Here is a 243,793-nt window from a genome sequence, read left to right as displayed (position 1 = left end):
TTCCAGCATTTTCCGTTGTGATCGTTTCCCAATACCAGTTTTATCAGCAGTAAGCCCTCAAAAAATATGGTAACCGTAATCCACGTGTGTGTATACCGTTTCCTATTTATTCAATATTTTATCTCGATTGAAATCTGTATGCGAAAATTTCCTGCGCGTAATCACACATGCATGTGATTTTTTTTTTCTTCGTTTGATATATATATATATATATATATATATATATTTATATTATTATTTATATTATATTTTTCTATGCCAGTGTTTTTCAAACTTTTATGGATCTCGCGACTCTCCTACAAGCAAAAAACATAGAGCGTAAATACTCGCGACTCCCCTTTTATCTTTCCCCCATTTTTATCTTTCGAATTGAATGAATCTCAAGAGATTATTTGTACTTTTCAATAATTGTGTTTTACACTTAAATGAATGAATTTATTTAAGTTTTATATTTTAAAGTCAAACATACGAATGGAAATTTTGGAGTCTGTCCGCAACCTCTCCCCCTAAGGGTCGTGACTTTCACTTTGAAGAACACTATTCTTAATAATACTTTTATAGGAAATACTTAATAAGTTCCAAATATTTTTTCGGAGCAAAAAAAAAGTTGTTACGCGTACAATTCCTCTATAAAATCAGTAGCTTCATTCTTTTCGTCGATGTGCCGTCGATGTGCGCGCGAACGCACGGTCGAGCGCCTCCTCCCTCTCGCCAGAAGGGGAGGGGAGGTAAACGACAGGTAATCTATCGGCAACTTAAAAAGAAGGGAACAACAAGAGGACAAAATGATGGAACTCCGAAATATCGGAATAGCGGTTATCGCGGGAATAACGGTTGGGGCAATTCCTTTAGATGAATGCGGTAAATCAGCTGTCGCAAGAAGCCATTTTTCCATGAGCAGCAGATTATCGCTTCGCGAGCAGAATCAACAATGATCTTGCGAAAGGACGAGAATGAATATCGATAGGGAGAAGAGAAAGAGGGACACGCGAACAATCTACACTTTCCATAAGAGAAAAGAAGAGAGAATGAATTCGCTAAGTAAACAGAGGAGCCGCAAGAAGACGGTCGAACAGAGAAAAACACCCTGGGAGGGTTAACTTCGAGGGTCGAGCTCTCGATCGAAGCGCGGTGCGTGGATAAATAGACTCGCAAACGCGGATTACAGAATCACGTCATTCTTTTCTCTCTCTGTACCTACCTAGGGTGAGTGGTTAAAAGCGAGGGGGAGAAGCGAAATCAGCGAATCCGAGCGGATAGGGTGAGCCTCGTTTTTGTCGTCGATGGGATTCGCAGCGCGTCGCTGGGGAAAAGTAGCCCGCAGGCCTAAATACGCTCTAATTAATACAAAGAAAACAGAAATAGAGAACGATTATATTACTAATGAACTCTAACGGACCGATGACGAGTCGTGACGGTCGTCCGGCTAATCGGCGACCGATCGCAGCTTCGGCACCGATGGCAATTTCGCAAGTCTCGCAAGTGCCATCGTGCCGAAGTTCCCGATCGGCGACGTGCAACCACCGCGTGCAACCGCCCGTTGCGCGAATTTCGTTTGCCAAATAATAGAATCTTTGCACTCTCAACGAGAAACACAATTCATCTTCGTCTTGTTACGCTTGCCGCTTATAATATCTTAATAATATCTTAATTTGTCATTGATCATCTCTATTTACTGTCGATGATAGCAGAACAACTGTCGATCAATAATGAAGTCGACTTTACGTTTGTAAAACGTAACTCGTCATTTTTTTCGTCAACGATCCGGATAGCTTCTTATCGGTTAAAGCGTGTCCGGTAATGGAAAAAAAAAAAAAATATATATATATATATATAGGTTAACGATACGAAAGCGTTACCGCGAGACTTGGACAACGTTGCACGCGCTGGTTGCGATGGAAGAAAGTTTCTACGGTCGCGGCGTACGACCGATCACCTAATTTAACATACTAATTACTTATACATATATATAAATACATTTAAAATAAAATAAAGACGCACGTATATATACAGAGCGCCCGTTTTGCGGTGGCCGCTGTAAGATAGACACTCCGTATATGTATATCTTGTATACTTCTATATGGGAGATTGGAATATGAACGATCAACGGCGTTCGGCGACTCGGAGTCGACGGAGAGAAAGAGAAAGAGCGAATGAAGTTGATACACGTGTACAGATTTATCGAAGTTTTATCTCCGCGTCGCAGAACATTGACCGTTCCCGTTTCAAGGTATATATATATGTATGTATATTAAACATCATATGGTGATTATTAATCAGTAGATACGTACGTATTATACGAACGACAAAATCTATCGCTTGTATATATTGAAGATATCGTAATAAAATGATGTAACGAACGAGAAGTGATATGCACGCGTCTCGGTCTCCTTCAACCTAACTCTCCTACATTCTTGGTATCAATTACCAAGAAATGCGATAGAATGTAGAAAAAAATAGCACCACTCTTGACCCGTTAACCGTTCGCTTATCGTTATCATAGAGTAACGGCGGAGGAATATCGATGGACAAAAGCGGTAGGAATAAAAACAGGCAATACGGTATAATATCACACACACACACACACACACACACACACACACACACACATTGACGGTATTAGAAAATTTTATTATTATTATTACTCATTGTACATATTCTGTATTTATATAAATATACGCAATTGATAAACAAAATCGGCGAGAAGTCGGCTTGGCTGCAAATCGCGACAGATACGCACTGAATAACTATGCTATATCACAGAAATAATACAAAAAACGAAACGGAACGATAAAATTTTCGGAATCATTCGATTGTGAGCTTGACACATTAATTATTAATTCATTCACGTAGACAATGCGTCATCGCGAACGAAAGAAATTTCACTCAGCGAGTAACACATTGTCTCTTGTTTTCTTCTTTTCTTTGTTTACGCAAATTCTAAATTAATCTCAGGTACTTTTACAAAGATCACAAGATCACCTTCTTAGAGATCGACGAAAGAATCTTTCGCGCGAATTATTATCGCATTTCTCAAAGTAGATCACGATCTGACTGGAATCGTGTATATTTATCACTTGTAAGAAATGCTAATAGCGAAATGCAAACTTGAGGAAAAGAGTATCTCGATAAAAGTCGTAGTATCTCTTTAGAATACATAGTTAAAATACGCAACTACGAATTGCGTCGCGAATGTTCGTGCAGTAACAGACAGATCTGATGATTTCTATCCATTTCCGTCGAGATACGTCGCCCTTGAGGCAAACAGACGAATTACGTCTTAAAAGCACCGGCCTTGCCTGCATTAATTATAAAAGTTTTTACCGTATTTTCATCCAGCTTAGCGAAATTTTCGGTCTGCGTCACAGCCGTCATATGATTCAAGGCAAATTTGAAGCAAAATTCTTCGAGTTCCTAAAAATTGGCGCATTAACATTTAGTAATGTGCATAAATAAATCATAGTGAAATCATAGTGAAATAAGCGTTAACGATGACAGTATTCAGTCACCTCTGCGTTATACTCGATCGCGATGCTGTATAAATAGGCAACGTTTGTTACGGTAATTCCTTGTTTTATCATTCGAATGCAATGCTTCTTCAGGTTATTCTCACAGTACGCGTTAGCCAAATCCAAAAGTTCTGTTATGAAAAATATTGCTTCAATCAAGTGCAAACACAAAACAGATCGAAACAATTCGTTGCATATTCGACTTACCTAATGCCTTCTCCACAGGTAGATCAATCACATCGGTATATAAATATTTCAGGAAAGCTTTGTAGACGATATAGGAGAATTGATCATGTTCGATGACACTGTCGGAAGAAAAAGATATCAACAAAATGAAGAAAACTAAAAAATTTTTAATATAACACTAATCTCTTTTGTATATTATTACTTCTGATTGTTTTCTGCCCAATTATGTTGGAACATGGTTCTGAAATATGAACAACGGATCTTTAAAATAGCCTTATGCACATGAATGGGTTGATTCTCCACTTGTATCGTAAGATCACTCGTCGACTATCAGAGAAGAGAAAAAAAAAATCGTTAAAGATAAATACTTATATTAGCTTGATATATAAAATATTTGTCGCATTATCAATTGAAATCGAGACAAAATGCGTTACATAGTCTTGCGAAGTTACTAATCACTTATCATCGACTTTATTATATCTTTTTCTCATGTGCGAAAAAAGTTTTTAAAATCTAGTAATTTTGCTTAGAATAGAACTTAATAAAAAATATATATTATATATGAATATGTTAATATATAATAACAATGTGCATAATATAGTGGTAAAGAGATACTAGCTATTAAATCTACTTATCAGCCATCACATTATATTTCCATTTACACGAAATACACGAAATGAATAGGCAAAAAAAAAAAACGAGACATACGGGATCATCAAATGCAGTTCCCAGACATTCCAACAGGCTCGAATCTTCATTTACATACAGAACCAGCGGTTGATGCATGACGCTAGGCGAGCCATAACACGCGAGCGCGTCGTGCACGTTCGAGAACGGAGTGGCGGTCGGAGTCGTAATGCTCTGACCGCGGCAGTGACCCCACATGTAGACACATCCTCCTTCGCCGACGGCGATGCTTATATGGTTGTAATGTAGAGCAGCAATGTCGGATACCCTTCCCATTTGGTGCTTAAACTGATGGCCCAACTATTGATCATGAGAGCTTTCGCTTTTTTTTTTCATTTTCTGTTTACTCTACGATGATAATAAATATGAGTTTACCATAACTGGATTACAGGCGTTCGTCTTGTTGCCAATCCCCAACTGGCCATAACTATTCCCGCCCCAGACATAAAGCTTTCCTTCGTCTGTGAGTGCCAGTGTATGCGCGTATCCGCAAACCACCTTGACTGAAACAATATGACTGCTTATTAATTCCATTTTACCTCGTTGTTCTCGTTTAACTCGCTTCATCGAGACAAGAATTACCTATCACGACGCCTAACAGCGCAGCAACCCGACACGGTGTCATCTGGTTCACGTAATTGCCTATTCCTAGCTGACCAACACCGTTGTAACCCCAACCGAACACTTCGCCGTTTTCGATGACCGCCATAGTGGATGTCTGCCCACAAGAGATGTTAACAACCTTCTTTCCAGCCAAGTTGGAATTCACCTGCCTAGGTGCGCCCTGATTCGTGCTAATGCTACTGCCCACTTGTCCGCAACTATTTTGTCCCCAGGCGTACACCTAAATCGAATCGATTGTCTTGTATCGGCGAAGGACATTATCGTACTTTAATCTTTGCTCTTCGAATTTACCTCGCCTTCTTCGGTTAAAGCAACGGAATGGTGACTGCCACACGCGATGTCTACAATGCGCTTCATGAAGATACTGCCGCTCACATTGGGCATATTTACTAAAGTGGGCGTAAGACCCTGATTACACGTTCCATTCCCTAATTCGCAATAACCGTTGTGACCCCAGGAATATACCTTTTAAAGATATTGTTATTGATTCCGATGATTCTGATTTCACTCATGTCACTTAATTTAATATGTCGCTTAGTTTCATAAAATCTTCGACAATTCTTTAGAATTGCTGGATCGATATAACAATGAAGGATAAAAGAAAAGTCTTCAAATGTCTTTTTATACACTCAAAATGAATTATGTAAAAAAATATAATTGCATTATCTGTTGCTTTCAGCTATTTTATAAGATGATCAGTGCAAACATGTTTGACTTTGAATTTACAAAAGAGATAATTACGAGATAATTATGTATATTCCAAAGGAAATGAATCTAAATAGTTATTTTTCCATTTTTCCATAGACATAATTCCAGAGTGTCTTTAACTTGACATTTTTGACAATTATCTATACTTCACCTTCAATTTGTGTTTCAATTAATCTTTATTTTATTTTTTTAATATAATTATTAATTGTCTCTAATTTTCTTTCTTAGTCCCATTCCACAAAATTTTCTACTGACTTCTTTTGTAACATTTCTTTTTTTTTACTTTTATGTTTCAAAGAGACAAAATAATGAAGACCCCAATGAAAAGTGCTCCAATGAACTTTATACCATACTAGAATGATTATCTCTGCAAGATATCTATAATAGATATAGTATCATAAGTTTTAAGCTCTAAATAATTTCTAGCAAAATATGTTTCTTGAGCTGCTTTAAGTTACAATCCAGAAGTAGTAAGTTAAGTTTCATCAGATCCCGACTATAAAATTTAAGACTTAAAAAATATTTTTTTCTTTTTAGGATATCCCTAACTAAAACATTAGACTTAGAGCTTATATCTTATAAACTATTGTAAACTAAAAGAAAAGCAGCTTAGCTGTTTTCAACAAAGAACATATGTAGAAAGAGATGGTATTATATCTCTGTAATATATATCTTATTGTTCCAATGTTCTTAGAAATTATTATTAATGAATATTATTGATGAAATGATCAGCAGAGAAAATAAATCTTCATATATAACTATCTTTCTTAACCTGTTTTTCGAACAAAATTCTCTATTTCTTTTTATAAGCATCCCTATATCATAATACTCACTGATCCTGAATTAGAGTATTCATCCTGATAAGTAATATTTTATTATACCTGTCCTTCTTTTGTAAGCGCCAGAACATGTGGTCCACTGCCATATGCAAATGTCTTTATATCTTTCCCACATAGAGTCTCTACTTTCTTTGGATATAACGTACTGTGGGCATCTCCAGTTCCCAAACAACCGGCTATATTATTACCCAAGGCATATACCATCTTGTCCTTTGTCACAATTAAGGCCTCATTACCCAAGTTACCTGTTTCAAGATGTATAAGGTAAACAACATTGTCGGAGTCGGCATGAGAAAAGATAAGAGAAAGCGAATTACCATATACCACGACCATGTGAATCTGTGAAACGAAATCCGGTTTCAGCAAACTGAAAATTGGCCAGCTTCGTAGATCCGAGGTACTCATGTTGGTTTCACTTTGAGAAATTTGAATTGGGAATTGTCTCTCTTCAAGTGGAACTGTCTCTTTATTTCGTCGTTCTTTACGGTACTTCCGTACGGCTCTCAAGTATTTTCGGTTTGCAAAATCTCTCATGTCAGTCTATGAATATCCGCAGCTACCATGACATTAGCCAACATTCATCTTTCTTCTCCTTTTATTAATTCTCTGGATTTTCATTCGCAATTAGTAATCCGCGACGATAAAAATTCAGATAGAAAGACAAATCTTGCGCATGCGTATTAGGCTAATGTTTTATTTATCATGCAACAAATTTTTTGTTACGTATCGATTGGTTTAACAGAATAATGCAACTCTCAAATCTCCAAAAGTTCTTTACCTTGTAAAAGTAAAAGCATGGAAGATTCGCACCATGGTGTAAGAAGAAAAGTGAGCCATTGCGCATAATAGTGGCATTGAGGGCGTGGCTTAAAATTTTGACCAATCAGTTGTTTCCCTCGTGCAGACGCGCGTATAGTATAATTAAAAATTAAAAACACGAAACATGAAAATATCTAGGACGAAGCTTACGGCCTCTTTCACCAATCTTTGGTTAAGCTAACCGACAGTTAATGGTTGATTTATGGAGGCCATAATCTGTTAACTTATGCCGTAACTGTAAAAAATTGACCAATCACTCTATGATTCGTCAATTTTTTACAGTTATGGCATAAGTTACAAATTATGGCTTCCATAAACCAACCCTAACTCGACCATCATGATTGCCAATAACTGAGAACTAAACTGTTTATTGTAAATAAGTGTTAAAATTTTTATTTAAGCGAATGATTGTTTAATAATTTTTATTTATATTAATTATCAGATATTACTTACAATCTACCTACTTTCATTTATCTATCAAGATACCTACAACACAAAAAGAAGAATTAGGTTAAAGAACACACACTAAAGAACACTTCTGAACTACAGTTGGCACTCTTGCGGGTTAACCGTCGGTTAACTTAACCGAAGATTGGTGAAAAAGGCCTTTAAAGTATCTTAAGACTCGATTTACAATACATAATTTGTTTTAAGTGAACTAAGCTAAGCTTTGATTAAATTGAAATAATAATCATTTAATTAATTATTTTACTTTTTATTTAAACTAATTTAATTTAATTTTTTTATATTAAAATAGTGCTCATTTGTGCAAACTAAACCATTGGCATTTAAAAATAGAAATTCGACCAATCAATGAAGCAGAAAGAAAGTAAAGCGATCCGATTGGTGGTCGATTTCCAGCATGTAAATCCTTTCCACTATCCTTTCCACTATCGAGGCTAAAGGCACGATTTGAAATGTGCTCTTATAATTTAGCATCTATTGCTAATATGCTCGGAAAGGCATATAAGAATACATGTAAGAATACATATACAGAGTATACGTGAGTTTCGAAACTTTCATCACGAGTTATTTTTATTTGTCTTCCTTTTCCCCCCCCCTCTTCTGCTCATTTCGGTATCTATTATTGGAGCGTATTTCGCGCAGTTCTGAACTGCTCTTGTGATACTTTCGGAGTTTGGCGCAGATTCGCGAGAGTAGGAGAGAGAGAAGGGGAAGAAAGAGAGTGAGAGAGAAGTACGACAAATCGGTGTTTCATCGGCGTCCGCGAATCGGGAGACACGGATCCCTGCGATCGGCGCTGTACCGCGCCGTACGCCGTACAATGAGGAGGGAGTGAGATATGCGCGTGAGAAGATCGAAGACGTTGACGACGACGGTGGTGGCGGTGACGAGGACGAGGACGGGAACGGAATCTGGGTCTGGGTCTGGGACGACGACAACGACAACGGCAGCGGCGACGACGACGACAGAGCACCGACAGAGCACCGACGTGTGCCGCCGTGACATCTCTTGACGTTCCTCGCGCCGGCGTCTCGTTTGCGTCAGTCCGGTTCGCGACAGTCTCATCCCAGTTTCGCTCGTTCGCACAGGTCGGACTAGCGGTCCACCGTTCGCGCCGGCGATGCCGATTCCCGCGGGCAACGCGACGATCCACGGCCGCAGCCCGCGGCGCCGCGGCGGTGCGACGCGGTGATACGGCGAACGCCGACCGGAGATCGCGGCGGCGGCTCGGCGCCCCCGCGGATGATCGTCGTCGTCGTCGGCGGCGACGACGACGTTCTCGCGAGCGGACTGATCTGTCCCATGGTGGATCGCGGCCGGATCGTTTCTGAGATCACAGGTAATGATGCTTCCTGCTTATGCTATTATCGGAGTCATGAAACATTCGTGCAAATATAGCATAACTTGTTATTGATCATAAGCAACTTGATTTAACTTTATTTAACTTTATTTTAATATAATAAATTATTATTTTACTATAAAGAGCTTGTTTAATGATAGTAGCAATAAATAATAATAAAAATACAGCGAGATTAAAAAGGTAGATGTAAAGAGGTAGATTGAAGAGATATGTAATACTTATAGAACTAAAAAAAATGTTATCTAATACAGCTTGAATTTCTATAAAAATTGATTAAATATAATTTATTGTGGTTGCATATTAAACAATTTGCCAAATTATAATTAATATTTGTCATTGCACTGTTTCTAGTCGTACACACATGAAATGGGTAGCTCTTGGTGGCAGTGCGCCGCGTGTTTGAGAGCCCAGGAAGAAGACATCTGTGAGCTACAGCTGAATCACTGTAATCTCTACGATGTACCACCCGATGTGTTCATTTACGAAAGAACGTTGGAAAAGTTATATCTCGACGCCAATAGAGTGAGTTCTTTTGGTCACTTTTTTAGTACAAGTATTTTTGATGACGTTTAATATCTTTGATTTTTTAAATATTTTCTTAGATAAGAGATCTTCCTAGGCCGCTATTTCAGTGCCACGAGTTGAGAGTGTTGTCGCTTAGCGATAATGAAATTACTACATTACCACCCGCCATAGCATCATTGATCAACCTGGAATACTTAGACCTCAGCAAAAACAGTAAACACCATTAGATATCTTTTATATCTATTAATATAATATTTTATTTCTATCAATATAAATTAATTTTAACTCATTTTTTTATCTTTAGTTCTAAGAATTTTTAGTTCAAAGAAAGATAAAGAGTAATTGAGATAAAAAGAGATATGAGTGTCAAATGTTCTAGAATTTTGCGATATGCTTTTGTTGATTTAATTTTTTTTTTTAGATCTAACAACTCACGCTGAACAAGTATCTTTTTATTGCAGGTATAAAGGATTTACCAGACAGTATAAAGGAATGCAAGAGTCTGCGCTCAATAGATATCAGTGTCAATCCCTTTGAGCGTTTCCCAGATGCTATAACGCATATCGTCGGCTTGCGCGAACTCTATATAAATGATGCATATATAGAATATCTGCCGGCTAACTTTGGACGATTGTCAGCCTTGAGGACGCTCGAGCTGCGAGAAAACAACATGATGACGTTGCCTAAGAGTATGAGTCGTTTAGTGAATTTGCAGAGACTCGATATCGGCAACAATGACTTCACGGAACTGGTAAGAGTGCTATTCTCATCGCATCAAAATTTGATAAAAAATTAGATATCTAATTAATTTTACATAGGTTTTACATAAAATTTATATAGAATTTTAATTTCAAGCTTACCATATTGTCGAGGTACATGTGTACATTACCATTTTTTTCTAGCCTGAAGTTGTTGGAGACCTCATCAATCTCACGGAATTGTGGATAGATGGCAACGACATCAGACGTGTGCCAGCAAATGTTGAGCAGCTGTACCGTTTGAACCATTTTGATTGCACGCTGAATGCGATACACGCCCTCCCGATGGAAATACGCGGCTGGCGCGACATCGCGATTATGAATCTGTCCTCGAACGAGATGTACGAGCTGCCCGACACAATGTGTTATCTACGCACAATCGTCACCCTCAAGATTGACGACAATCAATTGAACGCACTGCCGAACGACATTGGCCAGATGTCGAGTTTAGAGGAGCTTATAATCACTAAAAACTTTATCGAATACTTGCCGTCTTCGATCGGCTTGCTGCGCAAGCTACACTGTCTCAACGCGGACAATAATTATCTGCGCGCGCTGCCGGCCGAGATCGGTAGTTGCACGGCATTGTCCTTGCTCTCCCTGCGATCGAACAATCTGACACGTGTACCGCCCGAGCTGGGCCACCTGTCTTCGTTACGAGTGCTAAATCTTGTTAACAATTGCATTAAGTTCCTTCCGGTCTCTATGCTGAATCTCAGTAATTTAAAAGCGTTGTGGTTAAGTGACAATCAGAGCCAGCCATTGGTACCGCTGCAACAGGAGTTCAATTGCGAGGAGGACATGATGGTGTTAAGCTGTTTTATGCTGCCTCAGAAACCGCGGCAGGACTTGGAGCGTGAGTGTCTACCGTTCTGAGTGTTATTTTATCGTTTTTGATATGTTTTAGTTTTAATTAATAACTTTACAAATCTCACTTATCAAGAATTAATTTGATGATTTCCAGCGATTTCTGTAGAAACACAATTGAGATTCTTTTTCTTTGTGTGGTCTTGTTTATTATATCTGTATCTGAACTAACAAAAAATCGGTTTCTCGCTTTTTATTCCACTTTACACCACTACTTATTGTTTACACTATAGCTTCAATTAACAGTAAAATGCAATCTTTATTCATGCCGCTAGTAGAAGAAGGACAGGAAGATGAGGAATGAAATGGTAAGATATTAAGATAAGATAATAATGGCATGGAAGTGAAAGTCATCGCATGCATTTGCCAGTAAATTACTAACATATTTCTTTTTATATTAATTGTTAGTTGCATGTAATGATATTTTCAATTTCAATTATAGAAATAGTGCAAACCACAGGACCGATTTCGAGTTCGATCATCGGAACCGGCAAGAAAATATGTTTTGCTGCTGAGGTAGATTCCGAAATCCCCAGGCAACTTCATCGAGCACCGACTCCCTATCCCAAGGAGCTACGCAATCTTGCTAGGCACGCTCGTAATCTGCATCATCAATCCATTCATGATCAAAGAGTAAGTGCTTATCGCTCATTTTATTTCTCATTCTTTTTCTCCAAATAGTAAAATCATTTACATTTATAAATAAATCTGATATTTATATAATGTAATGATTATAGTGATTATATATTGTGGAAATAAATTGAAATTTTAAACTTCAGATTGTTATTATACAATGTAAATTTTTATTAAATTAAGACAAGAATATTATGCTTGTTATTTGATTTATACATTTCTCACATCATTTCTTGCATCAATTATTGAATTTATTTTTTTTTTTCTTACAGACTACGCCTTTGTCTTCAACCTCTATCGATCGTCACACAATGAAGAACTATAGCAAGAGCAATAGACCGACTGATCCCGGGGCGGCGGAGCATTCAGTGTCCGAGGAGTCTTCCGACGAGGCAAACAAGACCGTGCTGGCGAAGGAGAAGAGCCCTGATATCCGAGAAGCCAAGTACATTCGCAATCCTACATCTGATTACGTCACGAAAACGCCGACGGTGGCCGATTATGTTAACTCCACTTGGAAACCGGACGAGTACTCCAAGGCGAACACGGCGAAGATAGTGGAGTCCGAGAAGTTCATCGAGCCGTACAGGACAGCAATGTCCGTTGACGCGACAGACGGCAAGCAGACGCGGATAGCGATCGCACCGAAATCCTGCGATGTACCGCCAGCCCCGCCACCATATCACATCGCGGCGGCGTTTTCCAAGAAAGCCGCTCTTTTCCAGCAATTCAATAATCGTACGTTGCGTTTATTAACTATTATTCAGTAATTGTATTATTTACTATTATTTACTAAAATCAATGAATCAAAAGTATGCTTGAAGAAAATGATAATATTAACTAGAAGAAAAAGAAGCATTGGAATCTATTTTTTACAGAGTAACAATTTCACGCAGATGATATTACACAATAGAATCATTTTGCAAAAATATTTTTTTTCTCGTATTTTTGTCATTAAATTGTATACGTTTTCTATTTCTGGGTAACTAAAGTTTAACGAGAAAATAATAAAATATAAAATAAAAAAAATAATAAAATTTAACCCGAATCTCCATCTCTTTTCAGCGATCGAAGCGGATGCACATCTGGCTTTACCTTCGTTATCTTTCAACACGCCTTTAAATTCGATCGGGCCGTTACCAGATGTAACGAAACAGAAGAACCTCGAGATGAGTTCAGCGGACTCGGCGAAAGCTGAAGAATGTGCATCCGTGTCGTCGGGCGATCGGGCAAACTTCGCTAATTCAAGCGTTAAGCCAACGGACAACGGGCGAACGAGTTCTCTCGATCAGACCAGCTCAGAACAGAGCTGCACGCCGATTCCGGATTGCAGTGTCGATCCCGAACAAGGTGATCGTGCCCTCAGGCCGAGCAAAATTCCCGTTCTCAAAGCGAAACACACAGAGAACTCGGGTAATGACGCGAGTTCGAACAAGAGTTCTTCAGTGGAAGAGTATGACGCGAGTAGAACGTTGAACGCATATTCCGGCATACCCACGTCGCCGATTACAGGGAAAAAATACCGCAGTCCGTTATCGGCACCGTTGAAGCCATTCGAACGATCAAGGAAGCTGATGAACGGGAACACTTCGTGTAATAATCCGTGTGACAATGCCAACACTCCGACTGAAGTACCGACAAATCTCAGCCGGACAAGTGTCACCGCTTCCATTCAAACAAACAGGATCGTTGTCGACACGTCGAGCGGAGTTACGCCTCCTGCTACTGCTGTCGAAAGCAGTTCGGGTCGGAATACGTCAAACCACAATACGAATGGGACATCTCAAGGCGACACAAATGTCAACGCCGAAAGCTCAAAGGAACATACGAGTTCTCCTTCGAACGAACCACTGACCTCTGAGAAGAAACCGAAGTTCAAGTGGATGTTCGGCCCTCATAAAAACGCGAATGTGGTAGGTATTTTGGTTTGTGAATATACATAGGAATATGCTTGTTCCGTGCAAAATATCATCTTTATAATTAATTTTTGAAGGAATATAAAAATTTTAAAATTACAAGTAAAAAGATAAGAATTAAAAAGATTTATATCAAAAACTAAAGAAGATTAAAAATTAATTTTAATAAATTATATCTGTTAAAAAAATAATAATTCTTTTAACTTATAAATTTTTTTGCAGTTATAAAAGTAATTTTATCATAGTTGTAAATACGTTATGACTTCTCTAATTTGAATTCATTTTTCCACAGTTGCCTGTTCAAGTAAAAAAAAATCCAGGTCTTGGCTTCAGTATAGCAGGTGGAGTAACGGGTGCAGAAACCGTATGTAGAACATACGAATTACTTATATTTACACGAAATTTTGTTTAGGCATTAAAAAATGTGTGAAAATAATGCTTCTTTTATTGCAGGGAATAATCGTGACAAAGGTGAATCCAGACGGGCCAGCTCAGGGTACTCTTCGGCCGGGTGATAAGATCCTGGAGGTAGACGGTATCGATTTCACCAAATCGGATCACAATAATGCCGTCGCTGTTCTGCGTGCCACCGGTGCTGTTGTATCTATGATGATAAGTCGCCACCAATGATTGTAAGTTATCTCGAAGAAGCAAAAAGAAAAAAAAACTTTTTCTAATTCTTTTAGATCGCGTACGATCACTTTACATATTTCAGACTGAATACATTTTATATATATATAGAGCTCTATAATACATATATATATACATATATATATTTAAATATATTCTTTAATCAAATCCGTAAAACGATACGTAAACGCGTTACGTTCGCGAAAAAATAAGAGAGGCAAACAAAGGCGATCCGCACAAATGTCGCTGAGATTACTCTGCTTACATTTGTGCGATGCTGTTATGAAATCCACGATATTCGTGTGAACGAGTCAGAATGGGACAACCTGTATTCACATATACATCTATATATTTGTGTCGAATAAGATTATAAGCAATCAGATACGAATATCGTACATCTTGCGATTAACGCATGACGCGATGGTGATTGATCCTCTCCTGTGAAAATAATATTATAGAGTTATTTTTCAACACTCTATCAGCATGCGGGCCAGTCCGTTTGCTCATGTGTAGCTCCTCCACGAGTAACTACAACTAGAACAATAATGTCTTTCCCGAAAGCTCTCTAATTCCGAGACACGCACATTCACGTGTGTGGACCGATGATGTTGGTAGAGTAGAGTTTACATCTATATCTATATATATATATATATATATATATATATATATATATATGCGTTCTCCACGACGGGAGTGCCGACAATGTGCCAGAAAACAAAATACTATTTATTATCCATATACATAACATATTGAGAAAAAAGATATATATACTATGCATATATAAATATATATATATATACACACACACATATATTATATATAAACAAATTTATCTGTAGACAGATCGGACGAAGCTCCCACAGATTCTGGAGGCGATGTAAATAAGTCTCTCGATTGTTCCCGCGTGTTCAAGAGTTTGTTAGAAATACTTCTACAGAATATTTCAACGTTATAAATTTGATCCTCGAATTCATGATTTAAACTTAAAGTTCAATAGTGCATTCTTGTTTCAAGATCTTAAGATAATGTCTTAAGATACAAAAATATAGTTCTCTGATTGGTTTATAAAATCTTAAATATATAATCTTAAATATATACTTACAATCTTAAATATAAGAACTAACCATCGGCCTTAAAGTCGATTTTTTGTTTCAACACAGAAATATAAATAGTCTTTATAATTGGAAACGAGTCATCAATTTTGAAATATAGATCAAACGATCTTATTCTTTCTTTGTAATTTGGTGATTTTATTCAATAAGATCTTTGAACAGGAATTAATAGAAATTTTCAATTTCGATCTAAAAAAATATATTTTGAAATATATTTCGAAATTTATAATTAAAACCTAAAAGTCTTGATGATCAAAGTTTTATTAAGATTAAGAGAATCCGCTTAGGATTTCTCGCTTAAAAGAATTCGTAGGTAAAGTTTGTCGAATGTTATATGTGGAAACATTCTGTGTGTGTTTCCGCCGTGAGATACATGTAATCTTGTAGCGCTCTACTTCGTTGTAATTGAATCATTACTAACGTGATCTAATCATGCATAGTGATCTTTATTAGTTGTTGACTATAGTAATTGTTATTGCATATGGCAAAGCTATAAATTCTATGATTCGATGGATACTAGGAAGAGGAATCCGAATTGTTACGAGATAAGTGGAACCTCGGATGTTTAGCCGAATGTTCGATTACGAATGCGATATTCGTCGCCTTTGCGGGACAACAATAATATCCGTTTGCAAATAATCGAGCATTCAGAGTTATTGATAATAAATGCGCCTCTTTCTTTCTCTCTGTGGGATCCTCGTCATTTTCTTGTCTGGTAGGAAGAAAAAAAAAGAAAATATTCTTCTATGTGCCGTACTTATCGATAATAATGTTTATACTCGTGTCAGTGTCAGTCCTCTCTTGGACGTTTAACAATTGCGGCGCGAATTATCCATTACGGATCTCTCTCGCATTTTCGCTCTTCTCAGATTTATTCTGTATCGCGAGAGGTTGATGTTCGATCGTTAATTAATCCTTAAACACTGGTGCGTACTTTCATTAACGAAGGATGTATTCAATTATCGCACTAAAGTTATCGTACATATATATAAAAAAAATATTTTGTTCATCTCATTCCTTTACATTCGTATTTAACATATCTATTGATAATCAAAAGTAAAATTTAATTTGTAAAAAGAAAATTAATATTATTTGATTAATAATTGTTAGACATGTTGTCCACAAATTTTATAAAAATTTGTTTGTCTCTGTCGTATATGTAAAAATTTATTATTATTTCATGGATATATACAAACACATGGAATTTTCGTAAAAACGTCAGTGCTTAAGGATCATGAATGTGTACGTGTAGCATTATTCAGACTTTTTTATCATTAATGTTCTTAGACCACGAAACGCCTTTCGGAATTAACGCGACTGATTTAGCAATTAATTTGGCAGTTACTCGCGTTTCTTCCGTTAATTATCCCTATTGAAGGAGTGAACTTGTACCTTTCGTAGGAATGACTTTCCCGCGACGATTGTTAGTCGAGCATGATATTGCCGATCGACGGGCGAGATAAAACACGTTTGTACGTCACGCCGATAAAGGGAAAGCGATAAGAGCAAGAGTCGTGGCGGAAAGGAACAAAAGGAACCTAGGACTGAAAAATGGTAGCACAAATAAAATCGTTATTCAATAATATATATATATATATATATATATATATATATATATAATATGTACGTTGCGTTTATATACATATTGAGCGCATTGTTATAATCCAAACCGGTGTGAATGCAAGACTATTACGGCGTGCTAGATGTTCTGCGTCTTTTTTTTCACAAATCTCGTGCCTCAATTCTGGTGTGATATATATATCAATTTCTAATTAACATAATTTTAATCTCTGTATAATTGCTTTCTCTAATTAACTGTATGATTAAGCATTGTATGCCAAAGCATTTAATTTTGTTAATTAAGAAATGAAGATATTGATTTTTGTTGTCATCACAGATCTGGAAGTCTGACAATTAAAAATCTTAAATCAAAATACCAATATAGGCGAAAAAGAGACACCGAAGGTCTGGCACTGAGCGGTAATTCATTGTTGTTATTAAGTTAATGTCTATATTTGTATCTTCGTTCTTCGTCAGTGTTGCGCATCATAAGGTTTTACGGTAAGACTGTAACCGTGTATCGATCAAAGAAGCCGCTATTTTGATTTCCGCGTCAGAAGAATGTTAGGAATTATTCGTACCTAGTCAGACCTGATAGCAATGTTAGTGCTCCTCGCCTTCATTATCGACAGTTTCCATCTTTTGCGTTACATTTTGCACACTTCTATTGATGTCACCAACGACGAGACTTGAACTTCCAATCGGTTTCCGAAGATTTTTCGGAAATCTCTTCTCTTTTTATTTATAGATTCTCGCGCGGTTCAGTTTCCCTGCCATTCGCTCGTTATTCCCACTTTGTTGTTGCATTTAATTTTGTAGACGCGCGATAGAATGTATTGGACTGATCGAGAAATTCATCCGATTTTTTTCCTCGATGATTTCTATGTACTACTAAAAGAGAACGGACAAGCGCTTTCTTGGTCAATTTAATAATTACTTTAGAATATTTCAGAAGGGCGGGATAAAATACGTGTTGGCTGACGGAGAAGTTTCCACTTTCATGGACCACGAATACACATATTATACTCTTTTCTACTACTCTAAAACTAAACAGACTGACTACTTTTTGGATACCTATTACATGTTTAACGGCGTTTCCGACCGGAGCGGATTTGATTCGCTCAGGTTTTCTGTATTCGAACGTGAATTTGGATCTGATCTTGACTTATCTTAATGAGAGGCTCTGTCCTTCAAAATAATTAGTTTTGTATAATTATCTCGCGGTAACTTTGGATTGAATTCCCAGAGGAATACGGATCGAACGAGCCGAGTCCGTCCCGCTCGGAAACGCCATAAACCACGCTATCGTTATTGATCAGAATGAATTGCGAATCTAAGATTGAACATGTGACTGAAACTCCGTGTTGTACCCATGAGTGTATATACAATAAGCGACTAATTATGCGTATGTAAGCACGTTGAGAAAGCAATCGAGTGGTCGTACCATTTTACTTGCGATACGCTATGCGTTTTTATTCTTTCTGTCTTCTGTCTTTCAGCGTGAACGAATTTCAAGGCGAACCGAACTTGTTCGTTTCTTTTTGTGCCAGAGTGTATTTTTTTTTTCTTCTTTTTCGATAATTCGACGATTGCGTTAATCGTTGCGTTTCGCGATATTTATCTGGAGAACGATTTGTCTCTATGAACGGTACAACCACTTCGTTAGTGTTAATTATGGTTGTCATGTATGAATAATTTATAGTTTGTAACGGTGATCGATGTACAAACAGATACTCACGTTCTACCGAACGTCGTCTTCTGATATACAATTACTATTGCATTTTGAATATGTTAGTGGAAGATGTCTGACCTTTAACGAGAAGTCCTAGTTGGTTGTGCAGCAATAAATAAATTAATATTTACGTACAAGCTGTCTGAAGAATCTATAGCATTTTGCAGTTTGGATTTCGCGCATCTCTCTACTAATTCTACGTCAGGAAACATCAACGTGACGTCCTGATCGTTCCATAAAAAATAGGTTGAAAGGAATTCCTCCTTGTCGAATCATTTGTAAATAACGTCGCATTCCGTCGCAAAAAATTTTGAGAAACCAAATTCTTTAATATTCAAATTACGTAAAGAGATACAATTCCTTTACAAAGACAGAATCTAATTTCCGCGAAAATATGCGATTTTTCGAGTCGTCAATAAATTTGTAGAAAGGTAAGGAAATCCGTGAAATACGATTTTAAAGTCGACTACGGTATTCAATTCCATTCTTAGAAAGAATTACATCTACATAAGAAAAAAATAATATATAACTTATGTATACAAGATTGAATATGGTTTTTTTTTTCTCTTTTTATTTTCGATCATGTCCACTTTGGACCACCATCATATTATCAAAATGAGATTATGAAGATTATGGCGAAACATGAATAAAATGTTGATTGATTTTTTAGGTATGTAAAAAAGTAGAGATTAGACTCCTTGCACGTAAGCGGCCTCACGCACCAATCAACAAGTGCATCGGATTCTCCACATAGTGCTTCCATAGATTGGAGAACTTGGCCACCGTGACACCGTCGATGACGCGGTGATCCGCAGACCAACTGACTGACATTATCATGGCTGGAACTACATTCCCCTTATCGTCGAATCGTGGTATCTTCTGTGCCTTTCCGAACGCGCCAATTATCACCTGCGGTGGCAGGATCACCGGTTTCGTGTACGTTCCACCAATCTGAAAGTCAACAATTCATCAAGGGATGAAGAGCAGTACTCGGTATCAATAGAAAAATATCCAAAGGAGGAAAGGAATTTTAAGAATCGATCAAAATTTAGCATCATTAGAGATTATGTTTAACGCTGCAGATATGATTTATATTAATTTCACACGATTCGATTAATTTTTGTCTCTCGATAGTATGCACACTCACGACGCCTATGTTGGATAACGAAAAAGTCGTGTCAGTTAAATCGGCGAGTGGAATCGACGATTTCCTGCCGAGCTCCTGAAGCCTGTTGAGCTCCTGCGCGATTGCGAAAACACTGAGATTCTGCACGTTTTTGATATTCGGTACCACCAGGCCCTCTGGCGTGTCCATGGCGATGCCGATGTTGTGATTATCCAGCATCTGCAGCGTTTGATTCTCCTCGTTGAGCCAGGCGTTCAATTCGGGACACTGCTCTAACGCCTGCGATGCCGCCTTCACGAAGAATGGCAAAAGGGTCAGAGAGACGCCTCGGTCCTTCAAGGAAGCCTTCACCTCGTTTCGGCAGCGCATCACCTGGTCCACATTGCACTCGTCACTGTAGACGAAGTGCGGAATACTCTGCGAGAAATTCATAGTAATAGATAAAAGCTTTCTGGTCTCTATTTGATGTAAGAAATAAAAAAAGAAGATCCGATAAAAATAGGAATTGTAGAGAAATCGGGATCGTAAAAAATTAAGTTAGGAAAATTAGAAATAAGAATTGAATTAGAAGGGAAAAGTGTTATAAATAAAATTTAATTTTTCTCTTTGCTAAGAGAAATAGTATATAACTTTTTAAACCTCGCGAAAAAAAAGGCGTAAAAAAAGTCTTGCGAATAAAACTAATTAAAATCATTCTCTTTTAAATCTTTCACTTCTAATGAACTTTTCTTCGCTAAAGGAAAGAATACTAGTGAATACTGAATAGTGACATTCCGTGAAATCCGCAAAACTCAGACAAGCATTGTTACAATGAATTATCAAATGTTGATATAGAAAAAAAAAATAGTATTTAAATGTAATAATCAAAATCAAGTGTAATGATCCCAAGGTGATCGTGTAATGTTTTTAAAAAAATTTACTCGCTATCAAAAGAAATAGCTGTTTTCTGGCGATTCGACAACTCACCAGGGATTTTGTCATAGTTTTCCACATGTGTCTCGAGTATCCCTTGAGACCGACTGTCTTCCCCGTCACACTTGTACGCGATGGGGCTTCCGCCTTGATTTCTGGAATTGCGGAAATTTTCTGCAGATGCGCCAGTATGTCTTCTTTTAGTACTCTTCCTCCCTTGCCGGTCGCTGTTACGTCTTTTAGTCTCACGTCATTCTCCATGGCTATCCTCCTCACCGCCGGGGTCGCCAATACTCTCTCTGGAGCAATGTTTTCTGATTCCACCCCCCCGTCCATTCTTCTTTGTCTATCTGATATATCCTCGCTCTCGATGTTCTTTTTGATTTCCCCCGCGTCATCCCTTGCGATGTCCTTCGACTCGTCCTCTATCTCGATATCCAATAATGCCGACCCGACTATCGCGACGTCATCCACTTTGTAATGCAGTGTCTTGACGATGCCGTCATATCGACTCGTGATCGTCACTGATGCTTTGTCGCTCTGCACCTCGCAGATGTTGTCAAACTGGCTCACCCGATCGCCTGGTTTCACGAACCTGACATGTTTTTAAAATAAAGAGATAAATATATCACTATTAAACATAAAAAAATACTGAATTAATTTAGATATTTAGAAATCAAAATTAAAAAAACAAATAATTCAAATATCCAAAAACGAATAATAATAATTTCCGGCATGTTCCTTTTCTTTTAAGGGATTGTTTCGTTCAAAGACTCAAGAGAGTCTTGTGCACGCTCGCGTTTCGGATGAAATATAAGTTTTCTTCATATAAATGCATCTCTCATGTGTGTAAAAAAAATACATTTTTTTTATATTTTTCACATACCATTCCTTCACCGTGACATCTCGAATTCCTTCACCAATGTCCGACAGTTGGAAGGGCATTATTTTGCCGAAGCGAAATGAGCTGGTAGACAAAAATCGGCATATTGGATGGCGTGCGCTTTCGGCCTGTGCAAATAAAAATGTTGTAAGTTGAAAATAAGAAAATTACGGCCGATATAAATAAGATACAAACGATCTCCACAAAAGAAAGGCAAAGTGATAACGAAATATAACGAAATATAACTCTTAAAAATGTAGAAGAAAGCGAAGAATTGAGGATTAGAAATGAAGATTAGAGATTATGTATAATTAATTAAGTACAGTGTATATTCAATAATATATTGATTTATGATTAAAATTGACATATCGATTTTAATCACAAATCAATATATTATCGATTTTATTCGAAGGTAGTACGTTTACTGTTTTATTTTTAGCATTTTCCATTTTGTTTAATTGACATATTGCATCGTCTCGTACAAGCTATTTCCATTTCGATTATATTATATCGATTTAATGCTTCCTCTAATAACATACATAGATTCTGAAAATAATTCGAGGGATCGCAAATGTAGATTACATATATTTCCTTCTTATTTAAGATATATATTATATAAAAAATGAACTGTGTATGTCTTTTTTTTCTTTTCCTTAATACGTGTCTATATTCCAATATATAATAAATATATTTGAGAAATATATGTATACATGTCTATATTTAGTTAATATTCTTTTTTTTAATGATATTGAATATAAACATATTTTCAATACAGTTTTTATACATATCTCGAATAAGAAGGGAATATGATCTATCTTTGCGATTCTCTGAACATTCTCAGAATCTGCATGTGCATTTATAATTAATAAAAAGTTAGAGGACTCTCGAAAGTCTCGAAAATAATATAATAGGCCAATAAAAATCATATGTTATAATTAATACACTGAGTTTACATAAAAGCTATATTTAATTAAAAAAAAAAAAAAAAAAAACAGTACAGTAGAGTCCGCTCGTTTTATATATTTATATATATTTTATGTTTATAAATTTGCAATTTAATAATTTTTTTAATTTATACATATTTGTACAAACACGATTTGAATTATGACTCTGTGAGAACAAGGTTCATAAATGTGATTTAGTTTTATTTTTTTTAGCTGAACTTCTTGCACTGTTTATTTTTTTTTTTCTTTTTCTTCTCTAACATGAAAAGATAAAGAAGAGAGAAAAACCGTGCAAGAAGTTCAGCTGAAAAGAACAGATCTTTTGACTGTCCTGATTTATTAATCAGGGCTGCACAAAACATTTTCGGAGCCCTGATGCAAAAATAAGGAAAGACCTCTTCATCTATTATGACATCAATATTACAAAAATTTAAAGAAGATTAAAAAATTTCAAGCATTTAAATATTACCTATTTTTTTACAATTTATACAAATCAATACAAATAGAGAATAATTATATTTTAATCAAAATTTCAGTGTCTCCTTGAATGCCCCGATATATATAGTGCATGTAATTTTCCTCCTTCTCTATTTGCATTGGTCTTGACGTTAACAAAAAAGTTTAGTTAACGGAAAAATGTTGTTTATGTTTTCCAAATTTACGACTTGAATATTATCTCGTGTCTCGTGAATATTGTCTAGTGTCTCATCTAGAAAAGATCGCCTGTCAGATTGATCAAAAAACGGATCGAGAAATCAATCGGAAGATTTTCATTTTCTATTCTTGCAACTCGCGTTAACAGACGTCGCTGTTCGCAGCGCGACATTCGCAGCGTCAGTGTCAAAGTTCAATTCATCGTACGAGCCTGTTGATAGAAACGATCACGAGCACGTGGCACGTTTTAAAGAAACAGCCGTCTCCTACTGCGCCGCTCGTTCAGTTTTCTCGAATCGAGTTCGTTCACCCCGATCATTTTTCTCCGTACTACGTGTGTTCTTCACTCGTTTTCTTTTTACGTGCACTCTCTCACTGTTTACAAGCCCATCCCTTGCACGAGACAGACACACTCACTGATTTCAAATCAGGAAAGATCCAAGGAGGAAGAAAGAAACTCATTTTTCAACGCGTCGGAACAACACGTGGCGACTCCGCAATTTCTCACTTGATAATCGACAGAAACCTGATGCCAATTCAACTCAAAATGCACCAATTCCTTTCGTCACTCGTGCGAATTATTTTTTTTTTTCTTTACCTACCAGACGCGCGGCCGTCAGCAGCCGCCAGGAGAGAGCCATCAGCTGGATCCGATCCGGTCCGGTCGATCCGATCGGTGAGGAGCGGCTCCGAGAACTCCGGAGTACCACTCCGGATCGCGTGAGTTCGAGAGTGACAACCAATAATGATGGACGGCCGTTATCGCGCTCGTGCCACGATACCGGGCGAGGCCGAAGGAACATGTTTATTCACGAGGCGCAGCAAGCGCATTGCGTAATTGCGAGTCGGCGAAACGAAACGCATTCGGATCGGCCTTGCGTACGATCGACGGCGACGTAACGCTGTTGTTGTGTATACGTGATACGCGCGTGTAATAAAAAAAAATATTAACCGCGTTTTAAAGGTCGAGGTTTATTAAATGTTACATAACCGTATTATATTTTATTATGTCACGTTATATGTTATATTTAATTTTATGACGTTTATAATGGGAAAGGGGAAAAGGTTAAATTGGAAACTAGTAGATTAGTACAGTTGGCGATTTTCTTGATGCTTTAAACATTTTTACTGGTTGAGTTAATCATCACTAGTTGGAATTTAACTATAATTTATAATTACTGTGATGTGAGAATGAAAAAAAGAGAAAAAAATTGAAAAAGGAAGAATTTTAATATTTTATACTAATTAATTAAACATTGGCAGGAAAATATGTGAATAGTGCTTGTTTACTGTGGATTTATAAAATGCTTAGTAATATTAAATTAAATATCAAGTTAATGTGATATTGCATTTTCAGCTTCGACAAAAGACATAAGATCAAATGTTAATCGACACATAAATTGAAATAATAAAAATGAAATATACAAGGTTCCACCTGATGACCGAAAATCTCAATATTTATCCATTTATTTTTTTTATGTTAGTTCGCTATTTATTTGTTAAAATAATATTTATCTTTTTGAAAGGATTCTTTCAAATTCCCGAGGCGTTTATCGTTAATGTATCGATCTCGCGGGTCACTACCAAATATAAATGTTTTTAAGTACTGTCCAATATTTAATAATAACATCAACAATAATAATAATAATATTATTTTAATGTTGTTATTTTAAAAATCAATTTTTAAGTGATTTTATAAAGAAAAATTTATATAAATATTTGATTGATGATCAAAAACCTTATTTCAGAGATACAAGATGTTAAAAAAATTTTAGATAATTATCAGGTTTTTTAGATGTTGAATAAATAGAGGATTCTTTTTACGACTTAGATCAGTAAATAGGCAGAGTATTATCTTTATCTTAGACCCGCAATCGCTGTTTTGTAAAAAGCCAAAAGTGTTGAAATGTAGTTTAAATATTTTCTTGAATTTGAACGCTAAATAGACGGAATTAAATTTTTATGCAGATTTTTATTATTTCATTAAGTATCCACAAAAAATATTAAAATATTACATTGTCACATGAGAACTTTTCTCCATAAAATAATCTGAAAAATTAATTCTAAAATATTGGACAGTATTTAACTTCTAACATAATAGAAATATATTGTATATATGGATATTTATAATATAATGGATATGGTAATATATGGATATTTTATAACTACAAAAAAGTCTGATGACTTGTGCTCTCGATTTTATAATGCAAAAGAATGCTCCTAATATAATGTCCTCGGTGCGTAATTCGGGAAAAGGAAATCGCCATAGGCGCCATTAGCGTCGAGTTTCGATTCATATGTTTGTCCATTGCGAATCATTACATTTATTTTCTCACCACACGATGATGTAAGACAGCAAAGAACGTTTACTTTTTATCCGTAAACGTCTCTCTTTCTCTCTCTCTCTCTCTCTCTCTCTCTCTCTCTCTCTCTCTCTCTCTCTCTCTCTCTCTCTCTCTCTCTCTCTCTCTCTCACACCGAATTCATGTGGCTAATTTTCAAGAGTGATGAATAAGGGGTGGGAATGAATTACACTCTCTCCGACACACCATTCAATAATTGTTTTATTCCAGATCCGATCTGTCTTTCGCCGCGCCTCGTTACAATAGAAAAGATACTAGTATTTTTTTTCTTCTCTTTCTCACTCTCTCTCTTTCTCTAATTCTCGCTTTCTTCTTTGTCGCTTGTATATCGCTTTAACTTTAGCGACCGCGGGAGTCGGGCGATTTAATCGCCGATACAATAGTAACTCTTCTTCCTCAATTACTCACAAAAATTGATCAAACATTTCAAAAATTCTATGAAATTCGACGTAATAGGAACAGGGAAGGAAAAAAAGAATAGACAGATAGGTGTATGTAAAAGGAAATTTCTCTTCCGTTTATATTTCACGAGAGAAAAATGCAAGTAATATACTTCTAAAACGAGACAAACGTTACTCGAATGATAATTTTGTGCAATTTTCGAAACTCTCTCGATCCGGATTTCGCGAGTCGTTTCGTAATTCGTAAGAAAGGGTGAGGCTGAGAAAAACAAAACCGAATCGAAAAATTCGCATTCTCGATTTAACATCTTCGATATTCCGTTAATTGTGTTCGCTTTAAGTACATTTATTTATTGTCCACTGTGTACGATTATTTCGGAAGGCGCTCTCGGGGGGAGAGGAGGGAGTGGAAGTAATGGGGGATGAGCGTAGGAGGACGCGTTAACGTCCGATAAATAAACGAGCAGGTAAATGAATGATTAACGCGAGATTATTAACATTTACGCTTCTAATCGAAATCATACAAGTCACGGGGTGCTCGACTAGAATTGGTGGGTCCACACGTGATATACACTTGCTCGATAAATGCACGTACACGTACGTATATGTGTCTTTTTTTTTCTTACGTATGTGTATATATAATTTATGCACAAGGACAACAGTAACAATAACGACATCATGATAACGATCGATGATCACATCTCTCCGTCTCTTTCTTTCTTGATTGACAATGGAACGATAATTACGTCGCGAGACACTCGGCACCCTCGCCGATATTGATCTTCAAATTTTAATTCTATTACCAGTCCCTTCGAAATTAAAATTTAGAAATATCAGCAATTTACTAATTTCAATCTCTCACTCTCTCTCTCTCTCTCTTTCTCTCTCCGAACGTATCTCGCAGCACGTTCGACACTACGAAGAGTTTCTCCCTCTTCGTGTGTGTGTATATTTTTCTTTGCGTCCAACTAGTCACGATGATGTAGTCTACAATTGCGCCACTTGCTCGTTATTGGTCTTGCTCGTGGTGCTGGACGTTAGTGAGATCTCGGTGACCCCTACGGATGTCCGCACCGCCGCGGTCAGGGCGCTCTGCAGGGGCACGTTCTCACTCGCCGATTCGCAGCCCGTGTCTACAAAATTGAAGTTTTATTAGTCACCGATCGAGGTAGAAGAAGAGAAAGGTATCAAGCCGAGTGCCTGGGACTCATTGTCGCGCGCGCTCGCAACACCACCCCTCCCCTCGCTTAGAGGGAGTGAGGGGTCCTTCGGCCGTTCGAGTGTCAACACGTGCCGACAAAATAATTGGATTTCCTCGTCGAACGTCGCGTTAGCGACGCTTTTGCGACAAAAACTTTATTATGAATAAAGTGATTTCAGTAATAGACCGATCTTTTTCCCTTCCGAGGGAAAAGGCCTCGGGGGCACCTCGGCGCAGTCGTATCGAATTATGACGTCAGAGGCGAGAAATTGCGCGAATCTGCTGCAGTCATCGAAATCAAGCCGTCTCTTTTTTTTTCTCGCGAAAATCTTTCGGCTCATGGTTAATAGTTCGGTTAACAGCTGCGAATACTGTTAAATAGATTAAAAATGTCTCGAATCACTTTACGAAAAACGAAACAAAATCTACGGCAATCGATCTTTTTAACAAAACAATCGAGACGGCAGTAGTCTTAAAGTTAAAAATTCAAGATCCACTTCCTCTGAAAGAGTATAATGCGAATCGAATCGCACGCGCGTTTATTAATGCAGTTTAATAAAAGAGGAAGCATATTTTACCGAGGTATATTTTACCAAGCGCGATCGAAAGAGGAAGAAAAGGAAGCTAATTTGCTTGAACGAAATAAAAAGCGGAAAGTAGGAAAAAAAAAACTCGCACGACTTCCCTCGCTTCTGACGTTGTAGTTTAATACGGCTGCGATGGCCTGGAAAGAAAGGGGAGTTTTTTCAAATTCGCTTTAAAGGAAAACTACCGATATTACGTAAATCTACTAACCCCTTCTCTCTCCGTCGAATGCAGCCGCGAGATGTATGATCCGCTCGCGACACGCGCAATTTCCAAAATTTCCCTCGGATAATCCGCCTATAAATTCGTAAGAGGACAAAGGCCGAAGAACCGACGGTGGCGCATATTAACTTAACTTAATTTAGCGCCGCTGGGTCGAATCAGCCGGGGGCAATTAGCGGGGGGCGCGCGCGCGCGCGCATGTATGCTCGTCCTTCGTAATCCCTCTCGTGATCGCATAACGATCGCTACTGGGGAATAGTTAATCACGACCAAAACGATAGTGATATGATGATTTCCGTGCGGAAAAATTAATCAATCGATCCCGAAAACTTGAAAAAGGACGCGTGAGGACTCAATACGACCGTTAAGGCGAGAGAAGAGCCCTCCGGATGCGTTATAAATAAAGCGTTTAATAAACTAAAAGCTTTCCGGAACCAGCGCGGATTGGCCCAGATTTTCCGGTCGGCAGTTACAACAGCCGCGTTACTATCGAATATCAAACCGTCGCGTCTACTCGCGTATCGATTACTTTCTTTCGTGCGAGAGCTCCGAACGGCGGCGCGGCGCGGAGGCGACTCGTCGACGGCTCGGATCGGATGTCATATCGGATTTTTCGATACAACGCCGAATTCGTGGCCGGATTTACGCTGCCAGCCTCCTTTCAACTCCCGTTCCGGGAAAGGAGAAGGCGGGATGCACCCTTCGCCTTTGCATTATTATTCCGCGTCATGCTCGGGTCACGCGCGACTCAACAATCAACCCCCGTAGGCAAAATTCATTCCAGCTCACGGATTAAAAGGCCCGTCTAAATTGACGTTACTGCTCGTTTATTTTCTCTTCTTCGTAAATGATATTCTCTGTAATTTGCATTCTTCTAGATATTTTTCCAACAAAGAGGCCGATACCGATTTTTCTTATACTTCTTATACTTCTTTTTTTAAATATTATGATCATTTCTTCATCTCAGATATTATATATTACTAAAATATATGTCGCGTATAGCAAAAAGAAATTAATTATATTAATTGTTGTCGCGGACCTAGAAAAAATGTTTATTGATTCGCGATGAAAAAAATGAAGATAAGTGTCACAAGGATCACGAGTTGATTATCAAGGAGAGCAATGTTAGTCTCACATTTCGTCATGGAGGATGCGCCGGCGCTGCTGCCCTGCTTCTTGAACGTGCTGCCCATGTAGACCTTGCCGCGTATATTCTTGTCCGGCTGGAAGACGATGATGTAGACCTTGGGCGAGTAGAGGCATACCAGGGTGACTGACGCGCTCAGACTGATCGCCACGCAAAGTGTCGTGATTTGCGTCTCGTGGGCGTTCCCGGTGCCGAAGTAGATCGGCACGAAAGCGAGCCAGATGATGCACGTGGTGTACATGGTGAAGCCGATGAATTTACTCTCGTTGAAATTCTCCGGAATCTTGCGCGTCTTCACCGCGTATATGGTCGAGATGAGGATCAGCAGGGCGTTGTACAGCTGGGAGAACAGAAAGCTCATGTCTTGGATGTTGCACTTGAGGATCACTTGGCGACGATCCGGATACGAGTATCTGGTACCCGGCGGCTCGATGATCATCCAGACCAGCGTGAGCACCACCTCGAGAATAAAAAACAAAAAAAATTGTCTCTTTCTCTCTTTCTCTTTTGTTTTTCTCAGTAAATTAAACGAAACGCACGAGAACGAACGAAAGCAAAAAATATCTATTTCCACAAAATTTTAAAAAAATATATTGCCATTTTAAAAGGGAAATTTAGAAAAAAATTTTTTACTTTTTTTTTTTTAAAAAGATGTAAGGTTTTTTTTTGAAACTGTTAAGTATTAAAGATAGATAATTACGTATATCCTCGATGAAGAAACATATGGACATGGCGAAGCTTTGTTAAATTAAGCTTTTAATTCAAAATGACAGCTTCTTCCTAGGATTAGGATCCGCTTACTTGGAAGGCGATCAGCGCAGCCGCGATGCAGACTTGCGACGTGGGACTGATGTATCGCGGCCTGACGGCAGATCTCGAGGCCGAGTCGAAGATCCTGGCGATCCGGTTGGTCTTGGTGAGCAGGGCGCCGTACACGGCGCTAAAGCTCACGCCGACGCCGAAACGCTGGAGAACGCAGGTTGCCGTGGTCGGCGTGGCGAGAAGCACGAAGGTGTTCAAGTAGCACACCAGAACCCCCGCCAGCAGTATCACGGTGAGTTCTCGTCCGGAGGCACGGACCACCGGGGTGTCGCGGTGTTGAAAGAGCAAGCACGCCACCGCCAGGGTCGCCACGATTCCTAAGCAGGATATCACCGCAGGTGCGATGGCGAAGGCGCTGCTCCATCTGACGTAAACGGTCATAAATATGAAACACTTTTAATTCTAAACTATTTTATAATCCCTTTCCACTAGCTCGTGCTCCAATTTGGAAAAAATACGTGTTGCACTTTAACAATAAATAATTCTCTTTCAATCCCTGTACCCTACCGGTTAACGATCAATAGGAAAATTTTATTGTAAACTTCACAGTGAAATAAGTTACGTCATTAACGGTGTAATACGATAAATAATAAATGCAGTTTTATAAATTCCCTTCTATTGGATGGCGTGTGAAATCTATCGTGTTTGAAAATTTAACAAAACAACTCTTTTACGCAAAACAAATTCACTTTACGTTCATATTCGTAAAATTTTATATTTAGGTAATAAAACTCTTCGCTTCTCGGATGATATTTGTAAACATTTTTGCTGCATGTTCCCAAATTGAATTTGTCTCGCATTTGTTTCCCTTTTACTCAGTGATCGTTTCTATTAGTTACAGAATCAGCAGAGACTCTCACGTCGCGAAAATTTCATGGAGAGAGAGAGAGAGAGAGAGAGAGAGAGAGAGAGAGAGAAAGAGAGAAAGAGAGAAAGAGAGAAACACCAGTTTCGCGCGCACCTGATATGATTGACCGGTAGCTGATAGCACCCCCGTTTGTCGGGGTGCGGCCAGGAGCCCGGGCCGCAGTCCATGCAGGTGTACTCGTCGTAGACAAACTCGTACGCCTCGCATTGGTCGCACACCCAGCAACAAGTGTCACCCTGTTGCTTCTTTATCATACCTGGCTCGCAGGGCAGCGAGCACGCGGAGATCGGTATGTCCTTCGTCCCCCGCGCCCACACCACGTCCTCCGTGTGAATATCCAGGGAGTTGTACCATTTGCCCACCACCTGTCGACCAGATTTGGCACGTGGTTGACCCGCCAGCTGAACCCCCAGCATGCGCAAGCGTCTCGTTTCGCGATTTGGAAGCCGGTCAAATTTTCCTGGTATCAGTTAATTGCGCGCGCGCGCAAGAGAGAAAGAGAGAGAAATCTGAATGTTCTTCCGCGGTTTTATCTATTTTTAAAGAGAGAGAGAGAGAGAGAGAGAGAGAGAAAGAGAGATTTTTAAATTTATTCTCTCCTTTTACCTTTACACGTAATTTTCTCTTAAATTATCTTAATTACATTTTACTACGGTCTTTTGTCGTTTAAATTGTAAATTGACCATCGGAGAATTAAAAATATTTCTTTCTTTTCAAGCGTTCCCTATTAACGCCGCCTACTTCATTATTAATCGCCGATTCAGTCGATTTAACTTTAATTATATTCTCAACGTTAATTTTATTGCCCTATTAACTTCTAATTTTCTCGTTCTCTGTAAACACCGTTATATTTTTCTTGTCTCGGCTCGAGGGTTTCATTCTGCCTCGGTTACCCCCGGGCAAAGGAGGTTTCCTAGAAACTCCATGAGCTCTCGAAAGTGCAGCCGCCGGGCAACTTTAATTACTCGTTAAAAAGACAGAGCCACTTCTTTGCGCATTTACTTCGTCCAATTCCGCATCGCGTCTCCATCGATCTTGCCGACGTTACACGCGTATTAATGAACGACGACGTGTAGAAGCTGGTACACAAAATATACCGTAATCCCCGGTAAATAAGTAGCGGTAAGTTTTTCGATTAAACAACCGATTTAACGTCTGAAAACGCCGGCGTGACATTAAACGACGCGCACATCGACGCTCATGGCAATCGCGCATGGGAATTTTATTTCGACCGATTATATGAAATTATATGAGATATCCGAAAAAAATATCGGTGCGGCATTTTTAATATCGGCTCCGCAATTCCCAGATTGAAGCTCTATTAAAATAAAGCCGAGTACTTTATTTCGCTATTTTGCCCGAATTCGAATCGGGTCTGTTAGAACGTATCTTCATAGGATTCCCGTATGACTGTAATGTCCGAATCGCGAGTTCGATTATTGTTTGTATTATTCGGAAAATCCCGGTTCGCTTCATTCGCGAATTACCGAACAATGATGGGAATTATTTTTTGCGAAGATCCGGAAATACGATGGAACTTTTTTACATCGATCTCGCAATTTTTCTTTAGATTAAAATTCAATTTATTTTATTTTGGCATTTTATTTAACGTTAGTTCTGAATGGATTCCTTCGTTAGGATTACATATCTTCCGGAGAATTTCAACGACCGTGATGTTCGAACATCAGTTCGAATGCCGTTGAAATTGTTTGACCGTCGGAAAATCTCGGGCGCTACTTCATCCGCGTATTAACGAGTGATAATGAGAACGAGAACTAGAAAGTTTGCAAAAGCGAGGGGAAATGGGGGTGGCTTTCTCGGGAGTTTCAATTGAATTTATCACTCTCACGGCGGGCGGACAATCCGTTCAATTATGCATCGGCGATGATATATAGCGGCGCGTTACGATGATTAGAATGAGTCTTACCCGATAGTGATAGCCGTTTGCGCCATTGTTGTTCGTACCCTTACGGAAATTGAGGATCTCATATCGCGCCAGGCCGTCCCCGTGCTCGTCAAATTTCACCAGACTGCCAGCGGCGTCTGTAAAATAACTCTTATTATTGCGAACTTCCGTCGCGGTCCAAAACGAGAAGGTCGACCAAACTGAAGAATCGATTTTAAAAGCTTTCGCTTAACAATATATAACACAAAGCTTCACTATCCCGAAATAAAGAACAAATAAATACGTGGCATGGTATGCGATTCGATTTTAAGTTTTCGCATAATAATATAAAAGTTTAATATTTCGGAATAACGAGAAAAAAATGTATAAAAGATAAAAAAGCAACGTTTAAACATTTATTAAATATTTTGATTTAACGGCATTTCATCATACTAAAAGATTTTCATTTTTATTGAAGTAATAAAATCTCTTGAACAGATAATTTAAAGGACTTTTTGAATTAGAAAGGAATTACAATAAGAAATAAGGATTACTAAGAATTGGCGCAGAACATGATATAAATTATATATACAGTTGATGAGTAATAAATTTTCTTTAATCACGTTAATTTTTATATAGGGAGAAATATTTATAAGCGCAATTTTTCTCCGTCTCTTTGTCAACTTTTGATTCGGCCTACTAACTCTTGACATATACATTTAGCTATGAATCTACATTTGTCTTGTCATTAAGAGTTTGGGATCATCCCTTATAATATTTTTAGCTAAAGCTCAAAATATAGCCAAAACGTCCAAAGTGATTGTAATAAAAATAAATAGTATACTATAATTTTCATATCGATAAAAACTAATATTTTAATTCATATATAGCGCACTGTGTTTCGCGCTGACTCTCAATAGTTCTTATTTCTCATTGCAAATCTCTTAGATCGATTACTTCGCCATTTATCCCATCCATCGCTATTCGAGCGATCATTTCTTTAGCACTCCCTCCTCTCCCGCCCTTACTCGCCCTTCCCCTCGGTAGTTCCTCGGCGAGAAAGGAGATAAGAAGAACGGAGGGGCAAGGGGGGGTGGAGAAAAACAGCACAAAGGAGGCGAACAAACGGCGCGTCGCGCCGTCCCGATTATTCTCGTCTCGAGTCCCATTTTATGCGCGCCGTCATTGGACTCACCTACAAAGGACACGTTCAGCAGATAATTCTTATAGAACGCGCCGCGGTCATAGTTGGCCATTGACGAGCACAGGCCTTCTCTGCGCCCGCAGAGGTCGTGGCGCAGCTTATTGAGCGCGAAGGCGAACGCGTAGACCGCGTCCACGACAAATTGCACCTTGGATTCCTGCTCGTAGCCATTCGCCGTGGTGAGTCTGAGATTAGACCGGCATTCGTCTTGGCTGTGATTATTGGAGCCGGCCTTCCATCCGCCCTGCGAACTGAAACGCTCGTACAATATGTTCCCCTTCAAGGTGCAACCGAAGACCTCCTCCCAGTACTCCCCGAACCAGGGATTCCGTCGATTGTTCTCCGGGGTGAGCGACGCCATGTAATTGTCGAAGCCGGGGATGTTCTCCGATTGCAGCTCGACGGTGATGGCACCCTCGGCCTCCTCCTCGACGCCCTCGACCAGCTTACCCTGCCGGCCCCAGCCGTCGCTGGCCAGCCACTGAGATGTTCGAATTGTCGTTTGAGGAATTTTTATAGAACAGGAAATGGGTTATGGAACCACATTTCATTCGAAGTGCGAAGGGAGCAATGCGAAAAGACGAGGAATATAGAAATCTTATTTCAAGAAAAAAAAAAAAAAAAAAACGAAATACAGATGAAAAATAACTCGCTGGTGAAGGTACTTTGTACGGGAAATGAACGATTCTGAGGAACGATTGCTTATTAATTAACAATGAGAGAAAGAAGAAATGAGACTCGGTCTCGTGTTACCGGCAAAGGTTCAGCGATATAATTACCGACTTCCCGAAACCGACCTGAAACGGCTGGCTGAGATTCGATCGTTTCGCTGCCTCGAGGATGCCGCGGGCGTCCTCCGCCCGGGTGAACAGGACGATCGCACGGGCGTTCGGCTTCTTGCTCAAACGCTGGATGATGTCGTCGAACACTTTGTTATCAGCGGCGCTGGGCACCTTCAGCGCGGCCGCGATACAGACATTACGCTCGGTTGCCTCGCGCGTGAACACCTCGATGCCGTACTCGCCGTAGCTGCCCTCGGAATACACGGTGGAGACGTATGACCAGTTGGCGCTCTTCACCACGTCAACCAGCGCGATCGATTGGAAAGTATCCGGCGGTACCGTCCTCGCGAAATAATCGAATCTGAAAATTGAACGAGCGGAACGCTGAGGGTGCGCTCGATCGATCACGATCGATAACAGACAGAAAGAATTTGTTTTGAAGAGTCTAAAAAATTTTGGCTACGTACAGATCTGAAAATAATTTTGTTAAATTATTTTGTTAACTGTTATATATAATTACGCAGGAAAATTTTGCTTAAAATTTTTGATAGTCCAACCATCAATTTGAACGTCCTATATATAAAATTATTCTGTATCGAGCCAATTTTTTTGATACTTTGGAAAAATCATTCTCTCTGTATGTGATATCATAATTGTTTATATCACACGCAAGTATATAATAATTTTTTCTACCGTACTGTTATATATCATAGAAAGAAGAAAAGGGTTTAAGACAAGTTTCTGAATCGAATAACTATTATTTTATTATTACTTTTAGATTATTTATTGGTCTTTTGACTAGATTAGCAATAAAAATTAATAGCTTTTAGATAACATGCAATCCTCGGCGTAACTTAAAATGTCATTTCTAACAGATACGTATTCATCGTTACCCATAACGAGTGTTTGAACAGTAATCGAAAGTCTTTTAATGACAATTATACGCGAGGTCGACAACGATGTCAAACTAACAAGCCTCTGACGGGATTGTCGGAAGCTCATATTAATTACAGTTGAGGCCTTAGCGAGCGAATCGAAGATTGTTTAAGTCAATAAATCCAACGTCAATTCAGGAAAAAGAAGATTATAAATTTTTTCTAAAAAAATCAGAATTTATTTATTACAAATTATAACTTCTGAAGAAAAATTAGTTGATCTTTCAAATATATGGATTTGTAAAGCAGATATTCACAACTCGAATTATTCGATAACAAACTATTTGAATGTATAATTAACATAATGAATGTATAATTAATTATGCTTTTAAAAATGATGATACAATTATTAGCATAAAATTTGTTTCAACATTTCTTGTTATTTCACTATTTTTGTCATTTCATATTAAATCTAATTGCTTAAATAAAATCACTTTTTTAAAAAAAATATTTGTTTTTAAAAAATATCAGTTTTTTAAAAGCATGTCTGTTTTTTAAAAAAACATCAGCTTTTTAAACAAATATCAATTTTTTAAAAAAAATATCAATTTTTTTAAAGAAAATATTGCCCTCAGCCCTCAGCAGAAGGAAGGTCTTTCTGTAATCTCCACAATTTCTCTTTACCGTTTAGAATTTTAGAATTTGTTTATTTTACTTACGGCAGGTTAAAACGTGAAGAAGAAAATCTCATATCAATTTAAAAGTCAAAATTCAATAGGGGAATCCTGTCTTACCTGGTCTTATCACTAAGCGCCTTGGCCGTGGAAGCCGGCGATATCTGGGGGATGTGAAAGAGCCGCAGTAAATTTGCCACTTGTAGCGACACCGAGCTGTAGGAGCCGCCTATCACCCCGAAGATGGGACCCGCATTGGCGGTCCTTTTCACCCTAGGTGTCGACTTGTCCGCGCATTCCAGCACGCTGATATCGATGTTGGACAGGGACGCCCTGACGAAGTGCAGGCTCTGGTTGAGCGCGTACGTGTCGCGGCCACACGTGTCGAGGATGTGCACGCCCAGCGTGATGTCCGGCAGTATTTTGTCCTCCTGATTGATCTGATCGACAGCGAATAGCATCGCCTCGAGGCGTTGCACGCCCCGGTGATAGATGTTGGGGCCGCACGCGGATGTTGCATTGCCGCCCTTCTCGTGCACCGGAAACAGTCCGCCCAGCACGATGTCGCCGGGTAACAGCACCGCCTCGCTGTGCATCCTCGACTCCACCGTCGACAGGGTCGTTAAACGCTGCAGCGACAAGGTCAGGAGCAGCAACGGCCAAGGCACACGCTGGTGCATCTTAACTGCCTTGACTGCGCGCCGTCGCTCACGTCGCTCTTGACAGTTCACGTTTCTCAGGGGGGATTCTAGGATCGTCGGTGTCCGTCTCGCCCGTTACGTCTACCGGGGTGAAGTCCCTACCTCGAACCGAGCGACCGTCACGAGGCGAAGAGTTTTCCATCCTTTGCTCGCTTTCACTCGCGCGACTTCTCCCCACGGTCTCCCATCGATCGGACCTCTGTCCTCCTTCCGTTAATAAACACGTTAGAAATTATCAAATCCACACTTCTTTAATCGAGGTGCCGACGGTATCAATCGCCTGATTACGCCTGACGGCGTCCCTTGAGATTCCGGCCCGAGATGACGACGGATGCTCTACCTTGTACTCACCTCACTCGCTCCCGGCAAGATCCACGACGGATCCGAGACCCTCTCCCGATTCGCGCCGTGGAAAAAGAACGTCAGACACCCCGCCATCGATATCCGCGCACCGCCAACCGCGAGCTCTCGCTATTTGACCGTCCCGCAATCGCTCGACCGACCGGGCGCACTTTCCCGCGTTGGACATCCCTCCGGGATACAGACGACAAAGCACCGATAAGTCCCGGGAGAATATCAATCCCTTCTGTCACTATCACTTCTCGGCTTCACGCTCTCGTGCTCCTCGGATTCCTCACGCTGTATATATATATCTCTGCTGAGTTTCTCCACTTCGAGATTTTTCTTTTTGCTTTTTTGCCCCTTTTCTCTCTCTCTCTCTCTCTCTCTCTCTCTCTCTCTCTCTTTCTCCCTCTCTCGTTTATTTCCCCAAAAGAATACCAGCCAGTTCGAGAAAATAGACAAGCGACGAGCTCGGAATTCTCTCTGGAATTCCTTCAAGAAAGGCCTCGAGGCGTCCTTCGATGCGATTATCGCGGATCCATGAATGGCCGTTGTTCCGATAAACGGCCGCTCCGGAAGTATCGGGATGACTCAGGTGTCGGAAGAATCGCTGGGCGTCATTTCCAATCTCAGAGTCGGCGTCGTCGGCCTTAACGTTGTCGTGGCCATCGAAAAACCTTCTTCTCAAGTTAGCGCCGTTGAATTTCCGGTTCTTCTTCCTCCGCCTTCTTTAATAATCTCTTTTCCCTCTTCCCTGCCAGAGACTTCTCTTCTTCTTCTTTTTCTTCTTCTTCTTCTGCGGATATTTCTTTTGTCTCACCTTTCCCACCGTTTTTTTTTAGACGGTGAATTTCCGACTCGTTAAAGAGATTTAATTTCGCCGAGTCTAACGAGCGTGATAACGGCGGTCCGACTTTAAATCCGAGACGGCACCGGCATATCGGCGTGGTCTTGTTTTGAATTTCAAAGCGACGACGACGACCCAGTTCGAGGACGGCAATGACGGCGAGACGCGACCACTTCGCTGTTCCTGTCCTTTTCCGTCCGCGTCCCCGGACTCAAGATAAGGGCGAAAGTGTCGTGAGGGGATCGAGGAGGGACTCTCGGTTTCTGCGACAACTCTGTAAAATTCAGAAAATGTTCAACGGAACTGATAGAGAGAGAGAGAGAGAGAGAGAGAGAGAGAGAGAGAGAGAGAGAGGAGAGGGCGAGATCGATTATTATTCTCATGATTATCATCCGCCTAAACTTTCTCGAAAATGGGGACGAGGAAGTGAGATTCACCTCTCTCGGGAAGAGGGAAAATCATCGGTGACATGATGGAAGCGACTTCGAAGCGAGCTGCGTCCCGTAGGGAACATATCGGCTTCTCGCCTACCTATATCGCGCATCCGCTTTTCGGACTAATAATTTCGCCGACGACTTCCGGCCTCTGATTGCTCGGGAAACTGCTAATGCGTGCACGTTCTACATAGGTATACACCCGAGCACGTCGGCACATAGTAGCGGTAGGAGCGAATATCCCGATGGAAAGGACGCGGAGAGGGGAGAGAGAGCGAGCGAAGATGAGAGGGTGGAGGACGAGCGAAGATGTGTGGGCGGGGGTCGGCAAGGGCAAGGGCGCGAATATGCATATAAATACGGGGTATCGAAAACGGGGTATATACCTCGAGATTGCCCCCATAATCCCGTAATCCCGTCCGACTCCGGAGCGACGGAAACGGGAACGATCTTCTCTCTGCCGCCTTCCCCCTTCCCCCCATACCTTCATCCCTCTTTCGTTTCTCATCGCGGGATGGAAATAGCATTCGGACGCGATTATGTAAACACGCGTAATATCGCGGTAATCCCGTAAACGTTTCACCCGATGATGAAACACGGGAATGAGTGTGTACGAGGGAGGCAGGGCTTCTTCGCTCACCCCTATCGAGGAAAGGGGCAGGGCTGTAACCGCATGGAAATAGCTGACAAACACAGAGGCGCGATTATGTAAACACAGGTAATATCGCGAATCGCTTCGAGATTGCCCCGATAATTCCGTAATCATCTGACTTGTCGACGAGAATGAAGGAGGGGGACGGAAGAAGGGGATCAAAAAACGGCAACTTCTCCCTTCATCACACTCTTTTCGGGGAGTAACTGTGTGGAGATGGAGGGAGGGAAGCGAACAACCGGATTGCTTCCGATCGTTCGCTTCGTGCATCGCCGCTAATCGACGGGCGTCTTTAATAATTTTAACATCCCCAGTGAGTCGCGGCGGAAAGGAATCTCGGTGGCGATTCGCCCCATTTAGCTAATTAAAAAGCGAAGATTAATTCGACACGTGCCTTTCCCGTGTACATAATCCTCTCTCTCTCTCTCTCGATATATTTTTATATTAAATATAAAAATTATATATGCAGAATAAAATATATGGAGAATCATATTGACTCGGTCGCACATTTTTAATCTGCAGACTCTTCGGCCAATTTCGCACAAATACTGAATTCGCACAAATTCTAAATTTAATAGAGAAGCTTAATATAAAATAACAATTTAGCTCTTTTATAATTTAATGGTGCTTTTTAATGTCGCTGTTTTTTCTTAAAAAGTGCGAAAAAAGCTCGGGACGATTAAAAACCGTAGAAACAGTGACGGCCAATACAAGACGAACAAATCAATAAAAATGCGGAGAATCCGGGAATTGAAGTGTAGACAAAGCGAAGTATACCGAAGATTGCTTTGTATAGAGACGTTTCGATTGTTTTTTACCTTTAAAAAAGTAATAAATCAATTTTCTGTTCAGACGTTTGGCTTGCATCGACCTCAACCATCTCTCATTTTTACGCCACAACTATTTTCTTTAATGATCAGATTTCTGCCTTTAATAAAAGATCGTTAATACTAATATTACAAAATATAACATTTCACGTCGTGCACATAAAAAAATTAAGAAATATATAACGAATATTTTTATAATATTCTGTTATAAATAAATATATATTTAACAAATAAGTTAATGAAAAAGAAATAACACTTTAAAAGATATCTAATTTCTAATTTATGCTCTTTTACAACTTGTAAAAAATTGTTTTTTCCATGGAAAAACACTTTTTCATTATACCCCTTCAGTGTTATATTTGATATAAAGTACAATGCTATGTACAATTACGAAAGAGAATTAACAGGAAAACACACAATACACTTTAAGAAACACGTAACATTATTTCCTAAATAAAATTTCGTTAGAATAAAAAAAAAATTCACGCTCTCTTTAGCAACTAACTAGATAATTTCCTCGTAACTTCGAAGTTTTTATCGCTTGATGTTCGTACCGATAATTGCCACGCCTCGGCGAAATTCTTCGTCGTGATAACAGCATCGATCCGTTCGAGATCCAGCAATTTAGCGAAAACTTGGGAGCGGTAGATCCTGAACTTTTCGTTCTTCGCACAGCCTCGACGAGACAGAGATACCGGCAAGCAAATCGCTTCGAAGGGCTCTTCCGATCGTCTTTCCGACCGTCGCAAATCCGTCTTGTCGATCGTTCAAAAGTCACCGATCGAAATCGCCATCGCGTATCTATCCGCGCATCTCCCCCCCCCCCCTCCTTCCTGGCCGCGACGTCCGGCTAATTAGTCGCGATCGATTCCCTCGACAAGGCGAGAAACAACCGGACAACTCCTCACTCGTGCTGCCTACACACGGCAGAGATATCCCGATCCCTCAACTTTCCCTCTCGTTCGTCTCTCGTTTTCGTTTTTCACTCTCTTTGTCTCCGCGCGGAGTTGCCCACGTAAAATCTCGAGCCTACCAAACAGACGAGGAACCCCTTCAGGAGGATCCCCTTTTATCGCGCGTTCCCGCGAATACAACAGTGCGTAGGAAGCCGGATGCCCGCGTTACCGTTTCATCTCGTCGTCCTCGTGATTTCGAGGCCGCGAATCGAGGCCCCGACGGGAGTCTCGGACTCGTCGCACGTCGGGCGTCGGGCGCCGTCGATCGGATCGACGAGAGATCGACGCGGAGATCTTACACGTCGCTCGAAATCCTCGAAGGCGGACGGACGGGACGAGATCTCGTCGCTTTCCCGATTTCCCACCCTCCTCGCGACTCGCGGAACGTTTCCTCTTCGAGAAGTTTGCGAGTCATTTAAGCGGAAATCAGACGAACGTTCGCGAAAGGTTTATCCGACACACTCTGGGTATCCCGAGACGACAGGAAGCGGAGTTAGACAACCCCGGATTGAGTTATCTCTCGGAACCTCGCGAGTTACAAGCCATAAAGCGGATGGATTCGGGAATGAAAACAGAGAAAAACACAGAGAGAGAAAGAGAGAGAGAGAGAGAGAGAGAGAGAGAGAGAAAGAGAAAGAGAGATAGAGAGAGAGAGCTAGAGAGAAAGGATCGTTTTAAGCGGCTCAACTTGGAGACACCCTTCCGTTTCGTCTTTAATCACGTTCCCTTCGCGACGGCGATCAGCCGGACAACAGAACAAAACGATTGCACGAATCTCGCGAGAGAACCTCCTTCAGAGCCGAAGGGATGTTTCATCCCTCGCTCGCGTGGACGATCGTCCACTCGCGGGAGTTGTCGTAACTCGCGCGACAGCAATCTCGTGAGCAGGGGTGACGTCGCGATTGCAGCCGCCACAGCACGACTGGCCGAACGGGCCACCGAGCGAGCGGGCCACCACCATCCCCTTCTCGAGCGAAACCACCCTCTCTCTCTCGCTTTCTCTCTTTCCCCCGATCCTGCCGCTTCGCTCTCGGTTCCGCTTGGTTCCGCCCGGCATTTCTCTCTCTCTCTCTCTCTCTCTCTCCTCTCTCTCTCTCTCTCTCTCTCTCTCTCTCTCTCTCTCTCTCTCTCTCTCTCTCTCTCTCTTGTCGCACAGTGCCGTGTTATGTGCTCGCAATTTTCGCGCGCTTCTCTCTGTCAATCTCCGAGTTTTAAGTGACGGTGGGGATCGGTGGTCGGATCCTCGAATGAAATTTTCCGGAATAAAAAAAGAAGCACAGGTCGCCTTTTCGCGGTCTCTCGAGGGGTGCCTATTTTCCACTCTCGCCATCCGGTCGGCAGCCGAGTGAAGAGTGTTTCTCACCATAGACGACGTCATTAAGATTTCTCTCTCTCTCTCTCTCTCTCTCTCTCTCTCTCTCTTTCCCCCTTTTCGCTCTCTTTTGCCTTCCTTTGAAATCCAACACGTTGTCCGCGAGGTCAAGAATTTCTCTTGCCTGTTGATGATACTCTCGTATAGAGAAAAAATTGAGTTTTGACATGACGATGTCAAGTACCATCGGTTGCGGTGATTTTTTTTCAATGTTTCCGCGAAAACTGGAATATAATATCGCATATAAGGACGAGCGTGTCCCAGAAAGAGATGGATATCCATAAAGAAAAAAGACGTTCACACCGGCTGTCGAGAAAGTCGAGCATTTTACAGATCAAATCTATCACTCGTCTTTTTTGCTACGGAAGAAAGTAGAGATTGTAAGACATCCGTTGCGCTTTGAATGTAGAAATAAAGGTTGAATTTTATTTGTCATGTTTGTGTCTAAAATGTTATGCGCTTTTGCCGCTTCAGCGGTGGATATAAATTATTCAGTACTTTTCATGCGGAAACCAACAGTTTTTTTTATTGCGGATTTCTTAGGCAATCTGGAATCCTTTTCTCTTCAGTAGAAACACCGAGGTATCTACAGTTTTAGGACGATCAAATATTCCAAATAATAATTACATAACATTAATTTAGGAATAAGGTTGGTTCAAGTTGGCTTTCGAATCTCTTAATATTTCCTATTAATTTTTAATCTATCGAGTCTTTGACTTATTTTTTAATTATAACAAGTAACTATTGTAATGATGACAGCATTACAAATTGAAGAATATTGATCGATCGAACGCTTTTCGGAAAGACAGAGAAAGAGAAAAAGGCGGAAAGAAAAAGGATAGATAAATAAAGGCATATTCTTTAATTAATTACATGCGGGCGTTTAATGGCGTTTTAATTTAAGCCTTAATCGCACAAGTACACAATATTAAAAATGTAAGCGGTATCACGTGATGGAAAAAGGGAATACCTTTTAGCAGATCCAGCTCCAAGAGAGAAGGTAGACGAAGTCTCAAGTGGGGCTCCAACTTTAATAGGATCTAAATGTAATCCCCGATGCTTGATCATATTGTGCGACGAATTAAAAATCAGAATATTGCGGTAGGTTACGGAGGGTGGGGCGAGAAAAAAATAATCGTTCCCCGAATCGAGCGAGGCGGCTTTTCTGTGTAATTAAAATTAAAAAGCCGCACGCTCGTTGTTCCTCGAGAGCAGGTGCCTCCGCGGGCACGGAGTTGCCCGGAGCCTCGGCATTTTTGGGCCTCCGGAGGAGGACCGTCGATCCCTCCCCCTTCCCCTCCCCCTTCCCTCCTTTTCTTCCCCTGCCGCGACAGGAGGATCTCTCGCGTTTTCCCGTGGAAAATTTTTTTCCGTGAAATCATCGCGCGCTCCAGCAGACGCGAAAACGTCATGCTGCTGTGTGCAATGTGATGCGCGGCAATAGGGATAAGTCATTTTATTGATCCGGCTTTAATATCGCGCTCGCGGGCCACTCGCCATGCCACTCGCTCGCTCGCCGCCGCGAGCTCTCTTCTTTCTCGTCGCGACAGTGGGACGTTGTGTGTCACGACGTATATGCGAGATATATATCCGCGATATCGCGCGAATACACGGCGCGACGTAACGCAGATAACGAAAATGTCAATAGCAATGGGACGCGATCGACGCGCGATACGCACCTCCCTCACGCGCGACTTCTCTCTCCCTCTCTCTCCCTCTCTCCCTCCCTCCCGCCCTCCCTCTCTCTCTCTTTTTTCTTCCCTTCTTCCTCTCTTACTCTTACTTCTTAATATTTGTATTGTCGTCTAATTTTAAATAAAATGTTGAGCCAATTAATAAATAACTCTTTCTCTCTCTCTCTCTCTCTCTCTCTCTCTCTCTCTCTCTCTCTCTCTCTCTCTCTCTCTCTCTCTATGTTTCTCTTGTTGTTTAATTTTTATGCTCGATGTATCTCAGAGCAATTAATAAATAACGTTTCTTTCTCCCCTTCTCTCGTCTTCCTCTCATTCCGCTTCGAATATCAGGATATTCCTCGCCAAATATCTGGCTACAGAAATTGCCGGGTCTATTCATCTTGTTCGTTTCGCGTTATCGAATGGAAAGGGGATGTTTTACAACTCTTACATAACTCACGTCTTCGAGTCGTTCGTTCGACTGACGGAAGTTTTGAATCGACTTCCCATCCTTGCTCTGAATTTTCAGCATCACACCGATGCGTCCCCCCGTGACCGGAGCTGAATTCCTTTGATCGATTCTACCACAAGTGCGGACTTTTCCCTCGTTTATCGCGGAATTCCCAACTTTCAACATTGCGTGCGCTCGTAATCGAGCTTTCGTTGGAATACTGGAAGACGTTTCCTCCCGCGAGAGGTTCCTATAATTCACGACGAGCGCGTGGTTCTCAGTTCAGTTTGCAGTTCGCACGTGCAACGCGCAATTTTCGTATAACTCGCCGCTGCGAAGTGGCGTTCGCGTTTAGCTCTTTAAGCAAATCGCGTTTCCTCGGTCGAATCCATTTCTAGCTGCGTTTAATTACGATAAGAATTTCAGAATTCTCGAATGCTCTCGTGCAACGGTGCTCGGAAAATGAGAGGACCGCTGGTCCCTTTCGCAGCTTTGCCTCCCGCGTTATTACAACGTACGGGTGTGTCCGAAACGCTGGTTTTATTACGAGGGGCCTCCGTTATGCGAACCGGGGCGACCCTCACAACAGAGGGATCGGAACGACGGAGGGAAATGGAAACGGCTTGGGCGAACGTAACAATGGAGGAGAAAAAGAGAGACGGACGGAAAGGGACGGAGGGCCTCCGGCATAGAAGGCTCGTTCTTCTCGGGGCACGAGGAGGCTATTTCAGTGAACGCGAATGCGAGAAGAAAACGCGACGGCTATCACAAAGCACGCCCGTCGCCGGGCACGCGCGCGAATCTCACTTCGTCCCACTGCGATATGTACTTTCCTATTTTCCCTCGTCGAGTCTCATCCTCTCCTCCCCCCCTCCCTTCTCCACTCCCGGCTCTTTTCACCCTGTCGAGATGTGCGGGAGACGCGTTACGTGAGTCCCCGTTTCCTCGGGGATGAACGCGCGCGTCCGTACAATTTTAATCGCATACCCCCCATATGGCGATTCTTCCGCTCCTTTTTCTTTTTATACATATATATATGTTTTTTTTTGTTTATTTTTTATTGATACGTGCCTGCACGGACGCGCTTTTAGCCGGAATCGGAATTAGGTCGCGCGCGCGAGAATATCGACGGACGCGCGCCATAATTAGGATAAACGTCGCGGCGAGGAATATCGAAATGACGCCCCGCGAGGAAGAAAATCGACATGACCACCGCCCGCTCGCCCTTCTCCCCCCCTCTCCGACCGGCCAGCTCGTGTGACGCTCGTGGATTATTTTGATTTCAGGCGATCGTATTTTCGTACCTCGCCCTTTCTGTCTCTCTCTCTCTCTCTCTCTCTCTCTCTCTCTCTCTCTCTCTCTCTCTCTCTCTCTCTCTCTCTCTCTCTCTCTCTCTCTCATGAGGATAGAGAACGCATACGAAAAAGGAGATACTCCGATATTCCGATAATTCACCGGATAAAAAATTTTAGATAGTCTTAACGTAGAAGAGATTTCTCGAAGGAAGAAACTTTCGTTTTTCTTTCGCGAAAAAGAAATGTTTTTTTTTTTAAACTTGTAAAATTCATAAAATTATCTTTGAAATTTGTGTAAAATTTATAAAACTATTTTTTTTTTTTTTTGGGGTAAAAATTCTCACATCTTTTAAAGTAGCAATTCCCTATCCCCGATGGGACGAACGTTAATGCGAATTGTGAATCGTGCACGCCGCGAAATTTAGAACGTGCGCTCGCGCGGTAATCAATGAAACGCACCTGGAATTCTACGGGCTTATTGGTGATTCCGCGATGAATCGCGCATGCCAGTTCCTGCCACTTCGTCGTTTCGACGACGACGACAACGACGACGACGACAACGACGACGACGACGACGACGACGACGACGACGACGACGACGACGATGTTATTCCACGAGCAAGCAAAGAGTACTCTCTCTTCCTCTTTCCTCACCCCTTACATTCTTTTTCGTCCTTATCCTCTCGCCGCCTTTATTAAGAGAAACAGACAAACAGACAAACAGACATGCTCGCGCATCGCAGATTTGCGCATCTATCTAAATTAAAGGCAGGCAACGATAAATGGCGTTGCTATCGCGAAGATAAACCGCAATTATCGTTATCCGAGCGAAACATTGATTTGCGGTATCGCGATAAATGACGACTGCGATTCACATAATAGATGACTCGTGTTCTTGCGTCGTAATTGATTTTCAGTAAATCCAATTAATTATAATCAAGTATCATCAATACCGAGGGAAAGTTTCTTACGCTGAGAAATATACATATGTATAATGTATTCTATATACATATATATTCTATATACATATGTATAATGTATTCTATTAAGTATATTAATATGTCCCGACTGAAGTGATATTTTTCATAATAATATCTTCTTGTAGAGAGAAGGGAATTAATCGATATTATTAATTTGATTATCGATTTATTAAGAAAAAAATACGTAGTTTTGACTTTGAATCGCTACGTTTCAAATCCGTTAAAAATAAAAACAACACATAATTGGTAACACAAGCAATCGTCTTGAATTTATATAAATTTTGATCTTAATTAAATATTTAATTTTATTTAAATTTTTATATAAATTAAAAAACGAAGAGATCATTAAACGTCTAAAACTCTGCCGGTTCCTTTTTGTTGTTATTAATATTTCATTTTTAACAATTCTATTTTATATTTTTGGAGAGAGAAGAGATATACAAAGATTCCGCGATACGTGCGAACAAGCATTAGTAATATGTTTCTCTCGGAAATTTAATCGGGATCGAAGAATTCAGATTCTCGCAAAGCCATCATCGAATCTCCGAAAATGAAGAGACGCCCATTAATTAAACCGCCGACCTACATCGCGATATTCGTTCTTAATCCGTACCTTTGGATCAATCGATATCAAATGCACTGATTATTAATCGTGCCTTACCATATAATAATACTCTGAGAACATCGACGTTACTTTATCTTGTGAAAAACCTATTAAAAAACATTCTAATCGATCCCTCATCTTCGCGAAGAAAAATTATCCAAAAATCCGAAGATGTTTATCTTACGACAAGTTCTCATTCCTTTTTATGTATAAGCCCGTTTTAAATAAATGTGAGTCCAATTATAACATTATATTCTCTAATATATTATATCCTACGTAATTTCTTAAAAAGTAAAAGCATTTAAAGAAAAATACATTTCAAAATGCACACATACATATGTACTCAAATATACATCATATAAAATAATATATACACATATACTCAAAATACGTATCATATATTAAGATATTTCATGCATCTCACACACACACACACACACACACACACACACACACACACACACACACATCAATGCACGGCATGTAAAATTATAAATGGAATTCTATTTTGAAATCTGACGCGGATTGTAGATCGTACAAAGTGGAATATAAGTGGACTCAAAGAGTCTCTCGATTTCAAAACAAAATAGTCTGGCATTTATTCTAAAGTGGCATGAAAGGGCGCTCCAAGTTGTGCCCAATTTTCCAATCGCGCTTCGCCCTGGAATTATTGGTTTCGCGTTCGGACAGTTGTGAGCGTTCCAAATGGTTAAGCGGAATATATATCCCCAATATCTGTTACTATCTTGGAGAGTTTTATAACAAAAAGACGTGAGACCACGGGTTAATAGGACGATCGTCTTATTGATCCTCCTCGGAGTGTCTCTATAACGGCAACGAGAAGATATCGCGTGTTCGCGCGCGATTTCTTTAAACCTCTTCCTTTCGCCTAATCAGGATTTTCCGTTTGTTTCCCCATGAAGAGAAGAATATGATTTGCATGACGCGCTACATCGTTCTTTGACTTACCGCATCGATTTGCGAAAATTTCCCCTTGAGATGCCAATAACTTAACGTTGCTCATGCGTGAGTGATAAGATAACAAATCGAAATAAATGTATGTTTGTGTAAACATTATTCATATTACATTGATAAAAAAAAATAATAAATTTCAATAAGAATAATAAGCATAGACAAACAGAAATGAAGGAAGCGCTGCAGAAATTTATGTCAAATAAAATTACGAAGAAGAAACGAGAAAAAAAAATATTAAATATGATAAAAGTATAAAAGCAAGATTATTGCAAATATGAATATTTTGCGATATCTTCTACATTTCACATTAAAATGTTAAAATGAAATATGAAATCTCTTTTAAAGTTAATAATTTTGCAGTACATAACATCCTAATGCTTTTTAATTCCGCTTTTTAATTCGATGTTCCTTTGATTTTTATTAAAAAAAATAAGGTATTTTATTTGAAAAATAAAATGATATGATATTCCAAACACATAAAAAACATCTATTTGATGAGCTCTATAATATAACATATTTTAAATAAGTTTTTCTTGAAATAATTAACAAGTTACTTCAAACAAGAATTTTTTACTTATCTCTCGTATATTTAGTATATACATGATATAATATTACATAATAATTATCGAAAAAAATGATTATGCTTTATATAAATTTATATAAATTTAGAAATAAAAATTATTAGCCGAAAATCTTTTACCGAGTAATGCCCATTTTATTCTTGTATTTGAAGATATCTACTAGATTAATAAAATATCAATAAGAAAAATTTTCAAAAAGTTAAACGAGTATAATAAGTTATTTAAAATTTTCTACTTAAAGAAAGCAATAGTTTTTCAAATATGAAGATAAAACTGACCAGTTACAGATTACATTTAATCATCTATAAATGAATCACGCGTGTGATAATATTAATGACTCTTATAGTCTTTCACTAATTTCATCGATCAGCTTTAAATCTTTATATCTTAAGAATTACCGTTTGAAATAAAAAGTCTCAAAAAACTATTTCCCAATAACTTTCTTACTATTCGCGAACTTCAAAACATCCCGTGTATTAATTGTTTAATATTATGTTAGATGCTGATACAGTTATGTATTTGTATTATGCTGTTTAACATATGAGTTGTTGATGATCTTGTTGTTTAAATCTTGTTGTTTTCTTGCATTTAAAAGAACTTATCTTGGGACGCTTAATAAATAACGTTCTCTCTCTTTCTCTGTTGTTCGCTCGTTCACTCACTCTTCGCAATACAACAACAATATGTAGCGATCGTCAATCACGATCCTTATCGCCGTCGCTTTATGACGAACGCTTTAAATTTCGCTACACAAAAGAAAAAAAGAGAGAAGAAGAACGCAAGAAGAAGAAAAGAGAGAGAAGTACTAATGCATTTCGATGTTATTCACTAATCGTAATCGCTGACAGATCGATTCTTCGCGACTCGTGCCATTGAATCCATCCTTCGTTAGCCAACTTCACACAACGCGCTTGCGATTGTATCGGATATCGGATACGTCGTCGTCATTCTGCGTCATGAAGCAAGTGTGCATCGAGGTGCAGTGTTTTCAATCATACGCGGTCGCCGTGCGCATGCGTGACGCAATGGCCGCGTATATAAATACGCCGCGCATTACGCGGACGTTCCTAAAAAATGAATCACTGCTTCAAATACACAGATAAGTGAGCACGTTCATATTTAATTCGTCCAATTAAAAAAATATATAAGATATGTACAAAAAATATAAGAAAAAATAGAACAAAAGTTACAAAAAGTTCGAAGTTGCCAGCGGAGGGGCCCGCGCGGGACCCGCGCTGCGTTCAGACACTTTGCTGGCGTTGCGCGCGCCGCGCATGCGCCCTGGGCCCGGCTCGTCTAACGCGACGCCGTGCCGCGGTGGAGCGTAAAAGGAAAAATTTCCAATCGGAGCCGACGCCGTCGTACGAATGAGCTGATTGCCAACGATGCGCGACGCCGTAGCCGTACACCGTGCCGACGTCCCCTAGGACACCCTAGGAATCGACGTAACGTTTCGCGCGAGTGCGAAAATGTAATCGCCCCCGTCGTGTCGTGTTGTGCCTTCCCCAATTCAGGAGAAGCGTCATTCACGAGATTGTCTGCGAGTAGATCTAGATACCGTCGTTCACGACGCCAATCTCAAACTTTTATTCGCTCCGTTCCCAGGCATGAACGGACAAGTGCAGTCATCGCGGGAGAGGTTAGGTAGGTAAACACGCCACTGTTTACGTCTCAATATATGGCCAATTGTCAACCGCGAGCCGGTTACACCGACTCCTCAATCGTCACCGATCTGTATTCTTTATCCTCCCTCTTCCACCTTTTCTCTGGTTCCCTGCCGTGACGTGTACTCGTTCCATTCCCCTAGTTTGAACCGCGATGCGGTTGACAAGAAGACCTAGTTTTTATTGTTTGGAAAACGGTCGAGGAGCGCGTCACTCTGTCTTCCATAAAATTAGACAAATCCAACATTTTAACAAATAATGATATTATTTATCATCCTACAGTAGATAAATATCGAATTTTCCCGAAAAATTCTAGTTTACGTCGAATCTTAAAACTTTTTGGGTAAAATTTTGCAAGTGAAGAAATTAATTAGACTAAAAAAAAAAGATTGTGCGACATATATTGAAATGTGATTGTGATAACATGTAAAACATGTAAAATATTTATTGGAAATTCTGGAATTCTTAAAGAATTTCTTTTTTATTCGTGGAAATCAAGGAATTTTATGGAATTTTACTAGTTTTTTTAATTTTGTCTTGAAACTTAAATTTTAGAAAAAAATCCTTAGAAAAAAATTTTAATAATTTTATTTTTGTAATGCGAACTATGTCGGCACTTTGTCAATCATTCAAGTTAACAGTGTGACATGCACATCTGTGTATTTACATACATGTATATTTGCGAATTTTTATAAAGAAGGTTCTATATTCCCATTGGAACCTTAATATCAAGCGGTTTTCCTTCATAATCAGAAAACATTAAAAAGTGCACACAACAAAATAAACTCATTTCAAAGTCACATTTAAGAATTTTCTAATTGTCAATCAAAAGTAGTAGATATTTTCAAGAAATTTTTTACAAGATTATAAAGACATATCCTATAAAAGTTAAATTTGTATAAAGATGTAATCAAATTTATATAAAAAAAAAAAAAAAAAATCACTTTTCAAATATAAAGAAACAGTTAATGACTCAGACTCAATTGTTATTTCAATTTTTCTTCTCATCTTTTTTGTGTTGTGAACGACATTAAAATAGAATGGTCCCACTTTCGTAACGTATACGCTTTTTAAAGATGAAAAAAGATCACATAAATATAGATCCAAAAAGTTTTTCTTTCTCGGATATAAAAGTGCTTACATCGAAATTTTTTATGAATAGCTGTCCCACATAGAATTACGAGCATTGTCAACATTTTTGCATGTTTTTCCTGACTTAATTCCTTTGGATTTTTATTTGCGGGAACATCTAAAAAGTTTAATTTATAATAATACTATTATAATACTATTATAGTCTGGAAACATTAAAAAGTCGAATTATTATCGCGTTTATGTAATAAAATACACACGTACAAATACAATACGGAATACATCAGAAATTTTTAAACCTCTTCAATTCTGATACATCGGTGTGAAGCATGTATTGTCAGAAGGAAATCATTTCAGTAATTTCTTTAAAGTAAGTTTGAAGGATTCTTTAAAATATTCCATCATAAACAAAAAAATGTTTATTTCGGGAAGAAAGAGTTTCCAGTCCTATGTTCATATGGCCTTTTTTGATCCTTAAGAAAAGTAGAATGTGATATTCAAGTAGGATTTGTTTCAGTGTCACTCTGTATGTCTATCTTTTTCCTATGAAAAATATAATTATTTTTTGTGTCCCCTCTCTCTCTCTCTCTCTCTCTCTCTCTCTCTCTCGCTCTCGCTTTCTCGCTCTTTTAGCAAGACAAATTTACTAAGAATTTTCCATTTGGAAATGATTTACTCGTTATCCCTATATTAGCTGTTATTAATGCCATTTCGTTAACCGTGAATCAATTTGGATAGTCGATTGAATACACACTGTAAATAATCCATGACGTGTCGCACGTATTATGAACGAGATAAGAGTGCAAGCAACATATACTCGAGCGGCCTCGCTCGAGTGACCCCCCCTTAATTTATTTACCTTGATGATTTATGTGTTACAACAGTAACACATTTCTCCTGCGGCGAACTGCTAATCGCAGTTCAACCGCTCCTTGCAGTTCGGAAACATTACGTCAGAGACGTGTGAGATCAGTGGACTGGTACGGATAATCTTAATGAAACATCGTAAGAAATAGCATTAATAATATATCTAAGCGTCCCATCTGTATTTTAAATAATTTGATTGTGATGTCCATTTAATCTACCCGAGTTATCAATTTTACCCGAATATTCAGTTTTATAACGCACTTAATAGATTAATCCGTACGTATTAGCACGCTGTTAATAAAAGAGATAATAACAGCTAACACTTGGGACGGGCAAATTCCATTTCTTAAAGCAATTTTTTTTCTTTCGAGATAAGCCAAAGGGAAGATAGGATAGATATTTTTTCATTTTGTGCCTTTCGGCTTGAAAGGCCCTATAATTTAACATAATATAATATTTTATATATATATATATATATATATATATATATACGATAGTCTGTTAGTCTAATAAAAAAGTTACATAACATTGTTCTAAATTATATTAAGTTTTAGCCTATTTAGTCTAGCAATTACATTTATTTCTTGTTTATTTTTTTTTTACTCATTTTTTACTTATGTTTTCTTATTGTTATCTTACTGTTATTCGTATTTCTAAAGAATTCTTTAACTTTCTTTGATTCCGTTCTAGAAAAAAAGATAGGTACATAATGAGATATTGCTAGATATGATCTTTGTCCATTAGTCTTCAAATTTTTCTATAAAGACAGACACACGTAGAAAAGACGAGAGAGCAACGAAATAATAAGATTGATGAATCAGAAAATTGACGAATAGAAGAGTAATAAAATGACGAATTTTAGTAGATAAAATAAGTGAAATTAGGATCAGTAACACTAATTAAAAAAATGGTTATCCTGTAGGTGGTTTTGGTCCTGTGAATCTTGGATTATTTTCCGGGATGATTGCCGCAGATCGTGTTCCTACCATTCAACTCTCGGACGCCGAGCTAGACACCATGGCCGCGACGGAGGTCGACAGCAAAGTCAAGACGAAATTGCTCTCTATGTGGAACAATGTTAAATATGGTGTGTACATTCACCATCTTGCAGTGACATTTTTATGTTCTGGAAATATCTTATTCGCACATTCGCCTTAGAATATTATAACTTTATTACATTATTGTCTTATAACAATGACAAAAATGTTCGTTGTCTATAAAATATGAGAAATCGTAATTGATTTTTTTTTTTTAATTTTTTGTAAAGGATGGACTGTAAAGATGAAGACGAACTTCTCCAAGGAATCTCCCGTGTGGTTGTTGGGTCAATGTTATTTGAAGAAATCAGAATATCCCTTGGAGAGAGCATCGGAGGCGTTGGAACCAGTTGGAACAGGCAGTCAGGTCTCCTTGGCGATGGATGCCACCAATTTTGAGAACACCATCGAGGAGTTCAAGAGAGATTTCACATCCCGTCTCTGGTTAACGTACAGACGAGAATTCCCGATTCTAAACGGCTCCACTTTCACCACAGACTGCGGCTGGGGCTGCATGCTGCGTAGCGGGCAAATGATGCTGGCGCAAGCGTTAGTCTGCCATTTTCTCGGACGAGGTAATTATTTCTTCTTATCAAATTTATTTTATTATGGGATACGCTGATCTTCTTACTATTTTTGCAACTTTTCATTTAAAAACTATTATAGTCTTGGCATATAATAGGCATATTAGACTTCTTATCTTAAAATGATCCTAGGAGTTATCATTAATGATTATGCAAGATTTGAAATATTTGCGTTTAAGTCAACAACTATAGAAAATTTAAACAATTAAAATTAAATCGCAAACAAAATTACATCGCAATTTTTTTATTATTATCATTATCATTAAGATTCATAAATCAATCTTATAAATCATAAATCATAAATCGTATTTTTGCTTTCGATTTTAATCGATGAATCTGATTATTGTTGTATCATATAGATTTGAATAATAAGATTATTTTTTGATACAGAGTGGAGATGGCGACCAGAACAATCGACTGATGAGAACAGTCATCGGATGATAATCAAATGGTTTGGTGATCAGCCAACACCGGAATCCCCATTTTCTATACACAAGTTGGTATCGCTTGGCGCTTCGACAGGGAAACGCGCGGGCGACTGGTATGGTCCCTCTTCGGTTGCACATCTTTTGTGTCAGGCTATGGAACGCGCCAGCGAGGATCCCAACAGTAAGCTCAATCAATTGGCGGTGTATGTTGCCCAAGATTGTGCAGGTTAGTATTAGCGAATGCAGCATTACAATGAGAAATGATTCAATTATCGAAACTAAAAAAGCGAATATCACTTATTCTTAAATTTAAAAGCAATAGTAAAAGTTTAAAAAAAGTATGTAACAAATATATATAATTTTTTATAAAGAAACAGAATTTTTTAAAAATTGAATGTTTTTTTTTTAGTATATCTGCAAGACGTCGAGAATGTCTGTTGCACTCCTGATGGTAGACGAAAGGCGCTGATATTATTGGTGCCCTTGAGGCTCGGTGCAGACAAATTGAACCCTGTCTATGCGCCCTGTTTGACATCGTTATTAACATTGGACACGTGCATTGGCGTAATTGGCGGCCGACCACGACATTCGCTTTACTTCATCGGCTATCAGGACGACAAACTGATCCATTTGGATCCGCATTACTGTCAGGTTTAATCAGAGTTTAATCTTTTAAATCCAAAAAAATAAACATTATTTTAATATCCGATATGCTTAAAATTCGCCCTTATCTTTATTATTTTAATTTGTATTATTTTTTATCCTTTTTCACTTTTGTCTTTAGAAGTATATATATCTATTTTTCAATTAATTTTATTTTTGATTTTTTTTCCTTTCTTTTATTACTTCAGAATGGACTTTATAAAGTAATTACATTAAATTACTGATTTATGTCTTCATTTATTCAGGAAACCGTTGACGTCGAAGGAAATGAGAAATTTCCATTAACAAGTTTTCACTGCACGTCACCGAGAAAAATGCTGCTCTCAAAGATGGATCCCAGTTGTTGCGTAGGCTTCTATTTTCCTGACAAAGAGTCACTTACTGACTTTATGGAAACAATTCGGCGGGTGAGTATGTGGACACATTCTTAACATGTTTGATTTTAAATGCAAATACATATAATTAATATATAATGTTAAATAAAAAAAGAATAAGATCAGAATATACTTTATAGCTTTCAAATTTTCATGTTTTAGAGATGAAAAATAAATCAAACAGAATTAAATGTAGATATAGGATATTAAAGAAATGAAAGGAAAAAAAAAGTAAAAAAAAGTTAAAGTAAATAAAAGTTTATATTGATTAAAACAAAAATATCTCATTAACATTGCAGTTTGTGATACCGAATCAGAAGATGGATTATCCGATGTTCCTATTCTGCGAAGGAAGCGGTAAGGATCTGCAGCAAGGAATCGAGGTTGTTGAGGGTCCTCTCCCATCGACAGGTCAGTTCATCGGTCACGTGGACGATCTGTACGAGTGCGAGGAATTCGAGTTGCTGCATTAAGATAATAAAAGGAAAAAAGAAGAGGGCAAATTCGGAGATGTGACACGTGTGATCGCGTGTTTACCTGAGTATTCTTGTGAGAATGTCTCTTGTTCGTCCAATACCTCGTGGCAATACTTCCTTTCATATAGCCGCTTTTTCAGAGCGCATGTAGGAAAACGTTATAGCAACCGCGAGCTTTGAGATATATCATCTTGAAAAAGGTGGAGGCGCTCAAGAGGTGGAATGCAGCGCATTCCCATCGATCTCAATGCGTATATGAAGATAGGATTCGAGTTAATTCAATGACCAGTTACTGTTACTTGAGATAAGAAATAAGAAAGCCAGATTATTCTGAATGACGTTAGTACAACTTATTCGATTAAACTGATTCATTCGTCTTTTCGATTGTTTAATGTGTACATAAGATGTATGTAATTATTATGACGATGCACAATTTTTCATATTTCTAGTTATTATCTTGAAATTCGTTGATGGCTTCATATATTGATCATTAGTAATAACTTGATAATAATTTAATATGACTTAATATTATAATAGTCTATTTATAAGCGAATATTTATTTCGCGTATTACAACGAGGCAGTTTTCGGCAGTTTTGAAATAATGTTACGACGCGCGTTAAAAAATCCCGTTAAATTGTCGATTTGAAAACTGAAAATTGCAATGCATATTTTGTGTAATTCTCTTGAAATGTACGCAACAAAAATCCGGGCGAATCTCGCGCGACGATTCTCAAGTCTGATTTATTTAAACTAAAATAGTAAAGTAATAAGATGTTAATTTATTTATTTATTTATTTATAATCGAGTTATTGTTAAGTAACTCTTCTGCCTTGAAAAGGGAATAAAGATGGATATGAGGGACGTAAACATGATATACAGGGTGAAGCATTTAATAGTGTATGCCTAAATGTATAAAAAAAATTTGATATCTCTATTTATATATAAATATATAAATAAAAAAAAGATCTGAAAAGGTATTGAGATCGTATTATAAACCGAAAAGTATTGCGATAACGTTTTTGAAATTTCGAAAGCTATGACATTAAATGAGTTTTTTCTCTATTATAGTTTTATAAGATATATTACTTCGTCTTCAACAATATTTCCAAGAGCAGGAAATATTTGCAATAAAATAAAGTAGAATAGAGAATAGAATAGAAAGAAAAAAACATTCATTTTGCATCTTGAAATTATTCGAGCGCTCTAAAAGCACTATATGTGCAAATTGCTTGATTGATGACAAATAAACCTAGAGTAATAAACCTTCTAAATATAACAAAATAGATTTAAAAATAGAAAAAAAGAATGAGAGGAAGTTATTGGAAAGAATTATTATAAAAATTAGAGTATTAAAAAGAATTTATTAAATAGAAGATTGCTAAAGAATCGTTTAGATATACACTTTTTTTAGATGCCTCGGACTGTATATGTATGTATACGTGTATGCGTATGTATATTGTACTTATACTGTTGAATATGTACACAATATTAAATATTGTTATATATCTCTTACAATGATAATGCTATATGCTCGAAATAAAATGAAAAATATATGGCAATTACGTCATCCCTAAAGAATATATCCTTGAATCGTTAATTATTACTTTGTACTATATCTTGGATTTTGACCAAGCAGCAATTCATCGTGTGCGTATAATGTGCTTAAGCTATTATGAAATCTCTCGTTGTATTATCTAGGTATCGAAAACATCTACTATCTATCTATTATTGTCTATTGATATGATATGAGTCTATTATTGTCATCACAATTTACACACTGTGTATTTACAACCTAATGATATTCATGCTTGTGTGCGTTCATGCATGCGTAACAAAACGTAATGCAAATTGCGCTAAAGCACACATGTTCTCTGTTGTTATCACAAGATTAAAAAAAACTTATTGTCGGACGAGAGCGCGTATTCCTATTCATTATTCAAGATCACGTGAGATGTACAAATTGCTGGTCAAAATAGGTTTACATAGACTTATTCCGCTTTAATTTTTTGAAAAAAAGAATTTGCGAATATTATATATATAACGTAGGAAATTATACACACACACACACACACACACACACATATATATATATATATATACTGAACTAATGTTTTATATATCTCTTTAATCTTGTTCCTTAGGCAAAAAAGATATAAAAGAATTAGATACGAATTTAAATCTTTTCCTTTTAGAGTTAAGAAACATATTTAAAAATTAAAGATTTTTAACGGATCTAGATAAACTTATTTAGGAATTAATGCGATCGTCCGACACATTTAAATTGATTTAACTAAAAATTCGATTCCTAAAGTTCAGCAATATTCTGTCACACATTTCTTAATCGCCGGCCACATCTCGTCGGTGGTATTGCCATGAAATTCCCTCAGTATTCCAATCTCACGATAAAACTGCACGACTGGCTCAGTTTTCGTTGCGTAATCCTGCAATCTTTTCTGCACGACTTCTGGTTTGTCGTCTTCCCTCTGACATAATGGCTCACCTGTTACGTCATCCTTTCCCTACAAAATACAATATTTGTATTTAAACGTCAAAACATTTGACTAATACGTCCAACGATTTTATAATTAGATCAAAATATTATTTAAATTCTATTATATAATTATAATTAATTAACAAAACACCGAGTGACATCCGAGTGAACAATTATCTTTCACTTTCTCTTTTCTTTAACAAAACAAATATATTAGGTAATTCGAAAAAATTGTAGAAATTTTAAAGATGAATTGGAACACGATTTATTAATATTTAAATGTACTTTTGTTTAATAACATGATCATATTTTTTCATCTGTTATCTTACTGTAGAAAACTTAATTACTCTATTTGCCTAAAATTTTTTTTACCAAAAATTTTTCAATGTGATTTTTACACTCCTCGAAACAAGTTAAATTTCTTATCAATATTTAATATTGATATGTTAAAAAATTTTATAGAAAATTTTAAAACGGAACAAATAAAAACCTGTAAATGCAAGATAATGGAGATAAAATATCCCAGTTAAATTTTAATAATTTTTATTGAAACTTCGAGAAAACTGGCATCATCATGGTAAAACACAACGCTTTTTATGCTTGTCATCAATCTTTGTACGAATTTAATATCAACTTGGCGACAATTTGCTATCAATTCGCTCACTGGAAATATATAAGATGTCATAACTCGATATGAAACTGCAGAGCCGCGCCGCAGTTGCATCGTCATCTCTCACAAATTCTTACGAATTTTTCTAACAACCTAACATATTCGTTGCTGATTACCGGCACTCGTGGATCGTTGAAGCCAATGTTGTAGACTCTACCACTTGGCAGATGAATCCACCTGCTCTTGACCCGGTCGAGTATGACATTGGTCGGCACCACGAGATTCAGCACGAGATTGATCGGGTGCAGCTTCTGCAGTTGTTCCGCCTGCGCTAACGTTCTCGGGAAACCTGCCAAGATATTTATTCATGTTTAGAATTTAGTCGGCAGGTTCACGATTTCCTAAGATAATAACCTTGGCTGCGACGAGGCCAAAATCATTCACTTCCACTCACCGTCCAGCAGCCAATTTCGATCTGCCACTGATCTGATCTCGCTACCAATAAGGGATATCATTGTGTCGTCCGGTACGAAGCTACCACTGTCCATATATTTTTTTACCTCTTTACCCAGATCTGTGAAAGAGATCTTTCTCTAGGAATGCTTTACCAACGGAAATTGCCAAAAAATGACACGTGTCTCTTTTCGAGCTTTCATTGATTTATAATATATTGTATAATCGCAAAAATTTGCTGGAATTATAGACATCCTATTTTAGGCGCTTTGCACAAATTAATAGATTGACAAACTTAAAATCTTACAAGCACGCGATGACAATGGAAATTTGTGGAAATTTTGATTTTATTAAAATTCTAAGTTTTGTATGTGTGTGCGCGTGTGTGTTATATATTATATATAACGTATTTTCATATATAATGAGTAATATATAAAATATAGTATGAAAAATATATAATAAACATTAGTAGAATATGTCAATCTGTAATAGTATTAACAGATCACAAAAACAAAAAAGAATGAATAAATAAGTAAAATTAAATTCATTGGAATTAAAATAATTCAAACACAAACTCATAATTCAACGTTATCGTTAATGAAAAATCGAAATTCTTTCAATCATATGACATGATAACAAAGATAAGATAAACACGAGGAATTCATTTTGTCGAAATAATAACAACATTTTTGACGTTTTCGATTAATAGATTGATAATCGATAATCTTTCCTATTACATAACAACGAACGAAAAATAACAGCAAAGGTTCTATGTTAAAATTGGTGATATACAAATGCGTTATTGAAATTTAGAAACATTGCACATACACACACACACACGCGCGCGCGCGCGCGCGCGCGCGCACACGCATACAAACGGAACAAGATAAAATGTTTTGGATTACGTGAAATAAAAAACAAATGTAGATTCTTTTTGGCGGAGTAAAATACGCGTTTTTAAAATATTTTAATAAAAAAAATCCAAATAAATGAAATATTTTATTTATTATATATCAATTGAATAATAAAACGAGAAGCGAGGAGGAGATTGAAAACGGACGAATTTTGATGAGATATTCAAGAAGGGCAAAGAGGATCACCGACGACAACAACGATGACGACATACCGGTGCCGGCGGACACGTGGAAGCGCAATCTATCACCGCTGGAGATATGAGCGACGCCGAACTGTTGGACAATCCTGGAGGACACAGTTCCCTTACCGGACGCCGGCGCGCCCAGTATGACGGCCCTGAGGGCCGCGGTCGCAGCGGCGGCGGCGCGACACGTGGTGACCGCTACCATCGGAGGCCGTGATTTAGATAGGCTAATAGGTTCCCGCGATCGGCGAGGATGCGTGATGACGAGTGCCGCGACGGTCCGCATCGCCCGCGCCGGACTCTATCCTCGATCCCTACTACTAACGCTACTACCGCGGCGAACTTTGATACGCGGCGATAAGGCCGCGGATAATCGTCGCGGCACTCCGGCGACGCGCCGTGACGCGCCGTGACGCAACCGCGACGCGCCGTTTCGTAACGTCGCGTCGCATCGGGACGCGCCGCCTCCGCGCAGGCTCGCAGACGACGTCGGCGACGACGAGGACGTCGTGGAATTGAATTGACCCGCGTCAATGGACGTGCCCGATGCCTGCGAAGTGAACGACTGGACTGGTCGATCGAGACGTTGAACCTTGAACCTTGTAACATCACATAATGTAATGATCGATTGCGACGCAGATTTAATACTATTTCTTTTCAGACTCGGATTGAACTGTGTCGGAAAAATCGATCGCATGCTTTCTCGATGACTTTTCGTTATATTTAAAATCTTATAAATGATCTTACGAGATTTATCTTTTCATCTGACTAATGAAAAATAGTAATTTGGTATAAAATATCTCGAGATCATTCTTAAAAAAGTCTTAAATATAAAATAATATCGAATTATGATTCTTCGTATCGTCTTCTGTTCCGTTTCTCATTTCGCCTGTACAAAGTTCGTGTGATTTTCAAAAAAAGAATTCCCAGATTGCAAATTAAGTAGATTAATTATTTTCCAATATGTTCGCCTAGATAAATGTAATTAATCAAAAGTTGCAGAGTTGCAGTAGCAATGCGATAAGGAGAATCGTTCAATTTAATTTAAAATTCTATCAAATTTTTAAGCATAGCGAAAAACAGCCGCGATAATACGACAGATCACGTGTCATTAATGACTTGAACGTATCTGTGTATCAATATTGGCAACACTGTTGGCGGCAAGTTAACTACGAAAATCGTAGTCATTTTCCTTTGAATTTTACTTCTTTTCACACTATCTGCGTTATGGATGAATCGCGGAATCTGTAATTAGGATCTGTAATTAGGATTATTATCTAATTTATCGAGATGTCGAAGAATTCTTACAACGAGATGATTCAACAGATCAATGAAGCGCAAATGCAGCTGAAAATCAGACTCGAACAAGTATCGAAGCTGCGAAGTGAGTATTCGAGAATGTTCTTCAGAATTTAACACGTTGAATTCGCGCTAATCAATTGATAACCGGCGTTATTAATTTCAATATGATATAAAAATATATGAAACTCATGAACAATGATTTATAATTGTTATTAATTTTAATTATAAAATTAAAAGTTCATATGAACATATATATTTATTTTTAATTATAAAAATTTAAATCAATATATATGTGTATATATATATATATATATATATAGGAGAACAAGCAAATTAATTTCTACTGATGTAGATTAATTTTTAACTCAATTAAATTCACTTTTTATCTTCATACAATTTTAATTTGAATTAGAAGAAAAGAAAGGGTAAATTGTATCTAGGTCAAAGTTAATCTATATGAAAATAAGGGTAAGTCTGACATGCAATGTATTAATTAGGAAAATTTAAATCTAAGAAATAATGAACGTCAAAAATAAGAATCATCGACAACATCCATACCGCACTGAAAGCACCAGTTCTCGTCCGATCACTGAAGTTAAGCAGCGCTGGGCACGGTTAGTACTTGGATGGGTGACCGCTTGGGAACACCGTGTGACGTTGTCACTTTTTTCTTTTTTTTTTGTAATAAAACAACCGTCGGTTTTGTTGCAGCTGATTGTGCGAAGCTTCAACTGGAATTATTGAAACTGTATAAGCCTGAATGTTTGGAGATACTGGAAATGTTGAAGATTTTCGAGTCCGTGGACTCCTTCGGTAGCAATGACGACAACGTTATGAAAATGATCGAAAAGCGCGACAATGATCAGGTAATGAAGTTATTGTAAATTATAAAATTATGACAAGGTGCATGCGTATTGAAAGGAGACGTGAAGTCGCAAGACGGCGTGCTTATGTTGAAATATATTTATTACATTTTGAATATAGGACTGAGACGCATCGATCGGTACATCGATGTGCGATATCCGTATAACGTCATATAACATAAACTTTTGATAATAGACAGTAATAATAATAGATATAGATCTGCGATAGAGACTCTTTGGAAGCTGCGTCAAGTATCCTTCTCTAACTTTCTTTATTTCTCCTATTTTTTTTTTCTTCTTTTTTTTTCACGCCTCGGCGATCGCACGTGTAATTACTACATGCCGAAAAATTAAACACGAATAATAATTGCGCTAATGTAGTTTTGACAGGCGCAAAGAATTAGTACGCTAGGGGAAGGCAACGTTTCCCCTTATTTTTCTCTTTTCAGGATACTTAACACGATGATTCACATATATATTTATACGTCACTTCAATTTTCAATTTTTTTTTTGTCTAACTTTCATTTGCGAGGCGTTCGTCCGAACTCCCACATTCGATGGAATTTTGCGGATTCTTTTTTTTTTTCTTGGTAGCGAACGTTCGCAGAATTCGGTTCTTATTGCGAGTCATCGTGCGGATGAATCTGTCAGAGGAGATATCGTTATTATTGTCTCTATAAGTCGTTAATCGTTGTTCAGTTTGATTTAGGAGGAGAGAAAGAGAGGTTGTTTCGGAAAGCCGTTTCAGACGAACAGCGCACCTCGCAAATACATAGAATATATTATTCTCTTAATTAGAAATATTATATATTTTCCTTTTAAATCCAAGCTTATTTTCCTTTTTAACAGACGAAACATGTTATTTCGCTAATTAGATAATAATATATATTTTTTTTTAATTTTTTTATTCAGGCTTTTGAAATTTCGCTCTGACGAAGAATTTATACGTGAAGGAGTAACAAGCTGCAGAAGCAGCTGTTTCAACGTATCGAGATGAGCGTTTTTCTCGAATCGAAAGGAAACGGGCAAACGAAAACTTAAAAATTATTATTTCTTTTTTTTGCGTACTACTATTTTTTTTCCCGGTATCCTGAAAAAAATGACATGAATTTAATTTCATAATTTAATTTGTTGATTATTCCGATACATTTTATTTCGATTCGGGAACAACTTTTCGTACGTCTGTCCGTTAATCCTTCAGCCGGTACCACACGCAGGAGCTCGATGATTAAAACAACTCCGTCATAAATTTCTAAAGACTCTTCTCTTTTCTCGGGAGTGCTCCACACAGAGAGAGAGAGAGAGAGAGATCTCAGAAGTTCAAGGGAATGTATGGTACCCACTGAAGGTGGTCGAGCTCGATCCATGCTTCTTCTCATGACGGAAAATTCTTTAATGCAATAAGCCGCCGATTATCCGGACGAAATTCCGACATAAAAGGAAAGAAACGTAGGCCAAGGGTGTTGAACGAAACAAAAATTACGTAACAACGATGGCGACACAGTTTCGACTTCATAAACCGATGAAAATCTTCATTCGATCGGGGATGTCGGGGGGGAGGAGGGAGGGTGGGGGGGAGACGTCAGGGGGACTCGGTGCTCAGACGACGATCCGATGTCCGGATAATTGGCGATCCGCCGCCAATGTTCGTCGCGCGGCCGAACCGCGGAGCTTCCTCGCGTTCGTCTGGTCGCCTTATCGTTCGGACATGGTTTGCTGGAGCGCGTCGAGGGCGCCCTCGTGATGGGGAAGACGATGTCCGGCCCTCTCGTACGCCGGCGACGTGCGGAAGTAGCGGTGCTCGTATCGCGCGTGGTAACGCCGCAGACACGAGTCGCGGACGTTCCGCGCGCGGCACTGCGCGGTCGCCGCCGCGGGCGGCTGCAGCTGCGACAGCAGCAACGCGGCGTTCGCGCACGACTGCCTCTCACCCTCGCGCATCGCCGCCATCCGGGATTGACCGTCCCTGGACTCCAACGCGTCGCACACCTTGCCGGCCTCCAGGGCGTAGTTCGCGAGGCAGGGTAACAGCCCCTCCTCGTCCTGCGCCTGCCACACGAAACGGCTTGTTTGTGGGCTTGGTGGGATGGTCGGGGGTGGCTTTTTTAAGGGTGGTTTGAGGGGAATTTTAACAATCCTCTCGAGATCAACATCGAAATGTTAATTTACTATGTTAGAATGTATATACTTTGAATATCGATGCTTGAATTTAAATAAAAGAGATGTTGGAACTTTTTTTTGAATCTTTTATACATAGAGAATTAAAAAATGAGAGATTGCCTTGAAAATTTTGATATCAGTAAGCTCGATGGGGATGATATGGGGATGGATATTCTCTTTGGTATTTAAATAATATTCAAAGAAGATTTTCTGGATGTATAGAAAATATTTTTGCATTTTCACACGCGATTTTTGTCGTAGACAAATTCAATTAATTTATATGCAATTCTCGACGTGTTAAAAATCTTTGTAAGGTAAAGATGAAAATTTGTGTCTACATACGCAAGCCTTGCAAATCTGTAGTTTCACACAGGGCACGTAGAGCATCCGAGACGTGTCGCCGGCCAGGTTGTCGACGGTTCGGCATCGCCACTCGATGGCTTCTAATTCCGGGCAGCTTCTCGGCTCCTCGATGGCTGTATAAATCGTATTGTATTATATCTACATTAATTATTATTTAATATAATTCGTTAAATTTATATAGGTAATCTCAGATTTTATTGAGCCTGATTTTTGCCTGCAAGTTCTTTGAATCTATCATTTTTCTAATAAAATTACAGATCAATAACTTTTAAGTTATTGCAAGTGATTAAAAAGCTTGCCCGAAAATTAAATAAAATTTAATTCTGAGAACAGTAAGATTTTATTTCTTATAAAACTTTAAATAAATTTTGCTTTGGTAAATTTATAATATTATAAAATAAAATTAGAGTTGCCAAATAAAATTATAAAAAGAATTAAAAATTGTGACTGAATTAAATTGTATAACTGTAAAAACTGTAAAAAAAAACTGTAAAACTGTAAAACTGTAAAAAAATTTCTTCGGAAAAACATTTAGTAAACTAATAATATATAACACGCTGCAATTGAGAAAAAAATTCAATAAATGATAGCTCGTTAATTCTGAGATATTCTATACATAATTGACATAATTTCCCTTTTCCATGATTACTCACGTTCGCCATCGTCTATATTATTACTGATGCTGTTCCGTTTTTCATCGATTCTACCGCCGCTAGCGATATTCGGATTGTTGCTATTTTCGCGAAAGTTAGACGTAAAATTGTTCTGTGCCTCTTTTTGCGTCCTCTGCGCCTCTTTCTGAACCGCGACGTTATTTCGAAGATCATTCAATGCTTTTCGCATCTTCTGCAACGAGTAAGCCGCTGCCAATCGTGATATTAACTTATCCTTCACCTGTTGAATATTTTTATAAATTTTATTTTATTGCCAATTCTTATTCTCATCTGTATTAATTTTATTATTCATATATTTTTTCCATATTTTCCACTTAAGAATTCTAAGTTTAAAAATATCAATCTAATGTGTATTATTACTATATAATACTTATTATTACTACTTATTAGGGATTATTATTACTATACATTCAACTTGTTATTTATTTTTTAAAACTATTGTAAATTAATTATAAATTAATTTTACCGTTTAAAATTGGATAGTTTGTGTCAACAAGTTAGTGTCTCTAAAAATTTTATATGCCTAGTATTAAAATCATTTTATTCAATTTGATCGAAACTTTCTTTTTATGCATGAAAGTACAAATATAAAAAAAAATTACTTTCTGCAGATCCGCTTCATCCTCCGAATTGGCATATCTCATAGCTTGTTCAAGAATCATGTCTTTAATATACTTCAATTTCGAATCCATCTGCTCGAGTTTGTCCTTCTGTTCGTTCTCATCATCTCTTGACTTCAAATTTTCGGCCATATTCTGTCAACAAAAGTATTTGTTTACTCGCAGAATCGAATTATTTCAATATTGATAAATAAATGTTTTTCTATTGGCGTCATTGACTGCATAATAATAATTACGGTATACCTCGTAGTAGCGCTGCAGCATCCACTCGTCATCCTGATTCTGCGTGTCCTGTCCGGCTGTGAAGGTGGCCTTCTTCTTCCTCCGATCAATGCCGAAATATTGCGACCAGTCCACGCTCTTTTTCCTCACCTGGACGAATTTCGACTTGGTTACGTTTTTGATAACGTTCTCCTTCTGGCCCATCGGGGACGGCGTTACTTTCGGCGACGTTTCCGACTTGCCTTCGTGTTCGTGTTCGTGATCGTGATCGTGATCGTGATCGTGATCGTGATCATGATCATGATCGTGATCGTGATCGTGATCCTGATCCTGATCGGACTCGTGCTTGTGTTCGTGATCGTGATTCTGATCGGACTCGTGCTTGCGTTCGTGATCGTGATCGTGTTCGTGATCGGATTTACGAGTGTGGTTGTGCGAATCCGTGGACTGCGTGCCAAATATGGCTCTCAGATCTTGAACAACCTTGAAATAGGAATGTTGCGTCAACTTTTGATTCCTTGAAACATATAATTTCGTAACGAGCCACGTGAAATAGAAGTTGATGAGTAAATGACAGATAATTATTCCGTTTAATCGCGCGTACGATATAATTTGGGACGACATAATTTGGACGACACCATTGGTCCTTCTGTCGTTTGTCGAGTTACCTTAGGATCTGTGGCCTTTATTCTAGTTTGAGTGGGCCTGGGGCTTCTCTTAGCGACCGGATAGCGCTTGTTCAGCCTGCGATAGCTGTCGTAGTCGCGTCCGATGGGATATCGACCGTTCACGTTTCTGCGTTCCGCCATCGGGAAATACAGAATGTCCTGTTCCGGATCGGAATGCTCCACTTCGTTGTTGCCATCCTTCATCATTCTGTTCAGTAGCTTTCTAAGCTCGACCCAAATTATGTTAAGTTAAGTCTCTTTTTCGATCCATTAACGATTGTCCCTTTCTTCAGGGGACATTTATATTATGTTGCGTAACATAAAAATTATTTTAAATTGGAAAAGATAACGTTAAAATGATACAAATAATTTTCGCTTAAACTTACCGTTATAAGATTCTTCCAACAATTATAATTAAATTGATTTAGAAATATATAAGGTGCTTATCAATTTTTTTATATCAGTAAATCAATAAGAGTATAAAACTCGTCGTTTAAAATTGCGGTCTTTAATAAATTAAAAGAATTTAGCCGTTGTACTTACTCGTATTCTCTGTCCCTCTTGTATTCATCTTCTGAATTTTTGTACGCATCGGTAATCGGAGAGGGATCAAAGTATCGTTTGTAAGCCATTAAATCATCATCGTCCATCTCTACGAGCGAACTGTATGGAGAACTGTCCTGCAGTTCTTCCACGAACAACTTCAGATCCTTATCGTTTAACCCTTTCATCCGGTTACCGGCGCCACCCCGTTTGCGGCTACCACTTCGCTCACGCTCGCGGAAAATCGAGGCTACTGGTTCTTCCTGTAAACAATTATCGCGATGTCCGTCGGAAATCTTCCAAAAATCAAAATATCTCTATTTTCGGTTTTTATATAATTAAAATTAAAAGTATTTAAATAAAGAAATTATGTCCATGCCAACACGCTTATGCTACTTTTTATATGTAATATATTTTTATGCTACTTTTTATATGTAATATATTTTTATATGTAATATATTTTTAATGTTTTTGTTTATCAAAATTGAGACTACAATTTAATATTAGGATTCGATCTTGATTCAAAAATAAAATGATAGTCTTTATTAGTATCTTATTATTGGTATTTATTAGTATCTTATTACTATATCTATTATGTAAATGACAAATCGAGGAATTTACCTGTTCAGGCAGAGTCTGCAAATAATCAAGCAGCGCCCTTTCGAGTAGCTTATTGTTCAGACCTTGAAGGCCGTCTCCAACCATTTCCAGCTGGCCATTATCTAAAATCACGATGAAAATAATTCACAATTAACAATGCAAAACTCCAATACGATAAATGAATATAACACACAAAAGTGAAATCCAAGAGTGAAATATTCAATATATTGAAAATTTAATTTTCTTCTTTATATCTCATAGTTAAAAAAAAAAAAGAATCTTTTTCGAGATCTCATCACCAGGCAGGAACTCGATCTCTTCGTCGTCCTCGAAGTCGCGGTCGAATTTGCGATCGGCGTCACCACCGTGGTACTTGAACGAGTGCAGATCGTTGTAGTATTCCGGCGAGTCCGCAGGATCTAGGGATCTCTGCTTGCGCACGACGGTGTCCAGAGCGTTCCTGAATAACTCGTTATGGGGTGGTTGCCGAGCCGCAGCAACGATCCAGGCACTGGTCCCCAAGATCAGCAGTGTCAGCATCCACCGTGGCGATGTCATTGCGTTCGAATTGATCGACAAAAACTGATGGCTGTGTAATATCGTGCAAAAAAAAAAAACACTGTTGAAGAGCAAATTAAAGACGCTAATTATCTTCCTTTTTTATTCCTTTGTTATAAAAAAATATACAATTAATTGAACGCCCTGGTAGAAGATTGATTAAAAATCATAATAGAATTATAAAAAGCATTAATAAGAGTCCTGGATTCCTCACCTTTTAATGGAGAACTCTAGAGTCTTATTAGTTCTTTTTACAATTTTAATATTTTTATTTTTTTTTTTATTGCAGGTATATTTGTACATTAATTAAAATATTATATACAAAAAAGATGTGGATTTAAGAAAATAATTTTGCCAATTATAAAAAAGGGGTTAATATATAGAGATAGACGTAGATTATTTTATTTTTAAATAAAACTTCTTAATTATTTATAAAGAAATACATTGACTTAAAAAAAATTTCAAAAAATAAATAAATTCTTTGATTTTAATTACTCAGTAATGTATGTTTTTTTTGTTTTATTTAAACATTGTCCATTAAACTATATATTTTTTAATCAATATATCAAATCAATAAGAAAGAGAAATATCTCTCTTTAAAAAAAAATATAATCTTATATCATTCTTTTTGAACAGTAACGTCATATTATTGTAATTTTATTCTTTATATAATTTTTTTATTTTTTAATACAATTTTTATTTTCTCAGTACTCTTTTAGAACAGTTTGGAAAAACAGTTTGTGATTTGATTCTGTATTCGATATCTTAATCGCGAGACGCGTGTTGTATTCTACATCGTAATAAATATATATATACCGACCACGTCTATTTTGCATAGTGTATACCAAGCTAATATCGATTTTGTTAATAGGATAACGAAGTCCTTCGCACGGATGAAGACGTATCGAGGAAATCTACGACGTAACAGCAGACAACTCAAGACAAGGCCAGTGAATATCAGTCGGAATAACTCCTCATAAATCCGATCCGACATTGATGGCAAAACTCATTCGAACTTAATATTAAAACTTATCGTAAAACTCATTAACTTTAAAATTAGATTAAAGTAAAAAGAGATGCTAAAAGCAGAAAGAGATAAGCAACAAAATTCTGTGAAATAAAAATCGCCCTCGTGGAACAGAGATAGCCCTCTTTATTTTTTTTTTTTTTTAATTACAAGTTAAAAAATAAAATAAAATTAATTAAATAGGGAAAAATGTTGTAATAACGTGGTAAAGGCCACGAGTTAATTTAGAATGATTACATCGCGCAATGTATAAACGTCCTTTCCCATCGGGATCAATAAACGTCTTCGCGAGGGGACATTTGCTGATTGTGTACACAAATCGTGACGCACGTGAATAGAATTACTTAAACTCGCGTGTAGAATAATTCCAAGTCGCTTTTTGGATTAAAGTATCCGATGTTGACAGAACTGGTGTTGGTATTTAGATAAGCGAGGGGCCAGTTACGAGGGAGGATCAAGTTACCAGATGGTACCCGACGTCCAGCGCGAGACCGTCGTACGCTTCGGAATTTCGCGTGTCACCACGGCCGTACGTGTATTCGTTTCACCAATCGACACACGGCGACCTCGTTTATCGGCACGCTACATTATTATGACAAATCCCAAAATAATTTCTCGCTGGCTGTTACGGCGCGCGTTCAGCGCGAGAAGCGGGGACCGCGAAAGACGACTCGTCGGACCGCGAGTCGATTGGAGGATAATCGCCCACACGGCGATTACGCAGACGGGCCTTCTAATCAATTTGAAACTCGACGAATTCTAAAATGAAGATATAATACGTCGCAGTTCTCGCAACCGGAAGACGACGAGGAGAAACGCAAGTCGCGGCTCATCGACGCGGACAATGGAAACGCTGGCGATGCCAGCGATTGAATTATACGTGGTGATGAATTGCCGTGGGGGGGAGGGGGGCGGGGGGGGTGAAACTTAATTGACGGGACGTAAATGGGTTAATATGAGGTGAATGAAGTGTGTGGTGTGGATCGCGGGTTATATGAGACGTACCTGATTTAATTTAATCTCTCATCCGCGCGACGACACCCCTCGGGATAAATCGGGCTTTAATAACGACCGGCGCCTTTTTCTTTTCTCTTTCTCTATTTCTACTTCTTTCTTTTTCGGTACGTCGTTACGTCGTTAACGACGGGTGTGCATGGAATCCCGTTCTGTTCTCTCTCGCGACCAGGACGACCACCAATGGCGGAGGCTTTTATATAGGCCGACGGGAGGCGGATCGATAGAAACGCGCATGGAACTCGTCGTCGCCGGCGGCAGCAGCAACAGCGGCAGTGGCAGCATCAGCAGCAACAAGTAAAGGGGCGCGCAGAAGGGGCGCGGGTAAGAGAAAACACCCCAGATCGGAAAATTCTACCCCCCCCCGGCCCCCGGCCCGCATCGCGAGTATATTTTTTTCTTCCCCCCTTCCGGGCGGCACGCAGCCGCCGGAATTGGATCCGAGGAAAACATTTGCCAACGTTCCTCGACGCGAAAGATCTCGAACTTCGATATCGACCAGCGAGGCCGCATTTAGGAGGCTCGTTTCCCCGATGTAACGATCGATTTTCATTACTCGGGGAGTCCTTCCTACGAGGAAGCTTGCAAAGCGAGGGCGACCTGCCGATCGTCGCGTTCCGCTCCGCTATTTGAGAAATCGTTCTCTTCCCCCTCTTTGTTTTTTTTTTGTTTTGTTTTGTTTCTTTCTCCCTCAAATAGGATCGCGCGATGAACGATCGGGGTTGCGAATGGGAGATAAAAGTAATTAATTGAGACATGACCGCAATTGCAGACGCGCAAAGAAGTACAACGACGGGGAGGAATTAATTATCACGGAATACCCCTGGAGCGTTTCCGAGTTTCAGCTCCGGAAACTTCTTCGGAACTTTTTTCTCGAACTCGAGGCAGAAAATTCCGGAAAAAAATCCCAAGGCAAGGCGCGACGTTACTTTAATCCTTAAGCGCACTCTGGTTACGCTAGCGTGAGACCATTCGTCTCGCGAGCGAATGAAAGACCTTAGCTGCTGCGTTCTTTTCTCGCCACGAATTTTCGTTTTCTTTCACGAATCTCGTTCCGCAGTAACGTGCCTTGATGTGCATATTTTTAATGTATATTTTATACATAAAAAAAATTTAATTACGCAAAGTACTTTGAGTACTTTGTGCCACGTGAAATCCAGAAAAATAAGAATGAAGATAACAGAATGAGTTGTGGCTTGTTTTGTCAGATTAGTATTCGTAATAAAAAAAAAAAGAAGAGAGAGAAGGAGAATGAGGATGAATGGGAATCGCTATTTATTAGACGCACAGAGTGCGAAGTTTCTTCAAGCGTTTTTCAACAAAACAGTCAAACCTGACATTTTCAAAGTGAAAAAAGAAATAATACTTGAATGTTAAAAGGAAGGAAAGAAAGGTGAAAAATGCGTAGATTCTGGTTAATTAAGTCACGGGAAAGGTCGATCGAGCGAAGAAATTCCATTTTCGGAATTTCATTGAGGAAGTATTGATCATCGTCGCCGGAATTGCCGGATTATCGGAATGCGGTGTCTGCTAGGTGCATAATCTTTGACAGCAATTGTACGGGAACTTTTCACATTTACATAAAAAATAAAATGCAAAGATCATTTGCTCTTATAATTACAGGATGTTTACACAACACATTTATAATATGTAACTAACTGGAAGTGTTATCAAATGGTTATTTTTATAAATTGTCTTTTTTATCAAAGCTAATATATAAAATTTTTTTATTTTAAAATTCTATAAACATAAAAAAAATAATAAAGAAAATTTAGAAATCGTATCTTTAATACGAGGAAGAGATGTTAATTTAGATAATAAAAAGTGACTCGATACTTGTAAATTAACAAGGTATAATATATAATAAAAAAAGTATATCATATAATTAAATTTATAAAAATGATAAACGCATGTTTGCTCATTGTAAAATAAGCAGACAGTTATGATCGTGCATCGGTCATAACAAAATTCATCGTGAATATGCAATTATGTTAATAAGCGCACTGCATTATGCGTACTGCATTATGCGTATAAGATGTCTGATAAATCACAATATAATCGAAGAGAAATGAATTCTTGTAAAAGAATAATATCATCTTTTAAATTCAATTCTTATATTTTAAATTATTTTCCAAAGATTAACAATTAAAAAAATAATTAGAAACCTACCTTTCGTATTTATTTATGATTTTTTAAACATAGTGCATATGCATATGCATATGCATGAATACATTACATTATTATCAAGTCAATTTTTATTATTAATTTTTTTACGCGTGCGTTGATAAATTAAATTATTTGTTCGCGCGTGAAAGAAAACGTTAAGATGATTACATCGTCGGGCAAAGGAAAGATAAGGAATTATTCAAACATTACAAAATAATAATTGCAAAAAATTACGAAATAATTAATTATGAAATAATAATAATAATATATTACTACGTGACTATGATGATACGGAGGCGAGCTTGGAGCTTGTGGAGGAGGGTTGAGAAAAAAAAAAAATCGGTTTCTGCATTTTTCGCACATTCGTCATCGGCGATCTTGAGCATCGCGCTTAGATCAGCGCTTTTGTTGTTGAACGTGCCATTATCTGCTCGATGATACCGCTTATCCGCGCCGAAGATAAATGATTGATTTATCGGGTGATAACGAGGCAGATAGAAATTGAAGTACAAATGATCGGACAGTCTTCCCCCGGTGGTTAGCGCAGGTTCGCCAATCGCCCCCTCGGAAACCGCGGATCTCGCGAAGCGTTCTATTTCCTTTCGGGCGAATTTCGAAAGCGAAAGCCGCAAGTGAAGACATCGATCGAATCTCTCTCTCTCTCTCTCTCTCTCTCTCTCTCTCTCTCTCTCTCTCCTTTTCTCTTACTCTCTCCTCTCTTTCTTTCCCCGTCTCTCTCCGACTCTTCAACGACTCCCGGTTCTCTTATCTCCGCTCATGGAGAACACGCGAACGCGGGATCTTCGCTCCACGATTATGCGATACACGGAAGAGGAACCGATGGCAGAGAGGGATTACGCGCAGCAGCTCAACGAAATGTCGACGAGCAACGACGAGCGACAATCACTGGCGATCACCGGTATCAGACAATAAGCGCGCGCGATATCGCGTTTTATCGCGCGGAAAAAGTCATTCTCTGTCTTTTTTCTTTTTTTTTTTTTTTTTGATCCATTTTCAGGAACGATCATTTTTCTTTTTTCCGGGTCCGCCAGCGACGTCGAGCGCGGCGACGCAGACGATGGAGCTGCAGGAAAACGCGCCGATTGTTCATACGGACGCCAATGTCATCACGATACAACCGGGAGGTGAATAGATTATTTTTTTTGTTAATTACAAGATTCCAGCTTGTTCAGCTTGGCCGAAATCTCAATCTCGATGAGAGTGACGTTTGTTCTTTTTTTTTTTTTTTTTTTCACGTTGCTTAAAGGCATTCGAAGATGAGGAATGAAATTATAAGAATTATAAAAATCGGAGAAGTAAAAAAGGTTCGAATGAAACAGAACAGAGAAAATAGTGCGTCATTCGATTTTTCTTTTCCGCAATAATTGTAATAATATAATTGTAGAGTCAAATAAAAATAATTTTAAAATAAACTTTTTTAATTTTCGGAGCACATTTGGCTTATTAGTAAAATGATTTCTGATATAATAAAAGGCTAATTATTAAATTTTGTCGATTTCCTACGAGAATATTCGTATTTTCTTTAATTTCTGTGCCATTGTTCACAAATCGTAGCGGTAAATATAAATAAATAAATAAAAGCTATAATAAAAAATGATAAAAAATATATATATTAAGTTTATACATAATATATAATTAAATTTAATGATATTAAACGAATTTATATAGATAAAATATTAAATATCTTATATTTATATATATATATATAATTTTATATATATATATATATTATATAAAATTATAAAATTTTTAATGATTTTTTGATGATTGCGTAATGGATGGAATCGATCGCTCGATAACGAATGCCCGCGTACTCGCCAAATTCTCGATAACTTTTCTGATCGTCCATGCGAATTGTCACATCGCATTTGCAGAAGGTCGATTCCCTCGTAGGCCGATTCCCATCAGCACCCTCGACTGGATCTCGACACCCAGGTCGCAGTTGAATGCGATCTCTGGCACGCAGTTCCTGGATGGCGTCGAACAGCTGGAAATTCAGCAGGTTATAGATTTGAGTACTCGTACGTATTTAGCGCGCCACGCGCCAGCTTTCTGTTCTAAAAAGATAAGAAAAAGATATCTGATATGACATATTATATATATATATATATATATATATATATATATATATATATATATTTATTATTATTAAAGATATTTAATAAATATATTATATATATATTTTTTTTATATTAAATTATTATATTTGATAAATAAGAACTAAAATATATAGCTATAATAAATAATATCAAATGTGAACGTACATTTCTTTTATGCCGTAAGAAATATGTATTTAACATTTCGATGATTCAAACGTTTCCATAATGTTGACATACCAATTACTGATAATTCTAATATTAATAAATAGTTATTAATAATTACAAATATATGATTAGCTTTCTATTAGGGATCGATTTTTGTTTATAAATCATTGTTGATAAATTCAATTTTATTTTAAATATTATTAATATTGAATTATGTAAACGCGGCAAATGGTACAATTGCAATCGATTATATATAAATGACATAAAGGATATGTACACACTTTTTACGCGAAACACTCGGCAGTACTCGGCAGAACGGAGAGGGGTACTCAGTACAGGGTGAAAGTGCCGCGGGCGGAAACGTTGTTTCTCGCCATGGAATCCAAGCCGGAAACGCAATCGCGATTGCACGGCTGGTACAAGGGATTCGTGTTGAACGTGCTGGATCAATGCGGCGAGACCGCCTTCATCATTCGAAAGGATCCCAGCTGGTTGCACGTGCCGTGCTCCCGGCAAGTAAGTTGACACGACGAAGGCGTATTAAAATAGATGCTGCATCTTGTAATAATCTTGTAATTATACCGGGTCGGCATTTACATCTGGCATTTACATCTCCCGACGTATCGTGATTCGATCACGGATCTTCCCTCTAATTTAATTATGTATCACGGATACAATTTAAACGGTCGATATGTGCGTTTCGACTTGAGAGTCACCTCGGAGGTTTTTAAAGTTTTATCCTTTCAACCCCTCGAAAAGGACGGAAGAAAGAATGCTAGAGAATGTGATTGTAGATAATCCGCCGATGATCCATCCAGTCAGTTGACGATTCACGGATGAAAGATATTGTCGCGATAAATTGAACCGCGTTCAATGTGCTCAATTAAATGATTTATCCTGCTGTTCTGTTCGAATCTATATGACCCATTTTTCTTATTAAAACGGAGAAAGTCCTCTTAATTATAACTTGTATGACTTTCAAACCGATTTTAACGATATCTTTTGTAAATAGATATTTATATAATACGAAATAAACATAATAAAATATATTTTTTACGTAGTAATAATTTACAAATTATTAGAAAAGCAGTGTAATACGACTTAATTCATCTTGAAAATTCAGATATTTTGTAAAAAAAAAAAGGAATATGTGTAAACAAAATATATACATAAGATACATGAAGATGTATTTGAATTGGAACTCGAGCAGGAGGTGAGTGGAACGGCAGGATTAATTCTCGATTATCGACACGCTGGAAAACAAAATGAGATGTAAATATAAGTTTCTACCTTTCCGTCTGACTCTCTCATTTCTTGCATTTCTATAGAAAATTACAGTGGAAAGCGCAAATCTCATCGGCAGCGTGGAACAGAATTTTAGCTTAATAGGGCCGAGTTTTACGGTGTACGACGCATCTCAAACGCCGCTCTGCAACATATATGGACCCAACATTTGCGGCTGTTGCATGTACAAGGAGGCGCAATTCCAGGTAATTATTCATGCGAAAGTCATTAATGCCACATTGAAAATGTTAAAAAGTAACTTCGGCTATGCTTAAAAAACGCGACGAAATTTAAAGCGCGCAACGCAATCATTCTTATCTTTTTCTCATGTGTTGTTCATTAACTTTTTTATTTTATTTATAAACTATTAATATCTTTATCTATTAGAAATGTTGTATATTTGTGCAGATAAATAAAAAATATTCTTATTTGTGTAATATTACATACATTTTTTTAATATTATTATATTTTACTTACATATATTTGTCTCTTGTACCTTTTCCTTTTTAGATCCTATCATTAGACGGATCGCGCCAGATCGCATCGTTGATACATCATTGGGATCATTTGGCGGTCGATTATATCCTGCTGCTCACATTTCCAATAGAAACAGACGTGAGGTTGAAAAGTTTACTTGTCGGCGCATCATTTCTGATAGTGAGCCATCGATCTTTAATTTTTTTATCTCGATAATCACTTTCTGATTTTTCCAACGGAACAAAATTCGAACACAATATATATATATATATAATAAATAAAATACATAATAAATAAATATATATAATATAATTATATGTATTAAAATAATATAATATTTATATAATTAAATATCTTTATTTATACTTGTTTCCTTCTGTATTCCAGGAGTACATGTATTTTCAACGAGTAAGAAGAGCATCCAGGAGATAGACCGTGATTATTAAACAATTTGTAAAATTATTGTTACCTCGATTTGTGGAATAATCAACAAAGTATAGATTTTATAAAATTGATATTTCATAGAAGAAGAAATCGTCTTGCACAGCTTATATAATATAAATAAATAAATAAATAAATAAATAAATAAATAAATAAATAAATATAATATATTAATATAAATTTACATAACACAGAATTTTTTTATTATCACACTCGACTTTCCACCGGAAAAACTTAAATTTTGTGGTTGAGATTTTACTGGACAATGGCTATCCACTAGATTTCGTATTTCAGGTCCTACACGAACGCCTTAAGTTCCTTTTCCGTAAGATCAATTCCAATTCTGACAACACTGAGCATTTTGAAGAACTGGAGAGAGCTTCGTTCTTTACCATACCGTACGCTCCTGCAATTTCGGAACAATTTAAGAACATTACTAAAGACTTAAATGTCAAACTAGCATATCGCAGTCTCAATAAATTGAATAATTTTATTAAAGTTCACAACGTGATTCAACGTTACTTTATTTTTATTTTTATTTTCATACGATTTTGTGTGTTTTACATATGTTTCACACTCTTTATATATTTTTTTAACTTATTACTCCTTTTCTATTGTGGACACATGTATTTTATCTGCAGCGACTTTATTTTGATCTAATTCTAGTGCAACAATGCACTCAACCAAACCTTTTGCTCTCGATTGCTTCCATTTTTATCATTTTTTATTATGTATATTAATCTATTTCCATAAGTATATTATTATTACTTTTCGACCGTCGCTTGTCCGCTACATACACTCGTGTCTTTTCTTATATGTATATTATTATTATTATATGTATATTTCTTATATGTGTATTATTATCTTTCGTTTTTGTCAGCCTTTCCGAAATTGTTTGCGTTCGAATCTTGCTATCTCGATTGACAACAGTCACGGCATTGCGACCGTTTCATTTATCTGTTAGTGACCGTTGCGCCCGAGTGTGAATTTTCTACTCGCGTCGTCGGCTCTAAATTTGTGTAAATTATTTTAAAAATTTTTTTATATATCTGCGCATTCTCTCACATCATCGTCTCGTATATGCCGATCATTTATAGGCGGAACTACGCCGGTCATTTATAGGTCATTAGTACAAATGCATCATAACATCATGCTCTGTACAATCTGGGATTTCTCAACTTTCGATCGTGTAATCGAGCAGTTGATCATCCTAAGAATTACTGTAACTATTCTTGAAGATGCATCGTATTTTGAGAGACGACCGGCGTTATGAATTTCGATGTTCGTTGCTACATATGAATTTGCGATTCGTTCTCCGTTTAAGTAGATTTATTTGTATTTTTTATCTCTTGCGCTGAGGAAGGCTGAAAGATCAGTCGAAACGTCCGCTTTATGTTACTTTGATTATGTTACATTGATTATTATTAAATTTTACGCGCTCTTAGTACTGCGCTGTGCTCTTATTGCCATTATACCTCATTCTTATATTCTTTTATATCTCTTTTATATCTCTCGGGAGCCTTATCTTATATTCAATAAACTTACATAAATTTTATGTGAATTTTGTTTAATTATGTAAGCGATGAATAACAAAAAAATCGCATAATCTTATCGCGATTGATTGTAAAATTATCGCGATAAATACTCACTGTAAAAATATAAGAATATAGGAAAATATAGAAAAATTACATAAACTTGTGCACAAAATCAAAGTTTTTAACATTTCTAAGAAATACGCAAAATAAGAGATTTTTCACGCTTTATATTCAGCTGTCATTTCCAGGCCTATTTTTTAAATTAATATTTTTTTCCATATATTAAAAATACAATTTTTTCAACTTTTCATCAATTACTCTCTCACTCAATTACAATGAGATATCAAGATCCAAAAATTTTTAAATTCTATTTTTTATCAGAGAAAAATATTAATTTAGACAGATAGAGATAGGTCAAAAGTGACCTGATACTTCTACTATTAAAACAAAATATTGAAAAAAATACTTGCAAACAAATGTCCGAATGATATCATTATAATATAAGCAAAAATATTTTTTCATACGTTTGAACTTGTACTATTCTGCACTATCGAGTGATCTAAGCTTGTATTTTTCGTATATATATATATATACATACATACGTGTATACACGATACGATAAAAATTATATATTGTTGAATATAACAGAAATAATGTATAATATATAGTATATAATATAAAATAAAAATTTTCAAAGAAAAATAAATTATTTACCTTTTTACCAATCCAAATAATATTATTACGTAATATTATACATACTACAACATTTGTGGCGCCACAAATATTATAATATTGTAACATTGCAGCAATATTGCTGCAAAATTCGTATAGGTAAAAGTAAATTAATTTTAATCTTTGTTTAACTTTCTCTTTATCTTTTTCTTAAAAACAAAAAAGAGAAAATTAAACAGAGATTAAAGTTAATCTATACTATAAATAAACATTGAACTTACATATATTTACTTTTCGAGATTGCGTATCATCATTCCTCTCGTCAATCCCTCTTAAATAACTCACATATCGCGATAACGAATGTCAGTCACGTATGTAATATTTATTGTCGTTTCACGAATGAATTGTATGTGGTTAATTAACTTTACGGTTTCACATAAAACAAATTTATTTATACATATTATTTTTTTTATTCCATTCTATAATTCTTCACTATTTAATTAATTTTGCAAATTAAATTTCTAAGATATCTAAAAAAAGAAACAAGGGGCCACGTAGAAGGGACCTCATTTTACTGAAGTTAGATACATCCTTGAGATCAGATTCAACACGTCTGCGTACAAACTGCAAAGTGGAACCAGTGGAGTCAGTCGAACAATACTGACTGACGGTTTCGCACAGGCCCGGTCTTTTTCCGGAACTCAAAGAGTCTTTCAAGCAGAGTGTTAAATTAAAAGCAAGATATGTGAGTATGACTCGGTAAACATCGCGCGTCATGTGATCTCATCTTGGTTGATTTACCGTATGCTTATTTTTTTCCTTTTTCTTTTTTAATTCTTTTCGACTCGAGTGTGACACAACTAGGAACACAAACTGAAAGAAACACAAATCTCTGATTTTTTTCTCTTTGCAGCGAATGTCTGTTTCATTGGACTGAAATATTACGATTTAAAGAAAAAGATTCTTCAGTGTTTGTTATTATATGTCATTGTATTCCGAAGATTTTTCGCAGAATATTTCTCCATTTCCTTGACGTAGGCGATGTAACTATTTTGTTTTTTCTTCACATGCTGATTTATTCGCACTATGGATATCGTGCGCGTGTGTGTGTGTGTGTGTGTGTGTGTGTGTGTGTGATGCAGAATGGTGTATATATGTGTGTTTGTTTGCACATGGCCAGTAGATAGTAGGAACGAATATTACATCATGTATATATGAATGAATATTATATCATGTATGTATGTCCTTTTCCACATGAATAAAATTAATTCTGTCAGAATTAATTAATTCATGATCGTAATAATTTTGACGTTCTCATAATAGATTTATTTTTTGTAACTGAATTTTTTACTTTAGTACAGAAATACACATAATAATGTCCATTTCCGCCATGTAAATTAATTTTAATTTTGATTTATCTTATTTTTTTATCTTTTTCTAATTCTAAAAATTATTAAAAAAATAAGAAACAAATTAAATAGATTAATTAAGATTAATTTACATTGGAAATTAGCAGTCTATTTGATAGAAATGATATTAAACATTCGAATTACAAATGAATAAAGTCAACAATAAAACACAATAACACTTTCCATGATAAACTGCGTATCTAAAAAAAAAAAATGCACATAATACACAATTTACAATACACAATTTACCAGATCACATACAAAATCAGCATGAAAAATCGCAAAAAAGTAGCCAAAATTGAAAAAGTCTCTTCATATGAGGAACAAATTAATATTATGTACAAATTTATTAATACATTATTAATACATTATTAAATCCATACATGTGAAACATTATATTTCTTTTTATATTAAATTGTTTTTTTTTCCTCTTCTACTTTTGCACTGGTTAAATTCTGTACCAAATTTATTAGTGCACAAGCAAATTTAATGCAGGTACAGAGAACAAATCTAATGTAGTAAAATATGCTCAGCAATTCTTTCGAATACTGAGAAAAAACGAAAAATTTACAAAAAATGCGTTTGCATTTAACTACGCGCTTCTTTTCCAAAGAATAAAACTTTTGTTTATAAATGAGGAGTAACAATTACAAATACTCAAGTTGCTCAAGTTGCTCAAGTGCTCAAGTTTATTTATCCTTCTGATTTTCAAGGATTCTTGAATTTAAGAGAGAGAGAGAGAGAGAATATATCGCACGTATGTTGCAATAATTCTCTTTCGAATTCCATTATTATTTACAATCAATCAAAACTGAAATGAGAAGATAAATCACACATTCAAGAACATATCAAGAACAAAAACTAAATAGATGTATAGTTTGAAAAAAAATTTCAAATCAAGATTGTGATATATAATTTTTTTCTTTTATAAAATATTATTAAATTGCACGTAATAATTATATTTAATTATGCTTTGAAAAAGATATATAATATTAATTAATTCTTTTTTCAAAGCATTTTTATTTTTCTGCATATCATGTGAAAGTGAAAAATTATCGGTTTAAGTAAAAAATTACAAAAAGAAATAGAATAGAAAGACTGTTAAAATCAATAATAATTTTAAAATAAAAAATATTAAACAACTTTTTTTTCGTCGAGTTAATTCGATATCAACCTAGCAAATTAAAAATAGACTTTTAAATAGACTTTCCTACGATCCTAAAATTCTTTAATAAATAATTAACAAATATTATTGTTACGTGAAATTTTATTAAATCCTTGAAAATTGAAAGAAATTGCAACTGCGCAGAAGAACATAAATGTTAATGCAGTTTAGTGCATAACAATTAATTCTGATAACACTTTTCTGTTTTTACAGTTTCGCTATAGATAAACATAATAAATATGGATTTATTCGAAACTATCGGCCTGCTATTTGTAATATATTACTCCATTTATGTCATTTTTCCAAACTTTTTGGATTGCGATTTATTGCTCGCTTTTAAAGAAAAATATGGCAAACCCGTATGTAAGTATTTCATATACTTTTACATATGTCTAATAAAAAATAATAAAAAACTTCCACTCTCAATCACGTAAAACAATTATAACATATATATACCATTATATATAACAATTATATATACACAAAATCTATCATGAGTTCATACTCCTTAAGTAATAACTAATGAATAAATAATCAGTAATAAATAAATTGACAAATTCAACAAAATTGACCAATTTTTTTTTTATGTTGCTACAGCTTCATTGAAAGGTAAAAAAGTATGGATAACAGGTGCATCCGCCGGTATCGGCGAGAATCTGGCTTATGTGTTAGCCAAAGTGGACTGCAAACTAATTTTATCTGCTCGAAGAGTTGCCGAGTTAGAACGAGTGAAGAAAACGTGTCTGGAAGGTACAATAGACGCAATTGATATCCTTCACGAATTCCAAACTATTCAACGTTACATCAGCAATCCTCGTCAGTCTTGTTAATTAATTGGCGGGATGTCTTCTGATAATTTTCAGAAAACAAACGTTTGAGCGATGATGATGTGCAGATCTATCCTATGGACATACTTGATTTAGATTCGCACGAGAAAGCCTTTCAGCATGTAATCGATAAATTCGGCAAGGTGAGCTCTAATATCCTGCTTTCACATTTCAAAATGATAAAACGCTACCGTGCGTTCTCTATTGCCTCCATATATTTGTCTCCATTTTTATCATTCATTTATTTTATTTATTACTGACTAATCCAAAATCTTATGCTTTTTCAGTTGGACATACTTGTTAACAATGCCGGTCGCAGTCAAAGAGCGCAATGGGAGAATATCGAGATAACGGTTGATAAAGAGATGTTCAACTTGAATGTGTTCTCCGTCGTGTCCTTGAGCAGATTAACGATTAAACATTTTCTAAAGACAGGTGGAGGCCAAATCGTCAACACCTCGAGTCTCGCGGGAATTTTGCCGGTGCCGATGTCGGCGACGTACTGTGGCACTAAACATGCCTTACATGTAATTATTATCAAAACATAACTTTGTCAAAACATAATTTTGCATTGTCAAAACATAATTTTGCATTTATTAAATATATTTCGCTATTTTGCGAAATTCTGTTTCATCGACAGAGGAATTATTATTTCTATATTTTTGTAGGGTTACTTCAAGCCATTGTTCATGGAACATCCCGATAAGAATATCAACGTGACGACAGTTTGTCCGGGTCCAGTGCAAACTGATTTTCTAGCAGAGAGCTTCACGGAGAAATCTGGCGAAGTACGTGTCGTAAAAGTCGTTTGTATAAGGTGTTTTACAGAATTTTTTGATATAAGCGAAATGAGAATAAATAAAACATATAAACATGATTATAACATGTGTAAAATAAGTAATGTATTGATTGCCGATGTTGATGTATATTAATTGCAATCTTTCAGAAATATGGCGTAAGAACAGAAGTATCGCAAAATAAAATCAGTGCGGCACGTTGCGCAAGTCTGATGGTCGTTGCAATTGTAAATAAACTGGACGAAGTTTGGATTGCCAAGCCAGACACTTTAAGAGTTACATATTTGACCTATTGTTTCCCGAATTTTGCAAAATGGTATGTCTTTTTACATAATATGTTTTTAAGATTTATATTAAACAGATGAGAGTTTATTTTTTTTTCTCCAGAAAATTTTTAAATCCATTTTGACAATCATCAATTTGCGCTAAAATTCAGAATAAAATTCTATTTAAAATTTTTTATGGAAAACATGAAAAATCAAAACTGCGTGTACACATGCGCGCACGCGCGCACACATACATACATATAAAGAATATATCACTACACATTCATACTTAAAATTGAATTTTGTTGGAAACTGTAAATTAATTGAAGCGAATTTTATATACGTAATAAGATCGAGAAAAGAAAATAAACAAATCTTTTGATTAATCTTGTGATTAATCTTCTTATATCGTATCACTTTGATAATATTTTGTTTTTTTGTTTTACAAAGGTTGATAAAGAATTTAGGTAAAAAATTCCTAATGAAATTACGAGACGCTAAAGTTTCCAAGGAGGATTAATCGATCATCGATAAATGATTCGATAACATTTTCACATCACAGTTTGCCAAAATTCTTAATGTAAACAAAATCTAAATGTAAACAAAATCATACGAAGATTTTTGTATATGTATATTAATAAAAAAATTTGTAAAAAAATTAAATATTGTCAATTAAATATGAATTTCTCCATCTTTGTTATATAGCATAATTTTAAATTATCTTATTTCATCATATTTATTATTAGAGAAAAGAGTATATTTTGATTTGATATATATATATATTTTTATTTGATATATATATATATATATAATTTTTTTTATAATACATTTATACATACTTGTTTAGCCTTAAATTATTAATTTATATTGATTCCGCACTTTTCATTAGTCGTTCTCTAGCCTTTTTTCCTCTGAGAATAGCTTCTTTGAATAACGAACAATAGAGTTCAATGGAACATAGAGAATCGTCATTTCCAGGCACAGGGTATGTTATAAGATTTGGATTGCAATTCGTGTCAACTATACCAACGCTAGGTATGTTCATCTTCGCCGTATGCCTTACTGCCATGTGCTCAACAAGGACAGTGTCGAAAGTATTGAGAAAAATGCATAGATCAGGCAATCGTGTCATTGCCTTGAACTGATTCCTGGAATTTGGAAAGAGTCCCTGTCGCCAGTATCTTGTCTGTGAGAATTCCTTGCATTCCTTGGCGGTTTTGTCTACTATATATGTGAACTGAGGATTGCGTGAGATAAACAGGATTATACCACCTCGGAAAGCGATATGAGCGATAAAATTTAATGCCTGTCTTAACAATTCGGCAGTTTGATCAAGATCGATTATCAAATGTCCTAGTCTGGAACCAAATATGAATGTTTCCATTTGTTCATTCAATGAAGTCTCCTTGTGACCATAATGAACCCTTGCATCATAAAGATCCTTTACAGTGAACAGCTTGTGCACTTGGAAGAAATCTGGATGTTTTAGTGGATTTATTGTTATAATTTCTGAAGTTTCTGAGATGTTGGATGGATCTGCGTATAACAAGAGATATTGTATTGTTTAGATATAATAATGTTTAGAATAATGTTTAGATTATAATAAAATTTATCTCCTACAGATCAGAGAGAATTATAGAAAAGTAGAAATACGTTTTATTTTCTGTAGACCATCTGAAGATTTTAAGATCCAAATGATTTTTCGACTTTGAATTATTCGGTAAACAAGCTATTGAAACTCCTTTGAAAAACACAATTATCTGATCACAATTATCTGAATCCAGGTGATCTAGTGAAATTTAAGGTAGTCTACAGAGAAGATATAATTATATAGATTCGTATGAAAATAAAAATTTACCGGATTTTTCCACATTTGGTTGAGATTGAGTCGATAGTTGACATTGTTGAAGATATGAATTATAGTTGACAGGCCACAAATATCGCCATTCCTTCGAGACTGCAAACGAGAACGTGTTATTACATATTATCAGTGATACTTCACACAGAATAAAATAAAAAAATAATTACAGTTGGATGAAAGTATCCGCCTTGCAAATATGGACATTGTGTGTGTTGACATTAATTTTGTTTTCCGCCTTTATGCTTTATTTCAACGTGTTAATTGAACCCTAAATAAAGAATAACTGACAATAATGAGACAAGTAGGTTAACAAAGGTTAATGCATAGAAAATAAAATGTAAAGACAGGAAAGTTAAAGCAGGAAAAGTATAATCATCGATGCCTAATGTAATTAGCAAGAGTATTTCACAAAAACTGCGTAGTCGCGCAGGTTTCCTCGCGCAGGCCATATTTTCAATCGGACCCAATGAAATTAAACATGATAGAAACACACCTACTGTGAAAATTTAAGATTATATTATGATATTATGTATAATCTTTTTAATCTTATAAAATTTTATTGTAGAAATTTTTGCGGTTATTAAAGTTAAAAAAATTAGTACAATATTATATTAATATTAAATTAATATTAATATTAAATAATTAAAAGATACGACAATGCAAATGAGAGTCAAGCACTAATTAGTATAGTAAGCTTAACAAATTACATCATATTAAAATTTATTTAAAAAAAAATACGAGAAAATAATAAGAATATCATATTTTGATTTATTTTCAAGCTATTATCAACGAAGTCGATGTAAATCCCATGTAAATTTCAGATAAATTTCAGACCAACTTATTAAATTCACTACATTAATTAACAAATGTACAAATAAGACAATCTCGTACGCCACAAAAAATGTTCAATAGATACAATCTTTTTTTATAAATTTATCTATAATTTTGAATTTAATCATAAATGTAACAAATTCTAAAAAATTTTTTATTAATAAAAAATTTAACAACATTATCATACAAAAATTATCATACAAAAGTATATTTAACATTAGAACATATATTAATTTATATTCAGCATTAGAGAAACATCTGAAAAATATTTTTACGCCCATTTATGTAATTTCTTTTATTATATTTTTCTTCGATTAATATAATAATTATTTGATATTTATTTTTGAAAGATCGGTGCCGATGCTGTAATCTAGTGACCTTTCCTCTAGTCGTCGCGAGATTGGCGGCCCTGCCCGCAAATTCTAGGGAGCACTCGGTTATATCTTCACGGCGCACGTCGACGATACGTCTTCGCGATCCCAACCGGACGATCTGCGTGTCGTTGATCCGTTTGCATACGGCCGACGGGGCGTCGTGGATCTCGCGAAAGGTATGTCCAACGTGCGACTCACGTTTGTCGCGATCGCGTGCTTTATTTTTTTTTCCCCTTCGACGCGAAAATGCACCGTTTGATGTCGGGCGACCGCCGTCGCCGCCGCGACGTTTCTCACTCGGATACTTCCATATCCGGAATTCCGCGGACGAATCCCTTCGTCGCGCCAGGGAGTACGATTATTCGCGCGTATTTCGCGTGCGCTGTGTGTGTGTTGTGTATGTATGATGGATGTGTGTGTGTGTGTGTGTGTGTGTGTGTGTGTGTGTATGTGTGTGTCAGACGGATGCGCCACGCATTTACGGTTGCGTGTGTGTTTTCGCGCGCGCGCGCACGCACGGATGCATGCACAGAACGCCCGAAATAATTTCTCCGCTGTTATACTAATAGATCTGTTTGCTTAGTCGCACTATCTGCGCCTTTTGTCTCTCTTTATCTCCCACCGGATGCATACGTCTGTCTCGTCCCGAGCGCGAAAAGTGCAGATGAGTGTAGGATCCGAAACCATCAGCTTTAATGTTTGTTGTTCGTCTCTTCGTCCCTCCCTCGACTTCCCCTTCCTCTTCCGCGTGATGTCATCCCCTTTCTCTCGACAATCCCCTTCCCTCTCTCTCTCTCTCTCTCTCTCTCTCTCTCTCTCTCTCTCTCTCTCTCTCTCTCTCTGTCTCTGTCCCCTCCCTATTTTTTTCTTTGAATGCAAATACAATTGTACAATTGTTACCCTCTCATGGCGAGAAATATTTTTACAAAGAGTGCTCGTGTTCTTCCTCCCGCAAATCAATCCGCATATTTTTGCATTTTAACTTCAATATGTGACTATCTGTTCCTATATATATTTTTTGCGTTCTCATTCGTGATTATCTTTTAGCGTTTTTGACCGCAGTGAGTTTTAATTGAAATCAAGTAAAAGATTCAAATATATTATATGTTCGATTTGTTCGAATAATTGGAAGATAAAAAAAAGGTATAAAATTTGAATAATTTAGACAGTTTGAATAATTTAAACTTAAGCAATAATCGTTTTGTAATATCTGTTTATTACGTTAAAATTTTGACAATTCTGATGATAAAAAATATTAGAAATTTTTATTGCGAATTCTTCATTTAATTTTACATATATATGTTTTTACGTTTTACTAATCTAAAGTGAGTTTAAACAATTTAAACTTTAAATATATTTTTAATTCGGAAGATTTGAATTATTTCATATTTACTATCGAGATTCAAATTATTCAAATTGTTAACTGACTCATCTGACGTTTTCGAGCGCTAGTTTGAATCAATTTAAAATCGATTAAAATATATGTATCGTACATTAAAATGTTGATAAAAGCGTAAATATTTCGTAAATTGTTCCACTATTTTTCTTGAGTGCAAAAGTTGATCGAAACTTATTTAATGTTCCAAATAATATAAACATACGAAATAAATTTTTTTATCTTAACTTTTTGTGTTACAATCAATGCATCTTCAATTAAATTGAATCATAAACTCAGATTTGATTGAAAATATGAAAAGAAAAAAAAATGTATAAAATATAAAATTATTAATATTTCAACTTGCTATGAAATAATTATACTTTTGATGTTTTTTTTTAAATATTAAGTGTTTAATCATCTAAATTTGGATATAATCAACTTGAATCTTCATAATCCAAAGTAGAGATCATATGAATCGCTCTCGAAACGCGATAAAAGTAGCGCCTTCTACTCTCTCGGTAGAAAGCACTATTGCTCATGAGAAATATTCTAACTGTATTATTCTCTATTTTTTTCTCTCTGGAAATTGCTAGACGCAAAATGCATTCTGGTGATCCTTAAAGTATTATATGGTTCACGATAAGAATTGAAATTTGCTGTAACCGGAATCAACTTCGACTTTTCATTGTTATAAACAAAAATTTATGACAACTGTTCTCGATAAATTCATAAATTACACAGGATGAATCCATGACTCAAAATACTATAGCAAAAAAGTTTTTGAAGAATTAAGCAAAAATGTTATTTGAAATTTTTTTATTTCTCAAAAAGAAGTAATTTCTTAGGTACGAGGGTTTAAGACTGGTCAATTACAAAAATATTTAGACATAGTTATATACAAATTATGCATGTGATAGTATTAGTGACGCTAATTAAGTTTTCATTGACACCAATCTGAGATTAATTAGTTTTAAAGCCCACTTGAGATAAGAAATAGATATTTTTATTTAATTCTTCGAGAACTTTCTTACTACAGTATTTTGAATCACAAATTTCCGGATGCCATGTGTATTATCTTCCTCCATACAAATTATTAATTGAATATAGTTTTTTTTTTTTTTCAATTGAAATAAAACGTCAGATTTGTAGAATAAAATAAATAAATTTTTACAACAATCAATAGAAATTACGCGAATAAAAATGCACAGTTCATTTTCGTCATAGCATAATAATTATTTATTAATTTTTTTGTTTATTAATTTACGTACATGATTATGTACGCAGATGTATTGATTCCTGCAATTAATACATATTATACTTTCTGGTAAACGCACGAAAGATTCGCCTGGATTTTTGTAGCTTAATTAGCGCAACAAATGTAGTCACTGTGCGGATGTGCGCGTGTCGCGGGATGTATTTTTGGAGGACAGGGTGACAAGGGCGAAGAATTCGGGATTCTATCCACTGCTCCCTCACGCCGACTCTCTGTTTTGCTATGCGTTTCGTTCTTTCCGACGAAGAAACGCCGCTCTGACTCGCGCAGTTCCTACAAAATGAACCATTTTTTCGCCGCGCGCAACGTCAAGCAGAATAATAATAATTCGCGTTGTTTATTTATTTTTTTTTTTTTTTCTTTTACCTTGGCGAAAGCTCTGATTTGGAGCAAACCGTGAGTGACCTCGCAGGGATCCTCGTATTGCTTAATGAATCCCCGCCGTACGGCGGTAGAAATAAGTTTATTGAAAGGCAGTGACGTAGTGCGAAATCTGGTGCTCTTGAGAGCGAAAGTTTCATTCGTACTCGATACTTTCTCTCTATAATAAATGAATGTAGAGAATTTTTTGTTATCTATAAAATTTACTATACTACAAATTTCACTCTATTTGGCGATAAGCTTGGAACGATTTGACACCTATTGATATATTAGTGGTAATAATAACTTTTCAAATGCATAAAAGATATTTTATAAACCATTAATAAACATTTCAAAGCTGATTGTAAAGTGACTCTAAGACAAAATTTATACAAGCGAAATAAATACGATAATATAAATGAAATTTGTACAAATGTAATATTAATAGATACTAACTATATTTTATCGGACAATTTAAGTCGTAGAAATTGATGTTTATAATTTATAATATTATAATATTCTTTAAAGCGCGTTTAATTATTTTTTTTTTAATATAATGATTCTGTTACAGGGTCACAATGGCTACCGCACAATTGAACAGAACCAGGACCGTAAAGAAGCTCGAAAAACCACGGCCGCTTAAGCTTAATCAGCGCAACTCGACCGTCGATGGGCGGATCACGACTGGTAAGTTTTTGTATCTATTTTCTCCTAATTAAAACCTGCAATCTCTCGAAATGAGAATGTTATATAAAAATATAATGATTCTTTCGCGAAATGCCGTGGATATTAGTTACGTTCGCGTTTCTTTTCAAATTAGATCGACTCCGCATGAATTTTTTTTGCTTCTTCTGATTTTTCAGTAGAGGATATAGTGTCCTTAATCGACAATGTTGCGATGCAACTGACCAATGGCTTTCATGACCGAACGCTGCAAATGAATGTGATTTCTATGTGTAGTCATCTGAAACTCTACGCCAATCAATTAGAAGCTATTTACAAAGGTAAATCCGATCTTACACGAAATATGTTTTAAAAGTCGATTCGACTTACGCTTTCTTGCGCGTGAAATTCAATTGCAAATTTTAGGGCGTCCATTATTTTGCAAATAATCATTTTTTTTCCCTTTTTTTATTGTAGATCAGCTGGACCGAGCCTTTGTGGCGATCAGAAATGGGAGCCAGGACGATAGATTAGATCTGACGACCAGGGTTCATCTGCTGGAACTTATTGAGCTGCGAGCGAAACAATGGCGTCACACTGACTCGATGGACGTATACTACATGCAGAAATTGTCGCATCTAGATAATGTAGGTAAAAATAGCATCTTGTTTTTTTCTCCTTTATGTTTGTATAACTTTTTGGAAGTTTATGTATTCTTGATGATTACATATTTCCTGTTTGAATATCTTGGTCTACATAGATTTATTTGTTCAAAGAATTTTTTTAATAATTAAAAATTAAAAACAAGTAATAAAACTCTAAGATGTCGGTAATATTGGAATAAATTCAATAAAATTCAACACTAAGGAAATGTAAATACAAAGATTTAAATTAATAAAGTAAATAAAGGTTTAAATAATAAACAAATATTTTTTTAACTTGATTTAAATAGTTTCATTAAATATTTACTTAAGTCATACTTTCTCTTAATTAAATTAAGGAGAAAGATTAAATGAATTTTGTTTTCTTTTTAATAGACCGAGACGATACCCGATACACCTACGAACTCTTTATCATCCCCTTTGTTGACAATGACTTCACCTACTTCGGCACCGATTCTCGGGCCTGGTGAAGTGATCAAGAATAGTGGAAAGTTTGCGAAGCCTACGCGCATACCGGGGAAGAACTATTGCAAAGACGAGGTTGTCATTCGCAACAGCGACTCGGGAAAAGGTGATTTAATTGCTCTTATTACATTGTATAAAATTTTTATGGAATTAAACAGGTATATCTGATTCTTACGCGGCTCAAAATGCAGCCCGTAAAATTTTGACAATCTTCATTACAATACTTGTAAGTTGTTTACAATATCTTTAATATCGCGATGATCGATAGGGATTTATAGATGAAAATAACGATTTGATTTTTATATATAAATAAAGCGAAACTAATAATCCATCGCATTAGATTTTTTAATAATTTTCTGATTATGTTGGCCATTTTCTATTGTTAAATAATTTACACGAAAATACAGTGATGGGAATAAAAGGGCGGCGGGTTCACATGATAGAAGAGCTCAGCCAGACGATCATCTCCTTCCAGCGAGGTAAAAAGCAAAGAATGATCCGCCAATGGCCGCTTGTCACAGCATTTTGTGCTCATGCATCGCAAAAACGATATTAATTGGTCGAACAAAGTTCACCCGTCCCGTAAAAACACGTCTCTAATCCTCTCTTACATCACTGAGCATTGAGTTTGATGTGAGAAACTTGTATCGATTATCATTATTAAAAAACGATATATCTATAATATGTAAAAAAGATATTCACGTTTGTAATAAAAGAAACTGCAGCCAGCGTTTTCTTATCAGGTCATTTAGTTTGCATGGCGAAGCTATTGTCTAACCAACGTGATCAGGTCACTCCTGAGTTAGTGTTTTAGTTTTGCAGCGTGATTTACTAATCGAGAAGTGTCAAAGCACGAGAAGTGCCAAAGCACGTCAGCTTTCTTTCACGTGTGATGATAAAGATTTCAAGTTACACTTTGCAATATTAGATTTATCAAATTTATTTTTCTCATTTTTCTCATTTTGTTTATTCTGTTGAAAATTTTGAATAAATGTAATGTCTAAATACCGATCAGCAGAATGTATCTCTTTAACAGCTCGAAGAGTGAAGTATATGTTACGCGTTGCATTCGCAGCTTTAAGGGTCGAATAGAGATATTATCTTACATTACCAGTTTTATATTAACGCACTCCAGGTCGACGGATCGATTACGTGTCGCGAGTTCCACGTGAATAGGAAGGTTGGCATTTAATTAATAACTTTGACGTTTTCGTTAATATCGCACATAATAATTCGAGCGAGTGAGATACTTTTTTTATCTCGTACTTGAATGTGATTTTATGTACACTTAAGTATCAATTGAATACGTTGTATTTACCTTGCTTTGGCGATATCTTAACAATTTAATATCACATCTCGTTTAACATATTAACCGTGTCTTTGGATTGGACTTGTGTAAAAGATATTAACGATAACTTTTACACGATTTCTTTTTTTTTCTAATATTAACAAGGCTGTACTACTGATACTATATATATTGGTTTTGTAGTAAACCCTGGAGCTAAAGAACGACTTGTCCAAATCACGGGAACGTCCGAGGACAAGATTCAGTATGTCTAAATAATATTTATAATAGAGTAGTTTATAGTTTAATACTAAATATATTCTGTAATACCTGAATATATCTAGTAAAACAACACGTTTCTCATATTAATGAGAGTCTCGTCAAAATTTCTCATATTTCTCTTTTCCCCTCTTCTTGCCGCCAGTTATGCGAAGGATTTAATCAAAGATACGATACAACGAAATGCATCGCCGGTGAGACTGGAGCAGAGCCCCGGCGGCGAAAAGGGGGCTATGGGTGGTTCCAGCTCCTCCCTCAACAGTAGCGCATCGGACGAGAGCAATCGGCTGCAGCAAAATCAACAGCAACACAACAACTCTCGTCTGCGTTCGTCTCTCCTGCACAGTTTCTCCACCAACGACGCCAGCATAGGCGAATACAAGTATACCGTCACCGTCGGTAACCAGTCCCTTAAAATCACGGGCTGCAATCTCGACCTCGTCAAGGTAATAATAAATAAAAATCGCATCTGTCACACGATTTATCTAATTCTTCTAAACTGAACAGAGAATATTAGACTTTTAATCAGATTTAGATTTATTGAGAAATATCTTCTCTATTTATATTCTAATTTATGTATTTATGCATAATTTTCATGAACCATTGACATACAGACGGCGAAACTGGTGTTGGACGAACATTTCCTGGGCGATTCTGAGAATTTTACCAGCGGGATAGAATACTTCAATTACGAGGACGAGCCCAGCTTCGCCATAACTAACACCTCTACCCCCAATGTTCTCCGCACGCCGTTGTCACCATTAGACAACGTTAACGCTTCTGCTTCTTTAGGCCGAGAATTAAGTGTGGATAGCGCTGCGACCTCTTCGGAGAGCGAAGAAACCTACAAGCCTCGTCCGATTTCCGAAGAGCGATGCTCGACTCAACAAGGTATTAATTTAAATATATTATGATTATTATATAATTTATCATAACAAGAAAATCTATTAGAAATTCTATTTATAATTTTTCTCATTTATAATTTTACTAAAATAAGATTTGAGGCGCGTTGGTTAAAACATTAAAATTAGGTAATCAATTAGGCATCAATTACAATTGAAGTAAATAAATTAATTTCAATCAATTAATAGAAAAAAATGGGCAAATAAAAATCAAATGCAGTAATAAATGCACAAACATTAAAATACTTACGAAATGATACCTATATTAAAGATTGTTGTTAAATGATTGTTACCTTAAAAGTTTTAATTTTTGCACATTTATTACCGCGCTTGACTTTCATTTGCCTACTTTTTTCTGTTAATTATTTTTTTTTTTTTTTTTTTTTATTTTGAGATGCTCCCTGCTCTATTTATTCTTTAATTTTAGTCGTTGTCTAATTCAGTTCCAGAAGCGAGAGAACTTACATATGAGTTTCTGCTGCTGTGCGCGTCGGGTCCGTACGCGAAACGGCCCCCCGCCGACTGGACGCGCATACAGAAGGAATGTCCCAATATAGTTCGTAAGGTACCGCTATGTGACCGGAACGCCAATCATATACCGTGCAAAACCTTCCGCATTACTTTTCCCAGCAACGCCACGATTTAATACTTTTGTTTAATACAATACGCATACCATAATACTCACTATATATAACATTAACGTCTCGTTGCGAAACAAATTTGCGTTCTTCTCTTCGGATCGCGGTGCAGCACGAGCGTGATTAGTGCGGTATTTTTTAATCGCATGCATTCGGACGGGAAAGGGATGAAGACGAGATCTGTTCTATTTAATACAATCAGACATTCTCACGTCACTGAGAGAAAAGCAGGGGGGGAGAGGAGACCAGACTGTTTAATAATTAATTAATGATGGGATTAAATCCTATTTTGTGCTGAATGAATGCGAATCTTAATATTATTTCGCGTATCGCGCATTAAAAGACTTTAAAGGCTCTCTCACGATATGTGTGATGTTGCAATTAGACGTTAGATTTTTTGCAATATTAGAAGACAACAAATTTCTAAAAATATTTAATTAAATTTAAGACCAAAGAGATCGTAAGCGAGTTTCATGACATATGATATTATATCGTTTTTTTATATCGTTTGGACGCATTTACGATTAGTTTCCCAAAGACTTTGCGTGCTACACGTGTGTGATTAATTGATTGAGAGTGGATTCATATATAAAAGTGTGATTCAGAGACACAATTGTGTTCAACTCGAATCGGTTAATCAGGATCGAATTGGTTTATTACGTGAAATAATTATCCAGTATTTATTGCGTACAAAGTTTTATACACCGTGTTCTTTGTACCAAGATTCGAATGTTCCTATGTTTTGAATTTAGAAATATCTCTATATATAAGTTTTTAAGATATTTTTCTTATATCATATGTTATTATATCATGTTATTTGTTCATTATTAACGAGACTTTATTTTGTTATATTTTAATTTAATTTCTTTATTTTTTGTTTAAAATCTATTAGAATTTAGGAGATCATTTAAATGCGAGATTGTTTTATTCGATCTTGTATACAAAAAGATTAATAAGACTAGACTAATGAAATTAGTGTTGTGTGTTAAACTCACATACACGCTGTATTAATAAATACGTATTGCAAAATCCGCCGAGTCTTCTTGTTCTCTGCGTGTTCCTCGTAAGCGGAACAAGCGCGGTTTACATGAGCGTTTCAGAACATTGACATACTTGCTTATAAAGTAGAAGGTTACGATGTCTTAATTCAAAACCGAATCCAAAAAGGAAGGCACGAAAGGCACTAAGACATTTCATAACGTGATGGTTTTATTACGAGATATACGCTGAATCGCTAAAATAGGAAGACATTGTGTAAACCACGCTTGTATGTATGTAGACTTACGAATTATCTGCATGTGGCCTTACATAAACAATCTAACACTTGGCTTTTCGACCAAATCGAAGCATGCTGCTTATAACAATATAACAAGGTAAGGTAAAGGTTTATACGCTTTACTATTTGTATCATGGAGCTCTCTTGGGAACTAATCTCTTCCTCTTGGCAGGCACCGATTCGCTGGTTCGAACCGGAAGCGTACAAAGCCAAGCTAGCAGCTGCTGGTCCCGTTGCGATATTACCGATTGGCGAAGCGGAAACCGATCCCGAGTGAGGCCGGAGGTTAAATCTATCGCCTTCCTCTCCCACCTTGGTGATGAGAAATTTTCAGAGAACGACGTGTATGTGTGTGTGTATGGGTGTGTGTGTGTGTGTGTGTGTGTGTGTGTGTGGTGTGTGCTGTAGCATCTTGTCGGTCGTAACAAGATTCCGGCGTGTTTTGTTTTCATATGTGCTTAGAAAAAAAAGAAGATACTTTCCGTCAAAGAAAAGGAGAGATGGAATATACGTCAAAGAATTTCATTGACAATATCTCAAGAAAAATATATATCTTCGCCAAGCATTTTAAAATGCAAATCATCGAACACTTCATGCAATTGACCGGCTAGTCATTAGAATGAAAAATGTTATATTTATTTAACGAAAAATGTTCTATTTATTTAACGAAAAATATTTATTCAGCGTAAAATATTCTATTTATTTAGCGAAAAAAAATGATTTGTATTTATTCAGCGAGAAAAATTTATACGCGATCACTGTATTCATCTTTTTGCCAATTAACTATACGTCATACGTATGTTCTCGAATTGCGCCGACTCTATATGGCACGCACGTGACTTGTGCAATATTTTGTGCAGACAATTTCAAAGAACAAGAATGTTGTGTTTAGTTTTTTAATTAATAACAAAAAAAAAAGAGACAAGATCAATTGTTAAAACCGCACATTGAAAGACAGCTGTTAACTTTCGTACGCGTAGTTACGATAGGATTAGTAGCATTAGACTGAGGAATTAAGATTGCGCATTCGAGCTCATGTAAAGAAGAGTAGAAGTATCTTATTTATAAGCGAGACTATTACTATTGTTTATATTGATTTTACTACTCGTCTAATCGAGTAGTATTCGAGAAATATTTCTCAGTCTCGGAGGAGAAGATTAATTGCGAAAGACTAATACCTTATTATAGAAGTAAAAATCAAGAACATCTTACAACAATTACAAGAACAAATTCTGCGCTTTTGTAACACGATTGTAAGTACCAATTCGGAAGGCGATCCCAGATTCTGTAGAATTTCAGTTCCATCGTGTAACGCGCGTTATAACGGTGGGGGATGGAATCGTGATTTATAGTATAGTCTAGTCTACCTATTTCAACGTAGGAAACTACCATTTTTGGTATTTACTCTGCTGTGACGCAATAACCAAAAAAAAAAAAGAACAGAGAAAAAAGAATAAATTCTTTTCTTTATATTTTATATACGATAAACGGAAGCGTTCGTGTGCTGTGTGCAGTTTATATCGTGAGAATCATTCTATAGCCGATGGTTTTCTTCGTTTATATTGTTTCGATACGCAATTAGCGCGCGTGATAATGTCTCGCTTTAATTTGAAGTGAAATCATCACGGAATTACGTAAGTAATCGTTATGATCACGTTTTGCCGGAGAATATGATTCCTTGTTATATGTGGAATCTTAATTTTTCATTTTGATAGAATTTTAATTCGGATATTTACGATGTCGGATATTTTCTTGCGCGATATTTTACTAAATGAGATTTTAATATTTAAAAAAAATTTATACAAAGACCATTTCTCTCCCTACGATGCTGTTAATATTTAATTAATTTGGCTATCGACGCGCGTTTGCGGAATTGTACTGCACCACGTCTAGGACACTTGCGTTCGTTTTTAAGTTTTTACACAATTTAATATTTATTACGAATTTACACTCTATTTTACTTCGATATTAAATTTTATATCTTATATAATTTATTTCTATCGTCTCTAACTAACTGCGCAGTAACGTAATAGAGAATACTACAATATATTATTGTACCTTGTCGTTTATGATAATAAATCATCAAAGTCAGAGACAAAGCCACTGATGACTGCCTTCTTTTACCCTTTTGGAGAATGAACGTCTTATATACGAAAACTGGATATGTATGTAATAATAAAAGATGGACTATGTCGATCCGGCACTAATCTTTTATTATTCCAATAATAATAATATATATATATATATATAATTATAATATATATAATAATAATATATATATATATATATATATATATATATATATCGAAAAATGAGATAATCACTGAAACATACACATATGTACCTCCCGCCGGTTTCGCGGGCTCGGAAAATTGTACTAGATATCAATTGCACTCTTGCTCGAGTCTCCTTGTAAAAGTTAAAAATTTTAGTAGTGCTCGACGAAGGCTCGCGCTCGCTGATTGCATTTTCTTTCTCGTTTCTTTCTTCTTTTTATTTCTCTCCCCTCTCAATTCATTTACATTGCTATTATTTCGTTATATTGCGAGTGATTGCGAGCGGCCTATCGTGCTGCTTTTTTTTTTTTTTTTTTACTCGTGGAAACATACACATTATCGTATATCAATACTTCGTAGTCCAGTCTAAAATCAATCTCGGCTATGATCTACCTAGAGCGTATGTATATTAACCGATTCTTTCCCCGTCACGAGATTATCAATATAATAATATCGTCATCCTGCTGTTGTGTAACTGTGTGGGACAATGATGCGCCTATTACATAATAAATAACAGTTTCGCCTATTAGCGATAATTGATAACGCTACTTCTACGGAAAATTAACGCGACACGCGGCGTAAACGTGCGACGGATGGGTTTCTCTCTCTCTCTCTCTCTCTCTTCTGCTATCTTTCTTTTCTTTTTCCACGTTTCCATACATACGTGTCCGCGATACGTACGCGAAGAAAAGAACAAACAAACAGAATCGCCGATGTATCGGGGGAAGCGTATCCCATATCTCGATGATAAACGCTGCGGAGTCTCACCCCCGGAATTTGCAATCCCGGAGCGTATCTCGCGAATCCTCTTATGTACGTACGTATATCTATGCGTGTGTACCTTATAATTAATTATAGCAGTAATTACGCATATGACGTGCGCGTGTAACATAGACTTGTGGGAACGCTTTGCGTTTCCGATCGATAAATAGTCAGCAGAGCGCGACTCGCGTTTCCTTCCACCTTTTCCCTAAAGCGTCGACACTTAACATACTTTTAACACCCTCGGCCGATCGAAGAATAACAGCGGCGCCCCTTGTGTATGTACAAGCCTCAATAAAACGAACAATAAAACGACGATCCCCGCGCGGAATAATCGCAATGATCGGGGCCGGATTCGGCCGGCTACGTCCACCTTGTAACCCAGGCGGATTCGAATCGAAGGGCCAAAGATTAAAAGATATACTTGGCGCGCTTGGATGATCAATAATACAATATATTATTCTTCTTCCGAGACAAATAACAGAATACAATAGATTATGCATATACAATTTCTAGCTGGTTAGACATATTGTTTCTTTTTTAGGCAAACTCTATTTCGTTATGCCGATGATCTCACGATTTCCGGCGCCGATCGTAATTTCTATTCTAATTCGAAAGTGAGACATTTCCATTTGCTTGGGTCGCAATGTAAAAAAAAAAAACAAAAAAACAAAAGAAGAAAAGAAACATCCATTTCAAAGAGAATAAAGTAAAGGAGTAAAAGTAAAGGAGTATATCTCGGAACAAAAGTTCTTCTAGTAATACAAATGTACTATTTATATTAAGCACATGCGCCAGAATGTATCGCGATTAAATTGTGAAAATAGGATGCTATATTCTAACGCTTATTATCAACAAGTGAGCATAAAATATATATATATGTACATATACATATACATATACACACCACACACACACACACACACAAATATATATGTACATCTATATATATAATGTGTGTGTACTTGTATAATTATATATTATAATATATATAATTATATATAAATAATTATAATATATAACTTTATATATGATGTGTACTCATGTGTATATATATGTTCACATATGTGCCTAGTACCTTTCTACTCGATCCTGAGTAAGGTCTGTGCAAATAATGTTAAGAAATTAAAGGATACATTTTCTGGTTTATTTTTATAGCCTAGAGACATCATCTTATAAAACATAAATCGCTAAAAGCGATATAATTCACTTAAATATATATATATATATTTATATATATATAAATATATTATAAATATATATATAATATATTATATTATATATATATATTTATATACATATATATTATATATATATATATATATATATATATTTAGTATTTCTTTAATTATCGTTTTTAGAGGGAGGGAGGGGAAAGATGGGCGAATCGCGATCCGGTGAAAATTCGCTAATTGTCTGCCTCATCATTTATATATCAAAAAAGGAGTGCGCAATATTGAATACGTTCTACGAATACATATAATGTCCTCAACACGATGCTGTAAAATGTAAATGTGGTTGATGAATGACATTATCATACATTTATGAGAGAGAAACAAGTTGTGTTTACATGTGTATACTCATTAAGGGAAATACAAAATTTATCAGCTGCCTACTTAAAAAGTTTGTTTCTTTTTCTTCTTTTCCCCTTTTTTCTTTTTTTTTTTAAATATCGACGTAGCATAAATTGTGTATTTGCGTCTCACTCACATGAATGTGTCCTATATATATGTACAATAACGCAGTTGTAGCTTTCGCGAGATCGGCGCGAAATCTCTGTGCTCCTCACAGAATCAATCGTTGCGCCCATGCAATTTATAAATTTAACGATCTTTCTTCTTTTTCTTTCTCTCTGCACAATTTCGTGCTACTTTCCATACTTCTCAGAATAAATTTCTACCTAAACGAAATAAAATCACGCTCTTTCCGCTTTCGCTCGAAAATCGTCCGCAATTTTACGACTCCTCTCGATTAATATTCTTAAGGATTTATTATGTCCAAGTGTCTTGCTCATGTACATGATTTTTTTGCACGTGAGGACGAACAAGCTAGCGACGTGAGTAGAAAGCATTTCGCCAATGGCAAAATTGTCAAAGCGCGCGTGCGCGCACACACAATCAATTCTAGACTAATTCTCTCTTCGAACCTAACGCGTTTAATCACATCACTTTAGATATACTAATCGCAACGTGATTCAATACGTATGTGACGTATATCATCCTATAGAAAATATGTTCCCACACTTTCTCACATTTATACCATGTAAGTGTAAAAAAATTTTTCTGTATCGTTACACTGTTCATCTTTTGCTCTTTTTATCTTTCTTTCTTTCTGTCTTACTTTTAAGTCTCCTGGCTTCTCGTTAGAACGTAAAATTCACTAAATACATCGTCAGCAGGAGGTGTACTTTCCTCATAAACCGACATGCAATGGCATTAATTACGATGACGATGATGATAAACCACAGGGTTAAAACACATAGTCAGGGCCCGCCATGTCTATTGCCCATCGGAATTTATCCCTTTGAGTCTTGTTATAAATTTTCTCGATCGGGACATTGTGCTTTTTACACCTAAAGAAGCGTAGAAATACGATGTAAATATATAGAAAATAATACGCAAATACTAACATTAAGTAAAATATTTAAAATAACATACAGTATCACTATTAGCAATATATAAGATACAAAAAGATTCAAAACGTAAAATAAAAAGAAGTGTAGAGATAAAGAATATCAAGTAATATATAATAAATTAATAATATAAATAATAAATTAAAATTATAAAAATAAAGAAATTTGACAAAAAAATAGAAAATACACTTACCATGCAACAGAAATTCTAGGATCGAGATAATTCAGTTTGGAGGTACCCAGCGCGATCTCTTTATTCTCCTCTCGATCAGTTGCTTGGACCTCTAGCTTCGTCAATTGTTCCTTCAACCTTTCCAGCTGTTTCTTCTTCTTTTCATATGTTCTATAAAAACATCACAAATAAATCAGTTATAAAATAGATTTAATAGATTTAATTGTTTATAAATTGAAATAATTATAAGTTTTGTATATATGAAATTACGATGATTAAATTTTCATTAATAATAAAACAATAAGTAAATAATATAAGTATAATATAAATATAATAAATATAATAAATTATATAATAAATCGTATATAAGTTATTATTTAATAATTTAAATTTAATTTAAATTTAAATTTAATTATTATTTCGCTAAATTTGAATTTAATTAATTTAATTTAAATTTATTATTTCGTATAATTGTTATATAAAATATAACAAAAACATACACTTTTTCTTTCACCGAACCGTGTTTCGCATCACGTTTGGCATCTTTCACTTGCAACTCGCACTCGGCTATCGCCTCTTTCTTCGCATCAATCTTTGCCTTCAAGTTCTCCATGGATTTCGCGTGCGTCTTTGGCACAGAACGCTGATGATTACACAGTATGGCAACGGCGCGATTGGCTCGATTATAGGAAAGAATCTTTTCTGCCTCCACGTCGTTTGGATCTGTCAATTTGTCGAGCTGCTGTTGCAACGTCCACGACGCGTTATAAGTTCTGAATACTTTAGCGGTGAGACCTTCCATTAATTCATTCAGATGTTTGTTCATCACAGTAGTATTGAGACGGTCGAACAGATCATCCCCGGGTGATTTATTCTCCATAAAGAGCTGCAGGTTTTTAAATACGCGCTTTTCCACTGGTACCTCGTTATAATACCGTATGGAATCTTTACCTGTGAGAGTAATCAATTTCGTTATTGTTACAATCATGTTGTAATGTTAAGAGATAAAAATATGCATTTTAAATACAAGTTTCTGTTATGTGTAATAAAAAACTGATTATTACCTAAGAAATCAAATACAACGACATATTCCTTGCCATCCTTTTGTTCATGCAGCTTGATATGCTCCACTCGCAACGAACAGCAACCCACGGTATCTGCTTGATCCTCATCCTTCTCGTTGCCAGCCCTAAGCGCTAGTTTGTCGATGAAGTAAAGAGCAACGGCTCGTTGCCTAATGCGCATTTCTTTACTTTTCCAATCCTCTCGATATTCGGCGCGGATTTTGTCAATCGATTGCGCCAGTTTTCGCGCTGTCTCATACTTCTGCCAGTCCTTCTCACCTTTAAGCTTGCTAGACGGGTTTAACATCACGTACTTCACTTGGCCTTGAACGTTTTCTGTCCAAGATGCAAGCCATGTGACATTAGGATCGTGTCGCACTTCCTTCCATTTGTGACCGGACGGTGGTTTCGGTATATTCGAGTCTTTTGAGCAATTAATGAGCACGTCCTCTGGCAACACACGCTTCTTCAGCTTACCCATTTTGGGATGCTCACCCCGACCCCTGAACAAGCCAGGTGGTTCAATTTTGAAGTTACCAATTTTTTCCTTATGCCCGTCGATAGAACAAAAGCCATATTCCTTCTGTATCTCCTCATTCTTCTCCTTAATCTTCTGCTTTTCTTCCTTCGTCATAGCCTTGCGTTCTTCGCTCTTCTGGACAAAGTATGCATGCATCTCCTTGAAGTTGCACTTGGTCAGATCAGTAATCTTGGCACGTTCTGATTCAGTCATCACTTCTCGCCAATCATGAAAGAAGTTATTATTGAACGTAGCCTTGGTCGTATAATCATGATCCAGCATACGCGCATAGAAAGTCGCTACCTCCTCTGTATCTTGGCTTAACTTCATCTCCTTGCCATTATAATAAAACTTGACGGTGGGAGGCAAAGGTTCGTAGGGTGGCGCAAATACTGGTCCCTTGTGCTCCAAGAAATACCATTTCGTGCCATCACTCTTCTTCTCTTCCTCCCACCTGAAAAAAATTTTGATGTTAAATTACATTAAAAGACATATGAATTATTAGGTCATGCTAAATTTAAGAACGAATAAACTTTTTAAAAATGAAACACATTAAGTGATACATAAAGAAATTATATTAAGTTTCAAGATGACATAAAATAAAATTCTACGATTATAAAAATGCAAAAGATAAAAGATTCAATTCCAATAAATTCTAAAGAATATTACAGACATAACCTCAAAATCGACAAATTCTTCATTTTATAAACTACATAACTGCAGCTATTTCCAGGATCAAATAAACGTCTCGCTAAGAGACGAACCATTAAATTTTTTACAAGGTTCCGCATCTATATATCTTTCAGTCATTCACATCTTTTATTTGAGAATTAATGAGAAACCAAGATACATGTCCGAAAAATATATAGGTTATGATAACTGATTTTTTTGGAGGATGTAAACTTTTGTCCCTAGGAAACAAACGCTCCTATTAAGCCAGCGGCACACGATACTTTTTTTTCTTGCTAGTTGCTAGCTGGATTCGCATGCTTGTTGAACTCTTGTCTTTGATTGGTATATTTTTTTAGATCCAAAAGAATATACCAATCAGAGATAAGAACTCAACGAGCACGCAAATCAGCAGGAAAAAAAAGCATCGTGTGCCGCTGGCTTTAAATAGCAACCGCACATACGCATTATATCCAATAGAAGCACATATTTTCTAAGGATCTTAAAATAACTTTGTTGTCTCTAGAAATAAAATTCACTACTGGACATTGTGGCTGCGTTCCGATATTCACTGCCACTACTGAAAATATATAGTTTAGGTCACGTATATTATAGCTTTTCAGTCACTAATAATGAATATCGGAACGCAGCTTGTATATCGAATGCACAAACTTAGCCAGCGGCACACGATGCTTTTTTTCCTGCTGATTTGCGTGCTTGTTGAGCTCTTATCTCTGATTGGTATATTCTTTTGGATCTAAAAAAATATACCAATCGAAGACAAGAGTTCAACGAGCTAGCAAATTAGCAAGAAAAGAAAGCATCGTGTGCCGCTGGCTTTATATTAAATCAGTAAGAAAGAAAAAAATAAGACCAATATTTTATTTGTCAACGCGTTGATTAGCTATAAATAATGAAGTTTTCAAGTCTTCCAAAATTCTGTATCTTACAACGGACCCGATTGTCCACGTTGCCAATTAACCAATTTGAGATAAAATTATTTGATTGATCCAGTGGAAAATCTCCAGGTATTTAAGTGGCTGTATCCAATTGCAACGTGATCAAACGAGACGCTCCCTCTTACAATTAATCAAAGATATTGTACAAATTAAATATTAGTCTCAGCTTATAAAAATTGAGGAAAACGATGTGATTATATAATCATTGGTTTGGAAGACTTTGAGTATTCTCACCATTTCCAAACTTCTTGCTCCTCCTCTTGCTTCTTTTTCCTCGGGCTACCACCTTCCGTTTTCAACTTTGTATTCTTCTTCTTTGGTTTCTATAAAAGGAATGCAGCATGAGATAGTCTATTTTATAACTTATATTTACATTAATTTATGAAAAAATAATCAAAGTAACTTGCCAACCTGTGTCTCTTCAGCCTCGGCGTCAGAATCATCGTCATCTCCATATTTTCGTTTCTTTTTCTTTGTCTTCTGGCTAGTAGCCGGTTTTTTGGATTTCTTACGTGCTGACAGTGGAACGTCTTCATCTTCATCCGAGTCAATCTTTCTCTTCACGTTTGGCAATACCTTCGATCTTGAAAACTGTATCAATATATCCAAACAAATTATGATATTAAAAATCATGTTAATTAACAAAAAATAATCTTTAAATAATATCTTTAAAAATATTAAACAATCTCTAAAAAATGCTCTTCTTTTTTACATATCCAACTATTATAATTAAAAGCAAAATTTACCAATGGTTTATCCTCTTCTGATTCTTCTTCCGTTTTTAAAGTTGTATTATGAAGATCTGATAATCTGGTATCATTTCCGTCGGTCGAATCCATACTAACATCCTCCTTGATCGGTTCATCATCGTCATCCTCTTTGATATACAACGGTCGCTCGCCGCCACTGTCATCATCATCGTCTAAATCTGGTTGTGTCATAGGTTCCTGAGAAAAAAATCCATTTTAATATTTTTTATTTATTCCTTAATGCGTAATCACAACATGAGATTTTACCTCTTTTATCTCAGATTTGATTTCTGTATTGTAATGAAATCCTTCGTTAATTGAGTGATTCATTTTCACGTTTGGTTCTTCCTTTATTTTAATCTCCTCCTTATCCTTCTTTTCTCTTTCCTCGCGATGCTTAGCTGAAATTAAAGAGAATAAGTGAAGAAAAAGTACAAAATGAATATTTACATAAATATATTTTATATAAATATTGCTTACATTTATCCTTGTCGTGACGGTGGCGGTCTCTATCTTTTTCATGACGATGTTTATCTTTACTGCTAGAACTTTCTCTATGCTTGTCTTTTTCCGACGAACGATGTTTTTCTTTATCGCCCAAAGAGTGAGAAGTGGAATGTCTATCCTTGTCCTTTTCCGAATGTTTTTTGCCATCCTTATCCTTGTCCTTCGAAATACTTCGATCCTTGTCTTTGTCGCGCGAGCTAGAGTTCAAGGAACTACTGTGTCTATGTCTATCTTTATCCTTACTCTTGGCGTCCTTGTCCTTATCTTTGCTCGAACTGTCTTTGTCCTTAGAACTGCTATGATGCCTAATAAAAATGTATCATCATCATTCCTCAATTAATCTCTTATGAAGTACTTTTTGTTTTTTCATTTTACCTGTCCTTATCTTTGGAACTCGATTTGTGATGATGTTCCTTGTCTCTGTTCTTGTCCTTTTCTTTATCCTTACTGGATGAACTACTTTTATGTTCCTTGTCCTTACTAGACGAGGAGCTCTTTTTGTCCTTGTCTTTATCCCTATTATTGCTTCCATCGTGCTTCTCCTTATCCTTAACGGAACTGGAGCTATGTCTGTGCTTATCTTTGTCCTTATCTCTGTGTTCACTCTTGTGATTTTTGTCCTTTTCTCTGCTTCGATCTTTATCCTTATGATCCGATTTGTGAGATCGCTCCTTATCTTTGTCTCTGTGCTCAGATTTGTGTTCCCTTTTTTTATCAAAACCGTTGGTCATGCCATTGATATGATCTAAGAAAATTAAATAGCAAAGAGTTGAAATTTCTAACATTGCATAAAAAAATTTTTAATGTACATAAATTTTATGCAATAAAAATGTAATATATGCATAATATATAATGAATAATAATAATATAATATAATAAAATAATATATGCATATATAATAAAATAAAAAAAATAAAATAGAAATAGATCCTGATTGAGATCCTGATTCAAAAACGGAAATAGCTTTAAATAGATCGGAAGCGCTTTCCGCTTAATCCGGTTTAATGAGATTCTTAGGGGAAACGTGCACCTGGAGCTCCGCATAAAAAAAATCACAAACGAAAATTCGCGCACTCCTTTAAAGTCTCCATGTGACTCACTTATTTTATGTATTGTTATGCATCAGCAGAGCATCCACGACAATCTTATCGCCGATTGAAATTAATTTTTCGACAAAAAAATCCGGAAAGTATTTTTCGAGAAAAAAATTGCGAATCTTGAAATTTCAAAGAAACGCGATACTCTCTCGTTCAACGTGAGAAACAGCAACTTTCGCATCGGGAAATTCGCGAATCTCGCCTTTCGGCGCTTCTTCCCTGGACAGAAAGGAGACACGTGTTCGATCTCCCTTCCCTTCCCCCTACCCTATGGAGAACGATTAGGATTTTTGGCTAAATTCTCACTGGCTGATTTTAATTCAATCGTACATTCTCGAATCTTCCTCCAATCGGTCATTGTTCACTTACGCTTGTCCGTGAGAACGAGTGAGAAAACTTACCACTGTGATTCCCGGAGACGCCGCCGCTCTCCTTGGTCTTCCTTTCCTGAAAAATACACGAGGCTTCACATTCAGCGCACGGAGGCAGCGTGAGCGCGAAAGAGCGTCCGCCGAGAAAACTACATGCCACGGAGGAGTAGCTCTTGGCTCTCAGGTTCGCCCGCGCCACGGCGGAACTTAGCCGCAGACGCCATTTTGGGACTTAGAAAAATTTCGCGTCGGCACGGTCGACCAAGAGGCGAGAGCACTCACACGATACGAGAGTCGCGAAAACGCGGCAGTAGGCGATCGCGGCGGTACGCACGGATGCAAAACGCGACGCTTACCGGGTCCAGGTTCACCTGCGGCGCCGCCTGCTCGAGCTCCATTTCCCGACGCAAGGAACCTGTACAACGCGGTCAGCGATGACTGCGGCGCGAGGTTCAGCTGCGCTGCCGACAGAGTGAGAGACAGACCGTGTGGATGGTTGACTGGCTGGCTGTGGCTGGCTGGGCACGCACGCACGCACGCACGCACGCACGCACGTACGCACGCACGCATGCACGTACGTACGTACTGCACGTACGCGCACGCACGAACACACACGCACACACGCGCGCACAGCGGAGTTCCGACGAGTGCGCGCCTCCGTTTTGTGTCTTTGCACGCCGTCCCGTTGCGATATCCGCGAGATATGGAGAGAAAGAGAGAGAGAAATATAAAAGAAAGAGAAAGAGAGATGAACTTACTTCCACCGCGAAGCACACCCACCCTGTTAGACGTCTGACGAGTGACTGTCCGTGCGCGCCGCGACGCCGCGCAACCAGTCTAAGTGCCAGAAACGCGTGAGCGCGCATGCGCCCGCTCGCCCCGCCTCTTCGATCTCCGCGCGAGTAGACCAGACGCGATCCCGATCGCGCGGCCGATCTGATCCGATTTGATCCGAAAGAGTCATTCACCGCGAGGCCGATTGGAACCGGTATGATCCCGCAGGCGAGTTCAATCTCCGATGTACGAGGACTATTTTAATTTCGTTGTGAGAAAAACCCGCGCTCTTCATAAAATGTTATCCCAAAGAAGAGAAAACGAAATCCAACTGAATTTTACTGATTTTAATCGCTAATCCATTAATTCCTCGATCAATTTTTTTTCTGTGGCAGAAAATTTTTAAAGATCGAGAATATTTCTTCCAAAGACAAGAATTTTATTCGCTTCGGGGTTAAGTGACAGGATTTTTTCCAAAGTAGATTACAATATCGTTGGAGAGTATATGGAAGTATTGTTCTTGATTGCTGCGCGAGCTTTCCGAATGCAAGAAACACGGTAATTTTGAAGTTACTCCGTATTTTTGATTTTGCTGATTTTGAGAATAAGTTTATACAAGAGAGCCTTTGTCACGCGGTGAATAAACTATTTCGTGCGTTTGCTCCAATTTCACGTTGGATCGATCCCGAAAGTCGCATTCGATTATACATTATAAGTTATTAGGTGTACAAAAAAGTTCTGAGCTTTTTTTTGTAAAAGTCAATCTTTATTCAAAAACAAACAAAAAAATATTAATTAGCGAAATATTCCCCGTTTGCATCAACGATCTTTTGCCATCTTTTGGGTAGCTTGCGAATTCCTTGACGATAGAAGCTCACCGGCTTCGAAGCGATAAAGTCATCAATGCATTTTCATATCTCTTCTTCTCACGAAATGTGTATCAGCCAAATGATGCTGCAGCGACCGGAATAGGTAGTAATCGAAAGGCGCCATGTCTGGGCTATACGCCACGTGCGGGAGAAGTTCCCAACAAAGTTCTAACGCAAAGATATGGTCCTGAGTTGCTTTCGCAACATGTGGTCGAGCATTGTCATGAAGCAAGATCACTTTACGATGTCCTTGACCAGTAAATGGCCTCTTTTCTTTTAATGCATCGCTCAAATTGGTCAATTGTTGTTGGTAGCGGTCTGCCGTGATTGTTTCACCCAGTTGTAACAACTCGTAATACAACACACCTTTCCAATCCCACCAGATACAGAACAAAACTCTTCTTGGTGTGGATATTGGGCTTTGGCGTCGATGTCGAAGGTTGACCAAGATCAACCCATGATTTTCTACGTTTAGGATTATCATAAAGAATCCACTTTTCATCGCCTGTAATGATTTTGTGCAGAAAATCTTTTTTCTTTTGAAAGCAAAGTGAGTGCAGTGTCACGCCGACGATTTTTGTTGTCTTCGGACAATTCATGCGGAACCCATCTGCCTTCCTTCTGAACCTTTCCCATCGTATGTAAACGTACGGAAATGGTTTGCTGCGTAACGCCAAGCTGTTCTGCAAGCTCCTTTTTAGTTTGCGCAGAGTTTATATCCAGCAGTGCTTGCAATTCGTCCGTTTCAATCTTTTGAGGGCGTCCAGCACACGGTTCATCTTTAAGACTGAAATCTCCTTGGCGAAATTTTTGATACCATCTTTTACATGTAGTATGACTTACAACGTTCTCTCCATATGCAGCACAAATCATTGCAGTGGCTTCAGCAGCATTTTTCTTCAGATGAAACGCGAAGTAGATGGAAAATCGAATATGCTCTTTTGTTATTGCCATTGTGAACACTACTGATTTTTGAGGTTATGTGCATCAAACGCCAAACCGTATGGCATTTTAGAAGGCCAAATGTCAACGCTTTAAAACCGCAAAAGGGCGGGAAGATATAAAATTTAAATTATGTTATTTCGGTTGTATGAAATCTAAAGCTCAGAACTTTTTTGTACACCTAATATATTCGATAATTTTCAAAATATTGGAGAAAATTATCGATCTCCTTTTACAGCATAAAGAATGATTTTTGCAAAGTATTTTTTCTTAAATGTGAATTAAAATAAAAACTTGCTTTAAATAATATTCTTGTTATATTCTTAATATAATAATTTATACTAATACATAATTATACATAATTTTACTAAATTTCTATATTAAATATATATATGTATAATTACAATATCATAATTTTATTATAATATTCTAGTCCTTAATTATACATTTTTCATGATAATAATTCTGACATGATTCTCAATTAGTTAGATTAGATATATATTACATTTTCCCTGATATGCGAGAAGAGGATTTATTACAGATCTGTTCGAGATGGATTCCGATCGAAATTATTCAGTCATCTCTTAAATTTGTATTATTTTTTTAAGGAAAAACGGATATATATAATTTCGATTGGAATCTATCTTAAATAATTCCATAACGGGTCTCCGAATTACTTAAAAAACGTACTCGCTTAGGAAATTAATATTATAATATCCAGAATCATACTTCCTGAGATCTAAATCATTCGTACACTACTACAAAATTTTTTGCGATTCGAAACAATTAAATTTTAATAAAGACATAATTATTAGAAAACAATTATTCTGTACTCTAATAATTAAGCCTTTAAGTGCTTTCAATGATATATTTTTACATGATTGTCAGTCTCTATAAAACATAGCTATGGCTCTACAAGTATCACACGGATAATCATAAGCTAGTTACATTTATAGTAGCAAATAAGATCGTTTGTACAATATAAAATCAATAATATTAATAAAAATCATTCCTTCTCCCTCTCCCTCTTCCTATAATTTTCCTAACTTTTTGTATTTTAAGAAATATCTTAGAACTTAACATATTCTGGTTTTCCTTCGCTATTCCAAATCGTCTTCATTTTTCGAAACGAAAATACCGCGTACAAAGCTAAAAAAAATATTCCCATTAAATTTTCAAATTGGATTCATTCAGAAATTTTTTCTTTTTAATTTTGTGTTAAAATTTTTATACTCACAAGTAACTTCCCACTCTGATTGCGAAAGGGTGCCGATTTTGCGATGATTCGCAGGTAGATTCTGCATATATTCGATAGCGTGATGATAGTCTCGCTCAGAATCGCCGAGCAGAGGTGATTCATGATATGGTGGATAAGTTTCCAAGGCCTGCATATTTCCCAAAAGAGATCTACCTTCGTCTTTGAAACGCTTGTAGAACTCTTCGAATCTGATTTAGAAAAAGTATTTTCAATATAATATGAGAAAGGATTAAAATTAAACTGAAGAAATAAAATTAAAATAATCTATTTAAAATGTTAATATTTACTTAAATTTAAACTAATATACATTTAACAATTTTTTATGAGTTGTTTATTAATAATGCATCTAATTAATGGAAAATGGATACGTATATGTGTGTAATAATGTATTTTTTTCTCTTACCTTTCAAACGCCACTAACTCGAGGCCGTGCTTTAAAGCCAATTTGCACAAAGTGGGCAGATACACCAAAAATTCCGGGCAATCGACCACACCATCCAGATGAAAATTGTATTTTTCGCCGAAAAGCGCAGGCTTTGTTTTGTCCTCACTTATAAATTCAACGCTGTACACATCATTGCCGAATTTATTACCATCACATTTCTGCCATCTAGAACTATGTCAGCAAAAAGAAGATGAGCATTCGGAGTGCTATTAACTAGGATATCCGCAACAAAAAAGAAAAGAAAACGGACGTACACTAAATCATATGCATCTGGAATGGTTCCGACAAAATATCCACCCGGCTTGAGACTTTCGCTGGCATTCTGAAGCATGCATTCGGCTTGCGATAGAGACTCAAAGCTATAATGAAACGCGAACTGGCAACTAACAAAGTCCAATTGCATGCTGGGATCTGCAAACTTCTCCCTCAAACGAACCTACAACATTCCTGATTAACGAAATTCCATTGGCAAGTGAATTTCTTTATACATTTAAACATAAAGACAGATGGGATATCTTCTACCTTCGTACAATCGGCTGTTATGAACTCCGCGGTAAAAATCGGAGCGAAACCTCTGTCCTTGGAACCTCTATCCTTGTTTTTATTCAATATATCATTGTATCGTTGTTGACACTGTTCCAATGAAACTTGCGCTATATCCGCGCAAATCAAGTGTGAAATATTAGCTTTCTTCCATTTGAGAAGATCGCCGCCCTTACCACAACACATGTCCAGTACTCTAAGCGAAGCGCCAAAACTCTTACCTTGCCTTATTTTGCCTATGTATTCGTCTGTAAACAATATTAAAATAAATTTAGTTTTGTTTGCAAAAATGATATTATTTAATATACAGTGAAAAAGAATTAATATAAAATAATAAAATAAAAATATTTTCAGAATCTAATTTATAATAATTTAAAGATTATCTCAAATTTTTTTATAACTTTAATGTTTGTAATAATCATGATTAATTTGGAGGCAATTGAATAGCTCAATGATAAAGCAATTGTCTGTCAAATCAAAGATCAAAGTTCAAATCCCAATCCTATTATCTTGTAAATAAAAAATATCAAAACATTTTAGTCCTATTGTGATATGCACCCAACATTATAAATATAAATAAATCCTAAAAATAACTATATCTAATACCAAATATCTTTAGAGGATGCATATGAGGAAAGAACAAAAATTTAAATGGTTGTACTGTGATTTAGTACCGATTGGCAATAAAGAATTAAAATTATGCAGGTTTCCATTGATCCTCTTCTCACTATTGTGATGACATTGCTTGACTAATAGCAAAAAATCAATAATTACTTATAAGCATGCTCTTAATCCAGTTGTTGAAATTTCTCATATATACGATGCGACTCTGATTTCTTTGCGAAAGGTCCTTTTCTTCAAGAGAATTATAATGGTCTGCTACCAAAGTTGTGTTATCAACTCTGTTTATATCAGTCGCATCCTTATATTTTTTAGTACTTCCGGACATCGTCAGGTCTGAGGGAACACTTGTGCTCTGCAATAGAAAATATATTAGGAATCTTCTTTGCGTTCTTTGCGTTCGAGGCAATGACATATAGTTAATGAACTCACAGCAACTGTGACATCTTCTTCAGCATCATGCTTCCTTTTTCGAGAACTTTCCACATTTGTACATTTACTTATCTCTGTCTTTGCCATTTCGCTGAAAATCAATTAATTTTCTTACAGTATCTGTGTTTGAAACAAAAATTGATATATCGAATAGATAAAAATAATTAATTAATATTTTCATAAAATCGTGGAACAAAAATTATAAATTTTTAATAATTTTGTAAAATCAATTACGCTCAATGCATCTTGTCTTTACGAAAAAACAATAATTAGCCAATCGATTAAACGTAATATTGTGGAAATCTAGCACAGCTTTTTAATTGGAATAAAAAAAATTTTAGTATCACTGATATTGAAGTGAGAAATACCTTGCACTCTGTTTCTTTTCCTCAGTCTCCGTTTTATTTTCCACGTGAAGTGCCGACATGTTGACGGCACAGCGATACGAATTCTGAATTACTTTCGAATGAAGGAACACGGATCACAGAGCGAGAAATTACTCAAATTATCGAAAACACGAGTACCGCTTCTAACGCATCACTGTGCACAGCACACTTGGGAACGCAAGCCAATCTCATACCGACGGCGACGCGCTCGAACATACGCCACGAAGAGCGTTGCTAATGGCCAGTGATGCCAATGGATTTTACGAGCATGCGCAGTCAAGAATCGTACATGAAAGAATATGAAAACGTTTGAGGGGATGCTGAGAGTCAATTGTGTATTTTAAAACGAGATGAAAATTACCAAAGTGAAGTTTATCAGGCATTTGCAATTTTATATGTCGAAAATTAGTAAATTTCTTTACTTTTATAATTTTTCATCTTATAATTTTTATTTTTTCAAGATACATAATCGATCTTTTTGTCTGTATTATCGAGAATGCAATATACAATATTTTTCAGAATACAATATTTAATATTTTCGTATTTTAAGCCAGCGGCACACGATGCTTTTTTTCTTGCTAGTTTGCTAGCTTTGGATTCGCATGCTTATTGAACTCTTGTCTTCGATTGGTATATTTTTTTAGATCCAAAAGAATATACCAATCAGAGACAAGAACTCACGACACGCAAATCCATCTAGCAAATCAGCAAGAAAAAAAGCATCGTGTGTCGCTGGCTTTAAACCTTTTTTTTATGTAATACATTACAAACACAAGCGCGCGAGCATTTTTAAATAATTACACACACATACACACGCAATATATATGTATGTATCTAAATTAACCAATTTCATTATTTCGGCTAATTGATCAATACGATTTTTATCAATCAATTCTCATTGCGAATATACATTTCGTCTAAACCAATTTCACTTGTCCTTACGATACATTTTTTTAAACGTGTTGATTGGCTATACAACAGTAAAGTTTTCAAGTCTCTAGAAATTTTCTATCTTGTAACCAATCAAAAAATTTACCGTATGCCAAATGAAATATTAACCTAAGCTTTGAAATTTGACTTGAGTATGATCAATGGAGCGTATCGTTTATGTGATAGTGAATTTAAGTTACGAATGGCACATCAATTATTAAGTTTCTCGTTGCGTCGCACATTATTAATCTATACGTAAACAGAACGAGAGCTTTCCCTAATTAATTTAATTAAATTTAACGAGGGATCGCAATTTTCGCATTTTAGAACGTGAATCATCAATCATCGTGAACTTATCTTTTGGGTTATGCATGTCGATTGGGACACTAAACATTTAAAAATTTTATTCCTGAAGTATTGTAAAAATGGTAAATATGTCATTATTTATAATTATATGTTTATTGAATAGACTCGTATAACGAAAATAATCTGAGACCTATAGAAATGCTTTGTTTACAACAGTGTTACCATCACGCACAAACGATTATAAGGATTAAAAAAATTTATCGAAAGCAATTATTGTTTGTTTAGATATATACAAAAGAACGGAGCACGAAACGTCCATGGCTTCCTGCTCGGACAACCTGTCTCTAAGGACGTGTAGACATAACCCATAATGGTATGACGGGTCCTTGGTTGACAAAGTTGGTACGTGATTCCTTAATCTCTGATACGTTCTCATCTATTATCTGATCTAGATTTGCCTTGTGGGACGTTCTTATCTGACAGCTTATCTAAAATTCAATAAGATTTAAAGAATAAATAAAATTCGTCATAATGTCGACTTGCTGTCAAATCTGTGACAAATTCTTGTTCTTTTCTAGTTATTTCGGTCATGTAAAATTGTCCTGTGGCACAAGAGACATTCGCCTGTATATTGTTTCCCAGAACTAAGCTTGACTGCAATTTCTTTGTTATGGACACTTTCCCTACACAAGATTACGAGAACAAAATGGAAGCATCATTCGAGTATAGCGAATCTGTAGTCACTGCTGCGAATCATCAGTGCGAGATTGTCCAATCTGTGAACAACCAAGCACCTTCGCAACAGATACAAGTACAGGGTCAGGAAAACCATGATTCATTGACATTACAGCAACAACAGCAGCAGCAACCGACACATCAAATGACGCAGATTGAGTCAAATGTCGAACAGAAAGCAATGTCGATTAGATTGCCTGCTTTGTTGGATGGAGAATACTTTACAGTAACTAAAGTGGAGGATACTAATGTTACAGTGCGTTGTCAGCAGTGTAAGAAACTGTTGAACGGTAATCTGAAGTCCACTGGGAATTTTCTTAGTCACATAAAGGTAAATTAGTAAATGTTATTATCATTATTAGTACAGATTGACAGAATAAGAAAGAATTTTTAATGATGAAAGTTTAGTGTTATTTATCTATTTGATATTCATTGACATTTGCAGTCATATAATTAATTGCAAATTACAGTAACTATACTCGAAATTTTTCTTTGGTCTTTCTTTCACTATTGTGTTTTTCTTTCTTTCACCATTATGGATTATAATTTTAATAAAAAAATCTTGATTATTTTTATATTTTATCATTTCTATAGCGATTGCATCCGACGTTGATGGGCAAAATAAGATGCAAATCTAGTCAGAGAAAGTCCGCAATATACGTCAACTCAACATTACCCGATAAATGCTCGGGAAATGAAATAGTAAAGCGTGTAGTGCTACAAAATAGAAGGTATTGTAAAACGGTAAGTATAAGTTTTTATTTTTGCAATTTATACAATTCAATTTGATCCTAAAAAACTCTCAAAAGTTGGCATTAGAAAATTAATGAATAATTAAATTAATTTCTACATATATGAAAATATGTTAAGTTAATCAAATATGTCAAGATCATTCTATGTATATTTATATGTATGTATATGTATATATATATATATATATATATATATATATATATGTATTTATACTTTTTGTTTAAATTAATTGCACTTTGATTGATTCATTAGTCTTTCCCTTATCCATTGTAATTTTAGAATTGAAGAATTTCATTATGCGTTCGAATTAAATGCAATTGATGCATTTACATACAGGAGGAATGTACAGCTGGAAACGAAGAACCTTACGAGCACCAATCTGCCAATTGGAACGATATGTCATTGATTCGAGAATCCGAAGAGTCGGAGTCCGTGGATCCATCTCTGAGAATAACGCACAATAATTCATTCATGATGGAGGATGAATACGATGCAATCGGGCGCAATGTTGCTGCCAAGCTCAGGAATATGAGAGTGGATCAAAGGATTATAGCTGAGAAATTGCTGAACGACATTCTATTTGAAGCTCAACTCGGCAATCTTCACAGAGATTCGAGTATTCATGCATGAGAGAAAGAGAGATGTACAAACGGCCTTTATCGATAATGTATATATTTTCCAATGAATTATGAAAGAACGATTTTCTGCTTGATTTGACGAAAGAGGACGTGATATGATCAATAGTGTTATATAATTAGTTATAATACATGTATATAGATTGATATACAAAGATTGCATATTCGTGGATGAATAGGTGATAATTTTTGCGAACGTTAACATTTTAGCTTTGGAAAGACATATGTTCATATTTTTTGTGATACATCTTGTTATAGTGTACGTCTTGAGATCATTTTAGATTTTCATATGAAGATAAAGTTTAAATATTCCGATGATCTCAAAGAAGTATATACAATCATACATTATTTCCTTTTTTATATGAATGTATAATATTGTAATATTTATAATGTAAATATTTTCATATAATGTAAAATAATTCGTCAAATAATGAAACATGCTGCCTAAAAGTATTAGATTGGTACAAATGGTTTGTCAATTTCCTATTAAAATTTTTAAATAAAATTAGAAATTTCTTCAATATTAAAAAACGATTTTTTATAAGAAAAGTGTTTCGACAATTACTTTAGTTAATCAGTTAATTAGCATAATTGTTTATCTAAGTTCATATCAATTAATTAAATTAATTCGGCCTATGGGTAATTTTATATCTAAATATATTTGGCAAGTCTTTTGTGCCAATCTAACAGCAATTGTACCGTTTGTGTCTAAAAATCTACCGATTATTCTATATTCTAGAATTAGCGTAAACTACAGTCAGTTGTAATATATAATAGCTTATAAATATACAAGTTTAATAAACAATATTCTTTCGTAAAAATACTCTCGAGATATCTGAACACAAGAAAGTTTAAAGTTTTATCAAAACTCGAAAAATGTCAATAAGATGTAAATAGAGAGTAGAAAGCCGCCAATGTAGAAGACTTGTTTCTTCCGAAGAATTCAGTCAATTTCTTCATATTTACAGTTTTATATTTACACACTGTGTAAAAATAAAAATAAAAGTATAATTTTCAGAAATCTTGGATTTATCTGAAGGACAGTGCATTTTCTAGCGACCGTCAGCTGCTATATACTCTGCATTTCTTTGGTTTAAACATTGCATAGTACACCGCGGACGACAGGACGCAGAGTGTCATGCTGCCGAAGATCGCGCTGAATATGTAAGTGTACCAGAATCCATTCCAATCAGCGTTCAAGTACCATGTGAGCGTCAACGCTACGTTCTGCACGATTACGAATGCGTAATACGGCAACGTCCACCAGTCGGCGTATTTAAATTTAATCCGATATTCAATCAAGCTGAATATATAGACCAAACCAAGCCAGAGATTGACAATAATTGTGATGACATCGTATTTATATTTGGAGTAGTAGAACAGGTAAGCCAACATGATGGCGTAATGTATACCCACAATCGTCAGTACTGTAGTTGGATAAAACTCATAGGCTACAGCAATGGCGAATACTCGTGCTAGGATGAAGAGGAACCACCAGAGAAAAGACAGAAATTTCCCCACTGGATCATCCTCCTCAAGGCCCTTCTCGGAATACTTTCGTTTAGGAACTTGCAAGCTTTGCGCGCTGCTGCCTATCAGTCTTTGATTTGACTCGAGACTCGCCGCTACTTTCGTCGCTTCATCTTCCCTGTAAACAGAATCCGGACGCGGTGGTGCCGGCACGTCCGGTACCGGAAGTGGCATGACCGTCGTGATGCCGCGAAGCGGCGTCGGTGGCGGCGTCACGTGCACATTTTTTGGTGGTAAGGGCGGAGTCACCGATATTTGACGATCCAGCAAAGTTGCATGCGATTGAATCTGAGGCTGCTGCTCGTTTTCGATGATCAAATTTGCTGTTATATTCTCTGATTTATTTTCCGGCAACATCGATTCGGACAGCGTCATCTTTGTATCTTGCTCCTTTGCAGGTAAAGGTAACGCTTGTAGTGGCGCCTTTTCCTCGATATTATTTCGTTCCTAGTCAAATTGATTGTATTTGTTACACTATTAAAGTATAACTGTTCTGAGTAATATCGAATAGATATAAATTGACTTTTAAAGACTTACTTTTATTTGTATTGTGAGTGTTATAAACTCGGATTTGAAGAAATAATAAGTTTGATAAATACCTCAATACAATATTTCTTCAGCCACATCGCCCAGGGTAGTTTTCTGCCATTTATACGTTGACTTTCGAATCTCTGAAAGGAAGCTGTCTCGATGGCCAGTATTACAATGGACATAGTGATGCAGAGCACCTGTATTTTCACTGCAAAAAGTACGTATAAATCATTATTTAAACAAAATAAATAAGTTACAACATATTTATTACAAAATATAATCATGCAATTTTTAAATTAAAGAAAAATATGCTTGTTGTTTTTGATTGTTGCATCCGTGAAGTTCTATTCATTCGCGCTTTTTCGTGTATCAGCTAGACCGAATCAGGAATCGATATATCGAACATCGAGCTCTGCCAATGAATCGTCAGAAGTAAAGAAGAGAAATAAATAAATAACGAAGTCGCACTAAACTATCAACGAATCTTTTTTTATCCTACTTATAATCAACGTTTTCTTTCTCTATAAATAAAATTTATATTCCTAAATACTTATGACGGAAGTGTTGCGAGAATTTTTAGCACAGTTTAATTTAATAATGCGGGCGAATTATTGGGGCGATTCTGAGAATATGATTATCTTAGCTTAGTATTTGAGAAAATCATGTGCAATTTTAGAGGAAGTTACGGAACTTGAAAATTTAATTTGCTAAGCTCAAACGAATCTAGATTTAGAGAAAGCTATTTGGCACAAAGACATTACACTCAATTTATAAATAGAAAATAAAATTCTGGAAAATTAATCTAGCAGGGATTAATGCCCTATTGAATATATCGATTCGTCCGATTCAGCTAATATTATACAAGGAGATGCAAATAAATAGAACTTCATGGACACAATATATACAAAAATGAATTTTTCTATTTTACCTGATTGATGACTGCGAAGCACAGAACTTTCTCTAAAGAGCAGATGCGCTTGAAAGACAGCCTGTGGAGCAGCTTGGAACCATGCCTGCAAGAAAAAGTACAATTCGATGGCTGCAGGCGCCGCAGCGATATTTAATGTTTTAACTCTTTCATCTCCGGTTAAATTTATGGCGTCCACAGATAGCACAATAAGTCCTGCGAATCTATAAAAATGTATTAACTTTTATCCATGACTATTTGTTATATGAATTTTCACATAAACCAAATAAAAAAGTGTAAAGATATACAAAAGAAAAAACCAGCTTCTTAATTAAAAAAAAGAATGGAAAATAAATAATTGTATAAAATGAAAGATACCTGTATAAGACGAAAAATACAAATCCTATGACTTGGCACATCTGCATGGCGAACCAGCTAAAAACACCTTTCGTCAACTTATCATCTTCCGTCATCCACCAATCAGGCCTTGAAACAGTTAGTATAAAGTACATGAGCGCTGGCGCATAGATAAATGCAAGGGTACATATTCCCCATAATAGATTTTCCTCCCTGAAGTATTGAATAGCCACTACCAAATCAGCAGCAAAATGGACAATGTACACAGAACAATTGATCAACACTGGTATGAGGAATACAAGATATATCTGCTCTGTTGACTTCAATGGAATCTTCATGTAACGTGTAGATTTCCTGCGGCAAACTGTATTTGCCACAGGGTTTAGGGAATATATATCTCTTGTCATTTTTTTTTAAAACTTAGCAAGTCTGTTCCATGTTTTTATGATGCCATATGTGTTCTTTTAATAAATACCAACAGAAGTTCACTGCCTAAAAAAATACAATTAGTAGAAAGAAATCTAAGTTAATCTATAAAATTTAATTATACTATCAGAATATCGTCGTCATTAATTCTAACAATATAACAAAATATATGTTTTTTATTTGCAGATAATAAATGATATATGAGAAAAGAATATTATGAAATGAGAAATCTGCTAAATTAACATCACTTTAAGAATAAGAAATAATCATGATAGAAAAGAGAATATATATTAAAAGAATTAAAGATGCACAGTTAACGTTCACAGTTTACCTAAAACAGACAAAGGTGAGGGTCTTGATATTTTCAAAAATCTCTCTAGAGGCTGATCGAATCATCTCAACAATAGACTTGCATTACTTCGGTAAATAGCATATTCCTCGATTTTCAGATAGCACTTTCATCAGCATTTTCAACGCTTCATTTACTCGCTTCGAATTATATCCGCAGGTGAGAGGAGATCCGCAAAATTGCAGCGGGAGATCTTCTTGTAAGGAGATTGATTTACGAAAGACAAGTGGCGTATCAGCCTTACACGTATCAGCCTTTAATCGATTAGTCAGTGTGTCGAAACGAAGATAACCCGATAAGCTCCCATCTCGCAACGTGGCGATAAAGCGTCTCCAGATATCGATAACATTTTTTTTTTCTTTTTTTGGAGGGGAGGAGGGGAAGGATTCTCCTCTCTTTGGAGGGAGTTGAAGAGAGGATGGATAGATACCTTCAACTTCTTCTTTCGGTTGTACGACAAAGAGTCTTTAGTTATTTAATTTTCTGATTTTTAAATCACTCTTTTCGCTCCTAGATATGAATATCACGTCGCCGTAGGCGATCTTTTTTTATTCTTTTTTCATGGGCGCGACTGCGTACATTGGTACGTGTCGTGCGGGAGTACTGGAGCAATATATATATGTTGGATATTCGTATTATTCGTACATCGCACGCATTGTACCATGTCGTACGCATCGAAGCTAACCTTCCTGCGAGTAACCTAACCTAATTAATTTAATCAACAGAAATGATCCACTTTGCATAATAATTTGAATAAATTGTATTGCATTGTGAGATCAATAGAAATAAATGATATGTGCTGTAAAAAATCTAAAAATTAGATTAAAGGCTCTTACACAGTTGAATGAGTACACTCTATGTCAGTACCGCCCACATGAGCATCTACCATGTTCTAGTATTGAACAAAGAGATAATAATATTCCATCAAGTAATAACAATTATTTTTTCATAAATTTTTTTTTTAATTTTTGTTATTGTATTATTATGAATATACATAATAACTTAACTATAATTTTGTCTTTTTATTCATTCTTTAAAAATATTTCTAAAATTCGTAATATGTTCCACGTAAATTCGCAATATGTTCCCGTTACACCGAACTTTATCGGCTGACAATCAATGCGATTTAATCTATGTATTTTTCGTAAAAAAATCTATTGTATTATAAGTCAGATTTTATTTTATATATATATATATATATAAACACATGCGCGCATACGTACACATATGTACACACAATAGATTGCATTCACAATTTTCTAAAATTCTTTATATTAAATCGATAAAAATTTTTAATGACTAAAGTTTTTATTGTTTAGGATAAAACGGAAAGATTAGGTTAATTTTATTGACAAAGTAGCACTTTATTCGTATGAAAAAGTAATACAACGTTAGGGCCTGTGCTTATTTTCTTTTCTCGAATTATTCAAAGCGTATGCATAGGAGACAATTAGAAGGCCTTTGTCCTTTGTCCTTTGGACTTCGTCACTGTATATATGTATGGTGCTCTACATAAAAATTTTAAATTATATTTCATCGAAATGCGAGGATCGCAAGTCTGCTGTTTTGTGTACACTTATCTAATGATCTTTTGTCGCTGTTCTGATTTATATGTAAGGTGTCCCATAATTTGCGACATATCTCTCATGGCTTTCACGTCGCGAATTACGAAGTACCCTGTACAGTAAGTTGCTATTATAGAATAACTACTAGATCATTTTGTGTATGTGTATTTTGAATCTTGTAAAATATATCTCATAGAGCTCTGCAATTATCAGCGATCATCAATATTTTTTTTAAATACCACTACTAATACCAAGCATCCAAATTCGCCACCCGACATATGTATATATATATATATATATATATTATATTCATTGCTGTTCATATATTTATAACCGGGTGCGGTTTTGAAGCTTCTTTATCTGAGAACTTAGTGCTACCTCAATCTTAAAGGTACTATATAAATTTATTACTTCCTTAACTTTTCTCGGTACAAGAATGCATTAATAGCCGGCTTTAAACAGGCTCACTTTTAAACTGTTGTTAGGTTTACAATGTCAATATGAAAAGAAAAACAAGGAAACAGAACCTCTTTCTGCAAATACAGATGTTTTGAATAAAATATGATGTGCTATTCGCTATTAACAAATCTATTATTAAACCACAAGAGTCACTTCATTTTTTAAAAATTAAATGACCCGTAAAACAGTTTGATTTCTATGTGTTCTGCGATTTAATAATCGAGATTTTAATACCACTGAAAATGCGATTTGTTTCATGGAAAGGGAGAGATACAGATACAATTAAATAATTCTTTTCGCTCATGGTGCACGTAAAAAGCGCTGTCGAGTGTATATGCGTGCTGTTTTTTTTTTCCAAATATGAACGTATGTATAATTAAGGGAATCAATGTGAAATATCTCTTCTCCCCACAGGGCAAAGTTTCTTTTCCCTTTTTACCAGAGCTCACCGTCCTTCTCCTTAGCCGGAACTTCAATTACTCGCGGCTTATCAATTATTCTGGCCGTGCGAAGACCTTTCTCAACAATTCCGATAATCCATGCTTGATATCCTTCTTGTTTCTCGATGTCTTTACAATACGCCGCAGCCTGCAAGATACAGTCCAATTTAAAAAATCGCATCAATATTACACTTTAAGAGCAGTATTCAGTCAATTCATGTATTATTTAAGAAACTGTTTTAAGCATGGTCTTGAGATGCGACCATTGAGATTGGCTAGATCATTTAAAATTTTATTTAAAACGATTTTAAATATAAGAATAACTATAAATATCATTTTAATTCTACTTATTTGATTCGGAAATAATTTACTTAAATTGAAATATAATTCATTCGTCCAAATTAAAATATATAAGTGTACAACTGTAGAATGGAATATTAGCTAAATATATATAAAATATAAATAGCAAATCAATTCCCTCCATTTCTTTACCTGCTGTTCTTTAGATCATCTTACGAATATAAGATGCTCTACTGTATCAGCAGGAAAACCAATCTATAATTTGTAGATATATAAATGAAAGAAATACCATGCAGATCGAAAATCAAAAGTAAAATATTTTTGCTAAATGAATGCTCTTAGCATTATCGTATTCAAATTAGAATTAGTAATTAGAATATATTATTTACATTAACGGACCCGAATATTCCTCGAGTCGCATTAATATTCTTCAATCGCTTAAAGGTGTACGTAACATCTATAAATTTTACAGTGCGATATGAACAATTTATTAACCTGTTCTCGAGGAAGGCAAATAAGCAGACCGCCACTAGTCTCGGCTGAATGACCCTGCAATAACTGGAACATATTCCCACACGCTTTTGCCACTGCAGCCATCTTGGAGATAACAGGGAGATTATGGATAACAAAGGAGACTTCATTCTTCTGATGTTTTGCTAAATTCTGAGCGTGTCCCAGAAGGCCAAAACCGGTTACATCTGTGGCTCCATGCGCATTGTACTTGTGCATTAATCTAGCAGCTAAAAAATTCGAAAAATAATGAATTAATAATAAAATAATGAATTTTAATTAATTTAACAAGATATTCTGTTTAATTTTGAGTAAAGCATTTGAATATAAAATAAATATAAGATGTGTAAGATGAACGAAAAACTACTTATGAAAAATAAGTAGTAAATTAATTCTCTTATTTTTCTCTACCTGCTGTTCTTTAAACCATCTCATGGATATAAGATGCTTTACTGTATCAGCAGGAAATTGATCTATAATTTTGTAAGCATATGAGTAAGAGAAATATCACAAACAAATAAAAATAAAATAAAATTGAAAAACTGCAACTTTGCATTTCCAGATAAATAGCATTAAATTACTCACACGTTAATATATTTTCTAATGACTATTTTTTTCTTTTTAACGTAATACGATTTAAGAAGAACGATTTAACTTAACAATCTAATACATATATAATTTATCGTATCAAAAAAATAAATAATTACATTAATTAAAAAAATAGATATGTTTTAGATAATGTCGCACAAGCGGATTCTGATTAATTGAATTTAAAATTTAGCTATAATAAAAATTGAAAAGTTAAGATAAATTATTTTGTTTCTTGTGTAAATTTTTATTATAGTTTCATTTGTTAGTTATTAGAAACTTATATATTTTTTTTGTAGCATTCAATTGATATATGATTGTACCTGTTCTATTCAACCTAGCCATACTGTCCATTGCACGTTGATAACCCTTTCGCACATCCTCTTCGCTTACTACAAGTTTGATTCTGTTCCAACGATCGGGCTGATCAAGCCATTGATGTGCGTTGACAGCGACTTGCGTGCCAAGAGGTTTTGTTAAAACCAATACATCCCCTACCACAGCATTATCTGGTCTGCATTCAAGAATAACCAATTAAAAAAACTTAATAAACTTAATACTAAATTTAGCGATTTCGATCTAGATTAATTGTAATCAATTACATACACAATGTACTCATTTGGCTGACAAACAGTAGTTGCAACTCCACCAATAGTGCACCAAGGATTTACAACTGTCTGGCCACCTGTCACTGTAGTACCCGCATCTAGAGCAGAATCCTTGAAACCTCTCATGATTAATGGCACCACAACGTCACGTTCTTTTTCTGTCATCTTTGTACTAACGCCCAGCAGCATTAGCATATTGTCACAGTCCGTCACACCCATTGCATACAGATCACTGAGGACATTGGTGCACGCGATTTTACCTGGAAGATATCTCTCACAGCAATGAAGATGAACAATATAATATAATATTGACATATGATTGACATATAATCTAAATTTGTGTTTAACACTTGAATCAATTTGGTTTCATATTCCATGTGCTATCTTTGACTTAACATCTCCATTTTCTTACCCATCATATAAGGGTCATCGACTAGGGGATAAAAGAAATCTGTAGTCTGCACCAGGCTAAGCCCACCGTGTCGCACCGGCGTCACGGAGGAATCCATGCCAATACCTGAAACAATATTGCAATGTTTATTATCATTTCAATATAAAAATGTAAAATTTTTTTCAAATATAATTCAAAAATTTTTACAAATTTAAAAAAATAAAAATAAAACATTGCTAAATTAGATTTTTATTAAATATTTTAGGATCTGAATTTAAAGCATTTAAAAAATAATATAAATATAATATATAATATAATAATATAATATAATTCTAAATATAGCAATAAAGAAATTGATAAAAAAGATATAACTAGTATACAGTTGGAAAATCTATTTGCTTTAAGAAAATATTTTAAAAATCAGACAGAATTGCAATTAAATAATAAAGAATAAAAATAAATAAAAAGCTAATAAAAGCTAATAAAAAGCCGAAAATATAAATTATTAATTGCAATAAAGTCACTGAACAATATTTTATATCTTTTTTATTGCATTTATTGTAATAATTAAATAAAATCCGCATTTCATAAATTTATGAATTTGTCGCCGAGATTGAGAACCACTGCGCGTCCGGTGCTACAGGAGAAATTGGGCGGGAGACGACACAACTGCCATATTGCGACAGGGCTGCCTCGCGCCGCTTTCAGGCCCCGTGTAAATTCAAGGAAAAAAAAGGACAGAAAAAAAGAATCATATAAGAATCATAAGCCTGTAGTTTTACATTTCGAATCTGGAACTTCCAGAGCAAACAAAGACAGAGAGCGCGAAACTAAATCTTCTCGTGCATGGAAATTCAGAAGCAACTGATCAGATCAAATATATCCATTTTTATGTATAAAAAAATTGGACGAAAGAAAAAGATGACAGAGCGAAAGAACGATTTACACGATGAAACATGTTTACTCGCAAGCGCGCCGCAACAGGGGAATCACTCGTTCGCTAATTCCGTTCATTCGTTTACTTACCAATGCGTGGGATTGCCATATGCATAAAGTGGGCATGCTCATGGTCCTGTGCAGACGCGTCGTCGGCCTGAAGTCCCTCGAGGAGTTTACCAAGAACTTCCTGAGGGACTTTGCACCCTCATCCTTTCAGGTCGGCGAAACGCGTCAAGCGGAAGGACGCGTCGAGATCATGCGCCACCGGATCGAATGGCCTACGCAGCGCCAAGGCATTCGGATTCCCCTCAAGCTCGAGTTGCGCCACGGTCAGGGCGTCCTGTGCCACCGGGGTGCCCTGCAGCTCCGCCATCTTGCCGTGCGTACTCGTTGCGAGGTGAAGATTAGGAGGAGGCAAGCCGGTTTTTACGCCTTTGCCGGCACGTTACGGATCTCGTCGGGCCCGCCGCGTGTAACGTAATGAAAGGACTGCGATTCCTTCCACTTTTCCTTATACGTGCCCGCACGCAGAATATCGCACCGGTGTGCTCTCACTGCCTCACGCTCCGTGCCGATGATGAAAGCAAACGCCGCCGAAGGACAGCCACTGGATCTCCCGCGCGCGAACTCACAGCAAATGGGAATTATACTGTTCCGCACCGGCGTCGACTAACCGGGACCGTATGCGTCGACAAAATGGACGCGGTAACGCCGGCACGGTGATACCGAGGGCGCGAGCGAGCCCCCACGGTGCCACCGCCACGGTGCCGGCTGTGCGTGCCGATTGGTCAATTTCGAACGCGCGCACGCGCCCGCGACGTCATCCCACAGGAGCGTATCGCGCCACGCGCCGCCCACCGTTCTCGCGCGTTCAAGTTTCTCCTTTGTCGCCAGGACTATATACTTGACTCCGGCCGAGTTCGTTCGAAGAATTCAACTCAACGAGGCACTTCGAATCTTAAAGTCATGATGTATTCGAAGGGAAAATAACACAGTTCGACACGCGGCAAATTAGGAAGATAAAGGCATTAGATAATTTAAAATGTACGATGGATTTAAAATGTAACTTAGTTCTTTCTTATTTTATTTTGTTAAAGAAAGCTGGAGAGCTATTTTTATGATTTATCTGTCTCTCTTTGGCACAAGATCCTTTTTAAAAGGATCATTTCCTTAATATAATCTAAGTATCTAAACGATCGCATAAACTACATGATCGCCTGTGCAGATTGCTGATCTCGTCATCGCAACGTTGTTTCTTTTCACAAATATTTTACTGGGAATTTATGCATTTCGCGCGAATGACATACGTATCTATTCGTCGCTCATCGGACGCGAATGATATTCATATTTAATCCGCATTGATCTAGCATAGACGAACCGCGTTCGCACATTCGCACATTGGCGATCGTATAGAACAGTCAGTGTTACAATTTACCGATATATGTGTGCTATGAATATCACAGCGATATCGGCCGAAGTAGCGGCAGCGAAATTTACCGAAGTCTATCGTGTGAGGGAATCCGCGTCGCTCATTGGTCCTTTCCCCGTGCTCACTGTGTCATTTGACTCAGTCACTACGTTATCGCGAAGCACCAATCAGCGCGCTGGTGGATCAACAGTGATTCTCAAATAACGTCTCCTTTGCGTCTAGATTTTATATTAATTTTAGTATACACTTTAAAAAGATAAAACAGAAGAAATTAGAGGAAAATATATCTTTAAACTTTCTGAATTGTTTCTCAAATATAATTAGTATTAATTATTGTTTCATATATAATGAAGATTATATGATTATAATTGCTATATATTATTATAATTATTATATGTGATTATTTTTTAAGGCATGGAGCCGGCATAATCTATGAATAAAAATCTCGCAAAAATCTTTGTTTCCACATAAAAATTAATACGTAGAGGATAGAATTATTGCGGAGATTCGACAAGTGCCTGTTGGACATTGATGGAACTCTTGGCATAATGTCGCCAGGCATGTAAAATACGTGGTGTACGACCGTCTTGGAATGCTGCCCAGTCGATCGCGTCGGTACTCGCCTCCCTTCACGTTTCCCGCGCAAATCGCGGCTACGATCCACTCCTCACGAGTTCCAATGTTCATTCCTCGCTATTCTATATGGAGTAATATCGGTGGAATGTCTACATCCATTCCTCTCAATCATACGATTATGAATCCTAGTCCGAACATTCTCCGAGCAAATTTACGACTCTATTCATCATAGATAATCCGCAAGTAGCTTTGCATGAGCGAAGTATATCATGTTTGCGGATCAAATATTTGCATCATATTCAGACACGTCAACAGAACTGTGAACGTGGAATCATTGTCGTAAACCAAATTCTGAAACGTATTTAATAAAAAATAGAACTTTTTCTCATTGTACCTATTTTATTTAAAAGAAATCAATTGTTTAAAAAGATTAATTTTATAACAAAGTAATGAATTTTATGAAGATTCTTAATTAGTATCATACATTTAATTGTAATATCATATGTAAAAAAAAAAGTAATTGAAAATTGAGACTTAATGAATAGATTTGCAAGTAATAGTCGATCCTATACTATTGCCATTAATTAATGACCATTATATCATAAATGTCATATATTGCACGCTTATCGATTGTCAATAATAATGATATTTATATTATCAGATAATAATCGATAAGAAAACAAATGTATCTACAAACGTTATAAAATTATAAGTATTTTTATCCATTTAAATTTTAAAAGATCTTTTTCTCCTGAGATTTTATATATTCAGAAGTTGTTGAACATAATATATAATATATTATATTTTATATAATATATGATTTTAGAATATCTGTCATGATACTAATATTCAAGAAATATAAAGTAAAAGAATTTGAATAAATCAAGTTTTTAAAAGATACAATAATTTCATTTTAACTTTGAAAGTGTAATAAAAAAAAATATTTTTTAATAATTATTATTGTTAACTTTTATAACTATTTTAACAAAATGAATATAAATTGTCAAAAGTTATTAATTATTGTGAGAATAAAATTATTATAAAAATAAAGATATAATAAAATATAATAAGAATGAAAAGGCAAAAAAATATATTATAACAAAATGCTAATGAATATCATATCTCTCCAAATTCCACGAAACGATATTGTCACAATATTCATTATTTTAACATTTATTTTGACATTATTATTATCTCTTTTTCGTTTCTCTTCCAAAATTTATTATCATCATCTTTCATCGTTCGACCAGTAAGCCTCGACCAGTAGTCGAGAAGTTAAACATTTTTTTCTTAGTTAGAATAAAGCTGGAATTTCGAAATTCTATCATCTGTGAAAAGTCGAATGAAAACATGGATCGGGACGGGGATGCGCGGATCTGGATCATTACGTTTTGACAGATGTGACTCATTGCAGCGCGGACGGGGCGGGTGCACGCGCACCGAGCGCGTCGTCGCACTCCCGTCCGATTTCACGTCGGGTCGCGGGACTCGCGATCAGTCTCGCTCGCGCGTCCGACCGGGACGTTGGGATCGGTGTAGTGCGCAGCGTTTTCGCAATTCGATCAATCGCGAGTCGATTCACGAGAGCCGTCGTCAACTCCTTCCCGGCTTCCGCGGCTTATCCTCCTCCTCGTCGACGACCTTCTCACCGTCACCGCCGATTCTCGTCGCCGCCGCGTCGCTGGCGTCAATCGGCGGTCGTCCTCGGAGATGACGTCGCGGCCACGCCGTCAGCTTCGCTGAAACCCGTCGATGCAGCGGCCTCAGGATGATGCAGGACGTTCCCGGCGGCCCCGCCGATGATCAGCGTGCCGCCTCCAAATCGGTGCTGCTCAACACCTTCGTCGTGAAGAAGAAGCGGTGTCGCGTGTACTTTCATCGCGGCACGCTCATCTGGGAGACCGAGCGACCGCCTTACAGTAAGCGTCTCGTCTCGTCGACCGCGTCGGAAATTTTCACGTAGGAACACTTCCCAGGATTGTTATTAACGTCGAATGCTCGATCATGTCCAAGGCCTTTCGATTCACGCGAAATCCTCAGCGAATACTCAGGGAAATAAATGGGTTACGCTACGTTGATGAAATTATCGTCCCATCAATGCCACGCGGCATTCGGATTTTTAATAAAAAAATATTGAAATATAATGTCGGCCTAAAGGTCAAGATTGTATTTTAATTGAGGCGAACTCGACTTTAATCCTCCTGCGTAATTCCTCCCGAGGCGACTTTGATTCAAGGATAAATCCTCGCCGTTATTAGTTGAATTATTATTCTGACGGTGAGATATAATAACATTTTTCCTTGATCCTTTTGAGGAGATGAATACCTCATTTCGGAGCCTGGTAGTTTGCATTAATAACGGATTGGATGCAATCAGTTGAATCGTCGTTATTATATAGGTTCAATAGGTACATAATTCTTCTTCGCAAGAATATCGAGCCGAATATTCGCTTTAATCTACGAGCCGTTTAATTAGCTTTTGGCGTTTGGAGCTAATGGGGTAAATTCGTTCGTTTGATAGTCCAATCATTTGCCAATTCATTCTTAGTAGACAGACAAATGACAATCGGTCGAGTCAATAGATCGCGTTCGCGTTTTTCCCAAGGTTTTCTCCTTGGAATGCGTCTCTTCGAGAGACGAATAGAGACGAACAATAATCCACGCCAATTGGATTATCGTTCCACTTCTATTCCTCTTCTTTTGGCAGGAACGCCAAATATTTTATTACGGAATTGGCTCTGTTCTTGATCGCTGTCGTATACAAGTTCGTAACAAGTTTGTTAAATTGTTAAGATTATATAATTAAATTATATAATTAAACGTAGACTCTTGAGAATGTAAAATCTTTTATTCGACGAGGTCACACATGAGAAAGATTCCTTTGTGATCTTCGTTCTATTTGAGAAATCTAAAATTGTTCAAAATAAATGATGTTGAATAGAACCAAATGCAAACTCAAATTTCGAATTTGAATCAGATAAGCGAAATCAAACAAAATTCTATAATATAAATCTTAATGGTTTGAATCTGATTATTTGAAAATTTCGAATAAAAAAAAAAATTCGAATGCAAATTACTTACATTAGCCATCTTAATACATTATTTCGTTATATTTGTACTAAGTTCAATTCAACATGTTCAATTCATATTAATTAAGTTATTAAAAATTATATTTCGACGATTTTATTCTATTTGAGTAATTCGTTTTGATTTGATTTGGAAGAAAATTCGTTGATTCGGATTCGAAAAAAATAAGATTCAATTCGATCCAATTCGGTTCGCGTAAAATCTACGATATACACATTTCTAACACGAGACAAGAATTTTGAATAAAATATGAAATTTGTTCAAATAGGCAATGATAAATTTATAATATTTCGAGTTAAAAACTTGCTTAATCATTTTCGTTTTTTGCCACACTCCGTTTACTTTTTTTACCTTAGCTATCGCGATATTTTGACTCGCTGCCTCCGCCATTTCCTCGCGGCTTTACATGTTTTTCAAATGCGAAAGCTGTAATCACTACTTTTAAGTCTTTTCTATTGTCTATTTAACCTCGCGCTGAACTAATCGGCAGGCGTACGAAAGAAAAAAAAAAAAAAAAAACACGTGCTCGTTGAGATCCATCAGTGCGAATCTCATTTAAATCTCACCGTCAACTTGCAGTCCACCGATTCGCACGTATTCGCGACTGATAAAGATCGCGAAAAAAAGTCGTTATGTAAATAACGATCTTCTTCAGGGTCGCTTCACGATGAATCTTATCGCACGTACTTCTCGCATTCGCGGAGTTACATAATAATTGTTTAAAATGCGGCTTGCACACGTTGTTCTCTCTTTCTCTTTCTCTCTCTTTCTCTGGTCGATTTCTCTTAAGGCCAATGAGCGCTTATTAATATAACTCAAGCAATTCAGTTTCTACAAGGTGGAACGGTGTGTGACAAGTTAAGTGTGTGTGAGATGCCACGTTAAGAACAGTAGTGTGCTGATTGTGTCTAGCCTTGACCTTCCATTGGTACAGCATCCTTTGCAGTTGCAGACATCGCGTGCGAATGCCATGTTGACAGCTATTAAAAATCGAGGGAACGCGACAAGGACTGTTTGTTGTTCTGACAATTTGCAAAATCAAGCAGCTCATTAAAAAGGAATATTTTTATCGAACACAATTTGTAATACGATAATAGAGTCTAAGCTTTTATATCTTTTAAATCGGATTAAGTCAATTTAAATATATTAAGAATTCTTAGAAAATGGAAACAAATAATTAATAAATAAATATATAACGTTATATATAAATATATAACGTAATTTATAAAATAAATTTGATAAATTTAGTTAAATTTAATAAATCCGTTTATATAAGTGTTAACTAAAATTAGAGAGAAAGAGAGAGAGAGAGAGAGAGAGAGAGAGAGAGAGAGAAGGAAGAGAGAGAGAGAGAGAGAGAGAGAGAGAGAGAGAGAGAGAGAGAGAGAGATCTTAAAAAATATTGATTATCGAAAATTGATATAACAATAATTTGAAAAAGATTTATTAAAGAAGTTAGAAGTTCAGAAATTAGATTTGAAATTAGATTTAAAAATCTTCTTCATTATTTAAGTTTAAAAATAACTTTACAATTATTTTTTAGATCGTTTCAAATTTTTAATTTGACATTATTATTTTTAATTATGAAGTAAATTTAATTTCTCAAATTTTTTCAAAAAGCAACTTTTAGGTCACTGTTTCCACGTAAAAAACGAAATGTAGCAAGACTTTTTTGTACTCAGGATGGTTTTCACGTGTGAATTTTCTTTATAACTCGCAATTTGAGAGACAAGGACGGCACGGGGAATACTAATAAACTTTTGACGATCTACTCACGTAGAACACATGTCGATACTCATTTTTGAACGCGATTTGCATATCATTCCATTTCCTTATATCGTGCCCGCGCACATTAACATCATGAATATTAAATAAAATAGCGATAATCAACCGTCGGTGGTAGCGCGCCTATTTTTACAACCACATTTATCAACTCCGTAAATGCTCCACATTCAACAATAAAATCCTTGTAATGCCGGATGTCCTGTCCGACCTTACACATGATAATTAATGATCTTTCAGCTTGTGGAGAGAAAGCGCTATCAATTGAACTTTAATGAAAATAATTGAGAAAAAAATATATAATAATTTTTTCGGCCAGCGAAAAAAGCGGAATTAAATTCTAATTATTAAATGAGTAAGAGTTACAACATAGCATTTCAGCTGGAACCAGCGATAGATCGGATAGACTTTAATTAAAATAAAATTGAATGAAAGATGCAATAATCTCTTCTTCCTTCGCTCGTGGCGGAAAAAAGAGCGGAAGAGCGGAAAAGAAGCTTTAAAGACAATCGAGAAGAAGAAGAAGAAGAAAGCAGAAGAAGCGGAAAAGAAAATAGTTTCAAATTAATCTCTCGACAAGGGTCTCTCGACAATTAGTACTTTATTCAACACGCGGAACGCGTCGTTGATTGTTTTTTGGCGCGAGGCGCGCTTTACCGCGAACGTTACCTCTCGGACCAACTCCGGACAGTTACGCTAGGACTTCCGTCGTCATTTCGATCGTAAAGCCTTACGAAGGCAGCCTCTTTATTACCGCCTGCATCGCACGTGCCGGAAATATTCACGGAGGATAACGCCGCTCGAAAATAGCGCCGCTAATTTCGCGACGGCGACACGACCCGCCGGCTTTAATACCCGCCCGCCCGCTTCGGGGCAGCCTCGCGCGTTGCAGCAAAGGCGAGTGCAACGACTGGCGGTGTCTCTTTCACTTTTCATCGTTCGGCAAATCGCCGTGTTTCTTGCGGCGACGTTATTATTATTCCCGGTCAGGAGAAACCTGTCCGCGAAGCAAGAAAGCGATATCGCCGTGCGCGAACGAGCATCGTCTCTAACAAGCGCGAATTGTCTTCCTTAATCTTCTTCGGAAAAAAATTTACTCTTTCCTGTAAATAGGGAATAATAAATCCCGGAAACTCGTTATTTATTTATTATTTTCTTATTAATTTCTTTTTTTTTGTTACTTTATTTAGTTACTTTCTTTTAAGTTAATTTTCTTCGAAGCTTCCTCTCGAATTTTCAAATCATTTCTAGTTCGTTTATAATTTGAAATAAATCGTTGAAATTCATTATTATTTATTTATTTTTTTTTCTTTCATTTATACACCTTGTTTAATATACCTTGTTTAAGTGTAATTTAAAAGATCTTTTAAAATCACTTCTCACTGTAAATTATTTGAAATAAATTATCAAAATTTATTATTAATTATCCATTGACTTTATTACATTTTTGTGTAATTATTTTTGTGCATTATTTATTACATATTATGTAAGTTGAATGTCATTATAAAATATTCTTCTACCTACATAAATAACTGATACTAACGATGACATTGAAATACGTTGCTTGTACTATCTTAATTATGCAAAGGTAGTGATTCAGACGTAGTGACGTAACTAATTTGAAATCGTTGCCACGAAATTCGCGTATTCATTTTCACGTATTTCATCTTATTGTTAGTGTTACTGTTAAAGAGTCGCTTATGGTATATACAACATTTACGTAACACGCGAGAGACGGAGCATGCTATTAAACGTACACGCAAATATCAAAATGACCCGATTCAAACGTAAAACTCACATAGTTAACGCAAACTTTGCATACATTCTTCGCCCAAAAATTTCTTAATTCTACGTTTGATTTCCATTTTTTTTCTCCTAGCCTCATCGAGTTTGTTAATAAAACCCGTTCGTCTTTTTTCACAGTAATGCAAATCAATCGATTAGCTTAAGAGCGTTTAAACTTCTAAAGAATGATATCTTATTTAACTTATGGCAAGCATCGTTGTAGACTAATTATTGATTCGAAAATTAATGGTTATTAACACATTGACACTCACTCACATCACTCATAAAACAGTTGGGTGTCATCGAATCGAATCTTCTAAATCTTACTTTAGATATACTATAATCGAAGTGAATTAAAACGTTAAATTAAAATACATTATACACACAAATACATTATACACAAAAATATTATGCAATAATTAGCGCACTATAAGTATCAATTATTCATTTTTTTATAATTCATATCAGAATACAGAATAAAATTCCATTTATGAATTTACATATTACGTAAAGAAATAAAATTGGAATTACACAGATCTAAGTGCGCGACAAATAAATAAAATAACTTCTCTCCCTTGAAATCTGATTATCCTGAAATCTGATTATAAAAATAATAATATAAATAATATAAATTATAAATTGCCTGAGCAAACGAGAAATTGAAAAATTAATCGGCATCTCTCGCGACGCACAAGGAAGTATTGTACATACGGAACAATAACTGCCATTTTATTAAGGTCGATCGCGACGCGTAGCACATCGCTACGATGGATCGGTCCTCGACATAACAACCATTCGTTAGCCGCGATCGGCATGACAATTCCATTCGAGCGAATGGCTGTTCCGAGATGTACGGCGAATCTCCGCTCGCGATACTCCGCAAACCGCAAGAAATCATCGCCGCTAAAAATATTCCGCCACGTGCGCCACGGTGGCATATGCGTCCTCTTCCCGATGCATCGTGCATCATTTCAAAGTGCGCACCTTGACTCGGGACTTGACCCGAAATCAATTACTCTTTCGAAGATTTACAAACGTGAGGTCATCCAGATTTTTGTAAATTTAAGGAACTCCTGCTTATGAAATAAATAGGTAAAAATGGAAGCTTTTCCAAAATTTAGTACTTGAAGTAATGTAAAAAGGAATTGTTTTCTTCTGAATTCTTTCTTTCTTCTTTTTACCTTATTGCTCTTCTTCTGCACTTTCTTTCTTTCTTCTGCTTTATTCTTCTTTTTATTTCTTCACTACAGCTGTTGAATTATACTACTAGAAGTAAGAAATTATTTTACGAACTATTCAAGACAATTAAATCGGATAATTTTGATATCAAAAAAATTGGAAAAACATTAAAACGTTTTATCAATTTCGGATAAATGTAACTGGAACGGATAACTGTTTTTTTTTTTTTTTTTTTTCCCAATTCGGCAAGTGCATACGTGACGTAAATCACGATCATTTGTGTAATAATTCCTGATAACTCCGAGCTGCAAACGCATGCAATTGACATACTATACCAATATTAATTTGTTTCCGCGATAGTGTTGAAAAAAATGACCCTAAATTACAACTGATTAATCACATAATAATAAACGTCATTAGGTAGCTGTTCGTTGAAATTAACGTTGCTTTGACAAATGATTGAAGCGCGAGATATCCTAACTGCACTTCGCAATCTATCAACAAGAGATGCGATAAGCAAGAGATGAGATAAGAAAATATTCTGCGAATTACTCCCGTGTGTTCAAGGAAATGTTGTGTGAGAGAAGCGAGTCAAAATATATCGAGGAAAGGTCTCTCTCACGCGCGTCAACAAAAAAAAAAAAAAAAAATAAAAGCTTGGACGATCTCGTTTGCGCGTTCGAAGGATTCGATGTAATTGCATTTGCGTCGAGTCAAAGTAAATATGAAAGAAAAATATATACTATATTACTTGGCAAAAGTTTGAGCATGCACTATACCTTTTCCGGTTAAATTAAAAATAACAGAAATAAGCTTTCAAAAAGATTTTATTGATGTAACACAAAAAATATAAGAAAATATGAACTATATAGGTATATTTTTTTGTGTGATAACAATAAAATATTTTTGGTAAAGCTTATTTGTTCTTAACTTTTAATTTAACTGAAAGAGATGCACCGTTTTTGTCTGGCTTTGAAATCGATTCAAGATCGATTAAACTGAATATGTGTCATGAACTCAAATTCGATTAAAGGTTCTTAAAAGAAGTGTAAAATATCAAATCATTGATAGATTTATTGTGAAGTAATTTTTTTTTTTTTATATAATCATATCTTCGATGTATCTTTTCGAAATATTAAATATCTAATCACTGAGATATGATTATAGTCAATTTGATTGTTGCATCATAGCTCTAAACAGATCGTATGATGACTGCAATTGAAAACGACGAAATTGTGCGTGCTCAGACTTTTGACAAGTAGTATATATGATTTAACGTATAAAGCTTGCAATAAATGGAAAAGTTGCAGACAATACATGATGATGCATCTCTTTTCTCGAAACAGCGATAAAACAACTTGAAGCAAGTCGGTATTTCATTCCCTTCCTCCCTCCCTTCCTCTCCCCCCCTCTCTCTCTCTCTCTCTCTCTCTCTCTCTCTCTTTCTCTTTTTCTGTTCACAAAATAATAATCTAGCCCGTGCTATTTTCCTGCATCCTGGCATACACCTGCTCTCTGTAACACGTAACTTGGTAATTGGAAGTATTGCGCAACGCCTTACGCGTCAAGTACCGTTCCCTGCAGTTCACCTCTGTCAGATAACTGCGTAAAATGTTCTTTCTTTTTCTTTGTCTGTTTTTCTAACAAAATTATATTAAATATATATATATATATATATATATATATATAACATGGAGCATAATGATAATATATGTCTGATTAAATCTCGTGAATTGATACGAAAATGAACTTTACGATGTTGATAAAGTAATCAATAAGTCAACATTCACTATCACGTATTAAGTATTTCTTCGGAAAGCTATAAGCTTGAGTCAAATTTAAGCTATCTTATCGAGCTTGTTAGTGATATTTATCTGAAAGTTAATTAATATATATATATATATATATATATATATATATATATATATATATATATATATAGGGTTGCCATATTAAAATTTTCAAAACTAGGACTTACAAGTCAAAAACCCTGGATATTTCGATTGCAACCCTGAATAAAAATACGCTTAAATTAATCAAATTTATTAGAACAGTATATGAATCATTATTTCACATCTAAAAATTGTTCATTAGCATTCAGAGCAAAGAGAAACTTGAACTGGATACTAAATAAATACAGACTATTTTGATTTAAAATAAAAAGTTTTATTATAGGTTTAGTTTAAGTTTTATTAGGTATTAGTTTTATTAGGTATTAAAATTAAAAAATTTTAACTCTTTTATGTGATATCTGTGCTATTTGGTAATGCAGAGTAAGTTGGTAATGCGAGAGGAACCAAAACAAAATATTTAGAAGATTTCTTGAAATCCTGGACGCTTATAATTATCCCGGACGCTTTCAAAAAAATCCCCTTGGATATTCCCGGACGCCTTAAAAAAAGAGGACAGTGTCCGAGGAAAAGAGAATGGATGGTAACCCTATGTATATATATATATATATATATAAAACACTGACCTTGGAAAATAATAAATTGACAATTTATTATCAATTTTTATTTTAAGTATTTTATTCTAAGTAATATATATATATATATTTATTTATTTTTACCATAATTTAACGTAGAATTTTACTATTGTGTCATTCTTAGGTAACCAAACGATCTGAGTTTATATTAAAAAAGAATCAGGAGTCTGATTTTTAGAATAAAATACTTAAAATAAAAATTGATAATAAATTGTCAGTTTATTATTTTCCAAGGTCAGCGTTTACACTTACGTTGTGCGAAGTTTTTCAAGCATCAAAAAAATTTGAATTATGAAAGGTTAATTAAATATAACAGCAAACAAAGCCTTTGATAAGTTCACTCTCATGAACCACCATGATAATCCTCTCGTTCATGCTGTTCTTTCCAGCCAGATGGACCCTACCGTTGACGGACGTTCTGGCGGTGCGCTACGGCGACGATTGGATACCGGGTGTGAACGTTAAGGAAAAGCAGCCGACGCAGCCGACCTCGCCCACGACGGTGTGCCCGACGAACTTCATTCTGCACTACGCTGTTCGTGGACCGAAAAATAAATGGAGACATCACAGCGTGACCATGAGCCACACGGACCCCAGGCAGGTGGCCTCGTGGGTGAAAACCATTCGCAATTACCTCCTGGGTGAGTCGTCAATCGCGCGCGACGATTCCGGATCATCATTTTAAATTTATCGGAGCATTTACTCGCGAAACTTCGGAAAGCGGCTCTGATCAACGTTCGTTATAACTCTAATATATATAAAATAAAATACTACACATATAAATATTAATAAAATATTATGTAAATAAAATATACACTTTTTTTGATAATTTTATTATAATATTTTTATGAGCAAAATAAAGAGATAAATATGTTCGTGTGAAGGAAACGTAGGTTTAAAAAAATATACATTTTACAATATAAATATTTTTTTTAGAAACAAAATATTTTTTGACGTCGATGGGTTTACTTTATTCTGTTTAGAAAAGTATATTAAAATAAATTATGATTTTTACTTTAGTTTTAATAGGATTAAAAATCGTGTCGATTAATGCATTCAAAAATATGAGATTTTATTTTTGATGATGTTACTTTTTAAGATATTTTTGAAAAGAGTTAGAAATTTTAAATTGACAACCTTTTCTCTCCTCAAAATTCTATAAATTTTGTTTGAAATATTTTTACTAATCCGGTTCAGCATTCAAAATATTCAAAAAATAGTCATGTAATGTATATATAAAGTCGTGAAATTGGATTATGGAGCAAAAAATTCAAGCATGTTTAATATCAAAACTGTCAGTATTACATCATGTAAAATGACAAGTAGAAACTTCGTATCAAAAGGCACATCAAATATAAGTAACATGGAGAATTATTGACACGACTATAATTTTCTACATCCTGCATGCGATTAAGAAAGTGCACATGTATTAGTTTAGTAATACATGTATGTATTGAAGCTGATGTGCTGCGAGCAAAACTCATTTGCGTTCGTACATAAAAATTTTTCCATTACTTATAAAAAAAGCCACATATTTTCTTACTCTTACACTTGTTTGCAGGATGAAAAAGAAGAATGAGGAAAACAGTTGATCAAATTCGTCATCAAGAAAAAAATCAACGTGACATAAATTAATAATAAACTTGCTAACTCCGAGTGAACATTAACATAATATTTTCATAATTTTGAATGATTATATAAATCAAATATTAAGAAAAATTAAAACTAGATCTTACAAAAAATAAGATCTGTAATTGAAAATTAAAAAAACAGAAGTATCAGAATTATAGTAAGTTGAAGTGAGCTGAATTAAATGGATTATTTTTAAATTATTTTAATATAATTTTTTATAATTCTCGGTAAGAATTCTCTGTAAAGAAATAATATGTTGTAAATTCGAAACAAATCGAATCTTTATAATCTTTATAATCTCGAGTTATATATATATATATATATACACACACACACACACACACACACACACACACACACACACACACACACACACACACACACACACACATATACACATATATAGACTCAAAGATAAGTTAAAGATAAGATTTGAAGATAAGATTATTGCTGAATTATAAAGCGAAATGTTTTCGCAATAAACAACCGCCTTTCCTAATATATTTTTTTTTTTTTTCGTCATAATTAGAGTCAGAAACGCAGTATGCAAAGTCTAGGCAGCCAGTTAACCCAGTTGGGATCGACGTAAATCGCGATGAAAGGTTCGCGTTTACGGGAATATACACGGTGACCCTAAAACTTTGATAGCCCAGCGTAGCCGGCAAATTGGTTGCAGTTTGCATGAAAGTTTTATCGCGTCCATTTAATTCCACGTATTCCGATAGTTTCCGAATTAAATTGCCGCTCCGCGCTCTCCGGTTTCATTATTTAGTTACAGCTTTCAAGCCGGAGACCAACGTTCGATTCGTCAATTCTCGTTTACGAATCTCAATACTTTCCCGATCGAATATCGTTGCCTGCCACTTTCCTGTTTGGTCGTTCGCGCGTTTTCGCCAGTTTCTCCAATTTCGCTGTTTCCAGATTTCTCGAGTTAAATTGGATTCGCAGCTTCGGTTAAAAGCGTCGCGAAAGGAATCAAGCGAGATCTCTCATCTCATTCGGGACGCAGTGATGCTGCGCGAGGGTCCAGAAAGAGAGAGAGAGAGAGAGAGAGAGAGAGAGAGAGAGAGAAAACGGGAGGAAAAGAGAAAGAGAGAAAGAGAGTGCAAATTTTAATGAATGTCGAGGAAACAGAGTGGGCGTGCTCTAAACTACCCCTGCCGACCGTCATCGCGAACCAACAGCTACGGTATTGATCTGGGGGTTTGCCATGCCCGTGTAATCGTCGTTTTCACGAAAAAAAAAAAAAACCCGTTCGATTATCGACGTAGCATCGCGTGTCGTACAGAAGATCGATCGGGGCATTTTGCATGATTAAAATTTTATCATCCCCCTGTAATCCTCTGTTTGATCCATTTTTGTCTTTAAAATACAGTTGCTTAAGAAGAAAGAAACTTCGATTCAGAAACCTCGTTCGCTTAATCTACAAGAGTTCCACGAATTAAATAATATCAATTAACACACGATAAGATTAATGTTGTGCTCTTCCAACTCACTTTTTAGATTTTATATCGATCTTTCATCTCTATGAATAGATTTTTGCGCGATATAGAAACGAAATAAATAATTAAAAAACAAACAAAAAAATTCTTGGAGTTGGAAAATTGAAAGGCCAACACGTAAAAAATTCCTAAAATTAAAAGAGGGATTAAAAAATTTAATTCGCAGTTTGCGATTGTTCCAGGTCTGTCGAATCGGCCGCGAAAGGTGATGCTGTTTATCAATCCCATAGGCGGTAAGAAAAAAGGTGTTAAAATCTGGGAGAAGGACGTGCAGCCACTCATGACCATCGCCGGCATCGAGACGAAGATGATGGTTACCGAGCGTGCCGGCCACATTCGCGACGCTCTACTCACGGTCGACTTGAGTGACCTACATGTGAGTCCTGTTCTTGCGAGGCTAACATTCTATTACTTTCATGCGAAGTAAAGGCCGCAACTCGGCGAATAAATATATTTGTATCTGTTGCGCAAATTCAGAAAATTCATTGAGGGAGAGAGAATTTTTAGGTCTCTCTCTAAATTTATATTTAGAATTATTATTATCTTTATCAAAATAAGTTATTTCTCTATATTCTCTTTATATCATTTTTTTTATATATTGATCAGTCATCTACTATCCAGAAAATTGTAAATCTAGCTTGATTTATGTAATAAAAATACTAGATATTATTTAAATCGTAAGAAATCGGAGGATCAAACGATTTGTCGATTTTTGAACTTTTGCAACACGTTCAGAACGTATTTCTTCAAAAAAGAAAAAATTATATAAATCTTTAAATATTTGTCGAAATTTCTCGGCTCTACAAATCGATTTAAATTTCTAGGATTACAGAGAGGTTTTATGCGTTTACGCTATATGTAGCGTTGGAAGACTCTATCCTCTTACTTTAACTCTTCACTGTTCGATAGGCGGTGCTGTGCATCGGTGGCGACGGAACGTTCGCCGAGGTGTTCAACGGGTTGATTCTGCGGGCGGCGAAGGATCAGCACATCGATCCGAACGACCCTGACGCCAGGCTGCCCGGTCCCGCCTTACCCGTCGGCGTCATACCAAGCGGTAGCACCGACACGGTTGCCTACAGCCTGCACGGCACCACCGACGTGCAAACCGCTGCCATACATATCATCTTCGGCGACTCGATCGGCCTGGACATCTCGTCGGTTCACAACAATCGCACCTTGCTCAGGTTGTACGCCAGCGTGCTCAGCTACGGCTACCTGGGCGACGTCATCCGCGACAGCGAGAAGTTCCGATGGATGGGACCCCATAGATACGATTGGTCCGGTAAGGAATCTGATCCGTTTTATTTTACGCGGAGAATCTTTAGTTAAATTGCTCGAGTTGAATACAAATAATCTGCTGATCTTGAATAAATAAATAAATTAAATTACCTATCGTAAACGTATTCATATATAATTAATAAACATGGATATAATTGATATTAGAGATGAGTGAACTATTCGAATACGAATTGAATAGAATTGATAAATTGAATGAATACGAATTAGATAAGATTCGATTTCATTCGGATTTGAATTTCTATGGTTTGAATCTGAACCTCCTGAAAATTTCGAATTTAAGAGATTCAAATAATAATTAACATAATTCAAATATTTCAATTCACATACCAACAATATTATAGATATCATATTTCCCGTTAAATAAAGAATGCGTTCTGTTTCACGCGTGATGATTTTACAACAATAGCTATGTTGTTAATTAAAAGTTATATTATTCGACGATTCGATTTGATTCGATTCGATTAGTAAAAAATATTTTATTTATCTCTAGTTGACGTTGAACTAATTAAATCTTTTTGTTCCCAGGATTCAAAAAAATAATAGCGAATAAGGGTTACGAGGGTGAAATCGAGTTGCTATCGGATCCTTGTCATCCGGCAGGTAGCACCAGATGCATGAAGAACTGTTTGCGATGCGTGCAGCATATGCACAACAGCATCCCCGATGAGGAAATCTCTAGTACGTGTTAAAAAACGGAAGAGAATAAATATAACAAGTATATAACAAGTTACGAAGTCGATTCAAGTCGGCAAAGTCGAATTAAGCAAATAATGTTTTTGTTCCCATATAGGATGGGTGACGGTCAGAGGGAAGTTCTTCATGGTGAACGGCGCGAATGTGTCGTGCGCGTGTTCGAGGAGTCCCATGGGCTTCAGTCCTCACTGTCACATAGGCGATGGCTGCGTGGATGTGATCTTAATTCGACACACGTCCCTAATAAACAACATCCGATTGTTGCTTAGGCTCTCCAGCAAACGAAAGACTCTGGTACGCACGAGTCTCAGCCATTTACACGGACGATTATCGTCAATTATCTTCACTATCGTTATTATCGTCACTATCAATTCACTCTTTTGCTTGAACATTGAATTTATCGAATCAATCGTTTACAACAGGTTCGCAACAAAAAGACATAATCGTTTACAACAGGTTCGCAAAAAAAAAAGACATAATAAAAAAAAATAAGGAACAAGGAATAGAATTAAAAAAAGAATTAGGAATAGAGAATTAAATTTCGATATTTAGAAATCTATAATTCGGTACACAATCAAGGAATTCCTCCATCCAAGATATTCCTCCATCGGTCGAAAATATTTTCCTGTCCTTAATTCTCTATATTTAATTCTTTGTTTCTTATTCTTCATTACGTCTGAGCTCGCAGATTTAAATACATAAGCAATTGTTCAATCGTAAAATTCAATCGTAAAAAAAAAAGCAAGGAAAATTCAATGTTTGAACAATCATCATTCACCTAATGTTGTTTACATTGCGCTTCGAAGCATCTCAAGCTCTTTGAGATTACGCAAATTAACATTTTTAGATTAGTAAATCACGTAATAATTATGCCGCTACTACGATCGCGAAACGATCGAAAGAAACGGGGATGAAAGTAACGAGGTGCCGGCAACTCTGTTGCAGTACGAGCTACCATTCGTCGAGGTCTACCGAGCAAGAGAGTTCACATTCCGCGCCTTGCCGACGCTGCACGTCGAAAGCGGGATGAACGCGGGCCGTTCGAACCCTCGACTCAGCGTGTGGAATTGCGACGGCGAGGTGATCGACAGCACCAATGTGAAAATCAGGCGAGTAAACAGCATAGCGATAGCGATCGCGTTATCGGATATAATACGAGAGTTTTATATTATAGATAATGTTATATCTCGGCTGTCGCGCCGCTATTTGAGCCCTCCGATTATACATACACTCGAGAATTTTTATCTTATCGAAAACTCGCCTACATGTATGCGAAATTTGGAGTATAATAGCCGTGTGCCTTCTCGTAACACACGCGACGTAATCTCGTAATTATAGAGCGAAACGAAACCTTATTCCGAATCGACGGAAAACATTGGCCACGCTCAACAGAACGTTATTTTGCAACTGCTGGAAGTTCTCTGCCGTAAATTTTTCACGTTTTCATATAGGATTTTGAGGGAAAAAAAGCAAATAACGAATGACAAATTTCTCAAGAATTGATCAAAACTTTTCGGAATTAATTCTCCGGTAAAGGACATTGGAATGGGAAATAAGATTAGAATTGAACTTATTTCCCATGTCCTCAAAAATTTATGTAAAGAGTCATTTGGCCAGAAATGAATTCTAAAGTAAACTCTGAGTCACGAGTCCAATGCATTCGAGAGCAAATTGGGGGTCACATTTATCCAAGCGTTTTCCGAAAATCCACATCATTTCATAAAATCAAACTATCATCTCAGATACTTTTCTAGTAAGCACAGGCACCCTCCAACAGTTGCAAAATAAACATTCTGTTGAATATGGTCATAATCTTAAATATTTATGCAGGGTACACTGCCAACTACTGAAGGTCTACACGAGGCGAGCTCAGGACTCGGTTCAGGAATCGACGTGCTTCAGCTGGTCTGTGTGAACAAGCCGAATGAGGTCGTCGAACGGTCGGTCTTCAAGGCCGCGATTCCGCTTCACGACGCTTTCGAAGGCGCAGTTCCTTTGTCTTGCCCTGTTACCCGTGGTCACGATATCTTACGTCATAAGTTGATAAAAAAATTCGTTCATCCTTTTTCCGCGTCATTCTTGCACTAAAAATAAAAAGAAAAACGGATATCTTTTCCGTTCGTCTAATAATGTTTTCGACCGTAATGGATTTTGATCTAGCTACAAAAACGATTAACTACGCCATTTTATTTACTTTGAGTTATGAAAATTACGATCAAATTGATCATAATCATATATTTAAACGGTTAAATGTTTAATATTTCAGAAAGATAAAAGTAATATTTATATATATTATTTTATGTACTATTAGTAATTTTTTTTTAAATATATATATATATATATATATATATATTACAAGGAATATATATACATATATATATATTTTACAAGGAATAAGCAATTCAAGAGATTTGCTTATGAGATTACTCGGCCAATGCCTTGATTTATTTATTCCTTGTTCGAACATGTCAATTTATATACACTTATTTGTTTAATATTTTATATTCCTTTTATTTATTTTTAATCGAATTCAAGTTCATCGACACACATTCAGTTTAATCAATCGCAAATTGATTTAAATCCATTACAGTCACGAATGTTATAACATTTCCAAGCTTGTTTAGAAATCATTTGCATTACGCGTTGAGTAAGCTCTTTTACTTTATCTTTCGACCTTGAATTACTTGTTTTTTACTCTATTACTAAGCGACGAACGAAAACTTAATTTGAACGTAAAAATAACGTAAAAATTGTTTTTATAGTTCTGCAAATTTTACTCGCATTCGAGCGAATAAGTTTGATTCGTGACCGCTAATCTGGGATTAAATTAATAATTAACTAGTACGATATATAATGATAATATATTACAAAATTCTCTACATTTGATAAATGGCAAGAATAAATTTGCTCGCATTTATCGAAGTTTAGAAGTTTAGATTTACAAAAGGAGAATTTTACAATTGTTAATTCTAAGATTGACTACAGCCGGGACGACTGCTGAGCACAGGTGATTGACTAGAAATATGCGAGCTTACATCATTTTGGCTTACGCCTCTGCACGATCCATCTCGTGTACGTGAAATTATTTATAACTTTTTTATCATTGCATTTGACGACTGTTTGGCAATCGATCGCGCGCTTTCCAAGGATATGCATATTGAACATTCCGGCGCGACGCAAATCGCAACGACATTCAAGTCAATTTTATTATACGCGACTCGTGGATTGGTGACCACTAATATTCCCCAACGACGAAACGTTAATGCGAAAAAAATGTGTAACACGTTCGCTTGACACCCGAAGCTTGACCGAGCGACGCTTAAAAGTTCAAGCGGATTTCAGTTAAAATTACCGTCCTGCACGTTTCTCGATTGCTATTTCGTGCTTCGATTCGTTCGCTAAAAAAAAAAAAAAAAAGAGAAGCCGATCCAGAACCTGTTGCATTTATCATAATCTTTTCGCGACGCAGAAACCGACAGTGATACCGACCAGATCGGATTATACCTCCACGTTTTGTACTTAAAAACGTTTTAATTGTCGACGCCTACAGAGAGCAAATATGAAGCGAGAACAAGCGTTTGCAATTATCGTTACTTAACTTTATTATACATTTTTATTGATTACAAATTTATCTTCGTAATCTATAATCTAATTTAGATTCGCAATCAATAGTAAATACAATTTCGTCAGCGCAATAAATTTAAGTAATAATTATCGTAAATAAATTTAAAGCTTGACTTGTGAAATCAACGCGAAACACGCGCTTGACGCCTTAAATCGTGAGCTTTTTTACTTTTCAGCGAGTTTTCGTGTACGGACAATCAAAGTACAAGAATAATGCTTGAGATTTATAAACTCAGAAGGCCTCTCTTAAGGCCTAATTTAAATCAATTGCGATTTATCGCAATTAGCGAACACAGCAATTAAGCGAGCTTCTTCAGCGATTTTCATTTTCATTTGCAAAAGTATTTAAATTAGAATGTTACATTGTGTTAACTGTATAATAAGGGAACATAACATAATGCGGCAATGAGACGCGATTATTCGCGATTAAAAACGCAGGCGTTTATGCAAATACATGGAATCATCATTAATTAATGCCTCGGTATTTTAGAATTTCAATTATCTTGGAAGAGAGAAATTTTTGTCTTAATTTATTGAAATAAAGACGACACGCCATTTTTATTCTAACTTTGAGTTTTAGATTCACAAAGTATAAGAAAAATAAATTAACAGCAATTAAATACAATTAAAAAGAAACGCAATTTTTTTATTGACGTATAATAAAAAGATATTTTTTCTCGACAAAACTTTTCTGTTCATTTTCTTACGTATTTGTATAAAAGTCCGCAATCTGCTTATGATACTTAAAATCTTTGACGAATTCTCTCGACCATCGTGTTGCGAAATAGATGATTCGCAATTGAACGCAAGTATTCTATTTTTAGAGCTTAAGCAGGTTATTTGCTACTTTGCGTCATGTCAAAATTAAAGGTATAGATAGATTTCGTGACACGTGTCAGAGCATATAATCGTTGATCGTACGAATACTGCGAAGCAGCACAAACTACATAAGTAGTCACGTCCTACCGATAGCCTAGCCATAAAAAATTCATCGGAGGGACTATAATGCCCGTGATCATCGCGTTCGTAGAAAACACGATATACACGCAGTTAGAGGGAACGATGCAATATAGGATATATTTTACGGGACGGAGATTATTTTTAAGTATATTTTTCGACGAAGGATTAGGCTACACATTTTAGCCAGTGAAATTTAGACCGTATGCAATTTGATTCGTTCCTTAATGACATATCATAGATTTGTATAGATCTACATAGATTTGCGAGGGAAACGCGTATTTTCTGATTTGCGAGGCATTGTTCGCGCGATTAACTACCCGGTCCACTTTTACCGATGTTTATTAATTTTACTCTCGGTTTAATTTGCTCTTCATCTTTTCATTAGAATGAAATAGATAGAAGAGGTAGGTTGAATCGAGATTAAAGTTAATCCGCATTAATGGAAATGGACAAATGATGTCTTCTTAAGGAGCGGCTTAGACTTAACACATTAATGAAGTATATAGTATCACCGGAGCAGCACGTAGTGTATGATATCGGAAAATTGTACAGATAAATATATATTTTTTTTTAATTGCGATATATATACATATATACATATATAAAATGAATGAAAGAATACAGCGAATCAATTTGATGACCCCCTAATTGGCGATAGTTATTATTTTAATTTCCACCACAAAGAAAGTGCATCAAACAACACATGCGTGGCTGCACAGAATAGATTATATTAACTTTCTATGTGCTGCATATTTCATTTTACCTTTCCCTCACTATCCATATTGTAATAAATTCACTAATTTTTCGGTGCCAAACACTGATTAATCACACCAAGTAGCATAGAATTTTCTAAAGCCGCAGCCACCCTTTCCTTATCCGCAAGTTGCTTGTTTACTGCTGCCTCCGAAAAGTGAGTACCTGGGGATATCTCCACACTAACCTTGAACCTAGCAGGTAATGCGCGTAACAATTGTACTCGAATTGACAATCCAATCAAAGTAGCCATACTGCAATGTGGAATTGTAGGTGTAAACTTTACATCCACTTTGTTCCTTTTGTCGTCAACCTGTAGTATCAAATTTTTAATAATTCTAAAATATAGTAATACAATATATATATTTTTTTGGCAATATCTTACCTCAATGAGATTCTGTTCCACCACATTTAATTCCTCTAAAGTCAAAGGATGCTCTGGATCGTTGATATTCCTAATTATATCTGTAAATTATCAGTATTATCAATATTTTCATCTTATTTATGATAAAGATTATTCTTTAATAAAATATAGTAAATGATAAAGTAAATAAAGTAATAAAGTTCTAGTTAATAAAATATCTTGAAATAATATTTTGAATATTTCTAAGCAAGTTTATAAAATCGGATAAACAGTTTAATATTCAGTTATCTATAACATATTTGGAGGTTACATACCGAAAATCTCTCGCGCGTCAAATTCATCCGCAACATCTTCGTTATGCTCTTCAGCTGTAATTTCTCGAGCATCCAATTTCTTGTAAAGTTTCGGATTAATGTTCTCTAAATTCTCACTCATTGCGTCACTCATTGAAAAATCTTCATAATTTGCCTGCACAGATCACAAATGTGTGACTGCCCACAGATGCTTTGTACTTTGTTACACTTTCTGCACGTAAAATGAAATAAATAATAATGTAATTATACGTTCGAGAAAGAAGGCATAATACAAAATACAAACACTTCAAAAAAGCAACATCCTTACCTGCCAAAATGGCGCACAGTGCGAAAGAGAAGGTTAGAAAAAGAGGTTAGCTCCGTAGATCACTACTAGGGAGTCATAACCTTTCGGGCGCACAAATGAAATTCAGTTTAGTCAATCAAAAATGAAATGTTAGCCAATTCGAAGGAGCACATCGGTAAATATGCTTTCGCAAATCACCCGGAACGTCCTCGCGTCAAGTGTCTCTGTGTTGTTGAAGCAGTCGTTACGTGAAACTGAGAGTCGGACATGGAGCCGTGCTGTTCACATCAGTCAGTACCGGGGTAAGAAAAATGACAAGAACGACAAACCATCAGCCCTCGTTCTCCATGCCTTTGCGAATATGGAGAACAAGGAGAAGGAGACCTTCCTGGACATCCTGCGCCAGTATAAGAACAACAATGAGATGAGACGTGGTCACGTGGAGTTCATTCAGGTGGCCCTCAAGTACATGGATGAATTCGGCGTGAACCGAGATCTAGCGGTATATAAGTCTCTCCTGGACGTGCTGCCCAAGGGCAAGTTTGTCCCGCGCAATTACTTCCAGGACATATTTATGCACTACCCCAAACAGCAGGAAGTCGCTGTCCATCTGCTCTGCAAGATGGAGCACAACTCTGTGATGCCAGACTCGGAGATGGAGGATATGTTGCTGAATATCTTTGGGAAACATGGGTTGCCATTGAAGAAATTCTGGAGGATGGTATACTGGATGCCCAAGTTTGCCAATCTGAATCCTTGGCCTTGTCCGAGGCCAGCACCCAAAGATCCGCTAGTGCTTGCTAGACTTGCAATGAATAAGATATCCAGTATGGATGTGCAGACCAAGATTACAGAGTTTAAGACCAAGGACATAGAGGATGCCATTGATAACACATGGATCGTATCTGCAATGAGTAGTGTACAGGAGGAACTTTTGCAAACCCACTCCCCTAATAATCCAATTTTTGTTGAAGGACCATACACAGTTTGGGTTGCAGATCAGTGTATAGATTATTTTGTCCTGAGGGGAGAGGCCAAAGAAAAGAAAAATGATTATGAAAATCCTGATGGTAAATAATTAACTAAATCCATTAATATCCATTAATACAAGAGTAATATTTCATCTATTTTGTTACAAATTTTTTTACAAATTTTATCATTTTGGCTATAGAATAATGAAATTTTCAAGTATCCATAATCTATTATCTATTATAGGTGTATCTATAAATTAATTGTAATAATATAAGTTATTATTATTATTAATTTTATTATAATATTATAAATTAGATAAACGTACTAAATATTCAAATTATTTTAATAGGAAAATATTAATATTATTTTTCTTTTTTGTAGATGTTTCAGATATTAAAATACCTTTCTGGGACAAAAAAGAAATAATTCCTGCTCCTACGGTCCACGAGCAAAGCGACGGCACATATTTCGCAATGTGCGCCACTGGCACATCCTCGAAGGATTCTTTGCTATCTTGGATACGATGTTTGCAAAAGACGAATCCTATTTTAAATGTAATTCCAGTGGTGTTCAAATTATCATCGTCTATGAAAGATCCATTATACATCGATAAAGATGAAAATGATGATAAAAACGAAATAGTGCAAAGGGACAATCGGTAGAAAAGTGTAAATTATTAGATCATTAAAGAATTATATAGAAACGATGATAAATAATCTCACTTATGTAACAAATTGACAGGCGTTTCTGTAGATAGCATATATAAAAAAATATAACGTTTTTATGCGTTTGACGTCACTTTCTATTTAATAGTTCAATCTACTCAATAGATTCTAAGTTACTTTTAATAATAATTATAAATATAAAAATAAGTAAATATTTAATAATTTCTATATTTAAATAAATTAATATTTCTGTATATTAATATTTCTATATATTGCTTTTAACTTACCGTTTATTTTTACAATCAAAAAGATCTTTATTTCCCTGGCTATAAAAAATATTTATTCGTCAATTAATTTTAAAAGTCTCATGTTTAAAGCAAAACGCATAATTTTGTTATAACTTATGTTGCAAAGAATTACTATAATGTAATAATAAATAAATAATTAAGATAATAATAAAGGCTATATTTTTTACTAGAATTGGAAAAAGAATAAATTATAGAGATAGAGAATTATAAATTATATAAAGAATAAGTTAAATAAAAAAACAGATTAAAATACTGAATTAATTAGTAGGAATAAATAAGTCAATCATCATACTTCAAGATTTTTTTTACCACAGCTACGTTAAAAGTACATATTCTTATTTATGAAGTATTTATATAATAAAGATTTATGATTTTCATAGTATATTATTTACACGTTCAAATATTTATGTAATCTTTGGACGTATGTGATTAAGCAGAAATATATCAATAGTCGATAATATAGATACTTCTCAATAATATCTTTAAATTTCTAAAGCCTTTTTGCTGCTCACAAAAAAAATTTTTTCCGAGTTTGATCACAATTGTTATTTTCACATCTTCAAGAGCGGATGAGAGTCCGTGATTGCTATTCAAACATTTGAAGATAATTATTTCCGAATCAGATTGCATTGCTTCCAGCTATATTTATATATCATAATTATAAAATCTGATGTTGAAATTTGAAACAAAAATAAAAATAAAGTAAAATAATTTATAACGAAATAATAACAAAGTAAAGTATAATTTATAATGAAGTAATAACAAAGTAAAGTATAATTTAAGAATTATTAAATATAACTCTTATTTTCAAAATTTTTTGTTGTTTTCATTATGAATTTTCAGAAATATTATTCTAGTAATCACATTATCGAAGCGCAGTCATGACGTATGAATATCTAGATGCAATGTATTTGATTCGAAAGTAATTATCTTCAAATGGAAGAAGATATTGTTGCACTATCAGTTTTGAAAAATCTATACGTAACATAAACTGTCCATTCTCAATCATTAACGTGAGTGGTTTGAAACACGTTCTGACATATCCTACGAGTATGTTCCGCTTGGCGCTCCGAACGCCTGAATTCGCCTATCCTTGTTTAACATTCGCCGAAGAAACAGAGATGAAATGATTCAAAGAGCGTCGCGAGTGTCAAATGGGATGCGGCCTTAAGTCTATAATGCGGTGAGTCCGCGATTTTTCGCGAGCGATTTTTATTTCCCTTCGACAGTTGACGGAAAGATGCCTGTTGACATTAATCGACTGACGGAAGGTTGGCTAGAACTGGAAAGCGACCCAGGTATGTTGTCAGTTTTGAAGCGTATCTGTCAAATCATCTGTCAATGATCCCACGTCTATCCCGTAGCTGGTAGAAAGCGCGTGTTTTGCGTCGTAAATTCGTGCGAAGTTATGAAGTTTCTCATACCTGTTCAGGCCTATTCACGCTGCTTCTGGAAGACTTCGGGGTGAAGGGTGTCCAAGTCGAGGAGATTTATGATCTGCAGAAATCTTTGGAAGGGCCAGTTTATGGTTTTATCTTCTTGTTTCGATGGATCGAGGAGCGGCGATCCAGGCGGAAGGTGGTGGAACAGGATGAGAGCTTCGTCAAGGATGAAGAGATTGTTAATAACATCTTCTTCGCGCAACAGGTTTAGTGTACAATTCTTACTTGTGTCAGCGTACAAATTGTCTTTGTAACATAATGTTATGTAACTGCCGCAGGTTGTTCCCAACAGTTGTGCTACTCACGCGTTGCTCTCGGTTCTGTTGAATTGTCCAAATATTCATTTGGGCACGACCCTATCCCGATTGAAAATGCACACCTCTGGCATGTGTCCAGAAAACAAGGGTTGGGCAATTGGTAATACACCAGAGTTAGCCTGTGCGCACAATTCACATGCTATGCCCCAGGCAAAGAGACGGCAGGACAAGAATACCGGTGTCTCTACAGGCAGATTCACTGGCGAAGCTTTCCATTTTGTGAGCTATGTACCAATAAATGGCAGGCTCTTTGAATTGGATGGTTTGAAGCCATATCCTATGGATCACGGGCCATGGAAAGAACATGAGGAATGGACGGAACAGTTCAGACGTGTGATAACTGATCGTTTAGGCATGGCAACCGGTGAACAACTGCAAGATATCAGATTTAATCTAATGGCTGTTGTGCCAGACAGACGTCTTGCTATTTCACATAAGTTAACGATGCTGAAGACTAATAGGCAAATAGTCCTAGAGGCTCTACAGCAATTGATGAAACTGAGTCATCAAGATGGCGGCAGCGCTGAGAAAAATTCGCATAAAGAGATTGATTCCGATAAAGAGAAACAATATGAGAAAAGAAACAAGATCGAGGATGAAAATGGATTGGCCACTAAAACAGAAATTGAAGAATCGCCTACGATTCCTACCATCAATGTTGAGAGAAATAATGATTCAACGGTGATTATGGATGAATCGGTCTCTGGCATCACATCTGGAAAAACCGAATCTAGGTAGATTCAACAATCAAATATTTTATTTGTCTAACGCACTGTTTAGTTTTGCCATAATACTTCAGATGATATTGATTTAAACTCGAGAGAGATGTAACAGTGAAAAATAATTGTATAATAATTGCATAACAATTTGTAAGTTAAAAACTGCTTTGTTAATCTTTTCAGCTAGAAAGTTACAATCATACTTTATATATTTATTTATAATTAAAAAATTCGAAAAGTGATTATTAAGTCTAAATGCATCATCGGTTTTTAAATATATTTATTTGAAGACTTCATTTATTTCTTTATAACTAATCTGTAAAAGCTGGTATTGGCGTTATAGTTTTGATATAAATTCACTTTTACTTTTAGTGGAATGGAGAAGGTAGTAATGTGCGCTTTGGATTATGCCACGCCATTGCGAATTCAAACCTCGCCGGCTCACAGTTCCTCAAGTACGGATACCTCGTCGGAAATCGGATCGGCCTTCAATTCGCCCACTCAAGGTAAAAGAAAAATGGAAGGAAAGAAAAAGGGAGATACTCGTTTTACTCTCTTCACAGCGATGCGTCACATAGTCGTCTGGTGGTACACACTCTCTTGCTCTGACAAAATATCAAGCTATTTGGACAGGTCATTCGAATCGATTCGATTTCTTCGGAATCCGGCGTACTGTAACAGATGTAGTAATGAGAATCGGAAGCAGGATCCTTGATCTTTCCAAGTTCCTGACACAATCTCTCTTCCCCGGATGCTTCTCCACTGGGAATCGTCGAACTCTCGGTCTCGATACGTTCAACGAATATTTCATTCTCAGAATGCATGTCGCTCCCGCATGCTTTCACGCTCTCAACATCACAGATTCGCGAGTATACGTTAAAAGCCGTATACAGCGGACAGGAGTATTCTGCCACGACAGCTGTTTTCGGATCACACATATAATACCGGGCACAGTCCGTCCTGTTCGGCAGGCGAATATTCTTCGTGCATGCCACAACGCTGACGGACCGTGGCGTTAATCGATGCGCCACGGCTTTGTATCGTTCGATTGTGAAGTACTGTTTGTTTCCAAGATTATCGCTGATCCTTATTACGTTGTTGTCAGGATCCAGACCGTTGATTAGCAACTCCAAGGTACTTTCTGTCGAAACGGTACCATCCGTCGTCACGACGTTGGCCACCTGAGGTCCGTTACTTCCGCTTGATTCATCGTTATGTAATTCGTCTTTGGCGCAGCTGTGCGTGAGATAATTCAACGATGTATTTTGTCTTTGATTGTATGACGCGATTATGACGGTCTGAATTCGGTTTATAGTCGTAACGTCTTTGATGGGTATCGTCAGGGTACTCGATATCACAGCCGACAGTTCCTTGTAGACGTCCAACCGAGTCATCAATTCGTTCAGCCATTTATAATGATTGTTTACGATATCTTTATATTCCTGCATTAGCGACAATGGCAATTGCTTTTGACTATTCGTGTACAGATCATTTTCTCCTTTCTGATGCGATGCATTTTTCACGGTTTCATTTGATTCTTCAAATTCGATTAAGGGATACGCGGTCACTGCTTCAGTTGTCAGGTCGGAGAAATTGTCGATCACATAGGACGAGTCGATCGTTTTGGAAAAAGAATCCTGCGAATATCCTAGATAGCTGGTATCCGTTGAATCGATCAGCTCGGACGTCCCGTGCTTCGTCACGGAAGTCGGCTCGGTTGAGAGTATGTCGCACGTCCAGATATCACCAGGGACCACGCACATCCTTAAATATGGCTGGAATACCTGAAATCGTATTTCACAGACATTCATTAGCAGCGTCATTTAGAATATCGTGAGAATTGAATGGTTCATCTGTTTATCTCACCAAGCCTTCGATGCATTTCGACGGAACCCACACATAACCACCACCGGGCAGATTCACGCAGTTATAGAAAATCGTGCAGCTCGTCCGATGTGGCTTCTTCGATTCCGGACATCTAGAGGAATTTGCCTGGCAGATCAGGCTGCACGCGATTAGGAGGACCGATGCGAACCGCATTCCGTGTCGCGACTGCTGCAGACCGCATCATGCGTGTCTGCTCAGTACTGGAGATATTGTGTACTTTTCACACACAACTTTTTACACGCGTATATACTCGTGCATCTCTGCGAAACGTCTCGTTTCGCACCTCTTTCACATACAGTTACTTGACCTGTCTATTACGCAGTGCCCGTCTGCCCGATCGTCTGTTTCCGATCGAGCGGGATTTTGGAAATATTTTAAAACATAGAATATAAAGAGGTATTTTGAGATCGTTAGCAATAATTTCGCGAACTTTGGACTTTGAATCAGAGAAAAGGAGACTTTAGAATATTTTAGTATCAGGTTGATCCTCATTTTGATGAGATAAACTGAATATTCACGAAACATTGGCATTAGCAATAGTTTATGAAACGGTGTTAATTTACAAACTATACAATTTTAAAAGAAATATTTGTGAAAGCTCGAAGAATATAATTATCTTGGTATCTCTTAGCTTGGGGATGGAATTCCGGTCAGAGCAGCCCTACGTCAACAAAGGACTTCAAGAAATTTGTAGTGATTAGAGTCGCTGGCGACGAAAAGAATGAGGCGGGTCTGAGTAAGTAGTATCAAATTTATTCATGCAGTTCAGCGCGATTTATAGACTATTTAATATGTAACTGTGACGTTTACGCAGGCCGTTCTTTGGGAAATATCAATATAAATGGGAAGAGATTGGTTTCCGACAGCGGCCATTTACACAAAAAAGTTTGTCTGTCAGGTGAAGTTAGAATTCCTCACGCGAGGGTGAAAACTAGCAACGGTGACACAGTCATAGAGGAGAAAAAGGTTGAGAAAATCGATCCTAAGCTGTGCTCCAAATATCCGGAATTGTTCGAGCCGCACACATTCGCGCCAAAAGATCTTTTGGCGCTGCTAAAAAATTTGGAGCACGAGATCAGCGTGTGTGAGACCAGCCTGAAGGATGAGAACGATAAACGGAATAAATACAAGGTCGGTCGTGCACACTTTGCGTTTTGCACACGAAGCGCTTGCTATTTTAAAAGAGTTTGCAGTGAACCGATATAACAAAATTTCAAAGTACTTTCTTTATTATTATACATTCCAGTGGAACATTTTATTATATTCTTATTCATCGTTTTTATCATCTCTTTCGTCTTTCAGATCGGATGTACTGTATTAATTCACTATATCTAAATAGCTTGTTTCGACTTAGTCATGGAAGATCTATCATGATTCTCATTATTTATATAACTTCTCACTTCATCTTTTATACTGATAATAGCAAATATTTATTAATCTTATTTATATATATATATATATATATATATATATATATATAAATTATAGTTACTTGATTTTTATAGTTACTTGACTTTGATTAAATTATAATTACTTGATTCTTTTTATTAATGCTACTGCTCATTTATATAATTTATACTTTTGTATTTTAATGTTTATATATTATGCATACATTATATATACATTGCTGTATACTAACGCTTACTATACTAACTTTGTATCAATTATTATCGTATTTATATCATAAACATAACCATTACATGGATGCTTGCGGGAATTTTTTTAAAGAAAGACAACAATATACATTATAAATTGGATATATGCGCATTTAAACATGCAATTAAATAAATCCAAAATTTATAAATAATTACGCACTTATCCCTCGTGAATAAAAAAAATTATATAAAATTTAATTTTTTTATTTACGAGGGATAAGTGCCTTTATTTTTTTCCTCCAGACATCCATGCATGTAACATTATGTATTATACTTTTATGATTTGAAATATATTTTTATCGCTATATTATGTTTTGTATTAGTAATTGTTTCATTTGTATTCTTTATACAAATTTTTGTTAAACCAGTATATCTGTAGTCTCGTTTATTGTTGTGCAACTATTTATTATTAATTTGTATTTGTATATATTTTAAATTGTATTTTGTTCACTATTGCACTTTTAATAAAATTATTATTATATACCTTTTCATTCTTCAAGAATATAACTTACAATTCATCGTTGAGCGTTTTGTTCTCGAAGAATTACAGAAATCGTGGGGATCTTTCAGATCGATGATTGCCGAAGAACACACAATTACGATGAGTTCATTTGTACTTTCCTTTCGATGCTTGCTCAACAGGGAAAATTGGCGGAGTTAGTTCAACAGCATCTAACGTTAAAGAAACACTCTTCCGTTTCGGTGAATAGAGTTCACAGGTAACGTTCTTGTATAAATAATCGATATTTAATCACTTCATATCTCACGAAATGGATTTTTTGTAAAGTATTCATTAAGCTAGTTAATTATTTTTCTGAAGTCGAATTTTGATTCCATTTTCAGGTCATCGAAAAAGTCCGACACCCGCCAGAACTCCTCTCGCAGACGGCGTGGTAGAACAAAATGTAAAAAACGAAAGTAATCTTTAACTGTGGTAACTACATGGCTTAGAATTTCATTCCGCGCGCATCTGTTCGGAATTACTTGAATTGCTTACTATGAGCACACACAAAACACGTACTAAAAAATCATTTGGTACTTTATATAAAGAGGCCATGTATATAAATTATGCGTAAATATTTTAGGGAATGAATTAAAGTCTAGAAGAAAAAAGTCATATAAACATAGATCGTTTATTTTTTCTGAATTGTAATAAAATATTAGAAATAATCATTTTCATATGTTTATATGATATTTTATTCTTTTTCGGTTTCAAATTTATCCTCTAAAATATTAACGTCAAGTGTCACCATGTATAATTTCTAAATATATTGCTATGTCCATTCAGAACCACAGACTTATCGTTAACTTGATATCTTTTTTAATATAATGCAAATCTTTTTTGAACGACAATATGACTGATTTTGCAACTCAAAAATGTTATCGTAGATATTGCTTATATTGTACAAACTACTTTACAAATATACATTACTTGTCAAAAGTTTAAGAACACATTTTTTTCGATTAAAACAACAAATAAGCTTCATAAAAATATTTTTTAATAAGAAATATAAACTATTATGTTAATAAAATGTTTTTGAAAGCTCATTTGTTTTATAAATAAACGTAATAAACATGAAAGCCAAACAAAGGCTGAACAATGTTTATAAAATAAATAACAACAATACAAATATACAAACGTTTCGATGTAATTTTCAATTTAAGAAAGAAAAAGTAGTGTATACTCAAACTTTTGACAAGTAGTATATGTATACATACATATATTTTTTATATTCTTTATATAATCATATGTGTGGTATTTAATTGTCCAAAGTTGATATTTACACTTATCGCAATCTATCTACTTCTCGTAGATATTTTCTTTTTGTGAACTATATTTCGTATAAAATATAGAAGTTACTAAAAAAGTATAACAGTGTGGCGTTTCCTTCTTTCTTGTCGAGAGGAGGAGAAAGAGGAGAAGCGGAAGGAAGGGCAGGGCGACGGGATAATAAAGAGCTCCAGGGGAGGGGCTTATGTGTCAAAAACATTGAAAATATTTATTTATCGATATTCATATACAAGTACACTACACGCGCTGTGGATATGTTCCTTAAAGTCTAAATACTTACATCTCCGAGCAGCCGGAGAAAGGAGAACCAAGCTTATTAGATTGGTTGGAATTACGGTTGTTTCTGTTTAATCGTAAACGGACGACGGGTCATCGATCCTCGCCTCTAAGTCGCTTTACCGTTAGTGTAGTGCATAGGAACTGTAGACGAAACGCGCTCGCGAACGATCTCGCGGGGTATAACAGGGGAGAGGGGGGAGGGCGGGAAGAGAGTGAAAAAGGAAAGCGGAAGGGGATAAGAATATCGGTCCTTCTCCGGCCGAACCGCTCCACCGCTCCGGCGGTCCTCGTAACTGCTTTTTGGCAAAAAAAGTGCGATCATATAATATGTACATATAATTTGTACAATGTGTATATCGGCTCTCTCTCTCGCAATCGCGTTGTCGTGATCGCTCGAGGTGAGCAAGGCAAAGACGTAATCTGGTTGTGTGTTCTACGTAAAATGTGTGTCCGCATGTGTGTGTGTGTGTGTGTGTGTGTGTGTGTGTGTGTGTGTGTGTGTGTGTGTGTGTGTGTGTATGTGTATGTGTATTGGATTGTATTGGATTCTTAATCGCGTCGAGACCTCGTCGTCGTCATCGTCGACGTTGATTGCGGAAATCGCGGGCGCTCGCTTAGTTAACAATAAGAAGACAACGTATTTACACGGTACAGCATTCTTCGTGTCCCTCGCTGCTGACCGGCAGCGAAACGCCGGGCCATCGGCGGCGAGGAAACGCACATGACTTATTCGTCGTTTACACAACAGGCACTCTCGGTATTTTAATCGGCGACGCGACTGCAAAACGGCGCGGTGTTGTTGCCCGACAAACATCGTCTGCGTTCCTGGGAGCATCGGGAGCTCAGCTCGACGACGATTCGGAACGTTTATTGCTGCTTACGTCCTGCTTTATCCCGTTTCACATGTAATCGTTAATCGACGTCTTCGGCCTGCGTCTTTCCGTCTGCGGGGAGAGCCGAAGAGTCAGCGGCGATCGAGAACCTTCCCTCGCGCGGGAATTTCCTCGCGTCCGTCCGGCGCCAGTCGCGGAATTTACAAACACACCGTACAAAATATGGGACATTCACGCGGGGAGAACAACGTACAAAAAAAATACAGGGGGCAAGAGGAATATAGAAGAGATCCTGTTTTTACGAAACGGCGCGCCGGACGCGACGGATCGCCCCGCGAGTGGAAACTCGAAAACGCACGATCGATGTTCCAATCGATCTATCGAGCTCCGATTTCCTCCTCGTCGTCGTTCACACGTTCGGCTCCGCCGTACGTAACATAGGCGATTGATATATAATAAATAGAGAGAGATGCCTCTTCTTCGCGCTAGTACGGTTGCTCCCAGATTAACGTCGATTCGCGCCTAATCGCTCTAGCGAGTATCACATGTGGTAAAGACGAAATGATTGATCGATCGGGGACAATGATCAGCAAAGTGTCGCCAGGTATCTCTCTGCACGATCCTACACGTCGCCGAGACACGTCGTCGATTACACTCGTCCTATCATTGGTGATCTCTCTTTTCTTTTTCTTTTTTCCCCCTCTTCCTTTCTCCCTTCGCCGCTCTCCGAGAAAAATCACACTTTGGTTCCGGTCGGCGGCGATAACGCGATTTCAATTTCGATCCGGCCGGTCTTTTTCAGTAACGACGTATCTCTCTCTCTCTCGCCTCTTCGATTCGGCGACGGCACAATCAAGCGCCACAATGTAGCCAGCTTGAAGCGCATTACAGCTCGTTTCAATGATATCGAAAAATACATTAATTTGAAAAAAATATATATATATGAATATAATATATATATTTCTTGCAAGTATATATGTACGCTGTGTAAATATATATTACATACACCTATAGGCTCGCTTAATACTTCAATACGCGCTAAATTCCGCCTTCCGAGAGGATTTTCCGCGGCGTACGATACATCAAAATTAACGTTTCTCGTCCGGCGTTTGTAACACAGATGCACTTTCGTTTTTCTTCACATATACATATATACAGACACGCCACTACGTCGACCGTAGTGTGAATTCGTATAGCAAAAGTATAAAAAAAAAAAAAAAAGAGACAACAGACAGTCGCGAGGGAACGGACGTCGATAAAAGTTTGGCGTGAGCGCCGAGGAGGTGTTGGCTTCTTTCTCTTCCGTCCGCAATCACATATTTGACAGCGTAATTCGGATCTGGATTTGAAGAAATTTTTTTTTTTTTTTTTTTTTTTAAGATAAAGGATGAGGGATTCGAAGTTTCGCGGAACTTCGTCCAAGTTCAACGCGCTGCTCTCGAGAGATGCAACGGAGGCAATAAATAAAAAGCGAATTCGGAATGAATGCAAGGCCGAATTTCTCAAATTTCGGACGAGGTAAAAATCGCTTAGGTAAATTTTTAATATTTAATCAGCCAGGATCATCAACGATGAGCCGAAGTTCGATCATTTGATTAAATGAATGAATGAATGGTTCGAGAATGTGAAAATTAAAGCATCGAAGCTTCGATACGCGAGATCGTCCTATAATCGCGAATGGGAGAAAGATGACGATGAGGGATAATGACGATGACACACGAGGAATAAGAAAAAAAGGAGAAGGAAGAAGAAATCCCTGCTTCGTTACGCGGGAATGGATCAATTATTGTGGATATTCGATGGTAGTGAAATAGCCGGTTGCGCGACCAATCATCATCAATCGGGGGAGTAACATTCGCGTGTAATAATGCTCCGTTTTAATACAGATCGAGCGGTGCTTCGTTCACCTGATCTCGCCGATTACGCTCGGCACGGCTCGGCTCGGCTCGGCTCGGCTCGGCTCGGCTCGGCTCGCCGCGACACGACTGCCCGAATCGACAAAGCTCTCTAGTTAACGATAATGATAATAATAGAAGAACGATTAGCCTATGGGGGAGTCTTACAACGTAACTTACGTAGCGCTACAAGGTATCTCGCATCGGCTCTTAACTCCTAATACCGCTTCGCTTCACGGGAAGCTATGAGTGGAGAACGTCTTTAACCCTTCGACCGGTAGCCGTTCGAATCCATGCGGGGGAGGAGGGGGAAGAGAGACTCGTTTCCACACGTAAAGAGGGATGCCGGTCTGCGGCATCTCTCGCGCTATCACAATAAGTTATAAGTTTCGTCGAAGGGGAAACCCTCCGCGTTCCGGGGAGTTGTACAATCTACGAGTTGAAGGATTAAAGTTTGTTCGTAGGAGACGAGAGCGTCTCCTGATCGCATTCCGCAACGGCTGCAACGAGCAGAGCTATCAGCAATCGATAGTCGCAAATTGTTCACGAGAGAGATTCGCGAGTGTGTTCCGTCTTATTTCAATATCGGATGATCAAATCATGGATGAAAAATCGATCATCGATTCGTCTGCATCGGCACGCAAAAATTCTTCGCCTGATCTTCATTTTTTTTTTTTTTTAAGCGAACGCAAATTCTTTTCAATTCTTTACACGAATTTCTAACAGTGCTGCCCAGAATTTATTTAACTTTTGGCTTAGGATTAACATATCGATATTTATGCCTTTTGCCTTTTTTACTTCTACCTCAGGGACAAGACTAGTCTGAGATTGTTGCGAATCTTTGATGTGTACATATTTAGAATATACGTACAAAATTTTATTTTTATACGTATTATTATATGTATATATTTATATATTTCTAATAATTATTATAAAGTATATTACAATTAAGAATAATATTATAACAACAATAATAATAATAATAATAATGATGATGATGATAATATAATATATTTTTAAATAGCATTGACATACGTCCAAAACGTTTACGAAATCAAAAGTAGGAAGGACAATAGGCGTGTCAATTTCAAATTCAAAACTACAAAAATTCGGGGAAGCACTGTTTTACAAAATCCATGATTGTATACGAATGGGATTTAGTTTGCAGTTCAAACGATGCGATCAAACTCTGCGACGTTTCAAGGATTCGTCGTCCTTCCCATGCGTCCTCCAGACAACGTCCCGACCTGCTATCCAACGTCTCCACATTCAATTTCCAAGGATTCCGGCATTTGGCCAAGAGGAGGAGGGCTCGCGGCGACCCACGAAAGAAGGGGGGGGGTCAGCTACGTCCTTCACGGTCCGCTGACCGTGGCGGCAGAGTGACCCGTCACCAGGCTGTCCGCTGCCGCAGCCGCAGCCGCCGCTGCGGCGGGTTTGAGGCGGAATATCGATTGCAGGGACGCGACTTCGGACGCGAGGCGGTCCAGTTTCATCTTCACCTCCCGATCGCTCTCCGAGACCGCGGTGACGGTCGGCCCGGTCCATTCGGCGCCCAACGATATGCCGGAGTCACGCTCGTCGCTGGAGCCCTCGTCCCAGGGCGGCGACGCTCGCGGGCCGGGTTCCTGCTTGATGCCCTGAAGCGCGAGGAGCGCGCTCGCGGCATCCTTGTCGCCGATGCGCGACTTATGCCTGAGCTTGTGAGGCAGACTGTTATTGGCGGCCGGATTGTTCTGGGATCCCACGACCATCTGAGGACTGGCCTCGTCGCCGCTGCCCGAGGACAGCTCGAACGGCGATTGCGCCCGGCGACCGCGCGACGACAGGTTCAACGCGCTCGTGGTGTCCAGGTGGTGCATCGCCGGGTGCGAGTACGGATACTGGAAGCTCTCGGTCTCCGGGTAAGCGGTCGTCTCGGGCACGTAGAGCTGCGAGGCCGGTGATCTCGGTGAACGGGCGCCGCTCACCGGCTGATGGATCACCGAGGTGTGCACCGGGCTCGGCGTGCGCGCGTAAAGAAGCGCCGCCGATGCCGGCAGCTTCGCGCGTTTCACGCTGATCGTGGGCTCTGCGGGCAACGCCGCTAGCACATGTTCCGTGCTAATCACGGACTCGCCGCAGATCCCGAATTTGTCGCGTATCGCGTCGAGCTGTGCCTTGAGAATGTGATTCTCCTTGCTGAGTTCCATCACCCGTTGTTCCAGGACCATGTCGTTGAAACGGCGCTTTTCGCGCGATCTCTTGGCCGCCTCGTTGTTGCGCCTGCGACGGTCCCAGTAGCTGTCGTCCTTCTTGTTATCGGGGATGAATTCGCGCTGCTTACGTTGCGAGAACAGCTCCTTCCGTATGTCGAAGTTGGGCGGAAAGTTCTCAGGATGCGTCTGCGACGCGTCATGATGATGATGTTGTTGTTGTTGTTGTTGCTGCTGCTGCTGCTGTTGTTGCTGCTGCGGCTGCTGAGCCTGGTGATGGTGATGGTGATGCGGCGGTTGGGGCTGCTGCTGTTGCTGCTGTTGCGGCGGCGGGGGCTGCTGCTGCGGCTGATGCTGATGTTGCTGCTGGATCGCAGCCGGGGGTCCGCCGTGATGGCCGGGATGCGTGAGGGGCACCGTGAGGGGTCCATGGGCGTCATGGGGCCCACCGTGGGGCGCGCCGTGGCCGCCGCCGTGCGCCATTGTGTGCGTGGCCGGCATGTTGCTGTTCAGGCACGCGGTCTCACCATTGATGGGCGATCCACTTTGGCGGGCGACAAACTCTGCCACCATAATTTGTCTTCTTAGTACATCTGGAACAAGAGAGAAGGGCACTCGGTCAGCTAATTGGCCGAGATGAAGATATCGCCACGCGGTTTTCGCAGCTCGCGGCTCAAACTCGCGTGCGCGACCCACGGTCTTGGGGCTTATTAACGGCGATGACGAAAGTCAAGTAGCATGCCAGACAACAGCGATAACACATACGTCAGAGAGAGGGCTGGCTGACGATCGGATTACGTATCGTTCGGCGTATCGAAAAGGAAGGAGGAGTATCTCGAACAGCTTATTATCAATCATGTTTTAGATTTAGCAGAAAAGCGGAAATTTTGAATTGCAAAGTTCTCCAGAAGCTCTCCCGTAGTTCTGAAGAACCGACGTTCTCTATCCCTTTTCAAGTAATGACCCGAAATGATTTGTAAATAGGCTCTCTGCGCGATTGAACGCGCAGAAGAATCGTTGTTGACCGCATATTTTATTTTCTTATTTACGCGGCCGCTTCTGACGTCGAAGCGCGGGAGGGAGAAGCCAAAGATAAAGAATTCCGAAAGATCGAGAGACACTCGCGATCGTATTGCCAACGAGCGCACGTCTCTCGTCCGAAGTTGCAAAATAGCCTTGGGTAAGGTCGCGCCTCGCCAAGGACGAAGGTGCCAGTGAACTCGGCTCGACGAGTCTTTCGCTTCACCTCTGACTTAAAAAAAAAAAAAATTCATCGTTATTTCGTGAATTTTTGTGCAACGATTTCGAGCCAGATCTCCTTTGATCTTTCCAATCCGCAACGATTTCACGAGAAGCCACGGTGAACTCGAATTCCCATATTGTACAGTTAATCAGCCAATTAACGATGGCTTCTTCGAGACAAAAATCTCCAATTTTGACAACGAAGATACCGTTGGGGACCAACGTGACGTAATCCGAATAATTAAGTTGCCCCACGTTGATTAAGTCGATCCGTGATTAAGCGCCACGAGGCAGGAACGAGCGAGTGTCTCTCCTCGTACGTTTATTTTTAACTCGCGATCGTGGATGAAAATACTCTCCGCCGGCATCGCCTTCGCGTACGTACGCAAGACTTAATCCAAGCGGCGGACGTGCGACGATTACGCAACCGCGCACGTGCGTTCACCGAGCCGCTCCACGTGTTTTGTATGTGGAGCGACCACCAGTCGTCGTCGCAACGCCGGAAAACACACATACATTTGTCCGGCCTTCGATATTTATTGCACAAGTCCCGGTGCTCTTCGAAACCATTAGCGTGAATGTATTAATTACAACCGCGAAGACGTGCACGAGAAAGACGTCTTTTTTCCCACGTGTTTTTTTTTTTTTCTCTCTTTTTCTCTCTCGGGGTCGGTCGCAGGCCGATTGAGAAGATCGCTTTGCGTACAGCCGAGCGTGGCGCGATTCGTCGCGCGTGGCCTGTATAAAGAGTCCACTTTTACGACGAGATAAGTATCGTTACGTAAATCGGCCGGGTTCCATATGCGAGAATATTTTAATCATTCGTAATAGAGGCGCCGCGTTGTGTGTGTCAACCGCATCTCTTATCGTCACCGCGATAATCGTGCGCGAGCTCGATTTCGTAAAAAAAAGAAATTTACACCGTCCCGACACGAACCCAGTCGACATGTTCGAAATTCCATACTGCGAGTTTATAGTTTCCATTTGTCGAAGAAAAATAGAATAGGTTAAAAAAAAGTCTATTCGACTTATATTCCACGAAAAAAAATTTACGCTTACTTGAATTTCGTTACGTTCAGTTTTCTATACTCGCTTCCTAGTTCTCTTTATATCGGATTTTTGTTCGGACAACACGCTCATTGCGCTATCAAGTCATAGTCAATGGCGGCTAATAAGTTCTTGACAATAAAACGTCACTTGCACGTTGTTATGCAACTATTGATGAACTTTAGCTCCTGCAGCAACACAAATGATACAGCGTTTCGCGCGACAGACGGATGTAATCGCGCGCGTTATATAAGTCGCGAGCCGCGTTTTATTTCCGCGGAAACATAATGCGTTTATCGTAAGACGCATGCGGCGCGTTAATGAAAGAGCTTCGAGCCTCCGTTGCTGCCGGAAGCTCGTTCTTTCCGCGGAAGATTGAACTCAAACTCGCCAATATATTTGTACTAGTAGACGCAAGTTATTTATTCGTGCTCGTTCCCGCTCGAGGAGACATGCATAGAGTTCTCGTCCGATTACACGTGCACAATGTTTAACCTGAGACTTAGGTTCTAAGCACGGTGATCCTTTCAATCTTGAAATAATCCGGGCACCCAGATAAGGCAACGATCGCGATGAAACACACTCGCTTTAACGAGCGAGCACGAACAAATTTATGTTGACGTAAATGTTTTCCTGAACAACATGCTTGTCTTAAAAATCTTTTTCAGTCGTTAAGATATTAAGTCATAATATTTTTTGCGTTATTATCTCTTCAGAAACTCGTTCATGTTCGTCCGTGATTATTCGCACTCGTTCTAGATCCGATTAGTCTAGATCCGACTTAACGGAACAAACAACGCGAACAAACTCCGCCGCGATTCCGAATACCGACGGGTTTACCGACACGACGAGCACATCCCTCTGGATTGCAAAATCTGCGAAATCCGAAACAAAGACAATCTTCGAAGATTCGAGACGGCGCAATGAAGATCTCTAGGATAGACGCAATGAGGATCTCCTGATATGGAAATCGGACGACTCACGCCGGCTCGTGACGCGCGCGCTCGTTATTTAATCCAGCGTTACGCAACACGCCGTCGTGTGTTTTTCAGAAGTTTCGGGAGTGACTCATTAATTCCGCGACTATCGCGTTTAACCGGGTCGAATAATTCGCGCTCACGAAACACGGGGGGAGAAAGAACAGCATCGGCATCGTGCGTCATTTTCCCGTTCGGGAAAAACGGAATAGTGAGAATCGAGAGGGCATGATTCAGGATTTTCGCGACGACAATGCGTATTCGTAACGCCGAAATGAACTTGATTTATCGTGAATTTTTCGCGTGGCGCACCGCGGTCTGTCCGATTGCGTCCCGTGGTGTGTCTCACCGTCGAAGGACGCAAGACTGGAAGTCGTCCGTCAAAGCGTTCTCTCTCGGGCGAGCCGCATTGCCGGCGTATTACGACACGCTCCGACCGGCTTTGAAAGTCGGGGCGGTCGGTTTCCTCGATATATCGGGGCGCCGCGACACACGGGCAATGAATTATCGAGACACGAAACGAGCCGTTGTGAAATTGAGCAATCTCCTGGAATTCCATCCGCCCAATTACGTGGGACGAGTTTCGCGTGACTCACGTTATCTCGTTTCGCCCGAATATCCGACCTGTCAATTTTTCCGCGCCGCGCGGAAAGCCGCCCACGCGAAAGTCATCACGAGATCGCCATCGAGCGTTTTTTTTTTTTTTTTTTCATCGAACACCCGTTGCATCGAGACGATAACGATTACGACAATAACGACCGCGCGCGTCTGTCCGAAAAAGGCGATCGAGACGAGGGAGCGAGAATGACGGAGAGAGAATTTCGAGTTATTTTCCTCGGTCGAGTAAAATAAACGTTTCTACGTTACATACCAATTAGGAAGGAATCGCGGTTGATATTGCAACTTTGCGAAATCCCCGATGGACTCGCTCCAAGAACTCGCGGACTTCCGCCCACGGCGGACGACTTCTCGCGACAAAGCGCGCTGTCTCTCTCTCTCTCTCTCTCTCTCTCTCTCTCTCTCTCTCTCTCTCTCACTTCTGCGTTTTGAAATTAGCTCGAAATTATTTCGGTGACTCGTAAATCGCTTCTACGATCCTGTCAGCGCGTCTATTTCCAAGCGTGCGATTCACGCAAAGTCGCGCTTATTGTCGCGCGCCACGACCGACGGAGCGAAGTGGCGCGGGGAGAGAGGAGATGTCGTGACTCGCGGTTCACGCTTTTCTAATTAAGCATGTAAACAACGTTGTTGACTGCACCGAGAGCGGACGCGACGCGCGCGAAGCACGCGTATCCGTCCGATGTCGCGGTCAGTTAATATAATTCCGACGCAAATCTCACAAACAACCGATGCCGCGCGGCTCGCGCGTTTTGCGTCGCCTCGCCTCGTGACGCACGCGGAAACGCGCAACGCATCGCGTGACGTACGCCGCATGTGTGTGACCGGGGAATCACGGTCCGTCCTTCCGCTTCGACAGACGCGGAATAATCGACTCCCGATTTGCGCGCGTCGGTCGCCCAAATCTCTCACCGGAAATCTCCCTCTTTAATTTCCCGAATTTTCACAATTAACCGCGATCAAATCTCTCCCGAACGGAAGTAACTTCTGGCGTAAACAAATCGCAGATCGGCACGCAAATACGCGATATTTATTTTATCTGCGAATGAAATTATTATTCATTGTTCCGCGGGAACAAATATGGTAGACTGACACACTTATCGAAATTAAAACGGCAATAAAAGCACGGAGAAGATAGACGCTTCTAACGTCATCCCCCCTCTCCCACCGGTCCCTCTCCCCACTATCTCTTTTTTTCTATCTTGATCGTGATCCTTGATCTTACGATTATGAAACAGTTGCGTCACGTATAAATCAAGGAAGATGTACGTAAAGGCCCATTCTGCCATTCAAATCGAGACGGCCTTTAGACGGATCAACATGACGTCAAAACGTTATTTCTGTTATTTTTATTAATCGATGCAGGTGCCTTCCGCGGAAATGAATGCTTATGAGATTCTAACGCATTCTATGAACTAATGAGAATGTCATTACGCAATCCCATCGATCTCGTTTTTTCATATATCATTACTCGGAGCGAACGGTGTATCGCGCTGCCTAATTAATTAGCCGATTCTAAAATTCCATAACAAGGTTCGCGTGCGATCAGAAGCGTGGAGATCCTCCAGCCCTCTGCCCCTCTCCACGTCTTTCGTTGCGTCGTGAGCGTCGTGAGATAATGCGTGTGACACACGCGTCAATGCGCAGAAACGATTTCGTTTGTGTTTCTCGCGAACGCTATTTCGCGAGCGAGAAGTCATCGGGAAAACGTTAAACGAAATTGAATCACGTTAATCGGCATCGCTTTTCTCGCAATCGTTCTTGCCGAATCATTGTTACCGCGGCCGCGTACGTTACGCGAGAATCCGTGGGTGGGTGGCACCCACGGATTTTCCGTCGTAAACGTCACGAGTCGCCGTTGTGCAACCTCGCGATTCCGCGCGCGTACGTACCGTTCGCGCGTTTTGCGTTGATCTCCATTACAAGAAAAGAAAATCGCCGTAACGTTCACCGTGGCGAGAGATGGAAATTGCGCGATGACTCGGCGCGATATAATTTAATGATGAGCTCACCGAAGTGCTTACTCCCTACGTGGCGCGTGAAGAATCATCTTTACAAAATATTAGACTGTACGATATAATATTTTCGAGATATCGTACTTTTTACTATTTTTTACCATTAATATTATCTACGTGTTTTTCCTGCCCTATCTCGCGATTACGAAAGCCAGGTGGTCATCGGTCGCAAGCGAGAATCGTAAGATACGCATGCCGCATGGGAAATTACGTGAGATCGATCTCGCTGTCGTCGTTGGTCACTTGGATATTCACGAATCATGCGCTATTAATATTCGCCCGTTGTTGCCGGTTGCACGTTTTGTTGTTCGCACCAGGAAAAACATCGCGGCCAACTGCGCGTGGGTCGCTAATAATTCTTCCGTGTACGCATCTTCCTCGTCGGCATCTATCTCGTCGCTATCAATCGGCATTTCCGAGGAAATCTTATCGCTCCCACCTCTTCACCACCTCGTCCTCCTCCGCCATCCGGTATATCACCCAATTTTCCGGGAACGATGGTGGAGAGGGAAAAACAGAGTAGAGAGATAAAGCGTGTTGTTCGTACACGCGGGCACGTGTTCCGGCCGCGCGTTGCGCAACGCAGCGGCTCGCGTTGCACGTGGCCCGTGGCTGCGTGCACGAGTCATATATTTTATGTCTCGATGCGACTTACGCCTCTTCTGTGAATCAAACGCGCCACCGTTCGCCGCGGGAAGCACGTCCGGAGAATTAAATGCGTAGCGCGCGATCGGACTTTCCGCGCATTTTCCGCACGTGCCGTCGACGCGCGTCTCTAGGAACGCGACGATCGCTCAAAGAGAGACTCTGCGCGATCATGATTATCGCGCGTTTGTTTATATATATATATATATATATATATATATATATATATATATATATTGGTTTGATGTATATATGCCCCACGCATGTATATACGCAAGAAAATGGGATATTATTGCGCTACGCTCGACGACGTCGTACTTCCGCGGGAGGAACAGGAACCGCGCTCGCTGCGATTTCATAAACACAACGCTTACAAAATCGGTATCATAGTTTAAAACACAAAATAATTAGCGATATAATACTATGTTGTCCGATGAGTAATAATTACCGCGATAGCGCGCCATATCTCGATTAAGTCACCCGTTGACCCGGTGCCAGCCGGTTTGTTTTTCTTTTCCCTCCCGACGTCGCCTGTTCGAGGAAGTACGGCCTTACCGATATGCATACGAACACGACGAATTTCCACCCATGGCTCCACGTATATCTTCCCGGAAATTTATTTACATTATTTCCCGGCCATCTCCGGAAAATCTCGCGACGGCGCGGAAGTCTAAAATTATTACATCCAGAGGAGAATAAACACTCCGACGCGAGAATGTAAATTGTTGTGCAAACGAGGCTAAGAATCTCAACTGCGCGATTCGGTAGCTGCGAAACGGACACACGCGTACTACGTATGCGATAAATAAATATTAGAGACGCACGCGTTTTCTGTTTTCGTGTACGCGCGTGACGTTTCGTTCGGAGGAGCGCGACCGCCCGCCGGATATTATTACTTGCGGAACGCGCGTTTCAGAAAAACCGCTGAATAGGATGCGCGCGCGAACGCCCCGAAAATAGTCCGGGTACGACGAACTTAAGCGCGCCCGCGCGCGCACTGGTACACACATAAAGGCATGTGCACAATGCCGGGCCATCCGACACCGCGCTTGGCCGTGGCTCTATACGTATGTTACGATTGCGGTCAGCGCTCACGTAACAGCGCGAGCGCTGATACCGTTATCGGCCTTTGCCGAGGCATTTCGAACCGGTCTCCGATTTCGTTTCCCGCTCATTATGCAATCGGCCCGCGATAACGCGGCCGGCCGGCCGGCCGGCCGTCGACGGAACGAGAAAGGAAAATTTTCGACGATGTCGCGGCCCCGATTTGCGCGATCGAGGAAGATTAGATCCTCCGGGGAGATTACAGATCGTAATCGCGCGCGTCCAAGGTTTTTGGAATTCCAGCGCCTGATAAGAGATTCCGGAAAATCAAGCGTCGCGGGGAGGGAAAGGGGAAGTTTCTCGGAATCGATCGGGGACACCCGATATAGTCGTATTATAGTCGTGTAATAGATAGTGAAAGAATAGTGTAGCACGCTTTGTCGTTACATAATCGTGCGTCACGCGGCGTGATACGATTCAGCGCGGCGAGCGGGGGGACGGGGAAGGACCAGGCAGAAGCGAGACCAAATTACACGAGATGAGCGCGCGCGCGCGCGTGTGTGTGTGTGTGTGTGTGTGTGTGTAGCGGCTCCTACACGTTTCACGCCTGTCGGACGTGTCGGACTTGCCCCGGGTCCGCTTCGCAATTATCATCGCGGCTAGCCACGACGAGCCGCCCTCCCGGAATCTCAATCTCGCGCGCGATTTCTCGAAACTTCTTCCTCGCTCGCGAAAAGATTCGCCATCGCGTCCTTCGCGTCACCTTCGCAGAGGATCAGCTGTCTGCGAGTCAGGATGTTTACCGCGCGTTTCGATCGGCCCGTCCACGTTGTCGCACGTTCGGTGGGCTTGCGATCCACGTGAGATTCTTCACGACGTTTCTTATCACGTGCCCCGCCGGCCTCCGGACTACACGTGACATGGTCAGATGACGAGCGAGGCCTTTTGCACGAAAGCGTTTATCCTCGTTACATAATACATATTGTGTGACGACAACATCGTGACACAATCGACACGTTCCCTCCTTTCTCTGCGAGCTCCGGAAGGCGGACGATTCGATCGCCTTCTTACTCCGAAAGTTATAATTTTCGAGGTACGACGATACAGCATTTCGTTATACGAACAATGGCTGTAAAATTCCAACGTGTTCTCCCCGAAGGGACTTTAAAGATATATAAAATCGAAATATATAAATTCGATTTTTTTTTAAATCAACAAGAATAAAAATATATTTTAATTCGATTTAGATGACTATGAAGTCCTGCGGCCCTCGAGCAACTATGGCTCACAGTTCTTCGGAGTCTCGCGCTGGCGGTGTGAAAGTCGCTTAAGAAATAACGCGGTGCGTGATGCAACTGTTAGCACATAGCGCGCAAACGCTCGCGCAATTTGCGCGAGTTGGTTCGCCTTGTGTTGTTGCGCCCGTCCAGTCCCGTCCCGTCCCGTCCCGTTCCGTCCCGTCCCGTCCCGTCCCGTTCCGTCCGCCACGTGACTGCAACACGTGCAGGCTGTTATGTTAGACCATTCACCTTCGTTGCATAATACAAGTGAGAAAAGGTCATCGCGGCGAACAACGGAGTCTGATATTTGCTAATATGATCGATAAACCGGCCGCACTGCCGCCGCCGCCGCCGCCGCCGCCGCTGCCACCGCCGTCGTCTCTGAATCGCGATCGTCGCGGAATTCGGTCGCTCAATTCCGCGACGTGAGAGACGAAGCCTCGAATTAGCACTCGTGACGCAATTCCCAGTAATACGAAGGTTGAAACGCTGATATCTCGCGTGTTCGGAACTTAACACGAACGACTGAAAACTAGTCACCCCCCCCCCGGCTTCCCCTCTCCGCTCCCTCCCGAGATTCGAAAAGCGATTTGACGATCGCGCGGAGAGGAATACCTTAAAATTCCGCGGTAATCGCGCTTGTCACGGCAGTCATCGATATCGCTTAAATAAGAAATAGAGCAGCGCAAAAACAGATATAAGACACGTTGCTCGCCCACCGTGTCTTTCGCTCTCTCCTTCCTTCCTCTCTCTCTCTCTCTCTCTCTTTCTCTCTCTCTCTCTCTCTCTCTCTCTCTCTCTCTATCTCTCTCTCTCTTGTTCCTTACACTGTGAATGATCGATGAACGGCCGATGACGCAATGTATAATCCACAATGTCCGAGACGCGATGACACGTATATACCTAGATATCGTCGGTATATCCGGCCGTTCGCACACACACATACACACATACACATATGCGCACGCACACATGTACAGACGAGAGAGAAACCGTAACTAGTAGTAGCCGTTGCACTTGTGACCGTTCGTCGTTGCAGTATATAATACCTGCGAGTACGCGCATTTCCGTGCAACGCAGATACCGCTAATCCGCTCTCTCTCTCTCTCTCTCTCTCTCTCTCGCTCTCTCTCTCTCTCTCTCTCTCTCTCTCTCTCTCTCTCTGACGCGCCGCGACACCCTGCCAGGACAATATCTGTATCGATCGGCAGATAACTCGATCTTTTTCGCGGAAACTCTCAAATACGACCGGCGTAAAGTTGTAATCAACACAGCTGTGATCACGAAAGCACGAGTCGAACGGCGCAGGTCGCGTAAACCGACCGATTTTCCCTCCATCATGGAACAAATATGTCGTCATCGATCGAGTTGTTTATTTATCGTGATCCTCGCTATCTGCGGGGAAAGTTTAGCTAATTTTTACTTCAACGTCCGATACGTTATCGGCAATTGTATAATTTATACATCCATTTATCTATTATTATCTAATTATTGGAGTATCCGGCGATTGCACGATCGGAATGATGCAACTTTTTCGCCTCTTTTCCCGTCTACGATTTCTTCGGCCTCTGAATCAGCGATTTCACGGATTTGAGAATTTTTTTCCTCAATTCGATTCCCGATCGTTCTCGACGTCTAATTCTCAACAAGTCCGCACGGCTGCACGTGCGTGCCCTTCGGCCGGAGTCCGTCAAGTTTATTGTACGGACGGTTTTACGCTATGAGGTTGAGAGAGCTCGGTAAATTGGGCCGTGGCCCACTTTGATAGAGAGCCATAGCGGCACGTAGCGCAAAGTGGGAGGAGATCAATGGGGAAGGAGAGCCGATGTAATGAGAGAAAGAGAGATAGAGAGAGAGAGAGAGAGAGAGGGAGGGGGAGTTCCCGTTTCACGAGAGGATCGCGATCGATGGATCATTTCTCATAGCTGTCGCGGCCACGTGGAAGAGCTATGAGATCGAGCTGTCGTTACGTCGCTGCAGCGACAACGTTCGTTCCCGATTAAAAAAACAAAAGGAACGTTATCGTCGCATCTCGATTTCACAACGTTTCAATTAATCAAATTCGTTGGGATCGTTAATTTTAAATTATAATCGAGCGTAGTTAACAGTGAGGAGAAGAGAGAGAGGAGAGAGAGAGAGAGAGAGCGAAGGGGGAGAGAGGGAGAGCACCTTATGTACGACGAGAATATCGATTCTTCTCACGTAACAGAGCGCGCGATGGCGGCGGAGAGTCGAAAGGATAAAAATAAAATCCGACCTTGATCCTTGATCGCGATGCATTTCGCAAACGCATTTCGCGCCGCCGCTCTCTCGGTTTTTGCGCGCCGGCCGAAATCGTGAAATAGAAAAATTTCAATCTCTCCCCCTTCCTCCTGGATATCTCTTCGTTATAGCCCCCGGTGGCGGCGACGGAGGAGGGGGTGACGCAACGAACGAACGAGCGAATCAACGGATGGACACAACATGGGCCCGCGTTATTGCACGCACTTTCGTAAGTCGCTGGCGAAACGAAATGAAAGAAGTTGCCTAGCCACCGTTCGCCTCTCCTCCCCCTCCCCCTCCCCCCCCTCTCCCGAAAGAGTGTGACATCACCGCTTCAGCCGCGCATTAATTGCACTTCTCGCAACCCTGCGGGGCCTTTATCTACACCTGCGTTATTCGAGAGTCCGCGTGATTCAGCCGTGAGTGTATACACGACGATAAGATATGCACCGGACAATGGATGCACAACGATCACGTCGCGAATATCGCTCACTTGCGCGCACGCGAGCGCGATACGTTGTGTTGCGTCATTCGCGCGCGCTCGCGAGCTTCTCGGGAATCGCCATGAAATTACGCGACGCGATTTCTCGCGACGCGTCGTCGCGCGGACGCGACATCATTTTTTGCCCCGTGTTTTCGACCGCGACGAAATGTTACAAACCACGTGAGAATGGCGAGGGGAGATTCGACCCGACGTGCGGGGCGCTCATCCGTAGAATTCTCCGTTCGCATCGTCCAAATGCGAAACAAAAATGTTGTTTACGCAGCGGTATTTTAATCCCGCAATCCCGTATCTCCGACGTGCTAATTGAAATCTCCACGCGGCGAACCGACGCGAGATCTGTCAAAACGGGATCGTGACTCGCGAAGTTTCGCACGCGCGGCTTACTCATGGGGCGGAAGCACGTGGCTCTCTAGGATGTATCTAGCGTCTCGAGAGTGATTCTCCAGTCACTCGTATTTATCTCCTTCGAGATTTCGAGAAGAGTGGAGGCTTGGGATTTCGGAGATGGTTTCGTGAGAAGCTCGTCGATTCTCGTCATAAGCGACACTTCGAAAGTATCTTTATTGACTCTTTACGTTCAAACTCAACCAGCCAGAGAGCTCTCTTTTAACGGGAAAGAAACGCGTTGGCGTTATTTTTTGCACCGCGATTTTGTCGCCGTTGAATAATTACGAAGATCGTACTCACCAATCTTGAAAGGTTCCGTCGATCCGAAGCGCACGATGGAATCGCGATCCACCTTGCCGTCGATCAGATCGATCCTCGTCGGGTTCACCTTCGGGCGCGCGTCAAACAGTCCAAAAAAAACAAAGCGTACAGTTCCCAAGCGGGGTGTAACTATCGCGATACGATCGTCGAAACGGGAACGGCACGCGGCAATGCCCCGTTCATCGAACCTCCGGCGCGCGCGGGTCTGTCACAGCGACATAACAGTCGTCCCCGTAACACGAATCTCGGAGAAACTTTACTCCGCGGGCGAGAGGAGAGTCGTATCCCACCGGGGCACTCGACGAAACGGAGCGAGGTGTAACAGTACGGTCGCGTCCGTTCGGGAGACACTCGCGTGAGCGACGAGACGACACTCCGAAAAGAGAGAATGATCGACTTGCCACTGGAGACGCGGCGGGGAGGGGCTTCTCCTTCCTCCCGCCTCTGGGCGAGTGAACTTGAACTCCGCGCTCGCGGCTGACAGCGATCCGATACCGCGATGCGTCGGTGCACTATGCGCGAGAGCCTGACGGCGAACGCGTTTGTATATGTATGTATCTCTTGCGAGAGAGAGAGAGAGAGAGAATACCTATATATGCGTATATATAGGCAAAACAGCGTTATATACGTTTGTAGTGCGTATATATAAAATGCGGGCTCCTGCGGGCGCGAAAGCGAGATCACGAAGACGGCACACGTCCGCACGCTACGAGGCCAGACTGCCAACTGACTGCGCGCACCGCGTGAGACTCCGACAGCGACTGCCGTGCCGCCGTCTTGGCCCCAATGTCGTCTGGCTTCGATGCCGAGAAGGCTGACTGGACGGGGTGTCGTGCGCGCGTGTTGGTGAACGTAGGTCGCGGGAGACGACGCGCGCGGAGAGGGGGACGAGTTTATACTCCTGGTTTATACTCGGTTTATATGTGGCGGGTTTCCCCCACTCCGGCCGCTCGCCGGCCGTCCCTCCACCACTGTCATCGTCGTCGTCGTCGCCGCCGCCGCCGCCACCGCCGCCACCGCCGACCGGCTTCCAACGCGCTCCTGCGTCAGACCGTCCGGTCCCCCACTTGCTGCGCGCTGCGCGACGACCACCCCGCGATTCTCCTTCCCTCCTCCCCCCTTTGATCGGTCGTGCCATCGTACCGCGGAATGCACCCGCGTCCGCGTCGTCGCTCCGAGCGGAGCGATTAGATTGCGTCGTGCACGCGGCCGCGACGCAAGTGTCACGCAAGTGATGCTTCGTCGACGGTGTGCCGTCCTGCAGAAGAATTCCTTGGTGAATCTCAGGAAACCGATGAAGATGTCCGATTATCGATAATGGCCGATATGCAAGAGAAATCTCTGAGTAAGATCGGGACGAGAAGCTCGATGTCAATAGTGGCGATTCAAGTAATCGTAGACGAGCGTTTTTTAACAGAATAGATTAGATTAAGGAATCCGCGCGAAGTTGGTTTATTTGTGTCTCCTTGTATTCCGTAATTTTTGATGCTGTTAGAAATGGTTGTTATTGAATAATTTTTTTATCCTATAATTTATAGGATTATTTAATAATTATTTTTATTATTGACAAAATAATTTAATAGAAGAGGCAAAGTCTATTACATCACGACAATCGTTTAATTCCCTTATAGAAATTTAATACTGAAATTTCCAATATTATATAGCTAGCATTGGATTTTTGTAATTATCAATATCGTCAAGGACAAAGATTCTTAATATTGGACCTAAAATATTGACAAAATATTCATAAAATAAAATATTCATTATATCAATAAGGATAAAATATTTATTTTATCAGTATAGATTAATTTTAATTTCTGTTTAATGTACCTTCACCTTTTTCTAATTCTTGGAATTAAAGAGAGATAAGAAATAAATTAAATTGCAATTAATCTGATAAAAACGGACATATTACAATAATATCTAACGTAACGAATTGAAAAATAAATATATCTGTTTTCTGAAATCAAATGGAGACTTCAAATAAGTGTATTTATTCAAATATATTCAGATAAAATATTATCAAAATCGATTACATTTAATCTTTTTGTATTTACATCCTTAATGCAGATAGACGCAATCACTGATAGTCACATCATACGATGACTACTACTATCAATCTCTACATTCCACGAATTTAAATCGCTGCCTTCGAGCTGCACCTCTGTCGGAATGGGGGGAGAGGGGAATGATATTGAGGTCGATCTGTCTTTGAGACACAAAAATCGAATCGACGACAAAATATTAGAATTAAATAGAAGTCATCGCTAAATAAACTATATCTCCCTTTCTTCTTTGTTCCTCGATACAATAACATATGTTTATTATTGCGTTAATAATTAATGAGAGCGTCGACTGCGTGTGATTCCAGGTACGGAGATATCCGAAGTCGCACTTCTCGCTTTATCTCGAATCTACGTGATTTCCTCGCCGCGAGCGCGGTCACGCGTGTGTGGGCGAATCGACGCGATTTCGCGGTCGCGCGGCAAAAAAGAAAATGATTTACGCGCCGATCGCGCCCGGGGTCGAGCCCGTAACGAGATACGCATCGGAACGAGATACTACTCGGAATCGCGTCGGCTGCGATCCAGCCAAAACAAAGAGCCGGGCCGCCTCGCGGTGGAACTCGGTTCGGCCGGCCGGTTGGCACAAGGACCCTTCCTCCTCCTCCTCCTCCTCCTTCTCCTCCTCCTCCTCCTCCTTCTCCTCCTTTTCCTTTTCCTCTTCCTCCTCCTCCATCTTCGCCGCTCTGCTGCTGCTGCTGCTGCTGCTGCTGCTTCTGCTCTTCTCTCCTCCCGCCACCCCGCCGCTACCGTCCTCCATAAACCGAATGCCAGACAACGAGGGCATCAGCCCCCGTGAATCACCGCCGGTCACCTTCACTTTTTATGCAACTTTGTGAATCCGACCTCGCCGCGCCACACCGCCTCGTGCGTCTCCTCTTCCTATTCCCCTTTCTCCTCTCCCTCCTCCTTCGCCGCGCGTTATGAATACGCACGTGCAATCCGGATCGGTTACCTTTTTATCGATGCATTATCGGTATGTGGCAATGGGGATAAGGATGTTGTCACGTTATCAAGGCGCTTTCCTAATCATATGTCAACCGTCGGTTATTGCGCATTATTACAATCGTGAAACAATTGTCGAGAGTTCTTTCTTCGCGGTACGGTAAATAACAGAACACTTAGATTCTGAGAATGTGTTCGGGTATAGATATCGCATAAGTAGATTACGTGTATTTCCTTTATATTGAAGTTAGAAATATATTTATATAAAATATAGCTTTTATTAGATAAGGTAGTACAATTTCAAATTCATTTCTATTTTTTTCAGCGTAATCAAAACAATACGTAATAAAAAATTATAAAGTTAAATTAAGCAAGTAATTAATTATATAAGTAATTAGAAAAATAAGATAAACATTTACGGACAAGTATTTTATTAGAAATATATAAGAACAGCATTGTTACGATCGTGACTGAATCTTGATACCTATAATAATTTATTTTTTAATTTACATATATAAATTCAATAGGCTTTGTTTCTGTCCACCAATTACGTGCCGTTACTAACGGACTCGCGACATAGCTACCTAAAGCCAGAATCGTCCTCCTTAATACCCCAATAATCAATTTAATAATAAAATTAATTAATTCTCCGATTAAAAATTCTCTATAAAAATAAATCTTTTTTTGAGATAAAAAAAAAATAAAATTAAAATTTTTCAATTTTTCAAATTTCATTTTTCCTCTTGGACTTTACCTTAGCCTGTGTATATTATTTAGAGCTCACATTGCAGTAGATATTATGTAAATAGGCGCAATAATGTAATTCGCTCGAGTGGCTTCGAATGAATTCGGGGAAACTCGAGTTCGGGGAAAAGAAAATTTGGCGGAAAACTCATTCATAACGGACGCGAATACAAAGTTCGACAATGAAATTAACATAGATCGCGCATGCATAATGACATCACGTGTCCGTCGGTGTGCGGCAGTGAGCAAATTCGGTATTTCAAGGACGCGCACGCGTGCGGCGACGCGCGTCGCAGTCCCGATTGTGCAGCTACGCGCACGTACGCGCGCGTGGAGCGCGTGCACGGGCCACGTGTGTGTGTGTGTGTGGTGTGTGTGTGTGTGTGGTGTGTGTGGTGTGTGTGTGTGTGTGGTGTGGTGTGTGTGTGTGGTGTGTGTGTGTGGGTGTGTGTGTGTGTGTGGTGTGTGTGTGTGTGTGTGTGTGTGTGTGTGTGTGTGTGTGTGTGTGTGTGTGTGTGTGTGTGTGCGTGTGTGTGGTGTGTGTGTGCCGTTCGCGCGAGCCATCGAGCGCGCAAGAAAATGAGGGACTAGGTATAGTAAAAGGAAAAGAAAACTTCCTCAATGAAAAGTGAAAGAAATCCATTGCGTGGAAAAACGAGTTTCCCGAGGAAGCGGGAAGTCCGTGTTGATGCACGTACGTCGATATAATCCAACGATTTTCTTTCGGCGAATACTCGAGTAATGCTTTAAGGATGTATTACGCCTGCTTTTATGATTTATATTTACGATGAAAAAATTATGAAAAAACTTGGATCTCCCCAAATCACGTTTACTTAATCCGAAAAGGTCTAGCTGTAGTTTAAACGCGTTTAGCTATAGTTTAAAAATTATTTAACTATTTAAATAAGTAAGTAGAAGTATTTTAATAGAAATATAATTGAGAAATAATGACAAAAATCTCAATTTTTTTTTTTAAGTTTTATGTAAGTGAAATATTCAAGATGATTTATGTACAGTTTTAACGCGAGTTTGCGACGCACAGATTATTCGTTTGATAAATAAAAATTTGCACCTTTCTATTTTATATTTAAATGATTTTTTTATCCAGATTCTAAATCGCCGCAAAACTTTTCGTATTTACTTTTAAACACCTTCTAAAGGTGTCTTAATATTTCCTTAAGCGGAAATGATCGGTTGGCGTCAATGTTTAATTGAACGTAATCGCGATTGAGTCAATTTTCGCTGCCTCGGGCTTATGGCAATAATTATGATTATCACTCCGCGACTTGCGATATCTCCGTTTCGTCATTACTTCATTTTACTCGAGCCGTTTCCATTGTGTAACGCATAACACGCGTCCAAAGTGGGAAATATCGTAGCCGTTGCTCTATACGCAACAGTTATACATTGACCATGCGCAATAACTATTTCTAAACCGACGGAGGAATCGTCGCCTTCGCGAATCATTCTTAACTTTATTGCGATACGTCGTGTACGGACACGTGTACCGTGCGGTATGCGTCATTGAAAAGTACGGAAAGTGCATGCAGTTCAAGTATACATATATAGAGCCCCGCGTTCCTCGCGCGCATCTGTGACTCGGACGAGCTGCGATTATTTCTTTGCGCGCCAGAAAAGCTCTCGATGAGTCGGCGCGTCGAAATGAAACGTAACAGGCGACACTGAAACGCTGAAATTATTTTGGACTCACCCATGGATATATTAAATCGCACCCGTATATTTATATTAATTAATATAATTTATATTAATTAATATTATATATATATATATATATATATATATATATAAATTTTAACATAATTAAAATGTATTTAAAATTTTCTATTTAAATTAAAAATACTTTCCCTCGAGATGCACACGGAGGATTTAACGCAACAACGCGTTAGCCCGCTTTCTTAAAAATTTGCGAGATATCCATTTAAATCGATAAATTATATCCATAAAATATATCCATAAGTTATATCCATAAATTATATCCATAAAAACCGAGAAATTAAATTTATATATAAAATCCGGATCGACGCGTACGCAGGCGCAGACGATTAAAGTTGCATCGCTTTATATACGAACTTACGAGTCATACCTGGAAGTCCGCTGACGAGGATGCAGCTTTATTAGCATCCTTGCGCATGCTGTTCAAGGAATCGTCAACCGCGATAGTCGGAACTGTCCTTCGGGAGTGTTTCACTTCCTTCCTAATCGCTTCTCGGTAGTCACGCGCCTGTAACGATGAATCCGCGAACCGATCGCAATATTCGAGAAAGCTAGACAGTTTGAGCGCGCGCGGCTTCTACGAGCGAGATTTCGTTCTCTTTGCCTCTTTCCCGCGGACGATATTTTGCATCGCGCGAAAAGGCGAATTTAATCCGCGAAAGCGCCGAGTCATTAGCGTGTCATTTCGACGTAAGTCTCGCGTCGGCGTGTGGGATCGGGCGGCGTGATTTACGAGCGCGACTACGCGCCGCGCCGCCCGTACAATACCGCTTTGCGATAATTAAATCTCCTCTCCCCACGGGAAACAATGACTTCCCCTCGCCCCCATCCCTCCGCGAGAGAATACCCGATGCGTATTATAGCGGCGAAATCGCCGCCGTGATAATTAAACGCGACCGTATCGATGCGCGACCGGCGAGTTGCACGCGCGACGACGTTATTAACCCCTAAGTGCGTCCATCGAGGGCGCAAAATTTTTATTTTTTTTTTTTAAGATAATAAAGCGTTTTACGACTAATGGCTTTTGCGTAAATTGTAATAAACGTGTCGATGTTAAATTTATTATAGAGAGATTAGATTTTTATTTACAATAGATAATCTATTGTAATTTGATTTTAATTTGTTAACGTTTGATAATAATTAATATTATGATAGAAATAGATTTCGTGTACATTCGTATGTAATTTTGTGATACTCCTCTATAAGGAATTACAATTATAATAAATATATTTTCACTTTCTCTATAAAACTACCGTAAATCTAAAAATACCGTATCTAAAAATACATGTAATAACATATTATTATATTTCACTTTCCATATTGTAACATTTGTAATGTGTTAACATTTGTAACATGTTACATTGTTTTAAATAAGTAAATAAATACAGTGATTATAACGTAAGACAACGAATGTTATGTCAAAAGCTATATAATCGCAAATAATTATTTTTATTGTACTTCTGATATGTTCTCCTTTCATTTCTATTAATTTGTATTTTATTACGTTATTCAGGCATTATAACAAAATAATATAAAAACTTTATAAAAGAATTAATTTTTATTTATAAAAAAATTTGTTTTAATCATCGCACTAAAAACATTTTACTACATACGAGGGCAAGATAATGAAATTGACACTATCTTCCAAAAATTACCCACAAAAATTCTAATTTATTTATAATTTTTTTCATTTTCTACATATGGTAGGCAAGGCTTTAGTTAATCAGAAAAAAATTCATCAGATTTTTACGTTGCCACGAAAAAAAAAATCAGAAGAAATTTATAAAGATCTTAAAGCCGCCATCTTGCCTCCTTTTCTCTTACAATACATTTGAATTTATGCGTCAAGTCGTGTTAAAGATAAGACGATCAGCATATTCACGCCCACGGTACTGCGCGAATATTATTTTCTTATTTGCCAAGAAACAATTAGACTCTCGGCCGCGTCCTTAGCGCTGAAAGAAAGTCGCAGGCGGACGGCCACGGCCAGTCACCTCTGTTATCGCGGTCTTTAACGCGCAAGGCCGCGCCGGGACCTCCGTATCTCGATCTCGACGAGCTTTCCTCGACGAGATTTCGAAATCCTGGTGCGCGACCGGTTTACGCATTATTTATCCGCGCGTCACAACGTCGGGAGAGCCGTTTTGACCGGGCCGCCAATTAAGCGCGTGGGATGTGCCTCGAATAGGTCAATAAAGAATTTGCGATGTAGAATATTTATTTACTTTTTTATTTATAGTAAAGAGAGAAGATCCTTTTAATATAAAATAATCAGCAAAAATAAGAGTCATTTATTAAAAAAGAGATATTATATATATTTAAGTGAATTCAATCTGGATGAAGAGAATTGATGTAATGTAAATTTTTATGTTACGTAGCGCTAATAGATCAAGTTTAATATATAATTATAATTGTGATTAGTGAGGCCTATCGATTTATCGATATAAAAATTAACGAGACGAAAGAAATATTGTTGACTTTTCGTAATCAGAACACAGTGGTTTTTCTGATAAGGGAACTAGACAACAGCCACAAACTTACTCTGATAAGCAAAAAGAATGATTTTGCTGAAGTATTTAAAAATTTGACCGATCTGAAAATAATTTATTGTGCCAACAAAATTATTATATAGGACGCTCAAGGATAAATAAAACTAATATATTCAAACATTTTTAATATTCTAGAGATCAATTTTTGAACGTCTTACAAATATTTTGATGGTACAGCAAAATTATTTTCAGATCTGTATCAAATGAAATTTTTAGATATTTCACCCGAACTATTCTTTCCGTGTAGTAATCACTCATATCGATTTTTCAAAAGTATTTGCATTTAATGTATAAAAACCAAATTTCCGCGTGATATTAAAGGTAATCTTATCATCAATTCTCCCGCGACGTCGAGCCGAACCGTCAATCACCATCTCTCTCTTTTCTCTCTCGCGTGCTAATCAGAGGTGAAAGAAAAAAAAAGGAGATTTTCCCGCGCGGGGGACGGGGAACGGGGAACGAAGAACGGAGCAGCCCGAGTTATGCCACGGACAGAATATTAATATTATCTAAGAGCGTTTCTATTCTGCCGTGCGCTAGTTAGATCATTAATATAACGGGAGAGAGTGCATATTTTAAATAACCACTTCAACAACAATCATTTCCCCGCACGCGTTCGCGGTCTGCTCTCTCCTTAACTACGTCGGACGGTGGAGAGACGTCGAGGAGAAAGTGTAACTGTTAAAGTAATAGTGACGACGCCGGTGTAATCGCGGGATTGCGCGTGCGAATGCGTTTCAAATAACGCGCCGAGCGCGATTCCCCCTTTTAATCGGCTTGTCATCGGACATTCAATTCGAGGACAGAACCTCCAGGCGGAGAATTTCTGATTCCGATACCTCGAGCCCTTTGGTAAGAGCGGTTTTGCTCAAAGTTATTAAAAAATTCTGCTAGATATAGATTTGAAAATTTTGTTGCGCCATCGAAGTAATTGTGTCGAAGGAAAATTGTGAAAATTTTTTTATATTCTGCCAGCCAATTTGAACGCTCTACATAAATATTATTTTTAATCTCTGCATCTGACTAGAATTTTTTTAGTATTTCACAAAACCGTTCTTCACGTATGTATATTCCATGTAAATTTGCGACAAAAAGCGACGAATAAAACCGCATGTAAGACCGCATTAAATAAGAAATGGATTGAAAATGAAGTAAAATTCAGTTTCTTAGATTAGAGATGAAGGACGGCTTTATTTTGGGGGGTTACCCAAACGGGAAATTCGATTTCTCGTTTGTCGCGCAACACGATTGCACTGTGGGGATTGATTCGGTCCGTGCAATTATCGTGCTCGTGTAATAACGGTGATAACTGCGGCGAGGCGTCAATCATCGATTGTATAAAGTCTAAGGTTCTCGACCAGATCCAGTCGGGTTCACTGGCCTCCGTATTCCAAATCTCAAATACGAAAACGTACGAGCGCGTTGGGGTTTCCACACTGGGTGTTCCAAAAATAACGATCCCGCCGGACATGCCGCTCCGCGGGATTCCGGAGAGTTAGTCGCTTTACACTGACAATATTTTTCTCGAATTTTACACGCGTGTCGAGGAGAATTCTGAAATCTCGTCAAGCCCCTGTCGAGGCACAAGTAGAAAGCCAGGAGACTCGGTCGATTTTCATCATTGCCCGTATTATTTTATTCGATTACGATAATCGTTTATCGACGAGGATTCGAAAGCGGTGAGAAACACACGAGTTAGAAGATAAAATATTTAATTTCGCGTTTATCGCTTTCTCGTCCCTTATTGTCGTCGAGGTCTATCGATGGTTATCGTCATCGGGATACGCCATTTCTCGTCCACCCTGTATAAAAGACGGGAGCCTACTTGGCTCGCGGACGGTACTTTCATCCGCCAAGTGAAAGCAATATGAAAGTGCTTGATTGCAAAGTAGAAAGGTGAAATGTACGATAAAAAGACGAAGCCGTTACATGCGTGTGTACCGGTCGACCCATTTGAGAGCGCGCGGAGAGGCGGGAGAGGAAGGGGGAGGGAGGAAGGATGAAGCCGATTACGAACGGTGGAACGTTGCGGGACGGCCCTTGATTTCGGTGCCTAAGGTCAACGGTCGACATCCGCCTCTAGCGAAAATAAACTTCGCCTTTAATCGCGAGCGCGAAATAAACGTAAGCGCGGTCGTCGTCGTGGTTTCGCACCACGGCGAAATTGTTTTATCGGCCGGAGGATAATCGGAGGAGGAAAACGCGGCGAGCCGCTATTACGGGAGCAGAATCATCCTCGCTTCTGTTGCATCGCGCATAAATATTTTGCCGAGGGTGAATCCAGCCGGGACGCCCTGTCGCGTAACCGCGCTGAATTGTTGTAACACCGCTGTCGTCCGGTGCGATATCGAAGTTATCAGGACGGGGGTTATTTCATTCGGCACGGGTCAGGCGCGCGGGGTAAGATAACTTTTGTTAATCTTCGTTCACGGGAACGGAGAAGAAAGGGTTGATGAGTGGAGGGAAAGGAGGAGAGAGAGAGAGAGAGAGAGAGAGAGAGAGAGAGAGAGAGAGAGAGAGAGAGATCGGAGGGATGCGAAATGCGAGAAATTTGCGATTGTTCTGGCGCGATATCTTGGTGTTTTACGCGCGGACGTAATTTAGAGGCGTTTATAACGTTGCGAAATGAACGCGTAACGATACGCGCGACAGGTTCGAAGGAGTTAAGATACGAGCGACGCTCAAACTGCGACCAGCGAAAGGTCAAAGGAATGATTTGGTCGTTGACGCGTCCACGCCCCTGCTGTTTTTCATACCTACGATTGAATAATGCCTATTTTTATGCAAGCGCGATTATTTTTGCATCAACGGCGCGCCTCGCAACAGTCGCAACAGTCGTCTTCTGCGAGGTAAAAACTTTACGATGCGAAATAATCTATTTTTAAGTTTAGCGTTAAGAAAAATCATCCGAGCTAGGGGAATATTTAAAATTAAGATAGCTGAAGAGAAAAGGGGAGACGCTCTTATTTCAAAATTAAATTTTAGTCTAGTCGATATTCGAAATTAATTCAACGAGACTTAAGACATAATAGTCTCGCTGGGAGGGACCCGATTTAATCTACCTTCTATAATTCGGAGCGTTCGCGCGGAGGAAAAGTCGGTTCCGACGAAATGACTCGCGAAATTAAGGTGCGTACGCGTCCAGGCAATTGCAGAAGATCACTATGATAGAATACGAGAATTAAGGGGAGTTTTTTCTCTTATTCGCCGGACGAGTGGCTTAATCGCCTTCCACGTAACTCCGGCATAACTCTCGCGCCGAGATCGAGCGCGTATCCAAGATCACGTGCCGAAGGTAGGAAATCCTAGGCGAACGGCTATATCGGAGAAAGCAGCCCTCGCTATTTATCGACGTATGTGTATCGCCATCGCCATGCCACGGCGATGCAAATTCATCTGCATACGCGGCAGGACGGGCTTTTTTGTTTCACGCCGCGCGATCGGACCGGGACACTTTTCTTTCGTCTTGATCTACGAGCGATGTCGATTTTACTTTCTAAGCGCCTCGACGAGAGATCCTTACGATTAATCTAAACGGCTTGCAGCTTTGATCGACAGCAGTGTGGGCTGCCGCGATGTCGCGAAAGACTTTATTGCAAATGAGATGTGACTCGCCGAAGGGTCATAGGACAGCTGACGTGTTGAGGTTATATTGGCTATAAAGTGAAAATGATTAAAGCTCGAATAGCAAGGTGTCGGTTTAAAATTATCTTCCGTTATTCCACGTCAGTCGACTAAATAATGACGCAAAGGTCATAAGACAAACGTAACGTTTCTATCGATGTACCTTTGTCACAAAGGTATTGTCATTTAATTGTCATTTTCAAGCCATATTTAATGAAGTTATTTTTTTTTTCAATTAAATAATAATTATAATTAAATTAGTGTACTTATTTAACTGACTTTCCGATTGTTTGATTATAATTACATTGTAATTTTGTCGTGACGTCAGCCGTTTGTTAATTAGAACCATCATTATGAAATCAAGTTTATTTGTCTGTGATTTCATTAATAATAAGCTTGTTTTTTTCTGAATACATTATGTTTTTTCGGCATACATTATGTCTTTTCTTTTTTCTCTAAAAGATGAAGACGAAAATGACAAAAACTCAAATAACAAGACATTAGGATCATCTTCCGTCATTTGACGTCAATCGACTTAAATGACGTAAAACGAATATTTCCCGTTCATATATCATTTGCATAAAAATATCATCATTTAATTATCATTTTTAAGCCATTTATTAATAATGCGTTACTATTTTTTCTTGATTACATGATAATTATAATTAAAATAAATAAAATAAGTATATTAACTTATCAGCTGTTTAGTCATTACATTATAATTTTATCGTCATATGACATTAACTATTTATGACTTATCATAAATTAAAAAATATCCTTATGACATCATGTTTATTTGTTATGTGATCTCATTGATATTATTAACTCATAATAAACATTATTTACTGGGAAATTGATAAAAAATTTATTTAGGAGGTGGATTTCAGACATATGACTTTTAATATTTAGAACAGTATAAAACGTACGTTTCGCGTGCGCTATTTTTAATATATATTTTTATATAAAACATTAAATAATATTTACATTGTATATTATATAATCTTGCTACTCACAAAATCTCACATAATTACTACTTCGGATTAACTAACGTTACTTACCGAATTTTTATTTCCAAAATTTAATATTTATTCCTAATATTTTCTTCGTGTGCAAAGCTCAACGAAAAGATATATACCTTATATATAATTTTGTTATAAACCGTTGAAACCTTTATGTTTGAGATAGCGATACAATAGTACGCGACCTTGGTGCTTTGTTTACAATCGACGGGTATTGTATACGCGCACGCAACGGCGTTATTATTTAACCACCGACATTCGTGCGGGCAGGTGATGCTAGTTAACATTATATTTAATTATATTATTTAATTATTTTATTATCAAAGATGCTATAACGCTTCGTGGAAATTAAATTTGATTTGTAATATGTGTTGAATTTCTAGCCAAATTATTGTTGTTTTAGTTAAGAGTTTACGTTTGCCGCGGCTGATACGTCACGTGTTTACGAACGCTACCAATGTCTCACCGGTGTTCGTAGGGGTAGGTCGCGGTACGCATCGTTCCGTATTTCTTCGTTCATTTCCTCAATGCTAAATGATACCAAATCGTGCTATATCTTATGAATGTAATAGTAAATGGTTTATAACGCGCATAATTAACAACTCGTAAGCATATCGAAATGACTAATTGAATAACAAAGTATATACATATTTAATTATTTTATTTTATTTTTTAACGTAATTTAACAAATGATTTATTCCTTTGATATTCATGAATTTTTATAAACGATAACCCCTCCAAGGGGTACGGCCTTGACGTGGCAGAGGGGCTCAGTATTCCGAGAGATTCCTTTGGTTTCCCCAACGGAATCCCAAAGACGAAGAAGCTAACAGTACCCGTTGCACCGTTATTAGTAATATTAATATTAACATTAGATAATATTATTGTTACTAATAATGTACTAACACAGCACAGCCACGAGTCGTTCAATGGCTCTTATGTGGCAAATTAATCGGTCAATTTTTTTAATTGACCGTCATTTTTCCGCCGCCGATTTTCAAGTGAATGAACGAATCGCAGCCAGTTCGTCGCGCCGCACATTTGCTTCGGGAGTGCCGTACTAAAAGATGACCGGACTAAAAGACTTTTATTTAAAATTAGTCCGCGCGCGATTATAATAATTCGCGAGTGTTTTTCGCGAGTGTCCTGTGCTGCGAGGACATCCGACAACTCGACATCTGAGGAGAGGAGGAGGAGACCTAGGAGAGGCATCGAGCATCGGTGGAGCAACCTTGCGGTAAATATATATTTTCTTTCTCAACACAAAATTAATCACTTTCACATTTATTTGGGTTAATAAATTTCGATAATTTAAAATTTATAGTTTTTTTTTCGGGAAAGAAGAACAGTTTAAAATATTATACACTTTCATTTTTATAAAGATTTTTATTGAAAATTATTTTATTATTTTAATGAATATTTAATTGAAAAACAAATATGTAGATTCAATATACGTAAAAACTATTTTGTAAAATATCTATCATTTAGAACACTGTTATAATTTAAATGTTCTGTTTCTGTGTTATAGAATCATCGTAGCTTCATGACAGATTCACTCCGCTGTTGCGCATCGGATCGGTGAGTGACACAATCATTTTTTTAATGGGGTTACAAATCTGTGAAATTTGTCTTAGATTATTTTGTTATATATTTATATTTATAAAAATATTTCAGTTGGATCTTCACAGATTCGTTGCCCTAAAAGAAGTAGACTTAAACAGTTTGGAATATATATATATATATATTTAACCCTGGTTTCTCGCAAGAAAATAAAAATAAAATAATTTAAACGTTTTAAAAAATTAGATATATATGTATATAATACATAAAATAATATAGATAATTTAAAAATAATAATAAATTTATTAAATTTTCTTTGGGAACACATTAATATGTGGAGTTGATTAAATTAATTTAATTTTCGATTTTTTTAAATAAATATTTAATAGAAATGGCACAAAACCGCGTAAAAATTTGTATGAAAATGTTAGTAGTTTTCAAAAATAAGTTTTCATTCAAAACTTTTTGATATATCTCTTTTTCAATAAAAATAGAAGCAAAGATTACAAAAAATGCTCATATCTTATATTTATGTAATAAGAATATACGTTTCTTATGTGTATTTTTTATTTATCTATCTCTCCTCTTCTTAAATTTTACCAGGATTAAATATCTAAATCAGTATATGAAAATCATATATATATATATATATATATATATATATATATATACTATGTATATGTATATATGTATATTCAGACACTTTTTAATAATATATCATAAAATAATATATCATAACATATTACAACACAAAACGATCTTGAAAATGATCTTCGCAATAACAGTCGCTCATGAAGTGAGTGCAACGTGCAACTAATCGGCACAACGGAAAACTGATAACAATAATTTCGATATATTCGAGTATCGACTTAACACGCCTTTTTTAGAAATGGAATTTTCTAACTTTTAACTTCTTTAAAATTATTGTAATTATAATTTCTTATAATATTAAAAAAAATTTGACGTAATAATTATTGTAAGAATTATTATAGAAAAATTATTGTAAGAGTTGTATTTTTAAAAGTAAATAATTGGCAAAATTTATATAAAATATATTAGATTTTATTAGATTTTTTTCTTTTTTATATTGTTATGTTCTTTAATTTAATTATTTCGTTTAGTTTTATAATTTTTATTCTCTTGTTTTTAGTTGAAGATTACGATACAGTTATATCTGAATCTTTTAACGATAAAGTCGAGAATATGCATAAATAATCTGTAAAACATTCTTAATTGTTATTAATATTACATATTACTATCAAAAACGTTTTATTTTAAATTTATATTATTACTTAAAGTCAGTACTTAAAAAATATAGATGCTTATTAAAATGTTAAAATTATTGTATTTTAAATATATATGTATTTTGTGTGTGTTGCTGGCAATGCACACTTAAGTATATTCAGAACGCATCAAGATCTATCGTCGTCTGGTAAAAAGATATTCTTCAAACAGTGAAAAAATAATTATGACATCACGATATCGATAATGCGCACCGTCTAACTATACCTCGATCATAGCAAATAATAGAACGACTCCATACACGTCGTAATAGATTCGCTTTCCTATCTCTTATCTCGATCGCAGAATCATCGTTATCATCATCGTCGAGATGATGTTCGAGAGGATTTCTGCGAACTTCGGCTGCATTCCTGGATGATGTGCCACGTCGCATTTCCCGCGGATCTGCTCGTCGTGACGAGTCAATAAACGACTGTTTTCTTGTTTCTTTTTTTCACACGGAGCAGCGTGAGAACCGCGTTCTCGATTCCACTCCGGGGCCTCGTTCGGTAATCGCTTTTGAATCACCATTCCCAATCACGGAGGATGAGCGCAATCCGCGGCGGAGGCTGCGCCTCGTCATCCGATGACGCTGAATCATCATCCTGGCCGCGATCGGCTATGGTCAATCGCGGAATTCGCGAGGTTGACATCCCGCATCGCCTTGGGCCTTGAGGGATCCGGAGGCGATCACGGTCATCCGCGTCGATGGGGCAAGGCCCTCAAGGCCACTCGGGACTTATTAGATGTCGCGGGCGGCCATGGCCGTCGTTGCAACGCGATCGCGATTGCAATTGACGATCGTGAAAAACGCTCGAAAAGGCTGTCCTCCGCCCGAGGCGGAGATTACACGAGGCCCTGACGTGTTGTAATAACGAGCGAGCGACGAAGATCGAATCTCATGGTCGTTGACCATGAGAATTTTTATGAGAATTTTTATCGTTAATGCAAGGAATCATTGATTGCAAGGAAATGTTATATCTTCATCGTGTATTAATTTATTAATTAGCCCGCAAATTCTGTATATATATATATATATATATATATATATATACTGAAGCTGCTGCGATATCATGAGAAGTTATTTTTTTATCGATTAAATACGCGAATATAGTAATATGTTTGAAATATTTAATAGTAATTGTTAAAAAAAAGCTCATAAATGTCCGTACTTAAGTTTTTTTTAGTCCACATGATTTGTGAGCGCATGACATCATGACGTAGTTAGTTAAAGATATATTGGTTATATAATGACAAAAAATTAAAAAATTGTTTAGAAAGAAAGGACGTATTTTTTATTGTTATCGTTAGAATTTGATATAAATAGATTTGAATTATAAAAGAATTAAAACACAAAGGGAAATAATAAGATTTTTAACTATTTTATATAAAATATTTGTAATTAATGTTTTTTTAATGAATAACGAAAACTTTTGATTATGAATATCTTTTGAAATTATCTTTTGAAATCTTTTGAAATTAACTGCATGAAGAAAAAGGATTTTGAGTTATTGTAAATATCGAATAATTTAACATAGATGCTTAGAAAAAATAATCCACGTATTCGAAATTTTGTTTTCGTCAATGTCTTAATACAATATACATCCTTAACGTGTCGGCTTATATTCAATTATCTAGAATATCTTGCGCGAGAGAGCATAATAAAATATCGAAATGTCGAAAAGCTTTCCGAAATGATCGTTGCCCTTCGTATTTATCCACGATATGATATATCACGAAAGAGATAAAACGAGAAGTAAAGAAAATTAGGATAGTCGAACGAAGAGAGCGACCAATGACCGAAGACCTTTGATTTTAGATACGTGACGATCCCTCAGGGTAAAAAAACAGGTAAACTTTGGAATGCCAAACAATCGTCACGTGATTATCGTTACGTGCTTGTTTGTCGAAATGCGTTGCGAGTCTAATAGACCGTGATAAATTTAACCCGAATATCTCTCGCCGACACGAACGGCATTCTCTCTAAAATCGTTATTCCCTCTCGCTTATCATCGGAGATTCCTGACCGCCTACAACCGCGTGGGTGTAATAATAACGCGTAATCTAATAAGCACTTAACGCGATATCTGGACGAACGAAATTATTTCTGGAAAAATTCGCACAACCCTCGGTACGTGTTTATTTTCATTGGATTAATCCTCGACTGCCCACGCTCCCACAATATTTTTTATATATACACATTTCTATACATTAAATAAGTAAATAAATAAATATATATATATATATATATATATATAATTTTAATATATAATAATTTTATAAATAAATAAATAAATATATATATATATATATATTTAATAATAAGTTTATTGTACATTTATTTGCTGAAATCATCAAATACTTTTTCAAATTTCTTAATACTAAAAAGTATCTATTTATTAATTTCACGCATTAGTTAAAATGACGTATTGGACCATTTGGACGGATTAAAATTTTAATAAGATTCGATAATCATTGGTCACGTGCGACAGCAACAGGTTACAGTCCCTACATTGCGAGCGTACGCAACCGCATCGTTAATTTTTCTTTTCGTTGATCGAACGAAAGCGTATTAATTATCCGAATGGCGAAGTGTTGTCACGCGAGTGTCGTCAACGAGTGTCGGATTATCATCGCGCGTTTACGCGAGTGAGTGTCCGGTGTCGAGGAAATCGATCGGCGGGAGGAGGGGGGGGTGGGGAGGACGAGGCCGAGGACAACGGCTAAGTAAATTTGTTTTCCTCTGTGTTATGTACACAAATACCTTCTGTGATTACCTTCGACGCGTGTTATTTTATATGGAGTTATATTATTCCACATTCTTTTTGTGCACTTTGATCTTCTTTATTCTTTTACATTTTCTCTTTTTCCTCTCTATTCTTCATAATCATATTCATATTCTTTGTATCATACAAATTGAATGTCGTTCACTCTTTTAATTTCGCCGTGTAAAGACAAATGATCTAACGTTTTTATTTATATTTTTTCATTTTCATGTTTGATTTAAAATTAAATAAAATAGAACGGGTAATCGATTACAATATCAATAAATAACAATATTAATTAAGTTAAACGTTCCAATAATTGAATATGTTTCTATATTCAGACTCACGTACATTCGTTATTATTAATCAGTCTTTCCATAATATAATATCCAAATTTAGTTTTTAAAAATATAATATTTAAAGATAATATATATGCATGTAAATTATATGTATAAATTATGTGTATAAATTATATATATGCATGCATTTTAAAAATTAACATTTTTATAAAAAAATAAATTTGTTGCATTTAGGTTTTAGACATTTTAATAATCTTAAAATTTCTTTAAAAAACATTATGTTTTTCTTAAGACAATATTTATTTATTTTTTATGTTATGGACTATATATTATTCAAATCAGAAAAAACAAGGAATAGTTATAAAAATATTTTAAATAAAAAGTATTTATTGCTAAATTTTAGAGATTTAATTGATGCAATAATGACTGATTAATCAACAAACTTGTAAATTTTGCATTTTTTAATAAATATCATTAATAATATTTAATAGAATAAAATAAATAATTAAGTTATAATTACAGAATTACTAGAAATTTTCAGTTTATTTAAATGATAATGATATCCGGATATTGGATTAGAAAAATTTATAATAATAATCGATCAACCATTTTAGGTTGTTTGGATATTGTTTTAAAATTTTTATTACTTATAAAATAATTTAAATAATTTTCTTATCCTTTTCTATTAACAATAACATTTTATACTTCATTCTTCATTTTTTAATCATATAATTAGATCATTTAATATTTTGAATCCTTATAAAAATTAAAATTGCATCGTTACAAGTTCGGTTGCTATGGCATTTATGTTATCTTAAGTTAAGCTCGGGATGTTGAAATTAATTCGAGGCTTGAAAGCTAGTAAGATTCATTGAAATAAAAGAAAACAATGATAAAACTGTCCCGTAAGAACTTTATCATCTTTTTCACCGACAATATCACTTATCGATACACACGCGTCTCGTACGCCCCGTCTAATCGTAATAATCGGAGACATTTGGCGACACCGGAAACACTCGATGGCTTTTATCACTTTTCCTGCAGCAGCAACAGCAGCAGAAACAGCAGTGACGTGGGTGTGTGAAAGAGCGCGGCGCGTCTTATCACGTTGCTCGATGAGCTAAAGCAAACTCTCAAGTCATACGCTTATCTTTTATTGTAGTGAATGAAACTGCGGTAAAGTTTAAAATGAATGATAATGGAAACTAACTAAAATATATAGTCGTAAAATAAAAAGGCGTGGATTTAAAGAAACGTGGAAAATTATTCATCCATTCATGAAACTTGTATTTTTTTTTTTTTATTTTTAGAAATCAGAAAATCTCTCTGGGATTTTTTGGAATCTTTGAAAAATTTTTTAATTTTATCTTTTAAGTTTAAATTCTCTCTCTTGGAGAAACTTCTTGGTAATTTTATGAAAAGCCGCGGAGTAAAAATAAATTTGTTTCAAAATTGTATGTAAGAATTTTCTAATTTTAAAAATACTTGGAAAATTCAGAGAATTTTTTTTTTTTATTTAAGTGAGTACTCAGTTGAATTTCTCTATAAGGAGAATTCAAATCTTAAATCTGAACGAACTTTCGAGCATAAATCGTATCTTGGCGAGTCCTTTTCGCGTGGTAAAGACTCATCGGTCAAAGTCTGATTGACAAGAATGGGCGGGATAAAGAGGCCTTCGTTCTTGAGAACCGCAACGGATCCGATGAACAGGAAACGCGAAGCGACGTGGAGTTTTTGGAATCGGAAAAGTGGGTCAACGGAACACGTGTATAGCACACTCGACTGAGTTCGAGGTCGTTCATTACGTAATGTATTAGCTATTATTTACGTTTTCTGGTACCGAGCCAGGGCTCGTTAAAGCCGGCGTATCTCGTGCAAATACCGTATTCCGATGACGTAACATTAAGCTTACGGGAAGTTCTCGTCGAAAGGCAGCAGTGGGTAGGAGCGCAAAATAATTCGTAACTCAAATTTCGTATCTGCTTTCTAATCAATTTTTCTCCATTTCGCGCGACGTTCCTCGATGATGAAGTGCAGGCGACGTAATAATTTCGCGTTTTCTTCTCACTCTCTTTCTCTCCGTCGAACTCGGTGCCGGCTCTAATGCCATTGTGTTGCGAAGATAAAACTTAATAATCTGCAGCTGTATGACCCATCTCCGTGGCTCGTCGGGCTATTTGCGTACGGGCAATCTGCTGATTTATTCTTCGTTACGAGATAATCTCATTTCCGACGAAATGCTAGCGGCACAATCTAATTACCGACCGCCGCGTATTTCCTCCTCGGCCAACGACCGACCAATTAATTCGCTGTTCTCGAATCTGCGCTAATTTATCGGCTACATCGGGGCTCCGGATATTTGTCGTATTTAGCCTTAATTCCCTCCCCGAATGCTCGACATTAAATTTCATTTCAATAACTCTTTTACGAACTCTGTATTTTTCGCTGATTGCGTTACCCGAATGCGAATTGTTTCCTTGCAAGTTTATCCATCTATGAATAAACGTTGGCTATGAATGGGAAAATTCATTATCGCATTAGATTGTTTAATCGAAAGAGTTCAAGCGACGCAATTTTCTCTTTTCAGGTAAAGCTGAATTTTTTCGCATATAAACGATGCAAATTAATTCTTCAAGTGTTATTTTATATTCTATAGAAAATATAGAAAAATCCATTCATATGAAAATAAGTCATTGTAAGATCAGTCTTGAAGTATCATTATCTATATTTGGCTAAATTTTTGTTGCCAGCGAAACTGGGTTTCTAGGTTTGAATTTTTGCATATAAACGATACATATTATTTCTTCACAAGTGTTTTATATATATATGAGAGAGAGAGAGAGAGAGAGAGAGAATATTTAAAAATCCATATTGCCCATTCATGTGAAAATAGGTCATTGTAGGATCAGTCTTGTCAATTTCTTCACCCTACTCGCATTGCTAGAAAGAGATTTCCTTTCGAATTACGCCCCATATGTTCTCGAGGATCCGTTGCATTAGGAGTGCAACGACCAGGAGAATCTCGGCGTACAATCGATCGAGGTCGATCGGGAAAATCTCGATCGCCTTTTATAGAAACGGTACCCTTCATCCCTCCAATAAAAAAAATTCCGAACGGGAGTTGCTTTAAAAAAAAAAAGGAAGACCCAACGGGCTCGGTTCGCGTTCATTCGATTTCCTGCAGCCCTCGCTCAGTCATTGTTCACCACGTTCGGCCTTCCCCCCTTTATATTCTCTGCACGTACGAGCGCAGATCGGTGCCTCGGGGGGAGGGGGGGAGGGAGGGGGTTGGAGGCATACATTGTGCGCGGAGATTTGTCTCTCTTACGGAAAGATGCAAAGCAATCCGCGGGTGTACATTACGCTGCTTCGTCTCGCGTTACGTTTCTGACGCGACGTAACGTAAATTGTCTCTCTAACTTGGATTCGACACCGCGAGAGAGTGAAACGGGATAATAAAGCGTTCTTCCGGTCTCTCCGGAATCGTGTCGCGAAACCGAGATAAGCGTTCTCAGTTTTTAGGTTGTTAATTCATTCATTTGAGATGTCTTTGTTATTTGAATATTAATTTTATTTTGAATATTAATTTTCTTTTGTTTCTAATAAGTAATTTATAAGAGGCGTCAATAATGCCTTCGTTTGATTCGTCTAATAGTTACTTTCGAGTCAAACATATCTTATATTTTTCAGATATTATATTTTTAAATATTTTAGCAAAACTGTTTTTTTTCTTGTATAGGTATTCATGTATTACGACTATTAAATCCAATGTTGAAATTTAAAAAAAAAAAATAAGATATAATTTTTATTTTTAAAACTTCCCTCTTGCTTTTATTAAATTTTTAGAAAAAAGAACGAAAGGTCTAATGATCATATTGTATAATCTCGATATAGGAATACCTAGATACATCTAATTCGGAAAGAACTATTTTCAAGAGAGAGCATTATTGAATGTTAAAAGATAAAGAATTTTTGCAATATATTATCATCATGCTTAAACGTCTTACATAATCATTTCGATGGTCCAACAAAGTTATTTTCAGATCCGCAACTGAAGGGGGATTGATATCAGCGATTAAGGCCGAAAATAACGCAATTCTGAGGCAAGATGTATCATTTTTTGCTTTGCATCACGTTTTTTTTTTTTTTACGCAATTATTACTGAATCATCGACGTTGTTTCATGGTAGAATCGTCGTTCTTTGTTGCGAAATCCTCGATAAGTATCGCCTCGAGACGGCACGGACGAAGATAACCATCGACAAACACTGCACATACGATTGCGTCGCTCGGCAATGCACGTTCGCGGTACAGTTGAGGTTCCGCGCTATTTGCATATAAAAGAACGTCATCGTTGTAATTGCAGAACGCCGGACAAAAATAATAGACGCAAATCGGATCATCGTATCGATAAGTGCGTCCATTATTAACTTCCCCGCTTCATAATTAATCAGCTTCAGTTTCCCTCGCGGAAAATAAGGATGATGAACTGGCCTTTGGTAAGAAGATACGCGCACGAATTCCGGCTGGCGTGAGAAAGACAAGCGATATAAAAAAATTTAGCAATAACAATTCAATAATTAATTTTAATAGAGATGTTTCAATCAAATTATATAAATAATAATATATCAATATTACATCATTTGTATGATATGAAATAATTTCCTTTCTGGACGAGAATTATAATATATAATAACATTATAACATATAATAACATTTTTTTTTATCAAATGAATATCCATCCTAATTCAATGTAGGACTAGAAAAGCAACGCGCGTAGAAAGTGAGGGGGGGGGTCAGACGGAGGCGGCGGAGGAGAAGGAAGGCGGGACGGGACAGGACGACAATTTCCAATGCAAATTGTCGCACGGTGAATAGGATGATGCACAGATGCATCTGAGGAGTACGGGAAAGGAAAGGGGACGGGGGAGGGAGGCGATCGTAAGGCTGAGACGACGAGACGCGCGACTTAAGGCTGCGTCGTAAGTGTGTCGTGGTGAAGCGGTACACGCGACGGATCCTCTGTCATAATATGTAGTTTCACAATGGCGGCTATCGAGGGCAGAGCACCGTTAGTTCCTTCATCGTTTCTCGCTGGTACCGTGTTACCCGGAGAGGAGACGGTGGCCCCCGCGTTCGTCTCCGGCCGCTCGGCAAGAAATCGCGCCTCGTCTCTCCGTCCTCCGTTTCGCGCCTTCTCCCCCGCGCCACCCCTCGCTGTCACGTGCACGTCCCCGGTGCACGTTACCGGTGCGATCGCACGATCGCACGAAATCCGTGACGACCGACGACAGATCGGTTACCCTGGAACTGGAGCGGCCAAGAGTCGCCCGGAGGTCTTGGGAGCAGAAAGACTCCTCGCCCGCCAGTCAAGCAGACTGACATTGCTTATCGCAGCCTTGAGCTTCGGTCGTTATCTCCCAAAGAGATAATAATCTGTTTTTTTTTTTTTTTTTTTTTTTTTTTTTTTTTTTTTTTTTTTTTTTTTGAAGAATTATATAACATCGAATTGAGAGAATTTTGATCACTCATAATAATTCTTGAACTTTTAAATCGAAATTTAATAACGAAATAAAATAAAATAAAGTCTTACGTATCTTGTCGCTCTGATTTTAATCATTTTTTTTTAAGAAACCTTAAAAAAAATCTTAAAGAAAACTTAATAAAATTTCTGGCGCTTATCGGCGTTTGAAGAGCTCACAAAACATGTATCGTTCATTTTAAAATCTTCTTTCTTTCACTCCAAGAGAGGTTTTCTCGCGGCTCTGCTAAATGACGAGGAATTAGTTTCACTAGTCTCCCGGCAGAAAATATATATATATATATATATATATATACACGAAAGGGATAACGACGAGCGGATGAAACGCGGCGGGCGCTTATCGGTTCTCTCGTCCAACGCAACGCGTAAGGTTAACGACACGCGGGTACATCGGAGGCTGCTGCAGCATCCAGGATGTCCGCAACGCGCGATAGGAACGTCGGGCATCCTGGGGCCGTCTGGCTGCGGCGGGATGCGCGTTTGCGTCCTCATATCAACGAGCGTGACCCTTTTTCTCGGAAACTAACCGCGATAGTCCCCTCGATGATCTCCCGTCAGACCCCGCGTGCGATCTTCCTCGTTGACGTAACGACTCTTGCCTCGAATATTTCCCATCGTTAGGCCGTCGCTTTCCCGCGATTACCTTTTCGATTTCCGACATATCGATGACGAATGGGTGCGATACGATCGCAAAATTGTAATCATTAGAAAGCCGGATTATACAAACGGCTGAAATTGTAACCTCATAATCTGATCTTCCGACCTGCTCATTTAACTCTCCGGCTTGTTCCTTGGGCTTGCTTTCTATTTTTAATCTTAATTTGAGTTCATTAAGTATTTCATCAAATTTCAACCTTTGTACAGTTCTTCCATTCGAGTTATGATCCCGCCGCTTCGTGTCCGAATCTTTATCTTTCCCTTTTCAAAAGAATTTATGGATAATGTACACTTAAACATTTATTATTCTTATCTAAAATAAATTTCTTTATCTCACGTTTATCATAACTTTATTAACAGCATATTGATACGACTCGTTAAATGATGTCACATTTTCCTCATTATCTCGTTTCTTTATAATTAAAAGAAAAGGAGCTCAAGGTCGCCGATAAATTAGGAGATATTTCGAGCGATATCCGGTTGTCTCCTCTGTAATGGCAATCTTATCGTATTACACGGCGCGCGCTAAAACTGGAATTGAGTCGGAGGGGGGGGGGGGGGAAAGAGCCACGAGATAAGTGAGTTTCACGTGCATTCTTGTCGTGCATCGCTTCGTTTTCGAAGGCTGTGCGCGGCGATCACGAGGCTTATGCACGAGAGCTCGGCAACTCCGGCGTCTATTTCTGTCCCGACACCCTCTTTCCTGTGTGCCTGCCTCTCTCCCTGCCTCTCTACCTCTCTCTCTCTCTCTCTTTCTCTCTCTTTCTCCCTGCCCTTCCCGGCGTTTCCCTCTGATATCTTCGCCCTCGCGTCCCTCCGCGTCCTGCCGCTGTGCCAGGGTGCCGTCTCCCTTCTTCCGTTACGCCCGCTTCTCTCCGCGCGATTATGTCTTGCCCGTCGTTGCTTGCGTCATCTCACCGACGCCCCTCGCCATAACCTTCCTCAAACGTTAAAGAGATCTGGTCTTTTTGCGAGGGGAGTCATGTCCGAGCCAGTTTCGAGGAAGCCGGATTTTTCGCGGCGCAATCGCATTATCATAACTCCGCGGCGTTACGATCCGCCGTTTCCGACAGAACTTTCGCATAGCCCGCAAGAAGTTAAGTGGTCGCCGTTTACAATTTCCCCCGCTCCGATTTACCTCCTTTCACCCCCGAGTTTCCGAGTACGCGAGGGCGACATTGTTCCGGTCAGCTGACGCGATTTCGCGATGGAACGAGACAATCCATCGCGTCCACGTAATTCGGTCGAGGAACGCGTGTCGTGTCGCTGGTCGAGGGGCGGGGAGGAGGGAGGGGACGGGGTAGCACAGATAACACGATCGATAGAGCTAAAAGTGCACGCAGTGAGTCACGACGACGGTTGAAACTTACGTGTGCGTTGCGTCGAAACTTCGCACGCTACGCGACGAACGCTCGAGCGGAATTACAAAGGAGACTCGCCTCGGCGGAATTTTTCCTTCCTCTCGACGAGCGCGATTTCCGCATATCGGGACGTATGTGCGAGTCGGGGAGGAAACTACGAATTTTTGCGATAATTATTGCTCGTCGTCGACTTCCGCGCAACGCCCGTTTCCGCGCTTTACGAGAAGCGTCATAAATCATTCGCATTCGCGTATTTTACGAGCGACTATAAATTTGTCCTGGTAATTGTTACAAACGCGGACAATCCGCGCGCGCGCGCGCACGCGCACGGGATACGTCGCCGTCGCTGTCAATGTAAATGATTTCAGCTCCGTCCCGCCCGCCGATTATTGTTTCGACGATCGCGCAACGGGCGAAATGCCACGCGCGATAAATTACGCACCGGTGACATAACAATACGCAACGTGCAGCGACGCTCGTTAAAATGCTTTCGCGCGCTTAATACGGCTTTGATGACGCGATTGATTGAACGACGAGCGAATAAATCTTTCTCCACGTTCCGCGCGCGCGCGTAATCCGAGAACCAGATTACTAATTTTATCGCGCAAATTTACGGCTAAATTGCGACCCGTAATTTCGCCATGAAGGATCCATGCGATTGGCCATTGGTTTCGTGTATACAAGATACGAAAAAAAAAACTTCAGCTTTCGCTGAAGTAAAAACTTGACCACGTACAGATCTGAAAATAATTTTTCTAGTCGTTGGAACACAATAACAATATTGCCAAGATTTTTTTGTTCTAACCAGTTCGAACATAATCCTACGTAATCATTTCGATGGCTCGACGAAATTATTTTTAGATTTAGCGTCTGTCTAAATTTTTTTAGATGCCTCAGCAAAATCATCCTTTCTTTCTCATGTAGGATCAAGCGATGTATGAAACTGGAGACGACAATCCCCTCTGTCCCCTCCAGCAGTTTGCGACAACAGAAGTGCATACGTGACACCGCGGTAAAGTCAAAGTCCAGATATCGTTGGTATCCCATGGGGATGAGCACGGGGGTGAATTCGTGTGGGCGCGCGCGCGCGCGCGCGCGCGCAATTAATAACGCGAGCATAAAATTGCGTTACATAAACGGCTTGTGACATCTCCGATCGAATTGGCCGGGCTCTGCTCGCGGATCTAGTCTTAACGCGGAATGGGTGCGCTAGGTATTCCTGTTATTCTTTCACATCGCCCGTTTCACGGCGCAATACAACACAATAGCGCCCGCCTGCATCTATTCTCGTCCCGTGGAAGAATGGCGTCGGCATACGATAATATAATAATGCGCCGCCCGCCTCATTCCTCCGCGAGTTCAATTATCGAGAATCGAGCGATGAAAGGGTTAATCAACCCCCGTACGCGACAGGCCGTCGCGACACGGCTTTCCCGGAGTTTCTCGCGATGTCTGAATTAAATTTCTCGGGAGAAATCCCGAGAAAATTTCTCTTCTCTTAGAAAATCTTCAAATCTAAAAATATTCAGGATTAATTACCGTATATAAATTTTCAATTTTTTAATATTAATATTTCAATCAAATTTCTCGACGTAAATTTATTTCTTTTGATTTTTCTTGATTTTTCTAAACAAAATTCTAAGTTCGAAGTTTGTTTAAATTTAAAAATATCTAGAATTAAAAAATTAACAACCAAGGGGCAATGAAAAATCTATTTAGAATTAATTTCTATATATCTATCTAGAATTAATTTCCGAAAGTTTCTCAACTTTTGATTAAATTTGAAGAGATTTACTTTTTCTTTATTTCAATTTTCTTACTAAATTGCAAATTGAAAAGAATCTAATAAAAGTATTTAAAGTTAACGGTGACGGATGTTTGTCCAATATTGACGATTTTTGACGACGATGCATGTACTCTGGTTCTTTTGCTGTCTCGTAACCGAGATACGAGGTTATTACCTCGGGAATTGCAGCGGGGACTCGTCACGCGATCACGAAACACAAACTTGTAAGAGAAAGTCAGCCCTTGAATGAGCGGTCGATCAATTTAAACGATCACGAGCACAGCATTGTTGTCGGAAAAATTTATAGGGCGAAAAATCGCACCCTTCACGCATTACATCCCCGATCTCGTATCGCCTAAAAATACCCGCGGCCCGCAACTGTTATCCCAACCACTCTAACTTAATCAAGATTAATTCTTTTCCGTTCTCCGACGAAGGCAAGAATAATTAGCCCTCGCTCGCAGATGCTCGAGAATGGCGAGTTCTCCATCCCACCCCCCCTTCGCGCGTAAGTCATTTCTCCTCTCATTAGTTATTCTCGTCCTGTCAACATCGTTCACCCCTGTGTTTCGGTGTGAAATTATGACCGGGGGTTGATGCTTTCCGGCGACGGCCGAGCCTCGCGGTTGGTATATCTTTTTCGTGACGCCGAGGCAAATATACATTTTATTTTTAACTCGTCGACGGTCGGATCGATCCCTCGACTTTCTTGAAAATTAGTGTCGATCTTACGGATCGTGGAGTCTTCCTTTTATTCCGAGTTTACCGGCTTGGATTATTCTCGCGAAGGAAAGGAAGGGGGGGCGAAGAGGAGGGGAGGGGGGGAAAGAGAAAGAAGAGACGCACGATCCGCGAGGACACGTCACGGGCCATGTAAAAGTTTCGAGCACGTGTAACGTGGCACTCGCCGTTCCGCTTTCTTACTCTTCCGGAGCATTCCCACCACCGTTCGCAGCTGCAGTTTCTAGAGCAATGCCGGCCGGGATGGGGAGGGGAGGGGGGAACGCTAACGCGCTCGCGAATCATCGCCGCGATTCCGCCTGCGAGTGCGGCCTAGCCACGGGTTTCTCTCGCGTCTGTACACTTCGTAAAAAAAAAAAAAAAAAAAAAAAAAAAAAAAAAAAAAAAAAAAAAACAACCTTTGGAACTCATCCATTGACCGACGCGGCACGCATGATAATTTACGTAATCGGAAATGAGGAGATCGCGAGGGTGAACCGCGGTCCTAACTGATCACCAGGAAACGTGGCGCGCGATGTTGATTTATTATCGCGATGTTAGGCGCGGAGAAATTACGTACTCTGTACGAGAAACGGAAATTTCACCCGTGCCGACAGGCCCAGTTGGCGTTACTTGTCTTATTAACGGGTTATTGATCGAACGTACAAGATATGCCTTTTCATCGGACCCGTCACGGCGTTTCGAAAATTGCAAGTCGCGCTGCAACCGCGCGGCGACATTGTCGCCGCGCGGGTAATCGGAGAAAGTCGTTGACCCCATTAGGACTCCGTTAGCGACGTATGAGCCGGGCATGCACTTGCGACAGAGGGACTCTGAATCGGCAGATTTTTTTTTTGCCGAATCGGCGGAAGTAGTGTCGAAAACGGTAGCGCTCGTTCGTCGACCCCGGCTCGCCGATTTCCGAAATCGCGGACGATACGTGACAGTATGCGGTTTCTTCATCCGATCCTCTCGTCGTGAGTCATAACTATATGCATTCCCTCCTCTAACAAGGAAAGCGTACGACATATGCTTTTTTTTTTAAATCGCAATATACATTGGCAACTGTAATAAAAGTTCTAGGATGTATTCGTTAAATCTGTAGACTGCGTGAAGAGTACAGTTTGCTGAAGAATTTAAAAATTTTGGTACAGGTACAATACATCATCTTGTTGAATCTAGAATGTAAAAAACTTTGCAGTATTATTATTATTATCGTTTAAGCGTCCTTAAAATATATAAATCACAATTTGTATTTGACAGCTGTACGTTGTAATAAAATTTCTAGAACATATTTCTGAATACAAAAATATTTTTCAATATCATGTCATAATGCTTAAGCGTTCTATATAATAATTTTGATGACTCAACAAAATTATTTCAGATCTGTATCTGGTTAAATTTTTTTTCAAAATATTTCATATCTTCAAAATCGTTCTTTTCGCGTATAATCCCTGATAAGGCTTATAATGTTTGGGATACATTGTAATAACGTTTCAGTGATATTTTAGATAAAGTTGCGTTACGCCGAATGTTCAAATTATGCATACGACATAAGAGAGGTGGGAAAAGCGTGAAATTACGTCAGGCAACGAGACCGGGTGCACTCGGTTGCCGTTTGTTGGCTCCCGGGCCCTTGTAACATGGGGGCCGCGGCGCCCGTTATCCCCCCCCCCCCCTTGCGTTACGGAACGTTAAGCAGTTATGAAATACGCTTATAAGGGAGCGAGTTGCTTTCTCGCGCGCTCCCGTTCCGTTTCCGAAGAAAGTTTCCACGGCAAGTGCATTCGTACATTTGAAAGTCTCCTCTCCAATCGCCTCTCTACTCGCTCGGCGTTATTCTCTCTTTCCCGCACTATGCAATTCTATTCAGTTTACGATACGCGAGATCGAGCGAACGGATTAATCCGCGCGTGCGAAGAAATCGACGAGATCACTCCTCGCCGCTCGGAATTCTAAATCAACGAATTTGCAGTCTAAAGTTTTTTCGAGAATCACAAGCGAAGAAATACATAGAAAGAACGAGGAATTCTTGCTCAATTATCTAAAAACTTGACCGAATACAGATCCAAATCTAATTTTGCCGGATTATCAAAAATATTTTTGTCAGAAGTTCGAATTGATCGCTAGGCTATAAAAAGTTTTTACAGTAACATCATCATGCTTAAACGTTCTATATAATAATTTTGATGACTTATTAAAATCAATTTGAATGATATAATCCTTCAATTCTTAAATAAATAATTTGGTAGAGCATTATGTGATATAATATATCACACGGTAGTTAAATTAATACCGATCAATACATAACATGCTCCACGTGAACTCTATTTTTATTTTGTTTTAAAAACGCGTGTAATTTAAATTTAATTTAATCGTACGCAAACCCCACATATACATATCCAGTTATCCAATTTTCACATAATTTATTTTATTACGTAAAAAAATATGTAACGTAAGGGAACAACACGCCTCCGGAGGACGCCGAAGGAAAGTGGCGGCAAAAGATCGGCGCACGGCCGATCCCCACGCGTGTTCATCCGATTCGAACGTGTCGCGGACGTGTCGTTCACACCGGGAAAGAGAAACCGCTCGAGCGTTGCATTTCTTATTACACGAGCCTGGCGTCGTCGTACCGATCGGTCAGGACATTGGCCTTCCACAACGCGCGGCGCGCGGTCCCCGACACGACTTTTATGTAACTCATTCCGCGCCAAAGCGAAACGCACGCTAACCTGCCATCGCAACCTAATCGCAGCCTGGCTTTCACGAGCGATCGCTCGCGAGACGTGCGTATCCGCGCGCCCATTAACGCGCGTATCGCGCGAATCAATTAGGCGTATTTAGGCGTGACGCGCGTTAAGTAAAACAACGACGGCGACGGCGAAGCAAGCGGAACGCTATTCCGGAACGTGAGATAACGCCGTAACAATACGTCGGATTTATGGTTTATCGATCGCCGATCGAAATATATCTCGGCCTCAAGCGCACTCTCTTGAGTTCTCGATTGCGATTCTACTCGCGTAACTCGCGTAAGAATTAGAAGCTCGGAGAAGCTGGAAATAAACTTCCCTTTCATTCAGCGACGTCGTGGATTCGTCGATGTCTGATCTCCGTCTGAAAATAGGTAGACTTGACAGATTCTCACGCGGCCGTTCGGATTGACTTGATTGTTAGTTAATCGGGTTAATTTTCACGGATCCGAGATGTCCCGGTGTCCGCGATGTCGTGCGGCGTCACATTCGCGGAACGGAACGGTTACGAAAAAAACCGGAGCTCTCTTCAGCTTACTCGAGCGAATTACGAGTGCAATCGCGAACTCGTAAGAACAAGCGCCGGTATTACACGCTATTACACGCGGTAGCGCTTTGCTAACTATATAAAGCGGATGCGCGTTACGCGTAAACTTGCGTGCGCTCGTATACGCGGTCAAGCGCACGTGACACTCGTATCTCGTATTATTACGTTTGCAGTCGCGTGCTCTATTATTCGTATAGGAAATACTCCTCTTTCTATTTTCTCCTCAAATCGCAAGATCAATAGAATTTGATTTGTAAATCTTTTCTTTGCGGGGGTACTTTAAAATGCACATGTACGGTGAGAGACAATAAAATTATGAATAGAATTTATTCTATTTCAAAGTTCCGATGGCAATGACAGGTCTAAAGCGGAATTACAAGGAATGATGTTTGACAGGAGTCTTCAAAATTTGATGGTCTCGATAGAATTTAGACCTTTCAAATCTTTCCCTGAAAAGAATTAATTTTAAATCGAGACAAATATTCTCATAAGCAAGAATATGCATGATCCTCTTGAAAATTCTAATTTTGCTTCGATCGTGTATTGACGCAAGTATCGTTTTCGCTCAACACAAGAAAAAAATTTTCTATATGAAGATCATAATATTCTTATTTATATGAAAATATTAATAATTGAATCAAATTCAGTCAAATCAAGACTGAAATTTTCGTAAGAAGATTACAATCTTCTTAAGTTACGATTATTCTTGCTTATATATATATGAAGAAGACAAGATATGAGAATACAAGTCTTGATTTAAGACCAATTTTTTTTTTCCATGTGGCTGTAACAGGCGACAGTTTTCGTTACGCGTATCTGCGTGCGGAACACGCGTCGCGGCACGCGTGACACCGGCTAACGCGCGTGATCTCGAGTTTATCTTTCCCACGTGCGTACACGCGTGTTCCTCCCTTTCCCCCTTTCCCCTTCATTCGTTGGGACTCTCTCTCTCTCTCTCTCTCTCCCTCTCTTTCTCTCTCCCCCCCCCTCCCTCTCGTGCAGCACGCGCGACGTGCAACGAGTTCCACGGAGTCTTGTCTCGCAGCGCGCGCGATGCGAGCCACGACTCGTGATTATTTTGATCCTTTATGCTTCCTTCCCGGAAGACACACAAGACACGCGCGGCAGAGAATAGTTACATCGCGTACGATGGGAGCTTACGTAATTTACCATAGTTCACGCTCTCCTCGCATTTAAGCGCGGCGCGGATTCCCGGCTCTATATAAGTAATCGCTCGTTGAACACAATTAATTCATTGGTAATTCATTAGTAAAACATTTTATAAGCCAAATGGCGATAAATCAGAGGATTAATTTGATATCCAAGTCGTCTAGACTGGCTAAATTATTTCCGATGACGCCGCCTTTTTTTCCCATTCCAGGCAGGAATCTTTAAAGTTCTCCATCTGCGATTTCTCCGATTTTCTCGAATTTATTTTAAATACTTTTGCATATTTACTTATGTTGTTTTTCATCGCACGAATTTATATCGCGTTGAAACGAAGCGATGCGGTAAACTTTCTGCGGCGCAAATTTTTCCCATTGTTCCGAGCCGATCGGCTCGCGCCTGTCGCTCGATTACAACATCGATTGTAGCAGTTGGCGCAGAAATGCTAATGCAATGCCGAGTTAGCATCGACACCTTTTCCAATCCTCATCGGCTTCGTCATCACCGACACGCCGGGTGTCAACAACCTACAGCAGGATGTGTACGACTCGCAACGTAAACGTCTCTCCTCCTCTCTTCGGGCTAATTTTACTTTCTATCGGCTCTCGATCGCACGCCCCGTGACATGTTCCGATGCTTATTTTGTCTTTATTTTATCACCAACCCCTCTGCCCTCTCAGCCGCGCTTGCGCGATAATGACATACCACCTGTTTGTGCTTATGCAAGTCCGCAATCGGCTTAGAGACTGCCGTAATTAATACCTGGAAGAGAAGTTCCGATGACTTTCTCCATGCTAATTTGTATTGTAATCCCTCCACAAGATTCATTTAAATTGTAATTATCACCGTATCTGCGCACGTGCCGCAGAGACTCACAAACATCCGTGCAACGCAACAAATTATATGATCAACGGATAATGCGCCTGAAGAATATTCCGTCAATGAGTTAATGCAAATTTCAACGACGACCTTGAATTACACAATGATATTTGCACCCCGCTTTCCTGCAAAGACGAATATCTTTTAGGATCCACTCTCTCTCTCTCTCCAATTTCCAAGTTAATTAAGACGATTAAAATTGAGATTAGATTGATCTTCCACGCAAGAATATATATACACATTAATTTACTTATTTCTCAATTCCCCAAGTCAATTAGAAATCGTAATTAAAAATATACATATATAATATGATAAATAAAACGCACGCACGAGTAATTTTTCCTTTTTATATTATTCAGTCATTTCTCTCGCGGCTGAGAGACGGTGGGTAGATTTGCCGGTATTCCAGGTGACAGCGACATTGCATTTCGCGATTGTGCGCTCGCGCGCACGCTTTTACGTGTGCGCGCCGGTATTCTCGCCGGTGGTACCGGCGTAGAAAGTGGGTCGCAGAAAGCAAGGCCACTGACACTGGCCGCAACACACCGCGTCTTTCTTCCGGCGGCGGCGGCGGCGGCGGCGGCGGCGGCGGCGGCGGCGGCGGTGGCGCGATTCCTCCCTTCCTCTCCTCCCTCGTGTCGCGGTCCCCTTTCTCCCTTGCTCGTTACGCTCGCGCTCGCGCGTCGTCCGGTCGCTCTCGATGGCGGCGAAATATCGGCCTCGTAATATTCCCCGGTGAAAATTTGCCGGGACGAGATGGGGCGCGACCGGGGAGATGGCACTCGTCCGCAACGGGCCGGCCGCTCGTTATGTCACGGACAGGTAAGCCATCTCGATTTCGCGTTGGAAGGCCTCTTCCTTCCGGCCAGGTGACGATCGATGACAGTTGCGGTCTCGAGAGAGCCGAGATATCTCGTCTACGTCCAATCGAAATTCGGCCAACCGGATCGAACTCGTCGAGAACTGCGGTTCTTATTGAATTTGATGCTCGATATTAATTTCACGTCGTTTCTAGTTGGAACTTTTTTTTTTCAGTCGATAAGTTACTAATTTTTAAATTAATATTTAAGAACGTGTGCTTTATTTAATATTATATTTAGGAGAATATGTTTCTTTTTTTATTAGGAAAAGAGTAGTGGGACTCGGGTGTCGTTTCTACGATCGATATCGTCGCAGGAGTTTTTCACTTAAACACACGATCACATGGCGTTTTCTCCGTGATGAAATTCCGCAAAAGGTGGAAATCTATTTTCCCGTTTCACGCTCACTTTCTCCGATGTCGCTGACGAGGGTAAACCAGCTCGCGGACGAGACGCGGTCAGTTACCTCGATTTGCAACGAAACACTCGACGACGACGACGACCGGCCGCGACTCTCACTTGGCGAATTTCGTGAATCAGCAATGCGTGATCGCTTTTTTTTTCCGGATAATATGACAATGACTCACTCTGCGTCATTAGTCACGATGGTTATCTTTAAAAGCGTTAGGCTGACTAAACTCCGATATTTGCATATTAGAAACTTTTTGATCGCCCTTTGGATTCTCACTCTTTCCCGAGATACTCGGTATCTCACTTCCTCTAACATAACTAACGGAACTAACGGGCGGAATTAGGAGCGCCACGTCGCAAGACGACGTCTTCCTCTTTCTCCGCGACAGCCGGCAGCCGATCGCTTTTCTCATCAGGTAACGTCGTGACGCAACAGACATCGCACTTCTCGTAAGAAAATAATTGCAGACGGTTTCCGCGTCCGGTCAGTTCGCCTAGGAATTTCGCTCGCGAAAGACATCGGGGAGTACGCTCGTCTCATTCGCGTCGTAAATCCATCGCTTGTCAATGACCTCCGAAGAGAAACTCTCACTCGGATCTCTTTCCCGTCCCCTTTCCCCATTCGTTCGCCAAACGAATCTCGTTTCGCGTTCATTCAACCTTTCGCGCCATTTTGGCCGTCCAAGGCGAATTCGAAAGTGAATTATTAAATATTTTTTTTCGAGTCTTCCATATGCCGCGTAAGACGCGTTGTAAATACTGCGTGTTACTTAATATTGAGTTATATGAAATAATTGTTATCCCGTTACTATAATCTATCTAGCCTGATACGAGACTCGTGGTGATAAGAAAATAAATATTGAACTAAACTTTTGAAATACACTTGTTTTTTGTGGGCCAGATGACTTGTTTTTATTCATATCTTAATGTTATGTAATTTTAATCATAATCTTAACCTAAGAATTCTTTGCCTTTGTTATATAATAATAACGAAAATCTATTTAAAAAGAATGTATTTTCTACGTTTAAATAAATAAGTTTAGATTATAGAAAAGTTACGAAATAAATAGATCAACATAATTTTTGATATTTTTATAATAGGAAAAATTTAATAAATATTTTCTCTAATAATAAAAACTTTTGATTGTGAATATTCTCGGAAATTACAAGAAAGAAATTAATAATTTATAGGAAGATTTTGAATTAGATATTGAATAATTTGAGTTTGTACTTAACTTCTACACAGATATTTGGAAAAAATAGAACAGTCTATGAAATTTTTGTTTTCGCCCATATTTTGGCATATTAATGCGCAAAGTAAATTTTCGCACGTGTCTTATGTGCTCACATTCCTAATTAATAATATTTATAAATGGTCAAGTGTGAGACAATGATTTAAGAATATTTATGGCCAATAGTCATAATAATATATTATAATATAATAATAATATACAATAATAATATATTATAAATTTACGATCCGGCCGGCTAAATTTAAGATTACAGCCGTTCATATATTAATTCAATGTCACGTGATTACCTTTCTAACGACGCGATACATAGAAGGGCGGATTTCCAGGTGAAACAAATAAAACTCAGACTTTTATGTTCACGTGACCGAAACATTGACAACACTCACGTGGTCTTTACATGAGATCCCAGAGATAAACGATACGCAAAAACTAACGCTCGCTCGCTTACATAATCATACGTGCTTTTATTTACAAAAAGTATGACGCTCGGGGAAAGTCCTAATATTAGTCTAGTACAGATAAATAGAAGTAGATAAGTAGAAATAGATAGGTAATAGATAACTGAACTGGTCTTTATCGGTGTCGTAATGGCTCTTCAAGAAACTGCGCGCGTACCATTTTGATAATTTGAAGATAACGAAAAACTCGGTAAGAAATTGTTTGCTCGATTTGCGTAATTGATGCCGCATTGTCGTGATTCGCCGCCGAGTACGAAGATGCGGAGTCATTTTGCGTTTCAGTTGAGCGAGAGAGAGAGAGAGAGAGAGAGGGGGGGGAGGGGAGGGAAATAAATAATATATCGCTCGAGCGAGTGAGTCGGCCTTTACCTTCTTCGATAAAGCTCGAATGCGTCGTCGATTTCACGAGACAGGATGTCGTTGTCTTAATTTCGCGACATTGTGAGAAAAAGAAAAAGAAAGAAATTTCGCGCTTACGGCGATACGTTTCGCGCCGTTCCCGTTTTGCTCCGCAATAATTTCTTTTGTCCGTTTTCGCGCAGACCTGCTTATCTATCCTGGCGATTTATCGCAAAATAAAAGTTCGAGCGAGGCCTGACGACGACGAGAATTAAAAAATTACCTGAATTAAAAAGTATCATCGCTCGCGTAAACACGTTTGCTATTTTTCACGAATCTCGCGAATCATTTTGCTTCTCTCTCTTTCTCCTTCTCTCTTCCTCTCTCGCTCGCTCTTCCCATTTCTCCGTCATATTTTTTCTCCGTACTCGCTCGCGGAGAAACTTCGATTTAATTAAAACGGCGGTGGTATATATAACCGTCGAACGATCTCAGAACGGCGGCTTCTCAGCGTCGGGGAAAGAGGGAGGAAAACGAGAGATTTTGCGCGAACGCGAGAACAAAGACTGGCGGGAGAGATTACCCATTCGATCATTAATTTAATTACGACACCGCCTCTTTCATCTGTCACTTTCACATCACACCATTGCCGGCTGTGTTTTTCCTTTTTCTCCTCTTCCTTTTTCTCCTCTTCCTTTTTTCTTTTCCTCTACGAAGTCACATTGTTTCTTTACGTAAAAACGCTCTTGGAAAAATGTGAAAGCCAATGATCGAGCCACGGCACGAGCCGTGGTTAAATTATGTTGAGTCATTCGCTGAAACGAAAATTATCCGGAGAAATTCGCGATGACCCTCCGTAATCCGAATTGCTTCTCGGTTTACTTTTGTCCTGAATTTCTCCAGGCGGACGGTGCATTATTCAAAGTGCGTCCTCGCATTTTTGATCAGCGTTCTAAAATCAAGCAAGAGTGCCCGGTGAGAGATTTCAGTCTCCCGATTGATCGTATCCAAAAAATTTATAACGCCGCATTTTTATCCGGGTTATACGTGCACGAAAGGCATGCTGTGTGCCGAAAAGGGTCGAACGGGGATTGGCCGCGAAAGAGAATGGTTTACGATGTTTTCACACGATAATTTCGTACGCGCCCACGACGCCGCTGCCTATTCTTAGCGAAAGCGCGGAGCGTGATTTCTTTTCTTTTTTTTTTTTTTTCTGCTGCGGTACATCGTCGGCCGGATCGCCTTGGACAAGCCCGGGTCGTTGCATCCTGCCGAATCTCCTTGCAAAAATGCATACGGAATGACGGCGTCTTTTCTCTCGAACCTGTTTTCAAGGCACCGCTTGGGAATACTCGATCCGCCGAGAACCGGGACAAAGAGAGTCTTCCCCATATCGGATAATACTCCGGATAGCCATAATAAACGTTTTAATTTAGAAGTGCAAAAACAATAAAATTGCGTAATCGCGACGCGCGCGCTGATAGAGACGGAGATAGAGTTGTCTCGCTGGCGCGCGATAAGGCGCGCCAAGTACGAAAAGAGATATACGCTATTAATCAATTCGCGTATCTGTCCGGTGCGTCTGCGTTGTGTTGTAACGTCGCGTGTGGCATCGGATTACAGAAACGGAGAGCAACGGAGAAATGCTCGCGCCGAGAGAGCGGATCAGAGCGCAGCGGCTGTAGCGCGCGCGCGCGCGCGCGCGCGAGATCGCATACCGAAAGCCCTCGAAGCTCTCACTTGACGTGACCTTGCTTTGTCACTGACCTGTCCTAGGCGGTGCCCGGTGCCATAGCAACGCGATCGCATGCACACGTAACGCACGTAGCGCGTATGCGTGGCCCCACAATGTAACGCGCGCGCGGAGTCGCCCTGCTCGCGCTCTCGAGAGCGGCCACCCACTCGCGCGCGACTTCGGCACCTCTCCCTCGTTCCCCCCCCCGTCGTCGGCACGTCCGGTGCAACGGCACCTTAAATTTCGGCATGCAGAAATAACGCGCGGGACCGTGAGAAGCCTGAAAATGCCGGATTTCGATTATTCTCATAAAGGAAATAAAAGGGGAAGAGAAGCAGAAAATAAAATAAAAAAGAGAGAGAACGTAGAGAGAATATGATGCAATGAATGCGAGTTTGATGCGACATTACGTCGCGGCTCGAGTGGGGGGGATCTCAGAATTGTTAATTTCCGCTGATAAATAGAATATATCTTGACGTTGAAACGTAGACGCTTCAGCTGAGCATTCTGTTATATGGTTATACATACGTGTTTCCGACAAAAATGGACAAAATATGAATTTTTATTGCATATATTTCGTCAGATTTTCTATTTTTTTTTTTTTTTTTTTCTATTTGATCTCATTGTCAGAGTATCTGAAGAGGATCGACGTGGATAAACTGAATTATCTTTTCTGCGAAGATGGCTCGAAGCAAACATCGGGGAAGTCCAGTGCACCGACTTCGGTGCGTCCCGATTGCGCTCATCGTTGTTACAATTATGTAACCGAGAAAGATCGATTCCGTGGGCGGAATGCCTGTCGATAAGAGCCGTGTCGCGAAACGAGGTCGTCGTTCGGAAGCGTATCTGGTTGATACGGAAATAACTCAAGAAGAAACACGGGTCTCTCATAAACTCCGTTGTGCGGCGCAATATTGTCTCCCGCCCTTTCCCCCCTTACGTCAACGCAGATAAATCTTCGCTCTTCGATCTTCGCGCGCGGGGATTTCATGCGGTGCAATTTCCGCTCGTTAACCACCGACGGCGAATCGCGTGCCGAAAGCCAAACGAACCTGATTCAGATACTCATGCGAGGCTCGTGTATACACGAGCGAAATTTGTAAACGCACATTCGTGTGTTTGCCTCTTATTCGAGCAATAAACTTTCTAAACTTCTTACTCCTCCTATAGAGGATTCGAATTAAACGAGGACACCGTATACGAGCAGACATTTCTGTCTCTGTGAAATTTGAGACCGTGTATAAAATTTTACAAGGGACGAAGGGATTCAATTTAAAGATCGATCGTAATATAAATTTCATTTAGAGATTTATATCGCGTGGATGAATTCTGTCTCTCTCTCTCTCTCTCTCTCTCTCTCTCTCTCTCTCTCTCTCTCTTCTGTATTTCGTATTTTATTTTAGATAGCACCTTCAAGAGAAAGCTATTTTTAATAGCCGTGTTTTCGGGGTCCGCACTTTTTTTCGCTGACGTCATACCTCAGCATTCGTTGCGGGATTGCAGTTGCATCCGCGACGCGTGACCGTGAATATCGGCGTGTCGTTTTACAGAGCAATAAACACTGTATTTTACTGCTCACACGAAGTATTGATGTAATGTTATTTTTTTGGCAAAACCTCGCTATCTATGTAAATTCATATTTATGAAATTCAATTTTCTCGTTTTGCGGAGTACGATAAAAATAGGACAAAAAGCGAAACAGAGTATATCCATATTAATGGATATTTACTTACGTAAATATGTGACATTAAATTCTGGTTGTTATTTACGAATTATTTATTTTTGTAGAGATGAAATCCGATCATGTATCCGATGAATCCTTGATGCAAGACTAACGAGAAATGCGAGAAGAATATTTTTCGTGACAACAAAGCAATTAAAATCTCGCTTTGAACCTCCATGGAATCTGGCGTTTTCCGAAGTGCATTAATCGGTACATTCCGAACGCGTCGAGTGTGCAAAATGAAATGGTTTCGCGTTAGATTAATATACATTTAGCGCACGGCTTCGTTGCTTGGCACGTGCGCGAGATTTTCATCTTCAATTAGATCATACCGCACGATTGATTTACGAAGAGAACGCAATTAAATTCGCAATGTCGATGGAAATCGTCGTTGGGGAAATATGATGTGAAGTAATAACGCCACGTGCCGCGGGCGTCGCGGAATATCGCCCGTCGAAAACAACTTTGTTATTTAACACGCGTGAGACTTCCCCGCCCTTTAAATAGATTAGCATCGCGCGATTGATTTACGAAGACGGCGCGCATTTGAATTTTCACCAGCGAGGAAATGACGCGGCGAAACGATAATCTCCACGTGTCCATTCGTCGCCGCCCGGCGGATTCTGTTAATAGAAAAGTCCTGTGTTTTGTCCATCGGAATAAATAAAGCCACGCGTCGAACTAGATTATATCACGGTGACACGACGAGGATCTTGCGAAATCGCGTTGGAAATGCGAAAGACACACGCGTCAAATGACCCTCGTCTATGTACACGCGTATCGATACGGATGTAACGCGATTTGACACACGCGCGCGCGTACGTAAGTGGATCTATTTTTAGGTTTGGCAAAGCCAGGCGACACTCGCCACTGCGTCTCGTTGAATAGCGACGTATCTTGCATAAGTAATCAATGACAGATAACGGGCATTGATAACTCGCGCGCGCGTCCGAGTATATCGGCCGAATGGCGTAACGTTTTTTTCTCGCGAAATTCGCCGACGCAAACAAACAGGGTAATCTATCAATTACTCGGAATTAGTTTGAATCGCGACTGATACGCGCGCGTCGCGGAATAATCAATTCGACCGGGAATATACAAAGCCGGGCGTTGGTTGTGTCATCGCGAATTCGGATCGCCGATCGTCGCTGCGGCAATTAAATTCCGGCGGAAAACGTATTTTGCGGCGTGTATTCGTTCCGGGAAACGATTCGTTCGCTCGTGCGTGCGAAATGTTTTTCCGCGCCTGCCGAAAACTGCGCAGCGCCCCCTTATTTTGCCCGCGAGCTATATACAGAATCGCGCCGACGAACAACGAGAGATGATGTTGCAAAAAGAATGCACTTAATTGGGCGTCGGCCAGCGCAGCGATGAAAACAAATTTCTCGAAGCCACGTGTATTTTCTTCCCGTTAGGAAAATGTCGCAGTTTAGAAGGGAGTTCGTTTTGTCATGCAAGAATATCGCGGAGAAATCGGGACAAAGAGTATAAAAAACGTTCTAAAAACTTTTGAAAAATTATCTACTGCTATGTTCTTCGATGAAAAGAATCAGTGTTCAGCGCGTTTATGAAAGTTAATTCTCTTAATATTTGGAGACATCTAAAAAATATACGAACTATATATTGAGACTTCAGGATTTAATAACTCGAGGAAGGTATTCTATTCCAAATAATTTGATTTTAAGCTTATTTTGAAAAAATTTTTTTTATACGGTTTAACGTTAAAAATTGAAATTATCCTTTTATATATGATTTTATTGTTATTTTACTGTATAAACAATTTCAAGTCTTTCTTAAAAAATAATTCACTTTCTAACAATGCTCCCGATTTGAAATGGAAAAAACAAATTTTGTTATAAATATAAATATAATATATTCTTATTCTTACAATTCATAAAAAAAATTTTTTAAGAAAATGGCAACCAGTTAAATATCAATTGATGCAATTTTGATATTTTTTTTTTATATTTATAAAATTACTATTTCTAAAAAATTTTACTTTTTAAATATAAATTTTTGGAAAAAAGTTTTTTCAAAATATAGTCAGTATGTAAAAGGATAATTTTTCACGCTTTAAAAGAAAATTCTCTAAAATAAATCTGAAATGATAAATCTTAATTTGCTCTCTTTTTTGAGAAACTCTGGTTTCCTAATTTTATTTAATATAGAATCTTTTTTTATAAGAAGAAAAATATTCTATATAGATATACTTCAAACACTACTTTGATGGATATTGGGATCAGAATTCTTTCGCTTACCAGACACCAATACGAGGATATTTAAATGCCCGGCATTTATTTATCGCATCGCGTTCGATAATGATACATTCCACGCGACACGCGTATGCATACATATACATTTTATTATTCCTTTTGTGCTCTCTTTCGCTGGAGACGCGCTTGACTTTCAGTCCCGAGAGCGTCATCCGGTTTCGTCAGCGGACGGATGCGCCGCAAACAAAATATTCCACGAAGCCGCCGCTCGCGATAGCGTGCGTGCGCGAGCGCGTCCGTCATAAAAATAAGTAGCGCCGCTGCACGGGCGTGCGTGACGCGAGTACGCAATGACGAGCGCTTTTTTTTTTCCTCGCCTCGCTGTACGATTTTTACGCGCAAGAAACCGTACCGAACACGTGTAGGCACTCCATTTCTCTCGTTCTCGCGTTTATGCAGGAAGACCTCTTAACCCTTTCCCTCCGCCAGAGTTTCTTCCCTCGCGTTTATTTACGTGATAAATTTCGGTCGAATGATGATACAATATTTCGTTACGCGCAGACGTAAAACATGTATTAAGATAACATTCTTTCGACACGATCTCGATCTCTTCGGGAGATAGGCCGCGAGGCGCTTCTGAAGGTTTAAAGCTGCGCTGTTAACTCGAGCGAGGCTGGATCTTTCTGTATTTCGACGTAACAAATACTTATCGCGCGCCTTCATCGATCCAGTAGTAGTTGGTAACGCGTGAATTATCGTTCAGAGAGATCGAACGTCACTCCGATCAAGGATCCGGGGATCGTGCTTTGCTCACGTTCGATGTGGCGCATTGCATAACGCGCCTCCCGTACGCGGACGAGCGCTCGCGCGCCACCGCTTGCACCGGGTTTTAACCACAGGGTTCCCTCTTGCCTCTTGCCTCTCAATGGCGGATTCCAGAGAGGCGGAGTGAAGAGGAGCGAGTCGGTTTCCTCCTCCGCCTCCTCCCGGCCCGCCGACACGCCGCCGCCGCCGCCGCCGCCGCCGCCACCGCCGCCGCTGTCGGAGCGGACTCGAGAGCTGTGCTTTCGGCCGAGTGGCTGAATTTGTCCTGCATAGGGGGCATCGGGACATTACCCGGGTGACCTTGGCTGGTGCGGACCGCGACGCCCGACGCTGTTTGTGCATCGCCGCCCGAGCATTGCACCTTGCTCTATCATGCGAGAGAGCGCCGTCTCGCTCGCGCACGCGCCTCCCTCTCTTTCTCTCTTTCCCTCGCTATTTTTTTCTTTTCTTTCTTTGTCCCTCTCTCTCTCTCTTTCTCCTTTTATCTCTTTCTTTCTCCACCTCCTACTCCGCCACGAGGCGATTCGTTTCTTTTCCTCTTCTTTTTTTTTTCTCCTCGGCGAGCTTCGCGCGCGAGTCTCTCCGTGTAATCGACCGGTGAATCTCATCGCCACGCGTTAGTCATAATTAATATCGTTGATCAAAAATCGAAGCTCGTCGGAGAACGCGAGACCCACGAGACCAGAGACCGCTTACGGACGTTATCGGAGCAGGAAAAATAATCCTCGTATTTAATCGTCTAATAATCTGACATTCTTTTGTCAGAAAATCGCGTAGTTAGAATTTCACTCTATTGGAACGGTACGATTCAGGATAAATCAAGATTCTTTTGCGTTTATTAAATTTCCCTTTTTTTTTCCCCACTGCCATTACGTCATACTTGATTGTGGAACGTTGCGTCGAAGGATTACGACGAGATTAAAGAAATCAAAAATCATAAAGATTTTCCTCGAATCTCGTATTTTTCTTTTTTTAACAAGTCTTTTTTCCCCTCTTTATTTTCTTGCTAAGCCGTTAAAACCTCCACGGTCGCCTCTGTTTATCGAGCGGGCGTGGGTAGTCCTCGATGTCGCGGCTAGCAAATTCTCGATTACGGCCGTCTTCCTCCGACATCGCGTCGTTCCGGATTTTCGACGCGTTTATCCCCGCACCCTTCGCCCTTCGTTTCCTCTCTCCCCATCCTCCCCACGCTTCTCGCCTGCCTTCGTCCCGGACGATGGATGGAGAAATGCGGTTTCGGGTTAGTCCCCCCCCCCCCCTCAACCGGTTTGGATGACTTCTTTTGACGTGCGCGCAAGGTGCGCGCGGAACCGAGCACGTTAGAGGCGTTCTTCTCTAAGCAACACTTTGTATGGGGTTTGTTAAGGCGACGCGCGTCTTATTTTACCCCCTTAAGTGGCCGCGTGAAAAAAAAATGAGAAAAAAAAAGAGCAGAAGGAGAAGAAGGAGAAGAGAGGAGAAGGCGAGAGAGAGAGAGAGAGGGGCGTCGCTCTCGGGATTAAATATAAATGTCGGTGGAGCCGAGCGGATAATATAGGCGAAGGTCTCCGCTTTAGAAAAAGTGCACTTTAACCGACACCACTCGCGCTCTCGATATAGACATTCGACGTTCATCTCGAACCTTGGTTAATACGCTCGAGATGCACGTTGAGTTGCATAAGAGAACGGGAGTTGCGAGGAGAACGAGATGGTGGCACATTATGCGATCCACATTACGGCTTATTAATTGGATTACGACGAGCGTATTGCGTGCATCCTGTCGAAGAGGAGAAAAAGAAAGAGAGAAAGAAAGAGAGAGGAGAGAGGGGGATTAAGAAACGAGCGAGGAGTGATACCGGGTGTCTCTGGCATCGGCGCGATTTCGTCGTCGGTTTGCCCTCGATTGTCTCGGACCGAGGTCGCACATCCGGCTCGTTTGTCCGGCGGCTTTATTAATTGACGGTGGCCTGATAACGGACGATCGTCGTTTAACTAAGAAAACGACGGAAAGCAATTGAATCGCTCGCGCGTGTAACAGCGAATCCAGCCACCGGCGGCGACGAGACGGACGGAGGGACGGACGATCGATTGTGAGTAATCGTCCCTTGATTGCGCAACCCGTCTGGCGCGAAATTCTTTCCGCGAATTTCAACCGGGACCTTGCCGCGATAATAATAGTTTTATATATATATATATATATATATATATATATAGGACGACGCGCGAGAAAAAACTGCAGGAAAAAAAAAATATATATCGTCCGTCTCTCGATCTCGGGGATCTCCCTTTACACGCCTCTCTCCTGCGCCCCGTTATTTTATTTGTTCGACAAGTATTATTTATTATTGTTTTTATTATAACTTTACATTGTTATCGCTAATGCACTTATCACGGGAGAGTGCGCGCACGCAAGCGCAATTTATATTTATCATCGGAATAATGTATATCGAAAAAACCGGACCTTGGTCAATGTCGCCGCGACGATATCGGCATTGACCTGTTACGTTTTTGCGCGCGTGCGTTTCTGGCTGGCGCGATCGGCTCCTCTTATGTCACTCGCGCGGAGCTTTGTGAACATCAGGCTTCCTCGGAGGAGAATTAAATAAAACAGACAGGCCGCGTGTTTCACGGCCACCTGGCGTACGAGCGAACGGGCAAGCGAGCGTACGAGCGCGTCGGCGATAACCACGATCGATACTCCTTTCGCGGCGCGCGAGACGCAATTTCGTTCTCTTTCTTTCTTCCCTCGCTATCTCTCTCTCTCTCTCTCTCTCTCTCTCTCTCTCTCTCTCTCTCCCTTTCGCGCCGCGCCGCACCATTACCTTCCCCGCCATCGCGGGAAAGAAAGAGAATCTCGTTTATTTTCGACCCCCGCGTGAGATGGGCGTCGCGGCGCGGTGCGGCTCGGCATGGCGCATTGACGATACGAGAGGTCGATATCGTTGTCGCGACAACGAACGATGCACTTCGTTGAAACGTACGGACGACATTCCCCGAAAGTGAGATCACCGACACTTAAATCCACAGCCGTGTCGTCGTATCCGTCCTCTTCGTAGCGGTGGTCGTCGTTCTCGTCGCCGGAGTCGTCGACGTCGTCGTCGTTAACATTCGCGTATTTTATCTAGCCAAAAAAAAAGGGTGACGAAGGCACGAAAGATCAGATATGGCCGTGTAATAACCGAGCGTTGTCATGTTATTTCATTTGATTATTTGAATGTTTCTCTTAAATACTCGAAGCAGTTGCATGATGTACTATAAAGAGCGGAAAGTATAAAAATTAATAAAGGGAGGATTATTAATATAATGATAATAATAATTTTATTGAGACGCAATGACACGATAACAGATATGTAGAAAGAAAATATCAATTGAAAATTAATTTATCAAAAGGCGAAAGCAGCAGTTGTTTATGAATCTAACTTTGTCTAAAAATTAATTTCTAAGTTAATAATATCGATGAATATAATAATATTGAAATCTATTGAAATGTAGAAAAATAGTATAAAAAGAGGTCCCATGGCTAATAAAGTTTGTTTAAGCGGGAAATATTTTTTTCTTAAAATTATACGAATTAAAATTCAACTCGTTGAGTATTTTAAAAAAAGTAGGAGGAAAATAATTGAGTGCATTGATTATATTGAGCAATAAAATTGTTTATTCGCGGATCACAGATTACAGCAGAGTAAACACGAGCAATTAAAAGATTAAGTCAATTTTAACACATCGCATGTTTAATATGTACGAATGTTATATAACTCACAAATATCGAATCGATAAGTTGGTGCAGAGGCACAACAAAACAGAATATTATCCAAAATTCTCACGGTATCGTACGTCAAGAATTTTTCTGTTTCCCTTTTCGTAACCGCCCGTCTTTTTATATAACAATGACGTGGGCATCGTCTTAAAAAGGCCGGGCGATAAAAAAAAGTTTCGCGGATTCGCCGAACGGTTGTTAATCGGCCGTTAAATAAGGCGTGCGTAAGCGAGACAGAATTTCGCAAATGTTTACGCGCGCTTTAAGGTGATCAGGACGATGAACCCGCCCGACGTTTGCGTCTTGTTTTTCGAGGTATGACATTGCAATCCATCTTGTGTCATATCGATGTGCCGCGCACACGCGCACGCACACGCGCACGCGCACGCGCACGCGCACGCGCACGCGCACGCGCACGCGCACGCACACGCACGTAACGAGAACGTGACGACGATTGCAGTAACGACAAGTAAGACGACTCGGCTTGCGGCATCGCTCGATCAACTTGGAGGAAATAATCGTCGGAGATACGTTTTTCCTCGAAAAACAGCCGAGATACGAAATTCGCCGAAATCGAAACGGCGATGTGCGCATTGCCGCCGCTTTGCGGGAGGCAAGTTGCGTCCGCGTCGCGCCTCTTATTCTCTTATGAGGCGTGAATTCCCCTTATCACCGTTGATTTAACTAATTTCAGCAATCGAGCGGGACACGTCGGGCAATCGGATACGGATACGTCTCGGCGAAACGTCTCGCTCCTTTTTTTTATTACGCCTCGTGTTTTTTTCCGAGCCTCGTAAAAAATTAATCGTCGGCAAATATCGGGGCCTCGTCGTAATCAGCTAATGGCACCGCTATTCGTAGAAAGGAACGAAAGTGCTGATGCACATCATCGCGCTGTATTTTAAAGTCTGCAGGTGAGAGAGATGATCGCCGGGAGGGTAAACAAAGTTACTGGCGAATCATAAGAATTTCGCTTTAAAAGCCGAGAATAACAAAAGCCTGCCTTTTACAAAACAACGTCTCTTCTGCGAATCCTCGAGGGAGGGGAGACCGACTGTCTTTCGACTTGTCGTTTCAAGCCGGCTAGGCATGCGGGGATCTTAAAAATTTTTCTCTGTCTGTTCTCTCTCTCTCTCTCTCTCTCTCTCTCTCTCTCTCTTTTTCTTCTTCTTTCTTTCTCTCTACGCTCGTAGAAATAGCTCATCCGCGGCCTTTGACTGCGATTGCACTTTCCTCGCAGGCGAAACGCATTCACCTCTCCCGTATGCGTCTCGTAATGTCTTTCCACGGCGGCCCGTTCGTTGGTTTCGTTCACAAAACGAACGGAGACAGAGACGCCAAGGGTATTTATAAATACCGCGTTGCATCCTGTGCGCGTCAGACCTTCGCTTTTAGAGAAGGGAGGCGGCGACCGGGTGGACGTCCCCGCGCGGGGCGGCGGCGATGGGAACGACGACACGTCGCGCATCGGCTCCGGGCTTATTCCAGGCTCATTCCAGACCTCGGCATATGCAAGGTCATTTCGCGCCGCAGCGGTCGCAGCCTCGCCGTCATTTCTTCTCGCTCCTCTCGCTGCCTCCTCCTTCTGTAATAAACGCGTTTGCGCAAATGTGATTCACGACGCTATTACCGATCATTTCGAAGAAACGACCTCGATCGGACCGAACGCAACAAACGAACACTCCAGGTTCCAGATCGCGCCGTAAAATTCGCAGCGCACATTCGGATTGTTGAGAATTACGAGATAAATCGAGATAACTAATAAAGAAAGAACACTAAAGTATCTTAAAAGTTGAGTAGATCTGAGAATAATTTTGTCGAGCCATCATAATAATCATAATAATTATGTACAGAATCATTCGAATTGATTATTAAAAATATTAACAATTTTTGCGATATCATCATGATAATACAACGAAATTATTTTCAGCTCTGTCTGACCAAATTTTTAAATGTTTCAGCAAAATTTTTCTTTCCATTCCAACGAAAAATAATTATTATCGTATGAAACTCATTCTATTCATTTATTCAATGTTACAAACTCTATATTTTATTTGTATATATATATATATATATATATATATATATATATATAAAAATAGCAAATTGTAAAAAAGTTTTATCCACAACGACGCGTACGCTTCTCATAATTGTTGATTGCGATTCCACGAAAGCTTCTGGAACGCTTTCCCGCGAGCTTGTCTCTGTCCCGGTTTTCGCTCGCATATCTATCGCGCTCATCGCTGCTGCGTGCGTGCGTGCGTGCATGCACGCGTGCGTTCGCACACTCGGACGCGCCCTAACCCACCTACATGCGTTTGCAAGCCCTACCGAGCACCGAGAATGCGGCGATTATGCAACCGCACTCGCGGCGCAACCGGCGCTGCCGGCGGTTTTATTTGCCCAAGAGTCATATCGATTCTCTACAACTAAAAACTCGAAAATCATGCGTTTCGCATGAAGCGAGAACGCGGCTGCTCGACGCACGCCGCGAGCCTCATCCCCACCTCGGATTTATTTCATATTTATTCCGGCTGTGTAAGTCCGCTGTGAGAGGGATTTCGACCGACTAAGACCGTTCGCAGAGGCGCGCGCGAGGCTTGCAATCCCGTTCGAATGAAAAATGCTATTAATTCCGCCGCGTCTTCCGTAATCTCAGCGATTTGCATTCTTATTGAGAGCGCAGCAGCCTCGTCTCGAGCGCTCCTGAAACGTTTTCGGCGTGAGAGGAAGCGATTCGTGCGGAAATCGCAGGAAATTTTTCGAATATTAACGCATTTCGACGCTCTTTCTAATTTTCTAGCTCTCACGCGTATAAAAGACAAAAGCGCACAACGTCTCGCTCATCGGGAATAATCAGGTTTCCTCTCTTTTTTCTTTCTTTTTTTTTTTCCTCGTTGGAAATCTCCGCTTTGCCGCACGGGTTTCTCGCTCGCTTTACTTAATGCGACGGAATGCACTTGAATGCCGGTGCCCAAATCGACTCTTTTCAAGGCTCGTTACATAAGGCGACCCTCCCCCCCTCTCCCCCCGCCCTCCTCCTCCTCTCACGCCGCGTCGCGCGCTCTCGCGCGCTGAAATTCGTCGAAGTTTCGACGGTCGAGACGCCTAATGACCGTGGCTCATCGACCTAGACGCATACGCAAGGTCATGCGGCCACTGCTCCAATGGTATTATAACCTCAACCTTCTCTCTCCGCCGCAGCCTCCCCCCCGGCGTCCCTCCCCGCAGGCCGCCGCCGCCGCCGCGACGGCGGCACCCTTCCTTCCGTCCTGCTCCGACGGACGCTCGCCTTCTGTTGCCTCCGCTCGTCCTGCGCGAGCGTGTACGAACGCGCCCTAACCGCCTACCTTCCCTTCCCCCCTTCGCTCCCTTTTCCTTTTTTCTTTTTTTTTTTTTTTATCAACCGACATCAACCGCGTTGTGTTCGACAAAGTTGTGTGGGCTCTCGCCGCGTATTACGTCGAGCAACTTAATCCCGTAATATTTATTCGCTTTCACGCAAAGGCATGCAAGTGATAATCGTTTCTTACAAAATGGCAATCAAAAAAAAAAAAAAAAAGAATACGTTGGTTTTCGAAAGAAATTTGTCTGTTTGTTGAAGCTGTGTTTGACATTTTCTGTATTTTAATTCGGTCAACTTGATGTAAATTCATGCATTTAATATACGTTATGCGTTTAACGGTTTGAAGCGTATGTCGCTCGTTATCTAAATGCAGAGTCTGTCGGACGAGCATAAAATAAAATAGGCGTCGTTGAGAAATAAATTACTTGTGAACTGCTGTCATTGTTATAGTTATTTTTTTCAATAATGAATTGATAACGACATATTATATTTTCTTAATTTTAATATCAATAAAATAGTTATATTTTTTGGATATTGATAACGAATATAATCGTTCTTTTTATCGTCGCATATATACAGTTATTATGTTATACGTATTCTAAAAAGAAGACCTTCAAAATTTGATGAGAGGATAACAGAAATCGTGACGTTTCATTACTTCTTGACTAACGATAACGGTAACGAGTTACTTTTTTTCAATGTATAACGAGTAACAGTAATGAGTAACAGGACAATGAGTTATTTTTCAAAAGTAATCTTCTCAACTCTGAAAATACGTCACATTGAGGAGCACAATTGGAACAATATCAAATTCTATACAATTACGGTTACAATTAACCTGGGAATAATCATCTGGGATGAATTTTACATCCTATCCGAAACAATGAAGCTCGGTCTGCTTATTCGATTTTGTTTCTTTTTTTTTTTTTTAATTTTTCCTTTTTTTTTCGAAAACACAGTGAATAAATCTGTATGCATACTTGCCAATAATTAATATAAATCGGAAAACATTTAATATGCAGCAAATTGTCGATGAGAGTGATTTTATTTTAATCGAGGTGTGAAAAAAACATTACGGATAAATCGTTTTGCGACGCGATAAAATCGCGTTACGACGGCTGCCTTGATAAATACGCTTAATACGCGGAACGATTTAGCGCGCAAGGTAAATGCATAAACCGCATAATGTTTCCGTTTATTCGACAAACACGCGAATGGCGTTACCTTATGTACGAAAGAAGCCGCCTACATGGCCGGGGCTGGAATGCGAGGCTTGCGAGTCTCGCGACGAGTAACCGAGTACGCGGAATGCAGTCTATTATGCAACTAGCTGCACTGCTAGGTTCTTGTGTCACAGAGGGACGCGCGACGCTGCATCGCGGAGGGGGACGGGGGGGGGGGGAGGAGGGAAAGGCCCGCACGTTGCTCGTATCGCGTCGATGCACTTTTGCGGGTGGCCGAGCGTGAGCCGCGCACAATCCTGTTTTTCACGCCTAATCGTCGCTTAATAATCGCGCCGTTAGTTCGCGCCGTCTAACGCAACGTTAGGCCGTTAGGCCGATCGGTTAATTTGCAATCTCGCTGCGAAAACGAAGTTCTCGAGATTATTAGCGGAGTTTGTCGAATTGAAACATTCGCGCACGGAAGAACAGTTTTGCTAGATATCGATCTAAATAATTTTGTTAGGCTATCAAATTAATTAGAATGTTTAAATTGATAGGAAAAATTTTGCAATATTATTATCGTATTTAAATGTTTTGCAATACTATTATCGTATTTAAATGTTCTTATGGACATTATTTTTCAGATCTATGTCTGGCGAAATTTTTATTCTATCCGGCAAAATTGTTCTTTCTGCTATCAAAGGGAAGATATTGGTCTATATTCCGAGCTCTCTTTTATCGACAAAAGTGCCTGTAAAAATGGCTTATGAGCCTTCTGATTGGCCGCAAGCCACTTTCCGAGGCACTTTTTTTTTGTCGATAAAAAGGAGTTCGGAGTATGGACTATCGTTTCTATATATTTCAAAATAGAAACATTTCTCGTCGCGAGCGCGCGGAGGCGGGATCGTTCCGGAGATCCCGCGCGCGCGGATGTTACGCGTGTTATCGATCACGTATTCAAATGCGATACGCGCGCGAACGCCGGCACGTAAATCTCCGGCGAGAGTAGACTCGCGTCGCGAGTGATGTAACCAGTTTCTAGGCTTTCGTGTCATCCGTTGTCGGCTGTCATGGGAAAATACAGCGACGCACACTCCCCGGCCGGGGAGTACGTAATGTCGTAGCCGTCGGTGAATCACTCGATTTCACGCCGGTCCGTAATATATCGGGCGTATGTATCGCCTTTATTGCCTGTCATTCGCGCCGGCTCGCGAGGCAGAATGCGGTCTTAATCGATAACCCCCCCCCCCCCCGTCGTACCTGTCGTTGCGACGCGCGCGTTGCACCTCGTCGTCCCTTTGCGATCCTTCCGATCGAATCGTCCGCCTTTATCCTGTTATTTCCTTTTAACGGGAAACAGTCGCCAATCAGAGATGCCGGTTGTGGCTCGGATTAACCTATTCGTTGGCAAGAAATTTTAATTTGATTTAATCCCTCGAATGCCTCTTTTCAATTCTTCTTCGATATTTATTAATATTACACGACGTATATATATATCAAATTTATTCGCGTTCTATCACGATACGTATATTTTACTCTTTTTTAAAATATACCCCTTAAGTTGCGTGCGTCTTGTTGATTATTATTATAGATTTTTGTGTGCCTACAGACGCAGAGAGAATCCAGGCAGTTTCGGCGAATCTTTGCGATGCATCGCGCACGAATGAATCTGCATTAGCGGAGCTAAAAGCGCACGTTGCTCGTCTTTTTGTGCTTCTGCGCTTGGGAAACGTTTCCGCCCGCGAGTTAAAATAGCCAGATAAATCTCGTCGTTAATTAATCAGGCTGGACACGCGGCTGATGCCAAACCGTGCATCCGCTATGCGGCTCTTTCTCAACAATGCACTCGCGTGAAGCGCGAGTCTTTCACTCTCTCTTTCTCCCTTTCCTCTCTCTCTCTCTCTCTCTCTCTCTCTCTCTCTCTCTCTCTCTCTCTCTCTCTCTCTTTCTCTCCCCCCTCCCTCTCCCTCTCCCTCTTTCCGTCAGCCACGAGAACGTTGTTGCCCTTGAATGAGCTGAGTGCAGTCGGTCTCACTCGAAGTGAGCCTATAAGGACGCGACGACGGTCGGAATACCGAAACTCGATTAACCTACCGAAACATCTGCTCGCTGTTCGAAAGCAACAAACGTCGGACTATTAATAGTCTCGGTGCAACTTAAGTTGACCTTGATTTTAACGTCCCGCTCACACGTGCTCGCCGCAACCCTTTCGTTGTTTATCAGGTACCGCTCGTGCTCGTGTTGACTTAGTCGTCATCGGCGATTTTTCTGATATTCAATATTTAACAAAGAATCTCTCGGGTCATCGTGCGCAGCGATGATCGATGATTTCCAAGCGTGATCGATTAAGAAGCAAATGGTAATCATGAGGCAATTATTACGCACTTTCATCCGTATATTATGAAATAAAATAAAAAACAGGTAGTCTCATTGAGAAAATAATATTATCATAATACTATCATAATATTATCATAATTTATTAATTATAATGGAATAAGAGTTTTAATCAAAATGTCGATCGTTTTGTCTGTTATAGCACATTATTATCTTTTTCTAGGGAATATTATTACATTTAAAATTCATTCCTTGAAAAATTTTAATGCAGTTTATGTATTTGGAGAATCGTTTCACGCTCGCAATACAATTTCTGTCACACGAAAATGAGACGTCGATCTTCGCCGCGAAAGGGCAGACTTGTTTCTCAGGTCCGCGTCAAAGCACGCCTCCAACTCACCCTCGTGCTCCGCGCTCGTCTTAAAATATCCTGAAAGACATCTCGAAAATGTTAAGAGTCGATATCCTAGGAAATCGTATCGCCCCCGAATCGAGCGACGATGACGACGACGACAACGACGACGACGACAACGACGACGACGACGACGACGACGACGACGACGACGAGAGCAGGCGAGGCGCGGCGTGGCGCGCCTCCATCGAGCGCTCGCGCGCCGCCGCCGTTGGGGGGGATTTGTGGGGCGGCGGGGCGACGAAGGGGAGGCGGCAGCGGACGCCCTTGAGCGACGGGCAATGCACCGTGCGAGGTTCAAGGCAGAGCGGCGGTTGCCGTCGCGCCGCCGCCGCCGCCGCCACCACCGCCAGGCCCCTTCTCACCCTTCGCCGCCCCTCTTATCCGGACACCCCACCTCCGCTCTCGTTGCACTCCCTCCACGTCGCATCGCTTGATGGCTCGGTGCAGCATGCAACTCTCTCCTTCTCTCTTTCTCTCTTTCTCCCTCCTGCCCCTCGTGCCCCTCTATCTGGCTCCGCCGTGTCGCTCCCTTTCGCCTCTCCCTTCGCCTCCCCTTTCCAGCGATCCCGAGTCCTCCGAGGACGCACCGGATCGCAGCGGATCTTGACCTATTTTTGCGGGGGAGGGAGGGAACCGAGGGGTGGGCAGAGCGCCGCTGGTTTTCTTTGCGTCGTCGAAATTTAAAACTGGAAGTTTAATGGTGAGAAAAGAAGATGAACGCGAGTAAACTGTGAAACAGAGGATGTTCATTGAGGGTGAATTCAAATTGCAAGTATTAAAGTATTGATATAAATTAATGGCATTTCAGTAATAGGAAAAATGTATTGTACTAGTAATTAACAATAATATAGTTGTAATAATATAACTATTAATAAATTGTTAACTAATTAATTGTAATAATTAAGCAATTTTACATATTACTTTATTTATTACTTAATTAATTAACATAGAACAACGTATTATTATGTTTACAATGTTCGAGCGATACGAAATTAATATTTCTAATTTGTTAATTGATTTAATACTGAACGGTGCTGAACGATCATTTGTGATCATTTTTATTTTTTTCAATTTTAAATTAAACTCAGTCTGCTTCTGTTAAACGTTAGAATAAATATAGCGACACACTGATTTGATGTATCGTAAATTACCGCAAATGCACTCGCGGACGCGGGGCACGAGGTGCCTCTCTCGTCGAATAACGTCGTTATCTCTCTTCTACGTATCTTTGTAAACTTTCGTAAACTCGTAGAGAATCCAGATGACGATGTTTAGACTCTCGGCCCGTCGTATCTGCCTCCGGTACTGCGCTTGATCAGAGACACCCTGTATACATGGTTGAAGGTTATGCTCGGAGGGGAAACGAATGGTCGGATGGAATGCGTGTGGAACTGGAGGAAAGGGTGAGGGGGAGGGACGGGGAGGACGAGGGGTGGAGGAAATCTATGACCCTCCGTGCGCGTGTTCCCGCGGTCGCACGTTTCTCGCTCTTTTGTTTCGCATATGCGACGGACTCTTTTACAGTCACGATCATCTGGAAAACTGCGACACGATTCCCTCTTCTTCCCCCCTCCCCTCTCCTCTTGCGATTACGCTCGCGAACCTCATTACATTCCCGATCACCCTCCGTTTTTAATCGATCGCAAAGGGATCACGCTGCAATTTATTGGCATTTGCATTAAGACGTAATAATTTTTTTTTCTTATTTTTATGCATTAAAACGTAATGATTTTTCCTTACTTTTTAGCATCACATTTTCCTTTTGCTGACCGACGTTACGGTTTACAGCGGTCGTGAAACTGATGTCCCTCAATTCCCGTAATCGTGACTGTCTGGAAACGTAACAAAAGAGAGATAGCCTTCTGGATATCGTTTCGCCGCTTCGGGGAATCGTTCGGCAGCGGGCGGGTCAGAGGAATTTGTTGCAACAATCTATCTTTCTCTCTCCCGGGCGTTTCACCGAAATCTCTGAAAATCACTCAAAGTCCCCCTGCTATGTGCGTCATTCGCCGTTCGTTGCACCGGCCGACGTGGAACAACGACGTACAGTCACGTGGCCATATCTTGGGCAAACATTTTTCTTTCGATGCCGATATCTGGTGTTTTTGAAGACTTACACTCGAGTATTATATATTTAGCCTTGTCGCGCGGCGGCGCATCTTTCGACGAACAATGATGCCAGTTAGACGTAGTCGAAATAGGGGATTCCGTCACGTTGCAGCAATGTGACCGGGGGATGAGGCCTCCGCACAGGTCGCCGACTCACATTTTCCGTGTAATCCGAACCTTAAAATAGAACGATTATTCGAACACTCCTTCCGCGGCTTCGGCTCGCGCGGAGTCGCGCGCTCGGATTTATATCCCGAGTTATGATCCTTCTCGAAGAAATACGAAGAATAACTGGCGAGGAAAAATTGTGTTTCGTATGTATAGCTAATAGGCAAGTCGTGATGGAGTTCAATTTCGATTTTGGAAAATAACCGAAAAAGAAAGAAACCAATAAAAGTCGTTGGAAGCAATGTCAATGTATTTTTTAATCGGCACAAGAATAAAATATCTTTGTTAGAATTTCGCTTCTGTGAACATTACGATTTCAGATGCGACAGAGGATGTTTTTCTCCAATTCACTCAAACGAGTACTTTCGAATGCGGGCTCGTGAATGAAACTAAAAGCGGTTTTCTTTTTTTTTAATCTTATGATGACATCGCGCGGTTCTTTGCTCTCCAAGTATTTTTTGGATGCGCTTCCAACCCGAGATATTCGTATTCTCCTGAACAACGGTGCGGAGGAGTACCTCGCGCGGCCGAGAATTCGTCATCGAAATTTCTGGAAGGCAGACGAGGACTGCGGCGCAGGGAGAGAAAGAGGTAGGTGAGGCAGAGGGATGAGGGCGAGAGGGAGAGAGGAGGATAGAGAGGGAAAGAGAGGGAGATAGAGCGCATTGGCCCGGGGCGTCCGGTCTATGACTCAGGAATGACCCTCGTTGAACCGAGAGCGCGGCGCAGCCCAAATGCATCGCGGAGAGCACCCGCCTTTCGGCCGAAAGCGAAAATTCATGACGCGCGTTTTTAGCTCCGTCAAAACTGAAAATATCGTCCGCGCCGTCGACTCCGATGTGAGTGGCGCCGCGAAAAAAAATTGGCATCTGTAAACGCGCCAGCGAGAAAATCCGATTCGCCGATGATGAATCTTCGATTGATCTACAGAAATAAGAAGAGAAGGTGTGTGAGAGAGAGAGAGAGAGAGAGAGAGAGAGAGAGAGAGAGAGAGAGAGAGAGAGAGAGAGCGAGTCGCGATCGGCGAACGTCATCGTTACATTTAAAATACACGGAGTATCCTTGTTTGCGCGTGATAATTTGTGATAATTTGAAATTAATGTTGTTTGAATGAAATCCGATTAAATCGTGCCATGATGATAGCTAATTGGGGCGTGACGACAAAACGTGTTTTTCGACGCGCGGCGTGTTTACGTTATTTAATATGCGCATGCATAAGCCTTTAAGAATAAATCTCGATCGACGTTCAACGACCGATTCACCCAGCGCCGCGGCGATGCCACGACGACGAGCGTTTTATCGCTTGCTTTTCGTTTGCTTTCTCCGTCGTTTTTTTGCGATCCTTCTGCGTCTTTGTTACCGCGTGCTCAACGCAGGTCGTTCAACGCTCGTTCAACGCGAATTTTGCAATTCGTCGTCGCGCGCGATCCGTCATGATTTATTTCGCAATTGCAATTAATAAGCCGGCGTTGCATCGCGCGATCTCGCGATCTTATCGCGTCTCTTTTTATCTGTTTATGCCAAATGACAACCGAGACACACTATTCTGCAATCGGTCGATCGCGTCACGATCGCTCGCTCTCGCTTTTTGGATTTCTTTCTTTTCTTTCCTCTCGTGTCTCGACGTGTAAACACGCTCGCAAATATTTAGCGATATATTTTTTATCGCGTTATTTTCTTGCGTTACTCGCGATAGGAAAAATGTACGGAAAAACATCCGAGCTCACGATTGCGCACGGTGCATATAATTATGACAAACTGAATTAATCGTTTGATTATTCAAATCACATGTGCATATAAGACGGGTGCATAATTTTTTGATCGTAATACCAAATTGATGTACGGTCCAACCTTTCTAATTGGATTGATAATAATTAAACGTTTGACTTATCGAGTGCTTTGAATTATAATTATAAAGGTACAGCGAAAGAACTTTACTTGCAAAGATTCAGATACAATTTAACGATTTTAACATATTACTGATGAAATAAAATTATACTTTCATTTTATACTCATTCATTTAATAACTCGAAGAGAAAAGAAAATTTTATGATATGTAATAATATTCAAAGAATGTATCGAGTCGATGTAAATATAAATTTATGTGTTTTATTTTTATTGTGTGGAAAAACCTGTGATTTTGCTTTGCTTAAGATAGCGGCAATCAATACCATTTTCGATATTTATAAACGTATTGAATATATATAATTAAATGTAAACTTTTCTCTATGATGTAAAAATCTCTTTCGAGATACACAGATCAATTTTGAAATAATTAAATTAATTAATTATATGTAGTACATTTGAAAATATTTGGAATTAAGGTCTCACTTTTCTCAGATTTATCCAGGGAGGAATTTTTTAGAAAATAAATAAAAATTCAAATTGTTTAAATTTTCGAGATACCGAGGTTCAAGTTGGAGAAGTTCAACTATGTGAGAAAACTCTTCGCATATGTGCGCCCGTAGAAAGTAATTTTGTTATCATGTCGTGTTTTTTTTTCTTATACGGCGTCTAACATTGGCGAGATTAAACGATCACCGCCGGCGAATGCTATCGGCGTCCGTCCGTCGCGCGGTTGTCTAAAGTTCATATTTTTAATCCCGAGCTTTCTTTATGCCTTCCTCTCCTGCGTTTCGTTTCCAGCAGCAACAATTTAAATGCCAATCGGCGGTCCGTTGCCCCGCCGTCATCGTCGTCGTAGCGCAACTAAACTTGACTCTTTGCGCTCTTACGGCCGCACAGTCGACCGCACAGTCATTTCCGGCCGTTCAGACATTTTTCCCGAAATTTCAACATGCAACGCGAGTCCAGTCATCGACCTCTCCTGACGCGTTTTGCACACGCGCACGCACACACGCGCGTGCGCGCACGCGCGCGCGCGCGTACTTGCCACATACGCGCGATAACGGCCGCGGCGAGGCGAGGCTGCACTTGCATCGCGTTCGTTGCGGATATACTCGTATGTTTGCTGTTGCGTCACGGGATGTTTGCCCGTTCACTTATCCACGTGCGTCTTTATCCTCGTTCTCTCCTCGGGGCCACGCAGCAGCCCGACGCCGGTCTGAACGCGCTAGCGTGCGCCGCACGCCGCGGATCAATATCCGAAATTCACGTCGCCGTCGCGCGCGATTAAAAGTTCATTTAGACACGCTGGAAAATTAATATGACGTTTAAATAGTAAATCGCAATTGAATATACAGCAGCCACGTATTAAATGAAATTAATTCTGGTATTTTTAATAATTTATTTGATTAATATACTTTAATAATTGCAGATTGATTTTAAAACATTTCTCGCGAAACCGTTCAATTTTCATTTTTAATTCATTTAGTTCTTTAATTTAGCTCCAAAAATTCAGACATGCTATCCTTCAGACGACAAAGTTAAATCGCGTTACTCAAACGCGTTTATTCGGGATTATACTTAAAAAAAAATCGTTAACAGCGACAACACTCGACGGTAATGATCTACTGGTTATTCCGTCGAGGATACAAGTGATAAAGTATAATCTCGCCCGTAATACCGGATTCTCTCGAACGAAAGGAAATGTTACCCGCTGACTAACGCGAAAGAAGTCGTATTACTCGAGCAATAGGGGAAGCCGTTAATTTCTTTGACATTAGCGGCGCGCTTCTGCCTCCGCATTTTTTATTTCGCGGCCGGTGAACTGCAAAACACGCCTGAAGCAACTCGTCCCGAGATCACCGTTGCCGCCGCAGCCGCGTACAGAAGATTAATGACTTCATCCCTCCGCGAAGACACCCGCCGTCGTGATCAATGCGCGTCGCGGAGGAGCATCGCGCAGAGCGCGCGCGTTTATTTGGACCGGTCGGGAGATCGATGTTTTCCTCGGATGGGCCACGAAGCGTGATCGGATCGGTCACGTCACGCCACGCCACGCCACGCCACGCCACGCCGCGCCACGCCACGCCGCGCCACGCCACGCCATCGCAACGCGCGGCGTGGCCGGCTCGGGTGTAAACCGCGCGCCGTTTATTTCCAACGCGCCCCCGAGTCAAGCGCGAGAGATCGAAAACACAATGGCCGTGTTTCTCGCGTGTCGGATTCCGGCGCTAAACGCGACGAGCGCGACTTCCCCGGCCCGCTCTCCCGGCGAGCCGTAAATAATCCTGACTGTTGCGCGTAGATTCGCGTAAATCAACGCTCCCGGCGATCGCGCGGCTACGACGCGAGAATCGCACGAGTTGTTCGCGCGCGTGTTTTCGACAAGATTCAGACTCCCGCGCGCGCGGGAATGAGAATACGGGGACGTAGGGTCGTGGCGAAGAGGCGCGAGGAAGAGGTGGACACGGAGACTCAATAGGTGACCTTGGCAGGCAGAGTCCTTTAAAAGAGCCGAATGGTCAACGTTCCGAGGACCTTCGGAGTCTCGTAGTCACGGACGGCCAAACTGCATCCAGACGCTCCCGATAAGTTCGCTCGCTTGCTCGCTTGCTTCTCTCTCTCTCTCTCTCTCTCTCTCTCTCTCTCTCGCTCTCTCTCTCGCTCTTGCGTGTTTGCTCGCATCTGCAGGCAGAGAGAATGCGACTCCTTCGCTCCCGTGCATCTCGTTCAAGTTTTCTCTCTCTCTCTCTCTCTCTCTCTCTCTCTCTCTCTCTCTCTCTCTCTCCGTATCTTGTCCATACCAGGCCTCGGCGCGATACCTCTCTTCTCTCTTTCCTTGGGAAGAAGGAGAGAGAAACTAAATCCGGATCCTTGCGAATCCGAAGAATTCTTTCAGGCACTCGCAAATTCACGGGGCGGACAGCAGCTCGTTTCGCCCGTCACGCGCGCGCGCCTTCGCAAGAAAATTCACGCGGCCGACCGATGACGTGAATTGGTGCATAACTACCACTCGTTAACCCTTTCCGTGCGCGCTTGCTCTCACAATCGGATTACAATGCCGCTGTCGTAAGAATATATTTTTTTACTTAATTTCATTTCTTAATTAAGTAATTAAGAAATGAATTAATTAAAATTTAAAAAATATGTATTTATTAATATGTTTAAACAATTTATTTTGTATATGATATTGAATTTTCAGATATTGTCGTTAGATAACTATGTTAAGATATTTATAAATTCTAGAATTGAGCTTTTATTTTGCATCTGAAATAAATAGAAAACGAACACAATTTTTTATTTTGAAGGTTAACTTTCGATTATTTTTAATATATATTTTGCGATCGAGGTGACTGTTCAAAATATTAAAGGGATGCAAAAATTTTAATTAAGATCGAAAATAGAAGAAAAATCGAGAAATTACGAAAGATGCATTTTAGAAATTTAATAATTCTATATATTCATTGTGATACTAAATGCATAAATGTATAAATTTGAATATATATATATATATATATATATATATATATATATAAAAAATAAGTATATATTTTTAATAAGGAAAAAAAGAGATAAGGAGATAAAGAGAGAAATTATAGAGTAGAAGAATTTCTTGCTTAGTTATTATATTAACCCAATTTTATGGCTTAGACTTCCTATCTCACGTCGGTATGATTTTCTCTCTTCCTTTCCACAATGGATTAGCAAGCGGATAAGCAATAAGTACCGTAATGTTATTAAAGATAATGAATACTATAGATGAGCGATCATGAGTACTAACTGAAATTAATTCTGTCAAAGAAAATGTGATTGATGATTTTGATTTTTTTTTTTATTAGAAGCCAGTGTTTATTCTACGTATCAATGGAAAAGAAACAGGAAATTCCCGTTGTTAATGTGCACATTATTATACAAGCCGCGTTTAAGCAGCGGTTAATTTTTTATTAGCGACAACTCGCATGAATTATTTTCGCCAAATTCGCCATTATGCCAATCGTAATTGCATATATTCCACTCGCGAATAAAAGCGCCGTACGTCTCATGAACGTTAATTATGTACACGCAAATTTCCGCTTGCACATCCTGTCTATCCTCGCGTCTGCCGTCCAAATTCAAACCAAGGGGACCGAGTGAAAAAGGAACATTCGTTAAGGAAGTTGCCGTATTAAATATTTTGTACCGCCGCTTAAATAATTATGCGTTCAAAAATGCTGGGATATATCGCTTGTCACTTTTGTGTGATAATCGTGTGGGAGGAAAGAGGAGACCGCGACGTAAATTAATTTACGACGTTAATTGACGACTGTTAATTAATTTAATCTCGCTCAAGTATGTATAACGTCCAAAACGAGGAAAAACGCAATAATTGATACGCTAATGACATTTCGCGGTTCCGAAAGGTGACAGCCGATAAATTATCGAAAGCGTCCGCGGTAAAAAGTTATACACGATTCTCATTGTTTATTGACTTTAATGGCCGGGATTTAAATTCGCGATCGGCCAATTAGACTTTCTATCGTCCGGTTGAATTCACGGCGAATTCCGCTTCGGCACAGCGAGCCTGACCGCGATTTATGATGACGAGTGTCAATAAGTCGTTAAACTCACGAATCGTTCATTACAAATTGCGCCGCATCGTGCATCCAGGCGTCGAAAATAAATTTTTTGAAGCAGGTCGATGATCCCCAACTCGAAAAAGGCAATGACTAAAAACAATCGGCGTCCGAGAAAATGATTTAGGAGGGAATTCTTGATGTAGCATTAATTAAAGCGAATAAAATCGCGATTCGAGCGTCACAGATCTGATCGTATCGACGTTCGGACTTCCTCTGTAATTTACGACACACGATTCCACTAACTCGTATCGTCAGCGATAATTGCGGCTGCATTCGACAACGCAGGCCTGTTTCGAGCAACATTGTTGCCGAGGCTTCGCACTTAGCGTTACGGCGACATCGACGCTCTCCATCTCGCTTTCCCGTCCTTGAGCGTACATTTTTTTCTCTCTCTTTTTCTCTCCCTCCCCCTCCCCCTCCCCTCCTCCCCCGAATATACACAGGCTCGATCGGAATCGAGCTCGGCGAGCGATGCGGCACGACGACGACGACGACGACGACGACGACGACGACGGTCGTCCTCGAAAAGGAGATGCAATAAAGATAATTGTATTCCATTTGTGACAGTGACGTCAGTTTCGATTGCACGCTCGCGCGCGTAATGAACGGCCTGCGTCTATTCTCGCGGTATCATTCTACACCTGTCGAGCCTCCCCGTCGGAGGGGCCCCGACCCTCGCGTAATTGCGAGGAGTTCTCGC

General features: G+C 38.8%; 23 protein-coding genes, 2 long non-coding RNA genes and 1 other non-coding gene across 42 annotated transcripts; 11 read left to right on the top strand and 15 right to left on the bottom strand.

Moving 5' to 3' along the window:
- Positions 1-213: 213 nt before the first annotated feature.
- On the bottom strand, positions 214-7,605 carry LOC105426456 (RCC1 and BTB domain-containing protein 1-like). 3 transcript variants are annotated; one of them, XM_089070520.1, is made up of 11 exons: positions 7,332-7,605; positions 6,871-7,238; positions 6,596-6,798; positions 5,298-5,471; positions 4,965-5,226; positions 4,758-4,885; positions 4,404-4,682; positions 3,898-4,022; positions 3,717-3,814; positions 3,510-3,640; positions 214-3,414 (listed from the first exon to the last, which is right to left on the bottom strand). In XM_089070520.1, exons 2-11 carry the CDS (start codon positions 7,085-7,087, stop codon positions 3,274-3,276), a joined length of 1,758 nt encoding a protein of 585 aa, XP_088926646.1. In that variant the 5' UTR covers positions 7,088-7,238; positions 7,332-7,605; the 3' UTR covers positions 214-3,273. The 3 variants fall into 3 exon arrangements, with proteins under 3 accessions (XP_088926646.1, XP_011635997.2, XP_011635998.2); XM_011637695.3 differs by having other exon boundaries at positions 6,871-7,159; XM_011637696.3 differs by lacking the exon at positions 7,332-7,605 and having other exon boundaries at positions 4,404-4,670; positions 6,871-7,325.
- Positions 7,606-8,454: 849 nt separating this feature from the next.
- Positions 8,455-19,067, top strand: Lap1 (leucine rich repeat containing protein 7 lap1). The gene is made up of 10 exons (XM_011637697.3): positions 8,455-9,176; positions 9,549-9,719; positions 9,800-9,935; positions 10,184-10,473; positions 10,625-11,336; positions 11,790-11,980; positions 12,253-12,718; positions 13,046-13,893; positions 14,189-14,260; positions 14,350-19,067. The coding sequence occupies exons 2-10, from the start codon at positions 9,564-9,566 to the stop codon at positions 14,524-14,526; spliced, it is 3,048 nt and encodes a 1,015-aa protein (XP_011635999.2). The 5' UTR covers positions 8,455-9,176; positions 9,549-9,563; the 3' UTR covers positions 14,527-19,067.
- Positions 18,685-24,490, bottom strand: Dbct (Dihydrolipoamide branched chain transacylase E2). 2 transcript variants are annotated; one of them, XM_011637698.3, is made up of 5 exons: positions 24,052-24,490; positions 21,855-21,979; positions 21,023-21,563; positions 20,078-20,473; positions 18,685-19,881 (listed from the first exon to the last, which is right to left on the bottom strand). In XM_011637698.3, the coding sequence occupies exons 1-5, from the start codon at positions 24,250-24,252 to the stop codon at positions 19,645-19,647; spliced, it is 1,500 nt and encodes a 499-aa protein (XP_011636000.2). In that variant the 5' UTR covers positions 24,253-24,490; the 3' UTR covers positions 18,685-19,644. The 2 variants fall into 2 exon arrangements, with proteins under 2 accessions (XP_011636000.2, XP_011636001.2); XM_011637699.3 differs by having other exon boundaries at positions 24,048-24,487.
- A 1,505-nt stretch (positions 24,491-25,995) lies between these two features.
- On the bottom strand, positions 25,996-46,629 carry mGluR (metabotropic Glutamate Receptor). 4 transcript variants are annotated; one of them, XM_089077269.1, is made up of 10 exons: positions 41,407-42,178; positions 40,836-41,310; positions 36,599-38,642; positions 34,945-35,290; positions 34,139-34,628; positions 32,986-33,101; positions 31,152-31,423; positions 30,170-30,554; positions 29,357-29,828; positions 25,996-27,346 (listed from the first exon to the last, which is right to left on the bottom strand). In XM_089077269.1, exons 3-10 carry the CDS (start codon positions 37,156-37,158, stop codon positions 27,201-27,203), a joined length of 2,787 nt encoding a protein of 928 aa, XP_088933395.1. In that variant the 5' UTR covers positions 37,159-38,642; positions 40,836-41,310; positions 41,407-42,178; the 3' UTR covers positions 25,996-27,200. The 4 variants fall into 4 exon arrangements, with proteins under 4 accessions (XP_088933395.1, XP_088933400.1, XP_088933390.1 ...); XM_089077274.1 differs by lacking the exons at positions 40,836-41,310; positions 41,407-42,178 and adding an exon at positions 46,488-46,629; XM_089077264.1 differs by having other exon boundaries at positions 40,836-42,178.
- A 3,808-nt stretch (positions 46,630-50,437) lies between these two features.
- Atg4b (Autophagy-related 4b) lies at positions 50,438-57,929 on the top strand. Its single transcript, XM_011637700.3, has 7 exons — positions 50,438-50,812; positions 53,711-53,875; positions 54,056-54,400; positions 54,800-55,063; positions 55,247-55,488; positions 55,746-55,907; positions 56,174-57,929. Exons 1-7 carry the CDS (start codon positions 50,776-50,778, stop codon positions 56,345-56,347), a joined length of 1,389 nt encoding a protein of 462 aa, XP_011636002.2. The 5' UTR covers positions 50,438-50,775; the 3' UTR covers positions 56,348-57,929.
- Positions 57,693-62,215, bottom strand: Ak3 (Adenylate kinase 3). 2 transcript variants are annotated; one of them, XM_011637701.3, is made up of 4 exons: positions 61,032-62,213; positions 59,907-60,026; positions 59,629-59,801; positions 57,693-58,870 (listed from the first exon to the last, which is right to left on the bottom strand). In XM_011637701.3, the coding sequence occupies exons 1-4, from the start codon at positions 61,288-61,290 to the stop codon at positions 58,664-58,666; spliced, it is 759 nt and encodes a 252-aa protein (XP_011636003.2). In that variant the 5' UTR covers positions 61,291-62,213; the 3' UTR covers positions 57,693-58,663. The 2 variants fall into 2 exon arrangements, with proteins under 2 accessions (XP_011636003.2, XP_088933518.1); XM_089077392.1 differs by lacking the exon at positions 59,907-60,026 and having other exon boundaries at positions 61,032-62,215.
- Positions 62,216-62,251: 36 nt separating this feature from the next.
- On the top strand, positions 62,252-71,764 carry LOC105426463 (uncharacterized). The gene is made up of 4 exons (XM_089077399.1): positions 62,252-62,388; positions 63,018-63,172; positions 65,966-65,974; positions 70,449-71,764. The coding sequence occupies exons 1-4, from the start codon at positions 62,295-62,297 to the stop codon at positions 70,500-70,502; spliced, it is 312 nt and encodes a 103-aa protein (XP_088933525.1). The 5' UTR covers positions 62,252-62,294; the 3' UTR covers positions 70,503-71,764.
- Positions 62,851-62,969, top strand: LOC112552562 (5S ribosomal RNA). The gene has a single exon (XR_003096676.2). It is a non-coding gene; the product is annotated as a 5S ribosomal RNA (ribosomal RNA).
- On the bottom strand, positions 63,255-71,751 carry LOC105426461 (uncharacterized). The gene is made up of 10 exons (XM_011637702.3): positions 71,610-71,751; positions 69,319-69,608; positions 69,041-69,141; positions 68,420-68,682; positions 67,877-68,099; positions 67,230-67,691; positions 66,969-67,121; positions 66,346-66,586; positions 65,672-65,805; positions 63,255-65,218 (listed from the first exon to the last, which is right to left on the bottom strand). Exons 2-10 carry the CDS (start codon positions 69,575-69,577, stop codon positions 64,865-64,867), a joined length of 2,190 nt encoding a protein of 729 aa, XP_011636004.2. The 5' UTR covers positions 69,578-69,608; positions 71,610-71,751; the 3' UTR covers positions 63,255-64,864.
- Positions 71,765-71,801: 37 nt separating the features above from the next.
- On the top strand, positions 71,802-78,451 carry LOC105426486 (phospholipid scramblase 2). 2 transcript variants are annotated; one of them, XM_089077348.1, is made up of 7 exons: positions 71,802-71,942; positions 74,837-74,929; positions 75,680-75,826; positions 76,374-76,585; positions 77,398-77,559; positions 77,864-78,010; positions 78,218-78,451. In XM_089077348.1, exons 2-7 carry the CDS (start codon positions 74,863-74,865, stop codon positions 78,260-78,262), a joined length of 780 nt encoding a protein of 259 aa, XP_088933474.1. In that variant the 5' UTR covers positions 71,802-71,942; positions 74,837-74,862; the 3' UTR covers positions 78,263-78,451. The 2 variants fall into 2 exon arrangements, with proteins under 2 accessions (XP_088933474.1, XP_088933468.1); XM_089077342.1 differs by lacking the exon at positions 71,802-71,942 and adding an exon at positions 71,960-74,703.
- A 2,658-nt stretch (positions 78,452-81,109) lies between these two features.
- Positions 81,110-85,605, top strand: LOC105426464 (dehydrogenase/reductase SDR family member 7). Of its 2 annotated transcripts, XM_089077332.1 has the most exons (9): positions 81,110-81,223; positions 81,392-81,521; positions 83,266-83,415; positions 83,650-83,802; positions 83,916-84,022; positions 84,167-84,406; positions 84,548-84,667; positions 84,826-84,992; positions 85,393-85,605. In XM_089077332.1, the coding sequence occupies exons 3-9, from the start codon at positions 83,292-83,294 to the stop codon at positions 85,460-85,462; spliced, it is 981 nt and encodes a 326-aa protein (XP_088933458.1). In that variant the 5' UTR covers positions 81,110-81,223; positions 81,392-81,521; positions 83,266-83,291; the 3' UTR covers positions 85,463-85,605. The 2 variants fall into 2 exon arrangements, with proteins under 2 accessions (XP_088933458.1, XP_011636007.2); XM_011637705.3 differs by lacking the exon at positions 81,392-81,521.
- mRpS2 (mitochondrial ribosomal protein S2) lies at positions 82,205-88,150 on the bottom strand. Of its 4 annotated transcripts, none has more exons than XM_089077377.1 (4): positions 86,971-87,179; positions 86,801-86,899; positions 85,782-86,478; positions 82,205-82,698 (listed from the first exon to the last, which is right to left on the bottom strand). In XM_089077377.1, the coding sequence occupies exons 1-3, from the start codon at positions 87,020-87,022 to the stop codon at positions 85,805-85,807; spliced, it is 825 nt and encodes a 274-aa protein (XP_088933503.1). In that variant the 5' UTR covers positions 87,023-87,179; the 3' UTR covers positions 82,205-82,698; positions 85,782-85,804. The 4 variants fall into 4 exon arrangements, with proteins under 4 accessions (XP_088933503.1, XP_011636033.2, XP_088933494.1 ...); XM_011637731.2 differs by lacking the exon at positions 82,205-82,698 and adding an exon at positions 88,013-88,150 and having other exon boundaries at positions 84,754-86,478; positions 86,971-87,071; XM_089077368.1 differs by lacking the exon at positions 82,205-82,698 and adding an exon at positions 84,754-85,101.
- mxt (Eukaryotic translation initiation factor mextil) lies at positions 88,046-99,288 on the top strand. Of its 3 annotated transcripts, none has more exons than XR_016139366.1 (11): positions 88,046-88,184; positions 91,591-91,706; positions 91,883-92,023; positions 92,160-92,329; positions 92,720-92,915; positions 93,217-93,288; positions 94,299-94,359; positions 94,519-94,819; positions 94,988-95,264; positions 95,719-97,286; positions 97,362-99,288. XR_016139366.1 is itself a non-coding variant. In XM_011637707.3 (11 exons), exons 2-11 carry the CDS (start codon positions 91,598-91,600, stop codon positions 97,464-97,466), a joined length of 1,554 nt encoding a protein of 517 aa, XP_011636009.2. In that variant the 5' UTR covers positions 88,046-88,184; positions 91,591-91,597; the 3' UTR covers positions 97,467-99,288. The 3 variants fall into 3 exon arrangements, 2 of the variants coding, with proteins under 2 accessions (XP_011636009.2, XP_011636010.2); XM_011637707.3 differs by having other exon boundaries at positions 95,719-95,840; XM_011637708.3 differs by lacking the exon at positions 93,217-93,288 and having other exon boundaries at positions 95,719-95,840.
- Positions 99,289-100,660: 1,372 nt separating this feature from the next.
- Top1 (DNA topoisomerase 1) lies at positions 100,661-109,779 on the bottom strand. Of its 2 annotated transcripts, XR_967762.3 has the most exons (13): positions 109,324-109,779; positions 108,998-109,043; positions 107,875-108,244; positions 107,473-107,804; positions 107,260-107,393; positions 106,990-107,190; positions 106,655-106,834; positions 106,478-106,566; positions 104,096-105,069; positions 103,532-103,982; positions 103,053-103,202; positions 102,343-102,799; positions 100,661-102,071 (listed from the first exon to the last, which is right to left on the bottom strand). XR_967762.3 is itself a non-coding variant. In XM_011637709.3 (12 exons), the coding sequence occupies exons 1-12, from the start codon at positions 109,363-109,365 to the stop codon at positions 102,697-102,699; spliced, it is 3,072 nt and encodes a 1,023-aa protein (XP_011636011.2). In that variant the 5' UTR covers positions 109,366-109,779; the 3' UTR covers positions 100,661-102,696. The 2 variants fall into 2 exon arrangements, 1 of the variants encoding a protein (XP_011636011.2); XM_011637709.3 differs by having other exon boundaries at positions 100,661-102,799.
- A 706-nt stretch (positions 109,780-110,485) lies between these two features.
- LOC148938169 (uncharacterized) lies at positions 110,486-111,613 on the bottom strand. 2 transcript variants are annotated; one of them, XR_016139379.1, is made up of 2 exons: positions 111,454-111,613; positions 110,486-111,407 (listed from the first exon to the last, which is right to left on the bottom strand). It is a non-coding gene; the product is annotated as an uncharacterized LOC148938169 (long non-coding RNA). The 2 variants fall into 2 exon arrangements; XR_016139380.1 differs by having other exon boundaries at positions 110,486-111,397.
- Positions 111,614-111,850: 237 nt separating this feature from the next.
- Rnmt (RNA guanine-7 methyltransferase) lies at positions 111,851-115,481 on the bottom strand. Its single transcript, XM_011637711.2, has 8 exons — positions 115,220-115,481; positions 114,852-114,942; positions 114,573-114,774; positions 113,778-114,046; positions 113,510-113,691; positions 113,214-113,426; positions 112,790-112,998; positions 111,851-112,701 (listed from the first exon to the last, which is right to left on the bottom strand). The coding sequence occupies exons 1-8, from the start codon at positions 115,276-115,278 to the stop codon at positions 112,622-112,624; spliced, it is 1,305 nt and encodes a 434-aa protein (XP_011636013.2). The 5' UTR covers positions 115,279-115,481; the 3' UTR covers positions 111,851-112,621.
- Positions 115,482-116,310: 829 nt separating this feature from the next.
- On the top strand, positions 116,311-119,417 carry LOC105426470 (uncharacterized). Its single transcript, XM_011637713.3, has 5 exons — positions 116,311-116,595; positions 116,759-116,875; positions 117,052-117,539; positions 117,803-117,952; positions 118,298-119,417. The coding sequence occupies exons 3-5, from the start codon at positions 117,144-117,146 to the stop codon at positions 118,589-118,591; spliced, it is 840 nt and encodes a 279-aa protein (XP_011636015.2). The 5' UTR covers positions 116,311-116,595; positions 116,759-116,875; positions 117,052-117,143; the 3' UTR covers positions 118,592-119,417.
- LOC105426469 (uncharacterized) lies at positions 118,617-123,307 on the bottom strand. The gene is made up of 5 exons (XM_011637712.3): positions 122,679-123,307; positions 121,943-122,413; positions 121,586-121,788; positions 120,726-120,865; positions 118,617-120,573 (listed from the first exon to the last, which is right to left on the bottom strand). Exons 2-5 carry the CDS (start codon positions 122,326-122,328, stop codon positions 119,659-119,661), a joined length of 1,644 nt encoding a protein of 547 aa, XP_011636014.2. The 5' UTR covers positions 122,329-122,413; positions 122,679-123,307; the 3' UTR covers positions 118,617-119,658.
- A 732-nt stretch (positions 123,308-124,039) lies between these two features.
- Positions 124,040-129,202, bottom strand: Sps1 (inactive selenide, water dikinase). Its single transcript, XM_011637714.3, has 6 exons — positions 128,584-129,202; positions 127,579-127,683; positions 127,165-127,426; positions 126,882-127,072; positions 125,956-126,200; positions 124,040-125,308 (listed from the first exon to the last, which is right to left on the bottom strand). Exons 1-6 carry the CDS (start codon positions 128,867-128,869, stop codon positions 125,156-125,158), a joined length of 1,242 nt encoding a protein of 413 aa, XP_011636016.2. The 5' UTR covers positions 128,870-129,202; the 3' UTR covers positions 124,040-125,155.
- Positions 129,203-131,978: 2,776 nt separating this feature from the next.
- Positions 131,979-151,272, top strand: Cerk (Ceramide kinase). The gene is made up of 8 exons (XM_011637715.3): positions 131,979-132,420; positions 141,208-141,459; positions 144,135-144,328; positions 144,862-145,237; positions 145,780-145,932; positions 146,045-146,241; positions 146,893-147,056; positions 147,778-151,272. Exons 1-8 carry the CDS (start codon positions 132,270-132,272, stop codon positions 147,860-147,862), a joined length of 1,572 nt encoding a protein of 523 aa, XP_011636017.1. The 5' UTR covers positions 131,979-132,269; the 3' UTR covers positions 147,863-151,272.
- Positions 140,478-141,214, bottom strand: LOC148938168 (uncharacterized). Its single transcript, XR_016141343.1, has 2 exons — positions 141,071-141,214; positions 140,478-140,724 (listed from the first exon to the last, which is right to left on the bottom strand). It is a non-coding gene; the product is annotated as an uncharacterized LOC148938168 (long non-coding RNA).
- Positions 151,076-152,097, bottom strand: galla-2 (MIP18 family protein galla-2). Its single transcript, XM_011637716.3, has 3 exons — positions 151,963-152,097; positions 151,670-151,749; positions 151,076-151,597 (listed from the first exon to the last, which is right to left on the bottom strand). The coding sequence occupies exons 1-3, from the start codon at positions 152,093-152,095 to the stop codon at positions 151,328-151,330; spliced, it is 483 nt and encodes a 160-aa protein (XP_011636018.2). The 5' UTR covers positions 152,096-152,097; the 3' UTR covers positions 151,076-151,327.
- Positions 152,098-152,429: 332 nt separating this feature from the next.
- Positions 152,430-154,345, top strand: ECSIT (evolutionarily conserved signaling intermediate in Toll pathway, mitochondrial). Its single transcript, XM_011637719.3, has 2 exons — positions 152,430-153,318; positions 153,602-154,345. The coding sequence occupies exons 1-2, from the start codon at positions 152,430-152,432 to the stop codon at positions 153,880-153,882; spliced, it is 1,170 nt and encodes a 389-aa protein (XP_011636021.2). The 3' UTR covers positions 153,883-154,345.
- Positions 154,346-155,303: 958 nt separating this feature from the next.
- Positions 155,304-161,503, top strand: calypso (ubiquitin carboxyl-terminal hydrolase calypso). Its single transcript, XM_011637721.3, has 8 exons — positions 155,304-155,491; positions 155,626-155,840; positions 155,914-156,686; positions 157,044-157,177; positions 159,190-159,294; positions 159,373-159,689; positions 160,784-160,932; positions 161,057-161,503. The coding sequence occupies exons 1-8, from the start codon at positions 155,434-155,436 to the stop codon at positions 161,133-161,135; spliced, it is 1,830 nt and encodes a 609-aa protein (XP_011636023.2). The 5' UTR covers positions 155,304-155,433; the 3' UTR covers positions 161,136-161,503.
- Positions 156,935-158,889, bottom strand: LOC105426476 (uncharacterized). The gene is made up of 2 exons (XM_011637720.2): positions 158,538-158,889; positions 156,935-158,455 (listed from the first exon to the last, which is right to left on the bottom strand). Exons 1-2 carry the CDS (start codon positions 158,709-158,711, stop codon positions 157,229-157,231), a joined length of 1,401 nt encoding a protein of 466 aa, XP_011636022.2. The 5' UTR covers positions 158,712-158,889; the 3' UTR covers positions 156,935-157,228.
- A 684-nt stretch (positions 161,504-162,187) lies between the features above and the next one.
- Positions 162,188-180,317, bottom strand: LOC105426479 (uncharacterized). Its single transcript, XM_011637722.3, has 2 exons — positions 179,530-180,317; positions 162,188-167,800 (listed from the first exon to the last, which is right to left on the bottom strand). The coding sequence occupies exon 2, from the start codon at positions 167,778-167,780 to the stop codon at positions 166,368-166,370; it is 1,413 nt and encodes a 470-aa protein (XP_011636024.2). The 5' UTR covers positions 167,781-167,800; positions 179,530-180,317; the 3' UTR covers positions 162,188-166,367.
- Between the last annotated feature and the right edge of the window lie 63,476 nt (positions 180,318-243,793).

This window comes from Pogonomyrmex barbatus, unplaced genomic scaffold (assembly GCF_055798465.1).
Source record: "Pogonomyrmex barbatus isolate J1 unplaced genomic scaffold, ASM5579846v1 scaffold1, whole genome shotgun sequence".
NCBI classification, from domain to species: domain Eukaryota; kingdom Metazoa; phylum Arthropoda; class Insecta; order Hymenoptera; family Formicidae; genus Pogonomyrmex; species Pogonomyrmex barbatus.
This window is presented reverse-complemented; position numbering and strand designations above follow the sequence as displayed.

Coding starts and splice junctions, on each gene's coding strand:
- LOC105426456 (XM_089070520.1), bottom strand. CDS start 7,087: ATGAGAGATTTTGCAAACCGAAAATACTTGAGAGCCGTACGGAAGTAC. Junction 4,886..4,964: donor GCTGTTAGGCGTCGTGATAG/GTAATTCTTGTC, acceptor ATATTGTTTCAG/TCAAGGTGGTTTGCGGATAC. Junction 4,023..4,403: donor GAACTGCATTTGATGATCCC/GTATGTCTCGTT, acceptor CTTCTCTGATAG/TCGACGAGTGATCTTACGAT.
- Lap1 (XM_011637697.3), top strand. CDS start 9,564: ATGGGTAGCTCTTGGTGGCAGTGCGCCGCGTGTTTGAGAGCCCAGGAA. Junction 9,720..9,799: donor TATATCTCGACGCCAATAGA/GTGAGTTCTTTT, acceptor ATATTTTCTTAG/ATAAGAGATCTTCCTAGGCC. Junction 13,894..14,188: donor CTCATAAAAACGCGAATGTG/GTAGGTATTTTG, acceptor ATTTTTCCACAG/TTGCCTGTTCAAGTAAAAAA.
- Dbct (XM_011637698.3), bottom strand. CDS start 24,252: ATGTTCCTTCGGCCTCGCCCGGTATCGTGGCACGAGCGCGATAACGGC. Junction 21,980..24,051: donor TGCTGACGGCCGCGCGTCTG/GTAGGTAAAGAA, acceptor TTATTTGCACAG/GCCGAAAGCGCACGCCATCC. Junction 19,882..20,077: donor CGTTATCCAACATAGGCGTC/GTGAGTGTGCAT, acceptor GTTGACTTTCAG/ATTGGTGGAACGTACACGAA.
- mGluR (XM_089077274.1), bottom strand. CDS start 37,158: ATGCACCAGCGTGTGCCTTGGCCGTTGCTGCTCCTGACCTTGTCGCTG. Junction 35,291..36,598: donor GCGCTTAGTGATAAGACCAG/GTAAGACAGGAT, acceptor TTCAATTTTCAG/ATTCGATTATTTCGCGAGGA. Junction 33,102..34,138: donor GCTGAACGTGTCCTTTGTAG/GTGAGTCCAATG, acceptor GTTATTTTACAG/ACGCCGCTGGCAGTCTGGTG.
- Atg4b (XM_011637700.3), top strand. CDS start 50,776: ATGAACGGACAAGTGCAGTCATCGCGGGAGAGGTTAG. Junction 50,813..53,710: donor GTCATCGCGGGAGAGGTTAG/GTAGGTAAACAC, acceptor GTTATCCTGTAG/GTGGTTTTGGTCCTGTGAAT. Junction 54,401..54,799: donor CTGCCATTTTCTCGGACGAG/GTAATTATTTCT, acceptor TTTTTGATACAG/AGTGGAGATGGCGACCAGAA.
- Ak3 (XM_011637701.3), bottom strand. CDS start 61,290: ATGCGGACCGTCGCGGCACTCGTCATCACGCATCCTCGCCGATCGCGG. Junction 60,027..61,031: donor CCACGTGTCCGCCGGCACCG/GTATGTCGTCAT, acceptor TCTCTTTCACAG/ATCTGGGTAAAGAGGTAAAA. Junction 58,871..59,628: donor TCAACGATCCACGAGTGCCG/GTAATCAGCAAC, acceptor TGTATTTTGTAG/GGAAAGGATGACGTAACAGG.
- LOC105426463 (XM_089077399.1), top strand. CDS start 62,295: ATGTCGAAGAATTCTTACAACGAGATGATTCAACAGATCAATGAAGCG. Junction 62,389..63,017: donor ACAAGTATCGAAGCTGCGAA/GTGAGTATTCGA, acceptor GTTTTGTTGCAG/CTGATTGTGCGAAGCTTCAA.
- LOC105426461 (XM_011637702.3), bottom strand. CDS start 69,577: ATGACATCGCCACGGTGGATGCTGACACTGCTGATCTTGGGGACCAGT. Junction 65,806..66,345: donor TAATATAGACGATGGCGAAC/GTGAGTAATCAT, acceptor CGATTTATACAG/CCATCGAGGAGCCGAGAAGC. Junction 65,219..65,671: donor TACAGATTTGCAAGGCTTGC/GTATGTAGACAC, acceptor TTCGTGTGGCAG/GCGCAGGACGAGGAGGGGCT.
- LOC105426486 (XM_089077342.1), top strand. CDS start 74,562: ATGGAGAACACGCGAACGCGGGATCTTCGCTCCACGATTATGCGATAC. Junction 74,704..74,836: donor ACAATCACTGGCGATCACCG/GTATCAGACAAT, acceptor CGGGTCCGCCAG/CGACGTCGAGCGCGGCGACG. Junction 78,011..78,217: donor TCGGCGCATCATTTCTGATA/GTGAGCCATCGA, acceptor TCTGTATTCCAG/GAGTACATGTATTTTCAACG.
- LOC105426464 (XM_011637705.3), top strand. CDS start 83,292: ATGGATTTATTCGAAACTATCGGCCTGCTATTTGTAATATATTACTCC. Junction 83,416..83,649: donor AAAATATGGCAAACCCGTAT/GTAAGTATTTCA, acceptor ATGTTGCTACAG/CTTCATTGAAAGGTAAAAAA. Junction 83,803..83,915: donor GAAGAAAACGTGTCTGGAAG/GTACAATAGACG, acceptor GATAATTTTCAG/AAAACAAACGTTTGAGCGAT.
- mRpS2 (XM_011637731.2), bottom strand. CDS start 87,022: ATGTCAACACACACAATGTCCATATTTGCAAGGCGGATACTTTCATCC. Junction 86,900..86,970: donor GCGGATACTTTCATCCAACT/GTAATTATTTTT, acceptor TCTCGTTTGCAG/TCTCGAAGGAATGGCGATAT. Junction 86,479..86,800: donor ACCAAATGTGGAAAAATCCG/GTAAATTTTTAT, acceptor TGTTATACGCAG/ATCCATCCAACATCTCAGAA.
- mxt (XM_011637707.3), top strand. CDS start 91,598: ATGGCTACCGCACAATTGAACAGAACCAGGACCGTAAAGAAGCTCGAA. Junction 94,820..94,987: donor GCAATCTCGACCTCGTCAAG/GTAATAATAAAT, acceptor ATTGACATACAG/ACGGCGAAACTGGTGTTGGA. Junction 95,265..95,718: donor GCGATGCTCGACTCAACAAG/GTATTAATTTAA, acceptor TGTCTAATTCAG/TTCCAGAAGCGAGAGAACTT.
- Top1 (XM_011637709.3), bottom strand. CDS start 109,365: ATGGAGCTCGAGCAGGCGGCGCCGCAGGTGAACCTGGACCCG. Junction 107,191..107,259: donor TCAAATCTGAGATAAAAGAG/GTAAAATCTCAT, acceptor TTTTTTTCTCAG/GAACCTATGACACAACCAGA. Junction 105,070..106,477: donor GAGCAAGAAGTTTGGAAATG/GTGAGAATACTC, acceptor AATTTTTTTCAG/GTGGGAGGAAGAGAAGAAGA.
- Rnmt (XM_011637711.2), bottom strand. CDS start 115,278: ATGTCGGCACTTCACGTGGAAAATAAAACGGAGACTGAGGAAAAGAAA. Junction 113,692..113,777: donor TAACAGCCGATTGTACGAAG/GTAGAAGATATC, acceptor GGAATGTTGTAG/GTTCGTTTGAGGGAGAAGTT. Junction 112,999..113,213: donor GAGTTAGTGGCGTTTGAAAG/GTAAGAGAAAAA, acceptor TTTCTAAATCAG/ATTCGAAGAGTTCTACAAGC.
- LOC105426470 (XM_011637713.3), top strand. CDS start 117,144: ATGGACACTTTCCCTACACAAGATTACGAGAACAAAATGGAAGCATCA. Junction 117,540..117,802: donor ATTTTCTTAGTCACATAAAG/GTAAATTAGTAA, acceptor TCATTTCTATAG/CGATTGCATCCGACGTTGAT. Junction 117,953..118,297: donor ATAGAAGGTATTGTAAAACG/GTAAGTATAAGT, acceptor ATTTACATACAG/GAGGAATGTACAGCTGGAAA.
- LOC105426469 (XM_011637712.3), bottom strand. CDS start 122,328: ATGACAAGAGATATATATTCCCTAAACCCTGTGGCAAATACAGTTTGC. Junction 121,789..121,942: donor GTATTTTTCGTCTTATACAG/GTATCTTTCATT, acceptor ACATTTTTATAG/ATTCGCAGGACTTATTGTGC. Junction 120,866..121,585: donor GCTTCGCAGTCATCAATCAG/GTAAAATAGAAA, acceptor TACTTTTTGCAG/TGAAAATACAGGTGCTCTGC.
- Cerk (XM_011637715.3), top strand. CDS start 132,270: ATGATGCAGGACGTTCCCGGCGGCCCCGCCGATGATCAGCGTGCCGCC. Junction 132,421..141,207: donor GACCGAGCGACCGCCTTACA/GTAAGCGTCTCG, acceptor TGTTCTTTCCAG/CCAGATGGACCCTACCGTTG. Junction 146,242..146,892: donor CCAGCAAACGAAAGACTCTG/GTACGCACGAGT, acceptor ACTCTGTTGCAG/TACGAGCTACCATTCGTCGA.
- galla-2 (XM_011637716.3), bottom strand. CDS start 152,095: ATGAGTGACGCAATGAGTGAGAATTTAGAGAACATTAATCCGAAACTT. Junction 151,750..151,962: donor TGACGCGCGAGAGATTTTCG/GTATGTAACCTC, acceptor GATAATTTACAG/ATATAATTAGGAATATCAAC. Junction 151,598..151,669: donor TGGAACAGAATCTCATTGAG/GTAAGATATTGC, acceptor TTGATACTACAG/GTTGACGACAAAAGGAACAA.
- ECSIT (XM_011637719.3), top strand. CDS start 152,430: ATGCTTTCGCAAATCACCCGGAACGTCCTCGCGTCAAGTGTCTCTGTG. Junction 153,319..153,601: donor TGATTATGAAAATCCTGATG/GTAAATAATTAA, acceptor TCTTTTTTGTAG/ATGTTTCAGATATTAAAATA.
- calypso (XM_011637721.3), top strand. CDS start 155,434: ATGCCTGTTGACATTAATCGACTGACGGAAGGTTGGCTAGAACTGGAA. Junction 155,492..155,625: donor AGAACTGGAAAGCGACCCAG/GTATGTTGTCAG, acceptor ATACCTGTTCAG/GCCTATTCACGCTGCTTCTG. Junction 159,295..159,372: donor AAAGAATGAGGCGGGTCTGA/GTAAGTAGTATC, acceptor ACGTTTACGCAG/GCCGTTCTTTGGGAAATATC.
- LOC105426476 (XM_011637720.2), bottom strand. CDS start 158,711: ATGCGGTTCGCATCGGTCCTCCTAATCGCGTGCAGCCTGATCTGCCAG. Junction 158,456..158,537: donor CGAAATGCATCGAAGGCTTG/GTGAGATAAACA, acceptor ATACGATTTCAG/GTATTCCAGCCATATTTAAG.
- LOC105426479 (XM_011637722.3), bottom strand. CDS start 167,780: ATGGTGGCAGAGTTTGTCGCCCGCCAAAGTGGATCGCCCATCAATGGT.